This window comes from Oncorhynchus tshawytscha, linkage group LG01, assembly GCF_018296145.1.
Source record: "Oncorhynchus tshawytscha isolate Ot180627B linkage group LG01, Otsh_v2.0, whole genome shotgun sequence".
Taxonomy (NCBI): domain Eukaryota; kingdom Metazoa; phylum Chordata; class Actinopteri; order Salmoniformes; family Salmonidae; genus Oncorhynchus; species Oncorhynchus tshawytscha.
Genome location: NC_056429.1, coordinates 47,542,176 through 47,830,533, shown reverse-complemented (window position 1 = coordinate 47,830,533; position 288,358 = coordinate 47,542,176). Strand labels below are relative to the sequence as shown.

Genomic DNA, 288,358 nt, shown 5'->3' with positions numbered 1-288,358 from the left:
TTCAGTAGAACCACCTCAATAACAATCAGGTAGTGTAAATGTGTGTCCATTTGTAAAAGAGTTAGCCAAGCGTGACTTACCCTGGGACTGCTGAGAGGACTTGATGAGAGCCCTGTTGAAGCTCCACTGACTGAACGAGACCTGGAGGACAAAAATCCTAGTATCAGATAACACTGGTACAGTAACACATAGCATAGTCTCCCTTATGGAAAAAACACATGAATTTCACGTGATCTTATGTGAAGTTAATGTGATAAAATGAAACTACACGTCACAACATTTCAAAGTTTTCCACATGTGAAAGTGCAAATTTGATTTTCACGTGAAAGTTTTTCACATGTGAAAATGCAATTCCACATATGAGAGTTTGATTTTCACAAGTGAAAACTGTTTACACATGAAAGTGCAAATTTGTGAATCTGCAATTCACATGTGAGGTGAAAACATTTTACTCTTCTCACATGTGAAAGGGTGGTGTTAGCATGTGAACTCTATATCGAATACATGTGAAGAACTGATCTAATGTGCCTAATTTTATCCATGTAAAAATGTCAGCTCAATTTCAGCTTCACATTTTTTTTTAAAGGGAAGTAAATAAATGGTATGGGGGTTTTAAGGTAAGTGGTACGTTGTGAAGCTAATTTGTGTAATAAAAAAAGGTGTACAAATCTTTCATCAATGACAATATGCTTACATTTGACATATTCACTTAGTACTGACTTTTCAATATGACCCAAGATTGGTTTTGAACTCACAACCTCTGGATTACACTGATCTTGCTGCTTGCACCACAGAGTCTGTAGCAGTCTAAGAAGTCACATACACATTCATTACCTATAATACATTTCTGCACATAGAGTGTCATCTGCACTGCTATTTTAGTTATCTGACTATTCTCTCATCATTGATATAATTTACTTTTTTCAGCAATTTGAGGGTTTTCTGTATAGTTGTCTAATGTTGGTGGGGTATATTATTCTGTATTAATTTTACTCCTGAATATAAATATAATAGTTTTTATTGACTGTATTATACAAAACTGAGATTTACTTTTAAATCCAAAATGTAGGAATACATGTGAAATCAGTCATTGACACAGACAATGTGGTGTAACAGGAAGATTGTAATACTGTGACCCACGGGATCGTGAGTACAAATCCCAGTTGAGGACCTGTTGTAAAATAATTACTGTATAAATAACCATACACAATGTAATCAAGTGTAGAACACTGCAGAAATTTTGTGACATCCTATTAACTTTTCATTTGCAGGTCATCATGTCAAAGGTTATATGATCACGTGAAAATCCACGTGAAACTTTGTGAAATATCACCACATGTGTAGTGTTCCAAAACCACATGGTTTCACATGTGAAATTGTCACGCTCTGGTCTAAGTATTTTGTGTTTTTCTTCATGTATTGGGTCAGGCCAGGGTGTGGCATGGGGTTTTTGTATTGTGGTGTGTTTTGTCTTGGGGTTTTGGTGTGTGTGTATTGGGATTGTAGCTAGTGGGGTTATCTAGCAAGGTCTATGGCTGTCTGGAGTGGTTCTCAATCAGAGGCAGGTGTTTATCGTTGTCTCTGATTGGGAACCATATTTAGGCAGCCATATTCTTTGAGTTTGTCGTGGGTGATTGTCCTTAGTGTCCTTGTAACTGTCTAGTGTTAGTTTGCACCAGTTTAGGTTGTTTCGGTTTTCACATTACGTTTATTGTTTTTGTATTGATTCGTGTTTACTTTGTTTTTATTAAACATGAATCTCAATAGCCACGCCGCATTTTGGTCCGACTCTCCTTCACACCTAGAAAACCGTTACAGAATCACCCACCACCAACGGACCAAGCAGCGTGTCAACAGGCAGGAGCAGCAGGAGAGGCAACAGGTGCAGCAGGAGAGGAGGCAACAGGAGCAGCCCAAAGAGGAGTACAGTATGGACTATACTTCTTGGGAGGAGATAGACAGGTGGGCGGTCGACCCAGGGAGAGTGCCGGAGCCCGCCTGGGATTCGATGGAGCAGTGCGCAGAAGGTTATCGGAGAATGAGGTTGGCGAAGCAAGCACGGCGGCGCGGACGGAAGCCCGAGAGTCAGCCCCAAAAATGTCTTGGGGGGTGGCTCACAGGGAGTATGGCTATGCCAGGTAGGAGACCTGTGCAAACTTCCTGTGGTTACCGGGGGGCTAGAGAGACTGGGCAGGCACCGTGTTATGCAGTGGTGCGCACGGTGTCCCCAGTGCGGGTGCATAGCCCGGTGCGGTATATTCCAGCTCCTCGTATCGGCCGGGCTAGAGTGGGCATCGAGCCAGGTAAGGTTGGGCAGGCTCGGTGCTCAAGAGCTCCAGTGCGCCTGCACGGTCCGGTCTATCCAGTACCACCTCCACACTCCAGCCCTCCGGTAGCAGCTCCCCGCACCAGGCTTCCTGTGCGTGTTCTCGTTTCAGTACCACCAGTACCAGCACCACGCATCAGGCCTACAGTGCGCCTCGCCTCTCCAGCGCTGCCGGAGCCTTTCTCCTCTCCTGCGCTGCCGGAGTCTCCCGCCTGTTCAGCGCTGCCAGAGCCTTCCTCCTCTACAGCGCTGCTGGATTCTCCCACCTGTTTAGCGCAGCCAGAGCCTTCCTCCTCTCCTGCGCTGCCGGAGTCTCCCGCCTGTTCAGCGCTGTCAGAGCCTTCCTCCTCTAGAGCGCTGCTGGAGTCTCCTGCCTGTTCAGCGCAGCCAGAGCTGCCAGCCTGCATGGAGCAGCCAGAGCTGTCAGGCTGCATGGAGCAGCCAGAGCTGTCAGTCTGCATGGAGCAGCCAGAGCTGTCAGTCTGCAAGGAGCTGTCAGTCTGCATGGAGCAGCCAGAGCTGTCAGTCTGCATGAAGCAGCCTGAGATGTCAGTCTGCATGGAGCAGCCAGAGATGTCAGTCTGCATGGAGCAGCCAGAGATGTCAGTCTGCATGGAGCAGCCAGAGATGTCAGTCTGCATGGAGCAGCCAGAGATGTCAGTCTGCATGGAGCAGCCAGAGATGTCAGTCTGCATGGAGCAGCCAGAGCTGTCAGTCTGCATGAAGCAGCCTGAGCTGTCAGTCTGCATGGAGCAGCCAGAGATGTCAGTCTGCATGGAGCAGCCAGAGATGTCAGTCTGCATGGAGCAGCCAGAGATGTCAGTCTGCATGGAGCAGCCAGAGATGTCAGTCTGCATGGAGCAGCCAGAGCTGTCAGTCTGCATGGAGCAGCCAGAGCTGCCAGTCTGCATGGAACAGCCAGAGCTGTCACTCTGCAAGGAGCTGTCAGTCTGCATGGAGCAGCCAGAGCTGTCAGTCTGCATGGAGCAGCCGGATAAGTCAGTCTGCATGGAGCAGCCAGAGCCGTCAGTCTGCATGGAGCAGCCAGAGCCGCCAGTCAGCATGGAGCAGCCAGAGCCTGCAGTCAGCATGGAGCAGCCAGCTCTTTCAGTCTGCCAGGATCCGCCAGTCAGCCAGACTCTTCCAGATCCGCCAGTCAGCCAGACTCTTCCAGATCCGCCAGTCAGCCAGACTCTTCCAGATCCGCCAGTCAGCCAGACTCTTCCAGATCCGCCAGTCAGCCAGACTCTTCCAGATCCGCCAGTCAGCCAGACTCTTCCAGATCCGCCAGTCAGCCAGACTCTTCCAGATCTGCCAGTCAGCCAGACTCTTCCAGATCTGCCAGTCAGCCAGACTCTTCCAGATCTGCCAGTCAACCAGACTCTTCCAGATCTGCCAGTCAACCAGACTCTTCCAGATCTGCCAGTCAACCAGACTCTTCCAGATCTGCCAGTCAACCAGACTCTTCCAGATCTGCCAGTCAACCAGACTCTTCCAGATCTGCCAGTCAGCCAGGGTCTGCCAGTCGGCCAGGGTCTGCCAGTCGGCCAGGGTCTGCCAGTCGGCCAGGATCCGCCAGTCGGCCAGGATCCGCCAGTCGGCCAGGATCCGCCAGATCCGCCAGTCAGCCAGGATCTGCCAGTCAGCCAGGATCTGCTGAAACCACCAGCCAGCCAGGATCTGGTAGATCTACCTACCTGCCTGAGCTTCCTCTCACTCCTGAGCTTCCTCTCACTCCCGAGCTTCCTCTCACTCCCGAGCTTCCTCTCACTCCCGAGCTTCCTCTCACTCCCGAGCTTCCTCTCACTCCCGAGCTTCCTCTCACTCCCGAGCTTCCTCTCACTCCCGAGCTTCCTCTCACTCCCGAGCTTCCTCTCACTCTCGAGCTTCCTCTCACTGCCGAGCTTCCTCTCACTCCCGAGCTTCCTCTCACTGCCGAGCTTCCTCGCACTCCCGAGCTTTCCTTCAGTCCCGATCTGCTCCTCAGTCCAGTGGGTTTCTGGGTGAGGACTACTAGGCCATGGTCGGCGGCGAGGGTGGACTATCCAGGGACGCGAGGAGAGGGGACTAAGACATTAACTGAGTGGGTTCCACGTCCCGCGCCGGAGCCTCCACCATGGACAGACGCCCACCCGGACCCTCCCTATTGTTTTGAGGTGCGTTCGGGAGTCCGCACCTTAGGGGGGGGGTTCTGTCACGCCCTGGTCTAAGTATTTTGTGTTTTTCTTCATGTATTGGGTCAGGCCAGGGTGTGGCATGGGGTTTTTGTATTGTGGTGTGTTTTGTCTTGGGGTTTTGGTGTGTGTGTATTGGGATTGTAGCTAGTGGGGTTATCTAGCAAGGTCTATGGCTGTCTGGAGTGGTTCTCAATCAGAGGCAGGTGTTTATCGTTGTCTCTGATTGGGAACCATATTTAGGCAGCCATATTCTTTGAGTTTGTCGTGGGTGATTGTCCTTAGTGTCCTTGTAACTGTCTAGTGTTAGTTTGCACCAGTTTAGGTTGTTTCGGTTTTCACATTACGTTTATTGTTTTTGTATTGATTCGTGTTTACTTTGTTTTTATTAAACATGAATCTCAATAGCCACGCCGCATTTTGGTCCGACTCTCCTTCACACCTAGAAAACCGTTACAGAAATAGAATTTTGCATGTGCAAAACATGTGGAACTTTCACATGTGAAATGATGTGGAACTTTCACATGTGAAATTATGTGATTTTCCACATGTGAAATGATGTTTTTTCCATGACAACATTGGTACAGTAACACATAGTATGGTCCACTAACAGGCTACACTAGTACAACACAAAGTATGTGTGTATTATATATATATAAATAAATATAGTTATATATATATAAATATATTATATATAAATATATATATATATATATATATATATTATATATATATATTATATATTTATATATATATATATTTATATATATATATATATATATATATATATATTTATATATATAGTTATATATATATATTTATATATATATTTATATATATAGTTATATATATATTTATATATTTATATATATATTTATATATATATTTATATATTTATATATATATTTATATATATATATATATTTATATATATATATATATTTATTTATATTTATATATATATTTATATATATATATATATATATATATATATATATATATATTTATATATTTAAATACTTTTTCACAGCACTGTGTATGTATATGTGTATGTGTTTATATATGTATGTATGTATATATATATTTATATATATATTTATATATATATATATATATAAATATATATATATATATATATATATATATATATATATATATATATATATATACATATATATATAAATATAATATTTATATATATTTATATTTATATAATATAAATATATATATATATATTTATATATATATAAATATAAATATATATAAATATAATATATATAATATATATATATTTATATATATATATATATTTATATATATATATATTTATATATATATATATATATACATACATACATACATACACACACACACACACACACACACAGTGCTGTGAAAAAGTATTTGCCCCCTCCCTGATTTCTTATTTTTTTGCACATTTGTCACACTTAAAGGTTTCAGATCAAACCAATATTACACAAAGATAACTGCATTTTGTGTTTACTTGGGTTAAGTGATGATTTTATTTATTAAGGGAAAAAGCTATCCGAACCCTATGTGAAAAAGTAATTGCCCCTAAACCTAATAACTGGTTGTGCCACCCTCAGCAGCAACAACTGCAATCAAGCGTTTGCGATAACTGGCAATGAGCCCTTCACATCGCTGTGGAGGAATTTTGGCCCACTCTTCTTTGCAGAATTGTTTTCATTTCAGCCACATTGGAGGGTTTTCGAGCATCAACCGCCTTTAAGGTCACGCTACAGCATCTCAATCGGATTTTAACTAGCATCTCAAAGTCCGGACTTTGACTAGGCCACTCCAAAACCTTCATTTTTTTTTTTTTTTTTTTTAAGCCATTCAGAGGTGGACTTGCTGGTGTGTTTTGGATCATTGTCCTGCTGCAGAACCCAAGTGCACATCAGCTTGAGGTCACAAACTGATGGCCGGACATTCTCCTTCACAATTTTTTGGTAGAGAGCAGAATTCATGGTTCCATCAATCACAAAGTCATCCAGGTCCTGAAGCAGCAAAGCAGCCCCAGACATTCATACTACCACCACCATATCTGACTGTTGGTATGATGTTCTTTTTCTGAAATGCTGTGTTACTTTTACGCCAGATGTAACAGGACGCACACCTCCCAAAAAGTTAAACTTTTGTCTCGTCAGTCCACAGAATATTTTCCCAAAAGTCTTGGGGATCATCAAGATGTTTTTTGCCAAAAGTGAGATGAGCCTTTGTTCTTTTTGGTCAGCAGTGGTTTTCGCCTTGGAACTGCCAAGGATGCCATTTTTGGCCAGTCTCTTTCTTATGGTTGAGTCATGAAGACTGACCTTAACTGAGGCAAGTGAGGCCTGCAGTGCAAGCTTTAGAAGTGGCTTTGTAACCCTTTCCAGACTGATAGATGTCAATTACTTTGTTTCTCATCTGTTCCTGAATTTCTTTGGATCGCAGCATGATGTCTTGCTTTTTGAAAAAAGTGGCCTACTTCACTTTGTCAGACAGGTTCTATTTAAGTGATTTCATGATTCAACAGGTCTGGCAGTAATCAGGCCTGGGTGTGGCTAGTGAAATTTAACAAGCGGGGCAATTACTTTGTCATATAAGGGCTATGAAGGTTCGGATAATTTAATTAAGGGAAAAAAGCTATCACTTAACTGCATTTTGTGTTTACTTGGGTTATCTTTGTGTAATATTAAAATTTGTTTGATGATCTGAAACATTTAAGTGTGGCAAATGTGCAAAGAAATAAGAAATCAGGAAGGAGGCAAATATTTTTTTCACAACACTGTATATATGGTGCATATGTGTGTCTTTATCTGTGACCTGAGTGTGTGTGTGTATGTGAGGTTCTTCAAATAGCCACCCTTTGCCTTTGACAGCTTTGCACACTCTTTGCTTGCTCTCAACCAGCTTCACTTGGAATTCTTTTCCAACAGTTTTGAAGGAGTTCCCACCTATGCTGAGCACTTGTTGGCTGCTTTTCCATCACTGTGTTGGGTCATTGTCCTGTTGAAAAACAAATGATACTCCCACTAAGCACAAACCAGATGGGATGGCGTATCGCTGCAGAATGCTGAGGTAGCCATGCTGGTTAAGTGTGCTTTGAATTCAAAATAAATCACAGACAGTGTTACCGGCAAAGCACCCCCACACCATAACACCTCCTCCATGCTTACGGTGGGAAATACAGATGCAGAGATCATCCGTTCACCCACACCTCGTCTCACAAAGACACGGCGGTTGGAACCAAAAATCTTCGATTTGGACTCCAGACTAAAGGACAAATTTTCACCGGTCTGTTGCTAATGTCCATTGCTCTTGTTTCTTGGCCCATCAAGTCTCTTCTTAATGGTGTCCTTTAGTAGTGATTTCTTTGCAGCAATTCGACCATGAAGGCCTGATTCACACAGTCTCCTCTGAACAGTTGATGTTGAGATGTGTCTATTACTTGAACTCTGTAAAGCATTTATTTGGGCTGCAATTTCTGAGGCAGGTAACTCATGAATTTATCCTCTGCAGCAGAGGTAACTCTGGGTCTTACATTCCTGTGGCTGTCCTCATGGGAGCCAGTTTCATCATAGAGCTTGATGTTTTTTGCGACTTCACTTGAAGAAAGGTTCAAAGTTCTTGAAAATGTCTGTATTGACTGACCTTCATGTCTTAAAGTAATGGACTGTCGTTTCTCTTTGCTTTTTTGAGCTGTTCTTTCCATAATATCTACTTGGTATTTTACCAAATAAGGCTATCTTCTGTATACCACCCCTACCTTGTCACAACACAACTGATTGGCTCAAATGTATTAAGGAAAGAAATTCCACAAATTAACTTTTAATAAAGGCACACCTTTTAATTGAAATGCATTCCTCATGAAGCTGGTTGAGAGAATGCCAAGAATGTGCAAAGCTGTTATCAAGGCAAAGGGTGGCTATTTGAAGAATAGTTTTGATGTCTTCACTATTATAAAAATAGTAAAAATAGTAAATAGTAAAAATAAAGAAAAACCCTTGAATGAGTAGGTGATCTAAAACTTTTGACCGGTAGTGTATCTATGTCCAACCTCTGGCTGTGTGCGGAGGTGTCTAGCGCCCTGCGCGTGGGTGTGGGGGAGCCCTGCTCCGTCACACTCAGCACCTCCAGACTCTTCCTCTCCGGCCGGCACCGGCCATGACGGGTCAGCATGGGAGAGTCCACCCGTTTCCTAGGCGGATCTGCTGGGAGACCTTAGAAAGGTTAGAATCCAGGTCTCAGAGGTACACAAAGGTTAAAGCATCTCTAACTTATGTTAATTAATGCACTGGTGCTTTGTCTGGAGGTTTTGAGATGCTGACATGTTGGACATGTTTCCAAAAAAAACTGCAGACCAACATGAATTTGTTGTCAAATTTTGTCACAGGACAATTATTTTGAAAAGTTTAATTGCAGCTCTTATATTTTGAAACAGAATCGCCAGATGTTGCTTATTGTCGCTAGCTTCACAGATACCTATCAGTAATTATTTCTTAGAATGTTATGTTAGAATTGAAAATGAATAGAATATTTCTGGGAGTGCTCAGAGCACACGGTGGACACTTTGGAGAAATCAGAGTGTCCAATAAGTGTAGGTTAGGAATGTTGTTCCTTTCTAATATATGTGGTCTAAAGGTTTACCAATGTTGTCTAAAGGTTTTCTTTCTAACCTATATCATTCCTGGGCGGCAGGTCTTCGTCCTCACAGCTGGGGTAACGCTCTTTCCTGTCCAAGAGGAGGTAGTAGATCATCTTCTCCTGGTTGTCTCTTGGAAAACGAGAGAGAGAGAGCGAGAGATCGTAAGAGACATTCAGGGATTGAAAAAGAGTGTTGCGATATCTGGGGTTAATATCTGACCAGAATATAATTGTTTTATTAACAATAACGAAACAGTTGTAGTAGTATAGTTACAGCCGGAATAGTGCACTCAGAACTAGAGCATAATGTGAATGTGAGAGTTGGAGGGACAACAGTAGAAGGAGAAAGAGCCATTGTTAATATCTTTGGTCATGTTTATGCTTTGCCAGAGTGATGTAACATTTGACGTGCCAAAAAAGCAGATTAGATTGGTCAGTCAGTCAGTCAGGAGAGAGAGAGAGAGAGAGAGAGAGAGAGATTAAAAATAGGAAGAGGAAGGACCCTGTCCAAATACTCCACAAAGTCCTATTTCCAAAGGTCAGATTACCTTTACTTCTCCAGAGAGACAGAGAGAAAAATACTAGGATAGAGAGAGGCAGGAAAACACTGGTAGGGAGCAAGAGAAAGAGAGAAAGAAAATAATTATCCTATTCCTACTTCTAATAGAGGTGCCAGAGACACTAAGAGAGAGATCAAGAGTTCGTTTCCACAGCAACCAGTGAATGGTGACACTACAGGGGCCACATCAAGGGACACTCAGCGCAGGTCCCGGGTCAGCTTTCCCCCGTCTCTAGAAGCACCCCAGACAGTACTCACTCCTCACACTGCAGGTCCTGGGTCAGTTTCCCCCGGTCTCTGAAGCAGCCCAGAGAGTGCATGCTGTCCAGTACATCGGGGTCCAGCTCTGTCAGCGACACAATCCTCTTCACACACACACGCCTGGGAGGAGGCTGCTCCGGACACGGTTCGTTACGACCACCACTGAAAAGGGAGAAATATGGAAAGGGGGAAAGAGATAGTGTGATAACGGACACAGAGATCGAGATAGAAAGACAAATGGAGGGGAGAGTACAGATAAGTAAAGAGTTCCGTGAACAAGTTCACATTACACAAGCAACTCAACTGACTTTATTTTATTCTTCTATTCAGAGAGAAGACTGATACATTTTTTAAATTTAACCTTTATTTAACGAGGCAAGTCAGTTAAGAACAAATTCTTATTACAATGACAGCCTAGGAACAGTGGCTTTAACCGCCTTAACCGCCGCTCTAACCAACGCTCTAACCACCAGGCTACCTGACTAGTATCAGAGAATACCAGCTGTGGGTGAGAAAGTAGAGAAAATAGAGTCGAATGGGATGAGTGTACTTACAGATACCATGAGTGTTTTTGTATTGCTTCTAGCTGTAAGAGAACACAGACACAGTCAGTTAGTTACCTAAACAGAACACAGGGTACTCCTACATCTAGTCAGTACCGTGAGTCTTTCCCCCCCACCCTTTTTTCCCCTTCTCCCATACCGTGAGTCTCAGGGTTGACCTCGATCATGCCTTTGAGCAGGGTCTGGCTCTCCTTCGCCCCATCATCATCCTCCCTCTCTCCATAATCACCTTCCCTCTCCTCTCTCCCTTCCACCATCCTCCCCTCTATCCCCCTCTCCTCCCCCGTACCGTGAGTCTCTTGTCAGGGTTGACCTCAATCATTCCTTTGAGCAGGGCCTGGCAGTCTGGGGGGATGAAGTGGGGCATGTGGAACACCCCACTCTTCACCTTCTCAAGGAGCTGGCGCAGGTTGTCATGGTCAAAGGGTAGAGCTCCCTATACACACAGGAGAGGAGAGAGGGGAGTTACAGAGCGAGAGACAGAGGGGAAGAAAGATGGAGAGAGGAAGAGGTTCTTACCACCAGCAGTGCAAAGAGAATAACGCCACAGCTCCATACATCTGCCCTGCGACCATCATACTTCTCCCCCTGCAATACAAGACGGCACTACACTCACTTAGAATAAAATATATTCACTGTTCAATCATACAGTATATACACACACATATTGTAGGTGCATGCACCTTGACAATAACCACAGACATACAGAGAGAAAGGGAACTTACCCTGATAACTTCTGGACATGCATAGTGAGGAGATCTGAAATCATTCAGAAGAAAGAAAATAACATTCTTAACATTCATAAACATACTGTACATCACTAAGGACACCTGCATGCAGGAACACACAGTACTCACCCACAGCTGGTCTCTAGCAGGCTGTCCCCCACCTGTAGGGAGGCCATGCCAAAGTCAGCGATGCGGATGTTGTTCTTCTCATCCAGGAGCAGGTTCTCAGGCTTCAGGTCTCTATGACTACACACCCACACACACACACACACACACACACACACACACACACACACACACACACACAGGTTAGAGAAACAGGTCTTGTTCTCTTCTTTCATCTATTTTCTTACCTCTCAATCTCTCTAGTTTTAAATGGATTTATTTAAAATTGAGGCTGTGTATACAGTTGAAGTCGGAAGTTTACATACACCTTAGCCAAATGTCGATATAGGACTCGTTTTACTGTGGATAGAGATACTTTTTTTCAGATACTGATACAGATATCATCACAAGGTCCTTTGCTGTTGTTCTGGGATTGATTTGCACTTTTCCCACCAAAGTACGTTAATCTCTAGGAGAGCGAAAGCGTCTCCTTCCTGAGCAGTATGATGGCTGCTTGGTCCCAGGGTGTATATACTTGCGTACTATTGTTTGTACAGATGAACGTGGTACCTTCAGGCCTTTGGAAATTGCTCCCAAGGATGAACCAGACTTGTGGAGGTCTACTATTTTTTTTTTGACGTCTTGGTTGATTTCTTTTGATTTTCCCATGATGTCAAGCAAAGAAGCACTGAGTTTGAAGGTAGGCATTGAAATACATCCACAGGTACACCCCCGATTGACTCAAATGATGTCAATTTGCCTATCAGAAGCTTCTTTTTCGTGACTTTTCCAAGCTATTTAAAGACACAGTCAACTTAGTGTCTGTAAATTTCTGACCCGCTGGAATTGTGATACAGTGGATTATAAGTGAAATAATCTGTCTGGAAACAATTGTTGGAAAAATGACTTGTGTCATGTGTGGCCGATGTGAAATGGCTAGCTAGTTAGCGGTGGTGCGCGCTAATAGTGTTTCAGTCGGTGACATCACTCGCTCTGAGACCTAGAAGTAGTTGTTCCCTTCTAGAGAAGGATTTTTAAGTATTGAGACAACTGAGACATGGATTGTGTAGGTGTGCCATTCTGAGGGTGAATGGGCAAGACTTACGCGCTTTTGAATGGGGTATGGTAGTAGGTGCCAAGCTCCCTGGTTTGAGTGTTTCAAGACCTGGAAAGCCTTTCTGGGGTTTTCACGCTTAACAGTTCCCCCTGTGAATCATGAATGGTTCACCACCCAAAGGGCATCCAGCCAACTCGACGCAACTGTGGGAAGCATTGGAGTCAACATGGGCCAGCATCCCTGTCGAACGCTTTCGACACCTTGCAGAGTCCATGCCCCTACGAATTGAGGCTGTTCTGAGGGAGGTGCAACTCAATATTAGGAAGGTGTTCCTAATGTTTGAAATACTCAGTATATTGCTGTATATACTGCATTGCTGTAGTGTCTGACTATCGAGTGGCTGTGTATATATTGCTGTAGTGGCTGACCATATAGAGTGGCTATGGCAGAAGTCCAGCGCTGAGATGATCTGTCTGAAGAACTTCCTGGCCTCTTTAGGTGTCAGTCTGCCCTTCTTCACCAGGTAGTCAAATAACTCTCCTCCTGAAACATGCTCCAACACCAGATACCTGGGAGAGGGGGATAGGGAGGGAGGGAGGGAGGGAGGGAGGGAGGGAGGGAGGGAGGGAGGGAGGGAGGGAGGGAGGGAGGGAGGGAGGGAGGGAGGGAGGGAGGGAGGGAGGGAGGGAGGGATCAAATGCTGTATGTTCAAGCATATAATAATAACAAACTATATACCCACTGTACATGCTCATACTCATGCTCATTGCGGCGGCAGGGTAGCCTAGTGGTTAGAGCGTTGGACTAGTAACTGAAAGGTTGCAAGTTCAAATCCCTGAGCTGACAAGGTACAAATCTGTTGTTCTGCCCCTGGTAGTTAACAGGTAGTTAACCCACTGTTCCTAGGCCGTCATTGAAAATAAGAATTTGTTCTTAACTGACTTGCCTAGTTAAATAAAGATCAAATAAATAAAAATACATACACTCATGCAATCTGATGTGTACATGCTTGAACATAGGCCTGTTCATATGCTCACACTTTCAGTACAGCAACAATTATCACTCACACATTGATGCGCGCACACACACATACAGTTGAAGTCGGAAGTTTACATACACCTTAGCCAAATAAATTTAAATTCAGTTTTTCACAATACCTGACATTTAATCCTAGTAAAGATTCCCTGTTTTAGGTCTGTTAGGATCACCACTTTATTTAAAGAATGTGAAATGTTAGAATAATAGCAGAGAGAATTATTTATTTCAGCATGTATTTCTTTCATCACATTCCCAGTGGGTCAGAAGTTTACATACACTCAATTAGTATTTGGTAGCATTGCCTTTAAATCGTTTAACCTTTCTGGCGAAGGCGTTCCACTAGCGACCCACCTCGACAACATCCTGTGAAATTGCAGAGCGCCAAATTCAAAATACAGAAAGTCTTAATAAACATTCATAAAAATACAAGTGTTATACATCGGCTAAAGATGAACTTCTTGTTAATCCAGGCACTTGTCAGATTTCAAAAAGGCTTTACGGCAAAAGCATACCATGCGATTATCTGAGGACAGCGCCCCGCTTACAAAAGCATACAAACATTTTCCAACCAAGTAGAGGAGTCACGAAAGTCAGAAATAGCAATAAAATGAATCACTTACCTTTGAAGATAATAGTACCGGGAAAGTTCGTTGAAACATGTCAAACAATGTTAATAATTAATCCTCAGGTTGTCAATTGTCTAAATAATCAATAATATTTCAACCGGACAATAGCGTATTCAATCGAAAGGAAAAAAACGAAGGGCGTGTACTCGGTCACGAGCGCAAACCAGCACTGCATGATTCTACAGTCCAATGACAGAAAGGTCTCATTCTTCTTCATTTTTCAGAAAACAAGCCTGAAACAATGTCTAAAGACTGTTGACATCTAGTGGAAGCCATAGGAACTGCAACCTGGGTCCTAAATCCATTAAATACTCTAAACGCATTCAATTGAAAATACCCACATCAAAAAAATCCCAATTCCTGGATAGATTTTCCTCAGGTTTTCACCTGCCATATCAGTTATGTTATACCCAGATATTATTTTTAAAAGTTTAGGAAACTTTAGAGTGTTTTCTATCTAAATATACCAATTATATGCATATCCTAGCTTCTGGGACTGAGTAACAGGCAGTTTACTTCGGGCACGCTTCTCATCCAGACGTCGAAATACTGCCCCCAAGCCATAAGAAGGGTCAAACGTTTCGGGTAGCCTTCCACAAGCTTCCCACAATAAGTTGAGTGAATTTTGGCTCATTCCTCCTGCCCGAGCTGGTGTAACTGAGTCATGTTTGTAAGCCTCCTTGCTCGCACATGCCTTTTCAGTTCTGCCCACAAATTTTCTATAGGCTTGAGGTCAGGGCTTTGCGATGGCCACTCCAATACCTTGACTTTGTTGTCCTTAAGCCATTTTGCCACAACTTTGGAAGTATGCTAGGGGTCATTGTCCATTTGGAAGACCTATTTGCGACCAAGCTTTAACTTCCTGACTGATACCTTGAGATGTTGCTTCAATATATCCACACAATTTTCCCATCACATGATGCCATCTAGTTTGTGAAGTGTACCAGTCCCTCCTATAGCAAAGCATCCCCACAACACGATGCTGCCACCCCCTGTGCTTCACGGTTGGGATGGTGTACTTTGGCCTGCAAGCCTCCCCCTTTTTCCTCCAAACATAACGATGGTCATTATGGCTAAACAGTTCTATTTTTCAACAGTTCTATTTTTCAACAGTCAACTTAGTGTATGTAAACTTCTGACCACTGGAATTGTGATACAGTGAATTATAAGTGAAATAATCTGTCTGTAAACAATTGTTGGTAAAAATTACTTGTGTCATGTGTGGCCGATGTGAAATGGCTAGCTAGTTAGCGGTGGTGCGCACTAATAGCGTTTCAGTCGGTGACGTCACTCGCTCTGAGACCTAGAAGTAGTTGTTCCCCTTGCTCTGCTGTGGCGCGATGGGTAACGATGTGTGCAGAGGGTCCCTGGTTCGAGCCCAGGTTGGGGCGAGGAGAGGGACGGAAGCTAAACTGTTACACATGCACATGACCGACTTGCCAAAACTATAGTTTGTTAACAAGAAATTTGTGGGGTGGTTGAAAAACGAGTTTTAATGACTTCAACCTAAGTGTATGTAAACTTCCGACATCAACTGTACATGCACACACAGTATATTATTGAGTTTTAGTACAGTACAAGAGACAGGCAGAAAGAGAGGGAGAAAGAGTGAGAAAAGAGGATAATATACTTACAGGTATTTGTTATTCTCATAAACATCATGCAGCTTCAGCACATGAGGGTGCTCTATTAGTTTTAGAATAGCTATCTCCCTCTCCACCTGGAGATAGAGAAAGAGATCGAGAGAGAGAGAGAGAGAGAGAGAGAGAGAGAGAGGAGGTATGAACAGAGAGGAGGTAGAGAGAGAGAGAGCGAAGAGATAAAGATAACAGGAGCAAGAGGGGAAGAGAGAGAGCAAGAGATAGAGAGAGAGGGAGAGAGAGAGCGAGAGTGTGTCTGTGAATGAATGTGACAGAGAGTTTGTATACACACGGTGCATAGCCTATACACACCTCAAATAACCCAGAAGTAGAATACAAAGAAGAACCAAAGAGGAAGAAAAAGCTGATGATATATTGTATATCAATACCTTAATTAGAAACGACAGCACGCTGGCTGTCTATATAATGTGCTTCTACAAATTCATATTAGCAGGCTCATGGCTCTCTCTGTAGGCTACTGGACCTTCAGAAGGACAGACTCAGAGAGCGTCTGAGTCCCAATTGGCACCTTACTCCCTATAAAGTGCACTACTTTTGACCAGTGCCCATGCTCTGGTCAGAAGTAACATATGATGTAGGGAATATGGTGCCATTTGGGACGCAGGCAGCTTCTCTGGGTTCATACCTTCATAAGGACAGACTCAGACAGCTTCTCTCGGTTCACAATCTTTATGGCCACCTTCTGTCCCGTAATACAGTGGACTCCCAGCTTCACCAAACCTGGGAGAGAGAGGGTGGAGGAGGAGATGGGGGGAGAGTGAGATAAATAGAGAGACAAAGACCGAGATAGAGAGAGCAAAATAGAGCAGAAAGAAAGAAAAGCTTGGAGTTTGTCTTGTTTGCTTTAGTTACCTTTATTTTCAACACAGCTCAATTCTCATTCATAACAAGTGAACCAGATCCAGACCATACAGGAGACATAGGTGGAGCATGACCTCACACATACCATATTGACTTGACTATGCAGAACCTAATGGCCTAATTCAGCGACTGCAATCTACATCAATCTGTTTACAGTTCAACCAGTTCAATCCACTAAGGCTACACCAGCCTGTTTCCAGCACTGACATCTGATACGACAAGTCTACCACTTACTCATCAAAGCCTCTATAATAAACCAAGCAATTCCAGTCTTCTCTATCGATTTAAATTCAAGTAAACTGGTCACATTACACAGGTCTAAAAAAGTTTCCCGAGGGCCAGACTCCCAGACCAGGATTAAGTCTACTCCTAGATTAAAAAGCATGCTCAGTGGAGAAACTATTGTTTAGTCCAGGAATAGAGAATAGACTTAATCTGGGACTGGTACGGGATCGGCACTTAATAGATCAGTTCAATCTGCTAGTCCAGTCTCCGCCGTCTAGTAGCCTACTTTACTATGGTGGAGGGTCATTTAACTCCAATATAAAGGTCCGGTTTCCCAGACACAAATTCAACCTAATCTTGGACTAAAAAGGCCTTTCAATAGAGAATGAAGCCCTGGACTAGGCTTAATCTGGACCGGGAAACCACCCTTTATGTTGGAGTTAGTTAGACTTCAGAACACCAGGAGATGAAAGATAACAAGATATGCCTGACTGTGTCCACAACTGTACTGCATTGTCAATGAGATCCACACCTCAGAACACATGGATTCATTCATAAAGGACATACACACATACACAAACAGGTAGACACATACATACAACTACTCTCACAATAATATTACATGCAACATTATACACATGTAAAACCTGTGACAGCATGCTTCACATTACTGATCACAGATATTTGTCAATATCAATAATATTGGACATATTGGCCCATTGATGTCAGTTGCTACCACAACTGGGACATACAATCAAATACACACAAATATCAATACTGAGGACATAATGTTCAGGTGCACAAAGAGTGGACTCTTTAGATGACCAATTGTATTTCTCGGCCTAATATACATAAATAGCTATAGATATGACTATTTTCATCTACCATGCACTAATATTAGCAGCTTTTTCGCGTGATGGTGCGTTTAAAGGGAGCGGTGCAAGTATGCTTACCTGTCTGCCCCTTCCCAAGGGTTTTCTCCAACCGGTAAGGCCCGACGTATTGGGCCGACTGGCCTACGGACAGCTCCTTGCTTGTCATGATGTCCGTGCGTTGAAGGCGAAATTATATGATGATAAGGAGATCAATCACTGTTGTTTTCAATAGGAATTTATAGCTATCGGTCCTCGGGGTAGAACGGCTCCACGGTAATAGCATTACAGACGCCTAGCGATATTGTCACAGGGAGGAATGGAGAGAGCGGTTGTAGTCGTGATGACAATTTCGTGGCCTATCGTCTAGGCTGGGCTACTCCCATGCACTTGCCTTTTTCTATGCGGTTACCGTGATATAAATTCGGTAAACTCCAGCTTATTATCAACGACCGTGAATTAACTAAACAGGAATGAAATAATGGGATGTTAGAAAGTGGAAGAGAGAAATTCGTAGGGAGATTGACAGGTGCATATTTGAGAAGTCCAAAATGATGCCAGTTATTATGAATTACAATTATTATTAACAGTATACGAAATAAATGTGTCCTATTGTTAATATTAGTACAGGCAGATAGATGTAAGGAGCTGCAATAGCCTATCGAAAATGATTGAATCAGATAGGCTCCATGTAACGGCTAGATTGCACACAATTCTGCACCCCATAGCCTACACCCGTTACTGTCATCAGTGATCCTTATAATAACATACTAATGACATTTGTAAAGAATCTTATTATCGTAACATATTTTAGTCTCCCTCCACCTCTTGTTATCCCATTTTGGTATGTAAACTATCTCTGCTCCGCCCTTTAGGCTATATGAATAGTAATATTCCGTTTTAGCCTCAGAGGGGTGGTTTTCCCAATATCCGGTGCACTCTTCGGATTATCCCAGGGCCTGGTATCAGGAAATAGAGGGGAACAGAGAGTCAAAACAGCCACCCTGCTATCCACACCCGTTCGGACTAGCCTACACTTCTTTCAATCTGTATTCTCCAGTCAACGTCTGTCAACAATTTCACCTTGCGTTTCTGTTCAGACCAAAATATATTTTTCTTTCGAGAAATAATCGTTTTCTCTATTATGTAAAATGCTCGATTGGATGGTTGTAATAAATCGTGGTTCTACAAAAAATGACAATATTTAGCTGGCGTAGTACTCTCCTCCCTCCTCCCTTCTATCCCTTGCTCTCTCCCTCCCTCGCCGTCTATGGACATATCACAGCATCCCCGTTCGCGCTCCTGCCGCCGCTGGTTTCAAGATTCATCCTTCACGGTTGTCCTTGTACAGAAAGATGTAGCTTCAGAAGCGATTCAAAAAACATCTGCTTGTCTGTCGAAGTTCTTTGCATCCACAATCCGTTACGGGATAGCCTCCCTTCTGGCCGCAAAACCGTTTTATTTTTTCTCTCTCCCCTCTTCCTTCTCCTTATCCGATACGGCAGCATCAGCATCCGGGTTCCGCCCCCCGCTCTCTCCTCCATCCTTTCCTTGTCTACCTCTCCTTAAAATATTCTCTCCGTCGCCTCCTATCCGCTCACCTACTTCTCTTTTCAAACACACCAACTTTTGGGCTGAGGGGGGAAACGCATGAAAATACTCTTTCCATCATCTAATGGTGTAAAGAAAAGAAGATACACTTGTTGTTGAATGTTCTTGTAGAATAGAATATTATAGTATATAATAACAAACCGATTAAGTTACTTCCTTTTAATAGTATTTGTAAGTCCCTCTGTGATCCATTTCCACGTCTTTCTTATTTCATCCCAGGCAACACAAAATGTAATACACGACTTTACTAGTGTTTAACTAAAAGTATGTTTCTCTTGATCTAGCCTATTGATTGGTAAAATCAGACAGATATTATTAATCTGACGTCATTTCTATGACGTGTCTAGTTTCTCTCATAAATTGCAACAACAGTCGTAGCGAATGGATACCCATTAATAATAGGCTATAGGCCTAGCATGTTGTCACACCATCATGCAGTTCCGCACTTGCACATTGGGCGGCAGTACTTGTTCATGGTCCTGACTTGGCAGAAAGTAACATACAACATGAATTTAATTGCATGATTTAATTAGATTATTTTTGATTGATTTATTTGGCCAATTATTATTATTTGGTATGATGGATTTATTATTATAGTGTCTTACCTCCCTTATCTTACCTCATTTGCACTCACTGTATATAGACTTTTTGTTTTCTTTTGTTCTACTTTATTATTGACTATGTTTTGTTTATTCCATGTGTAGCTCCGTGTTGTTGTATGTGTTGAATTGCTATGCTTTATCTTGGCCAGGTCGCAGTTGCAAATGACAACTTGTTCTCAACTAGCCTACCTGGTTAAATAAAGGTGAAATGAATAAAAAAATGTTTTTTTTTTAAAGTTATTCAGAGGGGCGTTCTACTACGCTCCCATTGACTAGCTAGCGTTGTCTCACTCACTGGAGATCCGCACAGAGACAGTGACCTTCCAGGGTAAGGATGGAAAGTGTAATTTAACAATTAGCTTCCTACCGTAATGCAGGCCTGTTATTATCATGTTTGGTACATTTGCCCATGTATTTATTTTCAGAGTTTTCATGAGTTGTAAAATTGTCTCAGAGAACTCTGCTGAATTCCCTCAATTGAAGGTCAGCTAAGTTAACCTAGGCTACTTAACGTTACTAGCTCGGTATTTGAAGTTGTTATATTATTATTAATAATTTCTCAAATATTTTGGAGACTTGGAGAGAGCTCAAAGCGTTGTAGAACGCCCCTCTGGATAACGGGGCGTGGTTTTGGCTTAACTGCATTGGGAAAAAGAAAGACGCGGACTGACTTCTTAAAATGCCTTCCTAGACTAGGGCCTGTATACATTTGAGTGTCTGGGCAGTAGGTGCAATTTCTTTTTACTGCAGTTCTCGTCATAACCACCAGGGGTCAGACTATATGAACAGGCAGATGACATGAAGGTGTAATTCATGGTTTACCAACTGGTTGATCACGAGCCCTGCGCACCATGTAGACAAAGTGGATCCATTTGGAACCATTTCATTTGTCTGAACACACAAACTCCAGCAGACCAGGAGATCTGTGGAGATCTTCGACCGAGTGCGCCTACTATGCTGGCCAATCGGATAGCTCTAATCACTGTGGCAACAGCTTCGAAGACCCAGCAAAGTTTGATATTAGCCAATTTGAGATTTCATAACTTTTGAAACCATGACCAGAGAGAGACTGTCAAAGAATACAGCAAATAGCTGCTGTTTTTATGAGCAACTTTTGATTCGACACTGTCAGCACTGTTTTTATTCAACACTATTACAAAATATAAAACGGTTTCTCCCTTCGTCCACTCATGCTGCAGTTGCAATGAATGAGTAGCCAAGTGTATCAATAGCCTTGCGTTTTTATTATTATTAGCAGCTCATCGCGTCTATTTTAATATCGAGGAATATTTAACTTTCTCTGGTCATAGGAACAACATGAATTTGTGCTTGAGGCAGATGAGGTGCATCTCAAGTTTCGTCATCAGGTGAAGATGGTGTACCCTCTTCTATCGTCACTCTCACCGGAGGAAAGGTAGGAGAGAGCAGAGACCCTACCTCCACTGAAACTAATTGTTCAAAACGGGGAACTCGTAAATCTCATACATCCGACTTAAGTGTGTTCAAGACACCTGGGAACTCGGGGAAAAAAAACAGATCAGACTGGGAAGAAATAGTTTTGAATGGTCATCCAACTCGGAATTTCAAGTCTGAAACTCAGGCATCTTTTCTAGAGCTCCGACTTTCCGACCTGAATATCACTGATGTCATGATTTGACCTGGTTTTTCTACAGAGTTCCCACTTGTCTTGAAAGCACCATGACCATGATGCAAGGTACATCAGTCCATTAAAATAAAATAAACAATTATTTCAATTTATGCTCAGCTGTGCCTCGCAAGTGCTAGCTTCACCAAATGATATATTTTATTATCAAAGCTTGTGCTTGAAATATAATATGGTCTGAGAAGAACAATATCGCTGGCATATATAGCCAGTATGCTATGTTTATGCTAATGTATTAGGTCTACTGCACAAACCTCATTCCTACAGAACTGTTTTTATTAGGTTAATGTTTTTAAAAATGTAAGACATGTTTAAAAAAATAATCTGATTGCTAGAGCTCGGTTTGCTTTTTGACTGCGAAAGTAATCTTGACTCAGAAAAGGTTGGTGACCACTGGGGCAAATGATTAAAGTCTTCTTATCCCGTGTGTTTCCACAGACAGTAAAGTCAATCCTGTTAGTGTCTTTACTACTAATCCTTCTCAACAACAGTTAGAGTTCAGACTCTTCACCAGTCAGGTCAAACTGGTACTAGTACTATGGTGTAGGGTGCTACTATGTTGTACTACTATGTACCCGAATACCCTATGTGTCCTAATGGGGGTTAAATTGGGGGTTAAAATTGTATGTACCCCCGCCCCTCCACATTCAGTATACTACACCCTCCCCTTCTCACCACTCCCTTTCCATATGCCTCCCAGTAACGTGTACTAGTCTGGTGTACTACTATTTACCCTAATACCATCCTCTATCCTTTTTAAAGTCCCGGGCGAAAGTTTACCAGCGGGCAGTTTAAAACGGTATTACCCCCATCCAACCCTCCACAAAGACTACCCCACCCCTTCTCAACACCCCCGTCCCACCCCTCATCCTTATCCCCCTGACACATAACTCTGGGATGAACCAAAATATCTCCCCCCTCAGCAAAATTCCAGTCAGGCATAGGAGTCCCAATGAAGATTCAGGGGTCCAACCAGGGGTACAGTGAAGTTAGAGTAAATATGTCTGGATTGAGCACTGTCCTGTGGGGTATACGAAGCAAGCTAGATCTACTTAGGGTTTTCTAAAGCTAACCAGCTTCAGTTAGCTTCACATTCCAGTTCAGGCTTCATCTGTACTACGATGGTGTATATTGCGCGCCGAATGCCGAACTCTTCGTTGATACAATGCTAAAAATTCAATCCATAGGCGAGTCAGTGCCACATTTTAATGTGTGCCTTAATTAAAATGAAAGAAAAGTTATCTAGCAAATTCAGCTAGCTATGGTGAGAAATATGCTTTTGTTAGTGCCATCTTCATTTTATTACTTGTCCTTAATGCTGACTTTGGTGTGCTTATCAATGCACTATCACCTTTTTTTCCCCATTCCTATCGTTAAAATAATTGTATTAAGTCATACAAAAGTCAGCGTTACAGTGCGTGAAGTTTAACTTCTTAGATATAGGGGGCGCTCTTTTAATTTATGAATAAAAAAACGTGCTCGTTTTAAGCGCAATATTTTGTCACGAAAAGATGCTCGACTATGCATATAATTGACAGCTTTGGAAAGAAAACACTCTGACGTTTCCAAAACTGCAAAGATATTATCTGTGAGTGCCACAGAACTCATGCTACAGGCGAAACCAAGATGAAACTTCAAACAGGAAATGAGCAGAATTTTTGAGGCTCTGTTTTCCATTGTCTCCTTATATGGCTGTGAGTGCGCCAGGAATGAGCCTGCCCTTTCTGTCGTTTCCCCAAGTTGTCTGCAGCATTGTGACGTATTTGTAGGCATATCATTGGAAGATTGGCCATAAGAGACTACATTTACCAGGGGTCCGCCCGGTGTCCTTTGTCTAAATTGGTGCGTAATCTCCAAGCTGCACGCATTGATCCATGTGATTGAGGGGAGAGAGGAGACTTCCACGAACGATATATCATCGAAGAGATATGTGAAAAACACCTTGAGGATTGATTCTAAACAACGTTTACCATGTTTCAGTCGATATTATGGAGTTAATTTGGAAAAAAGTTTGGCGTTTTGATGACTGAATTTTCGTTTTTTTTGGTAGCCAAACGTGATGTACAAAACAGAGCGATTTCTCCTACACAAAGAATCTTTTTGGACAACTGAACATTTGCTATCTTAAAACCTGTTAAAGATAGGGCTGATTACTGCCCCCTTTGGGGTGATTGCGTGCCCATAGTAAACAGAAAAAAAATCTGTCAAAAATGGCTAATATATGCATATAAAAATTATTATTAAATAGAAAACACTCTAAAGCTTCTAAAACCGTTTAAATTATGTCTCTATGTAAAGCAGAACTCTCAGGGCACTCATTCTCCCAAACTCTCTCTTGTCATCATAAAAGTTGGCCCAACTTTGACGTCATCGCCCCCACCCTTCCCAAGCACTTACAGTCCTGGGAACAGTTTCTATCTCTTCAGCGCGATGTCTGCTTTCAATGGGGCTTCTCATTGTGAGAATCGCGCGCTCACGAGGGTTTTGGGGGGCCGAAACCTTTCGGTCACGCGAGAAAACAGGTTACTCTCATGCGCGTTCTGCTCGGGTGATGTCTTTGTTCCAAGATTGATTAAACGACTCGTGTGTTTCTGATCGTCCTGAGAATTGCTGTGAAGCTAGATAATAACATGCTAACGCTGTGTTCTGAACATAGTTTGACAAGTTTAGTCGACATATAATATGTAATTTCGACGTTTTGGTGCGCACCCACTTGACTTTTTGGCTGCATTTCAACCGAAATGTGTCGTGTTTGATCACCGAAAGACACAGACTTCCAAACTAAAGCTGTTTTTGGTAAGTATAAACCCTTCCAGGTCTTCTGATGGAAGAACAGCAAAGGTAAGGGAATATTTATGTGTTTATTATGGGTTTCTGTGGACTCCGAAGTAGAGGAGCCAAAATGCTAATTCCTGAGCGCCGACTCATATTATCGCCTAGTGAACGAAATCTGTAACGTTAAAAATAAATGTAACACAGCGATTGCATTTAGAAGAAGTGTATCTTTCTATATATATGTAGAACATGCATATTTAGTCTAAGTTTATGTTGTGTATTCCATGTTAGCTGACGGCATATGGCGGAGCTATCGTCATTTCTCCGGACATTTGAGTAGCATTTTTTTGAACATGCCGTCATTGTAAACAGATTTATGGATATATATAGCATATTATTGAAAAAAACATAAATGTACTGTGTAACATGTTATATTACTGTCATCTGATGAAGATTTCAAAAGGTTAGTGAAATTACTTTTATTTTAATCCTGCGTTTGGTGATTGCATATTTTGTTGAATTTGGCTATGGAAATTAGCTTGGTCTTCGGTGTGTCTTCGGTGGTGGTTTGACATAAATATGTGCTATGTTTTCGGCGTAAAACATTTTAGAAATCTGACTTGCTGGCTAGATAAACAAGTTGTTTATCTTTCATTTGAGCTATTGGACTTGTTAATGTGTGGAGGTTAAATATTTGTAAGAATATTTTTTGCGTTCCATGCGCCACATTCCAGCTGACGGTGGGAGGGCTGGTTCCCAATTGGGACTCAAGATCCTCAACAGGCTGAGAGTCTCCTCATTGAAAACATCCGAAGTTCTTCAAAGGTAAATGATTTTATTTGAATGCTTTTCTTGTTTTTGTGAAAATGTTGCCTGCTCAATGCTAACGCTAAATGCTACGCTAGTTATCAATACTGTTACACAAATGCTTGTTTTGCTATGGTTGAAAAGCATATTTTGAAAATCTGAGATGACAGTGTTGTTAACAAAAGGCTAAGCTTGAGAGCTAGCATATTTATTTCATTTCATTTGCGATTTTCATGAATAGTTAACGTTGCGTTATGGTAATGAGCTTGAGGCTGTATTCACGATCCCGGATCCGGGATGGCTAGAATCAAGAGGATAAAATGCATTCTGTCATTACTAAATTTGCAAAGTGATATATTGTAACATTACTCTTTTTTAACACAAAACATTTGATTAATAAAATATTGAATCAGTCTTCCTCAAATCAAGGGGATGATCATGCAATCTTTGCAAGAGGGAGGGAATCTGATTTCAATGGACCTCAACTCGTGGTTCAGACATTTCATTCAGGGTAAGTGGAGTTAGCCTGCCCTGGAGCTGGTTAGTTCTGAAGGATTTGTTGCCATAGAAATTTACCTGGCTAAAAGGTGAGCCACTTTTGTATGACCTGTTATCCCAATTGACCAATGTTGCCTCACTAACTCCTCAAACCTGCTTTGTAGGATACCCCTCTGGTTAGTGGTTTGTGTGTCAGGAGGAGGTTGGGGAGGGGGGATAAAGGTATGTTCTTTCACATTGAACATTCCTGGGAACACAGTGAGAGCAGGCCACAGTTGTTACGCATACACACGTACACACATACCCTTTATCTCCCACATGCATGTACAGTACCACCACCTATATTGCCATATCTCCTCTCGCCATTTGCTCTCTCATACACAGTTCACACACGCATACTGACCATAGTGCATAGCTAGTGTATCTCCTATCTCACACACTCAGTTCACAGAGCATTTAACTCACATTTACAAATACCAAATCAACTACAAGAGGTAGGCTAACGCTTCCAACACAACGACAGCGTCCTTGCGCACAATAATACTCAGCATCATCTGGATATGTATGTAACAAAAGTTCAACATTCACCTTCTGCTACCATTTCTGTCAAGCCGTCTACCCATACAGTTTGAAGCATATGTTCGATAAATCCAACGTATGCACCACACCAAACGCACTGCAACTGCCTCTGCAACGCAATGGTGTAAGGCAAACACAACGTTTCATTGGAAATTAATGTCATTCTGGTGTACCAAAATGCAATGACGCTGTCCGTGTGTTTGAAGCGTAAGACTTCATGGGCTGGCGTCCACTTATGTGCCACTCCTAGTTCTGTTATGTTTACGCTACTGCTACTCTGTTTATCATATATGCATAGTCACTTTAACCATACCTACATGTACATACTACCTCAATCAGCCCGACTAACCGGTGCCTGTATATAGCCTCGCCTCGCTAGTGTTATTTTTCACTGTCTTTTTTACTGTTGTTTTTATTTCTTTAGTTATCTATTGTTCACCTAATACCTTTTTTTTACTTGCTATGTCCCACTGCCCAGCCCCCTTCACACATGTAACCTCCTTACATGCACACATTGTCCTTGGATGCAGTCCCATCTCTCTCTCACTCACGTCAGCTATCTGATTCCGGAGCCCCAGGAGGTAGATTGAAACTTTCATGTACTCACGCATCCTGATTGGCCTTGGAGTCTACTCACACCATAGAAAGTGGGTGTGTCATACCTCCCTGAACCCCACTTAGTTCTACACCCTTTTCCAGAAGTGTACTTGCACTTTTCCCATCATGTTTTTAAAAGCATATGATTGGTGTAAGCATTAAGCTGGAGTCAGTTTACACCATTGTTCAATCCATATGAGAAAGAGCAAGTGTACAGTTTGTTAGAAGGGTGGAAAATGGGGATGCAGGCTGTGTCCAGTGCCTCGTTCAGAGTGTGTTCGTGGAATCAGTCAGAATTAAGAGTGTATCAGTTGCATTTGACAGAGTAAGGGTTAACTGCATTAGTCAAATTAAACTCCTGGTCCTTTAAACCCATTACAAAGAGACAGAATAGTCCCAGGTTCAAACGCTTTTGGAATAATGAGTTGAATCTTAAAGTAAAAGTGCAGAGACGACATCTTAAAATGACACATTCACCAGCTTTTGATGGTATGAGCCCGTATTCATAAAGCACTTCAGAGTAGGAGTTGTGATGTAGCATCATGTCCCCCCAATCTCATTCATTAGGCTAAACTGATCCTAGATCAGCACTCATGAGAAGCTTTATAAATAGGGGCCCTGGTCTGCAACAACAGTATCAAACAGATGTAAAAACTCAAAGCCATAACCCAATTCAGTACATGAAACTGTAGAGACGGGCTAGCTGACAATGTCAAGAAAATGATGAGCACGCTTCAATGGGGCAGAAGTCTGTGGATTGTGACTCTGGATGGTCAGATAGTTATTGGCTATGACAAGAAGCTTCCATGTGGAGAATCGCCAGTGGCTCGTTTCAGCTAGTTCTTGATACCATGGTCTTGTTTTGAGGAGTTTTAACTGATGTCACATCTATGCTAATATGCCAAAAATTTGCTTGCTAGCTAACCAACAACTGTAACAATGTATTTGAGACAAGTGCACATTTATTTATGTTTTCAATAAACATTGGAGACGAAACATATTTTACATGTTGTCAACAATCTATGCCAACCCAGTCTGTTTTGCCCCATAGTTTCACACGAGTCGGTTTTGTTGCTAAACAACCAACCTGTCTATTGAAGTTACAAAACTGTTTAAAGAGCCAGAAATGACATTTCATATCACATTCAAAAAGAGAAGCAAAGCAAGAGGCAAAATGTTATACCAATTTCTTTTAGACTTTATTATTCCATTTAAATGTATACATCTCAAGTGGACAATTTACATAAAACCCATAGGCTCTCCGGAATTGTCTACCAATGGATGTACTCAGCCATGGTGGGAGCAGCGCAGGGGTATAAATTGGAAGACACCATTTAAGCTTCAAGGGGGGTTGGGGAGGGAAGTAAGAGGTGGATGGTTTCTGCCAGGCGCTGAACACAGCCAGTATCATTCAGCCCAGTGCTTGTTGTGCAGAAGGGAATGCTGGGAAACGTGGAGGATCCTGTGCAGTGGACCTGAAGAGAGTGAACAAGAGAAAGTGTGCAGAATTAGTTTCAGTCATATTGGCTTAACATCTGCCTCCCTGGCTAGAGTGGATAGACTGGCTGGCACACCATTGGGTTGTTTACACCATAAGCCAGATCCTGCAGGCTATTCAATTCACATTCCATGAGTGAGCCCCAATAGTCAGCTAAGCATTTCCTTTGGCATTACAGAGTCCATTACTGGACAAAGAAAGGTTGGCTTTAGTAGTTAGGCGCCTTATCAGGACACATCGCCCCTGCGTGTGAACTTACATTTCCTGTGAGTCTAGCTCCTGCTCTCCTCACGACGCCTCCGCTACACTCTTCAGACAGGCTGCAAATGCCTCCATCAGATCCTTACAGTCACCCCCCTCCTTCACACTGTAGAGAGAACACAACCACATGGTTAGGACCTCTGAGGGAGGGACCTTGGATCCTCTCCTCCAACAGTTTGACAGCTATGGAGCCAATAGCGATCTTTGAAGCATTCAGATAGGTTGGTCATCAAGCTCAGCACCAAATGATCCCGGTCAACTCAACTAAAGATGTTTTGGTGTCAAGCTGTCAGCCTGGAAGTGTCCAAGCCTACCCTATCCTAGTATGAGCTTTTCTAAACAATGTTGGCATTCTTCAGATTGAACCAAGTCAGACTGGTCCTACAGACAGACAGACACTGCCCTCACTAAAAGGAGTGAACTGGTTACATAGGTAGAGATTGTTGGCATACTGGTCACTAGAGAGGACAGGGAAGGGTGTTGAGGGAGATTATTTCAGGAACTCTGCACCAAACAGCAGGCAGACACTGACACAACGCATTAGAGTGATACGGCGAAAGGGAGTGAGGGAAGAGAGGAAGTTGGGGAGAGAGGGTTGGGGATAAACCCATCTGTGATGGAAGGTGGGCATCAGGGAGAGCGAGTGATTGCGTGACAATGCAAAACAGATGACGAAAAGGCTGGGTGGGAGGGTGTTGGTCAGAGACGGCAGGAGGGGATGGATTGACTGACATGACTGTCTGCAACCCCACACTACCTCACCATTCTCCCATTGGTTCCATGCCCCGTCCTCCCCCCGTCCCCCTGTCGCTGGGCTGATCTCTATGATGTAACTCACAGCTGGTCTCTGCAGATTAAAAAGGTTTATGCAGCCGATTGCTACGGGTTTGAAGAAGGGTCGTTTGTGTAGTGTGTGTCGAGTGAGTCATTGAACGCATAAGATTGTACGGGTGTGTGGTAAAAAGAGGCATGGGAAGGGTGATGGTGCAGTGACGTGGAGGCAGCAGAGATGACCCAACAGTAGCACAGAGGACCTGGCCCTGAGGCTGTGTGGCCAGATAATCCATCCACCATAAACATCCCCTGCTTTTACCACTGAGAGAAAGTGCTTAGAGACATATGACTGGACCAAACCTACAATGAGAAGCAGGGGAGATAAACCCAAAACAGGCAGCCATTTTAATAATCAAATGACATTGAACTGTAATGGAGGGAGGGAAGGGAAAGAGGGATGGATAGAAACACATTCATTCTGCCACTATAAGAGTGACACTGGGTCTGGGTTCCCTACAACTGTAGCCTGGGGCCTCGTCAACCAACCAAACCAATTAAGCTTCGTTATGTAATGTTGCCTGAACAGAACCTAACTCCCCTGTCTCTCCATCTTCAGCTCCCCACAAACAAATTGGGGAATCCTTTGTGAATGAACCAAGGGGGAACTTTGGGGGTTTGAATATACTGTACATAAAAAATATTAGTTTCAAGTTAACATCTTGGGATTGAGTGATCAACATGCAAGAGTGATCTGCTGCAGAGTGTTACCTCTGGATGTCAGAGGTTGCAGGGGCAGTGAACTGGTGACATCACCATGATAGCTGTCACACAACATGAGGGGGGTGGGGGGCATCAGTCACGTTATGGCACCGCCACCATGTTGGCATGGCAATGGGCACCGACCACTTTAGGGTGCATCAAAGAGCAAGTTAAAGAGGGTTGGGTGGCAAGGGCTAGGTTTGTATGGGAGGAGGATGACCGACTGTGTGGTTGGACTGATGGAAACACTGCCTTTACAATCAGGAAATTAAGATGTGAATTATTTAGGGCTGTCGGCTGGCCACTTGTTGTGCACAGGTCAGTGGTTTGTTTAACCGCAATTGCTAATAACCCACCCGTAACCGCCCGACTATATGTGATAAAGTGAACATTTGTTTTGGCTCGATTTAGATATGCTTCTGCTTATAATTTCCAACATTTTGGTTAGTCAACTTGTCTGTATTTAGATACATGCAGCTTCTCTTCTGTCATTATACGTTGCCCTAGAAGACTAAATAAATCCTTGCTCACCAGAATGTCATAAATCAATAGAATGAATGCTTCAATCTTGTTGACATTGGTAAAGTTCTGTCATCTCTGCATCTTTTGCAAAGCAAAGACATTTAGGGACTGGGAAGAACATGCCATAACCACAGTTTGATCGGTTTTAAGGAAATATACTGAACCAAAATATAAACGCAACATGCAACAATTTCAAAGATTATATATAACCACAGTTCATGTGAGGAAATCAGTCAATTGAAATTCATTAGGCCCTAATCTATGGATTTCACATGACTGGGAATACAGATATGCATCTGTTGGTTACAGATACCTAATTTTAAAAAATGGGCCTCACAACGGGCCTCAGGATCTCATTGCGGTATATTTGTGCATTCAAATTGCCAATTGATAAAATGCAAATTGTGTTAGTTGTCTGCAGCTTATGCCTGCTCATACCATAACCCCACCGCCACCATGGGGCACTCTGTTCACAATGTTGACATCAGCAAACCGCTCGCCCACACAACGCCATACACATGGTCTGCAATTGTGGGGCCGGTTGGAGGGGCATTTTTGAGGGGGATTATGGTAGACATTGGTGGACATTTCTGCACTCAGCATACCAATTGCACACTCCCTCAAAATTTGAGACATCTGTTGCATTGTGTTGTGTGACAAAACTGCACATTTTAGAGTGGCCTTTTATTGTCCCCAGCGCATGGTGCACCTGCACCTGATCATGCTGTTTAAATCAGCTTCTTGGGACCAACACCAACAATTTACATGTTGCGTTTGTATTTTTGTTCAGTGTAGAAAGCTGTGACAACAACCCAACATGATAGTTTGTGATAAGATTTCAGTTCGGCTTGGATGCATATTTTATGTGTTTGAAATACTGAATCAGCTTTTATGATACTGATAAATACAGCATCTCTACAGATGGTATCTAACACATTCTCTCAAGATGCTAAAATAAATAAATCATATTTCTCCACTCCTGTACCCGAGTCAAAAGTTTTACTACATTTGGTGTATCATTTTACTGCAAGAAATGCTTAATTCTGTAGGAGTTAATATTAAGGCTATGTGAGAGGTTATAGTCCAGATTTCAGTTTCCATTTAACCCATCTGAACAGTAGGCTTCAGTTCCCTTGACATGCCATAGGCCTATTTCAAGTCCCCATCTTATGACTGTCAAATTTGTATAGCGCCTCACAATCAAACAGCATCCGCTTTTACCACTTCACCAAATCTTTCCCTTCTTAGTGCCTTAAAAGGAACTCCTGCTCAATTCTGAGTATCAATCAAGTTTGCAAAACTCAGACTAAAAAAAGTATTGGTTTGGAGTATTAAATATAATATGGTCAACAGTATAATCTGAATTGAGCTTCAATAGTGAGTGCAAACTGTGTATAGAAAGTGTATAACTAGGCTGTCCTAATGGAAAATAAGGGATGCTTAGAAAAGCGCACCAAAGAGGGGGGAACCATCCAGACCAGTATACTAAAGAAAAGAGAGTAGGGACACAGAGCCAATATCATCTAGCTTGTGAACAGCCTTGAAGTTGGTTACCGGGCCTGTCTGAGTAGGAAACTAAGAGCGACCTAAAAGTCACCACACTGGAGAGTTCAATGGCATTGGGACGCCTGCAAGTGAACAACTATAGAGGGAACTAAGGGCAGGCCTACAATGATAGGGATATCATTCTAGGACCAATACAAACATTGTCTGAGTCTCAAATGGCACCCTTATTCCCTATATTGTGTGCTCACTGGGCTCTGGTCAAAATAAGTGCACAAAATAGGGAATAGGGTGTAGTTGGTTTCCAGTTGGAGCCCTGTTGTAGCTAAGGGCTCTTGAATTGCAGTAACACTGCATTCCATCCAAGTAAACTACATTTTCAGTCAAGCAGAGCAAGCACACACATGTCTACATACAAGCCAGGGGCCAGGGTCTGTGTGGAAAGCTAGGGTGTTGGCTTACAAGTTATACACAGTTAGACTGCCAAAGTTACTACAGAACCAAATTTCAAAGTACACAGCAGGACCCACACAGGTAGTAGACATCTGTAACATGGTTAATATTAATATTTAAAGCAGCAGTTAGGTATCCAAGTCATACATTGACATGTATAATCTATACGTCTCAATGTCCTGACTAGGAGATACGCAACACACTGCAGGCACATACAAAGCACACACAAATACCTTGTCACAGGTTCAAATGTCAGTCAACGCAGGTTCTAGAATAATTAGGCCGTGTCCACAAGCTCAAAGTACTTTCCAGAGGAGTTGTTTGGCCCATTACCAAACTGACCCCTAGACCCTAAGGCATGTGTACTTGTGGATATCCGAGGATAAGACAGGTGTAATTAACAACATGAAATTTGTTTGCGTTTGAAGGCGTCAAGGTGGTGACTCCTTCAACTAACCCATGTATTTCTAGGTGACATGTTAGGGCAGGCCAAGCCAGCCAAGATGTCTGCAGTCAGCTGTGCATTGTGTGAGGCCATTTGAAAATGTATACCTTTTCAGGTTCCACGGTAAGTCGAAAACATGATCATGAACTAAAGCCATGGGACAGTATGCTGGACGTTTACACACCAACCCATGCATGACTATTTAGGATTCAAGAGTGGAGCTATAAATACATCGTCCTGGTATACATTACTCAGTCAGCCCTCTGGTACAGCTATCTACGCTGCCTTCAGCAGGTCCACTGCTGTCACGTGGACCATGTTACAGGATACAGTATCATTTGGGCCCATCAATGACAAACCCCAAGGACCATGAGGTTAACAGTAGAACCCTGGCCTGAGGGTTAGCGGTACAACCCTTGACTGTAGGGTTAACAAAGTGTCCTGAAAGGTTTCACCACAACAGCACAGGGCCCTTGACTAAACTTCAAAGTAGATGTTATTTACTGTGGCGTAGACCAAAGAGCTGTACATAGTACAACATAATTGTGCTTGACCCAAGTGTTGAGAAAGCCTTCATCTAGTTTCTAATGCAACATTGACAAATTATACAAGTATAAATACTGAGGTAAAGGGCACCTGATGCAAAGTGAACTATAAGAGGCCTACCATGAGTATAAACACTACAGTCCATTCATAAAAAGTTGGCATACAACAATTCAATGACATTCAATTCCCCATGGCTCAAGACCGCTATAGGCACCCTGAAAATGTTACTAAAACAAAACTTTACAACCAGCAGCCAACCTAGCCCATCCCTAGCCTGCCCTGCAACCTGCAACCTACCACCCCCTAAACCCTGCATCCTTATCTCATCCCTCACACCCATTGGTCTGGACTTATCTGGCCTATACAGGCTGGGACACTCCAGGCCCTAGCCTAGCCTAGCCTAGCTCCAAACCCTGCAACAACACATCAAAATACAACACCAAGGGTCAAAATGCATCTAGGTTTTGGTGAAATGTCAATGAAGATTGACAGAGTTGAAAACCGCTGAGGGCTAGAGTAGACATACCGGGCTTTGACATTGCATCGAACCGGGCTTTGACATTGCACTGTCATTGAGCCCTCACACATGCAATCATGTTTCCTGTTTCTACGCATTTCTAGAGATAAAACCCACAACAATCTCACTCTGCACTAATCTTGCAGATGGAGGACAGAGGAGGGGGGAAAGGTGCACACAGATTTGGACAATGAAGCAGTGAGTTAGCGACTTAGCGCTGGCTAACGCTCACTCAGCAAGGCCAGAAAAGCTGAGCGGGGACAGGGGTGGGGGGGGGGCAGCGAGTAGGAGAGGACATGATGTAGGCAAATTCCCTGCCTTCAATCAGGCGTGTGCGAGAGACTGCCGTACTTTGACCCCAAGACCCCCCATTACACTACAATAGTAATCCCCCAAACTGCCAAGGCAGTTTAAATTTGGATTCTTCTATCATCATTCACTGCACTTCTCAACTGCTCCACCATTTTATCATGGCGCAACACAAGGATTCCAAACAACATCAACTCATCATGCACCGCTATAGCCTTCCTCCAAGCGACGGGGGGAGGGTAGTTGCTTCAATTAAAACACAACTCAACACTGAAATCCACTTGGAGACACTGGGAACTTCTAAGTGAAAAGCACTAGAAGCACTGTGGATTTGCCATGTCCATCCAATGAGTTGGAAGCCATGGATGGGCATCCTGGAGACGTTGGTCCCGGTGGCAATGGCGGACAAAAACAGAGAAAACCACATCCGTCCGTACAGACACTCACCATTTGTCCAGGTCTGCCTTGATGCTTGCACATGTGGCAGGGACAGGGGCCTCAGTAGGAACGGCGGTCTCAGAGTCCGACATGTCTGTAGAGCTGCTGTGTGCGTCAGTGTCTCCTCTGTACGCCTATGGGTTGCGTGTGCCAGAGAGAGAGGAAGAGAGTGAGAAGAGAGCAGAGGAGCGTGTTAGTGGGAGGGGCAAGTGAACACACATGAGGGGAGGGAGGAGAGAAAATGTGACAGGACAGAACACATGTGAAAATAAGGGTCAGGTCAGTGACCCAGACAAAGTTCAATGGGAAAATAAATCAAGTGGAAAGATGTTGAAGTAGAGTGGAGAAGACTAAAAATGACACCATGAAAAGCCAGATGGATACCCTTAGTGTTCATGTAGGCCTACAACTCATTCACCACTGAATGTCGCAACCCATACCAATAACCGTCTATACAAGCAACTATGCAAAACTAACATTCTTTTTACATGCACTTCGCTACAGATGCGCTACAGATGCGCACGTTTCGGGGCCCGTGCGCACACGTGAAGATGGAGCACTGAGCGCTGCAGAAGGAGAAAAATAAGTCAATCCATCAAAGCAAAAGGATCCCCGCATGACCTATGGACGAGTGCCACCTACTGGCCTGTTCAAGAAATGTTTTTTTTTTTAAGTGCATTAAAAAAATAGCCTTAAATAATGACGGATAACACCTGCATCAGTTGGAAAGCAAAGCACGAGTCCTACAACTAGCCTATAGTTAAACTTAAAGCAATTGGTAAGGCGAAAGCAACCTACCGTAGACGAAAGTCGAGTGAAGTCGGGGGAGGGGCATCCGAAAGTCAGACACCAATGTGGTTTTCGAACAGCAAGGCTCAGATCAACATGCAAGTTTTGACGTTGTTTTATAAAAGTTTTTCTTAAAAATGTCAAAATAAACATGGCTCCAACACGCATATCACACACTCACAAACTAAACTCATATGCGTGTTCATTGTACAATCAATGACATAGAGAGAGAGCCTAAAATATCACATTAATTTGTATATAGGCTATCAAATGTGTAGCCTACATGAAGTTGGTTCCTGTTTCAGTCATGTCTTTGGTCATATTTGCGTTGGTCAAACAAACATCCTAGTGATTGGTTGAAAATAGAGCATCCCACAATGCAGTCGATGGCTGCAGGATGAAGATGGTGAAGAGCAACTGCAAAAACATGCAGTCAAATCTTCATGACCTTTGATCACATGATTTCTGTATTTTATTCAGTCCACATGTAGGCGCAAGTCGGAAATATAGAATAAACCAGGTATGATTTATTCTATAAATGTCTAGAATACTTTTACAACCTTTGTTTTGAGGAAAAATTCCAGTTTGGACTTGATAGAAATATATAGCATCTATAAAATGCAATTTAAAGCAATATAAATCAATAACGTTTTCACTGATCATGACAGAATCATCAAACTAGCTATGATTTATTCTATAAATGTCTAGTATACTTTTACAACTGCTTTGCGTGGAAATTCCAGTTTTGATTTGATAGAAATACATAAAATCTCAAATATTGCACTTAAAATCTAATTCAGTGATTGTCTCAGAAAAAAAGTGAAAATGTGTTTATTTGCAATAACTTTAAAGAAATGTTAATTGCAAGTGCAATTTGTTCTATATGAAGTTAGACAATTTTTACATAAAGTTGTACAATTTTTATGATATTCAATTGTATGCCAAATCAATGTTTTCATTTTTAGTGCAACAGTTCCACATTTTAAAGTAGTTACAAGGCACAACAGTCATTTATTTATACGTTTCTAATTTAACAGCTAAGAGGCACCTTCCAATCTTTTTCTATTTTGGCTTTGTTGAAGTCCTTCTTTGTCATCCCCAGACATGCTGAATGGTACCATCTCTGGCACACAGAGCATTCTATCTTCATGATTAATAACATAAAACAGGGTTATGTTTATTTACATGTAAATTACAGTTCTGGAATACCCAAATTATGTTGCATCCTTTTGCAATTAAGAACATTTTCAAATTGAATTCGGATTGTTGTTCAATTGCTAAATTGAAGCACACATAACTGTGGTGTTAATCATCATTGAGTATTCAGGCAATATAAATCATGTTGTAATAAAGGCATACGTTTGCAAAACACGTATGCATTGATAAAAAAGGTATCACACATCAATGTTGTAATATCAAACATTACAATAATGGCAGTCTTTGAAATCCAAATCAGTTTAATCGTCACTTGTGCCAGATACAACGTGTGTACCTATTACAGTGAATTGCTGTCATAGTATGTATCTAGTATCTCTCATAGTAGAATATTAAAATAGAGAAATTATTTTAGAACATTAGATCAATAACTAGGATTTCCGAAGGGTCGGAAATATTCCGGAAATTTAAGTTAAGTTAAAGTTAAGCCTGGGAAATTTTGTTAAGTTAAAGTTAAATTTGGGAAATGTTGCTTAAATTAATTTTTTAAAAGTTAGCTTATAAGAGTGAACCTTTTTTTGTGGGATATACACATAAGGCAATTCTAGGTCTTGGGGCATATTCTGGTTAAACTATCCCCAATTCAAAGGAATTGCAATCCTCTGCATGCACAGTACATTCTTCCATCACAATTACAGTTGATTCTCAAGATCTTGCACACTAATGAGATGCTATTGGGCCCACACTACTACACTGTTTGAGCCAAGGACTAGATGCTTTCTGGTAAGTTTTGATTACAATACTGGGTGGGGTGAAAATATTTTATATGACATGCATGATTTTTTGTTAACTAGTAAATAGTAGCCTAGAGCAAAGTGTGTTTAAATCATTTCTAACTTTTTAATCTAACAGCTTAACTATTTATCTGTACATGGAATTGTATTTGGTATTTTTACAAAAATCTCATCTTTACAGGAAAATTCCACAGGCACTATCTGATGTGTGGAGACATTTCACTGCAGCTATGTAGAAAGAAAAGCTGTGTACATTTGCAAATACTGTGCTAAATCATATGTGAAGAATGCAAACAAAGATGCAGAATCATCTGGTCAAGTGCATAGAGTTCCCTCAGCGCTCACAACAAGCAACCTCTGACAAAAGTCCATCTACTTCTATTCGAGGTGAAAATGGTGAATCAGACACCTTATCGATAGCAACAGCTCATGGTTCTCCTGGAATCCGTTGTTTTACTCAGTGGACCAACGTAGTCAGAGAAATGCTGTTGAATGTCTTGCTCGAGCTGTGTATGCAACTAGTTCACCTCTGATGCTCACAGGCAATGTGTATTGGAAGAGATTTCTGAATGTTTTTCACCCAGCATAGACCCCTCCAACCAGAGATGCTTTATCTACTCATTTGTTGGATGCAGAGTTCAACAGAGTTCAAGTGAAGGCCAAGCAGACTGCATTGCAATCATCTCCGATGGGTGGTCGAATGTTTGTGGGCAAGGAATAATTAAGTACATCATCTCCACCCCTCGACCAGTATTTACAAGAGCACAGACAAACACACCGGTCTCTACATTGCAGATGAGCTGAAGACAGTCATCAATGACTTTGGACCATAGAAGGTATTTGCACTGGTGACGGACAATGCTGTGAACATGAAGACTGCTTGGTCAAAAGTGGAGGAGTCCTACCCTCACATCACACCCATTGGCTGTGCTGCTCATGCATTGAATCTGCTTCTCAAGGACATCATGACACTGAAAACAATGGATACACTCAACAAAAGAGCCAAGGAAATGGTTAGGTATGTGAAGGGTCATCAAGGGTCATCATCTCTGCACCAGACAGAATGCTCTTGCCAACATACTTGGTGTCCAACATGTATGCTGCGGCATGTATGGGCTTCAGGCAGAAGTCTTCACGCTTTTTGATGTATTTCAGAACTGCAGTTTCCTCTGATTGGAGCAACAGTGACTTTGTGGATCTGAGACTCTTTCCCCTGTTGCCTCCATCATCCTCCGAATCCCACCAACATCAGCCACCTCAGAGCTCAACTGGTCCTTGTTTGGGAACACAAACCAAAGCACGCAACAGGCTGACCAATACAAGGGTTGAAAAATTGGTGGCCATCCAGTAAATATGAGGCTTTTTGAGCCTGACAACAAGCCATCCTCAACAAGGTTGGAAAGTGACAGTGAAGATGAGGCCTCAGAATCGGATGCTCCAGAGGTGTACATTGAGGTACAGGGAGAAGACATCGAAGCCTGAGAGGAAGACAACCAAAGCTTTAGTTTCTAGACTATATAATTTTACAGATGTACAGTGGGGCAAAAAAGTATTTTCTGGATTTTTTTTTTCATTTTGTCTGTCATAGTTGAAGTGTACCTATGATGAAAAGTACAGGCCTCTCATCTTTTTAAGTGGGAGAACTTGCAAAATTGGGGGCTGACTAAATAATTGTTTGCCCCAATGTATGTTGAAAATGTTTTTGGGAGATGCGATGGATCATTGGGGATCATTCAGTATTCCCTTTCTTTTGTTGTTCAGTGAAATCATCCCATGTGAGCACTCAACTAATTTAATTAAAGTTCATTTTGTAACAAAAAATGGTTTTCTTTCTATTGGAAGGATTTAATAATTTGCAATTTGTCTACCTATGATAAGGTAAACGGTTTATGTTTCTCTCTCCATTATGATATGGTAAATATATCCAATGCTAAAAAACATCCACATTTAATTGGTATTAATTCCCATATATTCCTGTTAATTCCCACGGAAAGTTTCCACCTCTGAATATTCCCCAAAATGTTCAACCCTAGCAATCACACGAGGATAACCTTGATAAAAAAGTTTCAAGACAAAGTTTCATATTTTTAAATGTCTTGAAGTATGAAACTACATGTGTTTTCATAGCGTACTGTTATGTGACACAAAGACAAACCCAGTTGGTCAGATGATCTTCAGTTTTCTCTGGATGATGCAAAGCACACCTTGGATTTTTACTAATTTTCTTTGAAAGACAGGGTCCTGAAAAAGGGACATTTCTTTTTTTGATGAGTTTACATCAAAGTACATTAAACCTCCCAAAATGTATTTTCCAGTATCAGTATTTCCATTCTCCAGGCTTTTTTCCTGAGGTAATAGATTGGTCACTTTCTTAGGTACAACCCCCTTTGCATCTGGAACACCGTGAATTCAAAACAGTTGATGAAACTGGGAAAGGAGATAGACTGTTCAAATGTTTAAGTCCAGTTGTAGTTTATTACAGTCAGTACCAGCTGAGTGTTGGAATATTTAAAATAACAGTTTTGGAACTTTTCTGAGTTACAAAAGACCATCACAGACTATGCTGTCATTTGCACATTCTAAAGTTCAAACAAACAGTAACAGAATACCTGAATACTTCTCTGCATGCTTTAGTGTCTTGCAAGCCAAGACCACTGGACTTGGTGTATGTAGGAGCAATTTATTTTTGTGAATAGGGTGGTGAACCTAATAAAGTGGCAACTGAGTGTAGATATCACAAACAACTCCTTTTGAGCAGTGTCTGTCTGTTGTACGTTTGATCAATGAGTATAATGGTAAATCTGATCCCCCAAGGTCCTCATAGGCTCACTTGGATACATAGAGTTGGAGGTAAAGAAAAAAATGAAACTAGGACATTAAAACAATGGCAGAAAGCTTTCATCCACATCCATTCACATAAAATATGTATTTTAAAGTATAAATACCCTTTAAAGACCACTGTCTTTCTGGATGTTTTAAAAGGTTTGCAAATGGTTCTTTCTGCAAGGAATGTGAACTGAAAGGGATTTTGTAATACCTATGTAGGTGACAGTTTTTTTTACTGGTATAATGGGTATAATGTGTGGTAGTTGCACACTTCCCTGCTGAATTATGTATAGCTGATTTGGGCCAGGTGATATTTTTTTTCATTATCTTTTGTGAAAAACCACATTTTCACATAGGCTTTGTGCTAGCAGTTTAAGAGAGAAAGAGAGAAAATAGCATAGGGACAGCCTGGTTGAAGTCATATTTTTTAATGGTTAGTGCCAGTAGATTGCAGACGGGTTCACATACAGTTCAGAGGCAAATCATAATGTATACATTTAGCCCAAAAACCAGACATGTACCGCTTACTTTTTATATTAGTGCTTTGTTGTTATCTACCCTCTGGTATCTTTCAATACCCATGCTAATATATATATACAGTATATACGTACACTATCGTTCATAAGCTTGGGGTCACATAGAAATGTCTTTGTTTTTTAAAGAAAAGCACATTTTTGTCCATTAAAATAACATCAAATTGATCCAAAATACAGTGTAGACATTGTTAATGTTGTAAATGGCAATAGTAGCTGGACACGGCCCTGGTGCACAACTGAGCAAGAGGACAGGTCCATTAGAGTGTCTAGTTTGAGAAACAGATGCCTCACAAGTGCAAGCGATAATATTGAAATGGAAGGAGTATCAGACCACTGCAAATCTACCAAGACCTGGCCGTCCCTCTAAACTTTCAGCTCATACAAGGAGAAGACTGATCAGAGATGCAGCCAAGAGGCCCATGATTACTCTGGATGAACTGCAGAGATCTACAGCTGAGGTGGGAGACTCTGTCCATAGGACAACAATCAGTCGTATATTGCACAAATCTGGCCTTTATGGAAGAGTGGCAAGAAGAAAGCCATTTCTTAAAGATATCCATAAAAAGTGTCGTTTAAAGTTTGCCACAAGCCACCTGGGAGACACACCAAACATGTGGAAGAAGGTGCTCTGGTCAGATGAAACCAAAATGGAACTTTTTGGCAACAATGCAAAACGTTATGTTTGGCGTAAAAGCAACACAGCTCATCACCCTGAACACACCATCCCCACTGTCAAACATGGTGGTGGCAGCATCATGGTTTGGGCCTGCTTTTCTTCAGCAGGGACAGGGAAGATGGTTAAAATTGATGGGAAGATGGATGGAGCCAAATACAGGACCATTCTGGAAGAAAACCTGATGGAGTCTGCAAAAGACCTGAGACTGGGACGGAGATTTGTCTTCCAACAAGACAATGATCCAAAACATAAAGCAAAATCTACAATGGAATGGTTCAAAAATAAACATATCCAGGTGTTAGAATGGCCAAGTCAAAGTCCAGACCTGAATCCAATCGAGAATCTGTGGAAAGAACTGAAAACTGCTGTTCACAAATGCTCTCCATCCAACCTCACTGAGCTCGAGCTGTTTTGCAAGGAGGAATGGGAAAAAATTCAGTCTCTCGATGTGCAAAACTGATAGAGACATACCCCAAGCGACTTACAGCTGTAATCGCAGCAAAAGGTGGCGCTACAAAGTATTAACTTAAGGGGGCTGAATAATTTTGCACGCCCAATTTTTCAGTTTTTGAGTTGTTAAAAAAGTTTGAAATATCCAATAAATGTCGTTCCACTTCATGATTGTGTCCCACTTGTTGTTGATTCTTCACAAAAAAATACAGTTTTATATCTTTATGTTTGAAGCCTGAAATGTGGCAAAAGGTCGCAAAGTTCAAGGGGGCCGAATACTTTCGCAAGGCACTGTATTTCTATCAAGTCAGAACTGGAATATCAACTCAAAACAAAGGTTGTAAAAGTATGCTATACATTTATAGAATAAATCATATCTAGTTTGATGATTCTGTGAGAAACAGTGAATTAGTTATTGATTTTTACATTTTTAAATAGCTTTTGGTGAATGTCTGTTGAATGTCAATGTGTGCGTATAAAACCAACTTACCTCAGTGGACATACAACGGTCATACAAGTCATTAACTTCAAAGGCTACTGGCAGAAGTCAGTGCCATTGTTATTAAACTAACGTTCAGTAACCTTGTTTTTTTTATAGTACAGTAAAGTAACCAAGACATTATCTCCCCAACATAAACGATTACGAACACTTATTTAACACTGCTCGAGCCTAGCCAAGGTTGCGCAATAAATCCAGATGAGTAGCCTATATCAAAGTAGACTACACATGTGGGGGGGCGACGGAAATTCCATTCGTGTTCAAACTCGGTAGTAAACTTTGTTTAATAAAACTGTGGCTCGAAGGCAAATAATTCAAACGCACTACTTAAATGTTAGACTAAGGAGGAAATACAGCTAGAAAGACCATTTTTACATGGCATGTGGGCACATTCTGCTAAGCCAAAACCACAATTGTTTGATGTGACCAGTCGCAATGACAGCTGGCAAAATGCCAATGTATTAAATGATGTGCGTTTCGAATTGAGTAGTACACAGTAGTAGTAGAGTAGTACACAATACACAGGCTAATTGCATTGGCTCCATGTAGGCTACTACTCAATTCGAAACGCACATTTAATACATTGGCATTTTGCCAGCTGTCATTGCGACTGGTCACATCAAACAAAAGACTAATCACAGGAATGTGGCCTATGAATAAATTAATAGGCCCACGTGCAGCACAGGTAACTTCTTTTGCAACAGTCCATTTAACAGCATTTTTTAAAACCGAATATAGTCAGAAATGCGAAACATTCGCGACTCAAAAAATAGGAATGCCAAATAAATATTTAAGGCCTACTTGTGCATATTTCAGTAAAGCAGCTCAAAACCCAAACATTTCCCAACCTTATTACAAGGGGTCTATGACTCAAGTCTGGTAAACATAGTCTTTTGGACATGGCCTACTACTATAACATGTTCCGTACTTTTTAAGAAAGCATGGACATTTAAGTCTAACTCCCAATAAGTGATGTTGCATACATGCAAAAAAAGTGGGATACTGAAGAGAAAACCTAACAACCTTTGTGAGATAGCCCACCGGTGTTCTTATACCATCTTTGCCAATGTCCCCTTCACCCAACCCCCTTCCCTCTGTCTCCCCTAGAGAAGCATCAGATCATTAATAGCTCCTATAGATTCATATTCATGAGAAAACACCACGAGAGGCTTAACTCTAGTTCTAATTAAATTACCATTAAATGCCACCCAATTACATTGTCCTGCAGTGGGACTGGATTTCACCGGAATGAACTGCGACTTCAGTTCAATGCATAACTGGAACACAAATGTACAAAAAGCATTAGGCTTACACTACACATAGTAGCAGTACACGTGCCTGACCCTCTTGACATGAGCCTTACATGTACATAGCCTATGTTTGAATCAATATACAAAAACTTGGTAGAGTTAGCACATGGCTGTTAAAGTGTATGCCCAGGGCATATGTTCTTTTGCATCAGGCTATAGCTATTCTATCTCATGTTTCCCTATAATGAACTTCATCTGGACATCAAAAGCCTTCTGCATGCCTCAATGAGCAACATAGCAAGAGCATGATATAGGCCAGAGACAAAGAGATCATTGTGGCACACAATAAAAGTATCCATTGTGCTAAAACTGATCCCAGAACAGCTTTATTCCAAATATAAAGTATTACATCCAAGTGAGTGTGTAGAGGAATCACTATGCTGAGGCCTCCAAAAACATTCAAAGGTTTCCTGATGTTCTAGTGAATGTGATGGACAGAGGGGGTATGTTGCGTTTGAGTCTCTCTATGTGTGTGTGGTGTGTGTGTGTGTGTGTGTGTGTGTGTGTGTGTGCACTACAATTCCACTACGTATGGAGGTAGTGGAATTTCCTTTACACAAACTTAGTAGAACCAACCTCTTTTACTGGAGAGAGAGAGAGGTTACACAAACCCCTTTTAGAAAGAGTGGGAGAGAGCAGAGGAGGGAGATGTTTACATTGCTTTGGCATTGCTTTGGCACTGCTTTGGCAATGTAAACATACGTTTCCCTTGCCAATAAAGCCCATAAATTTAAATTGAATTGATAGAGGCTCTGCCAACCATTTTAGGTAAGAGAGAGTTGGGGGAAATGAAATAGCAAGGGAGAAGAAAAAAGCATACTAAAGCCAAATCTTTGAGAAAGAAAAGGAGGGAGAGAGAATATGTGCAGAAGATCTAGGTGCTGCTGTAGGCCCTCCTTGGTTGGGGACAGAAGCACCAGATCATCAGCAAACAATAGACATTTGACTTCAGATTCCAGTAGGGTGAGGCCGGTTGCTGTTCTAGTGCCCTCGCCAATTTGGTGATATATATGTTGAAGAGGGTGGGGCTTAAACTGTATCCATGTCTCACCCAACGGCCCTGTGGAAAAAAATATATGTGTTTTTTGCCCATTTTAACCACACACTTTGTTGTTTGTGTACATGGATTTTACCATTGTTGTATGTTTTTCCATCAATTTGTATAGCAGACCCTAATGCCAAATTGAGTCAAACGCTTTTTTGAAATCAATAAAGCATGAGAAGACTTTGCCTTTGTTTTGGTCTGTTTCTTTGTCAATTAGGTTGTGCAGGATGAATATGAATCTGTTGTATGGTAATTTTGTAAAAAGCCAATTTGACATTTGCTCAGTACATTGTTTCACTGAAAACCTAAACAGGGAAATGTTAATGATAATGCAGAGGATTTTCCCAAGGTTGCTGTTGACGCATATCCCACGGTAGTTATTGGGGTTAAATTTGTCTCTTTCTTAGGTTTTTACATTCTTCATCAAACCATTTGTCATAGTTGTTAATTTTCTTAGGTTTTTGGCTTGAATTTTTTTGACTTGATAGGGAAGCTGAGAGGTCAAATATACTATTTTGGTTTTCTACTGCCAAGTTATTACAGTGAAAAGTTTTGTCCAGGAAGTTGTCTAAAAGAGACTGAATATTTTGTTGCCTCATTGTTCTTTCTCTCTCTACCCCCCACTCTCTCTATCTCTCTTTGTTGTCTCTTCACTCCCTCCCTCTTCTCCTTTTGTTTTTGTCATATTTGTGGTTTCATCACTGGTTTGCAAAAGATCAGGCAGGCCAACTATTCCTCAGGTTCCTACAGTGATCACATCTACTGTACCTGAGTCTAACATCCATAGCCACACGCCTGGCCAGAACCCACATCCCCATTCCTCTACTGCAAATCACATCAAGCCAGCACAGCACAAATACAGCCACTACAATTCTTGTTTTAGTAACAGTAAGCAGTGGAACATTTGGAGAGAAAAAGACAAGAGAGAAAGAGGGAGAGATTTGGAGGTTTTGTATTTTGTGTTACAGCAGTTGGTAAGGAAAGGTTTGTTAAGAATGATAGAAAGAGAAAGATAGAGAAAGAAACATTTGGGAGTAGTTCTGTGTTCAAGTAGGGGTTGGTAAAGAAAGGGTTGGTAAGGAGAGAGAGCCAGTGGGAGTTGCTAGACTCAGAGGTATAGGTAATACGAGGGGGGAGAGGAGGAGTGTTTCATGTGTGCGTGTGTGTGTCCAACATGTAAATGATACACTGAATAGTCTACACTCCGTGCACACACCATATAGACACCTGCGTGCGCGCACACACACACACGCACACGCACACACACACACACACACACACTGCTACAGATTCATAAGGAGCAAACCTCTGGCTTGCCGGCTTTCTAGGAGTTCTTATTTATTCCCCAATAAAGGCAGTGCTATGGTTACCCAGGGAGACCAGAGACCATTTCTTGAGGATACAGGAGTCCTTAGGTGAATTGTAGGCCTAATATCAAACATTTAAGTTCTAGTCTGGTTCGCTCTCTATCTGCAGCCTCTGTTGGCTCAACAAGGTATAACAGTCCTGAATAACTCAAGCCCAATGCATATGACCACATTCTGACTACTTTTGACTTTTGTTTTCTGGGAAAGAGACAAAGAGAAATAGAATTTGTGCCAGTAGGTCGGATTCGAACCCACACAACACAGTATATGTGTGCGCTGAAGGCAGCAGCCCAAATCGCTAGACCACCCCAGGCCACATGTAGATCATGTATGAAGATAATGTATTGATGTCAATGAGTGATTGGGATGAAGATTCTAGACACACGCAAGGACCTCCAGTTATGATTCTGCACTGGGCGTAGAGCACTGATACACATAGATGGTGGTAGGTGGTGTATGGTTTCAGTTACTGTCCCAGCACATTTGGATCCTTGGAAGTTGTGGGAAGTTTTTGGTTTCCCATTGGTTCTTGGAACCACCTCAGTCCATGCCATGTGGAAAGATGACTTGTGTGGAATACCAACTGGGTGGCAGTGTAGCCTACCCGAGGCTCATTGAAAGTGGTTCATTTTTTTATTTTTTTATTATTATTTTTTTGTTTGTATTTTACCCTCTTTTTCTCCCCAATTTCGTGATATCCAATTGCGATTCAATTACGATCTTGTCTCATTGCTGCAACTCCCCAAACGGGCTCGGGAGAGGCAGAGGTCAAGTCATGTGTCCTTCGAAACATGACCCACCAAACCACACTCCTTAACACCCACCCGCTTAACCCGGAAGCCAGTTGCACCAATGTGTCGGAGGAACACCGTTCAAAGTCAGCCTGCAGGCGCCCAGCCCGCCACAAGAAGTCGCTAGAGCGCAATTAGCCAAGTAAAGCCGCCCTGGCCAAACCCTCCCCTAACCCGGACGCCGCTTGGACAATTGTGCGCCGCCCTATAGGACTCCCGGTCACGACCGGTTGTGATACAGCTTGGGATCAAACCCGGGTCTGTAGTGACACCTCAAACACTGCGATGCAGCCCTATAGGACTCCCGGTCACGACCGGTTGTGATACAGCTTGGGATCAAACCCGGGTCTGGAGTGACACCTCAAACACTGCGATGCAGTGTTTAGAACGCTACGCCACTCGGGAACCCCATTGAAAGTGGATTAAGTGAGAGAGAATGGTACAGTGTAATAATGGTATGATAAGAAAGATGGTCATTTAGCAAATTGGTCATGTGAACATTGGTCACAGTGGCCAAACTAAAGGGAAGAAGGAGCTAACAACACTATCAAATAAACATCTAACAACAGGAAAAAGACAAGACATGGTGTTCGCTCAAATCTGGGAATAACAAATGACAGAGAGGCTGTACAGAATTTTTGACAGAAACGATTAGTAACTAAACTTCCATAGTGTACTGTAGATCCCACCTTGTAGGACGAATAAATGATTTCATTTAAAAATCATATTAATGGAATCTAATTGCCCTTCAACCAACCCCCAGCCCCTCTCTCTTTTTTTCCAACAGCTTTTGTCCACCTCACTATCTCACCTTAAAAAATACCATGGGTATTGATGAGTACATACCTAAGGGACAGACACCCCAAATGTTTCTCATTAGTGATCAGGAGAAAACTAGTTCTGAACAATACGTACAGTCACCAGACTTATGCATTCACAAATTAAAAAGACAAGGGCACTATATAAGGGGGACGAAAAGGAACGACAGCCAAAAAGCAGGAGAGGAAGGACAAGAAGATAAGGAGAGAAGAGAAAAGAAAGAAAGATGGCTCGCCGATCCCAGGGTACCAAACTCCACTTAGCAGGTGAGATGAAACGTGTGTGTTTAGTCTGTGTGTGAGAGTTATTGATGGAGGCAAAAAAAGCCAAACCTCTCTCTCTCTCACCTCTAGTTCTATGTCTAGTTGTGTCCTGTCATGCCATTGGCCTTAGTGACCTAATGGAGAGAGCTTCCCAGCGATCAGACAAGCTTCACTCACTCAGCACTTCCCTCAACAAGGACCTGGTCAGTAACAACCATCCCAGCTAGCACATTTGGTTGCTTGGAAGTTGTGGGAATGTCTGTTTTTGGTTTCACATTGGTTGTGGGAACGAAGCCATGCGTTTTCTGATTGGTAAAACTGAGCGTTTTTTAAACGTTCTGAGAACAGAAGTGAAAATGTTGCCTGTTCTGGGAATGTTTATCTTTAGTTTGCAGGGAGGTTCTGAGAATATTTTACTCTGGTTTATTGAAAGTTTTCCTGGGAGGTTTTATTAAAGCTCTAAGAATGGAAATGATATGTTATTTGGAGGTTTTTGAATAACTTCCTTAACTTTCACTGAATATTTCATTAACACTTTCAGATTATTTTGGGTAAACTTTTTTGAACTCTTAAGCACAGATGGGACACATGGAAATCCATTTCCTTTGGCATTCATCATGCAACAATTTTTATTTATGGCATCAGTGCGGTTCAAACCTATACTCTTCAGTCCTCTATCCATGGAATTAGTCCACTGCGCCACCAGGATGGAGCTAATATGCCATGTTTTTTTTTACACATACAAAAGCTGTTAATTTTTGTCTATTCAAACAGAATCCATTTCTAAAGGAAACAAGCACTCATTAGTGCACGCGGCCAACCCACCTGAACATGATTTTAAATAGAACCCTGAGGAAACCTGTAGGAAACGTTATGCTGAAGAACTGAAATTAACGTTCTCTGAACTATTTGAGAATATTCTCAATGCCAAACCAGTTGAAGAATGATAGAACATTACAAAAAGTTTTATTAAATGTAACCACGTTGGAACTTTTAGGAGACTTTCTGTTCCATAAATGTGCTGAGAATGTTCCAAAGCCAAACAACTATCCTGTACCATTCCCAGAAAGTTGTAGGATGGTTAATAACCATAGGACAACCATGCATGTGTACGTTGGTCTGTGTGTGTATGTGTATCTGTGTGTATACCTGGTCTGTTTGTGATCAAGATGTATGTATTGTTCATTTAATGAATATGTTCAGAGTATTATGTGTCAGAGTATGTTCTATTTGAGTTAACCTTATTATAACCGCTTTTGTGCTGTTCCACCTCTCTTTCTCTCTCAGGACTCTCACTTCCCACCAATGGGACGAGTGATGATGCCACGTCCATCTATGTGTCACACCTCCTCACTCCAGATACCCAAGGACAAGGAGCAAGCGCTTAGAGTATCGGTCAGTAAAGCTCTGTGCTCTCCTCACTCATCTCTCTATTAGTTATACTCTCTCCCCCTTCTCTCTTTTCCCAGTCTACCTGCGTGAGCACTTCATTGATCAAATCTACAGCCCTGTCCTGCAACAACCTCTAGCCCTTAGGCACAGATCGGAGAGGATTGGAGAGCTGTGAGCAATTTGCATCCAGCAGTCTTAGATTAGTGGAGTCTTGGAGATGAAGGAAAGAAGACAAGGAGAGGAAGCCTCCTAACTCAGATGTACCATTCCTCTCCTCTCTCTCTGGGTTTGTCTCCTCCCTGTGGTATATATACACACGTTAGTATTTACCCCGTTCTAAAAAAGCAGTGCATTTAACAACCTGCACAAGAGTTCCTTGACTAAACCCCCAATCCCTACTCCTACTCCCCTTACGTCAAGCCTGATTAAGACCTTTGGGTCGGAGCGTTGCACTCAGTAAAACAGCAGGAGCATTCGATTGACCTTTCCTTCATGACTTTACCCATTGTGTTCCTCAGGAGAATGAGCTGATCTCCCTGGCTCGCTCCCTCCTGCTGGCCTGGAATGATCCCCTGCTGCTGCTCTCCTCTGAGGCGCCCACTCTGCCACACCCCTCCAATGGTGACATCAGCAGTAAGATCAGGGAACTGCAGGACTACTCCAAGAGCCTAGGAGACGGACTGGACATACTGGTCAACAAGGTGGGTCACTGATGCTGTTTATCTGTGTGTGTGTGTTTTCATGTGAAAGCATTCCAGACTGTACATGTACTAGTGGTTTTAGTTCAACAATTGAACACTGTGTTCAAGGTGACAACCTTTTTGCACTATCTTCTGCTTTAAAAAAAAAAAATGTCTCTCTCTCTCTATAGATGGGCCCCTCCTCCCAGTACATTTCTTTAATCCCCTTCAAGGGTGGAGACCTCGGCAATGACAAGACCTCCCGCCTCATCAACTTCCACTTCCTTATGTCCTGCTTCCGCAGGGACTCCCACAAAATCGACAGTTTCCTCAAGGTCCTTCGATGCCGGGCTACCAAAATGCGACCAGAAACATGTTAGGAGAAAATGTCAGACATTTTGGTTCGGGATTGTTCTATTTTCAAACTGATACAGAGCCAAAACGGGGTAGCCGTTTGAAGGAGAATTCAGGGGATTGGTTGTTATTAAGTTAGATTTTGTGACATCATGACTAATGCTCTCTGTCATCAACATTACCTGTAGACTATTCATAGACTATACATTAAATTCAACACCTGTCATCTGAACCACATTTTACCAGTGTAATATACAACTCAAGAGGTTTTATTATTGTTTATGTTCTGTAATGTATTTCATCAACAATATTCAACCTAATATTGGCACTTATAATCATTGAATAATCATCTTCAATGATTTATTTGGATAACACAAAGCATTCCTCCAAGTCATTCTTAGTAGATACAGAGGTCTATGTTGATAGTTGACCAATGACCATCATGATAACATTTGAACATTAGAATACGATTTCTCAAGTCACTTATACTCTACACAATGTACTGTTTCACTAAATACAAAATAAAATCTTTTTTGCATTATAAAACATGAATACTTGCAGTCCAACCAGTAGATCACTTTAAAATGTGAAAACAGACCACTTCTCAGTTCCTATGCTTCCTGGCTGATGTTTTGGTCACTTTTGAATGCTGGCGGTGCTTTCACTCTAGTGGTAGCATGAGACGGAGTCTACAACCCACACAAGTGGCTCAGGTAGGGCAGCTCATCCAGGATGGCACATCAATGCGAGCTGTGGCAAGAAGGTTTGCTGTGTCTGTCAGCGTAGTGTCCAGAGCATGGAGGCGCTACCAGGAAACAGGCCAGTACATCAGGAGATGTGGAGGAGGCCGTAGGAGGGCAACAACCCAGCAGCAGGACCGCTACCTCCGCCTTTGTGCAAGGAGGAGCAGGAGGAGCACTGCCAGAGCCCTGCAAAAGTACCTCCAGCAGGCCACAAATGTGCATGTGTCTGCTCAAACGGTCAGAAACAGACTCCATGAGGGTGGTATGAGGGCCCGACGTCCACAGGTGGGGGTTGTGCTTTACAGCCCAACACCGTGCAGGACGTTTGGCATTTGCAAGAGAACACCAAGATTGGCATATTCGCCACTGGCGCCCTGTGCTCTTCACAGATGAAAGCAGGTTCACACTGAGCACGTGACAGACGTGACAGAGTCTGGAGACGCCGTGGAGAACGTTCTGCTGCCTGCAACATCCTCCAGCATGACCGGTTTGGCGGTGGGTCAGTCATGGTGTGGGGTGGCATTTCTTTGGGGGGCCGCACAGCCCTCCATGTACTCGCCAGAGGTAGCCTGACTGCCAATTAGGTACCGAGATGAGATCCTCAAACCCCTTGCACCATATGCTGGTGCGGTTGGCCCTGGGTTCCTCCTAATACAAGACAATGCTAGACCTCATGTGGCTGGAGTGTGTCTGCAGTTCCTGCAAGAGGAAGGCATTGATGCTATGGACTGGCCCGCCCGTTCCCCAGACCTGAATCCAATTGAGCACATCTGGGACATCATGTCTCGCTCCACGCCACGTTGCACCACAGACTGTCCAGGAGTTGGTGGATGCTTTAATACAGGTCTGGGAGGAGATCCCTCAGGAGACCATCCACCACTTCATCAGGAACATGCCCAGGCGTTGTAGGGAGGTCATACAGGCACGTGGAGGCCACACACACTACTGAGCCTCATTTTGACTTGTTTTAAGGACATTACATCAATGTTGGATCAGCCTGTAGTGTGGTTTTCCACTTAAATTTTGAGTGTGACGCCAAATCCAGACCTCCATGGGTTGATAATTTGATTTCCATTGATAATTTTTTTGTGAATTTTTTTTCAGCACATTCAACTGTAAGAAAAAAGTATTTAATAAGAATATTTCATTCATTCAGATCTAGGGTGTGTTATTTTAGTGTTCACTTTATTTTTTTGAGCAGTGTATGTATGTATACATATATATAGATATATATATTTATATGACATAGACTGACCATATATATATATATATATATATATATATGGTCAGTCTATATATATATATATATAAAGATATAGATATATATATATATATATAGAGAGAGAGAGAGAGGGCCATGCGCAAGCAGACTTTCAAAACACACAGACCCTCAGAGGCTCTCTCCGTGAGAGCAATGCAACAGCCGGGTGAAAACCTGACTCCTCTCCTGGTCGCTCTGTAAACCGACACCTGCTCAACATATTTAACAGCTCTGCTCTAGTCAAGAAGGGGATGAAGCAAAATCAGAGCGCAACCAAGCAGCCTACCGTGTCATTGCGAGTTGACATGTCAGACTATGAAGTGTCAGTGCAGCAGCTCAATGATCTGTGTGCCAACGTTGACGGTTACTACAGCATGCCAACACACCATGTCGACGAGGTGTTCCCCAGGATATATGTTGGAAATGCGTGAGTTTCATTTGCTTGAGTTAATGTGTCAATGAAATGTTCATTCTAAACTTTATAGACAGGTATAAGGCTATTCGATCAACTTTGGTCTTGGCACACTTATCTGAAGCTAAATATGAGGTAGCAGTATTATGATATTAAAATGGAGTATAGTCTAAGTGCATCCACTGGCCTCAGTCATATACACTGATTGTACAAAACATTAGGAACACCTGCTCTTTCCATGACATAGACTGACCAGGTTAATCCAGATGAAGGCTATGATCCCTTATTGATGTCACTTGTTAAATCCAAAAATAATGATTTTTAAGCCTCGAGACAATTGAGACAATGATATGTTCCATTCAGAGGGTGAATGGGCAAGACAAAAGATTGAGTTACCTTTGAACGGGTAATGGTGGTAGGTGCCAGGTTTGTGGTTTGTGTGTCAAGAACTGCAACGCTGCTGGGTTTTTCACGCTTGACAGTTTCCCGTGTGTATCAAGAATGATCCACCACCCAAATTTTATTTTACTAGGCAAGTCAGTTAAGAACAAATTCTTATTTTCAATGACGGCCTAGGAACAGTGGGTTAACTGCCTGTTCAGTGGCAGAACGACAGATTTGTACCTTGTCAGCTCGGGGATTTGAACTTGCAACCTTTCGGTTACTAGTCCAACGCTCTAACCACTAGGCTACCCTGCCACCCCAAATGACATACTGCATAGCCAACTTGACACCACAGTGGGAAGCATTGGAGTAAACATACATGGGTTTTGTACACTCAGTGTAGTTACATCTGATAGCCAATAGGACTACAGCAGCCTATGATGTGAAAATAACTTTTCATTTTATTTGTTTGCTTTTATCATCCTGATTTTTAAATTAAACATTTATTGACAAAAGCCATACTGAAACAAAACTGATTACAGTGGGGCAAAAAAGTATTTAGTCAGCCACCAATTGTGTAAGTTCTCCCACTTAAAAAGATGAGAGAGGCCTGTAATTTTCATCATAGGTACACTTCAACTATGACAGACAAAATGAGAAAAAAAATCCAGAAAATCACATTGTAGGATTTTTTATGAATTTATTTGCAAATTATGGTGGAAAATAAGTATTTGGTCAATAACAAAAGTTTATCTCAATACTTTGTTATATACCCTTTGTTGGCAATGTCAGAGGTCAAACGTTTTCTGTAAGTCTTCACAAGGTTTTCACACACTGTTGCTGGTGTTTTGGCCCATTCCTCCATGCAGATCTCCTCTAGAGCAGTGATGTTTTGGGGCTGTTGCTGGGCAACACGGACTTTCAACTCCCTCCAAAGATTTTCTATGGGGTTGAGATCTGGAGACTGGCTAGGCCACTCCAGGACCTTGAAATGCTTCTTACGAAGCCACTCCTTCGTTGCCCGGGCGGTGTGTTTGGGATCATTGTCATGCTGAAAGACCCAGCCACGTTTCATCTTCAATGCCCTTGCTGATGGAAGCTGATGGTTTTCACTCAAAATCTCACGATACATGGGTTTCATTCTTCTTCATTCATTCTTTCCTTTACACGGATCAGTCGTCCTGGTCCCTTTGCAGAAAAACAGCCCAAAAGCATGATGTTTCCACCCCCATGCTTCACAGTAGGTATGGTGTTCTTTGGATGCAACTCAGCATTCTTTGTCCTCCTTTGTTACTTTGGTCCCAGCTCTCTGCAGGTCATTCACTAGGTCCCCACGTGTGGTTCTGGGATTTTTGCTCACCGTTCTTGTGATCATTCTGACCCCACTGGGTGAGATCTTGCGTGGAGCCCCAGATCAAGGGAGATTATCAGTGGTCTTGTATGTCTTCCATTTCATAATAATTGCTCCCACAGTTGATTTCTTCAAACCAAGCTGCTTAACTATTGCAGATTCAGTTTTCCCAGCCTGGTGCAGGTCTACAATTTTGTTTCTGGTGTCCTTTGACAGCTCTTTAGTCTTGACCATAGTGGAGTTTGGAGTGTGACTGTTTGAGGTTGTGGACAGGTGTCTTTTATACTGATAACAAGTTCAAACAGGTGCCATTAATACAGATAACGAGTGGAGGACAGAGGAGCCTCTTAAAGAAGAAGTTACAGGTCTGTGAGAGCCAGAAATCTTGCTTGTTTGTAGGTGACCAAATACTTGTTTTCCACTATAATTTGCAAATAAATTCATAAAAAATCCTACAATGTGATTTTCTGGATTTTTTTTCTTCTAATTTTGTCTGTCATAGTTGAAATGTACCTATGATGAAAATGACAGACCTCTCTCATCTTTTTTAAGTGGGAGAACTTGCATAATTGGTGGCTGACTAAATACTTTTTTGCCCCACTGTATGTAACAGTATAGCTTCCGTCCCTCACCTCACGCCTACCTGGGCTCGACCCTCTGCACACATCAACAACAGCCACGCTCGAAGCATCGATACCCATCGCTCCACAAAAGCTGCGGCCCTTGCAGAGCAAGGGGAACAACTACTTCAAGGTCTCAAAGCGAGTGATGTCCCTGACTGAAATGTTATTTGCGTTATCACCGGCAACAACGTCGCCTATTGGCACAAACCCACCTTCGCTGGACCAGACAGGACTGGATAAAAGTGCTCTTCACTGACGAGTCGCGGTTTTGTCTCACCAGGGGTGATGATCGGATTCGCGTTTATCGTTGAAGGAATGAGCGTTACACCGAGGCCTGTACTCTGGAGCAGGATCGATTTGGAGGTGGAGGGTCCGTCATGGTCTGGGGCGTTGTGTCACAGCATCATCGGACTGAGCTTGTTGTCATTGCAGGCCGTCTCAACGCTGTGCGTTATAGGGAAGACATCCTCCTCCCTCATGTGGTACCCTTCCTGCAGGCTCATCCTGACATGACCCTCCAGCATGACAATACCACCAGCCATACGGCTCATTCTGTGCGTGATTTCAGGAATGTCAGTGTTTGCCAGTGTTTGCCATGGCCAGCGAAGAGCCCAGAATTCAATTATATTGAGCACGTCTTGGACCTGTTGGATGGAAGGGTGAGGGCTAGGGCCATTCCCCCCTGAAATGTCTGGGAACTTGCAGGTGTCTTGGTGTAAGAGCGGGTAACATCTCACAGCAAGAACTGGCAAATCTGGTGCAGTCCATGAGGAAGATATGCACTGCAGTACTTAATGCAGCTGGTGGCCACACCAGTACTGATTGTTACTTTTGATTTTGACCTCCCTTTGTTCAGGGACACATTATTCCATTTCTGTTAGTCACAGGTCTGTGGAACTTGTTCAGTTTATGTCTCAGTCGTTGAATCTTATGTTCATACAAATATTTAAACTTGTTAAGTTTGCTGAAAATAAATGCAGTTGACAGTGAGAGGACGTTTCTTTTTTTGCTGAGTTTAGAAATTGCAAATTCAACAATGAGTGTTTTGGAAGGAAGCTAACTGCAAACTAGCCTGCTGAGCAATCACTAGCCTGCTATTCAGTGGAGTGGGTGTGTGGTCCAAGTCTGGGTTTAAGGGTCTCTTTTCCAAGCTTAAAAATATAAACATTCAACATTGGCCATGCTGTCAATCCAACACTGACTTTTGCCGCGTTCAAAACAGCTGGAAACTCGGAACTTGGAAATCACAGACTTCAGTGAGTTCAAGACAACTGGGAACTCTGGGGAAAAAAAGAAAACTCAGACTGGGAAAATACGTTTTGAACAGTCATCCAACTCGGAATTCCATTCGGGAACTCTGGCCTCATTTTAGAGCTCGGACCTGAAGATCAATGACATTATGATCTGACCTTGCAAAGCACCATAAAGCACCATAAATCCAGAGAATGAAAGATTTTGATAACAAAGTTTGATGACAAAATGTTCCCATGAAAGACCATTGCGCCACCTTCTTCTTCAAGTGAGCCCAGCACAACAACGTGATCCAAAATGGTCTTGTGTGCTGCTGCATAAATGATGTAATATGCCAGGGAGATATGTATACTGTATATGTATACTGTAGCTAAGAAAGTAATGTTAAGTGTATGTTGTGTAGTAAGCTGTTAGCTGTTGGTGGTGCACATGAAGCCTATAGCCTGTTCTAGAGAAATGTAATCATCAAATATTGTAAGAGCTTTCATTGTCTGCTTATATGCCCCCTTTATTTGTCCTATGGTTCTGACTTGGTGTACAGGGAGAATACTGTATGAACAGCCTATGTTCTGAATTCTGTCGCTGTACATTTCAAAAGTGCTGAACAAATAGTTATTAACAACATCTGTCCTAGCTCGCTCATTAATGTCTTAATCAAAATTACAGACTGCCTCTTACCTGCTCGCCATCCCCTTCTGCCATAGTTTGTACATCTCAATTGTCAATAGACACCACATTTGTCAGTAGACACCACATTTCTCTGATATGGCTAACATACAGTGCCTTGCGAAAGTATTCGGCCCCCTTGAACTTTGCGACCTTTTGCCACATTTCAGGCTTCAAACATAAAGATATAAAACTGTATTTTTTTGTGAAGAATCAACAACAAGTGGGACACAATCATGAAGTGGAACGACATTTATTGGATATTTCAAACTTTTTTAACAAATCAAAAACTGAAAAATTGGGTGTGCAAAATTATTCAGCCCCTTACTTTCAGTGCAGCAAACTCTCTCCAGAAGTTCAGTGAGGATCTCTGAATGATCCAATGTTGACCTAAATGACTAATGATGATAAATACAATCCACCTGTGTGTAATCAAGTCTCCGTATAAATGCACCTGCACTGTGATAGTCTCAGAGGTCCGTTAAAAGCGCAGAGAGCATCATGAAGAACAAGGAACACACCAGGCAGGTCCGAGATACTGTTGTGAAGAAGTTTAAAGCCGGATTTGGATACAAAAAGATTTCCCAAGCTTTAAACATCCCAAGGAGCACTGTGCAAGCGATAATATTGAAATGGAAGGAGTATCAGACCACTGCAAATCTACCAAGACCTGGCCGTCCCTCTAAACTTTCAGCTCATACAAGGAGAAGACTGATCAGAGATGCAGCCAAGAGGCCCATGATCACTCTGGATGAACTGCAGAGATCTACAGCTGAGGTGGGAGACTCTGTCCATAGGACAACAATCAGTCGTATATTGCACAAATCTGGCCTTTATGGAAGAGTGGCAAGAGGAAAGCCATTTCTTAAAGATATCCATAAAAAGTGTTGTTTAAAGTTTGCCACAAGCCACCTGGGAGACACACCAAACATGTGGAAGAAGGTGCTCTGGTCAGATGAAACCAAAATGGAACTTTTTGGCAACAATGCAAAACGTTATGTTTGGCGTAAAAGCAACACAGCTCATCACCCTGAACACACCATCCCCACTGTCAAACATGGTGGTGGCAGCATCATGGTTTGGGCCTGCTTTTCTTCAGCAGGGACAGGGAAGATGGTTAAAATTGATGGGAAGATGGATGGAGCCAAATACAGGACCATTCTGGAAGAAAACCTGATGGAGTCTGCAAAAGACATGAGACTGGGACGGAGATTTGTCTTCCAACAAGACAATGATCCAAAACATAAAGCAAAATCTACAATGGAATGGTTCAAAAATAAACATATCCAGGTGTTAGAATGGCCAAGTCAAAGTCCAGACCTGAATCCAATCGAGAATCTGTGGAAAGAACTGAAAACTGCTGTTCACAAATGCTCTCCATCCAACCTCACTGAGCTCGAGCTGTTTTGCTAGGAGGAATGGGAAAAAATTTCAGTCTCTCGATGTGCAAAACTGATAGAGACATACCCCAAGTGACTTACAGCTGTAATCGCAGCAAAAGGTGACGCTACAAAGTATTAACTTAAGGGGGCTGAATAATTTTGCACGCCCAATTTTTCAGTTTTTGATTTGTTAAAAAAGTTTGAAATATCCAATAAATGTCGTTCCACTTCATGATTGTGTCCCACTTGTGGCAAAAGGTCGAAAGTTCAAGGGGGCCGAATACTTTCGCAAGGCACTGTATGTTAGCCATATCAGCTATGTTTTTTTAAAGGCAGTAAATGTGGCTGAATTAACTGTTTTGCTGCCAGACAAGGCTCCGCTGATAGCCAGGTGTAGCGGTGGTACGGATTCACTCCATGTTGCTGAAAATAAACATTTTCTCTTGGGCTTTATGAAGGCCTTTGAGGGTTTGAGGGTACCGTTTGTCACCTTTTCTGGCATGCACCAAAATTCTTATTTTTTTAAAGTTTGCCCCACCAAGATTTACACGCTAAAATGGGCACTGGTAATGGCACAGCTAATAACACACCCCTGTACAACTTTATACCACTACACATGTACAATGCCTTAAGAAAGTATTCCTTCCCCTGACATTTACATATTTTATGTTATTTTGTGTGATTTTTTAAAATAGATTCAATTTAGATTTTTGGTCACTATAATTCACACAATAACCCATAATATCAAAGAGGAATTATGTTTTTTGAAAAAAAGGATACAATTTAATAAAGAACTGAAAAGCTGAAATAAGTAATAACATAAATTGTATAGACTCACTCTGTGTGCAATAATATAGTGTTTAGCATCATTTTTGAAGTAGTACTTAATCTCTGTAACCCACACACAATTATCTGTAATGTATCTCAGTCGGGGCAGTGAATTTCAAACACAGATTCAACCAAAAAGACCAGGGAGATTTTCCAATGCCTTGCAAAGAAGGTTGATGGAGGATGGGTAAATTAAAAAAGAACATTGAATAATATTCCCTTGAGCATGGTGAAGTTATTAATTACACTTTGGATGGTGTATTAATACACCCAGTCACTAGAAAAATACAGGTGTCCTTCCTAACTTAGTTGCCGGGGAGGAAGGAAACTGCTCAGGGATTTCACCTTGAGGCCAATGATAAAACAGTTCAATGTCTGTGATAGAAAACTGAAGATGCATCAACAACTTTTTAGTCACTCCACAATACTAACCTAATTGACAGAGTGAAAATAAGGAAGCCTGTACAGAATAAAAATATTCTAAAACATGCATCCTGTTTGCAACAAGGCACTAAAGTAACACTGCAAAAAAAGTGACAAAGCAATTAAATGAATACACATTTTGAATACAAAATTGAATACAAAATTGTTATGTTTGGGGCAAATCTAATACAACACATTACTGAGTACCACTCTCCATATTTTGAAGCATAGTGGTGGCTGCATCATGTCATGGGTATGCTTGTAATCATTAAGGAATTTTTCAGGATAACAAGAAACGGAACGGACCTAAGTACAGGCAAAATCCTAGAGGAAAAGCTGGTTCAGTCTGCTTTCCACCAGACACTGGAATATTAATTCACCTTTCAGCAGGACAACAACATAAAACACAAGGCCAAATCTTCACTGGACTTGCTTACCAAGAAGACAGTGGATGTTCCAGAGTGGGCGAGTTGAATTTTGACTTAAATCTACTTGAAAATCTATGGTAAGACCTGAAAATGGTTGTCTAGCAATGATCAACAACCAATTTGTCAGAGTTTGAAGAATTACAAAAATAATAAAATGGGCAAATGTTGCACAATCCAGGTGTGGAAAGTTCTTAGAGACTTATCCAGAAAGACTCACAGCTGTAATGGTTGCCAAGGGTGATCTACAAAGTGTTGACTCAGGTGCATACTTATGTAAATTAGATATTTCTGTATTTCATTTAAAATAAATTAGCAAACATTTAGAATCATGTTTTCACTTTGTCATTATGGGGTATTCTGTATAGAAGGGTGAAAAAAAATATTTAAGCCATTTTGAATTCAGGATGTAACAACAAAATGTGAAATAAGTCAAGGGGTATGAATACATTCTGAAGGCATTGTATATGCCTGTATATAGTACCACTCTAGGTTTGTAATGGTTATGACACCTACAGCACTTTGTTTTTTAGTATTGTGGCCATGAACACGATGCGTCTGAAGAAGCTAGGCATCACCCACATTCTGAATGCAGCGGAAGGCAACTCCTTCATGCACGTTAACACCAACGCGGAGTTCTACGCTGGCACAGGCATCACATACCACGGCATGGGCGCCAGTGACACAGACCACTTTGACCTCAGCATCTACTTCGAGGAGGGGGCGAACTTCATCGAGAAGGCCTTGGCACACAATGATGGGAAGGGTAAGATAAAACCTTTCTGAGACAAGGGAAAATGCACACCTGAGTTAGAGAGGTGCAGGCCGACGGAGCAAAACACTTAGAGCAATAGTTAGCCACCTCTTTTTCTTTTAAGGCAAAACAAATATGCGAAGAGTAAGGTAACAGTTAATTGTTTTGGTGTGAGCCTCTGCATGAGATCAGTGGAATATAATACATTACAGTACATGACCTCATTGCGCTAAGATTATGAAAATGGTCTTCTGTGGTCTCATGGGATGACTCAGTTTCAACACAGTCACACCAGGGATGGATGCAGAGTTGACTTCAGAAGAATCAATTCTATTTTAATAGATTTTTGGCATCGTGCATGTAGAAACTGGAAATTTGAGTTGAATTCAAATGCAGAATTGTCTCAATTTAGAAATATTAAATGAAATACATTGACGCAACATTTTATCCCAGTATTTTATGTAATATTTTATCCTTATTTGTTGCAATATTGTGTCCCGTTCTCTCTGACCTAAAACCCTTCTCCATGTCCCTCAGGTAAAGTATACGTTCACTGCAGAGAGGGCTACAGCCGCTCCCCAACACTGGTCATCGCCTACCTGATGCTGCGCCACAGGATGGACATTCGGTCCGCCCTGTCCATGGTACGACAGAAGAGAGAGATTGGCCCTAACGATGGCTTCCTGCGCCAGCTGTGTCGCCTCAACGAATCTCTGGCGGCCGAAGGAAAGTTCTGGAACCAATGACGGTTTTCTTTCCTTTGTACTCGTACCTTACAAGTATGTACAGATACACAGACACGTGAAAGAGTGTAGGTATTCAGGACACCTGGAAAGTATGTACCTGTAAATGTACACAGATACGCACATTCACTGACTGCCATCCTTGACTTGTAGGCTGGCTCAAGCATGGCTTGTCCTTTGATTTAAATTCAGAAAGACACTGTATTCAAGTGAAAGGGAATACATAGTCAGTTGTAAAACTGAATGCATCAACTGAAATGTGTATTCCGCATTTAACCCAACCCCTCTGAATCAGGGAGGAACCCTCACACTCAGGAACAATCCCTACAACTACCCCTCTGTCTCTCCATCCAATTCCTTCCTTCCTTCCTTCACACTGCCAGTCTTTTCTAGCCTCTGTGCTGTGGAGCTTGCATCTACTCGTCAAGGTGATTTCTAGAGAACCATTGAATGGTTATGTTATCAGGTTTACTTTTCCTCCTGCTCCATTTGAGTGTCTAAATAAGAAATAGTTCTCATTTTGCTGTAGCATGTTTTTTTTGCACATTTATGAGAAACTATCATGATTTACATATGGCCTACAGTCTAACTGAGATCATGGTATATTCTTACACACACACACACACACGCCATGAGGACTAAACTAAGGCCCCTGACCAATCGTTTGTATGACATGCAGTCCTCCCAATCCCATCTGTCTATAATATTATTTCACATCTTCCCACTGCTGGTAACACAGATCATGTGACACACCAAATTAACGTATATTCGAAAGTATATTCGATTACTTTTTAGTTAGTAGAGATTTATGTAGTATTGATATGGTTAACCTATTGATATGGTTAACCAGTCAAAAGTTTGGACTCACCTACTCATTCAAGGCTTTTTCTTTATATGTTCTATTTTCTACATTGTAGAATACTAGTGAAGAGATCAAAACTATGAAATAACAAATATAAAATCATAGTAACCAAAAAAAGTGTTAAACAAATAAAAATATAGTTTATCTTTGAGATTTTTCAAAGTAGCCACCCTTTGCCTAATATGGGGAAAAATAAATTGCCTTGATGACAGATTTGCACACTCTTGGCATTCTCTCAACCAGCTTCACCTGGAATGCTTTTCCAACAGTCTTGAAGGAGTTCCCACATATGCTGAGCACTTGCTGGCTGCATTTTCTTCACTCTGCGGTCCAACTCATCCCAAACCATATCAATTGGGTTGAGGTCAGGTGATTGTGGAGGCCAGGTCATTTGATGCAGCACTAGATCACTCTCCTTCTTGGTCAAATAGCTCTTACACAGCCTGGAGGTATGTTGGGTCATTGCCTGGAGGTATGTTGGGTCAAACAAATGATAGTCCCACTAAACACAAACCAGATGGTATGGCATATCGCTGCAGAATGCTGTGGTAGCCATGCTGGTTAAGTGTGCCTTGAATTGTAAATAAATCACTGACAGTGTCACACCTCCTCCTCCATGCTTCACGGTGGGAACCACACATGCAGAGATCATCTGTCACCTACTCTGCGTCCCACAAAGACACGGAAGTTGGAACCAAAACTCTCAAATTTGGACTCATCAGACCAAAAGGGCAAATTTACACTGGTCTAATGTCCATTGCTAGTGTTTCTTGGCCCAAGCAAGTCTCTTCTTATTATTGGTGTCCTTTAGTAGTGGTTTCTGATTCACACAGTCTCCTCTGAACAGTTGATGTTGAGATGTGTCTGTTACTTGAACTCTGTGAAGCATTTATCTGGGCTGCAATTTCTGAGGCTGGTAACTCTAATGAACTTATCCTCTGAAGCAGAGGTAACTCTGGGTCTTCCAAACTGTTATTTAGCTGTTTTTTTAAAAGAATAAACCACTAGTACAGATAGTATTTCTTATTTAGTTTTGTCGTTATTTTTTCTAATTGTATTTCTTCAGTGAATACCAGGTATACTGACACTATTGAAAAAGTTGTGTAGAGATTCTACTATTGACCAGCAGGGGGATTGAGTCCATTATAACCTTTATGTGAGCAGCAATATATCAGGCTGGACAACATTTGGTGTTCTCTGTCTGTATCAACTGGTCTGGGGCTGGCTCTGCTGATATTCCTGTAATGCCTGCATACCGTTAGGAATGGGGTAGGATGGCCTGTATTCACAAAACGTCTCAGAGTAGGACTGCTGATCTAGGATCAGTTTAGCCTTTTAGATAAGAATAATACAAATTATTACTTGAAAGTGGGAACTGATCCAAGATCAGCTCTCTTACTCTGAGACACTGAATACGAGCAAAACAGCTCCACTGTCTCTCTACAGGTAGGCCATCTATCTGATGCTGTCTGGTCCAAACAAGTATGACATTGTTGCCACCCATAGCATTGAAGGCAAGGGAAGACAGCGAGCATTTAGCCTCCTTTGATAAAAAGAGTATAAAAACATTTGCCAATAAGTGTTGAGCTAAACTGAGCAGGTTCACAGGTGAATGGTCATGGCGCACCAACAAAAAAGTGTCAAGGGAAATAAGCTTGGTATTTTGCATCACTGCAATCAAATCCCATTGAGAGCATACGTAATTGACAGAAAAATGTGAATTGTTGCGTCTCGTTGTGTTGTCCTTCAGTGGCTAGCTAGCAGAAATAGTCCCTTTCCTAAAATAGCCATGGATGGAGATAGGGATTTGGACTTGTGGTTTTACTTAATTCTCCATACTGGCCAATGATTATAACGGCAATTCTGATCCAACCATTAATTCATACATTGTTGAGCCCCTGGCCTGAGAGGATGAAAGTTCAATATGTAGCTAGATGTAGAAGGCTAATGTTAACTACTAACGTTGCACATGAATGGAAGTTAGGATAGCGAGCAAGCATTTTAGCCAGGTAGCCTAGGACAACAAAAAATACTATTATGTACTGTATGCCAGAAAGAGTGATAGATAATTTTGAGGCCGTTTCGCCAACATGAAAGAGAGGAGGATGCCATTGGTGGTTCTCTACAAGTAGGGTGAGTCAACATGTTTTTCTACTTGCGCACACACACGCACAGCTAACCTTGTGCGGACACACAATTCAGTCCCATTCAAAATCCTATTTTCCCTAACCCAAAAACCTAACCTCAACCCTAACGTATTACCCTAAAATTAACCCTAGCTCCTAACATCAATTCTAATCTTAACCCTAAAACCCCTTAGAAATACAGTGCCTTGCGAAAGTATTCGGCCCCCTTGAACTTTGCGACCTTTTGCCACTTTTCAGGCTTCAAACATAAAGATATAAAACTGTATTTTTTTGTGAAGAATCAACAACAAGTGGGAGACAATCATGAAGTGGAACGACATTTATTGGATATTTCAAACTTTTTTAACAAATCAAAAACTGAAAAATTGGGCGTGCAAAATTATTCAGCCCCTTTACTTTCAGTGCAGCAAACTCTCTCCAGAAGTTCAGTGAGGATCTCTGAATGATCCAATGTTGACCTAAATGACTAATGATGATAAATACAATCCACCTGTGTGTAATCAAGTCTCCGTATAAATGCACCTGCACTGAGATAGTCTCAGAGGTCCGTTAAAAGCGCAGAGAGCATCATGAAGAACAAGGAACACACCAGGCAGGTCCGAGATACTGTTGTGAAAAAGTTTAAAGCCGGATTTGGATACAAAAAGATTTCCCAAGCTTTAAACATCCCAAGGAGCACTGTGCAAGCGATAATATTGAAATGGAAGGAGTATCAGACCACTGCAAATCTACCAAGACCTGGCCGTCCCTCTAAACTTTCAGCTCATACAAGGAGAAGACTGATCAGAGATGCAGCCAAGAGGCCCACGATCACTCTGGATGAACTGCAGAGATCTACAGTTGAGGTGGGAGACTCTATCCATAGGACAACAATCAGTCGTATATTGTACAAATCTGGCCTTATGGAAGAGTGGCAAGAAGAAAGCCATTTCTTAAAGATATCCATAAAAAGTGTTGTTTAAAGTTTGCCACAAGCCACCTGGGAGACACACCAAACATGTGGAAGAAGGTGCTCTGGTCAGATGAAACCAAAATGGAACTTTTTGGCAACAATGCAAAACGTTATGTTTGGCGTAAAAGCAACACAGCTCATCACCCTGTACACACCATCCCCACTGTCAAACATGGTGGTGGCAGCATCATGGTGTGGGCCTGCTTTTCTTCAGCAGGGACAGGGAAGATGGTTAAAATTGTTGGGAAGATGGATGGAGCCAAATACAGGACCATTCTGGAAGAAAACCTGATGGAGTCTGCAAAAGACCTGAGACTGGGACGGAGATTTGTCTTCCAACAAGACAATGATCCAAAACATAAAGCAAAATCTACAATGGAATGGTTCAAAAATAAACATATCCAGGTGTTAGAATGGCCAAGTCAAAGTCCAGACCTGAATCCAATCGAGAATCTGTGGAAAGAACTGAAAACTGCTGTTCACAAATGCTCTCCATCCAACCTCACTGAGCTCGAGCTGTTTTGCAAGGAGGAATGGGAAAAAATGTCAGTCTCTCAATGTGCAAAAATGATAGAGACATACCCCAAGCGACTTACAGCTGTAATCGCAGCAAAAGGTGGCGCTACAAAGTATTAACTTAAGGGGGCTGAATAATTTTGCATGCCCAATTTTTCAGTTTTTGATTTGTTAAAAAAGTTTGAAATATCCAATAAATGTCGTTCCACTTCATGATTGTGTCCCACTTGTTGTTGATTCTTCACAAAAAAATACAGTTTTATATCTTTATGTTTGAAGCCTGAAATGTGGCAAAAGGTCGCAAAGTTCAAGGGGGCCGCATACTTTCGCAAGGCACTGTAGCATTTGACCTTGTGGGGGACTAACAAAATGTCCCCAGTTGGTCAAATGTTTGTTTGTTTACTATTCTTGTGGGGATGGCTGGTCCCCACAAGAATAGTTAAACATAGCCATGTTGATTGGAATAAATTGTTTTTGGTATCTTTTAGTTGTCACTGTATTAGATTAAGCAGAGGTGATTTGATGATGCTGAAATGTTGAAGTTGAAATGGTGCTGGAATAGTGGAGGCAGATCCTGTTTTCTTTGTGACTAAATCAATTTGTTTAGTGGTCTGAAAATGTCAGAAACATTGACTTGCTTGACCATGCTATAGGTCATGTAACTGTCTGTTACTGAACCTGCAATATGCTTTGTGGACTTCACTGGACAGAGGTTGCTATCTGGCTTTGTGATAAAACAAAGATGTGTTTGAATTAATTCTGCCACTGTGTCTTCTTATTGTCGCTGCCTTTAGGCCTACAGTATATATCACGGTTGCAAGGCATATGAATTAACAGGTTATAGAGCAAACAACACAATAATCACAACACATAGGTTGTAATATTGCCCAGCTTCCCCAGTGACTTTACCTACTGGTTATGTAACACTGTTTTGCATGAGTGTGTGTGTAGAGGGGGTTGGGCGGTATTATTGAATATACTATATGACGCGTGGACGGCAGGCTATTTACATTCACAGAGTGAAGAAACTCATGCTTGAATTAACCTGTGCCCAGGCACGTGCTCAAACATTGTATTGATGACATGCACACTTCACATTACTCACAAGCTCTGGTTTCATTTAAACTACAGTCTCATATACAGTATCTGCAAGGTTTCTAAATGTGGGTTTGAGCACTAAGTAGTGTCCTTTTTTAATGTAATGCAATTTGATGAAAGTGTGTATGTGAGAGTGGAAGTATGTGTGTGTGTGTGCTATTTTTGTGCCTTTCTGTGGTGCTGCAAGCACTCTCCTGAGCAGAAAAATCTGTAACTGATGTCTGAGTGAGTCGTCTGTCAGCCTGTGTGTGTGTTACTCTGTGAACTCAGAAACTTTTGCAACCTGTCTGACCCGGAGGGAGCAGCTCTGTTTTGAAGCTCTGACAGTCTATCTGTTGCACAGAGAACAAGGGTGGGAAAGACAGGCTGTGATTGGTGGAGAGGAAGACTGCCTTTATGACGTCATCTCCTCCCCAACAATCTAAAGCAACCTCACATGGAGTTCACGGTACTGTACTTATTCAGGTTCAAGTTCAAAACAGACCCTGTAACAAGACAGATAAAGACAGAGAAAGAGAGTATGTATTTATTAGATACATATATTGCGACTAGACTAGCAACAACTACCGTACAAATATTTTCTTTTAAAACAATGAATACAAATCTCAAAACCACATTTTACAATTGCCCTGGTTGATTGTTTGAACCAGTCAGCCCAACACAGAACAACACATATCGGACATAACATAACACCATCAGTCAATATAATATATGCAATGTGAACAGAACACTGGCTTGAGCAGCAGGTGACAGGAATCACAGTGCATTTCCGGAATTGTCTCGTGTGTGTTTGTGTTGTAGTAGTACACTGTTTGTACAATTCAATTATATATACTTTTTTACATTTTATTCTGACAAAACCCCTGAAAGTTATTATTTGATTAAGAACCGTGGTACAACATAGTGGGTTAACAACAGTAACGTTTATATAACTTTAATACTTGTAGGACCTAGGCTGAGAAACCCTGATGATTGCATGAGGTTATGTTTTTCTGGGGGAGAGACACACATTGAGGCTTGCATCCGGTGCTTTCACTTGAGCTAAAGTTGCAGTTTTATAAGAGAAAAAGTGTCAACAAGCGGCCATCAAAATGGAAAAAAAGGACGAGAAGAACCACTACTGTGCATCAACTTGCATAGTTATAATATATGCTTTTTCTCAAGCAATAATACCATATGAAGAGATTATCTGTGTAGTGATAACACTCCCCACTCTCAACACACGCCGGAGACCTGGGTTCAACCCAGAGTTCTCCCTTTCAACTTCCTCCCTTCTCCACCTCTGTATCACCTTGTCATTTCTAAACTCTTGAAATAAAGCTTAATAATAAGCTAAGTTAAACAAACTGAGGGGTGCTGAATCTATAACCTGACAACCTACGGTCGCATTCACTATCAATACCTTTTTCTAAGGGAAAACCAAAATGAGAACTCTTATTCGAAAGATTTCGAAACTGTTTCTCCCATTTTGTGCCTTCATTAGGAACATGACCATAGCCGCGGGGAGTAGGAGTGCTGAAGTAGGTGCAGCACAAACTGGTAAATTGCCCAAATTAATTAATTATTAAACTTGACAAAATTTAATAATTAGTCCTGTTTGTACATATGTCTAAATAAATAAAATAATTCTAAATATTACACCAGAGAGGATAATGTAGCCACCGAGGATTAATAGCTTCCTTTACAATATCGCTGTGAATTGTTTAAATCACAAACATAGCACATAGGCCCACACAGCCTGCAATTTGGGCAGCTGGCTTAATTTCAAACAGCTGATTGTGGAGTTGCGGCTGTTAGTAAACAGCAGCTAGAATTGGTCTTATATTTCAAAATACAATTGCTGGAAAAACATAGTTTTGAAGTCAAATGACTACGGCTGAAAAGAAAAGACCCTAATCTGTCTGTAGTTAGGCTACCAAATCTCCCAATATTGAGTTTAAAAAATAAATAATTATTTTACCTTTATTTAACTAGGCAAGTCAGTTAAGAACAAATTCTTATCTTCAATGACAGCCTAGGAACAGTGGGTTAACTGCCTGTTCAGGGGCAGAACGACAGATATGTACCTTGTCAGCTCAGGGATTCGAACTTGCAACCTTTCAGTTACTAGTCCAATGCTCTAACACTAGGCTACCCTGCGTGACCAGCGGATAGCATCTGCCATCCATGGTGAGCAAACATATTCACAGAATCCCAGCCCCTTTCACTCACAGAGTCTGTGCCTCTGAATTATATAAAAATAATTATACTATAATTTCCTCCACCAGGCCAGATGGACATCATATTGTACAATCTGCATCTCCCCTCTTTCCGTAGGCCCAAACAGTTGTGAATTAAATTAACTTATTAGGCTGCACTGCAGTGACTACTGTTACCAACTCTAGGCCTACTCATCACATTAGGAATTGTATCTTCAACCACCTCACACAAACAGAGAATTCTATAGCCTCCGTTCACCACTCCACATAACATTTAGTCAGACCTGAGCAAATTTGTTAACACCTCTACACAGTTTGTCTCATTGGAAATTTCAGATGTTTTTCTTTTTACCAGAACAAATATGGTGTATAAAAGTGTTTCCCCCAATCCCGGTCCTTGATTTGAGAATAGAAACTTTACTATCCCATCCATCAGACATGCTCTACACCATTCAACTGGTGGGAAGAGCAGATAAATGTTGAACTGAAACCTCAAGATGGTCATTTGCTTGTCAGCAATATTTGGGCAATACTCTTGCCTTGCCAACACAAAGACCAGGATTGAAAAACACAGGAGTAGGTATTGGACTTTTCCTTCTGCCTACACTGTGTTCGCTCCAAGCTATCCCACAATCTCCCATTCTATATACTGTACTTGATTAATGATTACCACTGGAAATTGACAGGAAATGGATGAGTTTCCACCATACTGCTTTCACTTATCTGGTTCTTTCAGACCAGTATTCATGAAGGTAAGTTGAGAGAAGAGAAAGCACACTGCTAAAGATTGTTTGGACATAATTCAATGGCTGATTTCATAAAAATAATTGTCTCAAGAGCAGGTTGAGGGAGGGAAACGTACCCAAGTAAGAAACTGAACGTTAACAATGTTTGACGTAAGTAAGACTAACTTTTTAACAATAAAAAGAGCTCTGGGATGTCACCATCTCTTGATGTATGTTTTTTTTGTCATAACCTATGAAACATCTAACAAAAATAATTGATCAGTGAGTGTCTGGGCGCAAGAACCACTATCACATTCTGCAGAGCAGCAATGTCTGTATGATTTGTCTAGCATTATGCCTCCAGACCGGTTTGTGCAGTCTTTTCAACTTGCTGTGATAATGACCATAGGAGTTTACAAGACAACCTAATCTGGGTCCAGGCTTGGTTAGACAGTGATGAGGGACATAAACAGTTGTGACATAGATCTTGTTGAGCTACATTCAATACTGAGCTAGGACAGAACATCCTAATACACACTATGTGGAGGGAACCTCACCTAAACATCTCCTGATCCTGTGAGTCTATCCTGAGCCTGTTAAAGGAAGTGGTTGTGAGAAACTACACTTCAGAACGAATGTCAAAAGCCTCAAATACCGCTTGAATTTAAGATGGTGTCATTTTATATACAGTTCCTGTCAAGAAGCTTCACACAAACAATGTGAGCGTACGATACAGCGGCTGGCTATCCATGCATGCGAACCACAACTCCTTTTCATTCTGTTTCCACTTCATTGTCTGAGGTATGAATCGTTGTTTAAATCTCTCTTTTGTGGTTTCTGTTTTGAAATTTTTATAGCTTGTTTCTTTTTTTACAGTAATACTTTTTCTTAAAAAACGTATATAATATTCCTGTTTACATTAAGATAGACAGACGGCAAATTCATGGGGTGACGTTTCCACCAAGTTGTCATCTAAAGCCAGTTTTACTTTAACCCATCTATAGATCAAGGTTAAGATTGGTTAGAGGAGAACCCAGGTCAGTGAGTTAAGGGGGTCTTCCACCTTGAGCGAACAATACAAACCAGCTGAGATCAAAGTGAAGTTTCATGAAGACCTAGTCTGCGTCAGAAATAAGGGGCCATTTGAGACACACCCCTACACTGCACTGATGTTCAGAAAGTGTCTACAGCTGTTTGTTTTACACAGTAAAGCATCATATCAGACAAGCTCTGACAACACAGACATTAACTGAGCAATTAAATCAAATGCTAAACAACAATAATCATGACAACAAAAAACCTCAACATAATTATCCAAGTCGTGAACTAAGATCCAAGTCGTCTTTTTTTTCCCTCTGTTTCTGGGCTTTCAGTCGTAACGGAGTCTCTTTTTCAAAAAAATGTAAAATACTTTATTGAGATCAATCTGTCAGACAAACAGCATTTCAACCCGGAAGTGTGACATCATCCACTTTCATCATCCATCCAGTTCACAAATATGCAGAAAGACACTTAGTGCACAACATTTTCAGTCTGGGACTTCTCCATTTCATTTCTCTAGTTCAACCGATCGCAGCCGGCACCCGCCCGCCCGTCGAGCATCACTACTCTGGACGGGTCTGACTTAGAATATGTGGACAACTACAAATACCTGGGTGTCTGGTAAGACTGTAAACTCTCCTTCCACACTCGCATTAAGCATCTCCAATCCAAAATTAAATCTAGAATCGGCTTCCTATTTTACAACAAAGCATCCTTCACTCATGCTGCCAAACATACCCTCGTAAAACTGACTATCCTACCAATCCTTGACTTCGGCAATGTCATTTACAAAATAGCCTCCAAAAATTTACTCAGCAAATTGGATGCAGTCTATCACAGTGCCATCTGTTTTGTCGCCAAAGCCCCATATACTACCCACCACTGCGACCTGTATGCTCTCGTTGGCCGGCCCTCGCTTCGTATTCGTCACCAAACCCACTGGCTCCAGGTCATCTATAAGTCTTTGCTAGGTAAAATCCCGCCTTATCTCAGCTCACTGGTCACCATAGCAGCACCCACACGTAGCACACGCTCCAGCAGGCATATTTCACTGGTCATCCCCAAAGACAACTCCTCATTTGACCGCCCTTCCTTCTAGTTCTCTGCTGCCAATGACTGGAAGGAATTGCAAAAAAAGCATGAGTCTTATATCTCCATCACTAACTTTAAGCATCAGCTGTCAGTGCAGCTTACCGATCATTGCACCTGTACACAGCCCATCTGTGAATAGCCCACCCAACTACCTCATCCCCATATTGTTATTCCTTTTTTTGCTCCTTTGCACCCCAGTATCTCTACTTGCACATTCATCTTCTGCACATCTATCACTCCAGTGTTTAATTGCAAAATTGTAATTATTTTGCCACTATGGCCTATTTATTGCCTTACCTCCCTAATCTTACTACATTTGCACACACTGTATATAGATTGTGTCATTGACAGTACGTTTGTTTATCCCATGTGTAACTCTGTGTTGTATGTGTCGCACTGCTTTGCTTTATCTTGGCCAGGTCGCAGTTGTAAATGAGAACTTGTTCTCAACTGGTCTACCTGGTTAAATAAAGGTGAAATAAAATTACATTTAAAAAAAAAAAAGTTTTACATTCTTCATGACGACATATCATTCATGTTCCTGGGATTTCCTTTCCTCTCTAAGTGCTACTTTTGCTTGGGGTTCGATTGGATGTTCAGAGGGGAGCAAGACAGCTATGTTGTGGGGAGGACGGAGTTATGGGGAGGTTAAAGCGAGTGAGGGCAAAGCATGAGATTGTCTTAAAGTGGAGGGGGAGATTGGGGCTAGTTTCCTGGACCCAGATAAAGCCTAGTCCTGGACTAAGAAGCGTGTTCGATAGAGATTCTCCATTTAAAGAAGTTAATTGGTGTCCGGGAAGATATCTGTTAAGTTCGAGAATGTAGATGATATTCCTGGTTTAGTAGTGTGGTTAGTTAAGGTGGTGCAATAGAAACAGTGTGGAGAATGGGAGGTGTGGGGGTAGCGTGGAAGGACATACCTAAGATAACATTTGTCGGTTGATTGTATCCACACTGTCCTGGCACGAGGATGGCCAGCGAGAGCCTGAGGATCCATCAGCTGTGCTGGTGTGATTGATGGTGTCTGAAGGCAGTGTGCTCTGCGGTGCTGGTGAGTCTGATTCTGTATGAGATTGTCAGTAGTCTAGGGACCACTGGCTGTGTGGAAAAGCTTCCCTTTCTTCTACATGTTGTTAATCACGACCCCTCTGGGGAACATTTCCATGTCATTCACAGCTAAAGCCAAACCTATTCTACACCTTATACCAAACCAACCGTCTGGTCAAAGCCTGGCTCCTTCACAGTGATAAAGAGTTGATTATCATTATGCTGCATATCTTTTATGTATCCTTTATTTAAACATTAAAGCCACATTGAGATCGGCATCTCTTTTTCAAGTGAACCATATCACATCTCTGCGCATGTGTTTGAATGACATCCTATTTTCTAGGTTCCTTTAAATCCCCTTGTGGTAATACTGAGAATGTGTGTGTGTGTGTGCGCGCGTGTGTGTGTGTAGTGACAGAATGTTAGGCGCCGTGCTCAAGCTAGGGATTAGGGTAAGACTGCAGGAGAAGAGAGGTATAGCAACAGAGGACATATATAGGGCAAATACAGGGGGAGACGTCAGTTTAGTGCAAAACAAATACCTGTCAATGGCTTTGAAGGAGAGGGGAGGGGGACATGTAGCGAAAGCTCATAGATGGCTGGGTGTAGGATTGGATGTGTGGGGAGGACAGTCAGAGAGTCATCTCAAAGGCTTTGTGGCTCTCTGTGGCAACTACTTTTCACACTTTAGGAGAAAGGGGGTTGCTACTGTGAATGATGCTGTAAAAGTACAATATGTGGCAGGTTGCATCGGCTAGGACTCTCGGTCTTTTCTTGTCTCGTCTCTGGACCTGCCACATTGAGAACCAGGGTATCCATCCACAGGTGAACACTGCTGAACTGAGTTAAAGATTGGAGTTTTTTTCGTGTTTTCTTACCACAGGCTTTTGCCTGGCCCGTCCATTGAGCTCATTTGGCTTCCAAGGTGTACTGTCTGTCTTTTCCTCTGAAAGAAAGTTTCCTTTGAGTTTGTCATCAGACAGATAATATTTATACCACCAGTGGGTTTGTTGTTTCTCCTGTCTTGAACATACAATAGGGGAATCCAGTAAGAGACTTGGTCCTGTGTGATAAAAATACTTCAAAAATAAAAGTGTAAAAGGCCAGTGGCCTCTCACATTTCAGGGGTCATAGAACCATACTGAACGGTGTAGTAGGGGAACAAACAGGTCCATATTGGCAGCTGTGGAAGTGTATTTATTTGCACTCAGAGGGGCAGCTGCTCTGACATGGGAGGTGAGGTAGAATCTGTCAGTGACACCCCCCCCGGTCCCTCAACCAATCCCACATCAGAGGGGGCGGGAGTCCTGTGTGATGGGCAGGGCAACATGGAGGAGACACACACAGTCTGCAACTAGGAAGTGCAGTGCAGCCCAAACGGGAGATGTAGTGGAGGTTTGGGATGGGTGGAATGACACAGCCTAGGTGAGGATCAACCGTCATATGAGGTAAAAGAACAGTATTGTTTTGTGTGTGTACACACAGAGAGGTATGTATAGGAGAGGTACACATATACACAGGTAGACAGTTATGTTAACTGTATATGTATATTCAGCAAAATATATATATGCATACGGGTTAAGAGAGGTATGTAATCTGATGAGAAGTATATGGAGGTAAACCAGTGGGTATTATGCAGGTACAGAGATACATGTGCATGCAGTTAGACCGGTGTACTGTATATACATGCAGTAAGATAGGTATACAGGACTTGTATGTGTGAGGGTAAAGGGTTGCGTATATAAATGCAGGTACTCTTGCACCATTGCACAACAAATTGGATATTGTTTGTATTCATAAATAGGTATGTGTGTTTGCATTGTCATAAAGGGAGGTATATGTGTAACTCTGCACACCAGGGGTGGAAGGGAAGAGTCCAAAAGAGAAAAGTGCGGGGGTACACTTGGTAACTGTCCCAGTGGAGGCTGGTGAGGAGGCTGGTGAAGAGGGGAGCTGGTTGGAGGGTGGAGCCCCCTGATGGAAGCTCGATTGTGGGACAAAATAAAGTAGCTATCTGCCCTCCTCGCGTGATGGGCAGCTCTGAAAAGCTATATCAGTCCATGTACTGTATGAATATGTTTGTCTATAGTAGTGTGTGTGTGTTAGGTGAATGTAGATGTACATCAGTGGCTGTATGTGTGAGGTTTTGTAAAAGTGTGTGATTGTGAATGTAAGTGTGTATGTTTGTGTCAACCATCTGCCTCTCAGAGTGATTGCCTTCCACTAACACAGAGCTCCATCAGTACCAGTACTCCAACCAGACCTCGTGGGTTTGGGTTTGCATACATGTGCACCAGGTGTATAACAACACTGGAGCAGAACACCGCTCAGGGCTGTTAGCTTCTCTGTTAGATAGAGACGCACAGCGCAGCCATAGACCATCAACTCAGAGAGGGGAGGGGGGCCCGCAGCCAGAGAACCCCAACTCAGAGAGAGGCCCCACAGCCAGAGAACCCCACTTTAGAGGGGGGCCCCACCCCCCAACTCAAAGTGGGGCCCAGCAGCCACAAGAGCCCCAAGTGCAAATCATCAAAACGGCTATGCAAAAGAAAGCCTTTTTGTTTTTCTCTGTGACTTTGTTCTTGGTGACTATCCGTGTTGCTGGTGGTGATATTGTGTTTCACAAAATGAGGAAAGAGGCCAATTGTTACTCCCTTTCTTTCCCCCTCATAATTCCCCCCTCTCTCTTCTATCTCTTCCAGGTCAAAAGTCAGGGGTCAGTTCATACTTCCTGGTCCTCGAAGACCTCCAGGAAGAGCGGAGGGAAGAGTTCGTTGGGACACTCCACCTTCATGTGGAGGAAGCGGCTGGCGTGGCATGCCCCGATCATCCTCAGGTCCGTCACCTTCATCAGCAGCTTGGGCCAGAAGTGGGGAATGTTGTGCTTGCGGTGGTTGATGTAGTGTTCGAAGGCAAGCAGGTATGTCTCCTGGCACTTCTCGATCTTATCTACCGATGTCAGGCCAGAGCGATCTGAGAGGAACGCAAAATACATACCTTTAAAGACCAATAATAATAAATAGAGAAATGGTAGAGATATTGAAGCTTGTTCATAAAATGCTACAAACATAGGGAGACCTTCAGTGTGTTCAATACAGTTGTTCTTTGGTCATAAAGTGGTTATGTCTGTTCTTAAAGTGGTTATGTCTGTTCATGAAGTGGTTAGTCCTTCCATTGATTGCCTGTTTTATCTGTTAATAGAGCAGTTGCGTTTGTTCATAGAGCTGATATGTCTGTTCAAAGCACTTATGTCTTTTCATAGCTATTATGTATGTTCATAGAGTTGTTATAACCTTTCACAGCCTCCTGGCTCCTCACCTGAGCTCATGAGGAGCACAGCCTGCAGAAGGGCCACCTCCGAGTCGTCCAGGTTAAACTGCGCCAGACTCTTGCCCAAATCAAAGATGGCGTCCGACACCACGCCCAGCCCGCCATTCTTCAGCTGCTCCCTCTTCACCGCCATCTCGCCGCTCAGGGTAAGCGTCTCACTCTCTGGGTCGTAGCGCACGGCGGCACGAAGCGACATGATCTCCATACAGCAACCTTTCAATAGGATGATCTGGTCCTCACAAGGCAGCTGGAGGGAGGAGAGGAGAGGGAGACTGTTAGACTGTTAGAGTGTCATCCCATGGCAGTGAGGGGCCTGTTAGGAAACCTATAGTCAGCTGAAGTAGAAAGCACTTAAGGTCAAGACACACACACACACACACACACACACACACACACTCTGCAGGTCTCACAAGGTAACTATAGGGCATAAGTACATTATACACACAGCCTGGGAACATAGTGACAGAGATGATGTTACTAAATATCCAGTAATTCTAGCAGCTACCACAACAGTTAGCGACATTATTCCTCTGCTGGCCAGTGAGACAGTTATTTATAATGATAGTCCAGCTACAGATTACATAACTGGTGAATCACAACCTTTCGGGACTGTTTGTCGGGGACTGTGGATGAAGGTGAGTAATGTGTGTGTGTGTGTGTGTGTGTGTGTGTGTGTGTGTGAGAAACAGCAGCATTATGTCCTCATTATAGAGCAGTATGAGTCATATAGAGGAGGCAGTGGTGAATATACAATTTAACAAGTGTAATAACGCACGCACGTTTGGAATGAACAGACAGACACACCATAACAAACAGTTCTGCTGAAGGAGGAGGTAATCACAGTCAAGTCTGTGTTGATGAGTCCCATTAGAGACACACAGGGCCAAATGAGGACACAGGACAGAGACAGACACACACAGGAACTTACACAAAAACACACAGGCACACACTACACAAAGCGCTTTAAACCCACCTCTGAGAACATGGTTAGTTTTTTGGCAAAGTCGACGACGCGTGTGATGGCGGGGGTGATGATCTTGGTGAACTCGCTGAAGGCCTCCAGGTCTACCTTGTCTCCATCTGGGGTGGGAGCCCCGGGGGACTGACCTATGTCCTCAGGCTGGGGGCACAAGATGGCGTCTAATGAAAAGTCCCACTGGGCAAACACAGATCAATCAACCTTCTGGTTTGATATTTCTCACCAGACCTGGGTTCAAATTTATGCTCATTTAGGTATTTTGTATTTATAGACTTATTTTCATTGCATTTGAGTATTTTCAAATAATGTGGCAGAAATAAACTACTTATATTTGAAATATTTTTTAATTATTTGTAAATAGTTGTTTCCAAATACATTATTTCAAAAACCACTAGGATTTAACAGACCTGAGTTCAAATGCATGGAGTATTTAAAAATGTGTACTTGAAATTAAACATGTGTGTATTTGAGTACTTTCCAAGTGTATTTCCAAATACATTCCAATATTCCACTACCTTTATTTTCAAATATACAGTACCAGTCAAAAGTTTGGACACACCTACTCATTCAAGGGTTTTTCTTTATTTTTGACTATTTTCTACATTGTAGAATAAAAGTGAATACATCAAAACTATGAAAACAACACATATGGAATCATGTAGTAACCCAATATCTTTTAAACAAATAAAAACATATTTTATATTTGAGATTCTTCAAAGTAGTCACCCCTTGCCTTGCCAGCTTTGAACACTCTTGGCATTCTCTCAACCAGATTCATTAAGTAGTCACCTGGAATGCATTCTAATTAACAGGTGTGCCTTGTTAAAAGTTAATTTGTGGAATTTCTTTCCAATCAGTTGTGTTGTGACAAGGTTGGGGTGGTATACAGAAAATAGCCCTATTTGGTAAAATACCAAGTCCATATTATAGCAAGGACAACTCAAATATGCAAAGAGAAACGACAGTCCATCATTACTTTAAGACATGAAGGTCAGTAAATGAGGAAAATTCCAAGAACTTTGTCAATAAAACCATCCAGCGCTATGATGAAACTGGCTCTCATGGGGACCGCCACAGGAAAGGAAGACCCAGAGTTACCTCTGCTGCAGAGGATAAGTTAATTAGAGTTACCAGCCTCAGAAATTGCAGCCCAAATAAATGCTTCACAGAGTTCAAGTAATAGACACATCTCAACATCAACTGTTCAGAGGAGACTGCGTGAATCAGGCCTTCATGGTCGAATTTCTGCAAATAAACCACTACTAAAGGACACAGATAATAAGAAGAAACTTGCTTGGGCCAAGAAACACGAGCAATGGACATTAGACCAATGGAAATCTGTCCTTTGGTCTGATGAGCCCAAATTTGAGATTTTTGGTTCCAACCGCTGTGTCTTTGTGAGACGCAGAGTAGGTGAACGGATGATCTCCGCATGTGTGGTTTCACAGTGGAGCCTGTTTTGTGTGTGTGCGCATGTGTGTGCGTGAGTGTGCGTGAGTTGATGTACTGAGTGAGTGAGTGAAACGATGTACTGAGTGAGTGAGTGAGGTGATGTACTGAGTGAGTGAGTGAGGTACTGAGTGAGTGAGTGAGGTGATGTACTGAGTGAGTGAGTGAGGTGATGTACTGAGTGAGTGCGTGAGATTGTACCAGTGCTCCTTCTGTTATGCTTGTTTTCGAGGCTGTTGTTATCAACACCTCAGGTATGCACTGGATCAATCCATTCTGAGCAGATCCACGTCGACTTTACTTTGAACAATAAAACCATTTTAACATAGCCTCTGCATGCTATGTCTCCTTGGCCTGGTTGCCATGCAACAACTGTTTGGACCTCAGCGCCAAGGCAACCATCGCTACGGAGACACGTGTGTATGGGGGAAGTACTTTCCTCTCAGAGGGGGCTACGTAGAATTGGTTGCTAAGGCAACAGGGCAGATTCAATAATAGCTTTTCTGAATGACATTCCTACTGTTAGTACTGAGCAATGTCTCCCCACAGGAGGTGGCGTTCCTATGTGACAAGCAGTCCCCAACCAATCATTGCAGATGACATAAAACAACTATCTGACATAAAACAATGAGTAAGGAGATGTGACTTGTGCAATTCCGTCAGTGAGTCAAACATCCATTCACGAATTGGTGAATGGACCATTATTTTATGAAGATTTTTGATTTACTGAGTAAACCAATACACCCACAAATCTACCGGTTGTTGATTAGCTTAACTTAGTCTCGCTTAGCCCTGGCCTATCTTATTTAGCCTAGCCTATCCTATTTTAGCCTAGCCTATAGCTTAGCCAACTTTAGATTAGCATAGCATTAGCCTAGCATCTCACCAGGAACTTGCGTTTCTGTTTCCAGTGGGAGCCCTGCGCGTTGGTGTGGTGGTGGGCCTCTGTCACATGGCGGATCAGCTCCCACTCCGAGCTGTCGGGCTCCGGACGTGTATGTAGAGTCTTCACGATCTCGTCCTTCTTCCTCTTCTCCCGGTTCTCCTCAATCAGACGACGCTTGGCTACCCGCTTAGAGTCGTCCAGCACCACTAAGGACACAGAGTTGTTTTGTGAACCTACTCCATTTCAGTATTAAATGTAGAAGTAATGGAAATGTAAAGCAGTGAGAAGGTAGGTGTGATATATTGTGAAATATATGGTTGACAATTATGGTCCCACACTCATGGAGTGTGACACTCACGGTCCATAGCCATGCCAACTGCGATGCACTTCCTGAAGCGACACAGTTGGCACTGGTTCCTTGTGATCTTGTCGATGATGCAGCAGCCATCGTACTTACAGGAGTAAGCCGGGTGAAGGTTCTTTTGGATAGTTCGCCTGAAGAAACCCTGTGGACATTGCTTGCATCAGCTTAGTTATTTCAAAGTACGATATCAACATAATGACGTTATATCAACCACATTGGAAGTTCATTAGCTTAGGGGCTAAGTTTAGAAAAATACAATTGGTTCTGCAATGTTGAAAATCCCATAAGGTGTGGAGACCAAAGTTTATTTTTCAATTTCAACTTATTTATCGAAGAATTCTTTAAGAAAAGTGCAAGGGTGACAATATACGGTATTTGAATGCAACTGTATATATTTTTTTAAATGTCACTAATATAATATGTCAATAATTTTGCGATAATTGTCGACAGTTAAATTAAATTATTAATATACACAGTTTGAGAAATAACACTTCCTCCTTTAATGCATATACAAAGTCAAATCAGGTTATTCCCAAGTAGTTACCGTGGAATGCCTAGGTCATATAAAATGTTACCCAACCAGTCCTTGAAGTCCTATACAGGCCAGTCATGGGCCATGTCTCTCACCTTGCAGCCCTCGCATGTGATGCAGCGGTAATGGTAGCCGGTGGCCTTGTCTCCACATACCACACATGGCTCATCCTTCTCCAAGTAGCTGGGGATGTATCCTGGGACAGAGAGGCTCAGTGCTGAGGGAGAGATGGAGAGGAGGAGGAGAGAGGAAATAGAGGAGAAAGAAAGAGGAGGAAAGAGGGAGTCGAGGAGGAAGAAGGGGGAGTACAGGAGGAGGAAGAGGAGGAGGAGAGAGAGGCAGCAAAAGCAGAGGAAAGAAAGTGGAAGAGAAAGGAAGAACAGGAAGAACATGAGGAAGAGGAGAGGGAGGGAGCAGAGGAGGAGAGGAAGAAGGGAAGGAGAAGAGAGAAGTGTTAGCACGGGAGCAACAAAAGCACATGTACAGGAGAAGTGTGTATGCCTGTGTTTGATTAGGTCTGTGTGTGTCTTGTGTGGGCACACACATATATACACACACACCCCCACACCCTGACCTACTAGCACTCCAGGGGAAATCCTAAAGTCACTCACCACCTAAAGTCAGAGTATTTTTATTTTATATTTTTATTTTACCTTTATTTAACCAGGCAAGTCAGTTAAGAACAAATTCTTATTTTCAATGACGGCCTAGGAACAGTGGGTTAACTGCCTGTTCAGGGGCAGAACGACAGATTTGTACCTTGTCAGCTCGGGGGTTTGAACTTGCAACCTGCAACCCTAAGTCTAAAACACTGAAAGCAATTATTTGGCAGATTCTCCACATACTGTAATACACCATATGGTTTAAGTAGAGAAAATACATATTTTTAAAATGATTTCACTGACCAGCTAGGAATGCTGTGTGTTTAAAACATGCCCCTCATAAAAATACTTTATAGAAATGTATCCAAAGCATGTGGCTGAGTGGCTAGAGAGTAAGGGCTTGGAATAGCTAAATGATGCAAAAATGTGTAAATTAGCATTGACTTGTCATTAACTGAGGAATAGTGGCCAATGGCTTGTACATGAACTTACCAGACATGCTCTTCAATGAACATGTGCTGTTCTTTCTCTTCCTTTTTGGTCCATTGGGCCAGCTGGGGGGGGGGGGATTTTAACTTTTTAATTCAAACATACAAGCACCTTAAAAAATAACATTCCAAAATACAAGCCACCACCCACCAACCAATCACCAACCGCCCTGTAACCATAAATCCCACCACACCCCTAAACACAATCAAAGACAACTACAAAGCAGGGCAGCCATTCATCTCTCTTCACAAGCTGATTACCATTTCATTGACATGACAAACTATCTCCCATCCCCCAAACAACATATTCTTCTGAAAATCCCCCAATGTCATTCAGTTACTAGGCTCACAGTAACCTGGTTCCTATACGTAATCCACATGACATGACCATCTTAGTGACCTAACAAAACATACTCCAGGCATAGATCTGGACTACTGCCTGAAAAGACATGAGTGAGTGAGTGAGTAACATTAGAAACAGAGGGGAGCTAGAAAGAGAAATATCATTATTATGAATCACAAAATTCATAAGACAAATGTAGTTTCTGCTTAGAAAATTGAGGTTTCCTAACACACACCACACACATTAACATCAGTTGATACCCAATGTTACAACACATCTATTTGGGTATTTCAGTTTTATTTTACCATCAAAGTCATTGACGTGTGCTGCTGCTCCCCTTAGGAGGAACTGTTTTCTTTAGCCTGGTCAAGCAGGCTGACCACTGCACTCATGCTTCCTTTCACTTCACTTGTCTGAAGGGAAGCTATGGCAGATCAGGCTAGTTTCATAAGGACAGAGTTCTTTCTCTGTCCTGGACAGGTCCCGGTGTCTTTCTCTATACATAACCTCTCTGACATGGTCAATATAATACACAGTCACTCCCTAACAACACCATTCGTTTTTGGCTCTTTCATTCACTCAGCCTCAAGGGTTCTGTGGTTATGTGGAGGGGGAGGTGCAAGGACATTCACTTAACCATGCTCGTGCACACACACTCACGTACACACACATGTACAGGCGTCACAAGGAAACTAGTTCCCTTGACACCATCATTCATCCATGTATGACAGTTTTACAGATCAACCTCCATCAAGTATCCCTAAATTGTGCTTCATCTAAATGACTGGTAACATCAAGTTACAGTTGAAGTGAGAGTTATGATTGGCTTAGCACATTGCCTTCAATGTGAGTTCAGTGATTCTCCGTCTTCTCTCCTCCTCTGTACCCCTCTCCGTCCTCTCTCTACCTGTCCCTTCTCTATATTCAATCTCTCCCGGGTTCCCTCTCTCCCCTTCTCCATCAGAGATATGTTATTCCCAAAATGGTTTACCCTCCTTTTCAAATGTGAAACTTGGCATTGGCTGTCATATGCTCACACGCACACACACCTGTTGATGCAGTAGGGTTGCAGAATATGCATGGCTGCAGTCTGTATATCCCCCTGAGAGATCTGAATAGTATATTCTTCCAGAGCGATCCTCTCGGTACAGTATCTAGGATTCTGTGATGTTGGCTGGGTGCTTCAGCTCTCACTACTCTCTCGCTCACACTCCCTCCCACTTGCTTTCCCTCTCCTTTTCTGGAAAGGAGTATGTTGCTTTCACTCTCCCAACCTCTCTCCCTCTTTCCATCTCTCTCGCCATCCTTCCCTCTCGCTCATGCTTTCATCTGTTGACACCTGATGACAGCCAATTGGTGATAACTAGGGATGCACCTTTATGAAACGTTTGGCCGATACCCATAAACGATATTTAAAATGTTCGCGGCCCTTTAAGCATTCTAGTACAATGAAATAGTTTAAAACACACACACACAAAAAAAGTTATTTTGCTGGCATTTACACATGTCCCCATTACCAGTAAAACATTATCAAAACCTATTTATTTCACTTACTTGCTGTGCTGTTTCATTGTTTAGTCTCAACCAGGATTTCATCATTCATGTCAAGCAGTGAAGTTTCAGCTCTGTCTGTCCGTGGCCTCTTTTCCTCGGTGCGCACTGTGTCCATTTCCATCTTGTCCAGTTGTCTAACATTTCACGTAAACCCTGTTTGTCTGCATCAAAGTAGTGGTCCTTGTACCTAGCATCGAGCATGGGGGCGACACAGTAGAGGCTCAGAGAGAACGCTACCGAATCGCTAGTTCACAACCTCTAGTAGAGTACTCTTATAAGTTAACTCGACAGCCTGTGTTGGCATTTTTGTTGAGCAGGCGTTTCAATGCCATGACAGGTTATCACGTCTGCTGCAGACGCAGTTAGAGCTTATTTCTCGAGTCAGTTGTTTGAATAGTGCTAGGAGTGCTAGGAGTGTTCATGTTTCCAAGTTTCTCAAATGCCATTGAAATGGCAGCAGCGGTATGAGAACCAGCACATTCTTGAGCATGCAATACGGCTTTCCTCAGTAGGAAATCCTATATTTTATGTGGCGTCATTACGTCATCTGCCTACGTTATATTAGGTATGCACGTCAGCTTTGACATCGGTTTTGCACATCGGTGTTAAACAGACATCGGGCCAATGCCGATGTTTGCATTTTAGCTAATATCGTCCGATTCCGATATGCTCATATATATCATGCATCCCTAGTGATAACTATCACCTCATGTGATAGAGCTTTAGAAGAAACCTCTGTCTCTCTCTGTTCCATCCCTCCCTTCTCAAAATCCCTCAGTCCTCCCCCTCAGAATTACTTGATCTTTAATCCCAAATCACAGAGGCTTTGCTTATGTAATCATGGAGATTGTAGAATACAATGGGACACACAGCTACCATGTTGTGACATTTTTATGTAACACCTGGTAAGTATTCCAATGATAGTCTTTGAAAGGTGTTACAAAGGAAAATAAAATAGGTAAATGTGTTTGATTGATCAATAATATAAATAGGTGTTTTATAAATTGCTCTTAGTTCTCAGTGTTTTGAAATTCACTGCCAGTGTTGAATTTAGAGAAAACACAAACTGAAACACAAGCAGTTTTTTATATATACACTGAACAAAAATATAAATGTAATATGTGACAATTTAAGATTTTACTGAATTACAGTTCATATAAGGAAATCAGTCAATTGAAATAAACCAGTCAGTATCTGGTGTGACCATTTGCCTCATGCAGCGCGACACGTCTCCTTTGCATAGAGCTAGTTGACGTTGGAGGCGGCTTATGGTAGAGAAATTAACATAAAATTATCTGGCAACAGCTCTGGTAGACATTCATACAGTCAGCATGCTAATTGCATGATCCCTCAAAACTTGTGGCATTGTGTTGTATGACAAAACTGCACATTTTAGAGTGGCCTTTTTTTGTCCCCAGCACAAGGTGCACCTGTGAAATGATCGTGCTGTTTAATCAGCTTCTTGATATGCCACACCTGTCAGGTGGATGGATTCTTTTGTCAAAAGAAAAATTCTCACCAACAGGGATCTAAACAAATTTGTGCACAAAATTTGAGAGAAATAAGATTTATGTTGCGTATGGAACATTTGGGGAATTTTTGGGACCAACACTTTACATGTTGCATTTATATTTTTGTTCAGTGTGTATATACAGTACCAGTCAAAAGTTTGGACACACCTACTAATTCAAGGGTTTTTCTTTATTTGTACTATTTTCTACATTGTAGAATAATAGTGAAGACTTCAAAACTATGAAATAACACATATGGAATCATGTAGTAACCAAAAAAGTGTTAAACAAATCAAAATATGTTATATTTTAGATTCCTCAAAGTAGACACCCTTTCTTTGATGACAGCTTTGCAAAGTGAAAACATGTTTTTAGAAATGTTTGCAAATGTAATGAAAACGAAATACATAAATATAATTTACGTAAGTATTCACACTACTGAGTCAATACTTTGTAAAAGCACATTTGGCAGCGATTACAGCTGTGAGTCTTTCTGGTTAAGTCTAAGAGTTTTCTACACCTGGATTGTGCAACATTTGCCAATTTATTATTTTCAAAAGTCTTCAAGCTCTGTCAAATTGGTTGTTGATCATTGCTAGACCATTTTCAGGTCTTGCCATAGATTTTCAAGTAGATTTAAGTCAAAACTGGAACACGGTCACTCAGGAACATTCACTGTCTTCTTGGCAATCAACTCCAGTGTAGAATTGGCCTTGGGTTTTAGGTTGGTGTCCTGCTGAAAAGAGAGTTCTTCTCCTAGTGTCTGGTGGAAAGCAGACTGAACCAGCTTTTTCTCTAGGATTTTGCCTGTAGGATTTTGCCTTAGCTTCATTCACTTTCTTTTTTATCCTGAAAACATCTCAGGTGCTTAAAGATTACAAGCATACCCATAACATGATGTAGCTAACACTACGCTTGAAAAAGTTAATAGCTTTGCCACATTTTTTGGAGCATTTACTTTAGTGCCTTGTTGCAAACAGGATGCATGTTTTGGAATATTTTCATTTTGTACAGGTTTCCTTGTTTTCACTGTCAATTAGGTTAGTATTATTGAGTAACTACAATGTTATTGGTCCATCTTCAGTTTTCTCCTATCACAGACATTAAACTCTAACTGTTTTAAATTGACCATTGGCCTCACGGTGAAATCCCTGAGTGGTTTCCTTTCTCACCAGCAACTGAGTGTCACGTTCTGACCTTAGTTCCTTTATTATGTCTTTGTGTTAGTTTGGTCAGGGCGTGAGTTGGGGTGGGTAGTCTATGTCCTTTTTTCTATGTAGTATTTATGTGTTTGGCCTGGTATGGTTCTCAATCAGAGGCAGGTGTCGTTCGTTGTCTCTGATTGAGAACCATACTTAGTCAGCCTGTTTTCCCCACTTGAGTTGTGGGTGATTGTTTTCCGTGTCTTCACCATACAGAACTGTTTCGTTTTCGTTTCTGTCTTTCACTTTGCTATTTTGTATTTTCGTGTTCAGTGTCTTTTCATTAAAAATGACGAACTTACCACGCTGCACATTGGTCCGATCTGTCATACTCCTCGTTACAGGAAGATGAATTTCATTACACTGAGTTAGAAAGGATGCCTGTATCTTTGTTGTGACTGGTTGTAGTGATACATCAAGCAAAGTGGAATTAATATTATCATGCTCAAGGGAATATTCAACGTCTGAGTTTACTTTTTTTTCTTCTTTAAAAAAAATCTACCAATAGGTATTTGTGGTTGAATCTGTGCTTGAAATTCACTGCTCGACAGAGACCTTACAGATAATTGTATGTGTGGGTTACAGAGATGAAGTAGTCATTCAAAAATCATGTTAAACACTATTACTGCACACAGTGAGCTTATGCAACTTATTATGTGATTTGTTAAGCACATTAACACTTTCACTCCTGTACTTATTTAGGCTTGCCATAACAAAGGGGTTGAACACCTAACATTTCAGCTTTTGATATTTTATTAAATTGTAAACATTTTGAAAAACCTAAGTCCAATTTTCCATCATGGTGTATTTTTTCAAATTCAGGCTGTAGTATAACAAAATGTGGAAAAAGTACATTGGGTGTGAATACTTTTAGGCACTGTACACACTAGACAGTGTATTCGTAAAGTATTCAGACACCTTGACTTTTTCAACATTTTGTTACATTACAGCCATATTCTAAAATTGATTATATTGTTTTTATTCCATCAATCTACACACAATACCCACATTGACAGAGCAAAAACGTTTTTTAAGAAATGATGCCGATTTATTAAGAATAAAAAACTGAAATATCTTATTTACATAAGTATTCAGAACCTTTACTCTGTACTTTGTTGAAGCACCTTTGGCAGCGATTAAAACCTTTGAGTATCTTGGGTATGACGCTACAAGCTTGTCATGCCTGTATTTGATGAAGTTTCTCCCATTCTTGTCTGCAGATCCTATCAAGCTCTTTGCGGTTGGATATAGAGTGTTGCTGCACAGCTATTTTCAGATCTCTCGAGAGAAGAGAGATTGGGTCCGGGCTCTGGCTAGGCTACTCAAGGACATTGACTTGTCCCGAAGCCGCTACTGTGTTGTTTTGGCTGTGTGCTTAGGGTAGTTGTCCTTTTGGAAGGTGAACCTTCGCCCCAGGCTGAGGTCCTGAGCACTCTGGAGCAGGTTTTCATCAAGGATATCTCTGTACTTTGCGCGGTTCATCTTTCCCTTGAACCTGACTAGTCTCCCAGTCCCTGCTGTTGAAAAACATCCCCATAGCATGATGCTGCCACCACCATGCTTCACCGTTGGGATGGTGCCAGTTTTCCTCCAGACGTGACGCTAGGCAATCAGCCTAAAGAGCTTGGTTTCATCAGACCAGATAATCTTGTTACTCATTGTGTAAGAATAATTTAGATGCCTTTTAGCAAACTCCAAGTGGGCTGTCATGTGGATTTTACTGAGGAGTGGCTTCTGTCTGGCCACCCTACCATAAAGGCCTGATTGGTGGAGTGCTGCAGAGATAGTTGTCCTTTTGGAAGATTCTCCAATCTACACAGAGGAACTCTGAAGCTCTGTCAGAGTGATCATTGTAGTAGAAATCAAGTAGTAGAAACATCAAGAGTGATCAATGGAAACAGGATGCTCAATTTTAGAGTATCACAACAAAGGGTCTGAATACCTTATAAGATATTTCTGTTTTTTATTTTTAATAATTTGCAAACATGTCTAAAAACCTGTTTTCACATTGCCATTATGGGGTATTGTGTGTAGATTGATGAGCAACATTTTGTATTTAATACATTTAATACATTTTATAATAAGGCTGTAACGTAACAAAATGTGAAAAATGTTAAAGCGTCTGAATACTTTCCGAATGGACTGTACATACAAAAGTATGTGGACACCCGTTCAAATTAGTGGATTTGGCTATTTCAGCTACACCCATTGCTACATAGACAAACATTGGTCGTAGAATGGCCTTACTGAAGAGCTCAGTGAATTTCAACTTGGCATAGTCATAGGATGCCTGCTTTCCAACAAGTCAGTTCATCAAATGTCTGCCCTGTTAGTGCCGTTATTGTGAAGTGGAAACGTCTAGGAGCAACAACGGCTCAGCCACGAAGTGGTGAGCCACACAAGGTCACAGATTGGTGAAACACGTAAAACTCGTCAGCACAATAACTGTTTGTCAGGAGCTTCATCAAATGTGTTTCATGAAGCCTAAGATCACCATGCGCATTGACAAGCTTCAGTTGGAGTGGTGTAAAGCTCGCTACCATTGGAAACACGTTCTCTGGAGTGATGAATCACGCTTCACCATCTGGACGAGTCTGGGTTTGGCCAGGAGAACCCTACCTGCCAAAATGCATAGTGCCAACTGTAAAGTTTGGTGGAGGAGGAATAATGGTCTGGGGCTGTTTTTCATGGTTCGGGCTAGGTTCCTTAGTTCCAGTGAAGGGAAATCTTAGTGCTACAGCATTCATTGACATTCTAGACGATTCTGTGCTTCCAATTTTTGGGCAACAGTTTGGGGAAGGCCCTTTCCTGTTTCAGCATGACAATGCCCCCGTGCACAAAGAGAGGTCCATACAGAAATGGTTTGTCGAGATCGGTGTGGAAAAACTTGACTGGCCTGCACAAAGCCCTGACCTCAACCCCATTGAATACCTTTGGGATGAATTGGAACGTCGACTGCGAACCAGGCCTAATCGCCCAACATCAGTGCCCGACCTCACTAATGCTCTTCTGGCTGAATGGAAGCAACTCTCTGCAGCAATGTTCCAACATCTAGTGGAAAGCCTTCCCAGTAGAGTGGAGGCTGTTATAGCAGCAAATGGGGGACCAACTCCATATTAATGCCCATGATTTTGGATTGAGATGTTCAGAGAGCAGGTGTTCACATACTTTTGGTCATGTTGTGTATATATAAACCACATCAGGGAACAGGATATCATGTTAAAGGTATTACAGTTGCTTAGATACCTTTGTATCGGGACACCTTTTCACAACTTCCGGTGAAATTGGAGGGCACGCAATTCAAATAAATAATCAGAAAAATTATGGATATTAAACATTTAGGTACATACAAGTATCTTATATCGGTTAAAAGCTTAAATTCTTGTTAATCTAACTGCATTGTCCGATTTATAATAGAATTTACAGCGAAAGCATGCCATGCGATGTTTGAGGACTCCACCCCACATCAAAATATTTTTCAACCAGCACAGGCTTCATAAAATCACAAAGAGTGATTAAATATTCTCTTACTTTTTGAAAATCTACCTCTGATTTGCAATCCAAAGGTTACCAGGTTGCAAACCTGCAATCCGAAGGATTACAACATGCATGGTCGTTTTGTTAGATAAAACCCTTCTTTATATCCCAAAAAGTCAGTTTAGTTGGCGCCATCGATTTGAGTAATCCAATTGTTCAACATGCAGAGAATGGAATCCAAAAAGCTACCACTAAACTTTGTTAAAACAAGTCAAAATACATTTCCATTTATTCCATTTATTTCCTCAGGTACCCTAAAATGTAATTAAACGATCATATTTAATATGGAAAGAAGTATGTTCGATAGGAAAGCAAAATTAGCACAGACTGATTTCCAACTGACTCCCTGTACTAAAACTCAATTCTTCCTCGTTTGGGAAGAAACAAGCCTGAAACCTTGAACAAAGGCTGGTTGATATCTTGTGGAAGCCATAGGAAATGCAATCTGGGAGCTGGAATTGCATATGCCCCATAGCTTTCCATTGTAAGAGCATGGGATCTCAAAAAACACAATTTCAGGTTGGTTATTCTTTGGATTTTCTCCTACCATATCAATTGTGTTATAGTCTCATACATTATTTTAACATTTCGACAAACTTCAAAGTGTTTTCTATCCAATGGTACCAATTATATGCATACCCTGGCTTCTGGGCCTGAGTAACAGGCAGTTTACTTTGGGCACGTCAGTCAGGCGGAAATTCAGAAAAAAGTCTGAAGAAGTTGATGTTTGACAAGTCTTGACCACCGACTGACTGGCCAAACAGATTTTTTTTTTTACTGAACCTTTCATTACATTGAGATTGGATTAATGGCCTGCTGGCTGGTTTCTTTTCACAGATCCTCTTTACCTCAGGAGGTCTTAGGTATCTGGTCCTGTTCCTGTTCACTCAGAAGTCAGGTGTGTGTATCTGCCTATTAACTTGGCTGGGTTCTTGGACTGCATAGCTTTCAGTAATCAAGGCTGTGATGTCATACGCTGGCATCACTGATATGACTAGTAGCTGATGTCACTATCTGGCCATGATTAGAAGTACTGTGCTTTGTGATAAAGTAAACTATGTTAACCACCTAGTAAACTAACATGCGTAAACAATTACAATATTCTCTCAGTCACTGACCAGCCCATTAGGCCAAACATTAGTCAATAACTGCGCACGTGTACACATGCACGCGCACACACACAGTGCTAGGATGTCACCCATGCAGGAAAAAGGTTGTGAATAATAAACAGGCTTGTTGTTGCAGGACAGGACATAGTGTTTGAGTCTGATGGGAACACAACCACAACCTCAGAGCATTTCATATTATTCTGTAAGTAAATCCGTGTACCCCATTTGGTATGATATGTTACACTTTGCATCGTTACATAAGACAGATGGTTACTGAAGGCCAAAACTAAAGTAGGGTGGTTGGTCTGGCATATAACGCAAACATCTAGCAACTCAAAGGTTGCAAGTTTGAATCTCATCAGACAACTTAAGATGCTGTCTTAGCTACTTTGAAACTAAGTAGCATGTTAGCTAACCCTCCCCCTAACCTTAACCCTTTAACCTAAGGGTTAGCCTAAACACAACCCTAACCCCTAGCCTAGCTAAAGTTGGCCACCAAGCTAGAATTCGTAACATATAACATGTTTTGCAAATTCGTAACATAATGTACAGTACAATACGAATTGTAATTCGTAACATATCATACGAAATGGGTGATGGACATCCACAAATTAATACATACCACATGAAACTTAACATATTATACTAATTGGAGTATGTCAGATTTAAGTACAGAATAATTCGAAATGCTCTGAGATCAGGTTGGGGAACAACAGAAATACAGATTGGGGAACAACATAAATACAGAGAAATGTTGTTAAATCTTATCAACAGACATCTCTGGGGACATGCTGTATATGTACACGCGTCGTGTGCATCAAGTTAAACACTGACCCCATTTTACAGGACACGTAATATCAGTCAAGGAAGGCAAGTAGAGTACTTCTTTTTTCTTCACTTATCTAGATAATGTTTTAGCGAAAATTCTTAACAATTATCTAAAGCAGGGCTCTTCAACCCTGTTCCTGGGTTACTGTCCTGAAGATTTTCGTTCCAACCCTAATCTAGTGCATACGATTATAATAATTAGCGGGTTTTTAAACTTAATCAGGTCATTTACAACTGAGGTTGGAGCGAAAACATACAGGAGGTGGAGAGCCCTGATCTAAAGTGATACTGAAAGAGTATATTGATCAATGCATTAAGTTAATATCAATATCCACTTGTACCTGAAGTCAATGAATAATAAAGGTTTGAATTTGAAACAGCTTGAGGACTCTTTGGTTCCGCTGTTGATCTTCAGATTGGATAAGCAAGGCCCCAGAATATATTTGTATTCATAAACGCTTCCTTTTTCACACTCCTTATTAAATTAAAGCTGGTAAGTGAAATGATGTGGTGGGCGCCAAACTTCCCTGAGTATGTTCAGACGCTGCTCTATAGAGTTAATCCTAATGCGCACACACAGTAGCGGCATCACTGTGATTGTCCCAGGGCTCCGTGTGTGTGTGTGAGATCAAAGAGCTGAGTGACTCAGAGATCACCGGGGTGGGCGGGGGGGGGGGATGCATGAGGCAGCTCACACAAGGACACATGCATGTCCACAGACATACTCCGCGCACGCACACACACACAGTGACATACACACATGCACACAGATGCACACACCCACAGAGCGACACACACACACATCGAAACATAAATAGCGACACACCAAAGACAATCCCCTGCTGGCATCACATATGGATGTGTCCAGAGTTGTCCTCCGCTTTCCTGCCGTTCCATCTGACCACCCCTTACTCCTAATCCTACACTCTGTTATGTTAATCCCTGCACAGTGGACACACACACACACACACATGAACGCATGCACACATAAACACAAACACTCATACACCTCCACCACATCCTCTGTAGTATAGGCAAAATAATCCATACATCCTTTCATTAACATATAAAATACAGTACATTCGACACACAGATTTTAAATCTAATGTTTGTATTTCTCTACCGCGGTCTGTGCTCATTTAAAAATGTGACTCCAATTTGCTGGAAAAATTCAGCATCTGCACATTTAATGAGAAGGAAGGCGCTACGAATGTGAGGGCACGTGTTGGGCAGGAGGCAGTGTGTGTGTGTGTGTGTGTAACTGGATGTATAAATCTGGATCTCCAGATTTATACATTAAATTGCATTATATAACTTCTCTCTCTTCCTCTCTACATATGACACACCGTTATGCAATCCTCAGAGGCAGCGTTAAAAAATCCTTTGGGATGAACTAAGTGCTGTATTGTGTATCTGAAATGTTACGGATGTGTTGTTACAAATCCACACACAGAAATCCCCCTCGTACACTCGTACACACCAGTGAACAGTGAACTGGGAGGAACATGGACTGACCGTTTCACATCTCCCTCTGATGAGTTGGGGTCCTCGACGTTGGAAATGGGCTCCATTCACCTCAATTCCATCCAGTAGCCAAAGAGCGGAGACTGAGGGCGGGCCCCAACCTCACTAGCCTGCTCAGCATTCGCAATTTTCCCCGTCAAACGACGGCCATCGATGGATGGCAGCAGTGACACGTTCCCCGGAGATGGTTGTGTGGAACATCGGTGGGGCAAGCCCACCCCCAGTTCTAGAGTCTAACACGTGATGTGCTGAGAAAAGGAGACAGAGAAATTAGAAAAGGTTTGAACCATGTTGAAGATTAGCAGAGACGAACAGATACATAAAATATACATAGTAAGACATAAATGCATTATGAGACCACTGGTAATCTTTATGAATTTATAATAGCTGTTAAATCTAAAAGGTATATTAATAGCTGTTGATCGATTTTACTGAAATCATTCATCTGAAAGTATTATGGCATTTAAATCTTTGGAGAGCAATACATAATTCATGACCATTTTGTTGTTGTTGTCCCCTCTAATTGGGCCCAAGTTTCATGAGCTGAAATAAAAGATCCCAGAATTTTTCCATACTCACAAAAAGCTTATTTCTCTCACATTTTGTGCACAAATTTGTTTACATCCCTGTTAGTGAACATTTCTCACTTGCCATGATAATCTATCCACCTGACAGGTGTGGTATATATATAAAAAAGGTGACTAAAATGTGCAGTTTTGTCACACAACACAATGCCACAGAGGTCTCAAGTTGAGGGAACGTGCAATTGGAATGCTGACTGTAGGAATGTCCCCCAGAGCTGTTGATAGAGAATTTAATGTTAATTTCTCTACCATAAGCCGCCTCCAACGTTGTTTTAGAGAATTTGGCGGTACGTCCATCCTGCCTCAGAACCACATACCATGTGTAACCACTCCAGCCCAGGACCTCCACATCCGGCTTCTTTACCTGTGTGATCCTCTGAGACCAGCCACCCAGACAGCTGATGAAACTGAGGAGTATTTCTGTCTCTAATAAAGCCCTTTTGTGGGGAAAAACGCATCTCGACTGGCTGGGCCTGGCTCCCCAGTGGGTGGGTCTATGCCCGCCCAGGCCACCCATGGCTGCACCCCTGCCCAGTCATGATATCCATAGATTAGGGCCTAATGAATTTATTTCAATTGACTGATTTCCTTATATGAACTGTAACTCAGTAAAATTGTTGAAATTGATGCATTTTGTGTTTAAGCAATAAGGCCCGAGGGAGGGGGTGTGGTATATGGCCAATATACCACAGCTAAGGGCTGTTCTTATGCACTAAAGGTTGTTCCCAGGCTAAAGGCTGTTCCCGAGGTGCCTTATTGCTTTTACACTGATTACCAAATGTAATTAGACCAATAAAAATAAATGTTTTGTCTTTCCCATGGTATACGGTCTGATATACAACACTCCTTCAGTGGTCTCCAACTGCACTTAAAAGCTAGTAAAACCAAATGCATGCTCTTCAACCGTTCGCTGCCCACACCCGCCCGCCCGACTAGCATCACTACTCTGGACGGTTCTAACTTAGAATATGTGGACAACTACAAATACCTAGGTGTCTGGCTTGACTGTAAACTCTCCTTCCGGACTCATATTAAACATTACCAATCCAAAATTAAATCTAGAATCAGCTTCCTATTTTCAACAAAGCCTCCTTCACTCATGCCGCCAAACATACCCTCGTAAAACTGACTATCCTCAACTTCGGCGATGTCATTTACACAATAGCTTCCAATACTCTACTCAGCAAACTGGATGCAGTCTATCACAGTGCCATCCGTTTTGATACCAAAGCCCCTTATAACACCCACCACTGCAACCTGTATGCTCTAGTAGGCTGGCCCTCGCCAGACCCACTTGCTCCATATCTCAGCCCACTGGTCACGATAACAACACCCACCCGTAGCACGTGCTCCAGCAGGTATATTTCACTGGCCATCCCCAAAGCCAACACGTCCTTTGGCCGCCTTTCCTTCCAGTTCTCTGCTGCCAATGACTGGAACGAATTGCAAAAATAGCTGAAGCTGGAGACTTATACATTTCCATCATTGACTTTAAACATCAGCTATCTGAGCAGCTAACCGATCGCTGCAGCTGTACATAGCCCATCTGTAAATAGCCCAACAAATCTACCTACCTCATCCCCATATTGTTTTTATTTACTTTTCTGCACACCATTATTTCTACTTGCACATTATCATCTGCTTATCTATCACGCCAGTGTTAATTTGCTATATTGTAACTACTTTGTTACTATGGCCTATTTATTGCCTTACCTCCTCACGCCATTTGCACACACTGTATATAGACTTTTTTTAAAATATTGTGTTATTGACTGTACGCTTGTTTATTCCATGTGTAACTCTGTGTTGTATGAGTAGCACTGCTTTGCTTTACCTTGGCCAGGACGCAGTTGTAAATGAGAACTTGTTCTCAACTGGCCTACCTGGTTAAATAAAAGTGAGAAAAAAAATAAATAATAATAAATAAATAAATATATATATATATATATACCACGGCTTTCAGCCAATCAGCATTCAGGGCTCGAACCACCCAGTTTATAATTATATTTTTGTTCAGTATACCTCAGCTACCAGGAGGTGTGACTAAAAGCTGGTGACACAGTGCAGATTGTGTGTATATGAGAATGTTCTAGAAACAGACCATTTGTTTAGGAAACCTTTCCTTTGAGCTTTTGTGAGTGGCTAGCCCATGGCTAATTCTGGATATATAATGCTTATCTGCAAAAAGCCACAATTCTGAGTTTGTGTTGCAGCCCAACTGCAGTCCCTCCACTTGGTTTACATTCATAGATGGACTGATAGCCCATGAGATCAATATGATAATACAAATATTTCAAAACTATAGTTTCGAAACAAATTCAAATGACAAAAAAAACCAGAGTAAAATGTGCTTATATTTTGGGTTATAATAAGGTAAAACAGTTGAACTAAGCTCATGAGGCTGTTATAAGTTATATTCTTCAAGAATCAATGGGTTTGTATCTTCAACTGAAATGACCATTGAGCAGCAGTAAATATTCCAGATTGCCCCTTTAATCTATGTTAAGTGCGTGTCCTGCTTGTGTTGTGTGTGTAAACTGGTTAGCCTGCATACAGAGTCACGGCCACACTTGTGTCATCTAGTGCAACATCCCACGTCGACTCAACATCCAATGGATCCATTGCTGATCAATGCATTAGTCAAACACTGAACAGAGTCTCTGAACAAGCTAATGTTTAGTGACCTATACCTAATTTAATCAATGCTTTGAAATAGATGAAGCATCTGTATGGAAAAAGGGGTGTGGCAAGACAGGTTCATAGAGTACACAGTATACTGGAAAAAACAAATATATATACATACATAGAATAAATCTCTACTGTATCATTGTTGCAATGAGAGTACTAGTCAGGACAACCTGCACAGTTCTACTAAACATAGAGAGAAAAAAACGACTGTTTCCCCAGTAATCACTTCACTTCTGTTGCACTTCTGTTGCTAGATGGCGCATGTGATTTCAGGTCAGACCTTGTTAACGCTCTATAGCACATGATGTAAAGCACACACACACACACATACATACAGTTGAAGTCGGAAGTTAACATAGGTTGGAGTCATTAAAACTCATTTTTCAACCACTCCAAAAATGTCTTGTTAACAAACTATAGTTTGGCAAGTCGGTTAGGACATCTACTTTGTGCATGACACAAGTAATTTTTCCAACAATTGTTTATAGACAGATTATTCCACTTATAATTCACTGTATCACAATTCCAGTGGGTCAGAAGTTTACATACACCAAGTTGACTGTGCCTTTAAACAGCTTGGAAAATTCCAGAAAAAGATGTCATGGCTTTAGAACTTCTGATAGGCTAATTGACAACATTTGAGTCAATTGGAGGTGTACCTGTAGATGTATTTCAAGGCCTACCTTCAAACTCAGTGCCTCTTTGCTTGACATCATGGGAAAATCAAAAGCAAATAAAAAAAATTGTAGACCTCAACAAGTCTGGTTCATCCTTTGGAGCAATTTCCAAACGCCTGAAGGTACCACATTCATCTGTACAGACATTAGTATAAACACCATGGGACCACGCAGCCGTCATACCGCTCAGGAAGAACACGCGTTCAGGTCTCCTAGAGATGAATGTACTTTGGTTTGAAAAGTGCAAATCATTCTCAGAACAGCAAAGGACCTTGTGAAGATGCTGGAGGAAACAGGTACAAAAGTATCTATATACAGAGTAAAACAAGTCCTATATCGACAACCTGAAGAAGCCACTGCTCCAAAATCACCATAAAAAAAAGCCAGACTACAGTTTGCAACTGCACACAGGGACAAAGATCGTACTTTTTGGAGAAATGTCCTCTGGTCTGATGAAACAAAAATAGAACTGTTTGGCCATAATGACCATCGTTATGTTTGGAGGAAAAAGGGGGAAGCTTGAAAGCCGAAGAACACCATCCCAACCAGGAAGCACAGGGGTGGCAGCATCATGTTGTGCGGGGTGCATTGCTGCAGGAGAGACTGGTGCACTTAACAAAATCGATGGCATCATGAGGCAGGAAAATTATATGGATATATTGAAGCAATATCTCAAGACATCAGTCAGGAAGTTAAAGCTTGGACGCAAATGGGTCTTCCAAATGGCCAATGACCCCAAGCATACTTTCAAAGTTGTGCCAAAATGGCTTAAGGACAACAAAGTCAAGGTATTGGAGTGGCCATCACAAAGCCCTGACCTCAATCCCATAGAAAATGTGTGGGCAGAACTGAAAAAGCATGTGGGAGCAAGGAGGCCTACAAACCTGACTCAGTTACACCAGCTCTGTCAGGAGGAATGGGCCAAAATTCACCCAACTTATTGTGGGACGCTTGTGGAGGCTACCCGAAACGTTGGACCCAAGATAAACAATTTAAAGGCAATGCTACCAAATACTAATTGAGTGTAAATCCTTCTCTCTATTATTATTCTGACATTTCACATTCTTAAAATAAAGTGGTGATCCTAACTGACCTAAGACAGGGAATTGTTACTTGGATTAAATGTCAGGAATTGTGAGTTTAAATGTATTTGGCTAAGGTGTATGTAAATTCCGACTTCAACTGTATACTGGGAGACACACACATACATACACCGGGACACACACACACACACACACACCGGTACACACACACACCAGGGTTGTCCGGCACTGGACTATGTGACCAGAAAGATTTTAATTGACCATTAATTTGATAAATTTACCGAACCCACATTCGTTGTGTGGGTAACCCATTAGGGCGTCCTCCGACGGTGCTCAGAATGACATTTAGATTATGGTAATTAATCGAATTAATCTGGGTTTATAAAAACACGTTTCACTCTAGCAGCAACGAGCCGAGGAGCTGCAGCAGCATCTCTAGCGCTGTTTCAGGTGATACTCTGCTCAAAATAGGGTCTCTCTGTATGTTATGCATGTGTGATAAATAAGATACATGAAGACTAATGAAAATACACAGTCGCCAATCTAATTCCACAAAATTATGCAAATGAACCTATAGACCAATAAGCAAGACAGTCAAATATATTTCCATCGACTGGTACTTCCATCAGTGAATAAAAATTACTATTTTGCAATGGTATTCTTTTTTCTCCCGGTCAATTTGGATGCCTGTTGACTAATAATACCTGCGGGGCGGGCGGGTTTAAGGTCATGAAATATTGTTTGGATGAAGGACAGGTGGGTGGCAGGCGGGTTGAATAAAAATAAAACAATTAAAAATCCATAAATGTATAAGTCTTGTGCAATTCATATAGGCTACATTGAGGTTTTTCTTTCATTGTTTTTATCTGGCATTAGTGTGTAGCCTAAGCATTAGGGCCTAACTGTAGCAGTGTAATTGCCAAACGCTGTTGGGAACTTGGGGTAGTTCGAAAATACAAAAAGACAATACAAGTAAGTTGTGTCTAGTAAAATGTTTATGCCGGGTGCCAGGACTCTCCATTTAGAGATATCAGTATCAATACCGCCTGTCAGTTGGGACATTATCACATTATCTTATCTTGCAAGTCTCCAAGTGCTGGCTCCTAGATGCATCTGTGAACACATACACAGTAACTTTTCTATTACCGATGGCAGTTAGGATAAGTGATATCTGACAAACAAACAGTTTGAACAGTTCAGACTAAACCTACCTAAATCTGGTCCCCCCGTTGACGACCGTTGGTGAGCGGGCAAGAGGTGAGACTGGAGGTAAGGTCTTTGCCAGCATGGCAGTGTAGATCAACTCCTGGCCCTTCATCAAAGATACTGGTTGGTAACACACAAACACAGAGCACTGATTGCATTATAAATGGTGGTTATGATTAGCATGGTGGAACTAACCTAATCAATGCATTCAACTTTCTTTTTCACTTCAGATATCATGATAGAATGGTAAACAGAGCGATCAGGCTGCTGCCACCTTGCTAGGTTATGAAGGTGAATTAGGACAAAACATGCAAGGGTCCCCATGCGTGTGTTCTCTACTGCATGTTGCATGTTCAGCTGCAAACTGCTTGTTTTTTTTCAATTTCTGTTTTGAAGCTCATTTTCTGCAATTCTCCATCATTTCACATGATGGGTGGAATAAAAAAAAATCAAGTCATAGACCGGATGTATTCATGACTCTTTAAAAAGTTAAATACACAAAAATTGGACCACTTGGTTTGAAGATACTTTGAAATTATTTGGGCATGAACTTTTGAGTATGGCAACTGCAGGACATTACATTGGTTTTTGGTTAGAAAATGCTAATATTAACGGTTGGTGGCAGTGGCTAACCCTAGGATGGATTGCAGTTGCTCCTTGTCCATAAGAAACAAACACTTAAATAAGTAATTAATTTGGGTGAACTATCCCTTTCAAATAGGACCGTCGAAAATCCTGATGTTTCCCAAATCCTGTGGTTTGAATATGTGATATTTAAGTTCTACAAACCACTTCACATTTAAGAGGAATGTAATGAATACCAATTTTCAGGTGGTTGAGACTGATTTGTAAAATCTTACCATCTCCTTACTCTACATAGGTAAGATCTTTTGCATGTATGCCTATCATTTCTGCCTAGCAGCTTGTGCACAATACTGAAATGTCTAAACTGGATGAGGCAAGGGGCATTTAAATATAGCCTATATTCAACATTATCCATCAATGTTTACAAAAAGCCCTCATTGCAATTTCTAAATCTATTTTTAAATAGATTATCAAAGACAAATAAAACAATAAAAGTATGAGTTAAGGGATTGTAAGTAAGCATTTCACTGTAAGGTCTACACCTGTTGTATTCGGCGCATGTGACAAATTAAATTTGATTTGATTAGTAGTGTTCTTGCAAACGAATTAGTATATATTTTAACCCATTGAAGGGGATGGGAATTGTTCTAATGGCTTACAGTACCAGTTAAAAGTTTGGACACACCTACTCATTCAAGGGTTTTTCTTTATTTGTACTATTTTCGACATCATATAATAATAGTGAAAACATCAAAACTATGAAATAACACATATGAAATCATGTAGTAACCAAAAAAAGTGTTAAACAAATCAAAATGTATTGTCAATGTAGCCAGCCTTTGCCTTGATGACAGCTTTGCACACTCTTGGCATTCTCTCAAACAGCTTCATGAGGTAATCACCTGGAATGCATTTCAATTAACAGGTGTGCCTTGTTAAAAGTTAATCTGTGGAATTTCTTTCCTTCTTAATGCGTTTTAGCCAATCAGTTGTGATGTGACAAGGTAGGGGTGGTATACAGAAGATAGCCCTATTTGGTAAATGACCAAGTCCATATTATGGCAAGAAATGCTCAAATAAGCAAAGAGAAACAACAGTCCATCATTACTTTAAGACATGAAGGTCAGTCAATACGGAAAACGTAAAGAACTTTGAAAGTTTCTTCAAGTGCAGTCGATAAAACCATCAAGTGCTATGGTGAAATTGGCACTCAAGAGGACCGCCACAGGAAAGGAAGACCCAGAGTTACCTCTGCTGCAGAGGATAAGTGAATGAGAGTTAACTGCACCTCAGAATGCAGCCCAAATAAATTATCCAAAGTTCAAGTAACAGACACATCTCAACATAAAATGTTCAGAGGAGACTGCATGAATCAGGCCTTCATGGTCAAATCGCTGTAAAGAAACCACTACTAAAGGACACCAATATGAAGAAGAGGTTTGATTGGGCCAAGAAACAAGAGCAATGGACATTAGACCCGTGGAAATCTGTCCTTTGGTCTGATGAGTCCAAATTTGAGATTTTTGGGATGAGTTGGACCTCAGAGTGAATGAAAAGCAGCCAACAAGTGCTCAGCATATGTGGCAACTCTTTCAAGACTGTTGGAAAATCATTCCTCATGAAGCTGGTTGAGAGAGTGCCAAGAATGTGCAAAGCTGTCAAGGCAAAGGGTGGCTATTTTGAAGAATCTAAAATATATTTTGATTTGTTTAACACTTTTGGTTACTACATGATTCCATAGTTTTGATGTCTTCACTATTATTCTACAAATAATACACAAATTGTAAAGATAAAGAAAAACCCTTGAATGAGTAGGTGTGCCCAAACTTTTGACTGGTATTGTACATCAGCTATTGTGAAAGACCAAATAAATTGAACAGATAATACAATCTCTTGAAGATATGACAAATCTGTGCTTACATCCAACCCAAATTATATTTTAATGCATTGTCCCCCACTAAAATCAGTTACACATTTGGGTAAAAAATCTGTTTGGGCAAAATCCTGTTCATAGTTAGACAAATAAGATCCTCCTACAGAAGTTCCTGCTGAATGCTGCCTTTTTGATGTTACAGCCTAATAAACCTAGTGCTAAATTGCCAATGACCAACTTAGGTGAATAATGTAGTTTATGGATCAGAGCTCATGCAAGTGGTGGATTAAATCACTAGTATCACATGCTGACAAAAGGAAGCATTCTGCGACAGGGACAGGAGTAACATCAAATAGTTTTATACAAAACAGCGCTACAAGTTGCCATGCTGCTTTTTTGAAAATATAGTTCATAAACTGTGTTCAACATAGAACAAACATTCCTGCCAAGTGTCATAACCCTCCTCCTGTGATGATCTCAAGGATCAGGTTACAGTGGGTCCGCTCTACAGCGCGGGAAGTCTGCTGTTTTATGGCGGTCATGCAATATGCTGCATCTGTGCTCTGTAGTGTTCGAGGTTGGAATGTGGAACACAGTTTACAGTGGTCCGTGGACACCTAAGGGACAGTCATGACGAAGTTGTTTCATTTGGTGACCTCATGAAAGACAGGAGACCCACATTACTGTATATCTCTGTTTGTGTACACTTTTCAATTATCAGATTTACATTTAGACGTTGGATAAAATGAATGAGTAAATATGAAACTAATTTGTGAAAAGATATAATGTGATGTTAACCTTTTAAACGAGAGTATGGATTTTCATATACAGTTTAACTAGTCAATGGGCACACCCCGTGAGCCAGACAGTATATCAGGGGTCATGGAACCCCACTTTTCTACTCCAGAGTATAAAACTACCCATGATGAAATTTACATTTCATGCCAAAGAGACACAGGGTAAGCCGGACGTCGCGAATGGTTAAGAAGACTAGAAAACATGCTACATGTTAAATGGTTAAGAACTACAACTCCATACGCCAGGAGACCAGACAGCATGTAGTGTTGGATACACGGCTCAACACTGATACTATCGATCAATACAGAATAAGAGCAAATCCTAGACGTAGAATTACTAGTTTGCAGCTGGAAATTACATAAGTCTTGTATGAGAATACAGACAACCGCGGAAGCATCTGTCCCATGCAATTACCATCTGTACGCCGGACGTATCCATTACAACAGACACTATACAGAGCCGCTGAGAGACTTCTGGGGAAGTTAACCAGAGACTCTCTGATGAACTGACTCTCCAGCAGACGGACCGGCGATTCCAACAGAGAAGACAAAGACATATGAGCGTAAATATATACTTTGCAATTATTTTTGAATGAGCGGCCGTTCATGTACAAAGGATTAGCATTTGAATGAATATAATAATCAGCTGTGTGTAGTGAATACATTTAGTCTTTCCCACTTTTTATCTGTCCCCACCCCTTTCCATTGTCTACCAAGCCCTCATACCGGTTTAGCCCACTAGGGACTAATCAATGCATTGTGTTAGTAGCCAACAACTATATTGTTTGTTTATGTATTTCTGTGATTTGATTAGTTAGTTAGGAAATAAATAATTAAGCCAATTTGTATATCGCTGATTCATGATTTAGGCTAGGGTTTGTGCAGATATCCAAGGGTATTCTCAGTAATGAGAACTGATGAGGTAATAATAATACCTTAATACAAGACTGTACTCGATAAGATATGAAAATACCTGAAGAGTCGATTTGGGAAATAGAGACTCTATAAACATTTTCCTGTGGTGCCCGACTTCCTAGTTAAAGTTTAAATGATTAGTTTAATCACGTAATAATAAAGAGAGAATTGATTTGATGAAATAACAGTCTTCACATTTAATGATAGTCAAAGACACGACACTTGTCTGCCATGGCTGCCGACTACACTCTAATTGTGAGGGGCATTTCTTTGCAAACGTGCATCCAATCACCTTGGTCCCGAACCCTTATTAAACCAATCACAAGCTTCAATCTGCCGTGATTCACAGTGCGGTGGCAGGAAACTTATGTATCACCCAGATGAAGCTACCGCAGTTACAATGCTTGTGAGGTTGAATTTCAGGTGCATGTGCTCAGATTTCAAAATATCTTGGGAGGCACAGTTGAAAAGTCAACGCACTGGATTAATTAGAAAATAAAAGCAGTACTTTTTTCAATGCGTGATAAATAAGAGGTGTGGCTTATGAGCGTGAGAAGAATTGCATGTCTCACACCCAATGTGTGAGAGTTGGCAGCACCGCCTCCGTCATCAGGGCAGTAACCCGGTCCAGGCTAATTCTACTGTAGGTCGTCACTACATACTACAGCCACAAAGTAATACAGGGCGCCTATTTCTACAATTAGCTTTTAAACCTTAATCCTAACCACACTACTAACCTTTAACCTTATGCCTAACCTTAATTTAAGACCAAAAAGCTCCTTTTTGTTTTCATGACTGTTTACGATATAGCCACTTTGTGGGTGTGGTAACTAGTGGAAACCCTAATTCTATTGCGTTACAGATGTAGACTGACTGTAGCTCCAGATTGTTATGGTTTGTTGCTTCTAAGTTCAGAGTATTAGTCAGACTCAAACATGATTTAACTGCCTCCATAGGTGCATCCATTATCTTGTTTTGCCCTAGGCAATACAGAATACACTTGTACTGTATAAGCTACAAACTAAATTGCAAATCCAACTTGTAGGCTAACATTAGCTATCTAATGGCGGCAGGCAGCTTAGTGGCTAGAGCCATCGGAAGGTAGCAAGATCAAATCCCCGAGCTGACAAGATCAAATCAAGATCAAATCCCCGAGCTGAAGGTAAAAATCGGTCATTCTGCCCCTGAACAAGGCAGTTAACCCACTGTTCGTAGGCTGTCATTGAAAATAAGAATTTGTTTTTAACTGACTTGCCTAGTTAAATAAAAGGTTAAAAAAATACAAATTTAGCCAACATTAGCTATCCTGTAGCTAGCTAGCCTACATCACTAGTATTATCCAATGATAATGTTACATAACCAGCAGTATCTGGACAATACACTTGTATGAGTTACGACCTAACTAAGTTGTAATGAGGTAGCTAGCACTAGCTACGCTAACATTACCTAAACTTTAGCTAGCCTGCCACACTAGGTAATGTTAGCTAGCCTGTAAATGGGATGATATTTTCATTTTGCACATCTTTTAGTTGCCTCATTAACTTATTTCTATATATTTTATATGAATTTCTAAACTTAAGTGTTGGTTTGAGTTTTTAAGTAATAGAAATTGAGCTGTTGACCTTGTCCTATATACATTGTGTAATACTGATGGTCCCTAACTAGCCCCATAGGGATATCAAATGTCTAACCAAATTGACCATGGGTAGTAATATCTGGTTGCATGCAGCTGCGCTCCGAATTGATGATTACTTCGGTGCTGCCAGCTGTAGGCAGGAATCAAACTCAACTCACAGAAAACTATTGCAGTACTCTTCATTCTGTGACATACATTTTTTTCCTACCATCTTGAAATGTTCAGTTACAGATGAGACTGACTTTATAATAATCAATAGTGTGGTTAGGGTTATTGGTTCTCCCTTTATTGCAACATTTTCACTATGTTTGAGTAGTGTCAAATGTACTCCCTAGTAAGGAATTAATTTTAAATATCCAATACAAATTGTGTGAGTATTTGATGTCTATCTGACATACTGTACGTTGTAACACATGGTTGCTGAATGTTTGGGAAAAATAGGATACAAATTTGTAATTTGAACCACTTCTGTAGAATGACCCAGATAACAATGTTTCAGCTAGCTTGCTAGCCTGCATTGGCTGTGTGTAGGTTTACTAGCATTAGCATAACATATAGCTTTGTCTAGGCTAGCTGCACAAAACCAATGGACCATGGAGGACTTCAGCTATACTGGATAACTGCCCCATGTCATCTTATACCTTCACTCCTTCTTTCCCCTTTCTCGTCAATCTCTCCTTTATTCTCTCTTTTGCATTCTCCTTCCACTACCATTTATTTTCCTACAATAGCCTTTCTGGCTATTGTTTGTTTATCTCTTATATTTTCTTTTCATTTATCCCTAGCCTTTACATGTCTCTCTTCTGTGCACATTTCTTGCTCCTCTCAATTACTATGTTGTGATTTATTGCAGAGTCAGTTAAAATTTCTGTGTACATGCCTCGAGGCAGGAAATTAGCCTACTAACTATTACTGTGGCACAATTTTAATACATTTTCTGGCTGCTGATCTGACGTGATTAATAACTTTTTTTTCTCTTTTCTTTCCTGCTTAATTGCATTCTCTCTGTTTGTCTTACTCTACAGCTCTCTCCCTCTCTCTATATATATAGCATTGGTCTGTCTCTTGATTGAGTAGCTCTAGATTTCTCTCACTCCAATATTGTACCCTGTCTTACCGTGTAGCGCTCCCTCTCTTTGGTTATTGCTTAATGGAATGGTCTTTGAACAGGGCACTTAAACCTCGCTCTAATACACATGGGTCATTCTAGCGAAACTGACATTTGACCCAAGCATTCTCAAGTGTCATTTTTCAAGAAATGTGCTCTTGGATCACTGAGATTAGGATCTGTACTTATCTATTTCATAATTATTATTATTTGATTAGACATTATGCATTGTACCACAAATACCAACACAAAAAAGGGTAATTTTACAAGTTTTCCATGTCCTAAAAAAATAATAAACAAATCCGTTTCTAATATATATTTTTACATGTTATTCAGGCCAAATAGTTAAATATTAGTTTCAACAGACCAGAGAATCTTGTTTCTCATGACCTGAGTCTTTCAGGTACCTTTTGGCAAACTCCAAGCAGGCTGTCATGTGCCTTTTACTGAGCAGTGGCTTCTGTCTGGCCACTTTATCATAAGGGTCTGATTGGTGGAGTGCTGTAGAGATGGTTGTCCTTCTGGAAGGTTCTCCCATCGCCACAGAGGAACTTGGAGCTCTGTCAGAATGACCATTGGGTTCTTGGTCAAGGCCCTTCTCTCCCAAATGCTTCATTTGGTCGGGTGGCCAGCTGTATAGGAAGAGTCTTGGCGGTTCCAAACTTCTTCCATTTAAGAATGGAGGAGGCCACTGTTCTTGGGGACCTTCAAAACTGCAGACATTTTTTGGTACCCTTCCCCAGATCTGTGCCTCGCCACAATCCTGTCTCGGAGCTCTACGGACAATTCCTTCGACCTCATGGCTTGGTTTTTGCTCTGACATGCACTGTCAACTGTGGGACCTTATTGAGACAGTTTTATGCCTTTCCAAATCAATTGAGTTTACTACAATAATCAAGTTGTAGGTACATCTCAAGGATGATCAATGGAAATAGGATGCACCTAAGCTCAATTTCAAGTCTCATAGCAAAGGGTCTAAATAAGGTATTTCTGTATACATTTGCAAAGATTTTGAGAAATGTTTGAATACTTTCCAAATGCACTGTATACCCTCTAATATATCAATGGCAAGCTTACATTCATAGCTAGCCATTCGACATTGCTGGAATGTTTAAGTCAACAGAACTTTGACCTCTAGCGTACATAAAGAATTACCTGTATAAATCGCTTAAAAAAGGAAACCCCGATACGTTAATCTGTTTGACAAGTGGTTCTGAAAGGTCATGAAATAAACGTTCAATTTATATATAATATAACCAACTTTGAAAGCACCAGCTAAAACTAGTGTTTAAAAATAGGCCATATGGTATTATTAACATTAGAATGGCAGTTACGTTTTTGGATTGTACCACATTTCACACACACAGCTAGAACAGGGTTTTAAAAAGATTTATAGATACAGGACCATCACATGATTCATGTACAGTTGAAGTCAGAAGTTTACATACACTTAGGTTGGAGTCATTAAAACTTGTTTTCAACCACTCCACAAATTTCTTGTTAACAAACTATAGTTTGGCAAGTCGGTTAGGACATCTACTTTGTGCATGACACAAATAATTTTCCCAACAAATATTTACAGACAGATTATTTCACTTAACATTTACTGTATCACAATTCCAGTGGGTCAGAAGTTTACATACACTAAGTTGACTGTACCTTTAAACAGCTTGGAAAATTACAGAAAATGATGTCATGGCTTTAGAAGCTTCTGACAGGCTAATTGCCATAATTTGAGTCAATTGGAGGTGTACCTGTGGATGTATTTTAAGGCCTACCTTCAAACTCAGTGCCTCTTTGCTTGGCATCATGGGAAAATCAAAAGAAATCAGCCAAGACCTCAGAAAAAAAATTGTAGACCTCCACAAGTCTGGTTCATCCTTGGAAGTAATTTCCAAATGCCTGAAGGTACCACGTTCATCTGTACAAACAATAGTACGCAAGCATAAACAACATGGGACCATGCAGCCATCATACCGCTCAGGAAGGAGACGTGTTCGGTCTCCTAGAGATTAATGTACTTTGGTGCGAAAAGTGCATATCAATCCCAGAACAACAGCAAAGGACCTTGTGAAGATGCTGGAGGAAACAGGTACAAAAGTATCTATATCCACAGTAAAACAAGTCCTATAATGACAACCTGAAAGACCGCTCAGCAAGGAAGAAGCCACTGCTCCAAAACCACCATAAAAAACCAGACTGCGGATTTGCAACTGCACATGGGGACAAAGATCGTACTTTTTGGAGAAATGTCCTCTTGTCTGATGAAACAAAAATAGAACTGTTTGGCAATATGACCATTGTTATGTTTGGAGAAAAAAGGGGGGGGGGCTTGCAAGCTGAAAAACACCATCCCAACCGTGAAGCACGGGGGTGGCAGCATCATGTTGTGGGAGTGCTTTGCTGCAGGAAGGACTGGTGCACTTCACAAACTAGATGGCATCATGAGGGAGAAAAATTCTGTGGATATATTGAAGCAATATCTCAAGACATCAGTCAGGAAGTTAAAGCTTGGTCGCAAATGGGTCTTTCAAATGGACAATGACCCCAAGCATACTACCAAAGTTGTGGCAAAATGGCTTAAGGACAACAAAGTCAAGGTATTGGAGTGGCCATCACAAAGACCTGACCTCAATCCCATAGAAAATGTGTGGGCAGAACTGAAAAAGCCTGTGCATGCAAGGAGGCCTACAGTTACAGTAGCTCTGTCAGGAGGAATGGGCAAAAATTCACCCAACTTATTGTGGGAAGCTTGTGGAAGGCTACCCGAAATGTTTGACCCAAGTTAAACAATTTAAAGGCAATGCTACCAAATACTAATTGAGTGCATGTAAACTTCTGACCCACTGGGAAAGTGAAAATAAAATAAAATGGTGATCCTTTACTGACCTAAGACAGGGGATTTTTACTATGATTAAATGTTAGGAATTGTGAAAAACTGAGTTTAAATGTATTTGGCTAAGGTGTATTTATGTAAACTTCTGACTTCAACTGTAACATAAGCCTTTTTCCAATATGGCCACCAAACAACTGTTGGGCTCCCGAGTGGCGCAGCGGTCTAAGGCACTGCATCCCAGTGCTAAAGGCGTCATTACAGAACCTGGTTCGATCCCGGGCTGTATCACAACCGGCTGTGATCGGGAGTCCCATAGGTGCGGCGTACAATTGGCCCAGCCGTCCTGGTTAGGGTTGCGCCGGCGTAGGCTGTCATTGTAAATAAGAATTTATTCTGAAATGACTTGCCTAGTGTAATAAAAATAAATAAAAACTTAGGGTCTTAGATAAATTTCTTATTACCATACCTGTATGAAATATAATTTTTGTATACCCAATATCGTAATAGTGATGTAGAATACACAACCAAATGAGCCAGCTGTGCAGATATAAAGATTAGTCACAGAATTGTAAGAATGGGCCCAAAAAGCTGTCTGAATCACTGATTTCTGCAGGTGGCAATCAAATAATTGCAATATTTAATCTCCAAACAAGTCAAATGGATATGTACAAGTGAATAGTCATGGATGTGAGCTGACTAAATTATATACTGGTTTCTGGTTGATCAGCTCAGATAAGATCTTTTTGTACAAAACCATCTAATACAAACGCGGAGGCTTTGTTCCCCGGTGGGGAAAGGAAAAGAAAAGGAGATAAGTCGCTCTGGATAAGAGCGTCTGTCTTATGACTCAAATGTAAATGTTAAATGAGATAAGGAGGAGGGGTGGACAAGAAGGAGAAGAAGGGATCTTTATTGTAAAAGTGCCAGATCCATGGCGAGGATCTAGGGAGGGTAGAGGGAGTGGAACCACTGTCACATCTCATCAACACTACAAAAGGTGGAATTTAAAAAAAATACTTTCATGATATTGCTTTTCTCCTTCTCTTTCTTCTCTATAGCTAGAAGGCAGTCATGTTCAATATGTTGAGCAACATTAGAGGAGGGAGGGGTGGTAATGTAAAGCTTTATGTGGTGCAGCCACAATCTGCTCATGGTGGGAAGTCTGCGGCTTAAGCAACAGCTATCTTTATAATAACGGTCTCATGTAAACAGGGGCTTGATTCAATTGAAAATCATAGAACAAAGACCTAGCTACTACTAGGGTTGCACATTTTGGGGAATGTTCAGAGGTGGAAACTTTCCGCGGGAATTAACGGGAATATATAAGAATTAACGGAAATATATGCAAACTAATATTAATACCATTTAAATAGGTGTTTTTTGCATTGGCTATATTTATTTATTTATGGAGACAGAAACATACACCTTTGCCTTATCATAAGTAGACAATTGCAAATTATTAAATCCTTCCAATAAAAATGTTTTAATAACTACACTGCTCAAAAAAATAAAGGGTACACTAAAATAGATTCCTAGATCTGAATGTATGAAATATTCTTATGAAATACTTTTTTCTTTACATAGTTGAATGTGCTGAAAACAAAATCAAACAAAAATTATCAATGGAAATCAAAATTTATCAACCCATGGAGGTCTGGATTTGGAGTCACACTCAAAATTAAATTGGAAAACCACACTACAGGCTGATCCAACTTTGATGTAATGTCCTTAAAACAAGTCAAAATGAGGCTCAGTAGTGTGTGTGGCCTCCACGTGCCTGTATGACCTCCCTACAACGCCTGGGCATGCTCCTGATGAGGTGGCGGATGGTCTCCTGAGGGATCTCCTCCCAGACCTGGACTAAAGCATCCGCCAACTCCTGGACAGTCTGTGGTGCAACGTGGCATTGGTGGATGGAGCGAGACATGATGTCCCAGATGTGCTCAATTGGATTCAGGTCTGGGGAACGGGCGGGCCAGTCCATAGCATCAATGCCTTCCTCTTGCAGGAACTGCTGACACACTCCAGCCACGTGAGGTCTAGCATTGTCTTGCATTAGGAGGAACCCAGGGCCAACCGCACTAGCATATGGTCTCACAAGGGGTCTGAGGATCTCATCTCGGTACCGAATGGCAGTCAGGCTACCTCTGGCGAGCACATGGAGGGCTGTGCGTCCCCCCAAAGAAATGCCACCCCACACCATGACTGACCCACCGCCAAACCGGTCATGCTGTAAGATGTAGCAGGCAGCAGAACGTTCTCCACGGCATCTCCAGACTCTGTCACGTCTGTCACATGTGCTCAGTGTGTACCTGCTTTCATCTGTGAAGAGCACAGGGCGCCAGTGGTGAATTTGCCAATCTTGGTGTTCTCTGGCAATGCCAAACATCCTGCACGGTGTTGGGCTGTAAGCACAACCCCCACCTGTGGACGTCGGGCCCTCATACCACCCTCATGGAGTCTGTTTCTGACCATTTGAGCAGACACATGCACATTTGTGGCCTGCTGGAGGTAATTTTGCAGGGCTCTGGTAGTGCTCCTCCTTGCACAAAGGCGGAGGTAGCGGTCCTGCTGCTGGGTTGTTGCCCTCCTACGGCCTCCTCCACGTCTCCTGAAATACTGGCCTGTCTCCTGGTAGTGCCTCCATGCTCTGGACACTACGCTGACAGACACAGCAAACCTTCTTGCCACAGCTCACATTGATGTGCCATCCTGGATGAGCTGCACTACCTGAGCCACTTGTGTGGGTTGTAGACTCCGTCTCATGCTACCACTAGAGTGAAAGCACCGCCAGCATTCAAAAGTGACCAAAACATCAGCCAGGAAGCATAGGAACTGAGAAGTGGTCTTTGGTCATCACCTGCAGAACCACTCCTTTTTTAAGGGTGTCTTGCTAATTGCCTATAATTTCCACCTGTTGTCTATTCCATTTGCACAACAGCATGTGAAATGTATTGTCAATCAGTGTTGCTTCCTAAGTGGACAGTTTGATTTCACAGAAGTGTGATTGACTTGGAGTTACATTGTGTTGTTTAAGTGTTCCCTTTACTTTTTTGAGCAGTGTATTTAGTTACAAATTGAACTTTAATTAAATGAGTTGATTTCACTGAACAACAAAAGGGAATACTGAATGATCCATCGCATCTCCCCAAAAAATGTCAACATACATCTGTAAAATGATAGACTAGAAACTAAAGCTTTTGGTTGTCTTCCTCTCAGGCTTCCATGTCTTCTCCCTGTACCTCCTCAATGTCCACCTCTTGAACATCAGACTGAGGCCTCATCGTCACTGTCACTTTCAAACCTTGTTGAGGATGGCTCGTTGTCAGACTCAAAACCCCTCAAATTTGCCCAGATGGCAACCAATATTTCAAACTTGTATTGGTCGGCCTGTTGCATGCTTTGGTGTGGGTGTTCCCAAACAAGGACCAGTTGCGCTCTGAGGTGGCTGATAATGGTGGGATTTGGAGGTTGATGGAGGCAACAGGGGAAAGAGCCTCAGATCCACAAAGTTCCTTCCACCAAGTGGCTGATGAGATATGTTGGCACGACTGCCATATTACATCTCCATCCCAAAGCCCATGTTTGGAAGTGTACTTAGCCAGACTGCCAAGAACCTTGCCCTTATCCAGGCCAAGGTGGCGAGACATGGTAGTGATGACACTATAGGACTTGTTGATCTCTGCACCAGACAGGATGCTCTTGCCAACATACTTGGGGTCTACCACGCTGCGGCATGTATGGGCTTTAGGCAGAAGTCTTCACGCTTTTTGATGTATTTCAGAACTGCAGTTTCCTCTGATTGGAGCAACAGTGAAGTGGGCAGGGCAGTACAGATGTATTCTCTTACATCTGCAACCAGAGTCTGAACATCAGACAGGATGGAATTGTCTCCCTCAGTCTGTGCAATGACCACTGCTATAGGTTCAGGAGTTTCAGGCTGCGTACCATTCTCTCCCAAAATGCATCATCCAGGAGGATCCTCTTGATGGGGCTGTCCATATCGGCAGACTGTGATATGGCCATTTCTTGGGGACTCCTATCCCTCCAGGAGACTGTCAAACATGATGACAACACCACCCAATGGGAGTTGCTGGGCAGCTTCAATGTGGTGATCTTATTCTTCTCACTTTGCTTGGTGAGGTAGACTGCTGCAATAACTTGATGACCCTTCACATACCTAACCATTTCCTTGGCTCTCTTGTAGAGTGAATCAATTGGTTTCAATGCCAATGCATGAGCAGCACAGCCAACGGGTGTGATGTGAGGGTAGAACTCCTCCACTTTAGACCAGAAGTCTTAATGTTCACAGCATTGTCCGTCACCAGTGCAAATACCTTATGTGGTCCAAAGTCATTGAATGTCACTGCCTTCAGCTCATCTACAAATTAGAGACCGGTGTGTCTGTTGTCCCTGGTGTCTGTGCTCTTGTAGAATACTGGTTGAGGGGTGGAGATGTAGTTAATTATTCATTGCCCACGAACAATTGACCACCCATCAGAGATGATTGCAATACAAGCTGCTTTTTCTGTGATTTGCTTGACCTTCACTTGAACTCTGTTGAACTCTGCATCCAGCAAATGAGTAGATAAAGCATGTCTGGTTGGAGGGGTGTATGTTAGGTGAAGAACATTCAGAAATCTCTTCCAATACACATTGCCTGTGAGCATCAGAGGTGAACCAGTTGCATACACAGCTTGAGCAAGACATTCATCAGCATTTCTCTGACTACGTTCCTCCATTGTGTCGAAAAAACTTCTGATTCCAGGAGGACCATGAGCTGTTGTTATTGATAAGGCGTCTGATTCACCTCAAATAGAAGTAGATGGAATTTTGTCAGAGGTTGCTTGTTGTGAGCGCTGAGGGAACTTTACGCACTTGGCCAAATGATTCTGAATCTAGTTAACAAAAAAAATCATGTCATATAAAATATATTCACTCCAAAATAAATGTTTTAAAATGAAACATGTACGGAAACAGGGATTGTAATCAAAACTTACCAGAAAGCATGTTGCTCAGACAGTTTAGTAGTGTGGGCTCAATAGGATCTCATTAGTATGCAAGATCTTGAGAATCAGCTATACATGTGATGGAAGAATGCACTATACATGCAGAGGTTTGCCACAAGACCTAGAATTGCCTTATGTGTATCCCACAAAAAAAGGTTCACTGTTATAAGCTAACTTTTTGAGCAAAATTCTCCAAATTCCAGGGCTTAACTTCCCATGGAAAATTTCCAGATTTTTACCAGAAAGTTTCTGACCCTTTGCAACCCTAGCTACTACTACCAGGTGCTTCTGCTGCCTCTACTCTGGAACAGGAGCAATGACTCCCAGGCAGCTGCCCTGGCCAATGGGTTGGCTTGGTGGCTAGTCAGTCCACTCAGCCTGCATGCCTGGCAGCTTTTATAAATGGGGCATGCCCAAAACCCCTGCCTGGCTGCGTCACCACCCAAACACACAACGCAGGGAATCCTCTTCCCCTAGCTGGGGTGGCAGGTAGCCTGCCTAGTGGTTAGAATGTTGGGCCAGTAATTGAAAGGTTGCTGGATCGAATCCCTGAGCTGACAAGGTAAAAATGTTGTCCTGCCTGTTGGCCTACCTGGGAACAGTGGGTTGTCATTGTAAATAAGAATTTGTTTTTAACGGACTTGCCTAGTTAAATAAAGGTTACATGAAAAAAAAAAATTAAGCTGCAACCGGAGTGTCTGTGTCTGTCTCTGAGTGTGAGTGTGAGTGTGAGTGAGAGAGAGAGAATGTGACAAAGCACTCAGGTAAGAGTAGGAGCACAATGCGAGAGTGCCACACACACACCTTTGCAGTGAGGCTGACAATTTGCATTCACAGTACGCCATCAAACATTAGAACATTCCATATACACCAACAAGAGATAGAGATCAATGGTGCTGCTGAGAAGGGAAATAAAACCTCTCACTCCCCCCCCCCTTTCGTGAAAACAGAAGCTTGACTGTTGAACGTGCTGTGAATCACAAAAGATACGATTGTTACTGTAATGAATGCTAATATACTGTTTTTACTATAATGAATGCTTCAGAAAGACCAGTGTTAAACCAGCAATACAGAACATACAGATGGATCTGCATCCCAAATGGCACCCTATTCCCTTTATAGTGCACAACTTTTGATCAAGGCCCATAGAGCACTATAGTAGTGCACTATATAGGAAATTGGGTGCCATTTGGGATGCAGACAGTGTCTATAGTAGACACCTATATTGTTCTCCAGGGGGAGGTGACTGGGAGAGGAAGGGCAGAGGTTGTGTGGTGGAGGGTCTCTGGTTTCCTTATAGACATAATCTTGCATGACCGCGAACAATGTTCTTCAAAAGGCGAGGCAGCACTGGCCTTTTATAGGGCCCCTGAAAACCGTGCCCCCCTACACAATCAATGGACATGAAAGACCCTGAGTGTACACGGTGATTGCAAAGGCAATATTGGCAGGAATATGGGGATAGGTTTGTGGGAGGAAGCAGAAAGCACACCAAACCTCGGAGCTAACCTTGCATGTTTGAAAACACTAACGTTGAATTTATGTTTGGAAAATCTTGCTCTCTCTCAGGTCTCGGAAATAACACAACCACAACATACAGTCAAACTTTACCCATACACACCTCTAACACCCAACCCCCCCAGTCCAGTTGTAAAGTGTTAACATGTGAGCCTAACTATGTCTAAGATTCTCTACTTCACTTTGTCGGTCTTCCACATCTCATCCGCACAGATAGGCAGAGGTGTAATGTGTGTGTGTGTGTGTGTGTGTGTGTTTGTAGGGGAGTAATCAACAACTTGTTGTGTTTGTTAATTAAGGTTGAGGCATTCCAAATGGGTTAAAGTTGAAGCCCCAGACTACAGGCAGATATCACGCCTCCCGCTGTCAGTGTGTCGGCACGGTAACAAGCTGCAATCAGTGGGTCATCCTTACAGAGAACAGACAATATATTAATTCTCAGTAATAAATACTGGTAGAAATTAAGGACAGGTTAGTAGACAGGACTCTTTTAGCAATTACATTTACTTATCATACTTGAGTATCAAAAGTAAAAGCATACATCATTTCAAATTCCTTATATTAAGCAAACCATATGGCCGATTTTCTTCATTTACTGATAGCCAGGGGGACACTCCAACACTCAGACATAATGTACTAACCAAGCATGTGTGTTTAGTGAGACCACCAGATCAGAATCAGTAGGATGACCAGGCATGTTCTCCTGATAAGTGTGTAAATTGGACCATTCCTGTCCTGCTAAGCATTCAAAATGTAACAAGTACTTTTTGGGTGTCAGGGAAAATGTACGGAGTAAAAAATACATCATTTTCTTTCGGAATGGAATGAAGTAAAAGTAGTCAAAAATATAAATTGTGAAATAAAGTACAGATACCCCAAAAAACTACTTAAGTAGTAATTTAAAGTATTTTTACATCACTGATCTTTATCAATCAATCCAACTTTATTATAAAGCGGAGACATTACTAGGGGAATTTACGAATGGTAAAAAAGCGTGACTGGTCGCATTGGTTATTGTTTTTGTAATTTTTATGAAAAGGAGACTAAATCCGCTGGGCCAATTGTGCGCCGCCCTATGGGACTCCCAATCACGGCCGGTTGTGATACAGCCTGGAATCGAAACAGTGACGCTTCTAGCACTGAGATCCAGTGCCTTAGAACGCTGTGCCACTCGGGAGCTGTTCTATTGTGCGTGCAATGATGTACAACAGTGTTGATTGTTTAGCTTAAAGTAATGTCTTTGTTGTTGTAATGTCGCAAACCGACGTGGCAGTTTCACCCCAACGGATTCCAACTTCAGGAAAGGCATTGCCAATTTTGTATGTGTTGGGGGGTTCTGCATGTCATTAAAATTGTGAAATACTTATAGTTCTGTGGACACGTCAACAACTGGACATCAATGGCAGATTTCCAAACTTGAAGCTGAAGTTTATCATGTGTGATGGGTATGAAACTGAGGCTTGGAGGGAATAGAAGCCAGACCTGTTGGCTGGTGCTAGGCAGACCAGGCCTGCTATTAAAATATGGGCTGCTCTCAGACTTGATATACTGTACATGCTGGTTTCTGACTTGATATAGTGTGTGGGTGTGAATTCTTGTTCGCCATGCATCCATCAGTCTGTCTGACAACTCGACAGAGCCGTGAGGCTAACACTTGTTCGCCATGCATCCATCAGTCTGTCTGACAAGTCGACAGAGCCGTGAGGCTAACATTTGCTGGACTTTATGGCTCCGTAAAGGGATAGTTCACTACAGAATCAAAGTTCTTTCAGACTTTTTAGGATCTCAAACGTCGAGATGAGTTCCACACCATCTGTTCTGTATATCCAGCTATAATCCTCAATCCCAAATAAATTGGAAAGATAGGCACCATTTAAAATGTTCGATTTTCCCCCCCTTTATTTAACTTCTTATGGCTTGGGGGCAGTATTTCGACGTCTGGATGAGAAGCGTGCCCAAAGTAATGCATATGCATATAATTGGTAGATGTGGATAGAAAGCACTCTAAAGTTTCCAAAACTGTTATAATAATGTATGTGAGTATAACAGAACTGATATGGCAGGCAAAAACCTGAGGAACATTCATCCAGGATGTGGGATTTTTTTGATGTGGGTATTTTCAATTGAATGCCTATAGAGTATCTAATGGGTTTGGACCCAGATTGCTGTTCCTATGGCTTCCACTACATGTCGACAGTCTTTAGACATTGTTTCAGGCTTTCAGGAAGAAGAATGAGACCTTTCTCTTAGTGGACTGTAGAATCATGCAGTGCTGGTTTGCGAGCATGACCGAGTGTGCGCCCTTCGTTCTTTTTCCTTTCTATTGAATACGCTATTGTCCGGTTGAAATATTATCGATTATTTAGACAATTGACAACCTGAGGATTAATTATAAACATTGTTTGACATGTTTCTACGAACTTTACCGGTACTATTAGGATGTATTCGTCTGCATGTTTTGACTGCCTTTGAGCCAGTGGATTACTGAACAAAACGCACCAACAAAACAGAGCTTTTGGGATATAAGGAGGGACTTTAATCGAACAAAACCAACATTTATTGTGTAGCTGGGACTCTTGTGACTGCAACCATATGAAGATCTTCAATGGTAAGTGATTCATTTTAATCGCTATTTCTGACTTTTGTAATTCCTTTACTGTCTGCCGTAAAGCCTTTTTGAAATCTGACAAAGCGGCTGGATTAACAAGAAGTTCATCTTTAAGCCGATGTATAACACTTGTATTTCTTATGAATGTTTATTATGACTTTCTGTACTTTGAATTTGGCGCTCTGCAATTTCACCAGATGTTGTAGAGGTGGGTTGCTAGCGGAACGCCTGCGCCAGAAAGGTTAACCAGGTAGGCCAGTTGAGAACAAGTTCTCATTTACAACTGCGACCTGGCCAAGATAAAGCAAAGCAGTGTGACAAAAACAACACAGAGTTACACATGGGATAAGCAAATGTACAGTCAATAACACAATAGAAAAATCTATGTATAGTGTGTGCAAATGTAGTAAGATTAGGGAAGCAAGGCAAAAATAGGCCATAGTGGCAAAATAATTACAATTTGGTATTAACACTGGAGTGATAGATGTGCAGATGATGATGTGCAAGTAGAGATACTGGGGTGCAAAAGAGCAACAACAACAACAAAAAAATAACAATATGGGGATGAGGTAGTTGGGTGTGCTATTTACAGATGGGCTGTGTACAGGTAAGCTGCTCTGACAGCTGATGCTTAACGTTAGTGAGGGAGATAAGTCTCCAGCTTCAGTGATTTTTGCAATTTGTTCCAGTCATTGGCAGCAGAGAACTGGAAGTAAAGGTGGCCAAAGGAGGTGTTGGCTTTGGGGATGACCAGTGAAATATACCTGCTGGAGGGTGTGCTATGGGTGGGTGCTGCTATGGTGACCAGTGAGCTGAGATAAGGCAGGGCTTTACCTAGCAAAGACTTACAGATGTCCTGGAGCCAGTGAGTTTGGCGATGAATACGTAGCGAGGGCCAGCCAACGAGAGCATACAGGTCGCAGTGGTGGGAAATTATGACATAAGATATACAGCCTCATCCACACAACAGATGGCATGGGTCATGCCATGAACTCACCTCAAACATTTCACCCCTTTCAGGGCCTCAATAAACATTCATTTTGGCGTGAACTGTTCCTTTCAATCAGGAATCTGACTGACTACAGGCCAAATGTCATAATGGAGCATGAAGGTTTACTTTAACTATACTGTAGGTCTATCTGTGGAACAATCCAGTGCTCATGACCGTGGCCAGAATTGACACACTTGAATAATGCAACACGGCATGTAGAAATGTAGAAACTGTTCATTACTGTTTTCACAAAACAATGTCCTTACAGGCCAGAACACATTACAATGCAAGAAGATCCCGGTAGTTAATTGTAGGCCAACTTTCCTTCTCTTTAAAGTTTCCAATAAAATAAGTCCTAAATGGAAGTGATTATTTGTCATCTGTAGCCCCTTGAAATCAGCTAAAACAAGCTCAATAAAAATCCATACATGCACATACTGCTATTGAATAATATGCACTGACCTGTATTGTAAAGTATTGTGAATAGACAGACCTAGGCTACCTTTTGATTTACTCAGTTTATCAAGAGACTTACCATTCAAACAAATGATTGTGAGTGACGTTAGCAGCAGGCGCTCTTGCACAAGCAGCAGGCCAGCAGTAATTTCAGCAAATTAAAAATCATAACTGTTTTGCAATTAGATTGGTAAAACTAAAAGTAACATTTATTGTATAATTGATTCAATTAATGCATACATGGCTGCCTCAATAATTGACAGAAAAATGTTCAAATGGAATGAAAGAGCAGTAGCTGAGTTTTTTTGTCTGGATCAAGTGCCATTCTGTGACTTTGGCTAATGCGCCTTCTTTTTTTGTGTGGTATCGTTTTGGTATTGAATAGTGCGATACTAAACCTGGTGTAGGTATCCAAGTCAAAATTCTGGTATCGTGACAACACTAGTTGTAGGGATATAGGCAAGTGTCATAGATTATCCAGGCAACCTGCGTCGTCTCTGACTGGTAACATTGATCTGTATGATGAAAGCATCTACCTTTAACCCGGTTTGCACTCTGTAGTCTGGACACACGCTGAGCTTCAGCAGGCACGGACAAACACACACAGAGACAGACACAGACACTTTGACGATACCAGTATCACAATATTCTTTCCATGCCAAAAAATGTAAATGCGAAGCATACCAAACTCTTTGGTCCTTCAAAAACCTGCTGCTTGTAAAATAAACACATGTGAGTCTGGATGACAACATAATGTTTGTTTCCAACATTAGGGATGTTTTCCCCCAAAAAAGTTACATACACTTTGTGTTTTGTTTCCTTGCCATGATACTAATAAGTATCATAATACTGGTATAGTCCCGGCCCTAACACATGCACACAGACAGACGGACACAAAACGCACACACAGATGCGAGCACACACAGAAGCACACATGCTAGCACGCTCACAGACACACAAACACATAGCTTTCCACAAGTTCCGTAAGGTGAACTCTCCATGGCAGGAGCCTCTCTGATTGGTCGGCCTAGGGTTCTGGTTTCTGATCTTGTCTTAGACTATGACGCACAACAGTCAAACATCAACTCCGATGTGTGTCCACACCAAATGTGCCAGATTGGTGTCAGCAGTGGGATATCGCCATAGCCCCACAAACAAACAATCCGGAGTGCACTAGCACAGTCATGTTAAAAGGCATACAGAAAAGGGCTCGAACAAAGGACCAGGTCGAGTATTCATAAAGAGTGCTGATCTTGGATCAGTTTAACCTTTAAGAGATCAGAATTAATAGGATAACCCTCACGCCACCTGGCGGGTCAAGGAGGATTAGCCAATCAAAGGGTCAGAGGTACAGGGAGCTTCCAGTGGATTAACGCCCACAGCCAGACAACACACAAGAGGCAGTGGGATGGACTGGTTTACTCAGGCTACTCATGTTGGGAAATAAGTTAGTCGACCGCGTTTTGAGAAACTCCTTGACTCAAGAGCACCTTAAGAGCACCCTAACTCTATACCATAAACCTTGAGATAACCTTGCCCCTACTCCTCAAATTCCATGTGCAGATACGAATATAAAAGAGCTGAAGCTCTGAGCTATCCAACCAGGCTCTATTCCTACTACTTCTGTTGTTTCACCCACTGCATCATAAGGCGGCGAGAAAGGGCCAAGTGGGAAGGAACCAGAGAACTCACCTGTGGATTGTTCTGATCACGGCGCTCTGCTGGGTCTTACTGTTCTTCTTACAGCCCTTTCCTCGAGGTGAGCTATTATTGGCCGATGATGCAACCCAGGCTCCCTTATTAGTCCATCTCAGCCCCTAATGCAGCGCGCTCCTCTTAAGTTCCCCAAACCATTCAGGCCTGCCGCTGTGCTGTTTAATGTAAGTGACTGTCCCCCAAGCATGCAGCTTTCTGGTTTTGACTGCCTCCCAGGCGTGCCATTTTCCTGGGTCTGAAGATGTGATGCTGCCACCCAGGTAAACTGTTTCAGGCTCTTTCCGTGTTGGTTTTTGGCAGCAACCCACTAGCTCGGCAAGCCCTGGGTCTCAAAGCCTCTGAGACGTGCACCACCGCTCTGTCCTTGTCTACCTCCCGAAAAGGTGCTTTCCAGTGGATCAGTCTGCCTGCACCTGTAAGACACACACAGATTAGTAGGGTTTGACATAAACACAAAGAAGCCGATTGAGTACGAAACACCTTCAAACTCACAGGGCAGACTATCAGCGGACTTGTTTCCGGATCACAGATTAAGCCTAGCATTTATCATCCAATCCCTGTCTGCTCTAGCAGCCGCTAATACCTGCATGACTGGTTTGAAATCTGATAAATTAATAGTTCTTGCTCAAAAGAACACACACATATTCACTCACACTGGCCTATACGACACATACAGTTGAAGTCGGAAGTTTACATACACTTAGGTTGGAGTCATTAAAAGTCATTTTTCCAACCACTCCACAAATTTCTTGTTAACAAACTATAGTTTTGGCAAGTCGGGTAGGACATCTACTTTGTGCATGACACAAGTAATTTTACCAGCAATTGTTTACAGACAGATTATTTCACTTATAATTTACTGTATCACAATTCCAGTGGGTCAGAAGTTTACATACATAGTCAAGTGCCTTTAAACCGATTGGAAAATTCCAGAAAACTATGCAATGGCTTTAGAAGCTTCTGATAGGCTATTTGACATAATTTGAGTCAATTGGAGGTGTACTAAAGTAATCAGCCAAGACCTCAGAAGAAAATTGTAGACCTCCACAAGTCTGGTTCACCCTTGGGAGCAATTTCCAAACGCCTGACGGTACCACGTTCATCTGTACAAACAGTACGCAAGTATAAACACCATGGGACCACGCAGCCATCATACCACTCAGGAAGGAGATGCGTTTGGTCTCCTAGAGATGAAAGTACTTTGGTGCGAAAAGTGCAAATCATTCCCAGAACAACAGCAAAGGACCACGTGACGATGCTGGAGGAAACCAAAGTACAAAAGTATCTATATCCACAGTAAAAGGAGTCCTATATTGACATAACCTGAAATCCGCTCAACAAGGAAGAAGCCACTGTTCCAAAACCACCATAAAAAAGCCAAACTACGGTTTGCAACTGCACATGGGGACAAAGATCGTACGTTTTGGAGAAATGTCCTCTGGTCTGATGAAAGATTAATAGAACTGTTTGGCCATAATGACCATCGTTATGCTTGGAGGAAAAAGGGGGATGCTTGCAAGCCGAAGACTTGCCAAAGACTGGTGCACTTCACAAAAGATGGCATCATAAGGAGGAAAATTATGTGGATATATTGAAGCAACATCAGTCAGGAAGTAAAAGCTTGGTCGCAAATGGGTCTTCCAAATGAACAATGACCCCAAGCATACATCCAAAGTTGTGGCAAATTGGCTTAAGGACAACAAAGTCAAGGTATTGGAGTAGCCATCAATGTCCTGACCTCAATCCCATAGAAGATTTGTGGGCAGAACTGAAAAAGACAGACATTATGGACCTGCGTGTGTGTGTGTGTGTAATGCATACAGCAGCCCTTCTGACACATAGCGCCTACAAAAAGTCTACACCTCTTGGAACTTTTTTCACATTTTATTGTGTTACAAAGTGGGATTTAAATAATAGATGTAATTATATTTGTCATTGATCTACACAAAATATTTGATAATGTCAAAGAGAAAAGAAAATTCTACAAATGTTTACAAATTAATAACTAAAATAAAGTCATAACATAAGTATTCACCCCCTTTGTTTAGGCAAGCCTAAATCAGATCAGAAGTCAACATTGTCTTAATAATTGAAATAATAGGGGTTGACATGATTTATTTTTTCAAGTATTACATTTTATGTACAGATTCAACTACAAAGACCAGGGAGATGTTCAAAAATACATAAATAACAGCCAAAAAGATTTTTGCAATTAAATTTCGTTCTAGTCATTGGCAGCAGGGAACTGAAAGGAAAGTAAGAGGAGGAATTGGCTTTGGGGGTGACCAGTGAAATATTCCTGCTGGAGCGTGTGCTACGGGTGGGTGCTGCTATGGTGATCAGTGAGCTGAGATAAGGCGGGGATTTACGTAGCAAAGACTTATAGATGACCTGGAGCCAGTGGGTCTGGCGACGAATATGAAGCAAGGGCCAGCCAACGAGAGCATATAGGTGGCAGTGGTGGGTAGTATATGGGGCTTTGGTGACAAAACGGATGGCACTGTGATAGACTGCATCCAATTTGCTGAGTAGAGTGTTGGAGGCTATTTTGTAAAAGACATCACCGAAGTCAAGGATTGGCAGGATAGTCTGTTTTACGACGGTATGTTCGGCAGCATGAGTGAAGGATGCTTTGATGCGAAATAGAAACAGATTCTAGATTTAATATTGGATTGGAGATGCTTAATGTGAGTAAGGGGAGTTTACAGTCTAACCAGACACCTAGGTATTTGTAGTTGTCCACATATTCTAAGTCAGAACCGTCCAGAGTAGTGATGCTGGACGGGAGGGCAGGTGTGGGCAGCGAGCGGTTGAAGAGCATGCACTTAGTTTTACTTGCATTTAAGAACAGTTGGAGGCCACAGAATGGGAGTTGCATGGCATTGAAGCTCGTCTGGAGGTTAGTTAACAGTGTCCAAAGAAGGGCCAGAAGTATACAGAATGGTGTCGTCTGCGTAGAGGTGGATCAGAGAATCACCAGCAGCAAGAGCGACATCATTGATGTATATAGAGAAAAGAGTCGGCCCGAGAATTGAACCCTGTGGCACCCCCATACTACTAATGTAGAGGGAAAAGCTGTGTACATTTGCAAATTCTGTGCCAAATCATATGTGAAGAATGCGGCAAAGATGCAGAATCATCTGGCCAAGTGTATAAAGTTCCCTCAGCGCTCACAACAAGCAACCTCTGACAAAAGTTCCTCTACTTCTAATCGAGGTGAAAATGGTGAATCAGACACCTTATCGATAGCAAAAGCTCATGGGACCTCCTGGAATCAGGACCATGGGGTTATAGCGGCGAGACAGGGCATCCGGCTTCACGTTCTTGGAGGGAAAGTTGAACAGGAGGGAAAGTTGAACCGGGTAAACAGCAGGGCCTATCTCGACTGCCTGGAGTTGAGGCGCTTGGTGGTGCGAAGATACTCCAGGTTTGTATGGTTGGTCCACACAATGAACGGATGTTCTGCCCCTACGAGCCAGTGCCTCCATTCCTCCAATGCCATCTTCACCACGAGAATCTCCCGATTCCCCACATCGTGATTTCTCACCACCACGAGTGGAAGGCCGCCTTCAACATGGCTAGTGGCCACTGCGAATATCTGGTCATTCCCTTTGGCCTTACCAACACCCCTGCCTTTGTTCCAGGCTCTGGTGAATGACGTTCTCCGCGACATGCTGAACCGGTTAGTCTTCGTCTACATTGATGATATCCTTGTCTTCTCCCGCTCCCTCCAAGAACACGTGCTCCATGTCCGGCAGGTTCTCCAGTGCCTTCTGGAGAACCAGTTGTTTGTTTAGGCAGAACGTGTGAATTCCATTGCTCCACCATACTATTTCTGGTCTACATCATCTCTCCTGTGAGCTTCAAAATTGATCCCGAGAAGGTGAAAGCGGTGGTGGATTGGCCTCAGCCTATGTCCATGGTGCAGCTGCAACGCTTCCTGGAGTACTTTTATCGGCGTTTTATCCGGGCTTATAGCACCCTGCCCTCCCTGTGTCTGCACTCACCTCTACCAAGGTTCTGTTCACATGGTCCACGGCCACGAACCGGGTGTTCCGGTACCTTAAACACCGCTTCACCATGGCTCTGATCCTGGTTCATCTGGACCCTTCCCGTCAGTTCATGGTGGGGGCTGTTGGTGGGGGGTTTTCTGTCCCAACGTTCTGCCCTGGACCTTGAGCTGCATCCCTGAGACGCTTTGTGCATCCCTGTGCCGCGTATTCGGAAAAAGGACTGTCGTTGCTCCAATGTGTATCTAACCATAAACATCAATGCCTTTCTTAATATCAATACACAAGTATATATTTTTAAACTTGTATATTTAGTTAATATTGCCTGCTAACATGACTCGTTGCGAACTGTGAAGACTATTTCTTCCTAACAAAAACAGCCAACTTTGCCAAACGGGGGATGATTTAACAAAAGCACATTTGCGAAAAAAGCACAATCGTTGCACGACTGTACCTAACCATAAACATTCTTAAAACCAATAAACCGAAGTATAGATTTTTAACCCTGCATATTTAGCTGAAAGAAATTCATGATAGCAGGCAATATTAACCCGTTGAAATTGTGTCACTTCTCTTGCGTTCATTGCACAGTGGGGCAAAAAGGTATTTAGTCAGCCACCAATTGTGCAAGTTCTCCCACTTAAAAAGATGAGAGAGGCCTGTAATTTTCATCATAGGTACACTTCAACTATGACAGACAAAATGAGAAAAAAAATCCAGAAAATCACATTGTAGGATTTTTAATTAATTGATTTGCAAATTATGGTGGAAAATAAGTATTTGGTCACCTACAAACAAGCAAGATTTCTGGCTCTCACAGACCTGTAACTTCTTCTTTAAGAGGCTCCTCTGTCCTCCACTCGGTACCTGTATTAATGGCACCTGTTTGAACTTGTTATCAGTATAAAAGACGCCTGTCCACAACCTCAAACAGTCACACTCCAAACTCCACTATGGCCAAGACCAAAGAGTTGTCAAAGGACACCAGAGTCAGCAGTCTGACTGAGCTGTGGTAGTCACCAGCAGGCTCGAAAGCATTCATTCAAACAGCACGTTCGTGCATTTGCCAGCAGCTCTTTGCAATGCTTCAAGCATTGACCTGTTTATGACTTCAAACCTATCAACTCCGGAGATTAGGCAGGTGTAACCGATGTGAAATGGCTAGCTAGTTAGCGGGGTGCGCGCTAATAGCGTTTCAAATGTCACTCGCTCTGAGACTTGGAGTGGTTGTTCCCCTTGCTCTGTATGGGTAACGCTGCTTCGAGGGTGGTTGTTGTCGATGTGTTCCTTGTTCGAGTACAGTTAGGGGCGAGGAGAGGGACGGCAGCTATACTGTTACACTGGCAATACTAAAGTGCCTTTAAGAACATCCAATAGTCAAAGGTATATGAAATACAAATCGCATAGAGAGAAATAGTCCTATAATTCCTATAACAACTACAACCTAAAACTTCTTACCTGAGAATATTGAAGACTCATGTTAAAAGGAACCACCAGCTTTCATATGTTCTCATGTTCTGAGCAAGGAACTTAAACGTTAGCTTTTTTACATGGCACATATTGCACTTTTACGTTCTTCTCCAACACTTTTTTTCATTATTTAAACCAAATTGAACATGTTTCATTATTTACTTGAGGCTAAATTGATTTTATTGATGTATTATATTAAATTAAAATAAGTGTTCATTCAGTATTGTTGTAGTTGTCATTATTAAAAATATATATATATTTTTTAAATTGTCCGATTAATCGGTATCGCCGTTGAAACATCATAATCGGTCGACCTCTAGTTGTGACGCTGGAGCAAGGAGAATCCCAAAACCACAGGGATCTGGGGAGACTTGATGAGCAGGAACTAAATGGTCTCGCTGTGATTCCCTGACACACGTAGGTTGATGGGAGTGGTGTTATGGTGACCCGACCTATAGAGCGCCCGTCCAACGCATTAACATCCACGGGAATGTGGGGATGTTCAGCTCAGAAGCCAGTGTGGCATCCAAAAAGCTCTCATCGGTCCCAGAGTCAATGAGTACCCGGAGAGATTTGGACTGGTTTCCCCACAGCAGCATGACATGAAAAGTGATACGAGTAAGGGAAGCAGAAAAGTTCTCGATATGGCCCACCAGAGTACTCGCTCCTACCGGTGAGCCTGGTCTTTTACCGGGCACGAGGACACAAAATGACAAAAGTCCCGCAATAGAGACAGCTCCTTGTGCTGATCTGGTCTTGCCGGTCCGCTGGCGACAGCCCAGCCCTGCATAATTGCATTGGCTCGGGAAACAGTGCCTCGGCCCTCCTTGGTGTCTCTCGAGGGAGGTTGGGAAATCTCGGGTGCTCTCGGCCACAGGACCGTCAGGGACTTCCGGGATGACTTGGAGGCGAAGTGGAATCCCTGGACATGCGAGTGAAATTGAATTTCCTCTCCATCTGTTGTTCCCACAATTGCCCATCGATGCGGATGGCTAAAGCGATGAGGGAGTCTAAATGTGTGGGTAACTCCCGAGCCGCAAGCTCGTCCATAACCTCCTCCGAGACGCCGTGCAGGAACATGTCGAACAGTGCTTCCGGGTTCCACGCACTCTCCGCTGCCAACTTACGGGAATCCACCGCATAGTCGGCCACAATGGGGGCATCTTGTTGGAGCTGGATTAGCTTCCGGGCAGCTACTCTCCCGGAGAACGGGGCATCACCTTCCTCACCTCTCCCACGAACCCCTCCAGGCCAGCGCATACGACTGCTGTTCCCATACGGCGGTAGCCCAGGTGAGAACCCTTCCAAACATCAGCATGATGAGGTAGGCTATTTTTAAGCGATCTGAGGGGGAGGAGGAGGGCTGAAGCTCGAAAATGAGAGCAAACTGAGCAAGAAACGCCCAACAGGTGTTCGGCTCTCCATTAAAGCGTTCCAGGAGGAGGTAACCGGGGCTTCTGGGAAGGTGGAGTAGCCGGTGGGCGGCGCTACTAACTGCCGAGTTGCGGTGGGGTTACCACCGTGGAAGGCTGCCACCCAGACGACATGCGGAATTGTTCCAGCAGCATGTTCAACACCCGGTCATGGCGCTCAGCCAACGTTTGGACCCCCTCCATCAGCCCACTAAGCAATTTCTCGTGAGGAGATGGCATTGTGCAGCTGGTCCGGGTGTTCTGGGTCAGTCATGGCCAGTTCGTACTATCAGATATGAAGGTAAGACCCAGCTGCAGACCACTTCGAATAAACAATAGTTTAAGATTTCAACAGGGGCAGACAATAGACAGGTCAAGGCAGGCAGGGGTCAGTAAACAAGAGGTGAGGAAACGAAACCGGGCGGCAGGCAGGCTCAGGGTCAGGGTAAGGCAGAGGTCGGTATAATCCAGAGGGGGAAAAGGTACAGGTCAGTAGGCAGGCTCAGGGTCAGGGGCAGGCAGAATGGTCAGGCAGGCGGGCTTGGAGTTAGGACAGGCAAGGGTCAAAACCAGGAGGGCGAGAAAAGAGACTGGAAAAAGCAGGAGCTAAGACACGAAATGCTGGTTGACATGAACAAACAAGACGAACTGGCATCAATCAGAGAACACAGGTATAAATACACAGGGGATAATGGGGAAAATGGGTGCCACCTAGAGGGGGGATGGAGAGAATCACAAAGACAGGTGAAACAGATCAGGGTGTAACAGTAACAGCTTAACACACATTAGGACATATCCACCAACACTAGTAACGCGCATGCCCCCGCCCAACTGAGAATCTGTCTTTTTCAGCCATATTTTTGTTTGAGGGGTGCAGAACCTTGTCACTTAAATCTTACTTGATTGACTGCTTTCATATTACTTCTGCGACTCTTTCATACTCTTGTTTGTACCTGTCCTTTTTTCCCATTAACGTAACGTTAATACACAGACTGCGGAAATGTTTTTAATGACCTATCAAACACACCCAGGTAATGGCTGAAATGTGTTCAATGGAATGCATCGTCTTTCCGTTCAATCGATAAGAACACTTCATCTGGTATTTAATGCCTCATTTCGACAATTACATCACAAGAAAGAGAAAACATATTTTGATGGGTGTTCATTTTCTGTGGAATTTTAAAAAGTAAGCAATTTGAAAGGTAACACTTTGAAGTTTGTGGAAACAGCAGGGGTTCAAACTTTAGAACCCAGTTCCTACATTTTAATATAAACATTTATTTTATCAAGCAAAACTATGATACATTTTATGCTTGGGACCTTCAGGATGACAAATCAGAGCAAGATGACTGAATGTAAGTACATTATATACCTTCAGAGGTGAACGTATCAAAAATGTAAAATGTTTGTTGTTGTGCACTCACCTCAAACAATAGCATGGTCTTTTTTTCACAGTAAAAGCAACTGTAAATGCAGTGCAGAGCAGTGCAGTTAGATTAACAAGAATGTAAAGCTTTCTGCCCATATAAGACATGTCAATGTCCTGGGAAATGTTCTTGTTACTTACAACGTCATGCTAATCACATTAGCGCACATTAGCTCAACCGTCCCGGTGGAGAGACACCAATCCCATAGAGATTAATACAATGGAAATGTTCACAAATGATATATGCTGAAATGAAAGCAACTTCTGAAAATGAACACTCAGATTATAGTGATATATCTGACTCGCAAACAATGTAAAGTATGTATAGATAGGTGTAATCTAGAGCCAAGCATGTTGATTTTTAATCCAAGGGCATCCTGCTATTTACACAATTGAATTATGGAACAAGTAATTAATTAATGAAGCAGTATAGACAGCACAGATAGGCCTAGACATAGCACGTTTTTTTTGGTTGCAGCCCTGGTCCACCCCTTTATGTTAATCTATTCATATATGAAAATACACCCAGTGTACTTAACAAGGCACACATATATTTTTTTTTAACACATTTTTTTAAATACCATTAGAAAAAGTATATATAATTGGATAAAAAAGTGCAACTTGGCAAAAAAATGTAATACCCGAATTCCCACCAAAATCCCTGAACTCCATTCATTATTTGTCCGTGCCAGTAAAATGTTTTATGTGCTATAATTCAGTCAATATCTGATGGATAAAAACATTTCTAAAAAGGTTTGGAGTGTATTCATCCATTGTCCAAAGGTTGCATTTATTATAATTGTTATAACAATTTTGATGACCGATGCTACCAACACACATGTAGGCCACACACATTCATTGCACATTCCTGAATGAGAACAAACTCTGAGTTGAGCATATGGGAGGAGTCATCTGCTATTTTGTTACCATTTGGTAGTGGTGGAATGTGTGTGTAGTGTGTGGGGGTGTTAATGAAAGGTGATACCATGCCGTGTTCCCGTTCCTGAACGAGGGGTGAGACAGAATACTGCTTACAGAATCCTGCTCCAGACAGAAGCAGATGGGTTCGAGTGTGTGTGCATCCCTGCGTCTTTGCACCTGCCCTGCTCCTCACCACAGTCTTGGTCTGGATGGCAACAGTAGTGGATCCTGACCTCGAACCTCCATGGGGTTCACACTAGAGGGCATCACGCGGGACCTGCTGGTCCCAAACAGAGATTCCGGCATGGTCATCATTTTTCATGCTGAGGGAGTGGGTGGTCAGACAGATAACTTTGGGATTCATTTTTGGGGGAAGGGAAACTGTTGGCCCTCTTGCTTTGTATGTGTTTTCCTATAAATTGTATTAAAAGCACATCTTTGTCACATTATTCACACACTGTGGAATTCACTGCTTCAATTTTAGTAGCCTACCTCTCCTCTCCTAGCTGAAAGTGTGAGATAAATGTGTGGTCTCAATGAAATAGAGTAGGCTGCCTATGCATGGGCAGAGAATCAGGTGGCAGATATCTTTCCAAGGAAATTAACTTCAATATGATTAGGCTATATTGCATAGAAATAAATGTTGATCACCCATATTTGTCTCCTTTTGAAGATCGTCAAGCTCCTTAAAAAAGGTAGGCTAATGCAAAAGGTAGCTCAAGAGAAGTGTCAGTGCACACTCTCTCCAACTGTGCTCTCTTCAAACTACTGTATGTCTAGCCTATTGGCTGATATAGTCCAGTAATTTTATTTTTATTTATTTAACCTTTATTTAACCAGGTAGGCTAGTTGAGAACAAGTTCTCATTTGCAACTGCGACCTGGCCAAGATAAAGCGTAGCATTTCGACACATACAACAACACAGAGTTACACATGGAATAAACAAAACATAGTCAATAATACAGTAGAACAAAATAAAACAAAAAGTCTATAGTGAGTGCAAATGAGGTAAGATAAGGGAGGTAAAGGCAATGGTGACGAAGTAATTACAATGTAGCAATTAAACACTGGAATGGGAGATGTGCAGAAGATGAATATGCAAGTAGAGATACTGGGGTGCAAAGGAGCAAGATAAAAAAATAAATACTGTATGGGGATGAGGTAGGTAGATAGATGGGCTGTTTACAGATGGGCTATGTACAGGTGCAGTGATCTGTGAGCTGCTTTGACAGCTGGTGCTTAAAGCTAGTGAGGGAGATATGAGTCTCCAGCTTCAGAGATTTTTGCAGTTCGTTCCAGTCATTGGCAGCAGAGAACTGGAAGGAAAGATGACCAATGGAGGAATTGGCTTTGGGGGTGACCAGTGAGATATACCTGCTGGAGCGCGTGCTGCTATGATGACCAGAGAGCTGAGATAAGGCGGGGCTTTACCTAGCAGAGACTTGAAGATAACCTGTAGCCAGTGGGTTTGGCGATGAGTATGAAGCGAGGACCAACCAACGAGAGCGTATAGGTCGCAATGGTGGGTAGTATATGGGGCTTTGGTGACAAAACGGATTGCACTGTGATAGACTGCATCCAGTTTGTTGAGTAGAGTGTTGAAGGCTATTTTATAGATTATGTCTATGGATGGTCTATGGATGGTCAGTTTTATGAGAGTATGTTTGGCAGCATGAGTGAAGGATGCTTTGTTGCGATATAGGAAGCCAATTCTAGATTTAATTTTGGATTGGAGATGCTTAATGTGAGTCTGGAAGGAGAGTTTACAGTCTAACCAGACACCTTTAATACTGATATAGCCAAGCCTAATATAATTGGCCACTTGAGAATCTCTGGTAATGGAACCTATTTTTTAGGTTATTTCTACACATTTCGATTTTTAGGGTGCAACATTTCTGGGACCATGGCTGGCAAGTGAGCTGTGTCACATACGCCTAAAATAACATTGCGGGACTGCGGCTGGTTTCGGGACCAGTTCTTGCAGCAGCAGGTGGGAGTCATAAAGCCAGTAGGAGCGGGCAGGTGTGGTATGAAAAGCTGAGGGTGTGGGTGGGAGCGGGACCAAAACAAATCAGTCTCAAACCAGATTACTTAGATGCATTAAAACCCATGTCAAATTCATATGGACACTGCATGACACTGCCTGGAATTGGAGTCTAAAGACATGTTTGTGAATGCTCAAGGTATGAATGTGTTTCAGGTTAGATTTAAATCCTATCCATTTGTAACTGAACAGTGCAAAACATTAGTAGAGTCGTTTCAAAAGACAGTGCCACAACCCAAACCTGGGCTGTACATTTGAGTCTTTTTTTTGTTGTCCAGTCTGAACTGGGGAAAAAAGCACAAAGTCAAACAACGTAGCTACAGCTTGCAATGGCAAATAGCCTAACCTACCCACTTTATGTCACCCAACTACATGGATCATCATTTTACTGACCCCATCACACTGACCAAATAAATGTATATGATAAACACCACATGCTTCCATAATGACAAATTGCTTCATTCCAGAATAAGAAAACAGTTAAATGAAGTGCATATGACTTGATTATGTCAAGTAATAAAGTGTGCCTGAAAGCATAGATCAAAATAGCCCCTCGGTCTCCAGATGGCCCGACCACGATTTCTTTCTGATTAGCTTCCACAAAATGTTCTTGTATTTAAAACCCCCCCTTATGATCTATGATATGTTTTTGCTTCACAAAGAGTAATGTCTCATCTCCTCTAGACTGAGGGAAGAAAGAGGGGGAGTCAGTTCACCAGGATATTGTCGTATTTGTCCCTTCTTTGTGTGTAGGCAGGGGGACATGCGGATCCAATTTTGGCTGTCATTGTCGGGAGGGAGGAAAGGGAAGAGAGAGAGGAAGCATTTTCAATGGAGAGATGCATAGTTTTCTAGAAACATGTCACATGTCAACTATCATTTCATTTCTGGTAATTTGCTAAACTTTCCAGAAAATACTATGGAACATCTTATTCCGAACAAAATGTACAAAAGCGGCTCATGCTGCAGATTCGTCAACTGACTGTTCTTGAAACCAGACTGAGACATTACCAGTGGCGCCATGCAGAAAGTATGATAACTACAGCCATTAGAATCTCACATCACATCGTAAGCTATCGGATCTCAGCAGTATCCAGTACTTTAGGTGAATGACACTTCTGTCAAACTAACACAGCCAAAGCATCCTGCTGGGACAACAGTAAACTTGTCTTGGGTTTGCACATAGACCAGGGGTCGTCCTATGCCACTTTAGAGCACACAACACTGGTGGTGGTACCACGGCTGCATTTGAATGACCTAAAATAGCCTCCTCACCTCATATCCTCTCCATTGGCACCGAGCTGGGGGGTGAAAACTGGATAGGGACATTTCGATCTAAAAGGACCCATGAGCACCAACATGTGAAGTTCATAGTGTTGTCACAATGCCAGAATTTTTACTTCGATACCAGGTTGAGTATCCCGATACTCCATACCATCACGATACTCCATACCAAAACAATACCACACCAAAAAAAGAAGGCGTATTAGCCAAAGTCAGAATGACAGTTGATCCAAACAGATAAACTCAGCTACTGCTCTGTTCAATCATTGGGCATCTTTTGAGTTCAATATCATTCCATTAGACAATTTTTAGGTCAACATTTTTTAGAGGCAGCTATTGTATGCATTAATAAATCAATTACACCATCATACAATCAATTTGGCAATGTTTTTACCAATCTAACTACATAACACAATGAGTGATGATAACTTGGCTATATACAGTACAAGGGGTACCAGTACAGAGTCGATGTGCAGGGAGGGGTACAAGGTAATTGAGGTAGATATGTACATATAAAACTAGGATTAAAGAACTGACATATAGTAAACAGTAGCAGCAGCGTATGTGATGAGTCAAAAAGGTTTGTGCAAAAAGAGGTCAATGCAGATAGTCCGGGTAGCTATTTGGTTAAGTCTAACTATTTAGCAGTCTTATGGCTTAGGTGTAGAAGCTGTTCAGGGTCCTGTTGGTTCCAGACTTGGTGCATCATTACCGCTTGCCATGCGGTAGCAGAGAGAACAGTCTGACTTGGGTTGCTGGAGTCTGACAATTTTTAGGGCCTTCCTCTGACACTGCCGGTTATAGAGGTTCTGGATGGCAGGGAGCTTGGCCCTAGTGATGTACTGGGCCATACGCACTATCCTCTGTAGCACCTTGCGGTCAAATTTCAAGCAGTTGCCATACCAAGCGGTGATGTAGACAGTCAAGATGCACTGTAGCGCAGCTGTAATACTTTTTGAGGATGTGATGGCCCATGCAAAATCTTTTCTGCCTCCCACTTGCTGGCTAACAGATTTTCTCGTGGAGTTTTCATTCAATAGGGGTTTCAGACCATTTATCTTAGGCCATCCCCTTAGGCCATCCCCATTTAAGTTTGAATTTTGTCAACAGACTCACTAGAATATAGAGAGAACGGGTTCAGAATATTAGGGCTCAAGAAAGAAAGACATCTAAATATATGTATATTAGTCTTTGTTTCAGCACCAATTTGTATATTTAAAAATACTTTGATCTTAAAGATTATTTAGGTTTAGGAAAGTATTTATAAATCAGGTATGGAGAGCCTTCACACACACAAAAGAAAATGGTTTGATTCATTCTGATAATTGCCTCATTCAGTTCTTCAACACATGGTAATACATATCATTATAATAGGGAAAATAGTGCACAATAGTAGGATATACCTTCGTCTATTGCCTGCAATAACCATGGAACTGTGTGATGACCAAATATTGCACCATCCGTCGGGTTCAAACTGTTACGCTTGATCTGCACGCCCAAATGATTTTAATTACCCTAAATGTTACTTTCTATATATTATCAACTGTTACTACTGATCCTCAGCAACAACCACACAGCCGTGACGGTGTACAGAGGAAGCAAATTGATAATATTAATACATCCGTCCTTTTTCACAAGTGAATTGGAAATTAGTTGTTTTTTTGTTTTTTTTACACATACCCCACTCCCCCTGAGACACCCTTGGGAAGTGGGTTCAGAGCCAGGGATCAGCCATTATTGACAGTGACCCTGGAGCAATTAGGGTTATGTGCCTTGCTCAAGGGCACAGACAGATTTCCTCACCTAGTCAGCCCGGGGATTTGAAACAGCGACCTTTCGGTTACTGGCCCAACGCTCCTAACCGCTAGGCTACCTGCCACCCTAAGGTAAACGAAACAATGTCATTAAATGGGCTGAAAATGTGGGCTGTACCAATTGAAGGGAACTAAATTGGCAGTTGAATACGTGTGGTTATTGGGCCTACTGATGGTCGATGCAGGTTGTAGCTAATATTTAACATGATAGACATAGGAAACAAGACATTTGAGAGTGCCCAATCCTTGCAAGGTAAAAAGGCTGTTCAATTTAAATTCTGCATAATGGCACAGCATTTCATAAACATTGCTGTGGTACAGTTGATATGTTTCTGTTTGCTGCCATATGACTAGTATCACGTCTCCAGCGATTATAAGGTCAAATATATATTTAAGAAAGGGTAATTTACATCGCATTTGGAAAGTATTCAGACCCCTTGACTTTTTCCACATTGTTACAGCCTTATTCTAAAATTGATTTTTTTAAAAAGGTCAATCTACATACAATATCCATAATGACAAGGCAAAAATAGGTTTAGAATTTTTTGATAACTTTGATAACGGAAATATCACATTAACATAAGAATTCAGACCATTAACTCAATACTTTGTTGAAGCACCTTTGGCAGAGATTACAGCCTCGAGTTTATCTATGACGCTACAAGCTTGGCACACTAGTTGCACACAATGTTCCATTGCCATACTGGCTGGTAAACTTTCTTATCCCTTACTTGCTAGATAGCCAACTACGGCTAACTTACAGTCACGTCAAACAGTGCAGCCAGAATAACAACAGAAGCTGCATTTGCATAAGCTGCTTTCTAGTGACATTTATTTGGATGCATCCATAACAATGAGCTAATGGGGCGTGATTTCGCCTGGCATAGAAAATGGCATAGGACAGTTATTCAGAGGAGCTAGCCAACAACACAATCACTTCAAACTGAAGCAGGAAAGACTGCAAACTAGCTGCATTTCATTTTTCCAATTGACATTTATTTGTATATATTCATAAAAATGATGACAGCTGATTCATAATTTCGACTGGCTGAGAAATGCTGCCTGCCTGTCTGTCTGTCTCGTCACATTCATTACTATGGGACAGTTGGAGATCGAATTTGAATATTAGAACAATGTTGCAAATGTCAGAGAGACAGACAGCAAGGTTTATACAAATCTCTGCTGTTGAAAACTAAATGTTGGTCTAAAGTAATGCGTGATAATGTCTAGATGCTTTTTATAGTGGAGATCAAGTTTATAAACTGCCTGGCTGGGCTGATGAGACAGTGGATTGCACAGTCAGATGGAACAGAGTAAATAGGCATTTTAACGTCATAGATTTAGCTGGTTTTAACTAATCAGCATTCAGCATTAGACCCACCCGTTGTATAAAAAGAAATAAAGCACACTCTAGAATGCCCTTCAAGCCAATCAGAAAAATGTTTTCAACAATGCCATGGTATAAAGTACATTATAAACTGGGTGGTTTGAGCCCTGAATGCTGATTGGCTGACAGCCATGGTATATCAGACCGTATACCACAGGTACGACAAAAACATTTAATTGCTCTAATTACGTTGGTAACCAGTTTATAATAGCAATAAGGCACCTCAGGGGTTTGTGATATATGACCAATATACCACAGCTAAGGGCTGTGTCCAGGCACTCCAAGTTGCGTCGTGCTTAAGAACAGCCCTTAGCTGTGTTATATTGGCCATATACCACACCCCCTCGGGCCTTATTGCTTAAGTAGAGTTTAGTAAAGTACAGCAGAGCGACTAAGGTGAATGAAGCTACAGCAGCCAAGGTGATATGGCTGGAGTAATTTTGGCTTGTTTTTTTTCTGTTCTCAAAATAGCATTTTTAAATCTTTTAAATGGTTTAGAATGCAGTACATCAGCTTTCAAAAAATTCCAAGGAAGGGAGACAATTATTGGAGGGGGAGTTACCACTGAACATGTATCTAACTTGAATATTTTCCCTATGTTCATTTTCAAATATATTTATTTGATTAGGGCAGATACAAATTAACAGTTGAAACGATTAGTAGTTTAAGTCAATTTTCAATGCTGATTTCCCATGGCCACCTCATGACTGGTTCTTGGACCCCCAATTATGAAATTCCTAGAAAGGCTTTTTTTAGGTTGCTAGCCAGTAGCCAACAGGGTAATATGAGCCTTAACACCCTCAGTACCAGAGTTTACTGGGGGATAGGAGGCCATACTTAGAGTCAGTTCTGAGCTCAGCTTGGCTTCCTTACCTTACATATCAAAGTCGCTACACAGTGTTTCCCAAACTCAGTCCTCGGGACCCCAAGGGGTGCAGGTGGTGTTGTTTGCTCTAACACTACTGATTCAAATGATCAAAGCTTGATGATTAGTTGATTATTTGAGTCAGCTGTGTAGTGCTACGGTAAAAAACAAAACGTGCACCCCTTGGTGTCCCGAGGACAGAGTTTGAGAAACTATGCACTATTATAAACAAGTAGGCTACCAACACAGAAATAAAGTGTTACAAAGCCACCAGACCAATCGGTCCAGCGTGCTGCAAAAACACAAGGCCGGCTCAAGGAAGAGGAATGGGGCTACTGGAGCCAAGCTAAGGCTACCCACCTACCCCAACCTGGAGTTTAGGAGCCAGACACCTGAGTTCACAAAAACAAAAACACAAATTTGCATCCCAAATGGCACCCTATTCCTTCCCTATTTAGGGCACAAATTCTGACCAGGGCCAATATGGTTTTGGTCAAAAGTAGTGGACTAGGAATTAGGGTGACATCACATATAGATCGCATACGTTGTGTTTTGTTTACCCTGTCATTTTAACAAGCAAGTACGAACAGTGATGGCGGCAGCCTGTTCTTGTTTCGTCAACCTCAGAGTGTCCGCTTCATTTCTTTCCACAAATCAACTACTGCTGCCGCCACATGACAAACAAGTGATTTAATATGTGGCAATAAATAAAAACAGACCAGTAGCTATCTCCTGCACAAATTATGTGCAAGGACATTGGTCGCCAGTGCAGTGACTTGATCAGCTGCGTAGCTAACTGTTGTAGCTAGCTAGCTTACAGACATAGCTAGCTAGCTAGTCCACTAGCTCTTCCAATACTGACAAAAAAGCTTGTTTTACATGTTTAAATTACCCTGAAGTTGTAGACACAATTAAGAGGATCTGACTTATCAGAAATCAGTCCGTAGATCAGCATGTTTCTACGCGATCGTATCATTGGGTCATCGGAGCACAGTAGCTGTGCTCAGACTTGTGGCTAAAGAACAGCTGCTTCATGAAAACTCATAACGTAAGCATTACCACTACTAGCTAGAGTAGCTTGCTAGCTAGCTTTTGTTGGAAGATTCAACATGGCAAAAGCAACACTAAATAGTTATGTGTGCAGCATTAAGTAGGTAGCTGGTTGGTTAGCAGCATCGTTTCAGTTAAAGATGATTTCAGTGGCTCAGCTGTTGGACACATTTATGTCTGTAGTCACATTTCAGAAATACTGCTCATTGAAGCACAATAATCCTTGATTAGATAGACGTCCTCGCCAAAAAAACTCAACATTTACACATTTATTGTTTTTGCTTAATTCAGACAGTTTGGAGGCAGAAATGGCGTTCGGCTGACGATGTCACCTAGGTAATATTTTCAAATGTTATGACAGCCCATTGTAGCTGGACAACTTTTGATCTATCCCATTACCATTTGTGAGATACGAAACAGATCAGTGCAATATCTGATGTAAGACAATGGGCATATGGACAAGTCAGGGATGTCACAGAGAAAGGAAATGTCACAAGGAACAAGGAATGTGGATTCGCCTTCTGTGTTGTAAAAGTCCATTCTTCCAAGTCATTATTATAGAACTTATAGTGGTGGAGATAAAAATGGGCCAAAACTGAAATGTACAACCACCATCTGTCTAGACATTGAGGCATCTGAAATATTAATTTAAGTCAGTGATGTGAACACAATCTTCCAAAAGCTCTGGCCTGGATCACAAAAAAAAAACAGGCTTCTACACCTGCATTGCTTGCCGTTTGGGGTTTTAGGCTGGGTTTCTGTATAGCACTTTGAGATATCAGCTGATGTAAGGGCTTTATAAATACATTTGATTTGATTTGTAAAAGACACTCTGACCTGTCAATTATACAGTTTGATAAAGCAAACAGAAGAGGTCTCTTATTTGGTGGTCTCCCCATATGATCCGCTTATCTTGTTAAGGATTGCCCTCCAGTCTTTCTCAATTTCCGCCTGAAAACATACCCTAATCTAACTGCCTGTAGCTCAGGGCCAGAAGCAAGGATATGCATATTATTAGTATCATATGAAAGGAAACACTCTGAAGGTTGTGGAAATGTGAATTGACTGTAGGAGAATAACACAATAGATCTGGTAGAAGAAAATACAAGGAAATAATCAGACGTTTTCTGTTCTTTTAATTTTGTTGCATCTTTGAAATTAACAAGAACAGCCAAACATTGAGATATGATGCTGGGGATAATTGCAAATAAGAACATAAGTGGGCAACACTATTTGACCAAAGTTTCAGACAGATACCTTCAGGAATGAGGGAGGTACATGCCATTGAGCATGAAGAGACCCAGGTGACACCCAAGCTTCCCAAATGCACCCAAGTGGCTAAATTGGTACAGTGATACATTGATGCAAATAACAAAATACAACAAAAGTATTCTAACATACCCCCCCAATTTTTTTTTATTTTTTATAATAACAAGGGTAACTATTTACACTTTCAATGTACAATAATGTGAAGACCCTCAGTCTTCTACACAATATTGTGCTGCTGATGCCATAGCCCATAGCAGTCTCTTTCTGGTGTGAAGCAGAAGGTCACCGAACAGGTGGTGCAGGTGACAGGGGATTTCTTGTGGCACAGACAACAACGAAGCCTCCCTACTGAGCCCTTTTTGCCCTGAGGCACATTCCTGCCTGCAATGATGAATTTTGGCATGTGAACACCACTGGTTGGAGCAGAAGGGAAAGAGGTAGAGGGGACAGAAGGTGCTACAGTGGCCTTGCTGTAGCTAGCAAGCTCCTGGATGAGCAGCTCCCTGAAGGCTAGCTGTGAGATGGGGGCTGTCCACAGCTCATAGCTATTTCCTTCTGGAGTATGAAGGCATTCACCACAGCAATGTCAATGAATTGCTAAAACAATGTCTTGTACCATTTCATGGTTTTGTAGAGAACATTATAGTAGCCTATCAGCGCATCTGATGGGACTACACCTCCCATGCTCTTGTTGTAGTCCTTCACAGCTGGAATGGGGACATTTTTGGTGGTCCATGCCCCAGTAGCGTCCTTCACACGCCTGATGATGTGATCACCACTGAAGGACTTGTGGATTGTTGTCCACATCACCACCTCTCTGGTATCCATCCACTTCACAAAGAGCAGGCCATATTCACAGATCCATCTCATGGTACCCTGCTCAGCCCGCTTAGGCATGTTGTTCACCCTGGTTTTTGGAAATCCCACTCGGTTGGTCCGAATGGTGCCATAGGCCCACATCTCCAGCTTCCTCAGGTCTGTGAACAGGGTAGGGCTTGTGTAGAAGTTGTCCACAAACAGTTTGTAGCCCTTCCCTAGCAGCTGAAAATCGAATAACTGCATAACGGAGTCATAGCTAAGTCCCTTAATTAACGGTCGCACAACTGCTCTTCACCTCATAGACAAAGAAATTGCTTGTGTATGCACACGCAGAATCGGCTAAAACAAACACTTTGTAACCCCATTTAGTAGGTTTGTTATGCATGTACTGTTTTAGGCCAATTCTGGCCTTTGAGGCTACCATCCTCTCATCTATGGAAAGGTTCTGGGCGGGCTGAAAATAAGTCTTGTAAGCCTCAATGATGTCGAGGTAGAGAGGTTTAATTTTGCAGAGCTTATCAAACCATGCCGTGCCTCGCTTTGTCTCGTTGTCCTCGTCAACTTTTGGGTCACTGATATGAAGCACCCATGAGATTTTCAGAAACCTTTTTCATGACATGACCGTGGTGGGAAAGGCAGTTGATAGAAGGGTGCAGATTTCCACAGTAGTCCTTCAGGGTTTTCAGCTTTACAAGACCCATGTAAATGACCATAGAAAGGTTAAAAAAAAAAAAAGATCTGACATGGAAATGGCCTTCCATGTCACTTTCTTGCCTTCCTGCTTCTTAGCTCCGTACTTATTTGTGTTTGACACCAGGGAATCAACAACTGCCGAGGTGAAAAACAACTGAAAAAGTTGCATGGGGATGTACTTGGAGGTCATGTCCAGCTGAGGTCCTGGTGGCCTTTTTGGTCTGAATATTGGAGGTGGTGGGGCCACATCCTCCTCAGGCACAGACCCAGCACAGAGTGCCATCGACCCTCCTCCGCTCTGCCAGCAGGTTCCACACTTTCTTTCCTCCACTTCTTTGTCACCGATTTCACACCTCTTGATGGCCGGGCGGGGGTAGGTGTGGTGCCGGAGACAGCAGGGGTCCGGCTGGATGGACTAGCTTCAGTGGGGGATTTGCACCGTGGCAGTATGGGCTCCCAATCAGAATCGATGGGACTGTGAAATAAAGACACAGACATAGATTACATATAGAGTAGGGAATCAATCAGTAGGGTGATGAGCTGTTCCATTCCATGGTTTAGATAAAATAAAAATGTAAAAAAATATCTAAAATATACAGACACAGACACACACCCACCCACAATGTAGAGCAGTGTACTTTACACAGTTCATTACTGATTATATTTTTTATATATGGCAAATCAAATAAAAATATCAAACAAACAAACTCAAATGAATAATATTTTATATTATTAATTTCAAATAACGTTACTCACCAATCCAATACATAGTCTTCTCCATACAGGAACATCTCCTCAGATTTAGAGTCAAAATAATTCTCACTGTCTGAATCATCTTGTAGTAATTCACTGTCACCATCTCAATCAATTTCTTCAATAATATCGTGTAGATCTGTATATTTTGTCTTTGTCTTTGATTTTAAAGTTTTACTCAGCATATTTCTTCTCTGAAAATTCTCTCAAAACAGAAATGCTACATGTAACCAGCATGGCTGCTTCTAGTAGAATTTTCAATGGCGAATAGTTGTCTTTACGCTTAAGTTTACCACAAAGGCTAGTCTTCCTGGATAGAACCATTACATGTTGCCGTTTACCTCAGCTCATTGGCTATCTACCAAGCTAGATTTCAAGACGATCAGTGGTCATTGGTCCGAAATACAGTCAATCAACAAAGAACTGGTCATATCATTGGTGCGCAATGAGGTCATAGTTTGGTGTGTTCAAATCAGTTCCTTTCGGTCAATATGTATGGCTGTATTACTAACAAACAGAAGATTGCAATGAAACCAAACATGAATCGATAAACGTCCATTTAGAGTGAGTAATTACATCGAATGTTACGTCCAAAGTTGAAGGACACTGAATTTATGACACAAGCCGTTTACAAAATGTTTCGTGTTAGGCTATAAAAATGGATTATATCGAACAAAATGACCATTTATTGTTTCGTCGTGACCTTTAGTATTGCCAAAAGAAGAAGATCTTCAAAGGTAATTGATTAATTTTATTGCTATTTCTGACTTTTGTGAGTAATTTACTTGGCTGGTAACTGTTCATAATGTTTTATCTACTGATCGATAAATCGCATGGTTTGCTTTCCCAGTAAATACTTTTTAAAATCTGACATGGTGGCTAGATTAAGAGGTTTAGCTTTCATTTGCTGTATTGCACTTTTGATTTAATTAAAAGTTAAATATTTATAATAATTACATTTCTGCAATTTTGTGGAAATGCATTTCCTAGTCAGCTTATCAAAGAATTGGGCAAAGGTCCAACGTTATGTAGACCTACTCTCTAATTCAGCAAAAATGCAAACAGGGACCGAGCACATACAGTACGCACACACGCACGCACGCACACACATTTGGAGACACCCGCCTGCACTCATGCGCAAACTCTTCATGAGAGGCCGCAGTTGCTCACGGATCTGCAAACCCACATCCATACTCACACAACATGCAGTTTTACAAGCTAATTTTCTGCCATTCATTTTGCCGACAGAAGGGAGGCACCTACACAAGAGGCTTCCTACCAAAACCTTAGGAAAAACTACACTGTCCAAAACCAACCCTCCACTCACGCTACCTATACTCCACCAAAACACTTCCATGAAATGACAGTTTGTACATTAGCCTGCCAGCTGAGCCAGTCACTGAAATGTTGCTAACAAACCAGCTGCCTACATAGCCTAGTGCTGCACACACAATGCTGAATCTTCTACTGTAGCTAATGCTAACATTATTATGAGTTTTCATGAAGCAGCTGTTTTGCCACGAGTCATTGCAGTAGCCTTCCGAGGTGCTTCAGCAAAGTACTTATGTAATTTACTTATGTAAATGTGATTTGTAATATATTTTATTTATTTATACATTTTCTAAAAACCTGTTTTCGCTTTGTCATTATGGGGTATTGTGTGTAGGTTGATCAAATAAATGTTTTTCCTCATCAATTTTAGAATACGGCTGTAACGTAACAAAATGTGGAAAAAGGGAAGGGGTATGAATACTTTCCGAATGCACTGTATATAGTAAACCAAAACATGTAATGTGTTGTTCCCATGACCTGAAATAAGAGCCCAGAAATTTTCCATAAGCACAAAAAGCTTATTTCTCTCAAATTGTGGGCACAAATTTGTTTTACATCCCTGTTAGTGAGAATTTCTTGTGTGGAATATCAAGAAGCTGATTAAACAGCCTGATCATTGCACCGGTGCAACTAGTGCTCGGAACAATAAAATGCCACTCTAAAATGTGCAGTTTTGTCATAAAGCACAATGCCACATACAGTGGGGCAAAAAAGTATTTAGTCAGCCACCAATTGTGCAAGTTCTCCCACTTAAAAAGATGAGAGGCCTGTAATTTTCATCATAGGTACACTTCAACCATGACAGACAAAATTTGAAAAAAAAATCCAGAAAATCACATTGTAGGATTTTTAATGAATTTATTTGCAAATTATTATCTTCAGTTTCTTTGCAATTTCTCGCATGGAATCCGAATTGCGTGGAAAAAAATATCCTGGTGCATGAGACCTACAGACGGGAGTGACAGATCGCAAATAAATCCTTCTGGAAATGCAGCGAATATGATGTTTTCGAATGCCGAGGTCACATAACCCTGTCAGTGAGGGTTATCTCCAGGTTATCTGGAGAACACAACTATATCCCGGACAATGCTCGGATTCTGATCCAAAAGGTGATGAATGGCCTGAAGGAGAGAAGCCTGGAGTCCCAGGAAGAAACCGACCAAGTTGTGGACTGTGGTACACATGGCTTCCTGCATCTATTTGGGGAGAAATGCCCTCTCTGAAGAACATTAAGTTGTTGCAGAGGCATCGACAAAAGAACAACGCGGTGCCCGCTGTACCTACATCCCTTTCCGAACTCGTCATCCCTGACAGCTATAAGGGCTACAAAGGAGAGCTGTTCCTCCAGCATGACAGTGGACCCGAGCCAGAAATAATTCTGATCTTCACAACTACACAGAACTTTGAGTACCTGTTCAACTCAAAAGGACTGGTTTGCAGATGTAACATTAAAGACAACCCCAACTTTGTTCAGCCAGGTGTACACCATTCACAGGTTGCAGGAAGAGAACATGGTTCCAACAGTCTTCATGTTGCTGCCAAATAAGACTGAGGTATGTCTCAACAATTACTATTGACGTTTCATTGAAGTGTTCATTTTCCACAAGCCATTAATGTGCATAATATATCTAACAAGATTAAAACAATGATGCACGTTCTGTTAGATATTTTGCACATTTATGGCTTGATAGCAAATATCATCACCATTGAGCTAATGTAGTTCTCACAGTAGCAGTAAACAGCACCAAGCGATTTGAGCAATGGAGAGAGATATGAAAGGAAGCAGAGTTACAGCCTCCCTCTATCCAATTGTAGCAGTAGGATCAAGTAACAACCCGCCCATTTCTTGACAGATAGCTGAACTAGCCAACTGAGTTTCGAATTTAGTCTTGGCAGCTGAGTTGTTTAGAGATTCCTCCTGACAGCAAAAAAAAAATGGATTTGCTCGTGGAAGCAGAACAACTTGTGTCGTCGACAGGTGCAGGTATAGTACTGCTGGTAGTAGCAGTACTACTAGTAGAGCAGAGAAATTGTCTCTGGCCCCCTCCCAGTTAGGGGGAGTGATGAGCTCTTCAGCAGAGTCTCACAACTCAATTGCTGGTTGGAAACTGTTTTCTGCCCCTCCCAAAAGATAGAATTTGTAGTTAATTAACTCTTGTAACTACCCATCCCGGATCCGGAAGCGTTGTCATCAACTGGCACTAATTAACATAATGCAACGGACATAAATATTACTAGAACATATTCATGAAATCACAAGTGAAATATATTGAAACACAGCTTAGCCTTTTGTTAATCACCCTGTCATCTCAGATTTTGAAAATATGCTTTACAGCCAAAGCAAGACAAGCATGTGTAAGTTTATCGATAGCCTAGCATAACATTATGCCTAGCTAGCAGCAGGCAACCTGGTCACGAAAATCAGAAAATCAATCAAATTAAATAGTTTACCTTTGATGAGCTTCGGATGTTTTCACTCACAAGACTCCCAGTTAGATAGCAAATGTTCCTTTTTTCCAAAAATATTATTTTTGTAGCCAAAATAACTCCGTTAGTTCTTCACGTTTGGCTGAGAATTCGACCGGAAATTGAGGTCACGACAACACCGAATATTCAAAATTAGCTCCATAATATCGACAGAAACATGGCAAACTTGTTTATAATCAATCCTCAAGGTGTTTTTCAAATATCTATTCGATAATATATCAACCGGGACAGGTGGCTTCTTAGTAGGAAAGACAGAAACAATGGCCGCATTTCTTTTACGCACAAAACACTAGGAGAGACTCCAGCTGACCACTGATGCAATGTTGACGTTCATGCTCATTTTTCTAAATAAAAGCCTGAAACTATGCATTGTGACACTAGACACATTAGGGAAGCCATAGAAAAAGGAATCTGGTTGATATCTCATTCACTGCTCAATAGGGACGCATAGGAACGCAGAGCTTTCTAAATAAGAGTCCCTTCCTGATTGGATTTTTCTCAGGCTTTCGCCTGCAATATTAGTTCTGTTATACTCACAGACAATATTTTTACAGTTTTGGAAACTTTAGAGTGTTTTCTATCCTAAGCTGTCAATTATATGCATATTCTAGCATCTTGTCCTGACAAAATAGCCCGTTTACTTTGGGAATGTTATTTTCCAAAAATGAAAATAGTGCCCCCTAGATTCAACAGGATAATTGGCCCTCTTTCTGGGACTCACCCACAAACAGGACCAAGACTGGCCTGCTGAGGAGGAATGGACTCCATCCTAGCTGGAGGGGTGCTCTCATCGTATCTACCAACATAGACAGGGCTCTAGCTCCACAATGAAATAGGGTGCAGGCCAGGCAGCAGGCTGTTAGCCAGCCTGCCAGCTTAGTGGAGTCTGCCACTAGCACAGTCTGTGTACTCAGCTCAGCTATCCCCATTGAGACCGTGTCTGTGCCTCGACCTAGGTTGGGCTAAACTAAACATGGCGGTGTTTGCCTTAGCAATATCGCGAGGATAAAGACCTCCTCCATTCCTGCCATTATTGAAAGAGATTGTGATACATCTCAAAATAGGGTTACTTAATGTTAGATCCCTTACTTCAAAGGCAGTTATAGTCAATGAACTAATCACTGATCATAATCTTGATGTGATTGGCCTGACTGAAACATGGCTTAAGCCTGATGACTTTACTGTGTTAAATGAGGCCTCACCTCCTGGTTACACTAGTGACCATATCCCCCGTGCATCCCGCAAAGGCGGAGGTGTTGCTAACATTTACGATAGCAAATTTCAATTTACAAAAGCGACGTTACCGTCTTTTGATCTTCTAATCATGACATCTATGCAGCCTACTCAATCACTTTTTATAGCTACTGTTTACAGGCCTCCTGGGCCATATACAGAGTTCCCTGAACTCCTATCGGACCTTGTAGTCATAGCAGATATTATAATTTTTGGTGACTTTAATATTCACATGGAAAAGTCCACAGACCCAATCCAAAAGGCTTTGGGAGCCATCATCGACTCAGTGGGTTTTGTCCAACATGTCTCTGGACCTACTCACTGTCAGAGTCATACTCTGGACCTAGTTTTGTCCCATGGAATAAATGTTGTGGATCTTAATGTTTTTCCTCATAATCCTGGACTATTGGACCACCATTTTATTATGTTTGCAATTGCAACAAATAATCTGCTCAGACCCCAACCAAGGAGCATCAAAAGTCGTGATAAAAATTCACAGACAACACAAAGATTCCTTGATGCCCTTCCAGACTCCCTCTGCCTACCCAAGGACGTCAGAGGACAAAAATCAGTTAACCACCTAACTGAGGAACTCAATTTAACCTTGCACAATACCCTAGATGCAGTTGCACCCCTAAAAACTAAAAACATTTGTCATAAGAAACTAGCTCCCTGGTATACAGAAAAAACCTGAGCTCTGAAGCAAGCTTCCAGAAAATTGGAATGGAAATGGTGCCACACCAAACTGGAAGTCTTCCGACTAGCTTGGAAAGACAATACCGTGCAGTATCGAAGAGCCCGCACTGCTGCTCAATCATCTTATTTTTCCAACAATCCAACATTTTTCCAACAATCCGAAATTTCTTTTTGATATTGTTGCAAAACTAACGAAAAAGCAGCATTCCCCAAGTGAAGATGGCTTTCACTTCAGCAGTAATAAATTCATGAACGTCTTTGAGGAAAAGATCATGATTATTAGAAGGCAAATTACGGACTCTTCTTTAAATCTGCATATTCCTTCAAAGCTCAGTTGTCCTGAGTCTGCAGAACTCTGCCAGGACCTAGGATCAAGAGAGACACTCAAGTGTTTTAGTACTATATTTCTTGACACAATGATGAAAATAATCATGACCTCTAAACCTTTAACTTCTTGGATATAGGGGGCGCTCTTTTAATTTATGGATTAAAAAAACGTGCCCGTTTTAAGCGCAATATTTTGTCACGAAAAGATGCTCGACTATGCATATAATTGGCAGCTTTGGAAAGAAAACACTAACGTTTCCAAAACTGCAAAGATATTATCTGTGAGTGCCACAGTACTCATGCTACAGGCGAAACCAAGATGATACTTTAACCAGGAAATGGGCAGAATTTTCGAAGCTCTGTTTTCTATTGTCTCCTTATATGGCTGTGAATGCGCCGGGAATGAGCCTGCCCTTCCTATCGTTTCTCCAAGGTGTCTGCAGCATTGTGACGTATTTGTAGGCATATCATTGGAAGATTGGCCATAAGAGACTACATTTACCACGGGTCCGCCCAGTGTCCTTTGTGTAAATTGGTGTGTAATCTACAAGCTGCACCAGTCATCCAGTGATTGAGAGGAGAGAGGAGGCTTTCAACGAACGATATATCATGAAGAGATATGTGAAAAACACCTTGAGGATTGGTCCTAAACAACGTTTGCCATGTTTCAGTCGATATTATGGAGTTAATTTGGAAAAAAGTTTGACGTTTTGAAGACTGAATTTTCGGTTTTTTTTGGTAGCCAAACGTGACGCACCAAACGGAGCAATTTCTCCTAAACAAATCATCTTTCAGGAAAAACGGAGCATTTGCTATCTAACTGAGAGTCTCCTCATTGAAAACATCTGAAGTTCTTCAAAGGTAATGATTTTATTTGAATGATTTTCGGTTTTTTATTTGTAAAAATGTTGCCTGCTAATGCTAACGCTAAATGCTACGCTAGGTGCGCTAGCTGTTACACAAATGCTTATTTTGCAATGGTTGAGAAGCATATTTTGAAAATCTGAGATGACAGTGTTGTTAACAAAAGGCTAAGCTTGAGAGCTAGCATATTAATTTCATTTCATTTGCGATTTTCATGAATAGTTAACGTTGCGTTATGGTAATGAGCTTGAGGCTGTATTCACGATCCCGGATCCGGGATGGCTCGACGCAACAGGTTAAGCTGCATACTGGACCCTATTCCAACTAAACTACTGAAAGAGCTGCTTCCTGTGCTTGGCCCTCCTATGTTGAACACAATAAACGGCTCTCTATCCACCGGATGTGTACCAAACTCCCTAAAGGGGCAGTAATAAAGCCTCTCTTGAAAAAGCCAAACCTTGACCCAGAAAATATAAAAAACTAAAATCGGCCTATATCGAATCTTCCATTCCTCTCAAAAAAAAATGACAAGGCTGTTGCACAGCAACTCACTGCCTTCCTGAAGACAAACAATGTATACGAAATGCTTCAGTCTGGTTTTAGACCCCATCATAGCACTGAGACTGCACTTGTGAAGGTGGTAAATTACCTTTTAATGGCATCAGACCGAGGCTCTGCATCTGTGCTCTTGCTCCTAGACCTTGGTGGTGCTTTTGATACCATCGATCACCACATTCTTTTGGAGAGATTGGAAACCCAAATTGGTCTACACGGACAAGTTCTGGCCTGGTTTAGGTCTTAAGCCTGTGTTTCAGACATAAGGAAGTGGATGGCTGCAAACGTTCTACTCTTAAACTCAGAGATGCTTGTTCTAGGTCCCAAGAAACAAAGAGATCTTCTGTTGAATCTGACAATTAATCTTGATGGTTGTACAGTCGTCTCAAATAAAACTGTGAAGGACCTCTCTGCATTATTCTGGACCATGATCTCTCTTTTGACGAACATATCAAGACTGTTTCAAGGACAGCTTTTTTCCATCTACGTAACATTGCAAAAATCAAACTTTCTGTCCAAAAATGATGCAGAAAAATTAATCCATGCTTTTGTTACTTCTAGGTTAGACTACTGCAATGCTCTACTTTCCGGCTACCCAGATAAAGCACTAAATAAACTTCAGTTAGTGCTAAATACGGCTGCTAGAATCCTGACTAGAACCAAAAAATGTGATCATATTACTCCAGTGCTAGCCTTCCTACACTGGCTTCCTGTTAAGGCAAGGGCTGATTTCAAGGTTTTACTGCTAACCTACAAAGCATTACATGGGCTTGCTCCTACCTATCTTTCTGATTTGGTCCTGCCGTACATACCTACACATACGCTACGGTCACAAGACACAGGCCTCCTAATTGTCCCTAGAATTTCTAAGCAAACAGCTGGAGGCAGGGCTTTCTCCTATAGAGCTACATTTTTATGGAATGATCTGCCTACCCATGTGAGAGACGCAGACTCGGTCTCAACCTTTAAGTCTTTACTGAAGACTCATCTCTTCAGTGGGTCAAATGATTGAGTCTAGTCTGGCCCAGGAGTGTGAAGGTGAACGGAAAGGCTCTGGAGAAACAAACCGCCCTCGCCGTCTCTGCCTGGCCGGTTCCCATCTTTCCACTGGGATTCTCTGCCCCTAACCCTATTACAGGGGCTGAGTCACTGGCTTACTGGTGCTCTTTCATGCCGTCCCTAAGAGGGGTGCGTCACTTGAGGGGGTTGAGTCACTAACGTGATCTTCCTGTCTGTGTTGGCGTCCCCCCTTGGGTTGTGCCGTGGCGGAGATATTTGTGGGCTATACTCGACCTTGTCTCAAGATGGTAAGTTGGTGGTTGAAGATATCCCTCTAGGGGTGTGGGGGCTGTGCTTTGGCAAAGTGAGTGGGGTTATATCCTTCCTGTTTGGCCCTGTCCGGGGGTATCATCGGATGGGGCCACAGTATCTCCTGACCCCTCCCGTCTCAGCCTCCAGTATTTATGCTGCAGTAGTTTATGTGTCGGGGGGCTAGGGTCAGTTTGTTAAATCTGGAGTACTTCTCCTGTCTTATCCAGTGTCCTGTGTGAATTTAAGTATGCCCTCTCTAATTCTCTCTCTCTCTTGGAGGACCTGAGCCCTAGGACCATGCCTCAGGACTACCTGGCATGATCACTCCTTGCTGTCCCCAGTCCACCTGGCCATGCTACTGCTCCTGTTCTGCCTGCGGCTATGGAATCCTGACCTGTTCACTGGACGTGCTACCTGTCCCAGACCTGCTGTTTTCAACTCTCTAGAGACAGCAGGACTGGTAGAGATACTCTTAATGATCGGCTATGAAAAGCCAACTGAATTTACTCCTGAGGTGCGGACTTGCTGCACCCTCGACAACTACTGTGATTATTATTATTTGACCATGCTGTTCATTTATGAACATTTGAACATCTTGGCCATGTTCTGTAATCTCCACCCGGCACAGCCAGAAGAGGACTGGCCACCCCTCATAGCCTGGTTCCTCTCTAGGTTTCTTCCTAGGTTTTGGCCTTTCTAGGGACTTTTTCCTAGTCACCGTGCTTCTTCACCTGCATTGCATGCTGTTTGAGGTTTTAGGCTGGGTTTCTTTACAGCACTTTGAGAGATCAGCTGATGTACAAAGGGCTATATAAATAAATTTGATGTGTCTATGGACGCGGGCCTTATTATTTTTTATCGATTTTCAAGCAAACGGAATGAGCAGCAGCTACATACGGACCGTTAGTGGAATTCCCGCGAGAGAGTAACGGTTAATGTGATTGGATGTTAATTGGATTATTGTGTTTTGCAGAAATAACAACACAATGATGGTTTAATTTTATTTTTGGCAGTTTTTTGGCAGTGAAGAGGCTACTCAGACGAGAAAAATACCTCACCCAAATGTATAGCCCCAATGGAAAATATAAATGGACTGTTTGAGAATGTGAATATTGAAAATGTGAAATACCAGTACTAGGCTATACGCTGCATAGAAATCGTTTGAATGATTATGTCTTGTTTGTTAAGCTCGGCTTCAGAAAATGTAACCAGAAAATAAAAATCAACATTAAAACTTCTTGCGTCTAGCCATCCCGGATCCGGGATCGTGAATACAGCCTCAAAAGCTCATTACCATAACGCAACGTTAACTATTCATGAAAATCGCAAATGAAATGAAATAAATATGCTAGCTCTCAAGCTTAGCCTTTTGTTAACAACACTGTCATCTCAGATTTTCAAAATATGCTTCTCAACCATAGGAAAACAAGCATTTGTGTAACAGTATTCATAGCTATTCATAGCTAGCATAGCATTTAGCGTTAGCAATTCAGCAGGCAACATTTTCACAAAAACCAGAAAAGCATTCAAATAAAATCATTTACCTTTGAAGAACTTCAGATGTTTTCAATGAGGAGACTCTGTTAGATAGCAAATGTTCAGTTTTTCCAAAAAGATTATTTGTTTAGGAGAAATCGCTCCGTTTGGTGGCATCAGACCCTTGATAAACAGAAAAGTTACAAAACCAGAGTGAGGCCACGTACACACATATACAGTCTAGATAGCATGTTTGGCTACCAAAAAAAACGAAAATTCAGTCATCTAAACGTCAAACTTTTTTCCAAATTAACTCCATAATATCGACTGAAACATGGCTAACGTCGTTTAGAACCAATCCTCAAGGTGTTTTTCACATATCTCTTCGATGATATATCGTTCGTGGAAGTGTGCTTTCCCCTCTGAATCCCAGGAGAAAATGCCTGCGGCTGAAGATTACGCACCAATTTACACAAAGGACACCGGGCGGACCCGTGGTAAATGTGGTCTCTTATGGCCAATCTTCCAATGATATGCCTACAACTACGTCACAATGCTGCAGACACCTTGGACAAACGGCACAAAGCTTAAGCTCGTTCATGGCACATTCACAGCCATATAAGGAGACAATGGAAAACAGAGCCTCAGAAATTCTGCTCATTTCCTGTTTGAGGTTTCATCTTGGTTTCGCCTGTAACATGAGTTCTGTGTCACTCACAGATAATATATTTGCAGTTCTGGAAACGTAAGAGTGTTTTCTTTCCAAAGCTGTCAATTATATGCATAGTCGAGCATCTTATCGTGACAAAATATTGCGCTTAAAACGGGCACGTTTTTTTATCCAATAATGAAATAGCGCCCCCATAGATTCAAGAGGTTAAAATGACCCAAACATGATCTCAAAAATAATTTGTGTATGTGTGTGCTCCCTGATGCATATGTGCATCTCAGAGTTACATCACTGTGACAGCAGCAAGGCAGAGAGAGCCGAGAGCCTGTGTGGGAAGAGCTTCAGGAGGAGGCCTATACTAAGTCACCATTTACGACAGATGGGCTCACTAATCCTCCACAAGAGGAGAGAAGAGCCATGAAGCTAAACCACTGAGCCCTCTAGTGCAGTGACAGCCAGGCTCAGCTGTACCAAGCCCTGTGGAGAACAGAGGCACAGCTACAAATGCTGTATCTTAAATTTGATCGTCCTGTAGTTTTGGGAATTTTCCTGCTAAACAGAAAATGCAAACTTGTAGTGTATTGAATGTTAAAAAGGCTTCTAAAGTTTAGAATTTCCACTTTAAGCCTTTGATGCATACGAACACACAGGTGTGATCATTCTACGGTGGTCCCAGCTGTGATTAGTGAATATCTAGTTACGATTGACACAACAGCCAGCATTTGAGCTGGCCACCTTTTTCCACAGAAACATTTTGCACAAACAGTCTTTACAACGTTATGTCCTCAATGAGAGTCAGCTTATTTTTGGATGCAATGTTCAGACATTCACAGAAGTAACAACAGCATAACACAATCCTCATTCAAATCAGAAAATGTAGGCTACATTAGTCCTAGCGCTAACTGAGTAAAGAGTGAGCTAACACAAGCCATCATATTTAGCCTCTCGTCTCCCTCACCCCTCTCAAAACAGTATGTTGCTAGCATGCAAAAGCTGTCGTTAAATATCTGGGAAGAAAGATGTAGAGTTCCAATTGTTGGCAAGTTTTATTCAATACTGTGTGGTTTTTGAAAGTAAAGAATAAAGAGGATTTATTAGTCATTATAATAATATCAGGATATAGCAATAATACAATTAAGTAACATAATAACTGAAGAGCTCCGCAAGGGCTCCACAAAGGCTCCACAAGGGTGCAGGGCAGAGCTACGCTAAACAAACTAAATTGATACACAGGCCAATCCAATAGTCATGATAAGGCCAGGGCAGCTTCAAAGGATACAACACAAGCTAGTACTTATTTGACGCCATATGGCATTGTTCTACAGAACTAATAGAAACATTTAACTACATAAGCACAATTGAGTATAAACCATTATGAAATCAGTACCTCGCGTGTCGACGGTTATAAAGGAATACATTATGTTCCATACATAAATATTGTGGGCTACAATAGATAATTACATAACATACAAACTGTATTAGGATCAGCTAATAAGGCACTAAGAATGCACACAGTAATTATTAGTAAGGAAAACAACAATGAAGACAAATTTCCAAATAATATAAAAAAATGGAAAATTAACAAAAGGTACAGAAAGATCAGTGAGAAGGCCAAAATACAGAGGAAGAACTTTGAGGCTATTGAATCCTTTCAGTCTGGAAAAACCGCAGGGCTGGATGGCATACTGGAAGAGTATCAAGTATTTTTTATATACTGAAAGCTCCATTGTTCGATTGTTTTAACTACTCCTATAGAAATGGTAGTCTGTCAGGTACTCAGCAGGAAGGTCTGATTTCTCTATTATTAATACAAGACCCAGATGGCAAATATAAAATACCAGGTCTATCTAAAAAACTGGAGGCGCCTTACACTTCAATGTTGTTATGCAAAAATACTAGCCAAATGGCACTCAGAATTAAAAGGGTTTTACCAGGTATTGTTCATCCTGATCAGACAGGTTTTTTACATGGACGATACGTTGGAGATAATATACGGCAACTACTAGGAATGATAGAACATCAAGAAACATATATGGAGCCAGGAATGGTATTTATAGCGGATTTTGAAAAGGCATTTGATAAACTAAGAGTGGATTTTATTTATAAATGCCTGGATTTTTTCAATTTCGGGTAATTCTCTTATAAAATGGGTAAAAAAATAATGTATATAGCAACCCCAGGTGTTTAAATAGTAAATGACAGCTACTTCTCAGAGAGTTTTGAATTGTCAAAAGGAGTTAAACAAGGGTGTCCGCTGTCACCATATCTATTCATTATGGCCATCGAAATGCTAGCTATTAAAATCAGATCCAATAACAACATTAGAGGATTAGAAATCCAAGGCTTAAAAAAAAGGTGTCCATGTGTCACGCCCTGGTCAAAGTATTTTGTGTTTATCTTTATGTATTTGGTCAGGCCAGGGTGTGGCATGGGGTTTTTGTAATTGTGGTGTGTTTGTCTTGGGGTTTTGGTGGTGGTATTGGGATTGTAGCTTAGAGGGTTATCTAGCAAAGTCTATGGCTGTCTGGAATGGTTCTCAATCAGAGGCAGGTGCTTATCGTTGTCTCTGATTGGGAACCATATTTAGGCAGCCATATTCTTTGAGTTTGTCGTGGGTGATTGTCCTTAGTGAAAAAAATGTGTACTCTCGGTTAGTTTGCACTAGATAGGCTGTTTCGGTTTCGATTACGTTTATTGTTTTGTGTAGTGTTCGTGTTTCTTTGTTGTATTAAACATGGATCGCAATCGACACGCTGCAATTTGGTCCGACTCTCCTTCATCACCACTAGAAAACCGTAACAGAATCACCCACCAACCAAGGACCAAGCGGCGTGGTAAACAGAGGCAGCAGCAACAGCAGCAGCAGGAGAAGCGACAGGTGCAGCAGGAGCAACAGCAGCAGCAGCAAAGGCAGCAGCAGGAGCAAAGGCAGCAGCAGGAGAAGCAACAGAGGCAGCAGCAGCATTGGGAGAGGCTGCACTCTTTGGATAAATGGACTTGGGAGGAGATCCTTGACGGACAAGGACCCTGGGCAGAGCCATGGATGGAATTGGAGCTGTCGGCGAAGCAGAGTGCTGAGTCTGAGAGTGTGGAGGATGTATTGGACAGAGTAGAAAGAAAGGTGTGGGCTTGGCATAGCATGCACGGCATACCAGTGCCAGCACCACGCATCAGGCCTACAGTGCGTCCCACCTGTTCAGCGCTGCCGGAGCCTTTCTCCTCTACAGCGCTGCTGGAGTCTCCCGCCTGTTCAGCGCAGCCAGAGCCTTTCTCCTCTCCTGCGCGGCCGGAGTCTCCCGCCTGTTCAGCGCAGCCAGTCTACAAGGAGCTACCAGTCTGTAAGGAGCTGCCAGTCTGTAAGGAGCTGTCAGTCTGCACGGAGCTGCCAGTCTGCACGGAGCTGCCGGTCTGCACGGAGCTGCCGGTCTGCACGGCTGCCAGCTGCCGGTCTGTAAGAAGCCGCCAGAGCTGTCAGCCTACATGGAGCAGCCAGAGCTGTCAGTCTGCATGAAGCAGCCAGAGATGTCAGTCTGCATAGAGCAGCCAGTCTGCATGGAGCAGCCAGTCTGCAAGGAGCTGTCAGTCTGCAAGGAGCTGTCAGTCTGCACGGAGCTGCCAGTCTGCACGGAGCTGCCAGTCTGCACGGAGCTACCAGTCTGCACGGAGCTACCAGTCTGCAAGGAGCTGCCAGTCTGTAAGGAGCTGCCAGTCTGCACGGAGCCGCCAGTCTGCACGGAGCCGCCAGAGCTGTCAGCCTACATGGAGCAGCCAGAGCTGTCAGTCTGCATGAAGCAGCCAGAGATGTCAGTCTGCATAGAGCAGCCAGTCTGCATGGAGCAGCCAGTCTGCAAGGAGCTGTCAGTCTGCAAGGAGCTGTCAGTCTGCAAGGAGCTGTCAGTCTGCAAGGAGCTGTCAGTCTGCACGGAGCTGCCAGGCTGCAAGGAGCTGCCAGGCTGCAAGGAGCAGCCAGTCAGCACGGAGCCGCCAGAGCTGTCAGTCTGTAAGAAGCCGCCAGAGCTGTCAGCCTATATGGAGCAGCTAGGGCCGCCAGTCTGCCCAGCGCCGCCAGTGCCCCCCGTCTGCCCAGCGTCACCAGTCTGCCCAGCATCGCCAGTCTGCCCAGCACCGCCAGGCTGCCCAGCGCCGCCAGATCTGCCAGTCAGCCAGACTCTTCCAGATCTGCCAGTCAGCCAGACTCTTCCAGATCTGCCAGTCAGCCAGACTCTTCCAGATCTGCCAGTCAGCCAGACTCTTCCAGATCTGCCAGTCAGCCAGACTCTTCCAGATCTGCCAGTCAGCCAGACTCTTCCAGATCTGCCAGTCAGCCAGACTCTTCCAGATCTGCCAGTCAGCCAGACTCTTCCAGATCTGCCAGTCAGCCAGACTCTTCCAGATCTGCCAGTCAGCCAGACTCTTCCAGATCTGCCAGTCAGCCAGACTCTTCCAGATCTGCCAGTCAACCAGACTCTTCCAGATCCGCCAGTCAGCCGGGATCTGCCAGTCGACCAGGATCCGCCAGTCGACCAGGATCCGCCAGTCGGCCAGGATCCGCCAGTCGACCAGGATCCGCCAGTCGGCCAGGATCCGCCAGAACTGCCAGTCGGCCAGGATCTGCCAGTCTGCCAGGATCAGTTAGATCCGCCATTCAGCCAGGATCCGCCAGTCTGCCAGGATCCGCCAGTCAGCCAGGATCCGCCAGTCAGCCAGGATCCGCCAGTCAGCCAGGATCCGCCAGTCAGCCAGGATCCGCCAGAAGTGCCAGTCAGCCAGGATCCGCCAGTCTGCCAGGATCCGCCAGTCTGCCAGGATCCGCCAGTCAGCCAGGATCCGCCAGTCAGCCAGGATCCGCCAGTCAGCCAGGATCCGCCAGTCAGCCAGGATCCGCCAGTCTGCCAGGATCCGCCAGAAGTGCCAGTCAGCCAGGATCCGCCAGTCTGCCAGGATCCACCAGTCAGCCAGGATCCGCCAGAACTGCCAGTCGGCCAGGATCTGCCAGTCGGCCAGGATCTGCCAGTCGGCCAGGATCTGCCAGTCGGCCAGGATCTGCCAGTCAGCCAGGATCCGCCAGTCTGCCAGGATCAGTTAGATCCGCCATTCAGCCAGGATCCGCCAGTCTGCCAGGATCCGCCAGTCTGCCAGGATCCGCCAGTCAGCCAGGATCCACCAGTCAGCCAGGATCCGCCAGTCTGCCAGGATCCACCAGTCAGCCAGGATCCGCCAGAAGTGCCAGTCAGCCAGGATCTGCCGGAACCACCAGCCAGCCAGGATCTGGTAGATCCTGAGCTTCCTCTCACTCCTGAGCTTCCCCGAGCTTCCCCTCGGTCCCGAGCTACCTCAGTCCAGTGGGGCCCGTTGTTAGGTTTCCTAGGCCAAGGTTAGCGGCGAGGGTCGCCACTCAAGGGACACTAAGGAGGTGGACTAAGACAATTATGGAGTGGGGTCCACGTCCAGCACCAGAGCCGCCACCGCGGACAGATGCCCACCCAGACCCTCCCCTACAGGTTTAGGTTGTGCGTTCGGGAGTCCGCACCTTAGGGGGGTTCTGTCACGCCCTGGTCAAAGTATTTTGTGTTTATCTTTATGTATTTGGTCAGGCCAGGGTGTGGCATGGGGTTTTTGTAATTGTGGTGTGTTTGTCTTGGGGTTTTGGTGGTGGTATTGGGATTGTAGCTTAGAGGGTTATCTAGCAAAGTCTATGGCTGTCTGGAATGGTTCTCAATCAGAGGCAGGTGCTTATCGTTGTCTCTGATTGGGAACCATATTTAGGCAGCCATATTCTTTGAGTTTGTCGTGGGTGATTGTCCTTAGTGTCCTATGTGTACTCTCGGTTAGTTTGCACTAGATAGGCTGTTTCGGTTTCGATTACGTTTATTGTTTTGTGTAGTGTTCGTGTTTCTTTGTTGTATTAAACATGGATCGCAATCGACACGCTGCAGTTTGGTCCGACTCTCCTTCATCACCACTAGAAAACCGTAACACCATGTATGCCGATGACTCAAGTTTTATATTAAGTCCAGAAGCTAGATCCCTGTAATGTCTCATTAACTTAGGGCTGCAATCCCGTTAATGGGATGATATGACAACAGCCAGTGAAAGTACAGGGCGCCAAATTCAAAACAGAAATCTCATCATTAAAATTCCTCAAACATACATGTATCTTATACCATTTTACAAGGTAATCTTGTTGTTAATCCCACCACAGTGTCCGATTTCAAATAGGCTTTACAGCGAAAGCACCACAAACGATTATGTTAGGTGACCACCAACTCACAGGAAAACCCAGCCATTTTTCCAGCCAAAGAGAGGAGTCACAAAGCACAAGAGATAAAATGAATCACTAACCTCTGATGATGTTCATCAGATGGCACTCATAGGACTTCATGTTACACAATACATGTATGTTTTGTTTGATAAAGTTCATATTTATTTTCAAAAATCTCAGTATACATTGGCGCATTACATTCAGTAGTTCCAAAAACATCCGGTGATATTGCAGAGAGCCACATAATTTTACAGAAATACTCATTATAAAAGGTCGATATATACAATTGTTAGACATGGAAATATAGATATACCTCTCGTTAATGCAACCGTTGTGTCAGATTTTTTTTTTTTACTTTACGGAAAAGGCAAACCATGCAATAATCTGAGACGGCGCTCAGAAAATAAATAAAATTATCCGCCATGTTGGAGTCAACAGAAATCACGTTATAAATATTCCGTTAACTTTGACAATCTTCATCAGAATGCACTCCCAGGAATCCTAGTTCCACAGTAAATGCTTGAATTGTTCGATAATGTCCATTATTTATGTCCAAGTAGCTACTTTTGTTAGCGCGTTTAGTACACAAATCCAAACGCTCGTGCAGGTCCATCTGAACGTCGGACGAAAAGTTCAAAAAGTTATATTACAGGTCGAAGAAACTTGCCAAACAAAGTATAGAATCAATCTTTAGGATGTTGTTATCATAAATCTTCAATTAAGTTCCAACAGGAGAATTCCTATGTCTGTAGAGAAGCCATGGAACGCAGGTCGCTATCATGTGTAATGCGCGTGACCAGGACCTGGCTCTCTGCCAGACCACTGACTCAACGAGCTCCCATCCGGCTTCACCACACAGTAGAAGCCTCATTCAAGTTTCTAAAGACGGTTGCCATCTAGTGGAAGCCCTAGGAAGTGCAATTCTATCCATATCCCACTGTGTATTCAGTAGGGGCTGGGTTGAAAATCGACCAACCTCAGATATTCCACTCAGATTTTCCACTTTGTTTGGATTTCTTCTCAGGTTTCTGCCTGCCATATGAGTTCTGTTATACTCACAGACATTATTCAATCCGTTTTAGAAACTTCAGAGTGTTTTCTATCCAATACTAATAATAATAATAATAATAATAATAATAATAATAATAATAATAATAATAATATCGGGGGCGACTGTGGGAGGGGTCTCAAATGGTTGAGGGACTGCTATTGGGGAACTGTGGAGGGGATCTTGGAGGGTTCGGGTTTCACAAGTTTGTGATCATGAAAAAGGAAACTATGACATATTTTATATCACTATCATGCACACGCACCCTCACACATAAAGATGGCTCTGTTGCGGAAAGACTGATACATGTTTGATAGTGTCTTGATACTGTATTGTTTGTCCTTCATGTTCTAATACTTTAATGTTACCCCTTCCTTGTGTTGTTTGTAATAAATTATTATAAAAAAATATAAAAAATTAAAAGACAGGGCAGGCGCCAGCCGGAAAATGCGTCCGGGGGAAAAAGTTTGGCCAAGTTCTGTTCTGACTGGAGGAAACACTGGGGGAGTGCTTGAGTTCGCATCGAAGAGAAAAGTTTGTCCGGCTCATCTAGATATTCCTCACGTTACATTAGCATAGCATGCCTCAAACGTAAATTGTCTGCCACAGTGAAATGTGCTGCTTCTTTGTGAATTACTGAGGTGGAATGCACCTCATTTCAAACGGTTTGTTCGAAAATCATATAGAATTGACAAGTTGAAACATAACCTGCAGATAATTAGCAGGCAGTGTGTTTTGGATTGAGGGAAGCGCGGGTTAACTGTCTTGTTGCGTAACAATACATTTATAGCGAATTCTGACATCACGCACATAAGAAATCACATGGTGAGACTGTGACGCATACAACCCATACAAAAAATGGACATGAATTATAATCCACAAAATAATTAAAATGTCCTCCTGCTGAAGGAGAATTTTCCTACAGTGAAAAACTGGGTCAAATTAAGCTACGGCATATGTACACAGACTTAGCCCTATGGAGATAACATGGGAGTGAGGGAGTTGCCATATGGCTGGGTGCGATATGGTCAAAATATCATATAATGGTATTTCAAAACAATTGGACGGTATGACAGTATTTATGTTTTTTAATAAAAGTAAAAAAATAACATTTGCTTTATGAGTAGTGAGTGACCCTAGGGAGGAAACACAGTCTAAGTGATTTCAATGGGTCTTTCTCCATTCCGATTGTTTTATACGGTTCAATTCAACAAAAATGTTTTTTGCATTTTCATCCATTTCTGCATTTCCTGCACTCATTTGAGATCATTTCCACACTGCCACGTAGGGCTGCACAAATTGGGCAAACAACCTAGGCCTTATTTTTTACCAAATGTTGCAATTACGATTTGACTTCTGATTTCGAGCAAAACACTTGGGTGAACTGTTGGAATCATGGAAATAAAACTATTATTCTAATTCCATACTTAGTATATAATAGTGGGCACTTTGAATACAGTGTTTGACATGACAAATGCCAGGGAGGAGTTATTATTATTTTTTATTTAACTAGGCAAGTCAGTTAAGAACAAATTCTTATTATTTTTTATTTAAGTAGGCAAGTCAGTTAAGAACAAAGCCCTTCTTATTTACAAATTGTGGACCCTATAATCTTTGGGAATGTTATTTCATGAAGCTACCATGACTCTGTGTGAAGTAGCAAAGAGATGAAACTATAGAAATGGATGTTACACACAGCGTATAACATTTAACAAACCAAACCTTCAAATACCGTTATAGAAGGTAAACTAAAAACCCAAACTGGTCCGTGAATCAATATCGTAAAATACAGTATACTGCCCAGCCCTAGGATGCCATATCTGCCCATGCTGCAGAGGTGTCTGCCGAAATCACTACTTTAGTAGTTCTAAGGCATACTTTCAAGTCTGCTACAACTATCAATTGGGTATTAGAGTTAAACTTCCCAAACTGTCTCTATCCCTCTCATCGCTGTGTTGTGTACATTCCTCTCTCATGCGGCCTGTGTGCAGTGCCGGGAAGAATAGGAGCATAGGATTCTGGTCATTGTAGTTAATTACCAAATGGTCTACGCTGAACTAGGTTGACTATTTGCCTATTGAAAACTACAACTCCCTACAGCATCCCACAGTTCGTTCTTGATTTGTGTCTCTCCTGCTTAATAGCATTTCTCTCTAGAGAAACGGTGCATTGAGTTCACATTAAAAAAAAACTAAATGGAAATCAAGTGATTGAACAGACATTGGACACTATTTAAAGACACTATTTAAAATAAATTAACATTTTACAAACTTGTTGTTAGATGGTTCCTCACCATGAAACTAGTCCATGGGCCAGGAGAAACTGTAACAGCAGTTACAAACTTCATCTTATATTTAGCCATGCTAGCTAAAAATCTATGGAAGTAATGGGGGCATATGAGCATGTTTTTTATGGACACTTTAATCACATTTCCTGGTTGCTAAAATTTGAATAGTTTTCCAAATTTCAGTTTGTGACAAAACAAGCAATGTATAGTGTAGATAATCATTGTACCATCTAAGATGTGAAATGTCTTTTCAAAAACCAAAAATACTGTATTTTCAGCTGTTTGAAGCTGTTGTACAAAACCAAAAGTAAAAGACACAAAAACAGAAATAGTGCTCACAGAACAGATCAACAGCTTCTTAGGACTAGCTTTCAATAAGAATGACAGATCTATAACTCGCATTTCAATGTGAATTTGGTCGAGTCGCCCAAAAAGTTACATATTGCAGCTTTAAGTAACATCAAACCAAATATAGAGTTGATTTCAGGTCATTTTGACATGCCGCCATCACTTCCATTGATTTTAGCTAGAGGTGGCTAAACTTAATTGAAGCTTGTAATGGCTGTTTAAAGATAACCAAACTATGGATTACAATTTCCCCTGGCCCATAGACTACTTTCAGGGTGAGGAACCATCTAACATCAAGTCGTAAAATAGTGTTACACCGTATCCAAATCGGCCGTGCGAGTGCACCATCATGCGCAAATTGATTTTGTCCCCCCCACACCAAACGCCATCACGACACGCAGATTGAAATATCAAAACAAACTCTGAACCAATTATATTAATTTGGTTGAAAAGGCCGAAAATAATTAAACATTTATGGAAATTTAGCTAGTTAGCTTGCCGTTGCTAGCTAATTTGTCCCATTTAGCTAGCTTGCCGTTGCTAGCTAATTTGTCCTGGGATATAAACATTGAGTTGTTATTATACCTGAAGATCCTCTACTCCGACAATTAATCCACACATAAAACCAAATTGTTTCTAGTCATGTCTCCTCCTTCCAGGCTTTTTCCCTCTTTGGAGTTTATATAGCGATTGGCATCTAACTTTCATAGTTACCATGACGACCGACCGAACTCAGTTCATCTTTCAATCACCCACGTGGCTATAACCAATGAGGAGATAGCACATGGGTATCTGCTTCTATAAACCAATGAGGAGATGGGAGAGGCAGGACTTGCACCGCGTTCAGCATCACAAATAGAACTTACTTCTATTTTAGCGCTTGGCAATGCAGACGCTCATTGGCGCGCGAGCAGCGTGGGTGCAATAATTGACTAACGTGTATTTTTAAAATGATTTTGCAACGCTCACACGCGAGCGGTATAGTCAGCATGTTAGGTTCTAATTATCAGAGTAAGAACTCAACGGACACTATGAAAGCTTAAACCAAGTTTATTTTTCCCAAAAGATCAAACAGCTGAACAGACAAAAACATGTTTACTAGAGAGCTGGTATTTGTACCCCCCTTTGGGTGGAGTCTCCTCCTTCTCGCTAAACATGGTATCTTTATTGCTAGGCAGGAAACTAAGTGATACGGGCAATAAACTTTTCTTTTTCCCTTAACATGACCTAACCTTGACCCCCTTCATCACTAATCCACGGCTCTCTCCCCTTATCAATGCCTGCCATATGTGATCGCTATCCCTACACTCAGTACATTCCAAGCTTAATTGCACCCACCATATACCTTCCCCCTACAGATAACTATTAAGCTCTGGTGTAGCCCCTCGGCTATGGCACCCATCAGGTCTCTATTATAACTAATGATTAATAACATTTCAAGTTCAGAAATCCAAACCCATCAATAGTGAACTACTCCTTTAACTCTAATGACCTGGCTTGAATCTATATAAGCAGGGCAAGCCGATCATGAGATTTCTTCCACTCCAATTTCTCTCCATGCAAAACAGATTTGGGATCAATTGTCTCAGTCTTCACCCTGTACATGAGAAGCTGGAAAGCATTGGATCTGTGTAAGCATGAGATAATTGGAGTTTATTTTCACCATGCTTCTTTCACCAGCCCTTCTAATTTAACTCCATGAGGAGGAGTAGAGTGATCAAGTGTATCCTTCAGGGGAGAAAGAGAGGTAGAGAATTGGCCCTCAGCTCCCATAGGGCTGCTAGCGGTGGAGCGGCTGAACGCGTCTTTTAATGTCTTCCCTGGGCAGACAGGCCACTTTCTCACATGGCCACCTTCTCATGACTGATGGCCCTCCCTGACAGGCTCAGCAGAGTGGAGTCCTCCGTCCCATCACAACATGGATGTGGGGGTTTCCTGTCTGCCTTGGCTTTCCCTCAAAACAATGCCAGTCCTCTGGGAGTTATTACTAATCCAGCCTTAAAGGGATAGTTCTGGAGGCTTGTGTTTGCAATCATGGCTTGAAATCAAGGTTTGTCCACCCGCCTCTTGAGGATTGACCACAAGTTCTCAATGGGATTAAGGTCTGGGGAGTTTCCTGGCCATGGACCCAAAATATCTATGTTTTTTTCCTCTAGCCACTTAGTTTTGTCTTATGGCAAGGTGCTCCATCATGCTGGAAAAGGCATTGTTCGTCACCACTGTTCCTGGATGGTTGGGAGAAGTTGCTCTCGGAGGATGTGTTGGTACCATTCTTTATTCATGGCTGTTTTCTTAGGCAAAATTGTGCGTGAGCCCACTCCCTTGGCTGAGAAGCCAAGGGGATTCATCAGAGAAAATGACTTTACCCCAGTCCTCAGCAGTCCAATCCCTGTACCTTTTGCAGAATATCAGTCTGTCCCTGATGTTTTTCCTGGAGAGAAGTGGCTTCTTTGCTGCCCTTCTTGACACCAGGCCATCCTCCAAAAGTCTTTGCCTCACTGTGCGTGCAGATGCACTCACACCTGCCTGCTGCCATTCCTGAGCAAGCTCTGTACTGCTGGTGCCCCGATCCCACAGCTGAATCAACTTTAGGAGATGGTCCTGGCACTTGCTGGACTTTCTTGGGCACCCTGAAGCCTTCTTCACAACAATTGAACAGCTCTCCCCTTGAAGTACTTGATGATCCGATAAATGGTTGATTTAGGTGCAATCTTACTGTGCAATCTTAACCTTGCCTGTGAAGCCCTTTTTTGTGCAAAGCAATGACGATGGCATGTGTTTCCTTGCAGGTAACCATAGTTGACAGAGGAAGAACAAAGGTTTCAAGCACCACCCTCCTTTTGAAGCTTCCAGTCTGTTATTCAAACTCAATCAGCATGACAGAGTGATCTCCAGCCTTGTCCTCGTCAACACTCACACCTGTGTTAACGAGAGAATCACAGACATGATGTCAGCTGGTCCTTTTGTGGCGGGGCTGAAATGCAGTGGAAATGTTTTTTTGGGAGTCAGTTCATTTGCATTGCAAAGAGGGACTTTGCAATTATTTGCAATTCATCTGATCACTCTTCATAACATTCTGGAGTATAAGCAAATTGCCATCATACAAACTGAGGCAGCAGACTTTGTGAAAATGTATACTTGTGTAATTCTCAAATCTTTTGGCCATGACTGTATATGATGATTTAACTGTCAATCTCTGCCAAATGGATGATATTGAGAAACAAAAATAATTGTAATTTAAAAACAGATTTGAAACCAATACTATTTAGAACATAGGCAAAACACTATACATGAAGCCATTACCGTTCATTATACCTTGTTCCCCGTCTACGGCGGCTATACCATGCATATAAACTGAGAAGGGTGTAATTGCGGCCTGCATTCCTGCATGTGGGCAATTTATACTTATATTTGTCAATTTTTAAGCTAGGGCCTCCGGTACACAGATGGGAGACGGGGGCACTCCAGTACAATAGGTGGTGGAAATGCACCATAACGTTGGATGTCAACTGCCGATAAACCCCGCAGAAGAAGATGAAGAGGCGGGGGTGTCAATGGTAGCTAGCTGGCTAGGATACCGGAAGACAGTGTCTTTCCACCTGTTGTGCACTGCTTTCCCCCATAATTCTATTAAAGACGGCGAGAACAGGTGTTCGGCAGGCTGAAGCAAAAGACACTATGTTAGCTAGCTATCTAGAACTCCGTTACACAGCAGGCGGGATAGGTAGCTATCTAGGACCGTGTCCTCCTCCCCGAAAAACTCTGATAATACTTTTATTTCCATTTTGACACACATTTTAATCACATAGACAATTAGGGGAAATCCAGAATATCAAAAGTGTCACACATGCATGAAGATGGCACACTCGAGGGGTGGGGGGTTCATGCAGGAACCAATGGGATGCTTGGGGGCGTTCCGAATGGTGTGCCACAATCCCACACTATTGTATAAACATGTTTTTCTCTTTCTCCGTTCATTGCTCTGCATGATGAACTGCCATGCCCGGCTGTGCGCGACATATCGGGCTAAATCTATGTATTGGTGTTGCAGTGTTGACGATGAGCTGACAGGGTTAACCTGCTGCCTTGTAGCTTCTGACATAACTGGTGCAATGAATTCAGATTATTGGGAGATCAACCAAACTCTTTCATTTCCCAACCCATTTAATTTCCCAACCCAATAAATTGGCAATAAATTAATAAAACCAAAAGCTTACCTTGACTTTGAAGAGTTCTAGTGTTGGATAAGCCAAAGTCAGCTAGCTAACATAAAATCCCTCTCTGTGTGTGCCAGGTGTTTGAGTAGGCTAAACTAAACTACTAAATAAATAAATACAACCAAATATAGCTCTCTAGCTCTTTCGCTTCTCCTTAATTTTGGAAGAAATGTTTTTGCTCAAAACTGTTAAACTACTGTCTTTGAGTCAACTACTCACCACATTTTATGCACTGCATTGCTTGCTAGCTGTAGCTTATGCTTTCAGTACTAGATTCATTCTCTGATACTTTGATTGGGTGGACAACTTGTCAGTTCAGGCTGCAAGAGCTCCGATAGGTTGGAGGATGTCCTCTGGAAGTTGTCATAAATACTGTGTAAGTCTATGGAAGGGGGTGAGAACCAAGAGCATCCTATTTTTGTATTGAAGGCAATGTACCCAGGGGAGGACAGAAGCTAGCTGTCCTCCGTGCTGCTGAGGCTACTATAGACCTTCATTGCAAAACAGTGTGTTTTAAAAAATTATTTGGTGATGTTTAATCTCAAAATAACTTTTTAAATGTTCCAATATTTTTATGAAATTCTCTGAGGAGGATGGCCCTCCACTTCATCCTCTGAGGAGCCTCCACTGAAAGGAACCATAGGCCAACCATGTGGCTAAATTAACTCTCTCTAGCCAAGTTTTAGGCTAACCTAGGCTGTATGCTATAATTGCACTTTGCCCTATTTGTAGGCTATTGTAGGCTTCTAGTTGGGCTAATAATGTACATAAATTAATAACTGAAATGTTTTACAGCAGCCATATTCGCCTTCATGACACGTGGGAGGATGCAGCTAAATAGTGACAGATTAACTTGATCAAATCCACACTTTGAGTGTTCCATTTTGCTACACTAACATTGACTATGTTGAATTTTTGGGGGGGACGGACCCACGCCAGTTTATGTAGGCTAACATGTCCTTCTATAAGTACCTAGGGCTTTTCACTTTCACAACAACCCCAATAGCTGTTGTGAACGTGCAAAAAAAAATGTATGTAGTTCTGTCCTTGAGCTGTTCTTGTCTATTAATGTTCTGTATTATGTCATGTTTCATGTTTTGTATGGACCACAGGAAAAGTAGCTGCTGCTTTTGTGCCAGCTACTGGGAATGCTAATAAAACACCAAATTACCAATACCAAAACTATGGATGTCATTCCAAAGCAATTTACTTTGACCGCGCAAAGCAGAAACACATTTCACTGGGAACACATTCATTTGAAAAGAACTGGATCAAAAATAAGTAGGCTACTAATGTTCTCATTACGGCAAGATCACACGCCCCCTCTGACAAAACAGTTTCACAGTGTTACAGTAGCCACGCCAATTGCCTTGCCAAGTGATTAACCCTCTTTTCACATGGCTACAAAACGAGGCTAAACTGTGGTAGCAAAGTGTTGCCTCGCATTCCAGATTATGTCTGACTGCACAGACTGACCTTGCTGCTAAATGGGAAAATAGTAATGAATGGACACCATTCGTATAGGCTTTACTGCTCGAGTTGACAAGAGGACAGCAGAACTCACCTTGCCGCAGACGAATAAAGTAGGTGTCTTTTCCATGGCAGTCCCGGGCCGATACAAGTGTCAAATCCAACCAGTTTCCCTGGCTACCGGTGATAGTCGTAAGTATCTCCTGGTCAGGAATTTAACGAACAACGCAGTTTAGAATTTATCAGACGCGAAACGTTAACCAACCATCCGTAAGCACGCTGCGTTGAGCAGACTATTTCAGAAACGGAGTAAATGAGCTCTTAATACTCTGGTTTTCCACTATGGACATTTTAGCACCGTTCTCGTTCCGCTGCTACGACCGGGAAACGTAACAGACAGCAATACTACATAGGCCCCTCTCCTTTACAGTATGGGTGCGTGCAGTATGCAGCCAAGAGAGTTTTATCAAAATGTCTACTGCTCTCTACAGGAACAATGTCAAAGCTGCAGTTCAACACTATAGCTCTAGCACAACCCTATAGATCAGCGTTTTCCAAACTAGGTTTTGTTTTTTTGCCCTAGCACTACACAGCTGATAAAAAATAATCAAAGTTTGGTGATGAGTTGGTTATTTTAATTAGCTGTGTAGCGCTTGGGGTAAAAACGAAATGTGCACACAGGGGGAGCCCAGGACAGAGTTTGTGAAACCCTGCTATAGAGCACAAATGCTTGTTGAAATATGTACAGTGACACTAAATGTTTTATTTTTAACGGTCCAATGCAGCCGTTTTTATCTCAATATCAAATCATTTCTCGGTAACAATTAAGTACGTTACTGTAAAAATATATATATATTAAACTGGTCAACAAGAAACAAAAATAACTTCTTAGCAGAGAGCAATTTTTCAAGCAAGACCTTTGCTAGGACTGTCTTGGGAGTGGGGAGGAGAAAACTGAAAATTAGCTGTTATTGGCTGAGAGATTTGGATCTCTCTTTCTTATTGGTGTATTAACTAATTAATTGCCTGGCGATGTCACCAGGGTGTGCCAAAACGTCATCCCACCAAAACAGGCTGCAATTTCAGGTGGTCTTTTCAAACAGCTCTTACACTAAAAGGGTATTATCATAATTTTCACAATTGTGGAAATATATATAAAACACAGGAAATCAAGTGTTTCCATTGTCTTTAAATAAACAATAGTATGACAGGGTAGGAAACAAAAAGTTGGTCAGTGTTTCCAAAGGGACCTTTATTAGTGGGGAAGATTTAAAATGGTATAAAATCTTCATGCCCTTACAGTGTACACCTGTCCAGATGAGTGCTTTGTGCCTAAAGGTCATATGTAGGCTAAACTGTGCTGTGAACATTTGTGGTGTGGTCCACTGTTTGTTTATTTGTGTCAGTAGTTTGTTTAAATATGACAATATCCAAATGTTTGTTTAATCTCAGTTACGGATCCCGTAGTCGCCTCTTCACTGTTAACGTTGAGACTGGTGTTTTGCGGGTACTATTCAATGAAGCTGCCAGTTGAGGACTTGTGAGGCGTCTGTTTCTCGTTAGACAATTTTCGCTGTTCTATGAAGGGAGTTGTACACAGCGTTATACCAGATCTTCAGTTTCTTGGCAATTTCTCATATGGAATAGCCTTCATTTCTCAGAACACGAATAGACTGATGAGTTTCAGAAGAAAGTTATTTGTTTCTGGTCCTTTTGAGCCTGTATTCAAACCCACAAACGCTGATGATTCTATCCAACTTATTATGTGACTTGGTAAGAAGAAAAAAATACTACTGAACTTATTTAGGTTTGCCATAATAAAAGTGTTGAATAGTTATTTGACTCAAGCTTACATTTTTTTATTAATTCGTAATAATTTCCAAAAACATAATTTATTGCAATAATACATCTGTATGTTGACACACATGGTCAATTGACAGAACAAAAAAAGAGCCTTTGACAACAAGTACTGTTCACATGTAATAAATAAAGTAATAAATTAACAAATGCATCACAACAAAAGACTGGTCAAATTTGGATTAAATTACACACACATACTGTACTTACGCACAGACACAAACACACTCACTCTTACAGGCACACACAGAAGCAATGCTTATTCATCTTATTCATCCACAATCTTCAAGTTTGTTTTGAGATGAACAACGATACTGATATATATTACTCAATTAAAGTCAATAGAATTATTTGAAATAATTCATGATATACTGTATTTAATATATACTATGTACAGAAAATATATAATATAAGGGTGGAGGGAAATACAGTTACACCCGAAACGACACTTCTGACTTCCACTACACTGTATGTTATCATCTGAATATTCAAAATATTTTGATGACTTGCGCTTCATATGAATCTATGTGTATATATATATAATACATATATCATGTTTTCAAGACTGATATATCTACTGGTTTGAATAAATATAGATAGCAAGACAGATACACAGTACTGTAAATACAGAAAGCTAAAACATACATGGCTAAATATATGCACAATACACAAGACAGCACTTTGCAATCCATATTGCGTTTCATACAGATAACATATTGGAACAGTGCTATTTTCAATAGGTTTCTGTAATGTGATATGTCGATAGTGTCAGGTGGATGGATGATGACGACAGTTGCCGCTGAAACATGCGTGGGTGAGAGGGGATGACTTCTTCTCCCTCTCGGATTGGTTGGATGAGAATGGATGGCGAACAGAGGACGTCCTCTCCTCCTTTTGCCTCTTGGTCAGACGCTCCTCCAGCTCTAGTCGAACTTGTAGCTGCGGTCATTGCGGTCGGTGTGTTCTCTGGAGAGACAGACGTGTGGAGAGATGAGAATAAGACTGATTCAGACTCCTTTAGGTGACAATGATTTACCAGTGTCCCCAACCTTAAACACTTGACGTATCATAAACCACATCCTTCTGTACTACAGCATGTACTCACACAACAACAAAAAAGACAGAAAGTAATGTTGAACAGGATATGCTATAAAACAAGAAGAGAACCATAATGGTGAACTATATCTTTTAACCGTAATTTAGCACTTTAATTACCTTTCTAATATACGGTAATTGCGTAGAATGTCTATTCAAAAGGAAAGCAAAGACTTCTTCATCTTGTCGGCTAGCTTTCATCAAATCTTGCAAAAATTCTTCAGAACAATTTGTAAAAAAACAACAACAGCAATCTAGGACAGGGGAGCACAACTCAGGCCCTAGGGTTCTGCAGTCTTGCTGCTTTTTTTCCCCCTGGTACTTGATGTCATAGATTCCCAGGTAGAAGTCGGTCTGTAGTTCAAAGGGCTTGAGGACTGAGGCTATGCACCCCTGATATGGAATAAGTGGTGTCCATTGTCAGAGACTATCACAGCAGGGTCATATCAGCCACTAAATCTGGACAATATGTCATGGCAGGTCATGACATAGGGAGAGAATGATCATAAGGTTGTCTTATGTAATGTTTTTATTACATCGACATGATTGAGGCACAGGAGTGGCAGGTACGTCATGCATATAAATCTTCAGTAACAACCTCATAACGTATTCATTATAATGACATAAAACATGTTATAAAATGTCTTCACAGCTGATGTCAGTTTACCTAAACAATAGCTTCTTTAATGACAAGTGTTAAATCAGTTTCCATAAGCTGATATATTTGACCGCAACTGTATATGCTTGATATGTCATTTGTTTGATAATGTGATCATTGAAATGTATAATTTGGTTGCTCATAGCACAAGTTTGTCCGAGGGTATTCCTCGTAAATGGGTATGTAAAATAGAGACAGCAACGATCTCAGAAGTGCCAGCAGGGCCTTCTAGAGTTCTAAAACATTGGTATCCTTGTAATAAAGCTGAATGAGGGAAGCTATTCCCTAAAGCTAGAGGAGGTAGCTAGGGAAGCTAGTTAAATGTCTGGGTAGCTAGCCTCATAGCTAGCCTCGTAGCTTCTACTGATGGCCTTACCCTCAGCAACAGCTTAAATTCGGATGTGCTTGGTGTCATGCAACCTGGTGATGACAAAATGAGATCACACCGGTCAACGACTGATACCTTGCATTGGCAGCCAGTGGGCAAGTAAAGTGATAGTATGACAACTTTATTCATAGCCCTCTTCAAGAACATGAATAAGCATGATACAGTGTTTCATGTTCATAGGATCCCATTTGTGTCAGTCAAATAAGTAATACTGATGTCCTAGCACTACTACTGTACTAATTATACTACTAGTAATATAGTAAATTGTGTTTTTTTTACTTTAGCCTTAGATATGTGCCTGTTATTGTGTATCCTTGTTGTAAAATTCACAGAGATAGAAATGGAGTAATGGATATGCAGAAGAGGAAGGCAGGGTTATAAAGTCAAAGCAAGGAAGTGATTGGGTGGCTGTGATTGAGTCGCATGCAGGCAGGGTGAAAGATGATTGCGTGGGTGGGTAAGGGGGAGGGGTTGGGGAGTACTTACGCCCCCTCGTCTCTAAGAAGCTGCAGGAACTTAGTGACTCTGTACTCCACATCCATCTGGAGGAAGGAAGCAGGAAACCAAAGATTAACACCAGTGGTTTACAGAAGAAGAAAAAGAAGACACACCTTGACAGTGCAAATATGTGGCATTATGCAGGCTCTACCGTATAAAACCGTTTGCACCACTTCTTGAGGCATGAGACCTTTCTAGCGGCCATAGCTACTGGATGACGCTTGTGGTCGACTGTTCTGCAGCTGAACGATGATGAGGAGGAGGAGTGCTGATTGCCACTGACCTGCAGAGACATTTCAATTAGCATCAGGAGCTTCTTGATGCCAATCCAGACCCTCTTTCCCTTGACGTGCTGGCCGATGGTGACCCGCTCTGCGTCCGTGAAGCTTCCCAGTAGCTACAAAGGATACAATGACAATGAGTAAACAAATGGCACACAAGCAAGACAGTAGCATTAGCTACTAAAATACTTAATCAATATTTACATTGTGTGTGTGTGTGTGTGTTCACTTGTTTGTTTGTGTGTGTGAGTGTGTGTGCGTACCTCTAGGGCTTCCACCAGGTGTTCTCCAGTAGAGATGTTGGGGACGTGGATAGTGGTACTGAAGGCGTCCAGCATCTCCATCTCCTGCAGCACCTCCTTACGGCTGGTGGTTCCAATGATCAACAACTTACGGCCCTGTAGGCAGAGTAAAGCACAGACAGAGTTACACACACGTACATGCACATGCACACACTTATACGCATAGACACACAGACTGGTGTAAATAAACACATTAATATAACTCAACACCTGCATTAAGTAATGCAACCATACCAGTGTTGAACTGAACAGTGAACACTCACTTTAGGAGGAGTCTTCTTCAGCAGCACCAGCAGGGCCTGGAGAACCATGTTGGAGAAACGAGGTCCAATGGGAACGTAGTCTAAAGGAGTGGAGCACAAAGAAATCAGAACAGTACTTCAGACAGGACCCACGAGTGTTGCTGCTGATTCTTTCAGGATTGAAGACTGGGTCTTGGCTTTAGATGCAGTGTTTTGTTTATCTGCAGCATCATTAGAAAGTATAGAAGAGATACGAGTTTGTTGCTCCACTAGAGATGGAATTAGGAGGTCCACTAGACTAAAAGGAGAATGAGGTTTCAGAGGAATGAGGAGGTAGAGAATCACCTAGGAGACGCTCAATGTCATCCACCACCACACAGCTCAGCTGAGACTTGTAGGCATCCTCGAAGATCTGAGGGAAGGAAGGCAGGGGTTAAATAAAAGGGGGAGACTGATAAACTGGAGAGAAGTAGCTAGTAAAGAGAGAGGGGGACCTAGGGATCGAACCACCAACTCTATGGGGCAATGCGTGGTCCAAAGTCAGCAGTGCCACAACTAGTCTACCATTCGACCAGATTCTGGCACAGTGGCCATCTCTTTCTATAAGCATGGTGCCAGCCTTACAAAGACATTAGGGTCAAAACACTTAATAAAACTGCAGGAGCATTCAACAGTATGCAGGTATCAATCTTTCTTTCATGGTGCACATCCACCTTCTTGATAGCCAGGCACTTGGAGTTTTCGGAGAAACCGATCATCTTGTCTGGGGAACAGATCTTGATGAAGGGGAACTCTGAGCTCTCCGAGATTTGGGCAGCCAGGGCCGTCTTTCCACTGTGAGGGGGTCCTAAGAGGACAGATGGACAAATAAAGACTGTTAGAGAGAGAAGGGGGGTTTCAACTGTGTGTGTGCTTAAGTGTGTGAGCTCCACCTGCATGTGCCTACGCTCACTTGCATGTGTATATGTGTGTTCGCTCACACGTGTGTGTGTATGTGTGTGTGGTCAGGCCTACCCTCCAGTAGCACGGCCACCAGTGGTGTGCGGTCGCTGTTCTTGGTCTGCTGCACGAGCAGCTCCCCGTCATCCAGCACACGGGTCACAGGGTCGCCCCACTTGATGATGCCGTTCATGATGTAGCTGGCGTAATCCTCCTGGTTGGAACCAAATGCCTGGGGGAGGAAGAGGGGGAGGATGAGGATAAAGAGGAGGGGGAGTGGGCAGAACGTTTTAGGATTGGAATGATAGTCAATCTCAAATGACACCCTATTCACTTTGTCTACTGTCCTACGTAAATACACATATAGTAGAGAGATACTTACTGGTTTAATGTCATTGTTCAGGGAGCCCATGAAGTCGCTTCTGGTGACCTGCAGCTTCTCGGCTCTCTCTGTGTCCACCTCCACTGTGGCTGTGGCCTGGAACCACAGAAATAAATATCAGTCTGATCTGACTGTGATATACAGTAGACTTAACAAAGGACAGAGTTATGGCAGAGATTAATAAAAGCCCCTAAAAGCACATTGCTAAGGGGTGGAGTCTAACCATGTCATGTGTGTTCAAAGCTGTCAATTGGATAGTCTAAGCCAGGTATTCCCAGACTGGGGTACGCTCAATGCCATCGGGGTTCACCAAATAAAAATGTAATTTACTTTTTTTTTAAATAAAAAAATTAAAATAATTATATATATATATATATATATACACACACATTTTTAAACAGTCTATTTATATTTTCCACAGGGCTATACATTTGGTTGAGTTTTTTTCCTCGACTGAGTAGCCTCGTTTCACTGCCAAAAATAAAATTTAACCATCTAGTGTCCGGCAAAATAACAACACAATATCAAATACAGGTAGCCTAATCAAATAAATAACATCCAATCACTTTAACCATTACTCTCTCGCGGGACTTCCACTAACGGTCCGTATGTAGCCAAACGCAACTGCTGTTCATTCCGTTTGGTCGAAAATTGATAAATGGTTAAAAAAATGTAAGGCCCGGGTCCATAGAGACACATAACAGCGCTACTGGTATTACTGCTACTACCAACAGTACTATACCTGCACCTGTCGACAACACAAGTTGTTCTGCTTCCACGAGCACATACAATAGTGGCATCAGAAATTCTACATTTGTTGTTAGCCCAGCTAGCATGGAAACTGACAGTTGTGAATCTGATACAGCCGAAGAGTTACTGCCCCCTTACCCGGGAAAGCACCAAACAACAGACAGGGACGTTGGACCATCGAAGAGGTGCAAATATGAACTACATTGATTTGGGGTTCACTTATATTGGGAGTAGTGCCTTTCCTCACCCACAGTGTGTTATATGTGCAAAAGTACTATCTCACAACTCGATGAAACCTTCACTCTTGCGCAGACATTTAGAAACAAAACATGCCATTTTGAATAATAAGCCACAGGAGGTTCTTGAGCGAGAATTAAGATGACTTTCTAGTAGTAAGACATGTATAATAGCAACAGATACCATTAATAAGAAGGGGCAAGAAGCGTCTTATATGGTGAGCTACCGAGTGGCTAGGACAGGCAAGCCACATGCTATTGTGGAGGACTTCATTCTTCCTGCTGCTGCGGATATGACTAGGACATTGCTGGGGGAAAGGCCAAAAAGCTATACAGACAATGCCTTCATCAAACAACACTGTTTCACAACGCATCAGTGACATGGCAGGAGATGTTTTGAAACAATTATTGCTTCGCATACAACCCAGTGAATTCTATGCGTTACAGCTGGATGAGTCAACAGACTTGGTGCGCCTGGCACAGCTCCTGGTATATGGGAGACACAGTGGAGTGGTAACGAGTGTGCAAGCAGTTGCTTCCGATGCCAATTGGGTACACTGCAGCATACACCGAGGGCTCTTGCTGCCAAGGGAATGCCTGATAACTTGAAAAACGTTTTGGACACTACAGTGAAAATGGTTAACTTTATTAAAGCAAGGCCCCTGAACTCTTGTGTATTTTTCATTGAGAGACAAGCTAAAAGTTCTCTTTGCTGACCATAATTTTCACTTTTCTGACCGCTTGCATGATGAGAAGATTCTCACACGACTGGCCTATCTGAGTGATGTTTTTTCTCTCCTGAATGATCTGAATCTAGGATTACAGGGACTTTCTGCAACTATATTCAATGTGTTTGGACAAAATTGAGGCTGTGATTAAGACGTTGGAGCTCTTCTCTGTCTGCATTAACAAGGACAACACACAGGTCTTTCCATCATTGTATGATTTTTTGTCTGCAAATCAACTCAAGCTTATGGACAATGTCAAATGTGATATAGCGAAGCACCTGAGTGAGTTGGGTATGCAATTACGCAGGTACTTTCCCGAAACGGATGACACAAACAACTGGATTCACTATCCCTTTCATGCCCTGCCTCCAGTCCACTAACCGATATCTGAACAAGAGAGCCTCATCGAAATTGCAACAAGCGGTTATGTGAAAATTGAATTTAATCAGAAGCCACTGCCAGATTTCTGGATTGGGCTGTGCTTAGAGTGTCATGCCTGGGAAAATCGTACCCTGTTAAGACACGGATGCCATTTGCAACCACGTACCTATGTGAGAGTAGATTCTCGGGCCTCACTAGCATGAACTAAATACAGGCACAGACTGTGTGTGGAAAATTATTTACGTGTTTCCAATACAACCCATCATTGCAGTTATGTGCATCCTTTCAAGCACACCCTTCTCATTAACCTGTGGTTATTCCCAATTTTTGATGAACAAATCAGATTTAAGATGGTTAAATAAAAGAGAAAAATTATTGATTATTATTAATTGTGCCCTGGTCCTATAAGAGCTCTTTGTCACTTCCCACGAGCCGGGTTGTGACAAAAACTCACACTCATTCTTATGTTTAATAAATGTGTAGTATGTGTGTAGCAGGCTTAGAATGACGGCAAAAAACAACATTTGATAGTGCGCTGACCCTGGTGCTAGAGGGGGTACACAGCTGGAGGTTGAATGTTTGAAGGGGTACGGGACTATAAAAAGTTTGGGAACCACTGGTCTAAGCGTATCATGGATGTTCATGTTTGTTGATTGGTTGGACTGTAACCTTAATGTGGCGGTTCATGGCTGTTGATTGGGCAGCTCTGACCAGTCCCTCCAGTTCAGCACCACTGTAGTTCTTGGTCCCGGCAGCCAGCTCCTTCACGTCCACATCAGGAGCCAGCAGGCCGAAGTCACGCATCTTATTAGTGTGAATGTTGAGAATCTGAACACGCCCCTTCTCATCCGGAAGACCTGAGAGGGAGGGAAGGAAGAACGAAAGTGGTAAAGATGCATTCAGGGAGGTAGAGAGGTCACTACAATAATACAAAAAAGGGTGGTGGAACATACGAAAAGGAACAACCCAGGAAATAAAGGAGAAGGCACAGAGAGATGCTCCCGAGTGGCGCAGTGGTCTAAGACACTGCATCTCAGTGCAAGAGGCATCACTGCAGTACCTGGTTTGATTCCTGGCTGCATCACATCCGGCTGTGATTGGGAGTCCCATAGGGTGGCGCACAATTGGCCCAGCGTTGTCTGGGTTTGGCCGGGGTAGGCCATCATTGTAAATAAGAATCTGTTCTTAACTGACTTGCCTAGTTGAATAAAGGTTCAATTAAAAATAATTACCGATCTCCATCTTGACCTCAAACCTGCCAGGCCTCATCAAAGCATCATCTATCAGGTCAGGCCTGTTGGTCATCCCTGTGGGAAAAATAAATAGTGTAAGGTGGATATAAATATAAAGATGGAGTTACTAGTTAAACCAGAGTCATGTATTCATCTCTGGTGCTATGTGAGGCTTAATGTAAGATTGGTATGTATACCTCAAATTACATCTATAAAAACTGACACCTGTTCAGCAAAGTTCAACAACTATAACAGGTATTCTATTATAGGACAGCGTACCACTACCTACAGTACCTGTGACCAGTATGTTATACACCATAGTGCCCTCAAAGCTCATCGATAAGCTAAGGACCCTGGGAAAAAACTCCTCCCTCTGCAACTGGATCCTGGACTTCTTGGTGGGCAGCCCCCAGGTGGTAAGTGTAGGTAACAACACATCTGCCCCACACTGATCCTTAACACAGGGGCCCCTGGGGGTGGGGGGGTGCTCAGTCCCCTCCTGTACTCACTGTTCACTCATGACTGCACGGCCAGGCACGACTCCAACACCATCATCAAGTTTGCTGATGACACATCAGTGGTAGGCCTCATCACCGACAACGACGAGACAGCCTATATGGAGGAGGTCAGAGACCTGGCCATGTGGTGCCAGGACAACAACCTCTCCCTCAACGTGATCAAGACTAAGGAGATGATTGAGGACTACAGGAAAAAGAGGACAGAGCACGCCCCCATTCTCATCGACGGGGCTGTAGTGGAGCAGGTTGAGAACTTCATGTTCCTTGGTGTCCACATCACCAAGCACACCAAGACAGTTGTGAAGAGGGCACAACAAAATCTATTCCCCCTCAGGAGACTGAAAAGATTTGGCATGGGTCCTCAGATCCTCAATAGGTTCTACAGCTGAACCATCGAGAGCATGCTGACTGGTTGCATCACTATCTGGTATGGCAACTGCTCGGCCTGCGACAACAAGGCACTACAGAGGGTAGTGCGTACGGCCCAGTACATCACTGGGGCCAAGCTTTCTGTGATCCATGACCTCTATACCAGGCGGTGTCAGAGGAAGGCCCTAACAATTCTCAAAGACTCCAGCCACCCTAGTCAAAGACTGTTCTCTCTGCTACCACATGGCAAGTGGTACCGAAGCACCAAGTCTAAATCCAAGCGGCTTCTTAACAGCTTCTACCCCCAAGCCATAAGACTCCTGGACATCTAATCAAAAGGCCACCCTTTTGCATTGCCCCCCCCTTTTATTCTGCTGCTACTCTCTGTTGTTATTATCTATGCATAGTCACTTTAATAACTCTACCTACATGTACATTTTACCTCAACTAACCGGTGCCCCCGCACATTGTACCGGTATCCCCCCTGTATATAGTCTTGCTATTGTTATTTTACTGCTGCTCTTTAATTACTTGTTACTTTTATTTCTTATTTATAGGACAGCGTACCACTAACTATCTATGACCAGTATGTTACAGAAGAGTGTACTACTACCTACTGTCACGCCCGGTGTGATTTGGGTGGGCATTCTATGTTTTCAATTTCTTTGTTTTTGGCCGAGTGTGGTTCCCAATCAGAGGCAGCTGTCTATCGTTGTCTCTGATTGGGAATCATACTTAGGCAGCCTTTTTCCCCACCTAATATTGTGGGTAATTATTTATTTTCTCTGTGCGCCACGGTTGCGTCACAGTCGGTTTCTGTTTACCTGTTTTTTTTGTGAAAGTTTCACTTTATTAAAAGATGTGGAATTACATGCACGCTGCGCCTTGGCTCATCTATGACAGGGAGTTTGAAGACAGTGAACGTGACACCTACCTATGACCAGGATGTTGTTGAGCTGCTCTACTCCGTCTATCTTGGACAGCAGCTGGTTGACCACCGTGTCGTGGACTCCTGTACTGCCCTGCCCAGTACCTCTCTGCTTACAGATGGCATCCAGCTCATCAAAGATGATTATGTGCAGACCACTGTTAGCACCCAGCTAGAATGACAGAAGAGAGGGGAGAGTAGGCAGAGTGGATGACGAGAAAGAGAGAGAGATAGTCAATCATGCATGGACGTATAACGTTTGTTTGTGATTTTCTCATTGTGGATGGACAAGGATTCGCTAGAGCGCGATGGGACAAGGCCATCCTGGCCGGCCAAACCCTCCCATAACCCGGACGACACTGGGTCAATTGTGTGTCGCCCTCACGGGTCTCCCAGGCCATAGCCGGCTATCGAACCCCGGGCTGTAGTGACGCCTCAAATACTGCAATCCAGTGCCTTAGAACGCTGCACAACTCAGGAGGCCGAGGATGGATATTTTAGTTTGATTAATAACTTGTGGTCATCAAAAAAAGATGGCGGCTGGCCACTCACCCTCTTCTGCTCCTCTTCTGCATCTGCGAAGAGCTTGCGGATGTTGGCCTCAGACTCTCCCACAAACTTGTTGAGGATCTCAGGGCCGTTGACGATCTTGGGTTCGCGGGAGTTGAGCATCTTGCCAATCTGCCTGGCCATCAGAGTCTTACCACAACCAGGAGGCCCGAAGAGAAGGATTCCCTTCACGTGCTTACAACCTGGGGCGCATTGGAACAATGACTGAGAAACGTTGGTCGATAGACAATCTCTGAATTTTTGAAAGCACAGCATGCTCCAGTTGTGTACACAGACAATTTAGCTTGTGACAAATTATCACTAGGAGGCACTGAGAGACGCCATGTTGCACATACATTTGTTCTGTCAATACCGCGGCTCGACCTTACTTTTTTGTGCCTGCACTGTAGGTAGTACTGCATGATCTAACTAAGACTATGGAGTGGGGAGCCTTACCCATTTGTTCCACGATGTCAGGAGGGAAGACACGAGAGGCGAAGGCTCGGCGGAAGATGTCAGAGAACTCTTTGTCCAGACCACCAATGCCCATGCGCTCAAAGTTCCAGTCCGGGTTGATGATGGACTGACGCTGTTCTTTGGTCTTGGCCTTGCCTAGTGGGCAAAGAGGAATTGAACACAACGTTATTTAAAATGCATTAAAAACATACTCAAATAGACATCACAATGAAAACTGTAACAATGGATAAAGAATAGTTATTTTCCCATGGTTGCAGGATTTGATCAATCTTGGTCAATTTGGTCTCAAAATGTATTTTGACAAATCAAATAAAAAATTGAATCAAAGTTTATTGCTTGCGTAGACAGATTTGCAGACATAACAGGTGCAGGTAAATGCTTGTGTTTATAGCTCCAACAGTGCAGTAATACCTAGCAATGACAATGAAATAAATAAATCAACAACACATTATCCAAAAAAATTAAGAAATTAAGAAATATCAGAACGAGCAATGTCAGCGGCAGGGACTCCAGATACTCAACTAGTCTATAGAAGGCCAATATTTATTCCTTCTTAATCAGAACAACAGTTTTCAGCTTTGCTAACATAATTGCAAAAGGGTTTTCTAATGATCAACTAGTCTTTTAAAATTATAATCTTGGAGGAGCTAACACAATGTGCCATTGGAACACAGGAGTGATTGTTGCCTATAATGGGCCTCTACGCCTATGTAGAAATCACCTACCAACTACAATAGTCAATTACAACATTAACAATGTCTACACTGTATTTTGGATCAATTTGATGTTATTTCAATGGACAAAAAAATGTGCTTTTATTTCAAAAACAAGGACATTTCTAAGTGACCTCAGACTTTTGAACGGTAGTGTATATATCTGAATAGAAAGAGTGTGTACAGCAGTAGTTATATAGGATGAGACATGACTACAATACAGTATATACATATAAAGTGGGTAAAACAGTATGTAAACATTATTAAAGTGACCAGTGTCCAATGACTATCTACTGTATGTATATAAGGCAGCAGTCTCTAAGGTGTAGAGTAGAATACCGGGTGGTAGTTGACTAGAACAGTGACTAAGGCTATTGGTGACTGTTAAACAGTCTGATGGCCTAGAGATAGGAGTTGTTTCTCAGTCTCTCAGTCCCAGATTTGATGCACCTGTTGTCACTCCCTGGCCATAGAGAGGCTTTTTATTCTCTATTTTGGTTAGGCCGGGGTGGGAATTCAATGTTATTTTTAAAATGTTTTTGTATTTCTTTGTTTTTGGCCGTGTATGGTTCTCAATCAGGGACAGCTGTCTGTCATTGTCTCTGATTGAGAACCATACTTAGGTAGCTCTTGCCCACATGGGTTTTGTGGGTAGTTGCTTTCTGTTTTGTGTTTTGCACCTGACGGAGCTGTTTCGGTTGTTCTTTTTGTTACTTTGTATTTAGTGTTCAGTTCTATTTAATAAATGACGAACACGTACCACGCTACACTTTGGTCCTCACCTTCTTCCACCAACGGCCGTTACAGAATTACCCACCACAAGAAGAACAAGCAGCGTGCGCCAACCTGGAGGAGGAGTTGGACCGGGGAGGAAAGAATGGTAGAGGGCAAGACCCAGTCACTGAAGCCCGAGAGGCAACCCCAAAAATATTTTTGGGGGGAGCACACGGGGAGTGTGGCGGAGTCAGGTTGGAGACCTGAGCCCACTCCCCGTGCTTACTGGGGCGAGCAGGTGACAGGTCAGGCCCCGTGCTATGGGGTGATGCGCACTGTGTCTCGGCCGATTATTCACAGGCCGGTGTGCTCGGTGCCAGCGTCCCGCATTTGCCGGGTGGAAGCTGGCATCCAGTCAGAACGGGGTGGGCCAGCTATGCGGTCGAGACTGCCAGTGCGCCTCCACGGCCCTGTGTCTCTGGTGCCTCGGCCAAGGAAGAGGACGCCTGTATGTCTCCCCAACCTGGTGAGTCCTGTGCCTGCTCCCAGAACCCAAGTCTCCCTCCTGTCCGGAGCTGCCACAGCTGCCCGTCTGTCCGGAGCTGCCAGAGCCGCCCGTCTGTCCGGAGCTGCCAGAGTCTTCAGTCCGGGGCCCGCTTCAAGGGTCCCGGCTCCAGAGGCACCACCTAAGTGGGCCAAGACTGAGGTGGAGCGGGGTCCACGTCCCGCACCCGAGCCGTCACCGTAAAGAAGGCCCACCCGGACCCTACCCTTTAGAGTCAGGTTTTGCAGTCCACATCTTTTGCAGTCCGTACTGTCACGCCCTGGCCATAGAGAGGCTTTTTATTCTCTATTTTGGTTTGGTCAGGGTGTTATTTGGGTGGGCATACTATGTTCTTTTTTCTATGTTTTTGTATTTCTTTGTTTTGGCCGAGTATGGTTCTCAATCAGGGACAGCTGTCTGTCATTGTCTCTGATTGAGAACCATACTTAGGTAGCCTTTTCCCACCTGTGTTTTGTGGATAATTATTTGTGTGCACCTCGGTTGCGTCATGTTCTTTGCTGTTTACCTGTTTGTTTTTTGGTTGTTTCGGTTTCACTTTCATAAAAAAATGTGGAACTACATGCACGCTGCGCCCTGGTCGATTTATTACAGGGAGTTTGAGGATAGCGAGCGTGACACCTGTACTGTCTCCGCCTTCTAGATGGCAGCGGGGTGAACAGGCCGTGGCTAGGGTGGCTGGCCTTCTTGTGACACCGGGTGATGTAGACGTCCTGGAACGCAGGCAGTGTGCCCCGGGGCGATGCGTTGGGCGGACCACACCACCCTCTGGAGATTCCACCACCCTCTGGACAGTGCAATTGCCCTTCTAGACTGTGATACTGCCTGACAGGATGCTCTCAATGGTGCATCTGCAGAAAATCGTAAGGGAAAAGCTTAATTTCTTCAGCATCCTGAGGTTGAAGAGACACTGTTGCACCTTCATCACCACGATGTCTGTGTGAATGTACCTATTAGGGTTTCAGTGATGAGCACGCAGAAAGACTTAAAGCTTTTTACCCTATCCACTGCGACCCCGACGGTGTGGATGGGGCCGTGCTCTCTTCTGTAATCCACAATCAGCTCCTTCATTTTCTTGACGTTGAGGGCGCTCACCTCCTCCCTGTAGGCTGTCTCATCGTTGTTGGTAATCAGACCTACCAATGTTGTGTCATCATGAAACTTGATGAGTTGGAGACGTGCGTGGCCAGGCAGTAATGGATGAACAAGGAGTACAGGAGGGGCTGAGCATGCATGCCTGTGGGGACCCCGTGTTGAGGATCAGCATGGCAGAGGTGTTGGTTCCTACCTTCACCACTTGGGGTCGACCCCTTCAGAAAGTCCAGGACCCAGTTGCACAGGGAGAACCATGGCCCTGAGCTTAGTGATGAGGTTGGAAGGCACTATGGTGTTGAAGGCTGAGTTGTAGTTGATGAACGACATTCTTACATAGGTATTTCTCTTGTCCAGGTGGGATAGGGCAGTGTGCAGTGCAATGGCGATTGTGTTGTCCGTGGTTCTATTGCAGCGATATGAGAATTATAGTGACTCTAGGGTGTTGGGTAAGGTGGCGGTGATATGGTCCTTAACTAGCCTCTCAATGTCATTTAGTTCAGTTACGTTCGCTTTCTTGGGTACAGAGGTGCCCGCATCTGCAGCTCAATGTTGTTTTCCTCTAAATGGGCGAAGGAGGTGTTTATCTCATCCGGGAGTCAGGTTTCGGTGTCCGCGAGCTGGATGGCTTTCCCTTCATAATCTGTGATTGTCTGGAGTCCCTGACACATTTGTCTCGTGTCTGAGCCGTTGAATTGTGACGCCACTTTGTACCTGTACTATCATTTTACCTCTTTGATTGCTTTACGGAGGTAGTAGTTGGTCTGTTTGTACACGTCCATGTTCCAAGTCACCTTGCCATAGATAAATGCGGTGGTTTGCGCTTTCAATTTTGCACAAATACTTCATTCTATCCACAGTTTTGGGATAAGTTCTAATCGTCACAGTGGGAAGACCATCCTCCATGCACTTCCTGATGAACCCCGTCAGTGTATACGTAGATACTACAGTATTTTCAGAGGCAACCCAGAACATTTCACAGTCAACAAACTATCTTGAAGCATAGATTCCGATTTGTCAGACCAATGTTGAACAGTCCTTACCACGGGAGCTTCCTGTTCAAGTTGCTGCCTATAGGTGGGGAGGAGCAGAATAGAGACGTGATCTGATTTGCCGAAAGGGAGGGCGGGGGAGGGCCTTGTAGCCATACCGGAAGGGAGAGTAGCAATGATCCAGGGTCCATGTTGTGCGTGTAGCACAAACGTGTTGCTCGAATTTCGGTAGCGTTTCCTCAGATTTCCTTTATTAAAGTCCCCAACTACAATAAATGTATAAGCTTTTTCCAGTTTGCACATAGTCCAATGTAGTTCAAGGTAGTTAATGACGCAGAAGATGGCTATCCCATGGACACAGAGTGTTATCAGTGCATTCGGTAAGTATTCAGACCCCACAGTTTTGTTACAGCCTGTAACGGTATTAGTCGTCTGAAGAAGAGGAATCATCGGACCAAAGCGCAGCGTGGTAAGTGCTCATGCTTTCTTTATTAAAACTGAACACTATAACAAAAATAACAAAGCGAATAACCGAAACAGTCCTGAAAGGTGCAAAACACTAAACAGAAATTAACTACCCACAAAAACCATGTGGCAAAAAGCTACCTAAGTATGGTTTCCAATCAGAGACAGCGATGGACAGCTGTCCTTGATTGAGAACCATACCCGGCCAAAACAAAGAAATACAAAAACATAGAAAAAAGAACAGAATGCCCACCCAAATAACACACTGACCAAACCAAAATGGAGACATTAAAAGCTCTAAGGCCAGGGCGCAACACAGCCTTATTCTAAAATTGATTAAATTGCTTTTTCCCTCATCAAGCTACACACAATACCCCATAATGACAAAAAACTTAAATATAACATTTTCAGACCATTTACTCAGTACTTTGTTGAAGCACCTTTGGCAGCAATTACAGCCTCGAGTGGTCTTGAGTATGACGCTACAAGCTTGACACATCTGTATTTGGGGAGTTTCTCCCATTCTTCTCTGCAGATTCTCTCAAGCTCTGTCAGGTTTGATGGGGAGCGTCGCTGCACAGCTATTTTCAGGTCTCTCCAGAGATGTTTGATGGGTTCAAGTCCGGGCTCTGGCTGGGCCACACAGAGACTTGACCCGAAGCCACTCCTGCATTTTCTTGGCTGTGTGCTTTGGGTCGTTGTCCTGTTGGAAGGTGAACCTTCTCCCCAGTCTGAGGCCCTGAGCACTCTCTCATCAATCAGGTTTTCATCAAGGATTTCTGTATTTTGCTGCGTTAATCTTTCCCTCGATCCTTATTAGTCTCCCAGTCCCTGCCGCTGAAAAACATCCCCACAGCATGATACTGCCACCACCACGCTTCACTGTAGGGATGGTGCCAGGTTTCCTCCAGATGTGATGCTTGGAATTCAGGCCAAAGAGTTCAATATTGGTTTCATCAGACCAGAGAATCTTGTTTCTCATGGCCTGAGAGTCCTTTGGGTGACTTTTGGCAAACTCCAAGCCGGCTGTCATGTTCCTTTTACTGAGGAGTGGCTTCTGTCTAGCCACTCTACCATAAAGGCGTGCTGCAGAGATAGTTGTCTATCTGGAATATACTCCCATCGCCACAGAGCAACTCTGGAGCTCTGTCCGAATGACCATCAGGTTCTTGGTCACCTCCCTGACCAAGGCCCTTCTCCCCCGATTGCTCAGTGTGGCTGGGAGGCCAGGTCTAGGAAGAGTCTTGGTGGTTTCAAACTTCTTCCATTTAAGAATGACAGAGGCCACTTTGCTCTTGGGGACCTTCAATGCTGCAGAAATGTGTTGGTACCCTTCTCCAGATCTGTGCCTCGACACAATCCCGTCTCTGAGCTTTACGGACAATTCCTTCGAACTCATGGCTTGGTTTTTGCTCTGACATGCACTGTCAAATGTCGGACCTTATATAGACAGGTGTGTGCCTTTCCAAATCATGGCCAATCAATTGAATTTACCACAGGTGGACTCCAATCGAGTTTCAGAAACATCTCAAGGATAATCAATGGAAACATAATGCATCTGAGTTCAATTTCAAGTCTCATAGCAAAGAGTCTGAATACTCATGTAAATAAGGTATTTCTGTTTTTTATTTCTAATAAATGTAAACATTTTCTAAAAAACTGTTTTTGTTTTGTCATTATGGGGTATTTTGTTTGTGGATTGCCGAGGGGAAAACATTCTTTTATCCATTTTAGAATAAGGCTGTAAAGTAACAAAATGTGGAAAAGGGGAAGGGGTCTGAATACTTTCTGAGTGCACTGTTTGTTTGAATTTGAACGGTGCAGAAAGATGTGCCTGTTGTGGTGCCATCTTATGTAATAGTTAGATATACAGTACCAGTCAAAAGTTTAGACACACCTACTCATTCAAGAGTTTTTCTTTAGTTTTACTATTTTCAACATTGTAGAATAATAGTGAAGACATCAAATCTAATAACACATGAAATCATGTAGTTCGCAAAAAAAGTGTAAAAAAATATATTTTTAGATTCTTCAAATTATCCAGCTTTTGCCTTGCTGACAGCTTTGCTCACTCTTGACATTCTCTCAACCAGCTTCACCTGGAATAGTTTTCCAACAGTCTTGAAGGTGTTCCCCCATATGCTGAGCACTTGTTGGATTTTTCCTTCACTCTGCTGTCCAACTCATTCCAAACCATCTCAATTGGGTTGAGGTCAGGTGATTGTGGAGGCCAGGTCATCTGATGCAGCACTCCATCACTCTCTTTCTTGGTCAAATATCCCTTACACAGCCTGGAGGTGTGTTGGGTCATTATCCTGTTGAAAAACAAATTATTGTCCCTCTAAACGCAAACCAGATGGGATGGCGTATCGCTGCAGAATGCTGTGTTAGCCATGCTGGTTAAGTGTGCCTTGAATTCTAAATAAATCACAGACAGTGTCACCAGCAAAGTACCCCCACACCACACCTCCTCCTCCGTGCTTCACGGTGGGAACCACACATGTGGAGATCATCCGTTCACCTACTCTGCGTCTCACAAAGACACAACGGTGGGAACCAAAAATCTCAAATTTGGACTTTGCCATCAAGGCAAAGGGTGGCTACATTGAAGAATCTCAAACATAAAATATATTTGGATTTGTTTTGCACTTTTTTGGTTATGACATGATTCCATATGTATTATTTCATAGTTTTGATGTCTTCACTATTATTCTACAATGTAGAAAAGAGTTAAACAATTATGAAAAAGCCTTGAATGAATAGGTGTATCCAAACATTTGACTTGTACTGTAGCTCCTACATAATCTACCTGTATTCTGTATGGACTCCTCTGCAACTTACCAACTAATGTGAGGGAGGAGCTCTCCGCTTTCTCGAAAACCACCTGGCTGTTCCCCACCAGCAGGCCAATGTCAATCTAAGGGAAACAGGAATTATTACCAACTACTGGTTATTACAAATAACTGTTCCAAATAAACACGTACAAATCTGCAGAGTTCCCTTTGGACTTCGACTAGCACTCTTGCAGCATGTTCTCTCGTCATATAGAGACCACATTCGAAATGAAGGGGCAGGTGAAAGCATGGGCGCCACCACTTGGCGTTCACCTGTCCAGTCATTTCTAATCATTAATTACTTAAAGGAAGGGGGGGGGGGGTAATTCCAAGGAGCCCATATCATGAAGGGTTGAGTTGTTACAGCAGTAGGTCAATGGTAACTCTGGGTACCTTCTGCTTCTTGCCTGATGCTGGCTCCCCCTTGAGGATGCTGGCGTCCATGGCCTCAATGTCTTTGATCACCAGCCCAAAGAGCTTGTCGCAGAAACTAAACACCATCTGTAGGGAGGAAGGGATGAGTAGGAGGATGAGAAGAGAGAGGATGAGAGGAGAGAGGAAGGCTGTGTTAGGTTGCATTCCAATTCTCCCAAGTGTGCACTCCTACCCACATCTAAAATCATTTGATTGATGTAAGCCATCAGTCTTTTCCCTTGTAACTCCAGGGAAGGGAAGTGTGCAGGAAATGTGGGAAGAGTTGTGACTGGCTGTAGTGTTTGTTGTTCTGACTGACCTGCTGGGTGACAGAGAAGCCCTGGTTGTTGAACTGCTGGATGAACTCGCTGGCCATCTTGTCTGAGTCGTAGGGGCTGGTGTCCGTGCTCTTCTTCTGGAGGAAGTCAATCTCTATAGTCATGGCACCGATGCACTGCTGGGACTTGTCAAAGTTGTAGTTGGCCACTATGACGGGAGAGGACTCATGTCAGATATGTTTCTAGTATCGTATAATTTCTACTCTCAGAAATACTGTACTGTCAAAAATTAAATAGGTACTGTATGTTAAGGTGAGCTATGGGCTGTGGTCAAGATGTGAAGGTACAGTATATTAGGGACTGTGCAGGGTGCAGTGCAAATTAGGCAATATCTTTGCGCTATGGTCATAGTTTTCTTTTCTTCAGACTCATCAAAGAAATTGAGTGAATTACCTTCCACCTCCTGTCCAATGGACAGACCGGCCCATTTCCTCTGAGACAGAAAGAAAGAAGAGAGATAAGTAAGCCAATAATTGCAGGGAGCAGAGAGAAGAGGGGCATGTATGCTTAAAATATTAGAATTTTAGCTAACGCAGAAATTCATTAAGATTATAAATGGGTCTACTGTACAATACATTGACAATTCAATATAATATACAGTGTGTTTTTTTTTTTACCTGTGGCAGACTGAAAGCGATAGTGCCAGGGACTATGGCATGGTGGGCTTTTGTGGTGAACACAAACTTGTGAGTTGGCGTAGTCTTCACAGTCACATGTCTGTAGAGAGAGGGTTAGAGAGACTCATGGACATCTGTTCCATATATACAGGCAACAAAATTACCTCAATAGAATATCATATTTACAACTGCTTTTTTTTTTTTACATTACAGCTATTCTGCTAATGATTTTTTGGAATGATTATTAGAGTTTTTTTTTTGTAGTATGAAATCAGAAAAAGACATTACTTCACAGCAAAAACTGTGCACTAATTATATGACTAGATTCAGCCGTGGTCTGAATTTTTTCTTGAGCGGATCGTTGGGGGGCCCGGAACATAACAATTTGTATGTTTGACTATTATTATGTTTGACTTAGGAGCAGATTTCCCAATTTCCAGGTGTTTTTACAGTATTTTATGTCCAACAGTGAAAAAATATATTTTAAAAAAGCTCAGAAAACTGCCAGTTGGGGAACCCTGATGTAGTGTGATTTTCCAGACTACAGAGGGCTATGCTGTATAGGATGATTACTCACTGTCCAGACTGCAGATCTTTCTCGCTCACCACAGCACAGTTTGTCAACGATAGGTCATCTGTCGGGCATCGTGCCGCTTGCATCGTCTGCAGGAGAGAGAGAGAGAAGTTGAAGGGGAGATATTACTCTAGTAGTTGAGCGGTGACGCAGCATTTCCTTTCCATTTTCCAAAGGAAAACTCATTTTACATTTAGTAGCATCATCATGGAACTTAGGTTACACACCCATGATGGCCTCTTGGAAGTCATCAAAAATCATTAAGAAACATCCAGTTAATTTCTGGTAGTTCACACCATGGTGTGACGGTATATAACGAACTATTCAACTTTGTAGCAATGCAACAGTATACTGTAGATATGTCACATAATTTCTATGGGTGGAACATTGATCATGTTTAGTTTCTCTGCAAATTCAACATATTTCAACTCATAGGCAACATCAATGTTTGTCCAACATCACAAGATAGTCAAATATAGATATAAACCAGCCTTGAAACAGACAATGCAAGAGAGCAGCAAAAGACAGCAGATACAGCTAGCTAGCTAGTTAGTTAGTTTGTTTGTTCTATTCCAGTCCTTACAAGACTATGAATGAATGAATGAATGAATGAATGAATGAATGAATGAATGAATGACATACAAAATACAATGAAACCAAAGACAAATTCAAAACACAAAATATAAATGCAAAAGAACAATTCTTTCTCAGTTGTGGTAACTTATCTGAACACAATTCTTGTTGAGAAGTTTCTACATTCTTATGTCAGATTATTGCACGGATTTACCACATTGGCATTCTCTTACATAGCTCTGTTCACACAATTCACTGAGTGAAAAGGCTATAGAGTGAAAAGATGAAGAGATTTTCAGGGCACTGAATCTCGTCAGCTTGTTTGCTGCCAAGAGCATGGCTTTCAGACTGCCTGTGAACTGTCATAATGTACCAAGGAAACTATGCAGTACTTAGCCTTTCCTTTGGTACACAGGACAAACCTATAAACACTGTTAGTAAAAGAGAAAAAATGAGAAAAAGCAAGAGCATGTTGTTCCAATTGTCATGATGACAAATACACTTTTCAGACCAAGACAGAAAGATCTGCATGATGATGCAATATTCATTCCAGCTTTTAAGACAAATCAGGGTAGATAGAGAGTTGATCTTGGGTTCCTCATCTCAAGACTAGTCTAGACCATTTTAAAAACAGTCTTGGTCTGGGCCAGTGCCAGAGGTCTGGGTCTGGGCTGATGGTCTATGATGACACCATGGTCTTTGTAGATTAACCCTAACCCTAACTCATGTTGTCAAGATGCATCTTTGAATACCATCTTGTCAGTTATATGGCCATGTATGAGTGAAATAACACACAAGTCCAACACTCGCTGCCTTACTTCTCTAATGTCAGAGCCAAGTGGGACTAAAATAACAACTGGTTTGGTCTGGGTCTGTATAGGTTGTATCTTCCTCTGGGTGTCATAAGGTGTGGTCTTAGTCTGGGTCTTGAGGGCCATAAGGAGGAGACGAATCGCCATTAATTTCAGTTAGATTTCAGTTAGATCATATACGTTGTTGTGAACGTACCCTGTGAAGAATGCATGCCATAGTCATCTCTGATTTTGCTCACTCATAGACACAGGCTTGCCATGTACGCTTGCTTGTCTGACATTTGAGCGGTGGCGGCTGCGGGGTGGAGAGTGGAGAGCAAGGGCAGCGGGTGTTGGGAGTCGTAATGTTTGGGAGCAAGGGGAATGCTTGGGTTGTGGCAAGTAATAGAGAGGTGTGTATTGCACTGCAGTGCTGGCACACTGCCCTGCCCCATTTCTAAAATCATCACATGCAGTCTAGTCTACCCCTTCATCTACCATACCGCCAGCACTCGCTCAGCCAGAGGAAAAGTAAATAGGCTAAATCTTTTCTGTATGACCCAGGTCCAAGAGTAGGTCTAAACATTCTTAGTGAAACTGCAGTGGAGGAGTAATGGATGATAATTCATTGTTTGTGAACTCAAGCAAATATATTCCCTCTCTGCATTGCAACTCAGTCAATGGATTTGCAATGGCAGATGAAATATGTATCATATGTATATAGTTTCTCCTGAGACAGTCACTACCAGGGATGAGAGCAGCGGCAGTGGCAGCAGGGGGGAAGCCTCCGTAAGACTTTGGGAGTTGACGAGGCGGATAAAGCTACTTTCAATAAAGCCGACTGACTGTCCAATTAAGCTATTAGACGTATAGCGGGTGGCGTGGGAGTTCATACATGAGGAAATGACTTACATACATACCTTGAAAAATATTACGACCTGGGGGCCAACGTACGCAAGCAAAGAGGGAGGGGAAGAGGAGGACATAAGACAGAGAATTGAGACAGCCAGGACCACTGTCTGTCAGAGAGCTGAAGCAGCATCGGGTGCATTGATTCACAATCGAAGGAATACCACCTTGACAGTGGCAAGTGGCAAGCGCATGCAGAACGGGGCAGAGTTGGGGTCATTCTTATCATTTCACTCACTTTAGTTTTGTTCTAGTCCTGAACTACACCAAAACATGGGCACATTTTGACATCAGTGAATTTACACTGCCCAAATAAATTGTTCTGTGGCTAGTCTTGTTTTTGAAACGTTAATTTTCAGCAAGTTAAGTGCCTATTATAAATATACCCCAAATCTGGTAGTATTGTCATTTGTCAGCCATATATGCTTTACAGTCTTTACGTTGTAAATAGAAAATATTGTCTTAATGTGAGAACTATTATGAATTTTCATGAGGCAGAAATCTTTTGTATTTTTGGTGATCTTATGTGGTGAATAGATGGAACCCCAGGGTTACTGTCATGTATGGCTGATTCAAATGGTAATAGGAGCTGTAAGCATGCACAAACAAGCAAGACATTGCATGGTTTTGAAAATGTACAAAGAATTAAAACCCTTCACATAAATACCTTAACTTAATGCATTTAATGAGACACCATTTGAATTAAAAGTAGTCACGCCCCACAAACCCTCTAGATTGTATTCAAAACATATATTACAAATGGCTCATTGGTGGTGCTATGCGCAATTCAGGACTAAGAATAAAGGGTGTTCAGTGATCCGTCTTCTGATTGCGGTATAAATACACACGCACACCCGCACGCACACGCACACACACGCACACACAATCCTAAATCTTGATGCCCCACCCAGCCCTGCGGTCTCGTAGGACAGAACACTCCAGGCTTTTTCTCCTGCCTTATTTCAGGAATCCCTTTTCAATATTCCATCAGCTGGAGTCCTGGGGGAGGTATCCATTCAGATGTCTGTGCTGGAGATAAATATGTATGGATGCAGCCAGTAGGAGGAGCCATTCACCTCTGCCTCTAGCCCTCTAGTGCATCAGGTTTGCCTATAGGTAAGCCTAATGATGTATACAGTAGAAACATAATTAAACTGAGTATAGAAAACATTTAGGACACCTGCTATTTCCATGCCAAGAATTTGTTCTTAACTGACTTACCTAGTTAAATAAAGGTAAATTAAACAAATCTGTCTGCATCTGGGTCATATCCTGAGCCATGATAGGTTTGTTTCAGTTCGATTATGGGAAAACCTTGATAATTTTTTCTTTTCTTTCTTTTTTTTACATTAAATGCATTATGAAATAATAACAAAAATTATTTTAGAGCTTTTTAATGGAAATTGCCAAAACATTTAAAATATTCCATTGTCTCTGTCAGGTCCACATTGGGTAGACATTGGGTAGACATTGGGTAGACAAAATAGGAAATTGCTATGAAATAATAAAATATTTCAGGTGTGTACACTACCGTTCAAAAGTTTGGGATCACTTCGAAATGTCCTTGTTTTTGAAAGAAAAGCTTTTTTTTTTGTCCATTTAAAATAACATAAAATTGATCAGAAATACAGTGTAGACATTGTTAATGTTGTAAATTACTATTGTAGTGGGAAATGGCATATTTTTTATGGAATATCTACATAGGGGTACAGAGGCCCATTATCAGCAACTATCACTCCGGTGTTCCAATGGCACGTTGTGTTGGCTAATCCAAGTTTCTCATTTTATAAGGCTAATTGATCATTAGAAAACTATTTTGCAATTATGTTAGCACAGCTGAAAACGGTTGTCCTGATTAAAGAAGCAATAAAACTGGCCTTCCCTGGACTAGTTGAGTATCTGGAGTATGTTTTGTCTCCTAACAAGGGTTTAGCTGTCCTAAAGTTAAGTACATTTCCAAGAAGAAATCCTAAAGCATTATTTTCAAGAATCTCATTTCTTCTTCACTTTTATCTTAGGAAACGTAGGAAAAATCTTAAGAACATTTCCAATAACTTAACTGAGGAATAGCAACTTTGCTTAACTTTCTTCTTAAGTCTACAGTTAAGGAAAAATGGCAGTTAAGAAGAAATTCCTTCTTAAGGAGGTTTTGTGAATCCGGCCCCTGGCCTCCACAATCCCCCGACCTCAACCCAGTTGAGATGGTTTGGGATGATTAGGACCGCAGAGTGAAGGAAAAGTAGTCAACAAGTGCTCAGCATATGTGGGAACTCCTTCAAGACTGTTGGAAAAGCATTCCAGGTAAAGCTGATGAGAGAATGCCAACAGCGTGCAAAGCTGTCATCAAGGCAAAGGGTGGCTATTTGAAAAATCTCAAATATTAAATATATTTATTTGTTTAACACTTTTTTGGTTACTACAAGATTCCATGTGTGTTATTTCAAAGTGTTGATGTCTTCACTATTATTCTACAATGAAAAAATGGTTAAAAAAATAAAGAAAAACCCTTGAATGAGTAGGTGTTCTAAAACTTTTGACCGGTAGCGTATATTACTTCATTTTATTTGATGACATTCTTATTTGTATTCCTTAAAGTCATCATCTCATCTCTGCTTAGGCAGTAGCAGCCTGCCTGCCAGCCAGCCAGACAATGTTATCTCTGTGCTCCCCATACTGTACTGTCTTTAGTCATCCTATTTAGCTAGGCTAGCCTGCCTAAGTGTGCTGCAGAGTTGTCTGACGAAATCATTAGACTAGTTCCTCAAAGTAGATTAGGCATACTTTAACAAACTGTCTCTATCCCTCTCTCTCGTCATTGTGTTGTTTACATTCCTCTCTCAAAAATGAAATAAACTCAGCAAAAAAAGAAACGTCCTCTCACTGTCAACTGCGTTTATTTTCAGCAAACTTAACGTGTAAATATTTGTATGAACATAACAAGATTCAACAACTGAGACATAAACAGAACAAGTTCCACAGACATGTGACTAACAGAAATTGAATAATGTGTCCCTGAACAAAGTGAAAATCAAAATCAAAAGTAACAGCAAGTATCTGGTGTGGCCACCAGCTGCATTAAGTAATGCAGTGCATCTCCTCCTCATGGACTGCACCAGATTTGACAGTTCTTGCTGTGAGATGTTACCCCACTCTTCCACCAAGGCACCTGCAAGTTCCCGGACATTTCTGGGGGGAATGGCCCTAGCTCTCACCCTCCGATCCAACAGGTCCCAGACGTGCTCAATGGGATTGAGATCCGGTCTCTTTGCTGGCCATCGAAGAACACTGGCATTCCTGTCTTGCAGGAGAGCACGCACAGAACAAGCAGTATGGCTGGTGGCATTGTCATGCTGGAGGGTCATGTCAGGATGAGCCTGCAGCAAGGGTACCACATAAGGGAGGAGGATGTCTTCCATGTAACGCACAGCGTTGAGATTGCCTGCAATGACAACAAGCTCAGTCCGATGATGCTGTGACACACCGCCCCAGACCATGATGGACCCTTCACTTCCAAATCGATCCCGCTCCAGAGTACAGGCCTCGGTGTAACGCTCATTCCTTCGATGATAAACGTGAATCCGACCATCAGCCTTGGTGAGACAAAACCGCGAGTCGTCAATGAAGAGCACTTTTGCCAGTCCTGTCTGGTCCAGCAACGGTGGGTTTGTGCCCATTGGTGACGTTGCCGGTAATGTCTGGTGCGGACCTGCCTTACAACAGGCCTACAAGCCCTCAGTCCAGCCTCTCTCAGCCTATTGCGGACAGTCTGAGCACTGATGGAGGGTTTGTGCTTTCTTGGTGTAACTCGGGCAGTTGTTGTTGCCATCCTGTACCTGTCTCGCAGGTGTGATGTTCGGATGTACCGATCCTGTCTGTAAGCTGTTAGTGTCCCACAGGTGCATGTTCATTAATTGTTTATGGTTCATTGAACAAGCATGGGAAACAGTGTTTAAAACCTTTACATTGAAGATCTGTGAAGTTATTTGGATTTATACGAATTATCTTTGAAAGACAAGGTCCTGAAAATGGAACATTTCTTTTTTTTCTGAGTTTGTCGTGAGCTGCTAATTTTATTATACCTTTGAAATAGGCACATTCTTCTCCTCTACCCTGCAACTCCTTGGTGTACAATATATATGTTTTCTGTCGATTTACCTGGTAAAGTAATGGTTAATAAACAACACTAAGTGGGGCGTCAAAAAGTTATATTTGGTATTTTCCTGAATCCTGTTTTTCTCTGTGTTATTTGTCCTGGTTTTGGATTTTTTTTGTTCCATTTTTTACTCTGAATATTACAATTACTCTTAGAGAATTAAAAAATGTGTGTCCATATCAATGCTTAAATCACATCAGAAGATTTTAGTGTAATTTCCCTTCCCTTCTAGCAAGAGAGGAATGTGAAGGTCTAGCAATGTTTCTGATGTTAGACCTACTGCTGCAGCACAGCGTCTGCAAAACAATCACCAACCAATGATACAAATAATCCTGATATCCAGTAGTTCTGTCCGGTAGGAGTACTTTGCAGTTAACATTTAATTGAGGAAGTTTTTGGGGAAAGCATCGCTAACTGGCTAAATAACGAGAGATAGACAAACGTGCACACCAAACAGACAGACGGGCAATATTGCTGGAAATTAATTAGCAGATATTGTGTTACGTTTGGCTTTTTAAAACTTCTGGTGGCTGCAGGGGCAGTATTGAGTAGCTTGGATGAATAAGGTGCCCAGAGGTGCCCAGAGTAAACGGCCTGCTCCTCAGTCCCAGTTGCTAATATATGCATATTATCATTAGTATTGGATAGAAACCACTCCGAAGTTTCTAAAACTGTTTGAATGATGTCTGTGAGTATAACAGAACTCATATGGCAGGCAAAAACCTGAGAAGAAATCCAAACAGGAAGTGGGAAATCCGAGGTTGGTCGATTTTCAACCCAGCCCCTATTGAATACACAGTGGGATATTGTTCAAGTTGCACTTCCTAGGGCTTCCACTAGATGTCAACCGTCTTTAGAAACTTGAATGAGGCTTCTACTGTGATGTGGGGCCGGATGAGAGCGCTTTGAGTCAGTGGTCTGGTAGAGAGCCAGGTCCTGGTCATTTCACATGAGAGCGACCATGGCTTTTCTACAGACAATGGAATTCTCCAGTTGGAACGTTATTGAAGATTTATGATAAAAACATCCTAAAGATTGATTCTATACTTAGTTTGAAATGTTTCTACGACCTGTAATATAACTTTTTGAACTTTTCGTCCGACGTTCGGCTGGACCTGCACGAGCGTTTGGATTTGTGTACTAAATGCCCTAACAAAAGTAGCTACTTGGACATAAATAATGGACATTATCGAACAAATCAAACATTTATTGTTGAACTAGGATTCCTGGGGGTGCATTCTGATGAAGATCACCAAAGGTAAGGGAATATTTATAATGTTATTTCTGATTTCTGTTGACTCCAACATGGCGGATAAAAAAAATCAATTCTGCGCGCCGTTCTCAGATTATTGCTTTTTCCGTAAAGCTTTTTTGAAATCTGACACAGCGGTTGCATTAAGGAGAGGTATATCTATAATTTCATGTGTAACGCTTGTATTTTCATCAACATTTATGATGAGTATTTCTGTAAAATTGATGTGGCTATGCAAAATCACTGGATGTTTTTGGAACTACTGAACGTAACGGGGCAATGTAAACTCAGATTTTTTTATATAAATATGAACTTTATCAAACAAAACGTACATGTATTGTGTAACATGAAGTCCTATGAGTGTCATCTGATGAAGATCATCAAAGTTTAGTGATTAATTTTATCTCTAGTTGTGCTTTTGTGACTCCTATCTTTGGCTGGAAAAATGGCTGTGTTTTTCTGTGGCTTGGGGGTGACCTAAAATAATCGTTTGTGGTGCTTTCGCTGTAAAGCCTATTTGAAATCGGACACTGTGGCGGGATTAACAACAAGATTACCTTTAAAACGGTATAAGATACGTGTATGTTTGAGGAATTTTAATGATGAGACTTCTGTTGTTTTGAATTTGGCGCCCTGCACTTTCACTGGCTGTTGTCATATCGATTCCGTTAACGGGATTGCAGCCCTAAATTAAGCCAGTAGTGGCTAACCAGGGGTGGGATAATGTCAATATGGCTTTTATTGAATAGTAGCAGGGACAGTCTGCGATGGAACACATGAAAAAATGCATGTAGTGTACTTTCAGAATTGATTGGCGAGCTAGGTACTGGTAGCTCTCGATCTTCCTCAAACCTAATGGTAGAAATCCACCCAGCACGTTGTGGGCGTTGAAACAACGAAACCCCATTCATTTTCAATGTAGAGAAGCCAAGTGGGCAGGAACCGTTGTGTGATACAAGCATGGCGAGGGAGCATAAACAGGGCGGGACCAAAGTTGGGAAAAGCTGAACTTTTTTTGCGTACTCGTTGCTGTTGACCAATCGAGGCTCACTATAGTTTCCAGCTCCAATTGGCTGTTGATACCTACCTTGCCTGCTTGCTAGCACCGACATGAGGGTGAAGCTAGTTTTGCTATCCGTATAGTGGATAGCAAAACTAGGCTTAAAAGTGTTTCCTTTGGCTTGTACGACATTGCAGGTGACTGCCGACTGACTGATCTACAAAGGACCTTGCATCAAAAATAACTACTTATTATTATTTGTAGATCAGTCAGTCACAATTTACCCATGATACATTACGGTTTTGATTCTCTCCAACACGGACCATCTCTGTCCAAGCCGGACAGAACAGGCGCAATTGATTATGTTCATTGTTGTTAATTACCAGGTTTCTGCTCTGAACTAGGTTGAATATTTGCATATCCCTTTCCTGCAGTGAAATTACCTATTTTTCATAATGAATGAACATAAGTTTTTTATACCAGCTGAAAACAGTTTTGCTATAAGTCAGTATTCTGTGATATACTGTATATAAAGTGTAATATTGGGATACAAACACAAAATGTAATACATTTCAACTCTATATCTGACATGGTACAGGTGCAAACCATGTTTGTGAGGTGTATACTTTTGTTTTAGAGTAGATTTATTTAAGACTACCAAGAAAGTGTTCTGTGTTACCCTGATTTAGCCCACTGCAGTAACAGGTTAATGAAAACTACAACTCCCATCAGCCCTTTCTCTCGTGAATTAGTTGACTTCTCTCTAGAGAAATGGTGTGCTGGGCCGAACTAAATGGTATTCAAGTAATTGGACTGACGTCGGTCAATTAGTTGTTTAATATCCAAAAAATGAAGTCTTGGTTAATCGCTCGGCGCTTCATCACAGTCTCAATACACTTCAGTCTGGGTCTGGCTATAAGTGTTCTGGTCCAGTGGTGGCTGGAATGGAATAAATGGAACGGTATGAATGGAAACCCTGTGTTTGATACCTTTCAATTAATTCCATTTCAACCATTACAATGAGCTCGTCCTCCTATATCTCTGCCCACCAGTCTCCTCTGTTCATGTTCTAATAATGCCAGTCCATACTACCAGTGCAGTTATGACATTATTATGACATCCTTAAAAAGACCTGTATGCACTGTTGGAGGCAGGGACAGTTATGGACAGAAAGTGGTTGTGTAAGGTCGTTTAGTTCACTGCTAGTAGTTTAGTTGCAGTTTGTGGGAGTCATAGTTTGGGGTGGTTATCGGTTGTAGAGGATGTGTAGAGATTCACAGGAGGGAGAATGCTATCTAGTTCAATCTGTAATTTTCTCGTATCCTGTCACACTCCTCCAACAATCTTAAATCCTGATTCTTGTCATGTTGAAAACCTCCCCATTCCATCACATCTTGCACAGAACACAGATTTTGCTGAGTAATCTTTCCGCTGCGCTGTTGTGTTTGTTTATTTACAAGTTGTACATTACAAAAACGGAACATAATATGCTAACTCTCCAATTAAAATACTAAGATGGGAGAGGGCCCATAAATAAAGAGGATTGGATGTCAACATAGGATGTAGATTCTCCTACACCACCGGGCATATAAGAGATGCCCATTTAGACATTACTACAAGGCCATAGATGACCACACATACAGTACCAGTCAAAGGTTTGGACACACCTACTCATTTAGGGGGTATTCTTTTTTACTATGTTCTACATTGTAGAATAATGGTTGAAGACATCAAAACTACATAATACATATGGTATGATGTAGTAAGCAGAAATGTGTTAAACAAATCAAAATAGATTTTAGATTATTCAAAGTAGCCACCCTTTGCCTTGATGACAGCTTTGCACACTCAGCATTCTCTCAACCTGCTTCATGAGGAACGCTTTTCAAACAGTCTTGAAGGAGTTCCCACATATATTGAGCACTTGATGGCTGCTTTTCCTTCACTCTGAGGTCCAACTCATCCCAAACCATCTCATTTGGGTTGAGGTCGGGGGATTATGGAGGCCAGGTCATCTGATGCAGCACTCCATCATTCTCCTTCTTGGTCAAATAGCCCTTACACAGCCTGGAGGTGTGTTGGGTCATTGTCCTGTTGAAAAACGTGTGATAGTCCCACTAAGCGCAAACCAGATGGGATGGCATATCGCTGCAGAATGCTGGGTTAGCCATGCTGGTTAAGTCTGCCTTGAATTGTAGATAAATCACTGACAGTGTCACCAGCAAAGCACCCCCACGCCATCATACCTCCTCCTCCGTGCTTCACGGTGGGAACCACACATGCAGAGATCATCCATTCGATTACTCTGCGTCTCACAAAGACACGGCGGTTGTAACCAAAAATCTCAAATTTGGACTCATCCGATGGTCTGATGACAGATTTCCACCGGTCTAATGTCCATTGCTAGTGTTTCTTGGCCCAAGTAAGTCTCTTCTTATTATTGGTGTCCTTTTATTAGTGGTTTCTTTGCAGCAATTCGACCATGAAGTCCTGATTCATGTAATCTCCTCTGAACAGTGATGTTGAGGTGTGTATGTTACTCTAACTCTGTGAAGCATTTATTTGGGCTGCAATTTCTGAGGCTGATAACTCTAATGAAATTATCCTCTGCAGCAGAGGTAACTCTGGGTCTTCCATTCTTGTGGCGGTCCTCATGAGTGTTCTCTAGGTCTACTGCACACAGTGGACATTTTACAACAGAGGGAAATAGCCTACATGAATACCCCTTACTAAATTCCCTTAGAGGAAAACACAGGAAAGTACGCAGATTCACTATGAACCGGAAGGTTGCAAGTTCAAATCTGTCGTTCTGCCCCTGAACAGGCAGTTAACCCACTGTTCCTAGGCCGTCATTGAAAATAAGAATTTGTTCTTAACTGACTTGCCTAGTTAAATAAAGGTAAAATAAAAAATAAATGTGCCTGGCTCATGGCTAACTTGTGCCAGCTTCGTGGCAGTGGCGTTAGCCACTATATCCAATCAGTAGCAGCGGTGATCCGTTGCCAAGGTCCAGAGTTTACAGCAAGGATCCGGTGGAGTATTGGGCTCTAGCCGTGTATGAGTGGGGTTCGGGTGAACAGCTGAGTAGGCCGGGAGGTGGGCCTCAGGGATAGCTTCGGTACTGGGTACCACAGTGAGTGCAAGGTTTGCACAGCTTGCAGCTAGCTAGCTCACACTCACCTTGCACTCACCGTGGTACCCAGTACCGAAGCTATCCCTGAGCATGTTGTCCGGTCCTCTGGCAGTCTCTATTGTAGATAGGCCACAGGGTTCAATTCTCAGGCCGACTCTTTTCTCTGTATATATCAATGATGTTGCTCTTGCTGCGGGCGATTCCCTGATCCACCTCTACGCAGACGACACCATTCTGTATACTTCTGGCCCTTCCTTGGACACTGTGCTATCTAACCTCCAAACGAGCTTCAATGCCATACAACACTCCTTCCGTGGCCTCCAACTGTTCTTAAACGCTAGTAAAACCAAATGCATGCTTTACAACCGTTCGCTGCCTGCACGCGCACGCCCGACTAGCATCACCACCCTGGATGGTTCCGACCTAGAATATGTGGACATCTATAAGTACCTTGGTGTCTGGCTAGACTGTAAACTCTCCTTCCAGACTCATATCAAATCTCCAATCCAATATCAAATCTAGAATCAGCTTTCTATTTCGCAAACAAAGCCTCCTTCACTCACGCCGCCAAACTTACCCTAGTAAAACTGACTATCCTACAGATCCTCGACTTCGGTGATGTCATCTACAAAATAGCTTCCAATACTCTACTCAGCAAACTGGATGCAGTTTATCACAGTGCCATCCGTTTTGTTAGTAAAGCACCTTATACCACCCACCACTGCAACCTGTATGCTCTAGTCGGCTGGCCCTCGCTACATATTCGTCGCCAGACCCACTGGCTCCAGGTCATCTACAAGTCCATGCTAGGTAAAGCTCCGCCTTATCTCAGTTCACTGGTCACGATGGCAACACCCAGCATGCACTCCAGCAGGTGTATCTCACTGATCATCCCTAAAGCCAACACCTCATTAGGCCGCCTTTCCTTCCATTTCTCGGCTGCCTGTGACTGGAACGAATTGCAAAAATCGTTGAAGTTGGAGACGTTTATCTCCCTCACCAACTTTAAACATCTGCTATCTGAGCAGCTAACCGATCGCTGCAGCTGTACATAGTCCATCGGTAAATAGCCCTCATCCCCATACTGTTTTTATTTATTTACTTTTCTGCTCTTTTGCACACCGGTATCTCTACCTGCACATGACCATCTGATCATTTATCACTCCAGTGCCTACCTCCTCATGCCTTTTGCACACAATGTATGTAGACTATTTTTTTCTTCTTTTTTTTCTACTGTGTTATTGACTTGTTTATTGTTTACTCCATGTGTAACTCTGTGTTGTTGTCTGTTCACACTGCTATGCTTTATCTTGGCCAGGTCGCAGTTGTAAATGAGAACTTGTTCTCAACTAGCCTACCTGGTTAAATAAAGGTGAAATAAAAATGTATTTTAAAACGAACTGCTGAATCCAGTACACTTATGTACAAAAGCTAATCATTGCATTGACATTTAATGGCAAGAAGGAGTAGAATACTATCTTAAAGAATGACATTTTGGTTATTTTCATAGATAAAGATAGCATATTCTATACTGTCTTGTAATTCCAATGGGGCCATTATACTAGAGCACTATAGGGGGAAATATTTGGTTCACCCAAAAATGCCTTGTCGTATAACTTAGTAGTGCATAGGGCCCGGGAATTTGTGATAGACACCTCTGGTGAAGATGTTTAAAAAGAACACAACAGCTCTAGTCAGACTTTCACAAATTGCACCTCTGGTCATGTCTGTGTGCCCACGGTGCCCTGGCTGGATGCAAACCCTGCTGACAAATCAAAGCTGTCTTGTTGTAGATAGGCCTATCTTTCAACAAAGAATCCACTGAGAAAGGAAAGGTGATGCTTCTTTCAGTTTTCAGTTTCAGTTTTCAGTCCTTATTCTCAAACCACAGAGGGGTATTGCCAGTAGTGTCTTCTGATACAGGCGTGCAACAACATCAACCAATGGAATAGGCTTTGATTTGCAAATCTCATGCTATTTTTCCCCACCTATATTACAATTTTGCCTGGAGCTATGTAAATTCAATGGGCAAGTTTAGATCTCCATAACATTTAATGGTTTAAAACTAGGAGAGACAGGAGAAGAGCTTCAATCAGCATTAGTGATGGGCCTACATGCCAAGGTGCGTTGCATAACTTGATAGTTGACCAGCTCTAAATAGTGCTCCATCCTGTGATTTATAATCCAGAGATATACGGTATTTCCAATAGCAATTTGGCAGCACAGTGGCACCAGTCTCTATCAGCAGGCCAGGCAGGGCATAGCTAACCTACATAATGCAGCAGAAAGGTGTTGTCTGTTCAAGTTGAGCGTAGCATATATACCTGCAGCACTCCAGGAACAGGGTTGCTTACCCCTGCTTTAGGTTGTCGCTGGACAACATTGAGGAAATTTAGGGCTCAAAGAAATGGCCATAAGTGATTTTTTGGGGGGTCCTTATAAGTTTTAGAGTTAATTTCCTGCAATTGTTTGTTCTACCATTCTAACTCTCAACAGTAAATTGACCCTGACTGAGTTCCCCAAAAAATATTTGTATTTGGAAATTGATCCATGGGCATAAAAAAGGGGGTTGCTCAACCATGATCTAGATAGCGCAAAAATAGCTTTCCAATACAAGAAAGCACAGATTATATTCTGGACTCCCAAAACTGCCATATGCTATATAGCCTAATAAAAAGACACCCGCGATGTCGAGGTGCGCTGCTGTGATATGCTTTTCACAATATTATTACAAGCACTTTTTGCACAGATATCCTATAAAAGGTTTAAATTGCCCTTTTAAGCATTCTGTCGGCTAAAGGGCATGTAAAATCCAGGATTAGTTTTAACCGATTCACTCAGCTAATGCAGTAGATGCTGTAGAGGCCGATAGCTTCCTAGCTCTGACTGTAGGCTGATTATACAAGACAGATAAATTGTTTCTGCGACCCGTAAAAAAAACAGATTTTACGGGAGCCTATCAAACTGAATGCCAGGGCGTAAAAAACATTCTGCATCGAAATAGCTGAGCCGACGTCGAATTTGACATTCAGATACCATGTTGCTGCAGCTAAATTCTTGCCTGTAAACCATACGTCGCACTCGGCATTGTACCCTATTTACAATGAAATAAATGTTTTATTTTGACAAGGAGATATTGAAAAAACGAGAAAATATCTTACCCGGGCCGCCATATTCGCGTTTGGTGTTGTTCAGAGGTGCAGCTCTGAATGGTAATTCATACGGCAGTCGGAAGCACTGCCAGTAGGACTGTATCCTACCTATCTAGCTACGCAGGAGGAACCAACGCTACACACACTGTACGACTGACGAGTACAACGCATTCAGTTTTGATTGGCCGAATTCAGAGGAAGCCCTCGATGAACGTTCTTCTTCCTCGTCAATGATCTCGTGCAATGAACGTTCCTCACGTTGCACGATTGATGGATAGGCTGGCAATCTCATGGAATGGCCTCCCTCCTGATCCCATGTGTGTGTCCCCTCCCACTCTCACACACTCTTATCCATGTAGCCTATTCTCTGTTTAATGTTGAGTATTCGCAATACAATTATTTTGTTATTAAACCAAGCTAAACGCCACATTGTATGTAGCCTAGCTTACCAGTAAATAATATGGGCTAACCAATTACGCACACAATATAGCTATTGGAGTATATATATCAACATTGTGATCTGCAATTGTGAATAAGCAGCTAGAATCTAGATCCTAAACTGTGCTGGGTGTGTGGTATCTTGCGAAGGTCCTTTCAGCACTGCAGACAGCGCCTCTACATTAGTCAGGACCAGGGACAGCGGCCCTCACACTAACAAACAGCTAGCTGCTCCTTCAGCACCACCAACCGTGGACAGCTCATCCTAACCCCACTTCAGAAAAGGCCATTCCGCACTGCAGTTGCCCACCCCGCTGCAGATTAGATGTTTGTTTGTGTGAGGGCCGCTGTCCCTGGCCCTGACTAATGTAGAGGCTCTGTCTGCAGTGCTGAAGGGAGCGCCTTCGCAAGATACCACACACCCAGCACAGTTTAGGATCTAGATTCTAACAATGCGCACCCAGTGTTTTTAAGGGGGGTTCCCTTTGAGCGAGACAAGCCGCAAAATTGCTCATCTTAATCACATAGTAAATCGTTATTTGGAAGGCAAGGTGATTTGTCGATCTGTGATTCTCCGCAGTTCGACTGCAATCTCAAGTCAGCCTGCCATGGATAGTAGAGGCTACCTCAGCAGCCTCACAGCAGACATGGCTATAGTTTGGCAGACATATTAAGCAACCTAATCCTCTCTTAACCAACATTCCACCCAGCCAATCAGAGGGAACGGTGAAGCTATTTCCATGACGGTACTTAGATACAGTATCTATCCTCTCAGATCTCCAAACTGCAGGTTGCTCAGCATTCCTGATGATGGGCCACAACTCTCTATTGCCTCGTTGTGGCTAGACTGGGTAGTGCAGGCTCATGGGAAGTTATGTTTATTTTTTTACAGGGATGGCTTCCATGACCTACAGATGAAGGGAAGATGTTTCCCCTCATATTGTTTATACAATGCTTTATATAGCTAGGAGGTGGAAAGTATTTGGCCTGTCTGCAATATAGTTGTATAATGTGTGGTCCCTTGGACAGGATTGGTGTATCCAATACAGTGAAAATTCCACCAAGCCTAACTGTCTAAAATGGAGGTCTTACTTCCTCAATGTTCAACATTCATTCACACGATCAGACACAATGAAACAGAACATTTAATAAAGACTTGCAAATGTATTTTTTATATAAAGTAAATGTAACAGTTGATCAAATTCTTCTCACTCACATACATAGTCACACATCCACATACATTAGTCACAGATTGCCTCATCTTCCCTCTAATAACACTATTTTGACATGATTTGTTCAACAAAGTTGCACACAATATGATTCACAAATGAAAAGGGGAAAACATGTAATAACCCCATTAACTTTGTATTGTACAAACATGTTGTCTTGTTTGTGTTGCAAGTGAAAACATGGCACATAGTTATGACTTAGTCAAAGAGAAGAGGATGCAAGGTGAACTTCATCCCTCTCCATAAAGTTCCATAGAGTCCCAGGCTGTGTTCCATTCCAAACAGGCTGAGTTTCCCATTCCAAACTGTCTGGGTGTTCCATTCCAAACATTTGTTTCCTTCCCTCTGTTCTTCGTGACTTGCCCTTGCTGAGTTGAATGGACTGAATAGATGAAAACAAAATGGTGGAAACTCCACCTGGCAGTCACTATCTCTGTTGCTTTACACAATATATAAGTCCAAGTATAGAAGTTTAACTGCTTGTCATTTCCACTACATTTCTACTCATCAGTATTATTGGCCAGTTTACACATGTGCATTTTCATGGAAGGCCTATCAATAGAGTTCGCAAAATATCCAGATGTCAATATTTTACCATTTACTGTAACTATCTGAAATTGTAAAGATAATAATTACACACATTCAGATGTGGTTGGAGCTATAAACATTAATAGCAATGAAAAGTGAGCAATATTCAAATTTTCATTTACTAGCATCAATTTAGATGCAGCAAAACCTCAGTGAATTCTTTTCTTTTCAGTAACTATTTCAAGCACATGGAAGTGTAAAATACAGTATTGTATGAGAATAAGCACTGAACCTATACCACACAACTCGTTTCAACAGCAAAGAAAATGTATTGATAATTATAATTCCAATTTTATCTGAAAGGTATACATCAGCTATCTACTGTTCAATCCCTCCCAAACACATCATACAGGAAGAACGTGTATGCAGGCTCTGCAATCTAATTTTCATATGCATATTTTTCATGAGGTTTGAGACTGTTGGTAATATCAATGGCAGTTTCAATTGAGCGCTACGTAGCCAAGTCAGTGGAGATTCTGAAATGGACAGATAATTCATATTTCTCTTGTACATGTTGCCATTGGTAGAACACAAGTCACTGGTTCTGTCATCTCCAACATACATACACAATAATATAATAATAACTAATGAAATGTATAGGATGATTGCATGAAGAAGTCTTTCTTGTTCTGCATGATGATCCAAGACTTGCCTTGTTGTTTTTATAAATCATAATTTTCAGAACGATATGGCACAACCTTGCAGGAGGTGGGATTTCATCAAAATGAAGACTTAATCAGTAATCATGATTTCATAATTATTTAAGGTAAGGACAGCATTGCAGCATACTGCTCTGTCTAAAATCATGTAGGGTATGTCAAAAATGGCATCCTATTCCCTATGTAGTGCACTACTTTTGGCCATAGCAGCCCATTACATAGGAAATAAGGCGCCATTTAGGACTTTGTCGTGGTGTGCAAACACAAAGCAGCATGCTAGGAACCCATAGAAGCACACATGCATGTCAACAGAAGTCGTTACATAAATAACCATCAGTGGGGAGGAAAGAGTCTCTTTATTAAGGGAGATGACTGAATGGAGAATCCATTTTGTTCTGACCTCAATGGAAACCAAGGAGGTGGACACATCATATGAAGTGCCACAATAATAGTCTCCTGTAGTTTTCGACAAGTGTTGTTTCAGTGCAATGGAAGTCAATCAACTCAGCAGTATGTTCTACTGGTATTCCATATCACTTTCTTTGACGAGGACTAGCCTCCTCTCCATACCAAATCACAAATCAGGACTTTGGTGGGTGATGAGGTTTGGTAATGTTACCCTCTTATCTGTAAATGGTGAAATAAAACCAGGCATGCTTGTTGTGGGAAGAAGTGCAATGTTGTGGGGGAAGACTTGGGCAGGGCTATTGTTGGTGGTGAGGTAGGGGGCATTGGCAATTGTGTGGGGGACATTAGGAAATCAAGACGTGTGAAGACGTGATGTCCTGAGTGGACACGTGATGACATGGGACGTGGTCTCATGCGTAGTGGAATCCTCATGTTTCTTGTTCCCCCACATTGCCTTGTTGAATCCACACGGATCCTCTCTTTAGCTTTGCTTTTGGTTGCTTTGATGACTCTCTTATAGTTTATTAGCTTCCCCCCCCTAAGTATGTACAGTACATGAGCAGACTACTACAGTGAAGTTATCTGGTGTTTTCACTGTCTGTGTTAATATTTAGGGTCATTGAGGATGCCAATGCAGCTTAGAGAGTGGGAAAAGGGTTGCAGAGGCCTCACAACTTATGAAGTTCCTAAAGTGATTCTCTTGACTCTGAATCTGGACACAAAATGTATCTGTCTTTTACTCAGCCATTCTTCTTTTTACTCAAGTCATTGACATTTGATTACCTGTTTTGGGTTTATGAGGGGTCATCATTTTCTATCATTGTAATCTTGTCAGGTTTGGCTGCTATTGAAGTAATATGTAATATGTGTCCAGCCCCAGACCACACTGCATCTGTGTTATCAAAAGACCGTCTCCAACACTGAAGGCAGTGTTTTAATGTTCACTCAACATAAAGGTTATCAGTAATTGTATCTGTGTGATTGTCTGTAAGTACTATAATGCCCAAATATTGTTAACATGATATATGACACCAGAGCCTCCTAATTGGTCATTATGGGCCTCCAGTTAAACCAATTTCCTCCTAATTCAAGATTGGAATTACCAGACAACAGTCCTGTTTTTTCTGTAGTCGTGCGTGCCACCCTGACCCTATCCACATCCCACCTGTCCCACTTCTCCCCTGTTCCTCCCTTTACCCTTCTCCCATGGTTCCTCTTATCGGTCGAGGCCTATCAACAACCTTGTCTTCTCTTCCTCCTTCTTGCTCTCGTTTTTGAGGTCGGCAAACACCTGGGTGAAGTAGTGTGGGTCGGAGTTGATCTGCAGCATCTTGCCACTCATGCGGTTGATGATTTCCAGGCAGCGATCCCAGAAGGCCTCCTTCTCAGCCTCAACCAGGAAGGGCTTGAGCGGGTAGGAGATCTCGTTGCCCATGTAGGAGTAGGACAGGTAGAGGCAGGTGAGCAGAGAGGCTTGCAGCTCCCGCTCGCTGGCCACCTCGGAGGAGACCACATCGCGGCACAGCATGTAGAGGAAGACCACGTTGGCTGGGGTGATGAAGCCCTGGTCCTGCCAGCCCTGGAGAAGGAGGGAGCGGTCCACACTTCGCAACCACAGCACCGGGTCGGTAGGCGACAGACGCTTCAGCCGGTAGCAGCGCCGGCACAGGAACTCACCCAGGCTACGCATTAGCTCGCTGGTGGAGGCCTGGACAATCACCCGCTTGGGCGTGCCCGCGTTCGTTGCCTGGCCCCCCTTGGAACCAGTCAACGGGTTCTTCTTAGCGGTGGCAGCAACGTTGGAGACGGTCTTGGAGGTGGGGATGGTGGCAGCTATGGTGGGTTCCTGCGTGGTGAAAGAGGACAAGTTGGCGCAGGACTGGGATTTCTTCAGCTTCTGGCTGTTGGTGATGGTGTGCTCAGTGCTGACCTTCTGCCCGTCATCTGGTGGGAGCTTTTTGGAACCTTTCCGTTTGGCCGATACCGCCACAATGCGTTTCCATGGCAACACACTGATGAGGGACTGGCGCTTGAGGCTCTTGTTATCCTTGGAGTTTTTGCTGTTCTGGACTGCCGTGTAGTGGCCCACAGTGGCCGGGCCATCTTCGAACAGGGCCGCTTTCCGGTAGCTGGGGGAGAGGGACAGTACGGTACCCATGGTTCCTCTGGGAGAGAGAGTTATGGAGGGGAGGAAGAGTTGGCTCTCTTCTCTGGGGGATCTGATAAAAGTGTTTTTAACGGGAAGAACCAAAGATTCTTGTTCTCTGAGAAGATAAATGATACCTGTCAATAAACAGACGAGAAAGTGCATTACAAAGTAGTATGCTACAGCTTTTTGTGCATGGTAAACATTTGGTACTTGGGTGAAAATTGTATTGAAAATAAGCTGTACATTGATTTCTGAATGTATTTCGAATGGTTCGTAAAACAACAACTGTGGATCTTGGAAAATGCTGGGGTAAAGTATTTTATGATCAAATTCCTTTACAGCTTGGTTTGAATGAATGAATCAGTTCCTTATATGTGTGTTAATTAAGCTATGAATAATTATCACGTTTATTAAATAGCCTATGTTTATAGGAGATTCATAGTTGCATGTTTTTTTTGTTAGTCACAGATAAATGAATAGACCTTGGGCTATAAAACACCTCTTAGACAGTTAATTCATAACGGCCAAATCTCGCAGCATTCGCTATACAATTTTGATATAAGGATTTGTTAAATCTTAATTTCAATCGTGATGTTAATATCATTTATAAAATGGATTATGCCCAATATCTCTAATTTCGAATGCAAATTCAAATTAATCTTACCAGGCCAAACATTAGATCGTTAATATGAATTTTATATAAGGAGCGAGATAGGGCCACGGAAGCATGATAAAGAAATGTGCGCAAGCATCCATCTTAGCTTCAAAATGGAAGCCTTGAATGAAAACACCATCCCCTTTAACGCAATACAGCTTTGATAAGGATATAGATGTTATATTTGTTGATGTTACATATTTTTTATTTGTGATATTGATAAATGTTGTTTATTTATAACACATGACATGGAGATGTAGAAATGCAAGCAAAAAAATGCAAGCAAAAAACGGGCACTGTAATTTTAAAATGGTTCCTTAATCGTGTCCAATAAAGACAAATACAGTGCAATGATAAAGAAACCGAATATACTGTATTGTTTATAGCATGTTGATTAAATCACTTGATAATGATGGTGACACAAGCTGCAGAATAACAACTGCTCATAACGCCACCATGTCTTACCTTCAAATCAGTAGAGTCTTCTGGTATAATCCATACAGAATCACGGCCTGTATAATCTTTACTTTTAGTACATTCTTGAGTATCTTGTTATGATTGTGATTAACCGTTAGGCCTAATAGTTGTTTTTCACACCGAGCTGCGGCCACTAGCACAAGCGCTGTCCACGGTCCTGGGGTATCGAGGGGGGAGCAATACAAGGCGCTATGGAACTGAAAGCTCTAGGAATGAACGTTTCCTGGTACTTGTTGTGTCTATGTGCGGTGTCTCAATCTTCAGCTAAGAATAATGGAATATTCTCTTTCTCATAGAGGGTAATACCGGTACACAGCAGATGCGAAATGTATTGCCAACACTCGCTATTAGAATACAAATGTATTCCATTGAAGAGCAAAAATCAATAGCACGGCTGTTATCTCAGTCCACGCGACGAAGCAGACAGAGGGGGGTATCTCTCCCACGCCGTGGGGAAAGTCGAGAAAGAATAAAAGGAAGACGTAAACATAGAAAAGAAAACGATCAAATGTATACTACAGCAAACCAGAATAAATCTCGACGCTTTGATGCAGGCATCTGCAGATATTCGGGTTGGCTGTGAAACTGATATGCAGCCATCCTATTGGTCCGCGCTGTATGCTGCTGTTTCTGCTATGTCGCTCCTGCAATAGTAGCGCTAGAGATGGTCTTGTCTGTGGATGTGTGGGCAGCCAACCACTGGGTGCTCGGTCCATGGTGCTGAATCCGCTATCCAGAGGTGCCCTTCACTCCACTGACAACCAATGCAGCTACGCCATACAAACTAGTTGGATACACGCCTGTAAACTCAAACCTCATTGGCAGATCAAGATTTATCCGTTGGTCTATATCTTTTAGATAAACATGCATTTGTAACTGAATCTGATGGTGAAATTCTGCCTAGTGCATCTCTGATGGACAGTGTTTGTTTTTTTACAATGCTGAATAGCCTACACTTGGAATCGAGTGTTTAATCAAAATTATAATTTCGATATTGTCCCCATTACAAGAGAATAAAGAGCACTATACATCATCATTTAGGACATTAGCCTTTCCCTTTCATCTCTCCAATGCATGCTAAATTCTGGAATAATGTTTGGGTTCAATAGGGCAGCTACCTCTAACACGTGTCTGCATGGTTGGGTGATAGACCAAATAAATGCTGGGTTAAAAACAATTTAACTTGGGTAAATATTGGACAAAACACATGTTGGGTTATTTTGAGCCAGCAGTTGGGTCAATTCACAATCCATTGCCAGAGCCAGGTTGGGTTGTTGATGCTTGATTATTCATCTATGACCAGAGGTGAGAAGTATTTTTGTTACATGGATTTGAAATACTATTTGAATTACTTCTGAGTATTTTGTATGTTGTATTTACACTGGGCTGAAGAACAGTCCAGTGTATTTTGGAACAAGATATTTTTGAAAAGCTGTAATGCTTTTCTATACTATTTCTTTATAGTTGTTCACAATTGTGTGCCCCCCTTTCACTCTACATTGGTATCAAAATGCTAATGGAACTATGGTGTGATAAGAGCGTCTGCTAAATTAAATAAATGAAAATGTACAGTATATGTAATAATGAGTAATTGCAAAGCATGCTGAGTATTACTCTAATGAGCTCTGCCCTGAGTTCTGCCCTGAAACAAGGCCAATGAAAATACCCGGTGTGCTTTGCAGTTGTTCGTTTTCACATATACATTTACATTTTGGTAATTTAACAGATGTTCTTATCCAGAGTGTCAATGCATTCACCAAAGGTAGATTTTTATTTTTATTATTATTTTGTATTTTATTTCGATACATTGGTCTTTAGGGTATTTTGTAGTTGTATTTTGTAAGTGAAATAGTAATTTATGCCCAACCCTGGCTATGATCCACAGGGTCAGAGCAGAAGACTGGAGGCATAATTGTAATTTGTGCCCATTCCTGGCTATACAATCCACCTGGTCAGATCAGAAGACTGGAGGCGTGGCTTAGTAGGGGCATGGCTTTCAGAATGTTATTCTTGGCCATCAGTGAAAGAAAATGTCATTTCCGGTTTTAGTTTCAGATGAGGTGACATCTAGGCTAATGCCCCAGTCGAGGGCGTTAGCAACATGAATAATCTACTACTGTACACAAATACTGCATTCCTGAACAAGTGGGAAGTGAACTTTACCACATATGACTGGGAAAATTCCACTTGAACTGGTAAATTACTAGTGGGAAACTCGTCATCATCTTGAGCTCCCACTTATTCCACATGCTGACCTCTGACATCACCTAAGGAAATTACCTCTAACAGCATTTTCGACAGTTATATGCAACAACAAAGCATTATTTATAAAAAGCTATCTATTAATATGGTTTTTGAATACTATAATTTGTTTACAAGCTTGATAGATGTACTTTTACTTCACGGTTTAAGCAGATGTTGGCCATTAGCGAATCTGTGTTTCTCAACAAGTTCAAAAGCACGTGAATGCATCCAACTGGTATTTATGACTTCACAACTGGTAAATTCACACCTCCCACTCGGTTATGAACGCAGAGTAAGCATAAACAGCAATTGTCATTTTCCCATTCTGACTCCATGGACATCAGCAATGTGCAATGTTTTATGCTCTGTTGTTGAGTATATTGTTCCCCATTTGTTGTTTGTTGTTGTTCTTGTTGTTGTAAAACCAATTTTGTTTTCTTCAAGTAGTGTGAAAGTAATTATTTTTGTATCAATGCAGCTTCACTTACATTTATCCACCCCCGCACATGACAAAGATTTCAGATCAAGGGCCTGATTACCTGCATGTCCACCAATGTTATTTACATGTTGAAATGTCCTTGTGGTCTGTCTTACATAGGTAAAACCCGTAGAAGCCTTAAGACACGGATCAGTGAGCACCGCAGCACTATACGGACAGGTGAGACAAAAAATCTGGTTGCTGTTCATTTTGTACAAGATGGACATCCTATTAGTTCTCTGAGATACATTGGAATAGAAATGGTCAAGATGTCACATAGGGGAGAGGACATTCAGAGGAAACTTCTTCAAAGGGAATCTTTCTGGATCCACATGCTCAATATATTGTCTCCTCTTGTCCTTAACGAGGAATTTGACTTGAAACCGTTTTTATAGTTTCAGTATGTCCAAATTATGTTTGTTTTTTATCCTAATTTAATATTGTATGTGTATGTTTATTACTGTAATGAACATTTATTTTGATACATTGAATGTTAATTTTGTGAAACTATGTTATATATTTTTTACCTCCTGTTTCAGGAAGTGCTGTCACTGAGTACTGCCCCTATATATAGGACCTTCCTGGAACAGCCATTTCAGTAAAGGGTGCAACAAGTCCAAGTAACACATTGGATTAATAAACCAAAATATGTAATTTGTATTTGAGTAAGATACAAGTAAGGAATCAATTAATGAAGATGCAAAAACATAGATGTTGAAACAAACAATTTAAAAGATTGTGCGGGGAAATTTCATTATGATGGGCGTGGTTTTGGTTTAACACTGGTTATTAACACCAACACAGGTTATTTTACACCAATGAATGTTCATTTAACAGTTATAGAGTTAATTTAACACCTGAATCAACACTATAAATGTTACACTGAAAAATCAACACTAGGAATACTAGCCAATTTACTTTATACCATATCCATTTTTGGATACTCAAACTAGACACTCTAATGTACTTGTCCTCTTGCTCAGTTGTGCACCGGGGCCTCCCACTCCTCTTTCTATTCTGATTAGAGACAGTTTGCGCTGTTCTGTGAAGGGAGTAGTATACAGCATTGTACGATATCTTCAGTTTCTTGGCAATTTCTCACACGGAATAGCCTTAATTTCTCAGAACAAGAATAGACTGATGAGTTTAAGAAGAAAGTGCTTTGTTTCTGGCCATGTTGAGCCTGTAATTGAACCCACAAATGCTGATGCTCCAGATATTCAACTAGTCTGAATAAGGCCAGTTTTATTGTTTCTTTAATCAGAACAACACTTTTCAGCTGTGCTAACATAATTGCAAAAGGGTTTTCTAATGATCAATTATCCTTTTAAAATGATAAACTTGGATTAGCTAACACAACGTGCCATTGGAACACAGGAGTGATGGTTGCTGATATGCCTATGTAGGTATTCCATAAACAATCGGCCGTTTCCAGCTACAATAGTCACTTACAACATTAACAATGTATTTCTGATCAATTTTATGTTATTTTAATGGACAAAGAATGAGCTTTTCTTTCAAAAACAAGGACATTTCGAGTGACCCCAAACTTTTGAACGGTAGTGTATATTCTTATTCCATCCCTTAACTTAGATTTGTGTGTATTAGGTAGTTGTTGTGGAATTGTTAGATTACTTGTTAGATATTACTGCACTGTCGGAACTAGAAGCACGAGTATTTCGCTACACTCGCAATAACATCTGCTAACCATGTGTACGTGACCAATAAAATTGGATTTGATATGAATGCCAAAATAACATGCAAAATAGGTGGGGCTCAAGCTAAATGCCCCACCTGCTCTGAATGACAGGTCACCATTTGATATTGGAGTTAAGAAACATGTTTATTTAGACATTATAAATAAAAAATATATATAAACAATGGCACGTTGACACTGTCATGTTGATCTGAGCCTTGCTGTAGGAAAACCACAATAGGGTTGGCCTTTCGGCTGTCGCAGATGCACCTCCCACGACTTCACTCATTGCTTTTCATCTACAGGTGGTAGATGCAACACAACACAAATGCACAGTAAAATACAATAAAATATATAACATTTAAACCTAACCTCTCAACCGAAATTCTCAATAAAAGAAACCTCACTAAGGGTCCACTGGGAAACAGGGGTGGTTCCTATGCTTTACACATGCAGGGAGTTGTCCATAGCCCAGATCAAGGAGAACCTGTGTTGAGAGGTTAAGAGGTTACATTTGTATTTTATTTTAGGGAGATAACTAGCCTCGTGAAACCAGCCTGCTACCCTAGAAGACAACATTAGTGGGCACTAGGCATGGTTCCTTCTCTGTCTGTGAAACATAGGCTACATACTCCAGTCCAGTAGGTGGGGCAACCGCCATTTATAACTTCAAGGGAAAAGAAGAGGAATGTTGATTGACAGACCGGAAACAAGCCGTCTTGAGAGGAGGCAAGATGGCAGCCCCGGCAGTGGCTGAGTTTCAAAGAGCCCAGTCTCTTATCAGTTCAAACCGGGATGCATCTATCTATATTTTATATTCGATAGGTAAGTATATAGCTACAACATAACTTGTAGTATCCACGTTTCTTGGACGTGTAGATTATCGCTAAAAGAGTCCCTGTCCATGGGTTAGAGAAGTTAGCTAGCTAACTTAGCTAGTAACTTAGTAGCTTGCTAGTTACCGTACTTTAGCTCAATGAGGTACCGGGCTGTGAGTCAGCAGCAGTGACACCTGTAGCTAGCGGGAACGGTGCCAAGATGGCTGCTTGAACAGACGCTTTTTTACCGAGCTCCGTACCAAACTTCAGAAAGATTGTGAAAAATTTAAATAAAAAAAGTTTAGTCATTATTATCTTTATTTGTTCAAGATATAAGACCTTTCCTGTGACTGGAATGATAATTGTATCATTTATTTCAGCATGTCCATGCAAAGTCGTGACAAAAAAAGAAAGGAAAAAGTTAGCCGTTCTATTGCTAATCAACAAGAGAGAAACGTGCTTTTAGACAACTGCCATAACTACACTTGGCCTATGGATAATATCATGCTTTCGAATGCTGAAGATGACGAATTCCCCTCTTTACCGGTTACTCCGTGCAAACCTCCACCCTCCAAAAAACCCAACATGAACTCTGACATCGTGGCTACCCTCTCCTTACTCATCAACTACAGGTGTGACGCCATTGAGAAAATGGTAGGTGCGAACACCATGGTTATCGAAGGCTTGAAAAAGACTGTGGAGTTTGCATGTGGTGAAATTAATGATGTGAAAACGAGAGTGGCAAAAGTTGAAAAAAATGTGGAAAGGGTGGAAAAGAATAACAATGTCTACCATAGACGTCTCAATGATCTGGAACAATACACAAGAAAATGGAACCTGAGACTCTACGGCTTGCCAGAGGTGGAGAAGGAAGATGTGTGAGGAGAGGCTATCCGTATCTGCCAAGAAGTTTTGCCTGCAGAGAAGAACAAAGTTGGTGATACCATCGACGTTGTACATCGCCTCGGCAAGAAGCAACAGCAAAGCGATTCAAGACCCAGGGGTATCATCATCCTATTCACTACCAGATTGATTCTACAGGGATGCTGTCTGGAAAGCTGCTAGGAAGAACGCCTTCCTTCAGAGCCATGGTATGCGTTTCGCTGAGCATCTCAGCCCGGAAGACATAGAAAGAAGGAACAAGTTGTGGCCAACGATCAAGATAGCACGAAGTGAGGGGAAGGCTGCTTACTTCGTAGGAGGACGAGGTTTCATCAACGGTTCAGAAATCCATATTCCTCCCTAAAATCTCACCAGAAGGAACAGGTTGATGGTTTCAGCCATGGTATTCTCATTTTCCTTATGTGGTTTACCTAACAAGCATCAGGTGACTATTTTACAGGAATACTCAGGTATTTCAATTCATTAGTTTGTTCTTGTATGACCAGAAGTCCTATTTTGTTTACAAACTTACGAAGAAGATTGAAAGCTGAATTTATGTTTTATGTATACAGTAACTAAGATGCTGTTTTAAATGGCATACAGGTCTGCTCTGACTTTACACGGTTATTGTTCTATTTAGTTATTAATACTTATTTCCAAAAAAGGTCTTAGGAACGTTTATATGTAAAACATTTTGTTATTCAATTATTTTATGATCAGTTTTCATATGTACTTAATATAGTAGGTACCCTTTTATTTAAATTATTATTTGTTGTTTTATTTCTCAGAATAGTTCCTGATTACACTAAAGAGGGTTTTTAGTCTCTCTTACTACAAGAACCCTTGGTTTGGTCTTGAACATAATTTCCAGTTGAGTTGAATTTCAAAGGTTATGGAATAAGCTATTTTCACTTTAAATTGACTTAAATGGTGCAGATCTCGGTTCCTTATCGTTTACGTTCACTGCTCCTACGTCTTTGACTCATCCTACTACAGTTTATACTTTTATATAATCTTTGTTGTTTTGTCTTTGTCTATATTATCTCTTAATGCTAGGGGGGTTACGAAACAGTGTGAAGCGCAAGGCCTTATTTTTATTTGCTAAACAATTTCGAACAGATTTTTGCTTTTTTCAAGAGTCTCACTCAATTTCTGCTGATGCCAACTTCTGGAGGTCACAGTGGGGCAACGATATTTGGCTTTCCCATGGATCTGAACGCTCTGCTGGTGTCACTACAATGAAAAATACCTTTGGTGGTAATATTCTACACTCGGAAAGTGACCCCTTTGGTCACTTTATTTGTCTTGTGATCAGTTACAATGACATTACACTCATTACTGTAAACTTCTACGGGTACAACACCAAACATGAGAATGATGAGTTGCTTGAATCTATAGAGAAACATATACTTCATTGGTTATCTAAATTTCCCAATTCGTTATTATTGATAGGAGGGGACTTTAACATTACAATAGATAATTCAACTGATAGATGGCCCCCAGGTAGGCCAACCAATCAGAATTTGGGTTTAATACTTTTTATGGAAAAGTTTGATCTTACTGATATATGGAGAGAGAGGTTTCCGGCCGAAAGATCATTCACTTGGAGTAACAAAACAGGCTCCAGACAATCCAGAATAGATTTTGGCTTATATCCAAATGTATTGATAGTGAGTGTGTTACTACAAATATTTGTACTACTCCCCTCACAGACCATAAGGCTATTTACATTGATATCAAAATATTTACCCCTGATACGAACCTTGGTAGAGCATCCTACTGGAAGCTAAATAGCTCATTATTAAATAATGATATAGTTACATTTGAGGTTAAAGATCTGCTCTCACACTTTTGGGAAAAGGCTTGTGAAGAAAAATCTTATTGCAAGAACTGGGAGCTCTTTAAATTTGAGGTGTTCCAAATATCTTAGAAAATATGGTAGTAATCTTGCTAAGACCAGAAGAGCTGAGGAGGAAAAGGTGATCATTAAGATAACTTCCCTTTCTCAGAGGTCCCCAGCTGACCTCTTGGGGGAGGAGAAGATGGAACTAATTGAGTTACAAAATAAACTGGATAATATATATAAATTAAAAGCAGAAGGAGCCTTTATTAGATCTAGGAAAAAATGGATTGAGGAGGGAGAACAGAATTCATCCTATTTCTTTAGACTTGAGAAATTTCACTCTAAAAATAACACTATCCATAAGTTAAACATTGATGGTGTTATTACAGATGACCAAAAATTAATCGCTAAATACTGCAGCAATTTTTACAGAAAATTGTATAGCTCTACGTACTGTCAGGAATCCACAGATATGTTTTTTAACTCACTGAATAATGTTCACTCTATCAGTGATATAGAATCTAAACAGTGTGATGAACCCATCAAAGTTGAAGAGATTATAGAGTCTATCAAACATCTAAAGAACAATAAATCACCAGGTGTTGATGGAATTACATCAGAATTTTACAAATTATTTTCTGAACAAGTAGTTCCCTTCCTATTTGAAGTCTTTTTAGAGAGTATTAAAAACAATGTTCTCCCTCCTACAATGAGTCAGGGGTTAATAACACTGATACCTAAGCCTAAAAAAGAAGTGCTGCTCATCGATAACTGGCGTCCAATTTGTCTTCTTAATAATGACTATAAGAGATTAGCCTCACTACTTGCAAAAATAATTAAAGAAGTCCTGGATGCAATCATTGATGAAGCACAGTCTGGCTTCATGAGGAACAGACATATTTCTAACAATGTCAGACTAGTATTAGACGTACTTGACTACTCAGACCTAATAACTGAGGATAGCTTCATATTATTTTTAGATTTTTATAAAGCATTTGACACAGTAGAAGAGCATCAGTTTCTCTTCCACTCCCTTGAGAGACTTGGCTTTGGGGATTTTTTCTGTAAGGCTATTAAGACTCTCTATGCAAATGGTAACAGCTCTATCAAATTGAAATATGGCACCTCACCTAGATTTGAGTTAAAGAGAGGAATTAGGCAAGGTTGTCCTATCTCTCCGTACCTGTTTTTATTAATCACCCAACTTCTTGCAAATTCTTTAAATAATAGTCCTGTACAAGGTATTTCCATAGCTGGTAAAGAAATTATTATAAGCCAGCTGGCTGACGATACTACACTTTTTCTGAAAGACGCTAACCAAATTCCCATATCGATCAATGTGATTACAATCCTTTTCCAAAGCGTCTGGTCTATATCTTAACATTAAGAAATGTGAACTCATGGCTGTCAAAGATTGTGTGACACCTTCATATTATGGTATTCCAGTAAAAGAAGAACTTACATATTTAGGCATAACCATTACAAAGGATCAGAAGTCTAGAGGCTTACTAAATTTTAACCCTCTTATTAAAAAAAAAACCCAGAAGAAACTAAATCAATGGCTACAGAGGGACTTATCTTTAAAAGGTAGAGTCCTAATAACCAAGGCTGAAGGTATCTCTAGACTAACAGATGGTGCTCTATCTTTATATCTTGACCATAAAATAAGCAAGGAGATAGACCAGATGCTTTTCAACTTTCTTTGGAGAAACCGTACCCATTACATTAGGAAAACTGTTGTAATGAACACTTATGAGAATGGTGGACTGAATTTTCTGGATTTTACTACTTTAAATAATACTTTCAAGATCAATTGGATAAAACAATTCCTAAGAAGACCCACTTCTATATGGAATTTTATTCCTCATCATGTCTTCTCTACTTTTGGTGGCCTTAACTTCATGTTGTTTGCAATTATAATATTGACAAAGTTCCAGTGAAACTTTCTGCTTTTCATCGGCAGGTTTTCTTGTCATGGTCCTTAATTTATAAACACAATTTTTCTCCACACAGATATTATATATGGAATAATCGGGATATATTGTATAAAAATACCTCTCTGTTTTTAGAATATTGGTTCAGAAATAATATCCTATTGGTGAGCCAACTGGTAAATGCAGAGGGTCTTTTACTCAGTTATAAAGAATTCTTATCACTTTACAAGGTCCCTGTAACACCTAATGATTTTGCAATTGTTTTAGATGCCATTCCCTCAGGTGTTGCTATGTTATTCAGGAACATGTCAAGACCTGACCCTCAGAGCCTACCTTCTATTGACCCTGTTGACTCATCAGTAGGAAAGATTTGTTTCTCTTTTGGTCCATTCAACAACAGAGCGATACGATCCTTGTTTCAGCAGGATGTTGTATCTATACCTTATGTCATGCCTTATTGGAATGGATTTATTGATAATATCTGTTGGAAAAAAGTTTGGATGTTGCGACAGACATACCTACTTGTTAACAAAATTAAGGAAGTTTCCTTTAAAATTATTCATAAATATTATCCTGCCAACCACTATATGAAGAAGTTTAAGGAAAACATCAACTCCAATTGCTCCTTTTGTAATGACCACCCAGAAACAGTTGTGCATCTTTTTTGGCATTGTATGCATGTAAGAAAACTGTGGCAAGACATCAGTAGGTTTATAATTGAACACATTTATGAAGATTTTACACTATTGTGGAGAGATGTACTGTTTGGATTCTTTACATACAATAGAAATAAGCGGAATCATTTTTATGTAATTAATTTCATTATTCTTTTGGCCAAATTTCATGTACACAAATGTAAATTTACAAACAGAAAAACACATTTTCGTACCCTACAAAAAGAAATTGAACTGTATTTTAAGACGGTTAAATGCTCTACTAACAAAAAAGCTGTTAGAATTGTAAGTATATGCATGTCCCTTAAGGTCCTTGTGTAATTGTAATGTGATATTGTACCCCCTAGCTCGATTGTCTATTGTTTGTAATATATGTATGCTTGTGTTCCCTCATGTGCTTTATGTATTGATTTGTTGTTAATAAAAAAAAATGTTTTTAAATAATAAAAAATAATAATAAAAAAGACACCTGTAGCTAGCATGCTGTGCAGTTAGCTAGGTAAACGTGAGCTAACTATTTTGCTTGTGTATAGAATTAATAGCTAGCTAAATGGTAGAAGATTCCGACACAGACAGAAGTGATTCCAACCGTATACCCATCGACGCAACATCGCAGAACTTTCGGGAACGCTTGCGAAGCAGACTCGACAGACCAGACCGGGATTTGGGGTGTGAGAATAGGGACGCCTGCTACACAGACCCTGTGGGCTAGTGGTCACCAACCTCAAATCAAATTTCAAGCCGAGATTTACCGCTCAGATTTTTTTTTAACATTACTTATTTAAAAAACGTGAGCCTATGCAAAATTAACCTATTAAAACAGTACTGTAGAAGTAAGTTGAATATGTACCGTTTTTATATAAATATACATCTACCCAATTAGGAATCTTTATTTTCTACCATGGTTTTTGCTTAACTATGTGCAGTAGGCTATAGGACCTATACATTATCACCGCATATTGGCTTTACTTGAATTGCCCTGCCAATACACTGTTATTTTTCCCAGAACAGTTCAAAATAATAATAATAATCGAGGTAGGCTATATGATCACACTGGCAATAGATCAGTTGTATTTCTCCTGATGCACAGCTGAGTGAGCACACATTTAAGTAATGATCTTTTTTCTATTTTACTGGGCTGATTGTGCCTGTTTCTGATGGTCAGTCTCAGCGCCGGGAGAGGGAAACAGTGTGATGGTCTGCCTCAACATCCTTCCGCTCTCCATTGACACTGACCAAAAAGGGTTACTGTCTTCCTGCTAATGGCTAAACTCGAGTCGCACCGCACAAATTCATGTTACTCGCACAAATTCATGTTGTTACTCCTATGACCAGAGACAGTAAAATATTCCTTGATATTAAAAAAGACTTAAGCCCCTAATAATAATGCAAGCCTATCGATACACTTTCATACTCATTCATTGCAGCTGCAGTGCTGGTTGTAGTGCAAATGGAAGTAGGGAGAATGCACATTTTATGGCTTATAAAAGTGTTGAATCGAAAGTGTTGACAGTGCTTAGTAAAAACTTAAACATGAACTCACTCTTAGCAGTATTTGTTGACAATCTCTCTAGTCATGTTTTTGAAATCTCACAGTATCAACTTTGTTGTAGCTTTCTTTTATGCCTGCTATGTTACTGCAAACCTGGTTAGCTGAGCCATCCGATTGGCCAGTGGTAGGCCTATAGGGCAGTTACTTTATTTGCTCCCCCTGGGCCTGCCATGAAGGCAGAGTTTGTACCTTCAGACTGGAGAATGACCAATATACAAAGTGTTGGGGCTCAAGTAGGTGGATATTCAATATCATTATATTTCAAATTTGGATGACAACATTTCCCAGAGACAGCCATGTACAGTGCATTCAGAAAGTATTCAGACCCCTTCTCTTTTTCCACATTTTGTTACCTTAAAGCCATATTATACCGTTCATTAAATTAACGTACACACAATAAATTAAATAGCTACACACAATACCCCATAATTACAAAGCAATAACAGGTTTTTGGACATTTTTGCACATTTTTAACAAATACAAAAACTACTTTATTTACATAAGTATTCAGACCCTTTGCTATGAGGCTTGAAATTGAGCTCAGGTGCATCCTGTTTCCATTGATCATTGATGTTTCTACAACTTGATTGGAGTGGTAAATTAAATTGATTGGACATGATTTAGAAAGGCACACACCTGTCTATATAAGGTCCCACAGTTTATATTGCATGTCAGAGCAAAATCCAAGCCATGAGGTCGAAGGAATTGTTCGCAGAGCTCTGAGACAGGGTTGTGTCAAGGCAAAGATCTGGGGAAGGGTACCAAAACATTTCTGCAGCATTGAGCATCCCCAATAACACAGTGGCCTCAATCATTCTTAAATGGAAGACGTTTGGAAGGACAGTGCCTTCCTAGAGCTAGCCAAACTGCGCAAATCGGGGGAGAAGGGCCTTGGTCAGGAAGGTGACCAAGAACCCGATGGTCACTCTGACAGAGCTCCACAGTTCTTCTGTGGAGATGGGAGAAGCTCCAAGAAGGACAACCTTCTCTACAGCACTCCACCAATCAGTGGCCAGACGGAAGACACATGACAGCCCGCTTGGAGTTTGCCAAAAGGTACCTGAAGGACTTTCAGCCCATGAAAAACAAGATTCTCTGCTCTGATGAAACCAGTATTGAACTATTTGGCCTGAATGTCAAGCGTCAATCTGGAGGAAATCTGTCTCCATCCCTACGGTGAACCATGATGGTGGCAGCATAATGCTGTGGGGATGTTTTTCAGAGACCGGGACTGGGAGACTAGTCAGGATCGAGGGAAAGATGAACGGAGCAAAGTATATGTCTTATAAAATCCTTGATGAAAACCTGCTCCTGAGTGCTCAGGACCTCAGACTGGGGTGAAGGTTCACCTTCCAACAGCACAATGACCCTAAGCACAAAGCCAAGACATCGCTGGAGTGGCTTCTGGACAAGTCTCAATGTCCTTGAGTGGCCCAGCCCAAGCCTGGACTTGAACCCGATCAAACATCTCTGTAAAGATCTAAAAATAGCTGTGCAGTGACGCTCCCCATCCAACCTGACAGAACTTGAGAGGATCTGCAGATCATTTTTTTTATTTACAGTTGAAGTCTGAAGTTTACACACTTAGGTTGGAGTCATTAAAACTTTTTCAACCACTCCACAAATTTCTTGTTAACAAACTATAGTTTTGACAAGTCGGCTAGGACATCTACTTTGTGCATGACACAAGTAATTTTTCCAACAATTGTTTATAGACAGATTATTTCACTTAAAATGAACTATCATAATTCCAGTGGGTCAGAAGTTTACATACACTAAATTGATTGTGCCTTTAAACAGCTTGGAAAATTCCAGAAAAAGATGTCATGGCTTTAGAACTTCTGATAGGCTAATTGACAACATTTGAGTCAATTGGAGGTGTACCTGTAGATGTATTTCAAGGCCTACCTTCAAACTCAGTGCCTCTTTGCTTGACGTCATGGGAAAATCTAAATAAATCAGCCAAGACCTCAGAAAAAAAATTGTAGACCTCCACAAGTCTGGTTCATCCTTGGGAGCAATTTCCAAATGCCTGAAGGTACCACGTTCACCTGGACAAACAATGGCACGCAAGTATAAACACCATGGGACCACGAAGCCGTCATACCGCTCAGGAAGAACATACGTTCTGTCTACTAGAGATGAACGTACTTTGGTGCGAAAAGTGCAAATCAATCCCAGAACAACAGCAAAGGACCTTGTGAAGATGCTGGAGGAAACGGGTACAAAAGTATCTATATCCACAGTAAAACGAGTCCTATATCAACAAAACCTGAAAGGCCGCTCAGCAAGGAAGAAGCCACTGCTCCAAAACCGCCATTAAAAAAGCCAGGCTACGGTTTGCAACTGTTCATGGGGACAAAGATTGTACTTTTTTAAGAAATGTCCTCTGGTCTGATGAAACAAAAATAGAACTGTTTGCCATAATGACCATCATTATATTTGGAGGAAAAAGGGGGCGCTTGCAAGCTGAAAAACACCATCCCAACCGTGAAGCACGGGGGGTGGTAGCATCATGTTGTGGGGGTGCTTTGCTGCAGGAGGGACTGGTGCACGTCAAAAAATAGATAGCTTCATAAGGAAGGAAAATTATGTGGATATATTGAAGCAACATCTCAAGACATCAGTCAGGAAGTTAAAGCTTGGTTGCAAATGGGTCTTCCAAATAGACAATGACCCCAAGCATACTTCCAAAGTTGTTGCAAATGGCTTAAGGACAACAAAGTCAAGGTATTGGAGTGGCCATCACAAAGCCCTGACCTCAGTCCTATAGAAAATTTGTGGGCAGAACTGAAAAAGCGTGTGCGAGCAAGGAGGCCTACAAACCTGACTCAGTTACACCAGCTCTGTCAGGAGGAATGGGCCAAAATTCACCCAACTTATTGTGGGAAGCTTGTGGAAGGCTACCTGAAACATTTGACCCAAGTTAAACAATTTAAAGGCAATGCTACCAAATACTAATTGAGTGCATGTAAACTTCTGATCCACTGGGAATGTGATGAAAGAAATAAAAGCTGAAAGAAATAATTCTCAATACAATTATTCTGACATTTCACGGTCTTAAAATAAGGTTGGTGATCCTAACTGACTTAATTAAGACAGGGTCTTTTTTACTTGGATTAAATGTCAGGAATTGTAAACTTCCGACTTCAACTGTAACCTTTTTAACTATGCAAGTCAGTTATGAACAAATTCTTATTTGCAATAACGGCCTACCCCCGGCCAAACACTAACCTGGGCCAATTGTGTGCCACCCTATGGGACTCCCAATCACGGCTGGTAGTGATGCCTCAAGCACTGGGTTGCAGTGCCTTAGACTGCTGCACCACTCTGGAGCCCATGGGAGAAACTCCCCAAATGTAGGTGTGCCAAGCTTGTAGTGTCATACCCAAGAAGACTCGAGGCTGCAATCGCAGCCAAAGGTGCTTCAACTGAGTAAAGGGTTCTGAATACCTATGTAATTGTGATATTTCAGTTTTGTTTTAGTTTTTTCAAACATTTATGAAAACCCGTTTTTGCTTTATCATTGTGGAGTATTGTGTGTTGATTTGAGGGGGGGGGGGACAATTTAATCCATTTGAGAATAAGCCGGTAACGTAGCAAAATATGGAAAAAGTCAGTGTCTCCAATCTGTCTTTTAGTTATCAAAATTCTCAACTTAATTGAATGTACCGGCAGAGAACTTTGGCCATATCCTTGTCAGTGGCACTTTTGTTTGTTTTTGGACAGTAAATTTGTTTCCAAGTTAGATGGATGTCATATTACACATTTTTCCAGTTAAGTGTTGTAGAATTGCATGAAATGTGTTTATAAATGGCCAACGTTTTTCTGTGTGAAGAAATGTAGGCTCCAATATATCCTATAGTCTAGGCCTACACTAAGCAACTACAAGTAATTTGAGTTGCGTTCGCATGCAAATCTAGACAGATAGCTTACAACTAAGTCTTCAATAAAACTCCCAAGGCGTGACTTTTCTTGAATTAATATATTGAAAACGTTTGTTGTGAAACTGCAAAATACAGAAAAGAATATACTTTAGTATTCAATTCACACCGACATACTGTAGCTGTACATTATACATTTGAAGTTGCATAAATACAAAGCACGTGCTAAGGTACCATGCATCTGGCCTGATGCCAAACCATATAGCCAATTACCATATATGAGTAACAATTAGCTAACTCCTTTCATTACTCTAATAATGTACAACCATCTATGTAGAATAACAAAGCATATTACACTAGAAACAGTAACAAAACTACAGTATTGTATATTTTACATGTTTGCATGACGCACGAGCAAAGTAATACAGCTAATGACATACATTAAAGGCATTGCAATTTGTGTGAGTAAATGCAACCAACCAACATTGACATGTAAGCAACTCTATCAATAACAATATTATCATCATTCGCTAAATGCTTGAATCGAACTTACAAACAAATATTTTCCCAGGCTGAAGCTTGACAAGAAATAACTAACTATAGCTGCTTCTATGCGTACAGAACAAATTCTCTACTTCCTGTTTGCGTAGTCTTTCTAAGTACCAGAAAGCTCCACTAGGGGGCAAATAACACCATGGAACACAATGAAAATACATTTTAACCATTATTTTATTACAATCTGTTACCTTCTAACAGGATGGCAGCACACTATGCAACAACTAGCATTGGTGACCAATATGACTAGGAGTGTGTCTATGCCAGTGGTGGAAAAAAGGTTGCAATCGTTAAATTTAACTAGGCAAGTTGGTTAACAAGTTCTTATTTACAATGACAGCCTACCCCGGCCAAACCCTTAATATACCTTAATAGAAAGTTACTCAAAGTATAAGTCAACCAGTAAATACTACTTGAGTAAAAGTCAAAGTATTTGGTTCTAAATATACTTAAGTACCATAGGTAAAAGTATGAATCATTTTAAATTCCTTTAAATTAAGCAAAGCAAATGGCACCATTTTCTTGTTTTTAAAATGTACAGATAGCCAGGGGTACACTCCAACACTCAGACATAATGTACAAATTATGCATTTGTGTTTAGTGAGTCTGCCAGATCAGAGGTAGTAGGGATGACCATGTGTTCTCTTGATAAGTGTGTAATTTGGACCATTTTCATGTCCTGTTTAGCTCTCAACATGTAACTAGTACTTTTGGCTGTCAGGGAAAATTTACATTTTCTTTAGGAGTGTAGTGAAGTAAAAGTAGTCAAATATAAATAGTAAAGATACCCCAAAAAACAACTTAAGTAGTACTTTAAAGTATTTTATACCACTGGCCTTTGCTGCTGGACAATGAAAGTAAGTTGATTTGAAAACCAATAGAACATGAAAGAAAAAGGCTACTGGTTTCAATGGCATATGGAAGTCTTTATAAAATGATTGCCTACACATTTGGTTGGATTTTGGCTAGGCTACTTTGAAGCAAGGTAAAACATGCCTCATAATATGTAATGAAACGTTCTGGTTTCAAACAATTAAGCATGATTTTGAAATGCGTACTGCCTCCAGCTCATTGCAAAGTGCTGTGTGACGCACTGAAGTCTGCCTAGTTGCCATGCACTTGAATGGTGACAAGGAAGTGTACTTCAATTACCAGTTGAGAGAGAAAATGTGCTATTTGTAATCGTGGCCTTTTAAAAAATATATATTAAAAAATTACACAAATTGCCTTTAGAATTGTTGCAAAATAATTGGGCTTATCAAAGTTGTTTGAGCTGTATCAGAAGCTCTCGCGCTACATCGACCGGTATTTCAATCAAAGAATAGGCTAAAATGCACTTTTTCGTGGCTACTGTTAGCTAGCATGAGAACAAAAACTTCGGTTTACTTAACTAGCAGTCGTTCAATCTTCTCATCTAGTAGGTGGGATAATGGAACAATTCGGAGTACAATTCCATATATATCCCTTGATTGAGGTACGTTTTCCAAGCCATATCTTGCACCAGCTCAGCTGTGTTAATCTAAACAAAAGGCATTTCCAACCTTCTACTGTAGCTGAACGTATACGTTAAGATTGGAATCATCTAGCTAGCTAAATATTTTTTAATTTACCAATCTAGCTAAATGTTAGCGAATGTGATAGCTATGTGACTAATGACTTTTTCGAACCCTTACGCCCACCAACAGCAGTTAGGGACCATCAACATGGTGACAAATCAAATTTTTCAAATTTCAATAGCTCTTTAACCATTACTTCTAAAACTTTCAAAACTGGTTCTAGCTAACCCGATGACATAGGCGCACATAGCACACTTTTTTTTGTCGGTTTACAAGTGGTTTGAAAGTTATTGAGGTTTGAAAGTGTGACAATCTGTTGAATATCCAACCTGAAACTGTCTTTACCTCGGTGTAATTTCAGTAATGTTAGCTAACTAGCTACACATTTATGTTGGTAAGTAGAGCCAGCTAAATCAGATTTATTGACAGCAGAAGCTCAACAGATAGTGGCTCAGCCTTTGTTACATTGACTGTTAGCGAACTGTGTCCAATGTTGGACCCAGGGATAATTTCCCCCAGCTAGCTGTCAACTGAAAGCAGTGACTTATAAGTGAGCATCCACACTGATTTGACAACAAAACTGATTATGCCATGTATTATAGTTTGCACATTTTTTCTCACATATAGCCTAGATTTTGCCATCTATTACGCTAGGTCTACGTGTAAAAGGTTGTGCTGCCAATGTCAACAAGTATTCTTCTATTGTTTTTTTCCAGTAAAGCGGGACATCCAGGAGAGCGATGAGGAGGCCGTGTGTGTCAAAGAGCAGAGCATCCTGGAGCTGGGTGGTCTGCTGGCGAACACGGGCCAGGCTGCAGGTGACACATCCTCCCTCCCTCATCCCCTCCGATTTCAGGTGGATAAGTGCAGACTCACATATCACCTCTACTAGAGAATGATGCTGACTAGGCTTGTCACGATACCAACATTTTGCAAACAATACGATACCAGGCCAAGTATCACTATACCGAGTCGTATCGCGATACCTTGGTGGAAGAAAATCTGTGGCCTAGCATCCTGTTCGCCCGTCCCCAGACGCTTGTTTACGTTTTTGAAACGTTCTCCAAAAACCTGTCACTGAAATTCAGACTTCTACTCAATACAACACATTGAATTTAACTTCACACAGTTCAGTATATAATATAATACTGCATAGAATGGCTGATTTTGGGGTTGGTAGGGTCTAGGGGATGGTGCTGGTTGACAGCTGCCACACGTGATAAGCGCATGAAATTGAATTTATTAACAAACTGAATTTATTAACAAAGCTGACTTTTATAAACATTTTATAATGGACACCAGCAGGTTCTTTAGATCGGTAGGGATGAAAAAGTCAGTAGTATCAAATGAAACAGTACTACGGTATTCTTAAATGGTATCATGATGTTTTGGTACCATGGTACCAGTATACCCATAGGCGGCAATCCCAGGGGGGATGGGGTGGACGCGCCATGATTTGTCCCACCCAATAAATTACTGTAAACATAACTATTTATTTCAATAATATGCCATGAAGGCACTTGTGCTGATTATAGACACTTAATAGCGCCTACATTTCAAAAGATTGCGAAATTCTATCATCTGTCTCCTACTGTAAATAAACTGCACACTGTGTGTCGCCAGCAAAGACGGAAATCAGAGCATTTTTCAGTACACCACAACGCAAAGTAAGAACCCTAGTAGCCTAATATATCAAAGATTAGTTGATAAAATGTTCATAAGAAAAACGTGACATGTAAATGTTTCATAATGATGTAATTAGGCAGAGCGGGCAACAGATGGCACATAGACAGCAGAACTGGGGACAGATAGGCAGGGACAGACTGGCTAAGACAGGGAGTCTCAGGTAAGTTTGTTGAGTCTTTGTTTGACAACATTTATGAAAGGTTCTCTTTTTTAGACTTGTAAAATAGGGACATAATTGGACAATGCCATGGATACCCCCACTCAACTTAAACTGGTGACTGAACCAATATTTGTTTAAGGCAATGGTATTGCTGTTGTGATTGTGTAGTTTTGGGTACCAGTATTTAGGAGTATTTCAAACACCTTATTTATTTTCTAGGAGACAGACTGTGAGGCAGTGAAGGTGGTGAAAGGGAAAGAGTAAGGGACAGAGACTTCAGAGGACAGTGTCACAGCCACGGCAGGACCAGGTGTCAACCTTTTTGCCAGCAGCACCAGTATAGGGGACAGTGGCACAGCATTGTTCAGTTACCTCAGTGATGGCACAAAACCATATCAGCCACACCCACAATTTATAGAACTGCAAACTCTTGCCAAGTGAGTGTTGACGTTTCAAGAGAAATGGTTTCGCGATTTCCCCTGGCTACCTTATAATCCATCAAAAAAAGGAGTGTTGTTTGCACTGTAGCCAAGGGTTTCAAGCCAGCCATATTTTGGCCAAAAAGCAGATGCTGCCTTCATTAGTGCAGGTTTTAGGAACTGGAGAAAATCCATTGTAAAATTCACAGCACATCTAAACTGCCTAACCCACTGCAACTTTGTAACTGTAGCAGCACACCAGCTAAATCCAATCGTGCCCTGTTATCCAGCGCGTGGGGTAAACGGCAGGAGGACGCAAGGCATGAATTGCTTGATGAAAATTGTTAGTTCGGTGCAGCATGTGGCAAGACGGGGACAAGCCTTTAGAGGCCACACAGATGAGTGGGAATTTATACCAGCTTTTGAAACTTAGGGGACGATCCCATTTTACTGAAGTGGTTAACAGAGCGTACCACAATGTACACAGGCCCCAAAGCACAGAAGGAAATTCTGAACATCATGGCCAATAGTCATTCGAGGCATTGCAGCTGAGATTAGGTCTCTTCCGATTGTACAATTTTCAGTAATTGTTGACGCTACTCAAGATGTCTCTGGTGCTGAACAGGAGAGTGTCTGCCTGCGTTATGTTGACCATGACCTTATCCCTAAATAGGAGTTTATTGGGCTATACAGGGTGTCGGAGACAACAGGCGAGAGCATTGTGAAAGTAGCAACTGATGTGTTGTTGAGGCTCAATTTGCCCATGTCTGGCTTACGTGAGCAGAGTTACGATGGTGCCTCAAACATGGCAGGAAAATACACAGGTGCACTAGCAATTGTGAGGAGGCAGTAGCCATTAGCCCTCTATGTGCATGGTGGAGCACACTGTGTAAATCTGATTTCACAGGCTGGCTGGTCAGCCTCCCCACTGATCCGGGATTCCCTTACTTGGGTCAATCAGTTAGGTGTCCTCTATGGCCAGTCAGGAAAGTTTAAGAGCATATTTGAATCAATTGCCACGTCCGACGATGCACATCTAACCACCCTAACACCTCTATATCCAACAAGGGCTGTGTGGAATACTGCTAATAGAGCTGTGCTATGGCAGTATGAGCGGGTACTAAGCAGCCTAGAGGAGATGGCAATAACTGCATCCAAGACGGCTTCAACTGCCAGTGGATTATTTGAGCACTTCAGCATAGGCAAGACTGTTGGGCCTCACACTTGCCTCTGCTGTTCTTGGAGAGCTTGAATCCTTTAACATTTCACTGCAGAAAACTCAGACTGTCTCTGGTATGCAGGCTGCAGTCGAGTGTGTGTGCTGTCATCTCTTAGAGGCAAGAGAAATGTCGAAAGCTACCTTGCACTGTATGAGAAAGCAACAACATTGATTGAATCCATTGAGACACACTCAAGATGATTTGCTGGAAAAGCAGTGGATCACTATAGGGCAGAATTTTTTAAAGTGTTGGATGGTGTGGAGGTTTAGTTTGGTGACCATTTTGACCAGGACAGTCTAAACGTCCGGCAAAGGGTGGAAAGGGGGGGAGTTGGATTAGTCTCTAGATCAGTACCCTGAGCTGAACATAGATTCTCTTTCAGTGCAGTTGCCTCTCTTTTGCAACAAATAACCCAGTTGCAGCAGTGGGGAGGCAGCAGAGGTCCTCAAGGAGGCTTCCAGTGGAGGTGCGGGGGATTGTTTCACCAAGTTGAGGTGCTGGTCAGAATTTTGTTTGTGGTGCCAATGTCTTCATGTGAGGCTAAGAGGAGATTCAGTGCACTCCGCAGGATGAAGACTTGGATACGGGCTAGCTTGGGCCAAGAGAGACTGAATGGCATAGTTGTCTGTAATGTACAATGTATAGGCTGGACAGTCTCGCGGGAAATTGTCTGCCAGCTATTTGTTGGATCCATTGAAACCAACAAATATATGTTTGGTTCAGTAGTGTGTATAGGGTTCTGTGCCACTGTCCCCTATAGGGTTCTCAACCTTTTTGGGGTACTGGAACCCCTGCATATTTTGAGGCAAGGCAGGCAAGGTTTTGAGTAGTCCTCAGGGACCCCGCCCCCTCTATATTATATGTAAAGTTACTGGAAACCTTGTGGTACTGAATATGTTCATTATACAGACCCCTTGCAGTTACACCAGGGACCCCTAGGGGTCTACAGACCCCTGTTTGAGAACCCCTGGTATATAGTAAATTTGTTCTTTTGTTTAGTAGTTTTTCGTACATGACTGTACACTTACTATTATTATTATTTTATTTAAAATACTTATTTTGTGACATACTTGTCCATAGCTTTTGTTTGAAGAGTTGAGACACTGACTGAACAATAAATAAGTATTTTTGAAGGATATTTTGGTTGATTTATTTGGGTTAGTAGTAGTTTCGCTTTTAGAACTGTACTTATTTTGAGCTTTTTGTTCTTGTAAAGCTATTGTAGTAGATTCAGGTCAGTGGCACATATTTAATGACTATATAAATGTATCAGAAAAAGTCAAATGTCAATTCAATACTGAGACCAACTTTGATGGTTCTCAATGGAGATTATTTTAGATGAGATCACACCATGCTCATTGTACAGTATTTACGAAAACTGCACCCATAAACAGTGTACAGTACCATTGCCACCTACTGGCCTTTCTTGGTATTGCTGGTTGTAAATACAAACACCTGCAAACATAGTGGTCTGATAAGGAACACTGCTATAACTATTATATGTAGTAGTAGTATTATAATGATTTAAACATTTGAACAATTTGGGACAACCCTTCAGTTAACTACCTATCAATTATCCAGTAGTAGTGATTATGGTTCCTCAATATGCATTTAACATATTACAATGTAGGTTATGTGTTACAGCACTACTTTTGGTGAGAATTTAATGTAATTGTCCCCTCGAAAGTTGATATCAGATTTTCATCCCTGGGTATAACGTGCAACACTAATACTGACTAGTTTTGTCATGATTTTCAGTATGGCTAGGAAACAAATCACGAAGCTGTGGAAATTAACTTTTTCTATAATGTTGAGTGACGGTGACAAGTTTCTCCTTGACTGTGCGCAAGTTTGAAATTTGATTACATTGCATGCGGACTGCCCAGAATTACTGATCTATAAATCACCTTGCATCCCAAATACCTAGTCATTGTGATCAACATTAGTGTTTCTGTTCCTCACCTTGGCTTGCTTTAACTGATCCCCTCCAACCTGCTGTCTGGGTCCCTCAGAACTGGGCGGTCTCCTGAAGTATGTGCGGCCGTTTCTGAATTCCATCAGCAAGGCCAAGGCGGCGCGGCTGGTGCGCTCGCTGCTGGACCTGGACCTGGGTCTTTGGGTTCTTGAGTCTATTTCGCTCTATGTAGCGCTGCAGTTCTTGCTTCAAGGGCCATTGGTGGATCTTGATGACACATTTCAATTCTGTCAATTTGGGAATTGAGTTGAAATTCCAATTGAACAATTTTAGAATTTTCTTTCTTAAAATGGACCTCTGGTGGTTATGTTAGATGAGGTGGTGTTATCCTTGACTTTGTCTCTCTCTCTAGGCTTGTCTCATCTCTCTGTATTTTGACACAAAGCGGTATCAAGAGGCGCTTCATTGTTTCTTTTTTGTTTGTTTGTACTGAAACAAAAATATATTAATCACAACAAAAAGAGCAGAATATGATTACAGTTGGTATTCCTAATAAGTGCACATCAGATACATGTTAACTCTGTTTTATACACTTCAGTTGAACAGTCCCAATTAAAGTACTTTAAAAAATGCCCTTCATATCTGCCAACTCTGGCTTGGTGTATTCATTCATGTCTCTCCCTTTCTCTCCATCCCTCCCTCCTTCCATCCCTCTCTCCCACAGGCACCCAGCTACTCCAGGAACTGAAGAAAATGGATGACAAGGCCCTGCTGGTGGAGGTACAGCTGCTGGAGAGTAAGACATACCACGGCCTCAGCAACCTGCCCAAGGCCCGTGCTGCCCTCACTTCTGCACGCACCACCGCCAACGGCATTTACTGCCCGCCCAAGCTACAGGCCGCCATGCAGATTTCCATGTTTACCTCATTGCGCTCAGCTGGTGTCCTGGGTCTAAATCAATCCCTGATTAGAGAGCAAGCATGACAATCAGCATTGCAACAGGACTTGAGGTCCAGATTTGAGCAGGTTGATAGCCTCCTCACCCCTCCACCCTTACAGGGATCATCCACGCAGCAGAGGAGAAGGACTGGAAGACTGCCTACTCTTACTTCTACGAGTCCTTCGAAGGCTATGACTCCATCGACCATCCCAGAGCGATCACCGCTCTCAAATACATGCTGCTCTGCAAAATCATGCTCAACCTGTAAGCAGCTGAATGCTCAACTCTATATGTTGTGTGTAATGATGATCAATGTGTAATCACTATACTTACTTATGATATAACTTTGGAATTTTAGTAAATATGCAGCACAACAGTTAGTTATGGAGTTGGTTATGTGTGGATAAGAGCTTAAGAGGAAAGTTGATGTCTTGAATGAGTAACCTGTTGTCTTGTTGTAGTCCTGAGGAGGTCCAGGGTCTCGTTAGTGGAAAGCTAACCCTGCGGCACGCCGGGAGACAGACAGACTCTCTGAAATGCGTGGCGCAGGCCAGCAATAACCGGTCGCTGGACGATTTTGAAAAGGTAAGAAAGAGCATGTTGAGTGATCTGAATAACAGTGATGCATTTTTTTCATTTGCTGTTTTTATCCCTTGCATTGTTTATCCCATATTGTAGGTTCCTTAACACCTGTTTTGCTCTTCCTCTCTTTCTATCCCCCTCTTTTGCTAAATCTTTACTATCTATATCCTTCTATTTTCCCCACTTCTTACCTCTATCCCACCTCTCTCCAGGCCCTGACAGAGTATAGAGGTGAGTTGAGAGACGACTCCATCATAAACACACACTTGACCATGCTCTATGACAACCTGCTTGAACAGAACCTCATCCGTGTCATCGAGCCTTTCTCCAGGGTACAGGTGAGCTTACAGCTGAGCATTTTGTGGAGGGTGGGCGCATGCTTTCCAGTCCAAGACTAGGCTTTTGTTCTTGTTAAATTCTTTAAGAATTTGTTAAGTCTGTAAAAATCCAAATTTCTTTGTGTTTAAAAGTAGTAGGCTTGAAAGAGAGCAACTCGGTTTGGGCTGATCTGTGACCCGCTAGCACCTTCCCCGATAAGAGTGGAATGAGGCAACCTCAGTTACACACAAGGGAACTTTATTGCTGTACACACTCACAGCAGACAGGGAATAGATGTTGGAAGGATGTGGTTCTGTAATACAGGACATAAGCAGTAATGAATAGGCTGTACACTATTAGCACAGCAAGAGGACTGGTAAGGACTGTATAAATATAAAGGACTGTATAGATCAAGACTATATAAGCAAACAATTATCATTATCTACTACCAACAGTAAATAGTAAACACACGTTACAACAATAACAACTCAGTTCTGCACGCACTCCTTCCCATAAGTCCCCTCAGAGGAGTGAACAGACACTGGCCTGTACAGTCAGAAGAGCTGTCAGGTGTCCTGCCCACTAACTATGTACCCCTTAGCAACCCAGGTCACACATTGAGGCCAGTTTATTGTACCACTAGGGTTATGGGAAATGGAGTGGGCAGCTTGAAAGGGTTGTGAGATGCTGATAGGTTACTGGCAGGGAATTCATAGCAAGGCTATTTGTAAAAAGCTAGTATTAGTTTAGCTTTGTTCAGCTTGGATATTTTGTCTTGTAAAGTTCTTTAAGGATTTGTAAAGTATAAAGTCAAATTGCTGTGTTCATAAAAGTAATATTTGTAGAATTGTGTCTAGTATTTGTTTTGCTTTGTTGAGCTTGTGTTCCAGACCACTGACAAGTGTTGTTCTGTCTCCCCACAGAACACATTTCCACCCTCATAAAACTCTCTAAAGTAAGTCCTGGCTTATTCCACGACTAGGACATTAAATGGTGTCAGCACATCTTTCACTTATTTTTGTAATTTTGCCATGCCCATTTCCTTCCTTAAACATTTGCTCTAATGTTGACTGAAGCAGTAATGTAAAGCTGTGTTGATTTGGTTTCTTCACTTCTACACAGGGAGATGTCGAGAGGAAATTGTCACAGATGATTCTTGACACACAATTTCACGGTAGGTGTCTATGATAATGAAAAATGTGAACGCATACACTTCTCTATGAATTCATTTGGACAGTGAAGCTAAAACCTGCCGACCAATGTAAAATCCTGGAGCATAGAGCCAAATTAAAACCTTTAGCTTTACTTCCCAAATAAATACATAGGGGAGTTTAAATCCAGATGTCCTCCTCCCGTCATTTTAGTCCCATAGTTGTTGGGAAAATGTAATAATTAACTTCAAGTTAAAGGAAGACAATCACATTTTTTTAGGTCTGAGTTTTTTTTGCCTTTACTCTGTACCTACTTGACACCATCCCTCCACCTCCTTCTCTAGGTATTTTGGACCAAGGCGAGGGTGTGCTGATTATCTTCGATGAGCCTGCAGTAGACACAACGTATGAGGCGGCCCTGGAGACCATTCAGAACATGAGCAAAGTGGTGGACTCACTCTACAACAAAGCCAAGAAGCTCACATAGGTCAGCCAGTCCCCTGAGCCATGAGCAGAATTGGAGTCCTATAAAATAAATGTATGTTGAATATGTGTCATAGGTATGTATGACAGCCCTGCTTTGGAAATTATGGGACGGTTTCCCGAACACAGATTAACCACGTTCAATTGAGTATGCTATTTAGTCCATGACTAGGCTTGATCGGTGTCCCTAAATCTGCTGCCCCAACCTGCTAGTTAATATATTTTCCCTTTTGTCTCTTCCCAAAGAGGAGACCACCTGTACCCCAGCACAGAGCTTGTCCGGCAAGTTTGTGAAGCACTCCGGGAAGGGGAGAGGGGGCGGTGTTCGGACTCAAACAACCCAGCAAGCAAATAAACCAACCGACCAACCCACAAACTGACAGGGATAGGCTGCCCCCCCACCCCTCTTCAATTCAGTCTGGGTACATTTAAAATTTAAAAAAAACAGACATTCCAACTACTGGCATCTCCATCACAGGTTTCTATGTTCCTCGGCATCCCCCTCTTTGCCGACCATCAGGGAATCTTGTAAAAAATGAACAATAAAGAAACAAACATATACATAACATGTATGAAAGATCTCTGAAAGAGTGTAATTGGTGGGCTTACATTGCCTTAAGGTTCAGTTCTATTGCCAAACAACCCCTGGCCAACCCACATGTTTTCTTGCCTTCATCCCCCCCAATACACACAGATGGCAATCTGGGTCTGCTGGCTTTGTGCCAGCAGTGGACAGATGAAACGGACCACTGTCCCTGCGAACACGCCACAGGAAAAGGACACAGTCATCGCCACACCGTTTTATAGTTCCCAGACCTGGGTTAATATATTGTTTGAAAATCGTTCAAGCACTGAGTGTTTGTTTTATCCTGCCTGGGGAGCCAGGAGGGTGTGATTTTCCTTTTTGGGACTTTCCTATTTGTTCCATTTCAACAGGTTAGCTCAATCGAGAACATATAAAGTACCTGATATGATCTCTAATAGTATTTTAATCCAGGTGTAATTGTTTCCTTTCCCTGCCTCCAATTCCAGTTTGTACATAATGTTGCCAGGTGTGTGTCTGTCAGGCCTGCCATGCTAACACCCCGCCCATCCCTTTATTTTTATTACACTAAACGAGAATAAAATAAGCCCTCTGTGCTTTCGGGAGTGGTGGTGATTGACCTGGTTGTATGTGTTGTGACTAGCTGACAGGGAGTGCGTTGGTTGTTTATTCCTCATGTATTTAAAAAAACGGGGCTTACAGTTAAAAGCTGTAAGGTTTGGGGACTACTTTTTGCAAGGACTACTAGTCGACCATTTCCCATGAGACCGAGAAAAGACGAGTGCTAATAAATATATTGAATGTCACAGCTTAATTTTCTGTTTGAAGGACCTAAACTAGATGGACTTTGCCTCGTTTTTGCCTATTACAATAATCAAGAAATACCTTGATTTGTTTTCAAATCTATCTTGTCTCTGTATATAGAGTTTTATCTTGCATATGTTATCAGGTTCAGCATATGTGCTACATTTATCAGGGTAAATTAATTGTTACATTTTATTCAATTTTAGACAACTCAAACATAGGTAAAAGATGATTGAACAGTCAGAGCTGCAATGAGTCCTTGGTCTATTCACCAAACCATTTTACCCAGCTAGGGCATCTTAACATAGCCCAGCCCTATAGGGCCTGGCCTAAAGTGGTAAACCATATAGGGAACAGTGTCATCTGGGACAGACACCAAAAGGTGCACAGGTTACATATGAATGTCATTATGTAGCTACACTTATCAGACACCAGGGAGTGCTATTGGATTAGAATTTTCACAAATTAAATTGTTTTCTAGTTGGGTCAAAGATGAAAGGGGAAAATAATCTCTTTAGATTTACCAATTTGGTAATATATGTCTAAATCCTTCACGCTCTGCTTGAGCCATGTTCACATTGTAATTGGTGTGTCTACTGTCTGACAAAAGTACTATGAAATAACAGGCTACATGCTTATTCAAGGAACATTTCACTCCAATCAGTTTGTCAGATGTTTTCCAACTTCAAAATGGTCTAATCTAATCATGAATAAGACTGCATTTTATATCTCACCTAATTAACCTTTATGGAGCCACTTAGGGGTCTTGAAAAATAAACAGCCAGGCTAATCCATTCCCTCTTTTTAAAAATGATTATTTCCCTCTGTTTTTTTATTTGTTCCCTCTCTTTATTAGCTTCCAAGGTTTATCCATTCCCTCATGTTTTATTAGTTCCCTCTTCTCTTTTAGGCTACCATGATGGTCCCACTTGGCCTATAACATATTGCAGCCAAATTGTAATTATATTTAATTACATGCTTCAAATGGTAATGACCACTGACCATTCAATAGCTTATTTCCATATGCCATAGAGTTTTTATATGCCTCTGAATCATAAGGGCAAATAATAGAAACGGGCATGCAAAATCACTCAGAGTGCAAATTTGGTGTAATGATGTGCTCTCATCCCTAGGCAGGAATTCTGCTTCATGACCTTAAATCTGTATTTCGGAAGAGTTTTTTTTAGCTATCTATACCCTAGCCTGGCAAATGTCCAATTGAACATATTGTAATTGCAACAAAGCAAATAGCTATCAGTGGCTTGTGTTAAATATAAAATGTATCTACTCTGGTCTTGGCACGTGCGCTCCAGCCAACTACTGACAGATACAGTGCCTGTGCGGGTAGGCTAGTCGACATGAGATTATTATGGATAATAGCGAGAATATTTGTATTCGTCAAACGGCAGTCAAGCATCGATCCTCATGTCACACGAGATATTTATTGGAAACCGGCATAAAACGCATCACTGTGCACGTTCACCACTCTGAAGTTAATCAATTTATTTCATCTGTAGCCTAACAAACTGCATGTTTTCACGAGTCATAGTGGGAGGACAACACACCATATCATCGCGTGACTCCCAAATTTACTTAGATGTGATGGTTATAGGCTATATCAATATCTGCGCTTTCCGCCCCCATTTCGCGCATAATTACGTCCCCCCCTCCCCGATAATAGCAGTCAGTTAACATGACCTTTATGAATTCTGAGGCTTTTATGTGATTTATGTTTTATATTTATTGGCCTACATAAATTCTTCAAAATTCACAAAAAGTGATGTTAGCTGTTGAGGATGATCTCATATACATTGAACAAAACGGGATGTATATTGCCATAAGAAAATAGGGGGGTATATTCAAAATAATTTGTAGACAAATCTTTTTTATAGTTGTAAGTAAAAGTGTCAATTAAAAAAAGGGACTGGATCTCCCTAGGGGTTAGGGTTAGGCATGAGAACCAAGGAGGATTTAGGGTTAGGACTCAGGCCTCAGGAATGGTTGGGGTTAGGTATGGAGGCCAGAGAGGTTAAGGTTAGGAATCAGGTCTCTGGGGTGGTTATGGTTTGGTTTTATTGGCCAGAAAGGTTATGGTTGGGACTCAGGTCTCTGGGGTGGTTAGGGTTCGGCACAGGGGCCAGAGAGGTTAGGGCTCAGGCCTCAGGAGTGGTTAGGATTAGGCATGTGGGTCAGAGAGGTTAGGCTTAGGGCTCAGGCCTCGGAGGTGGTTAGGCTTAGAATAGTTACAGACAGTCCTTCAAAAGGAAAAGTCTATATACTAGCGGATGATAGCTACAAGACCTATACATGCATATTTATGTAGATTTATATTTAGAGATCCAAGCTGGTTTCAGGGCATTTTGTATTATTCTGTATGCAAATCTGAGATTTAATATGCTATGTTTCATATGGTATGTATACATTTTTGGATTCCCGTCACCCATTTACGTTATGAATTACAATTCGTATTATATCTTACAAACTTACAAAATGTATGATATGTTACGAATTCTAGCTAGGTGACTAATGTTAGCTAGCTGGCTAACTAGGCTATGGGTTAGGGTTAATTTTAGGATTTAAGTTAAAGGGTTAAAGTTAGAGTTAGGGAAAGGTTAGCTGACATGCAAAGTAGCTAAAAACTAGTAAGTAGTTGAAGTTGCTCATTAGCTAAAATTGTCTGTGATGAGATTCAAACTCCATACCAAATGTCATATATCATACTAATTTGAATGTACCATATTTAAAGTTACTATGTTATGTCTAGTCTATGTGACCATGATGGGAGAGAGGCTACATAAATCCACAAGGAGTTCAGGAGTAATTTATATGAACAAAAACTAACGATTTAAGGAATAAAAAACAGAGGGAATGGATAATAAAATAGAGAGAACAAATAAATAAAAAACAGAGGGAATGGATAAAACCCGAGGGAACTGATTAGCCTGGCTGTTTTAACCCCCTATCACGATCCCCAAGGGGCTCTGTAGAACATGGTCCACTGCTAATAGACAAAAGTTAAAAACGTTCAACCATGGAAGTTAAAAGAGGAAAGCGAAAGTTGATGTTTCTTGTTTTACACACCTTCATGAGAGTTTCACTTGGTTTCACTTTCACTTATCTATAGGGTATATGAGTTAATTGTGTTTTGTATGAGTCATTTGCTGCATATCTGATAATCAGCGAAGTCGAATTACACACGCGTTACCTTGATTTATCCAAACCTTGGTGTCATTTTGGAGGATGTGCATGGAATGGCCGGCCACGTCTTGGGGTTTCCACTAGTTACCACAGTCACAAAGTCAAAATTGGCTTAGGCTTTCGTAAATATGAATGAAAACAAAAAGCGTTAGGCATAAGGTTAGCAGTATGGTTAAGTTTACGGGTAGGTTTAAAATCCGATTTTAAGAAGATAAATGGTAGAAATAGGCGGGGTCTTACTTATTGATTGTGGTAACTAGCGATGACACAATTATAGGGCTGCCACACCTAGGGAAAGGCCTTAGGGCAAGTCACGAGCCAACCTAAAGAGGATTTAGTCTATCAAATTGATCCAAAAGCCCATGAATAAATAGCATAGGACCAAACCTATGCATATAGGGGCGGCAGGTAGCCTGGTGGTTAGAGCGTTGGATTTGTAATCGAAAGGTTGCAAGCTAGAATCCCTGAGCTGACAAGGTGAAAATATGTCGTTCTGCCCGAGCAAGGGAGTTAACCCACTGTTGCTAGGCCGTCATTGAAAATATGAATTTGTTCTTAACTGACTTGCCTAGTTAAATAAAGGTAAAACAAATATATATAGGCTACGTTTTTTTGTTTGTATACACAACTCCACTGAAGAATGGTGCAAATCCTTGTTGCAGACAGACTAAACATGTAATAAACACATCCAACAGAAAATGTATCTTCTACTTTCAGAAAGGTTGTGGGACTGTGGTTCTGTCCGGGGGAGGTTCTGGAAATTTTCGCGTTTATCCCTCAGGGTAAACGAAGCAGAGGCTGTTTGGAACCAATGGGAATGAAGCATCCACTCCCCTCGCTCTGTAAATTTGAGTTCAGTTGGGTTGGGTGCCGCCACAGTGCAGTGCAGTCTCGCCGAGGGACTTTGGATGGGCTCTGAGGATTTCGATGCTCCACAATAGGCCTATTGTTTTGGTTTTATTTGGGGAGTTGATGTTTTCTTTTCAAACTTCTTTTCAAACTTTCAACTTACTACGCATTTCTTACAAGTCTCCACACTTTCTGGAGGTTTTTATTAGGAGAGTGAAGGAGGGCGGAGCAGGATGAATGGAACTACTTCTGAGAAGGCGGCATCGAGCCTGTCGTCTGATCCCCACGCCACAGTGAGCTGTCACCCTGGCTCCAATGATTTCCCGACGCTGTCAAAGTCTTCTCCCATGGACATGGGGTTCTACAGCGGCCAGACGATGCACAGCCACCACGGCTACTACCCCAGCCACGGCCAGTCCTACTCGCAACCAATGAAACCATACTCGTATCATCACCATTACAATCTCCATGGGATTGGGGTAGCGGGGGCCTACATTGCAAAATCGGAATACCCGTATCCCCCTTATCCCCATAAGCAATACGCTCATTATACCCGGGACATACAGTCACATCTCCAAGATATCGGTAAGATTTACGCATGAGACGCGTTGCCATTTTTGGTGAATAAAGAGTTGTCTCGAAGTTATGTTTATTAATAATTTATTAATAGTGTCAACATGTGGCCCATGGTTAAATTAACCATCCCAAATGCGTAGGCTATCGCTTATCGACGAGGACCAACCTTTATGCCACATAATTTAAATGGGCCTATTTAAATTGATATGAATCGAATTTACATTTGGTCAGCCTAATATTGGTGTTGGGCATTAATTTGGGGGGAGTTCAAAGGTTTCGAAAATAGTATACGTTAGCGTAGCCTACTATTGATTTTTAGGCCTACCTAACATTATTTTACATACATGTTTATTTATACAATAATTATTATCAACATGTCCTCATGTGGGATATGAACTCAATACCTCTTGGTTCATGGCGTTCATAACTTTCTACTATGCCACCATGTCTGTGTAAATGACTGATTTCACCTGTATTCCTACACTGGACTTCAAAGTAAATCTCAGCTTTGTATAATACACTCAAGAAAAACTATTATATTTATCAGTGATTCAGGAGTAACATTAAAATATAATAATATACCCCACAACATTAGACAACTATACAGAAAACCCTCAATATGTTGAGATAAGTACATATGAAATCAATGATGAAAGAAGTCAGATTAAATTATAGCAGTTCAGAAGGCAGTCGTTTGCTAAATGCAGAGATGTAATTATGTATTACGACACTTGAGGTCAGATGTTCAAATGTGATTTTTTTTTAAAAATGTATTCAATATAGAGTTCACATTTTTACATGTGAGGAGAATAATGTTTTCACTTCACATGTGAAAAACTTTCAAATGTTGTCACATGTAGCATGGTATCACGTTGAAATTTTGCCTCCCCATATTGTCAGATTTATTTCATATAATATGTTTTCATATGTGCTGAAATGTTTTCACATGTGTACTTTCATGTTATCACGTGTTGCTTTTACTTGTTTCACATGTTATCACATTTACTTCACGTGATACAAAAAATCTGCAAGGATATGCTATGCAGAAACATATTTTTTTGCTATTCTGCTTTCTAGGCTGCAAAACTAACAACATGTGATATGTGACAACTTTTAATTAAAATAAAATGAGTTAATCTACCCCATTTTGTATTTTTGTTAAAAAAAAGTCTTAAAGGTACCAAACAGTCATTCTAATTCCCATGTAAAATAGCATTTTGAGTGACTAAAATATTACCCATAATATTAGTTTTGAATAGAAATGCTCAAAATTAGCTCATAGCTAACCACTAGGAAGTTTGAGAAGACAGGCGAGTGGGCGGGGAGCATATATGAGAGCTCTCAAGCAACTTGGTTGCACTGAGCAGTGTTGCAGTAAAATCATCTCAAGCAAATTTGGCGATATACAAAGCAATGATTGCATCAATGATGTCAAAAATGTTTTATACATTTCCCGTTTGGCATGTCTCTTGTGATGCGGTTCACAGGCAGCACTAACGAATGTCTTGACTTGACAACTGCGTCAGAGTTTTGAACGACCCTTCCCTCTCTTTTGTTCCATGATGGCTGAAGACAGTAGTTAGCTAACACCAGACACAAATGAAAATGTAAACATTGCCATAGATGAATATGGCAAACTTTTAATTATATTTGCTGATACCCTACCACCAAATTTTGGCACAGTAAAGTAGCTATCTAGCTATATAAACCATGTGTAGCCGATGTAAAATGTTAGCGGGGTGCGCGCTAATAGCGTTTCAATCGGTGACGTCTCTCGCTCTGAGACCTTGAAGTAGTTGTTCCCCTTGCTCTGCAAGGGCCGCGGCTTTTGTGGAGCGATGGGTAAATGATGCTTCGAGGCTGGCTGTTGTTGATGTGTGCAGAGGGTCCCTGTTTTGAGCCCAGGTACGGGCGAGGAGAGGGACGGAAGCAAAACTGTTACATTGCTGCTGTTGACTCGGATCACTGGTTGCTGCGGAAAAGGAGGAGGTCAAAAGGGGGCTGAGTGTAACCAATGTGAAATGGTTAGCGGGGTGCGCGCTAATAGCGTTTAAATCAGTGACTTCACTCGCTCTGGGACCTTGAACTAGTTGTTCACAAAAGGCTGTGTCTTTTGTGGAGCGATGGGTAACGGTAATTCAAGGGTGGCTATTGTTGATGTGTGCAGAGGGTCCCTGGTTCGAGCCCAGGTAGGGGTGAGGAGAGGGATGGAAGCTATACTGTTACACAGGCCCATTTGCAACCACGCCTTCTCCGATGTTGGTTACAAGGTGGTACTTATTTAAATTAGGTAATAGAAAATTAAGGTTATGAGACCTTATCACCTTAATAATCCCGCCTCCTGAATCCAATTGTTTGACATGGGGGAGGGGACCAGTAACTTTATGATCAAACTTGATCAATGTAGAAGCAACAGTCATACTTTTCATACATTGGTCATCATACTTGATCTGGTTTCATCCAAATATCATTACATTTCATGAAATACATGATTTTGACTGTTCTTTACCTTTAAGATGAACTCCCAGGGAATAGTGTATTATATAATTTTTATCCTAAAATTCTAATTACCCATTGGGCCTAGTCTACTTTGATTGTTTTGCAATAACACACTATGCTATTAAGCTCTTAAATAATATAAATTGTTCATATGGCCTAGAATGAAAATGAAAATGTAGCTTATTCTATAAGCAAAAGATTTCCTTATTTTTTCCAAAATTGGTTTTGCAAAGCAGCTGAAACCTTCACATTTGAGAGAGAACTACTATTGTGTTTGCGTTGTCATTGGTAATTTTAGTGTTAACAATGTTTAGGTATCCAGGCCCTATAACATACCGTTTAGCTGGTAGCATTGACATTCCAGGAAGAATCTTTCTCTTCGAAATTGGCCCGGGGCTAAGCCCAAAACCACATGCATCAACATGAGGTGTCACGACATGTCAGTCTGGCACACATTACTTTTTGGCCCAATAGCCTGTCTTAGAGTTTTGACTTGATCACTCCATGTGAAAACACCACAAACAATACATGAAGGCTAAATAGCCTATATACTCGATGCACCAATCATCTTCTCTCATTAGTGACATCTCCCATTATAGTGTGAGGGGCATTGTAATATCTTGGACAGAGACATTTTGTGCACCAAACCCTGTTTAGGCTATTGAGTAAAGCCTATTTCAGAGCTGGTAAAAACAATGTAAGGCATAATCATATTTTTTTTAATGATGTTTACTTATGAAATATATCATAAATTAATTAATCTGTTATCATAATACTTTTTTTCTGTAGGCATAGGCCTATAGTCTACTGTTGAAGCCCTCTGTAGTCTAGTGTAAATGTATGAGCCCCTCAAGTCCTTTAGCCTACTAATGCTCTGTTGTCATTTTTCATTTTTTTTAGCGAAAGAGGAACCAGAGCCTGAGGTGAGAATGGTCAACGGAAAGCCTAGAAAAATCAGAAAGCCTCGCACCATATATTCTAGTTACCAGCTCGCTGCGTTGCAACATCGCTTTCAGGGAGCTCAGTATTTGTCTCTTCCTGAGAGAGCCGAACTAGCGGCTCATCTCGGCGTGACACAAACACAGGTGAGGAAGACACATACCACTGTTATGACACGCTGTTGAGAGATTAAATATCTCTACGATTTATGTTCTTTTGTCTAATAAAACCATGAACTATGCTGGCATCTTTTTGCATACTGTAATTCTACACTTAGTGAATCATCTGAGACGTTATAGGTTTTTATCGCTTTTAATTTTCAAAAGTATTTGGTACATTTTCACAATTCTTAGTACAAAAGAGATGATCAAAAAGGCAGTTGTTTTAAACTCTTAGCACATGTTCAATTGACTTAATACAACATGCAAAATCATAGTCACTTTTTCACCAAACTTAATTAAATGCTGTTTTTTAAAACCTAGGCAAGTCAGTTAAGAACAAATTCTTATTTACAATGACGCCAGCCAAATCCAAACAATGCTGGGCCAATTGTGCACCGCTCTATGGGACTCCCAATCACATCTGGATGTGATACAGCCGGGATTCAAACCAGGGACTGTAGTGACACCTCTTGCACTGAGATGCAGTGCCTTAGACTGCTGCGTCACTCGGGAGCCCGACTTAAACAGTGTTTAATCTAGAAATACATGTTCATATAAAGTAATTTCCTTTCACAATGCAATACTCACATTACTTTTGATATGATTCACTTTTCTTTTGTTAAAAGACATGTTACTATTACTTAATCTGACTGTTCTTAATTGATGATCATTTAAATATTTGGTAAACCTATAGATTGTACACGTAAACTGGTTTGTCTACTACAGATTTTGAGAATTACATATTAAAAAGTATGTCTGTAAAGTATAAACATAAAAAATATGATACTACTATGTACTACTATGACGATGACTCTGATTTTACTTCACAGTAAGTCAAAAAATAAATCTGATCAGAGATGCACTGTATGTAACAAAAGTGTATTGGTCATGTACACAGATTAGCTAATGTTACAGCAGTTGAATGAAATGCTTGTGTTTCTAGCTCCTACAGTGCAGTAATACAATATCAATACAATACCAATGCATAAATAATCCAGAAAGTCCAACACAAGAAAGAAATGCATTCCCTATACAATAAACATGTATCCAAAATGAAGTTTGCCATGACAAAAGGTTTTTCCCCAGGTACATGAACAATGAGAATAATTACTGCAAATTCGATGAGAAACTATGGCCAAATGCTCAAGACAGGCTTAATGCAAACTAGTGTCTGCTGAAACGTATTTCTTTAATTTCTTTAATTTGATTACATTGTGAAGATGTCTTCAATCATCATACCTTTGATCACACATGGGATAGAAATGATGGAAATTTGTTGTTTAGTCAATTTTAATGGGTAGTGCAAGTGTATAGCTTAATGTGGAAACAGTGTCATGTACTGTTATTTACAGTACTGGAGCATACTACATTCAAAGTACAAATTTGAAACATGTATCTTACAATTCACCACATACTTGTACATTTTTTACCAAAGCGATAAAAAAACAGTATTGTTTATATTATATTTCAAACCACCGGGTTTATTAACCTCTTCCTGTTTGTTTTCATATCTGATAATTGATAGCTTCATTTATGGATCTAAGTTTGCATCTGGATTCCAAATTTCAATGCAATATAATTAGGTATATTCTATTCTAATAAGGCATAGGGTGTCAATACGAAATTACAAAACTTTGCTAGATAATATATTTTTAACTCATACCTTCACATTTTCTTGTACAAACATCCCAAACAACCTGTGGCTCAAATATTTTTTCTTCCAGGTCAAGATCTGGTTCCAGAATCGGCGTTCCAAATTCAAGAAGCTGTACACATACGGGGAAGTTCCACTGGACCACAGCCCAGGAGCCAGTGACTCTATGTCCTGCAATTCACCCCCGTCCCTGGCCATTTGGGACAGTAGTATACCCACAGACCCTGCCACTAGAGAGCAGGCTCCCCAGCCCTCCCTCAGCTCCACTCTATGTTATGTGGAGGACTACACTCATCACTGGTATCAACAGACCTCACAGTCACGTTCACAGCACTCAGGACTGGTTCTTCAGCACACAACACCACCAAAGAATATGGGGGCGGTGTACTAATACAAAACGTATCGGAACAAACTGTGGTGCAACAACATGGCCACTCATTGGAAATAAAGCCCAGAGGGCTGTGATGGGATTTGTGTGCCAATACAGAGGGCTGGAGTTCACGGACAAGTTGGGAAACATGGACAAGGACTTATTGTCTCTGTTGTTCCTTTTGGATTCAAAACAGAGGAACTGTATACAAAACGAATGGACAAATCCATGTTCTGTTTAGATGGATGTTTAGAGTGATGAGTTGCTAATATTATCAGTGGCTCATTTCACTCTGTTGGAGAGATTTGATATGAGAATGGATGGAATAGCAGCCTATTTGGTGGCACTTTCCTTTATAGTGGCCCACTGTGGGACCACTGTGGGACCATTAAATGAACATATTCTTTGATCTACAGCTATTCAAATATATACTGTCAGTGCATTCAACACCCTTTGTTTCTTCACAATATGAAACACCCACAGATACATGGAAGTGGTGTGTACCATTTTCATACATTCATAAATTATACTTACCATTTCTTGCATTTATATAGATGTAATTAAGGCTCAATTCACATATTGAGCCATACAACATTTTATTACACAATGGTTCAAAACAAAACATCTCTTGGAAGTTGCAGAGAACTATAGGAAATAAAAACGTGTATTTGGTACTTTGCATTTGCAATAGATTTTTGGTAAAAGCCATAAACTCAGGTTGTTATTTATAATGTAGCCTATTTTATACTCTATTGATATGTTAATAGAACTTCAATGTGAGAACGTAAAACATCTAATTGTGACACTTTGGTGCCTGAGAAACACATATTTTATAGTTAGTCTTTTGTGTGAATAATAAAGTTTTGGTTTTTATTAATTATATTTACACCAATTGAAATGATGTAATATTTACACACACATGCACACACACAGATGTAAATAACCCCTTGAGATAACATTCAAATCTTGTTTCTATAGACTTCTTTATACAAATTATCCTATGAAACAGTTGTAAGGACAAAATGGAATGGAAGAAATTATATATTAACAGTCCAGACCAATAAATATATAGGCGCTTAGAGCTTGATCTCTATTGAGATGGAATCACATTATATATTTTTTTAAATTATCACTTTGGTACTACTTTCACAAGTATGTGGTGAATATTTTAAACTTTAGCACAAAAACAGTTGCAACACAGCCAGTCTTACATTCAAAACCTTTCATAGTGCATTCATTTTGTTTGTAAACATCTGTCACCACACAACCATATATCCAAAATATACGTTTACTGTGAAATATAATTAGTACATTGGTTTATTCACAAAAACACAACATAATGATATATTCTCAATTGAGTTATTTTAACAACCATTTAATCCAATACCAAAACTTGTCCTTTGAATGTAGTATGCTACAGTACTGTAAATTACAGTACATTACACTGTTTTACATTAGGCTATACACTTGCACTACCCATGAAAATTGACTGAACATCAAATTTCCATCATTTCTATCCCATGTGTGATCAAAAGTGTGATCATTGAAGACATCTTTCACAATGTAATCAAATGAAAGAAATGAAAGAAACAATCTTTAGCATAAACTAGTTTGCATCAAGCCTGTCTTGAGCATTTGGCCATAGGTTTTGATCGAAATGGCAGTAAATATCCTCATTATTCATGTACCTTGGGAAAAATCTTTCGGTCTGAATTGGTCTGGATTGGAATCATTGCATGCCTCCTCTATAGCCAGAAGGAGGGTGGTACGCTCATGGGGATGGCAATTATACGTCTTCCATCTGTATTGTAGTCATGTATTGTAATTTGCAGTACTGTACTTATGTATTTGCAGAAGTCCTGTATGTGGCTCAGTTTATTAAAGCCTGGTACTAGCAACACCAGAATTGTGTGTTTGATTCTCACCGGGGTCACATACCAAAATGTGTGGACTGTGTCTGCTGCATAAATGGCATATACAGTGGGGCAAAAAAGTATTTAGTCAGCCACCAATTGTGCAAGTTCTCCCACATTAAAAGATGAGAGAGGCCTGTAATTTTCATCATAGGTACACTTCAACTATGACAGACAAAATGAGGGGGAAAAATCCAGAAAATCACATTGTAGGATTTTTTATGAATTTATTTGCAAATTATGGTGGAAAATAAGTATTTGGTCACCTACAAACAAAGCAAGATTTCTGGCTCTCACAGACCTGTAACTTCTTCTTTAAGAGGCTCCTCTGTCCTCCACTCGTTACCAGTATTAATGGCACCTGTTTGAACTTGTTATCAGTATAAAAGACACCATAATTGTCAAATAAATTCATAAAAAATCCTACAATGTGATTTTCTGGATTTTTTTTTCTGATTTTGTCTGTCATAGTTGAAGTGTACCTATGATGCAAATTACAGGCCTCTCTCATCTTTTTAAGTGGGAGAACTTGCACAATTGGTGGCTGACTAAATACTTTTTTGCCCCACTGTTACAGTACTCACTTACAGAAAAATGACGTGTTTCAAGTTTTGCCACATGCAACATTTTATTTTTCATCTGAAATTTCAAGTGAAACCATGTGGTTTTGGAACACTTCACGTGATGATATTTTATATGAAGTTTCACATGTGGATATTTTTAACGAGATTTCACAGGTGATGCCCTGCAAACAGAAAATTGTGGTTAGGATGTCTCAGGAACGTCATGCAGTCACAGTGTTTTCAACTGACATATTAGACACACTTTGGCTGTCACACCCTGATCTGTTTCACCTAATTATATTTACAGGTGTCGCCCACTATCCCCTGTGTATTTATATCTGCGTTCTCTGTCTGTTGCCAGTTCGTATTGTTCGTCAAGCCTACCAGCGTTGTTCCCCCTTGCTCCTGTCTGCTTTTGCTCCTGTTTTCTTGCCCTGACCCTGAGCTTGCCTGCTGCCCTGTACCTTTGCCCCACCTATCTGGATTACTGACCTCTGCCTGCCCTTTGACCTGTAATTTTGCCTGTCCCTGTTCGAATAATAAACTTTTGTTCTTTCGACACTGTCTGCACCTGGGTCTTACCTTAAACGTGATATTGACATACATAATTACATTGTGAATGTTTAATTATACAATCATTTTTATTCAACATGTCCTCACCTGGGATCTAAACTCTTGGTTCATGGCATTCTGATCTTTCTGCTATGCCACCATGTGTGTCAATAGCTGATTTCACCTGTATTCCTACACTCTGGACTTCAAAGTAAAACTATGTTGCAGGAGGTTCACGCCTGGGGTTGAGTATAGATATAAAATCAAATCAAATCAAATCAAATTTTATTTGTCACATACACATGGTTAGCAGATGTTAATGCGAGTGTAGCGAAATGCTTGTGCTTCTAGTTCCGACAATGCAGTAATAACGAGCAAGTAATCTAACTAACAATTCCTACTGTCTTATACACAGTGTAAGGGGATAAAGAATATGTACATAAGGATATATGAATGAGTGATGGTACAGAGCAGCATAGGCAAGATACAGTAGATGATATCGAGTACAGTATATACATATGAGATAAGTATGTAAACCAAGTGGCATAGTTAAAGTGGCTAGTGATACATGTATTACATAAGGATGCAGTCGATGATATAGAGTACAGTATCAACGTATGCATATGAGATGAACAATGTAGGGTAAGTAACATTATATAAGGTAGCATTGTTTAAAGTGGCTAGTGATATATTTACATCATTTCCCATCAATTCCCATGATTAAAGTGGCTGGAGTAGAGTCAGTGTCATTGACAGTGTGTTGGCAGTAGCCACTCAATGTTAGTGGTGGCTGTTTAACAGTCTGATGGCCTTGAGATAGAAGCTGTTTTTCAGTCTCTCGGTCCCAGCTTTGATGCACCTGTACTGACCTCGCCTTCTGGATGACAGCGGGGTGAACAGGCAGTGGCTCGGGTGGTTGATGTCCTTGATGATCTTTATGGCCTTCCTGTAGCATCGGGTGGTGTAGGTGTCCTGGAGGGCAGGTAGTTTGCCCCGGTGATGCGTTGTGCAGACCTCACTACCCTCTGGAGAGCCTTACGGTTGAGGGCGGTGCAGTTGCCATACCAGGCGGTGATACAGCCCGCCAGGATGCTCTCGATTGTGCATCTGTAGAAGTTTGTGAGTGCTTTTGGTGACAAGCCGAATTTCTTCAGCCTCCTGAGGTTGAAGAGGCGCTGCTGCGCCTTCCTCACGATGCTGTCTGTGTGAGTGGACCAATTCAGTTTGTCTGTGATGTGTATGCCGAGGAACTTAAAACTTGCTACCCTCTCCACTACTGTTCCATCGATGTGGATGGGGGGTGTTCCCTCTGCTGTTTCCTGAAGTCCACAATCATCTCCTTAGTTTTGTTGACGTTGAGTGTGAGGTTATTTTCCTGACACCACACTCCGAGGGCCCTCACCTCTCCCTGTAGGCCGTCTCGTCGTTGTTGGTAATCAAGCCTACCACTGTTGTGTCGTCCGCAAACTTGATGATTGAGTTGGAGGCGTGCATGGCCACGCAGTCGTGGGTGAACAGGGAGTACAGGAGGGGGCTCAGAACGCACCCTATTGAGGATCAGCGGGGAGGAGATGTTGTTGCCTACCCTCACCACCTGGGGCGGCCCGTCAGGAAGTCCAGTACCCAGTTGCACAGGGCGGGGTCGAGACCCAGGGTCTCGAGCTTGATGACGAGCTTGGAGGGTACTATGGTGTTGAATGCCGAGCTGTAGTCGATGATATAAATATAAGATATAAATTATGGTCTATGAGAGGTGCATCCCAATATGACACTGCTGAACCAAAAAATAATTTAGTACAGCACTGACTGTATTGCTGTAGTGATGAAAATAAAATAATTTAGAACAGCACTGACTGTACTGCGGTTGTGGGGATAAGAAAATAATTCAGTCTGGAAAATTAGAGGGATAACAAATACATTACTATCTAAAAAAAATAAGAAAACATATTAGAGGTATATTGTGAAAATCTAAATTTGCATTGTGGAATACAATATTTAAAATGGCTGTATATTGTTAACCTTACAATAGCAGTTCAAAGGCCAAGTTGTCAACTGTGCCCAGCTAGTGGGAATGCATAGATCCTGTCTTCAACATCGACTAAAATTGATAGGGATTACCTTTCTTTTAAGTGACTTACTACAGGCAGATTCATGATTCTCTGCCATCTTCCTTTGATCCAAGCCAGCTTATTTATTTGATGTTGAAAGCCCATCATTGGCGTAAGAGTCATTGAAGGATGGATCCTGACAATCACTCCTGCTTTTTTTCCTTGTATTATTCAAGAGCTGGAATTACTTTTCAGTTTGAAGCGTATAAAATTCGCTATAGAAGTTACTTTACCTTTATGCTGGAAATCTGTGCCGATCTAGCCCTACTTGGATTGGATTGGTTTTCACTTGAATGGCACAAGATGGTGTCACAGGGTTTGATGAATGTAAATACCTTTTAGGTCCTTCAATTCAAGGTCATTTTTTCCATGATGTCACTGTGCTCTTTGACAAACAACAACAACAACAAAATGAAATAGTTAAAGATAATATGTATGTCACCCTGATCCAGCACTGTCCTTACTATATCATATATGGACACATTTATATGATGGTGTGAAATTAGGAAGTAGACCTATGTCTTTTTGGGCTGGGCTGAATTTTTGGTTTCTGTTTATAGAAGCCTTTGCGCTTATCTTATTGTTAAAGACCTTTCAAGTGACAAAGAAAAATGCCTCTCGGCAGCCGCCGGTAACTCTGAAGATGCGGAAAGACAAGGTGATGACATCACCTGTCGCAAGCACAACGGGAAAACTCAAAAGCGGAAGGAAAGTTTGTAGCTGTGTCGTGGAAGATTGGGCTGCTGTTTCCTTCCCCGCCTCAGGTCATAGTCCCCCATCTCTCAGCTCACTCACCTAAACCAGTCAAGCAACGAGACCAATGTGATGTGCTTTACCTCTGTTCATCTGTGTGAGGAAATGCTTATTTTCATCCACAGTACATAAACAACATTATTTGTTATCCTTTATTTAACTAGGCAAGTCAGTTAATAACAAATTCTTATTTACAATGATGGCTTAACTGCCTTGTTCAGGGGCAGAATGACAGATATTTTTACCTTGTCAGCTTGGGGATTCAATCTAGCAACCTTTACTGTTACTGGCCCAACACTCTAACCACTAGGCTACCTGCCACCCCTCTACCAATGACTCTAGGGGAAGAACATTATGACTGTTGTAGTTAGTAGGCGGAGCGCTCCCTGGCTCTGTGTGTGGGCCTCTGGTCTCTCAGGCCTCACTCAGCTGGCTGACTGGATGCCTTAAGCCTGAGGAGATATGAGTTGATTATATGTCTGGTGTGTGGGGCCGAGGGGGTAGCATTGGGGTTTTATCCCACCAAGCAACTTAGCACATTCAACATTGTCATGGTAACTGAATCGTAAACGAAGTCGGACATGATCGATCAGAATCCACCACATTTGAAAAACAAACAAACAAAGTAACTACACTGAGTTTACCAAACATTAGGAACACCTTCCTAATATTTGAGTTGCACCCCCTTTTGCTCTCAGAACAGCCTCAATTAGTTGGGGCATGGACTCTACAAGGTGTCGAAAGCGTTCCACAGGGATGCTGGCCCATGTTGACTCCAATGCTTCCCACAGTTGTGCCAAGTTTGTTGGATGTCCTTCGGGTGGTGGACCATTCTTGATACACACAGGAAACTGTTGAGCGTGACAAGCCCAGCAGCGTTGCAGTTCTTGACACAAACTGGTGTGCCTGGCACCTACTACTATACCCCCAAAGGCTCTTAAATATTTTGTCTTGCCCATTCACCCTCTAGATGGCACACATACACAATCGATGTCTCAATTGTCTCAAGGCTTAAAAATCATTCTCCTCCCCTTCATCTACACTGATTTAAGTGGATTTAAGTGACATCAATGATGGATCATAGCTTTCACCTGGATTCACTTAGTCGGTCTGTGTCATGGCAAGAGCAGGTGTCCTTAATGTTTTGTATTCTCGGTGTAGTAGGTGCAGCCACGGTCCACGTCCACGGTATTATTCGGAACCAGTGAGGGCAATGCTAATTGTCACTTACACGAGATAGATGCTAGAATCCATATTCCCACTCTTATTCTCACAAGCAAACCTATGGGGGGGTATCTGGAGGTGGATTTGGTGGTTGGGTGAGAACTGAGAAGCACAGAGGACAACATCCCAGTTTACAGATGTCAGGGAAGGGATATGGTTTCACGCCAACCACAAACATCACTAACCACTGTCGTTTTCATATGGGGAAAAAAGAAACATACAAAGAAAGATGGGATGGAAAGAGGCATGAGAGGCAGCTGTGGAATTTTTGCTGGCCCACTGGCCGCTGGAATATTTATTCTCAGTGTTGATGTTTGCAGCAGGGACACTTTTCTGCCACTTGCTTGGGGTGTTACTAATTGTAGATGGGGATGCATTGCACCTAAGGTTGGGTTGGTTCCATATCATTTGCATATTTATTCTGCCACCTTGCTCTGACCACTACCTCTCCTTCCACAAACCCTAAACGTAGACCTCTTATTTGTTATTTAATTATAGATGTGGTCGAGATAAGTTGTGCTGAAATGACTGTACCTGTGATGTAGGCCTACCTGTTTAGGACACTTTTCCGAGGTTGGAAATTATAGGTCTATCCATATACTGTACGCAGACATTTCCAAAATAATTAGGACAGAATTGTCTTGCTTTGCGTGCACACCTGTGTCTGTGGTTCACACACCTGTATCTCTAGAGGTTAAGAGCATTGGGCCAGTAACTGAAAGGTTGCTGGTTTCAATCCCCGAGCTGGCCAGGTGGAAAAGTCTGCTGTTCTGCCTCTGAGCAAGGCAGTTAACCCCCAACAACAACTACTCCCCGGGTGCTGATAACATGGAAGTCGATTCAGAGGGGTTGGGTTAAATGCAAAAGACGTGTTTTGGTTTAATGCTTTCGGTTGTGCAACTGACTAGGTATCCCCCCATTAGCTAATGAGCCCTGCTAAACATGCGTGTCATGCTGCCACCTATGATTGGCTGCAACAGACAGGAAGAAGTGGAAGCATGTGCATGCAAAACGAGGAGACAACATTAGCACCCATGTTTGATTTGGGAAGGGGGGTCAATTCTGTTTTGAATAGGTTTGTTTCTTGCGCACTGCTTTGTAAATGATGCAGAATTAATATAGGCCGAAACCATCTACCGATTATGGATAAAGTGTTGCTTCATGTGCTCGTGGGAAATGGGAAACTGGGAAATGGTAGCTAAGTCTACATGAATGTGTTCACGTGCCTTTGAAGTCGGAACAATTCTTCAACCAATAAGATGTTGATAAGCTAGCTAACATTGCTTATAACTAAGTTAGATAACTTGCTTAACTTTGACATAATGGACAAACTATCTATATTTTCCTTATTGATTACGTTGTAATTGTCAAAAACGTATTTGTCATCTTTTGGTTGAAAAGGTAAAAGGTCAGTGGTGAAATGTCACAACTCGTCAACTCGGGTAACAACATTTTCTCTAAGTTTCCCACTTGTAATTCCAACTTGGAGTGTTGTTCAAGCAGTAGTGTGTATTCACGGATGGCAAAAGAAACCAGGCTTCCCCAAAACATTTACCAAGAAAAAATAGGAAAAACATCTTTCCTCTCTGTGTTTAATAATTTTACTTCAATTCGCAAGAGGCTAAATGTATCTCACCGGAGAATGCATCCGAGCATGCAAAACAGCGCCCCTCTGTCTCTGCATGTGTCGGCCATCTATCTGATGCTGTCTGGTCCACAAGATTATGACACTGTTGCCGCCCGCAGCATTGAATGCAAGGGAAGCCAGCAAGCATTTGGCCTCCCCTTGATAAAAAAAAGTATAAAAGAATAGCCAATCAGCGTTAAGCTAAAGTGAGCTCAACTGTGATGGGTCCAGTGTCAAGGGAAGCCAGTTTGGATTTGGCGTCACTCCCATCATCGCATGGAGAGCATACGTCATTGACAGAAACATCTTTAATTGTTGCATCTCATTGTGTTGTTGTCCTCCAGTGGCTAGCTAGCAGAAATAGTCCCTTTCCTAAATTAGCCATGGATGGAGAAAGGGATTTGGACTTTTAGTTTTACTTAATTCTCCATACCAGCCAGTGATTCTGATCCAGCCATTAATCCATACATTGTGCCCCTGGCCTGTGAGGATAGAAGTCCAATATGTAACTAGATGACCAGTAGAAGGCTCATGTTAACTAGCTAACATTGCCCATGAAAGTAAGTTAGTTTAACGAGCAAGCATTTTAGCCAGGAAACTTAAGAAAACAAAAAATAAAAGTATGTACTGTATGACAGTGATAGTCTGTTTCATCCACATGAAAGAGAGGAGGATGGCATTGGAGTTTCTCTACAAGTAGGGTGAGTCAACATGTTTTTCTACTTGCACACGCACATACCCAGGCACACACCCACGCACACGCACACACACACACACACACACACACACACACACACACACACACACACACACACACACACACACACACACACACACACACACACACACACACACACACACACAAAAATCAAAATCAGAAACATAGACAGCCACATCATATTTAGCTTACATTGATTGGACTAAATTGTTTTTGGTATCTTTTAGTTGTCACTGTATAACACTAAGCATAGGTGATTTGATGATGTTGAAATTTTGAAGTTGAAATGGTGCTGAAATAGTGGAGGCAGTTTTGTTTTCTTTGTGAATTGCGGTAACTCTCTATGGTTCTATACTGAACAAAAATATAAACGCAACATGGGAAGTGTTGGTTCCATGTTTCATAAACTGGAATAAAAGATCCCAAATTATGTTCCATACGCACAAAAAGCTTATTTCTCTAAAATGTTTTTTTTTGTGTTTACATCCCTGTTAGTGGGCATTTCTCCTTTGCCAAGATAATTCATCCACCTGACAGGTGTGGCATATCAAGAAGCTGATTAAAAAGCATGCTTATTACACAGGTGCGCCTTGTGCTGGGGACAATACAAGTTCACTAAAATGTGCAGTTTTGTCACACAACACAATGCCACAGATGTCTAAAGTTTTGAGGGATTGTGCAATTGGCATGTTGACTGCAGGAATGTCCACCAGAGCTGTTGCCAGAGAGTTGAATGTCCATTACTCTACCATAAACCATCTCCAACGTTGTTTTAGAGAATTTGGCAGTATGTCCAACCAGCATCACAACCACAGACTACGTGAATGGTGTTGTGTGGGTAAGCTTTTTGCTGATGTTAACGTTGTGAACAGAGTGCCCCATGGTGGCGGTGGGGTTATGGTATGGGCAGGTATAAGCTACAGACAACAAACACAATTGCATTTTATCGACGGCAATTTGAATGCTCTTGCCATTCATCCGCGCCATCATCTCATGTTTCAGCATAACAATGCATGGCCCCATATCGCAAGGATATATACACAATTCCTGTCCCAGTTCTTCCATGGCCTTCATACTCACCAGACATGTCACCCATTGGGGCGGCAGGGTAGCCTACTGGTTAGAGTGTTGGACTAGCAACCGGAAGGTTGCAAGTCTGTCGTTCTGCCCCTGAACAGGCAGTTAACCCACTGTTCCTAGGCCGTCATTGAAAACAAGAATTTTTTCTTAACTGACTTGCCTAGTTAAATAAAGGTCAAATAAAAAAAAATAAAAAAAATGTTTGGGATGCTCTGGATTTATGTGTACAACAGCGTGTTCCAGTTCCCGTCAATATCCAGCAACTTCGCACAGCCATTGAAGAGGAGTGGGACAATATTCCAAAGGCCACGATCAACTCTATATGCGAAGACAGGTTTTCTGATCCACGCCCCTACCTTTTTTTTAAAGGTATCTGTGACCAACAGTTGCATATCTGTATCTATTCCCAGTCATTTGAAATCCATAGATTAGGGCCGAATGAATTTATTTAAATTAATTGATTTCCTTATGAACAGTACAATCTTTGAAATTGTTGCATGTTGGGTTTAGATTTATTTTCAGTGTAAATCAATAGTTGTTTAGTGGTCCGAAAATGTTGGAAACATTAACTTGCTTTACCATTCTGTAGGTCATGCAATGTGCTTTATGGACTTGATCCCCGGTTTTGTGATGAATCAAACGTGTGATTGAATTTATTCTGCCACTGTGTCTTCTTATTGTCTCGGCCTTTAGGCCTGTATATTACGTTCGTAATGCATATGAATTAACTCATTGGTTATAGAGAAAACAACGCAATTATCATAACACATCAATTGTAATATGGCTTTTTTCCCTGGCTTCCCCAGTGATTTTACCCACGCACCGCTACTGCGTTCAAGTAAAATTCCCCGCTGGGAACTAAGAGCTTCCGATAACTCCGGTAGCACGTGCCAAAGCCTACCTTCAGACCAAGGTAGGTCGCAGTGGTAATTTTGTTGTCAACACAATATAACGTAGTTAGCATATTTAGCCCTGAGTAGCCATTTGGGCAAAATAATCGAACCGCACATTGACAACCGCCGGGCTATAAGAAAATAGTTTTACAACACATTTTACAACCACTTTTTTACTTAATTTAACTTTTATTTCACTTTTTTTATTTTTTTTATTTAACGTTAATTTTCTTCAATAAAATATATCGAAGCAAAGATTTAAAAAGAGGGGCAAAGTGCTGTTATTTAGACCGATTAGCCTTATTTGTCAACTCCCGCACAATTTCTGTCCTTCCATCCGAGTGCTGCTGCGGGTTCTTTGCTTGTCTTGACCAATCAGATTCACGGAAATCGCAGGTAGCGCGGGCTGGACAAAGCTCAAGGTGCGCTCTTCACTTTCCTCTGGCTGGTATTTATTTAGCAAGCATAATAACACAACACTCCCGACATACACAAGCAAAGACTATTACATAAATGTAACAGCCTATACACCTAAACATTAGCCATCGTACACACTGTATTGCCTGTTAACGAGACAATTTTTCAGTCTGATCAACTGTAGGCTACTAACAACAGTAGCTGCATTGTCTAGCCTCCCTCTAGCCAATGTTAACGAAGAGGTAACGTTGTGTAGGCTTATTTATAGCCCATTTGGTTGTGAGAAAATGTGAAGGGATCAAATGTGGTTTATATTCAAACTTGGGCTGACTAGGCAATTTAGGATTTTCAGTCCAAAATGATTAACTGGAATTAATCAATAAACACAATAGCTGAAAGACTGTGAGTACATGTTTTATTCAGCCTACAGTTGCATAGAGCAAAACTACACGATGCAAATCTGCATAAAGCAAGCTCAGCCCTGTGTGTTTTATTGTCCAATCATGTTGCTTTCTCTGTGTGTACGTGTAAAGGAACCCCCCAGTCCCTTTAAAACACAATTCAGACGGTACAAGGTTGCTGCAGGTGACAGGGTGGGTTGCCAGGGTATCCTCACCAAAGCCAGTTTTCCCAGGAGTTTTTTAAAACCCACGTGACCTGATTAGAAAAACTCTGGTCCCATCACAGCCCATATGAAACCTTTTTTTTTACAAGAGGTGAATCATGTATACAGTATAAGGCATTGACTTTTACGTGGATAGGTTACAAGATCAAGAAAAACTACGGCCCCAGAATTGTTTTTATCGCCACACCACTCTTGGACATGTGTTGCCACCTTTGTGCTCAATAGTTAGTCCTATACTAAAAAAATCACCACAGTTGGTTTGTTTGCACCCTCATGATAGCACTCTCACGGGGGCTATCATGTCTTTTGCCTCTCGTTGTTCAGCTATTTGTGCCGGACTGCTGATAGGCTACAATTAGCTTACGCCTGCAAGTAATTTGGGTTAATGACGATTCCGTTGCCTTGTAGACCCGCAACAGCCGATGGATGCTCCTTGTTCTTTTCCTATTAGTTCCTATGGACTTTCAGTTTTGGAGAATAATATTTTGTTGCCTGCAAATTGCTGGTAATTATACTGTTGGAATGAAAGTTTTATTTAACAAGCTATATCCCAAATTACCTTTAATTGACATAACCATTTTATAAAATCATTGTCAACATTAAAATAATACCCTCTTTTGCTTGTTCAAATGTTTTAGGGTAAAATACATGACCCTTTGTTAGTTTTCATTGCGCCATAGATGTCCGTTTTTTTCCGTATTTTGGTATATTTGATATTTACTTTAATAATAATAATAGGCTACTACTAATAATACTACTACTACTACTACTAATAGTAATAATTATAAACTCATGCCTAATCGAACTTATGTATTTGCATCAAATATTTAAATCATATATATATGTTAGGGTTAGGCATTTTCATGCTCAAACTTCTGAAATCTTCGGATTGCTCATTTCGTAAAAAGAGATATTATTGCAGTGCATAGTTGACCACTGAGGCTTTATTTGAAACTGAACTGCATTCAAATTCCAGATCCACACAAGCCTCCAAGGCAAAATCCGTGCAGTCATTTCTTCATGTCAACGAAATTGTAGGCAAAACCTCGGATGAAATTCAAGCAAAATACCTTTAAACGTCGTTTCAAAAGTTAAGACTAATGTGTTAGCTGGGGCTTGGAGCTACATGTAAAAGGGGATATGCTACGCGGTTCGTGTACAAGAGGAGACGAAACACGAATCTAAATGTTGAGATTGAGTAAAGTCAGTTGAGGAGAGCGGATAGAATTCCATCCCATTGTCCATATCCCGTCACATCATTTGAGTTCTCGGCATACATTCCTGGTGGTGGCTTGGGTACCAGTGTCCGAAATTGTTCATGTATCCACCGGATTGCGCAGGCGTCCCCTTATTTGCCATGGAAACGTCCCAAAGTGGCGGCATCCCCGGGGAACACGGAGACCCAGATGACCCAGGGTGCAGGTGTTCTCCCTCCGGTCCGCCCGGGCCATGCTTCATGATCTTCTTGTACTTGGAGCGTTTGTTCTGGAACCATATCTTAACCTGCAACAATAAATACAATTTAGTATATTAAGCCTGCAATTAGGCTATTATTATAATCTTTATCATAATTAATAAGCTACTATTATTATTAGTCTATTCAGTACTCACTATAATAATACAAATAATAATAGTTTATTATAATATCCATGGCCTCATTGTTGTTAATATAATTGTTATTTGATAATATTGTTATGTACCTTTGCATGTTGCCAGCATACTGGCAAATAGAGCATTACATTTTTGGAATTATAACTGTAGGCTTTGACTGCATTGTTAGCGAAAAGGAATAATACAAATATTTTCCAATACGTTGGACAAAAAACAGAACATTCACAAGAATGACAAAATAAAGCTGGTGGGTGAGTTCAGGTTGCCAGGAGAATGAACTGTAAACCGCACTACAGACCAGGCAAGCAATACGTTTGGCATTCCTTTAAGGTTGTTTTCCCCATTCTACGAACAATGCAGATAATTTACAGAGATATTTTGATATGGAGAGAGCCTGGTGAGACGTTTATGTAACCGCAACACCCACAGCGTGGTAAAAGCAGCTCTCGTAAAATCTAATTATGAATTGCAATTGATTGTGGAGATGAGTGGAAAACACGGCTCAGATAGCTCACATTTCGCAAGGGCTGCCCAAGAGTGTCACCCCAAACATGCCAATGACAGAAATAATGTTGTGATGTCTTGAATTAATTACATTTGCAGTGAAATTGGGAAAGTACTCAGACCCCTTCAAATGTTCCACATTTTGTTACATTACAGCCTAATTCTAAAACGTATTAAATTGTTTTTCCCTCATCAACCCCCCACACACACACCACAATGACAAAGAAAAAACATGTTTTTATACATTTTTGCAAAAAATATTACATTTACATAAATATATAAGTATTCAGACCCTTTGCTATGAGACTCGAAATTGAGCTCAGGTGCATCCAGTTTCCATTGATCATGCTTGAGAAGTTTCTACAACATGATTGGAGTCCACCTGTGGTAAATTCTATTGATTGGACATGATTTGGAAAGGCACACACCTGTCTATATAAGGTCCGACAGGTAACAGTTCATGTCAGAGCAAAAACCAAGTCATGAGGTTGATGGAATTGACCGTAGAGCTCCGAGACAGGATTGTGTCAAGTCACAGATCTGGGGAAGGGTACCAAAAAATGTCTGCAGCATTGAAGGTTCCCAAGAACACAGTGGCCGCCATCATTCTTAAATTGAATAAGTTTGGAACTGCAACGTCTTTCTTCCTGGGAAGGAGAGGAGGACCAAAATGCAGCGTGGTTATTTATAAACATATTTAATGAAAGATGAAAACGTGAACACTATACAAAATAAGAAAACGTGGAAAAACCAAAACAGTCCTAACTGGTGCAAAACACAGAGACAGGAACAAAACCCCTAGACTAAACAAGACACATAAATCACCCATGTCACACCCTGGCCTAACCAACATAATAAAGAAAACACAGAATACTAAGGCCAGGGCGTGACAGTACCCCCCCCCCCAAAGGTGCGGACTCCCGGCCGCACACCTAAACCCATAGGGGAGGGTCTGGGTGGGCGTCTGATCCTGGCTGACTGGCAGCTCCTGGCTGACTGGTGGCTCTGGAAGATCCTGGCTGACTGGCGGCTCTGGAGGATCCTGGCTGACTGGCGGCTCTGGCGGATCCTGGCTGACTGTCGGCTCTGGCTGCTCCATGCTGACTGGCGGCTCTGGCTGCTTCATGCTGACTGGCGGCTCTGGCTGCTCCATGCTGACTGGCGGCTCTGGCTGCTCCATGCTGACTGGCGGCTCTGGCTGCTCCATGCAGACTGGCAGCTCTGGCGGCTCATGACAGACGGGAGACTCTGGCGGCTCATGACAGACGGGAGACTCTGGCGGCTCATGACAGACGGGAGACTCTGGCGGCTCATGACAGATGGGAGACTCTGGCGGCTCATGACAGACGGGAGACTCTGGCGGCTCATGACAGACGGGCAGCTCAGGCGACACTGGAGAGGAGGAAGGCTCTGACAGAGCTGGACAGGCGAGGCGCACCTGCAGGCCTGGTACATGGTGTCGGCACTGGTGGTACTGGGCCAAGGACACGCACAGGAAGCCTGGTGCGGGGAGCTGCCACCTGAGGGCTGGTGCGTGGAGGTGGTACTCGATAGACCGGACCGTGCAGGCGCACTGGAGCTCTTGAACACCGAGCCTGCCCAACCTTACCTGGTTGAATGCTCCCAGTTGCCCTGCCAGTGCGGCGAGGTGGAATAGCCCGCACTGGGCTGTGCAGGCGATCCGGAGACACCATGCGTAAGGCTGGTGCCATGTACGCCGGCCCAAGGAGACGCACTGGAGACCAGATGCGTAGAGCCGGCTTCATGGCACCTGGCTCGATGCCCACTCTAGCCCGGCCGATACGAGGAGCTGGTATGTACCGCACCGGGCTATGCACCCGTACTGGGGACACCGTGCGCTCCACAGCATAACACGGTGCCTGCCCGGTCTCTCTAGCCCCCCGGTAAGCACAGGAAGTTGGCGCAGGTCTCCTACCTGGCTTCGCCATAATTCCTGTGTGCCCTCCCCAAGACATTTTTGGGGCTGACTCTCAGGCTTCCTTGCCAGCCGCGTTCCCTCGTATCGCCGGCTCCTCTCTCCGGCTGCCTCTGCTCTCCTAGCTGCCTCCATCTGTACCCATGGGAGGCGATCCTTTCCCGCCAGGATCTCCTCCCAAGTGTAGCAACCCATGCCATCCAACACATCATCCCATGTCCATTCCTCCTTGCGCTGCTCCTGCTGCCGCTGCCTGTCACCACGCCGCTTGGTCCTGTTGTGGTGGGTGATTCTGTAACGGCTTTCTTCCTGGGAAGGAGAGGAGGACCAAAATGCAGCATTTATAAACATCTTTAATGAAAGATGAAACCGTGAACACTATACAAAATAAGAAAACGTGGAAAAACCGAAACAGTCCTAACTGGTGCAAAACACAGAGACAGGAACAATCACCCACAAGTTACCTAAAGAATATGGCTGCCTAAATATGGTTCCCATTCAGAGACAATGATAAACACCTGCCTCTGATTGAGAACCACTCCAGGCAACCATAGACTTACCTAGAACACTCAACTGAACACAACCCCATAGACTACAAAACCCCTAGACAAAACAAGACACATAAATTACCCATGTCACACCCTGGCCTTACCAACATAATAAAGAAAACACAGAATACTAAGGCCAGGGCGTGACAGGAACCATCAAGACTCTTCCTAGAGCTGGCCGCACGGCCACACTGAGCAATCTGGGGAGAAGGGCCTTGGTCAGGGAGGTGACGAAAAACCTGGCGGTCACTGGGAGAACCTTACAGAAGGACAACCATCTCTGCAACACTCCAACAATCAGGCCTTTATGTTAGAGTGGCTAGACGGAAGCAACTCTAAAGGCACCTAAAGGAAAAGGACTCTCAGACCATGAGAAATAACCAAGATTGAACTCTTTGGCCTGAATGCCAAGCATCACGTCTGGAGAAAACCTGGCACCATCCCTACGGTGAAGCATGGTGGTGGCAGCATCATGCTGTGGGAATGTTTTTCAGCGGCAGGGACTGGGAGACTAGTAAGGATTGAGGGAAATAAAAACGGCGCAAAGTACAGAGAGATCCCTGATGAAAGCCTGCTCGAGAGCGCTCCGGACCTCAGAATGGGGCGAAGGTTCACCTTCCAACAGGACATCAACCCTAAGCACACAGCCAAGGCAATGTAGGAGGGGCTTCTGGACAAGACTGAATGTCCTTGAGTGGCCCAGCCAGAGCCCGGACTTGAACCCGATCGAACATCTCTGGAGAGACCTGAAAATAGCCGTGCAGCAACGCACCCCATCCAACCTGACAGAGCGTGAGAAGATCTGCAGAGAAGAATGACAGAAACTCCCAAAATACGGGTGTGCCAAGCTTGTAGCATCATACTCAAGTAGACCCAAGGTGGAAATCACTGCCAAAGGTGCTTCAACAAAGTACTGAGTAAAGGGTCTGTATACAGTGGCTTGCGAAATTATTCACCCCCTTGGCATTTTTCCTATTTTGTTGCCTTTACAACCTGGAATTAAAATAGATTTTTTTGGGGGGGGGTTGTATCATTTGATTTACACAACATGCCTACCTCTTTGAAGATTCAAAATATTTTTTATTGTGAAGCAAACAAGGAATAAGACAAAAAAACAGAAAACTTGAGCATTCCCCCCCAAAGTTAATACTTTGTAGAGCCACTTTTTGCAGCAATTACAGCTGCAAGCCTCTTGTGGTATGTTTCTATAAGCTTGGCGCATCTAGCCATTGGGATTTTTGCCCATTCTACAAAGCAAAACTGCTCCAGCTCCTTCAAGTTGGATGGGTTATACTGGTGTACTGCAATCTTCAAGTCATACCACAGATTCTCAATTGGATTGAGGTCTGGGCTTTGACTAGGCCATTCCAAGATATTTAAATGTTCCCTTAAACCACTCGAGTGCTGCTTTAGCAGTATGCTTAGGGTCATTGTCCTACTGGAAGGTGAACCTCGGTCCCAGTCTCCAAATCTCTGGAAGACTGAAACAGGTTTCCCTCAAGAATTTCCCTCATTCCTTCAACTGACCAGTTTCCCAGTCCCTGCTGATGAAAAACATCCCCACAGCATGATGTTGCCACCACCATGTTTCACTGTGGGGATGGTGTTCTCAGGTGATGAGAGGTGTTGGGTTTGTGCTAGACATAGCGTTTTCCTTGATGGCCATAAAGCTCAATTGTAGTCTCATTTGACCAGAGTACGGTTCTTCCATATGCTTGGGGACTCTCCGACATGCCTTTTGGTGAACACCAAACTTGTTTGCTTATTTTTTTCTTTAAGCAATGGCTTTTTTCTGGCCACTCTTCCGTAAAGCCCAGCTCTGTGGAGAGTACGGCTTAAAGTGGTCCTATGGACTGATACTCCAATCTCCGCTGTGGAGCTTTGTAGTTCCTTCAGGGTTATCTTTGGTCTCTTTGTTGCTTCTCTGATTAAAGCCCTCTTTGCCTGGTCCGTGAGTTTTGGTGGGCTCTCTTGGCAGGTTTGTTGTGGTGCCATATTCTTTCCATTTTTTAATAATGGATTTAATGGTGCTCCGTGGGATGTTCAAACTTTCTGCTATGTTTTTATAACTCAACCCTGATCTAGACTTCCCCACAACTTTGTCCCTGACCTGTTTGGAGAGCTCCGTGGTCTTCATGGTGCCGCTTGCTTGGTGGTGTTGCTTTGCTTGGTGGTGTTGTAGACTCTGGGGCCTTTCAGAACAGGTGTATATATACTGAGATCATGTGACACTTAGATTGCACATAGGTGGACTTTATTTAACAAATTATGTGACTTCTGAAGGAAATTGGTTGCACCAGATCTTATTTGGGGGCTTCATAGCAACAGGGGTGAATACATATGCATGCACCACTTTTCCATTCTTTTTTAAACGTTATTTATTTAATTTCACTTAACCAATTTGGAATATTTTGTGTTTGTCCATTACATGAAATCCAAATAAACATCCATTTAAATTACAGGTTGTAATGCAACAAAATATGAAAAACACCAAGAGGGATGAATACTTTTGCAAATACTTATGAAAATTTGATAAATCAGTTTTTTATTTGTTAATCATTTACAAAAATAAATAAAAAACATTTTTTCTTTGTCATCATGGAGTATTGTACTCCTTTTTCTCTCCAATTTTGGTAGTTACAGTCTTGTCTCATCGCTGCAATTTCCATACGGACTCGGGAGAGGCAAAGGTCGAGAGCCGTGCATCCTCCGAAACACAACCCAACCAAGCCGCACTGCTTCTTTGACACAATGCCCACTTAACCCAGAAGCCAGTCGCACCAATGTGTCAGTCAGAGGAAACACCGTACACCTGGTGACCGTGTCAGCATGTACTGCGCCCGGCGCACCACAGGAGTCGCTGTTGCGCGATGGGACAAGGACATCCCTGCCAGCCAAACCCTCCCCTAACCTGGACGACCCTGGGCTTATTGTGCGCTGCCCCATGGGTCTCCCGGTTGCGGCCGGCTGCGACAGAGCCTTGACTCGAACCCAGAATCTCTAGTGGCACAGCTAGCACTGTGATGCAGTGCCTTAGACCACTGCACCACTGCGCCACTAGGGAGGCCCCATCATGGTGTATTGTGTGTAGATTTATGAGGGGAAAAAACTATTTAATCCATTTTAGAATAAGGTTGTAACGTAACAAAATGTGGAAAAAGTCAAAGGGTCTGAATACTTTCCGAATGCGGCAGTCTTTACAAACTTTCAGATTGGACCAAGTCACTATTAAACGAGTCACAAGCAAGTCTCAAGTCATAAAGTCAGAGTCTCAAGTCAAGTCCCAAGTAGAACGTGGTCAAGACTCGAGTCAAGTCCAAAGAAATACATTACCTATCAACTCATTCCAGGGTTTTTCTTTATTTTTGAAAATGTTCTACATTGTAGAATAATAGTGAAGACATCAAAACTATGAAATAACACATATGGGATCATGTAGTAACCGAAAAAGTGTTAAACAAATCAAAATATATTTTAGATTTAAGATTCTTCAAAGCAGCCACCTTTGATGACAGCTTTGCACACTCTTGGCATTCTCTCAACCAGCTTCACCTGGAATGCTTTTCCAACAGTCTCGAAGGAGTTTCCACATATGCTGAGCACTTGTTGGCTGCTTTTCCTTTACTCTGCAGTCCAGCTCATCCCAAACCATCTCAATTGGGTTGAGGTTGGGGGATTGTGGAGGCCAGGTCATCTGATGCAGCACACCATCACTCTCTTTCTTGGTCAAATAGCCCTGGAGGTGTGTTGGGTTATTGTCCTTTTGAAAAACAAGTGATAGTCCCACTAAGCGCAAACCAGATGGGATGGTGTATTGCTGCAGAATGCTGTGGTAGCCATGCTGGTTAAGTGTGCCTTGAATTCTCAATAATCACAGACAGTGTCACCAGCAAATCATCCCCACACCATCACACCTCCTCCTCTATGCTTCACGGTGGGAACCACACATGTGGAAATAATCTGTTCACCTACTCTGTGTTTCACAGACACAGCCGTTGTAACCAAAAATCTCAAATTCGGACTCATCAGACCAAAGGACAGATTTGGCCCAAGCAAGTCTCTTCTTATTATTGGTGTCCTTTAGTAGTGGTTTCTTTTCAGCAATTCAACCATGAAGGCCTGATTCATGCAGTCTCCGCTGAACAGTTGATGTTGAGATGTGTCTGTTGCTTTGCTTTATCTTGGCCAGGTCGCAGTTGTAAATGAGAACTTGTTCTCAACTAGCCTTACCTGGTGACAAAAAAAAATTATAATAATAATAGAACTCATTTAACTCAACATTTATTTGGGATGCAATTTCTGAGGCTGGTAACTCTAATGAACTTATGCTCTGCAGCAGAGGTAACTTTGGGTCTTCCTTTCCTGTGGCGATCATCATGAGAGCCAGTTTCATCATTTGCGACTGCACTTTAAGAAACTTTCAAAGTTCTTGAAATTTTCAGAATTGACTGACCTTCATGTCTTAAAGTAATGATGGACTGTTGTTTCTCTTTGCTTATTTGAGCTGTTCCTTCCATAATATGGACTTGGTCTTTTACCAAGGTTTTTACCATGGCTGTCTTCTGTATACCACCCCTACCTAGTCACAACACAACTGATTGGCTCAAACATATTAAGAATGAAAGAAATTCCACAAATTAACAAAGCAGCCCTGTTAATTGAAATGCATTCCAGGTGACTACCTCATGAAGCTGGATGAGAGAATGCCAATAGTGTGCAAAGCTGTCATCAAGGCAGTGGCTACTTTGAAGAATCTCAAATATAAAATATATTTCATTTGTTTAACAATTTTTTGGTTATTACATGATTCCATATGTGTTATTTCATAGTTTTGATGTCTTCACTATTGTGCTACAATGTAGATAATAGTACAAATAAAGAAAAACACTAGAATGAGTAGGTGTGTCCAAACTTTTGACTGGTACTGTATATATACATGCAACGACTTGCTGAACTACAAATCTTTGTTTATTTAGTGAGGCTACCAGACAGCTCTTTTCATTATTTTGTGTACAACATATTTTTATTAGCCTATATAATTGTAAAATGGACCTTGTAGCTGTGGTAAGGGCATGAAATCAGCTGATGGCAAGGCAGGTTGACGTGCTCAGAGTGTAGATTTATTAGGTTTTGGTGATCCAATGGTGAAAGCACCATACCATACAAAATATACAGGTAGATTTACCAAATATACACAGGAAATAGCCCAAAATGAATAGCCTCTGTATCAGGCTTAACCTGTCCTATCTGAACGGACACTGGTAGAGGGCAAGACAGTACACCCTCCCCTTGAGAAACCAAATCGAATTTATCTAACACTGGCTTCTCCAGTGATTTTATCAAGGCACTTTGATGCCTTGATGCTTGTGCTGCACCCGATCCTATAGCTGTATAGCAAATCACCAATCTGTTCGCCTGTGTTGATTGATAGTTTTCTGGTCCAATTAGTGGTGAGTGTGCGTTTCACGAGCCAAAATGGTGATGCTGTGATGCTGCTATGCTGCGATGCTGCGGCTATTGTCTCTGGCTGCATGTAGTGTAATCCACGTAGACTCTGTGCCACAAAATGAGTGACAAAACATTACAAAACCTGGACAGATAATTTCAAGTCTTCAGTCTCAAGTCAAAATCAAGTCCCGAGTCTTGAGGCTCCAAGTCCAAGTCAAGTCTCAAGTTAATTTATTTAAGTCAGACTTGAGTCCAAGTCATGTGACTCGAGTAGTCCAAGTCATGTGACTGGAGTCCACAAGTCTGCCAACTTTTACGTCGTTTTCTCTGACTTTCGCCTACACATCATCAGTTCTGATCAACATGAAATAAAAGAGTAGGACCATAACAATAACATAACACTCCCATAAATACATTAGGACACTCCCATAGGCCTAAACGTAATAATGTGGGCACCCCTATAAGTGTTAAAATTATAAATATATATATATATATATATATATATATATATATATATATATATATATTTTTATTTTATTTTTTTTTTTTTAAACACACTCCAGTGTATTTTAACACTGACTAAATGGGTATATTAATTAAAACAGTGTATCACATTCCATGCCAGCAATATAATTAACAGTTCTTGCAGATGTAACAAAAACCAAGTCTCACATAAACCACTGGAGTAAAACAAGCTTATATTTTGGGTTCTTATGGGTAGGACTGTTTAACTAAGTTCATGAGGTCTTTATGAGTTATATTCTTCAAGAATCAATGGGTACATATCATTCATTTAGTCCAAAAGTGATATAGCGACTGCTGATTACCCCTTTAATGCCGAATTGCACCGAACATATATTTATGAATTAATTTGACCCTAATGTCAATCAACAGCATGCTAATGTAAGTAGCTTTTCCTATAATAATTGGAAATATTGGTTTTAGATTTCAACAGCAACACTCAGCTAACAAGGGCTTTCAGTCTGAAATGTTTGGTAATTAAGAAATCACGCCAGAAAATCCTGTCCCACATATCCAACTAAATATCAATGTGTGTACCGTACAATTTGGGGAAACCACTCTCCTTAGTTAAATGTGTGGTGACTGGCGAGTGGTGGTGAGTGTTTCTGGTGCAAAAAAAGACCATGCATAATCTGCCAGGTGGTTGCTGCTCATGGAAGGCCAGAAGACATGAGTGATTCCAATATATCTAGCTCCCTTATCAATATGACCTTATCAATAATTCCTGCCTCCTCCCAGGTAACATAATATATTTTTTTAACTAGGCAAGTCAGTTAAGAACAAATTCTTATTTACAATGACAACCTACCAGGGAACAGTGGGTTAACTGCCTTGTTCAGGGGCAGAACAGCAGATTTTTACCTTGTCAGCTCGGGGATTCGATCCAGCAACCTTTGGGTTACTAACCACTAGGCTACCTGCCGCCCCATATCAGAGAGGTTTCGAGAAGTGCTTCTTCATATTTAGCATATACGTACACTGAGAGTATACAAAACATTAGGAACACCTTGCTAATATTGCGTTGACCTCCTTTCGACCTCAGAATGGCATTCTTTGCTGTAATTTTTCTCTCATTTCGGGAACCCAAAAACTTCCTGGGACAATATTTATACAAAATGTGAAGCAATAACTTGCTAAGCTCTCTTCCTCTATTCCTACTGACAGACAAAATGGCCGCGGCCGTTCCCCCTTCTCCCTTCCTCTTCCCTTGCCAGACAGACAGCGCTTAGTGAGAAGTAAGGAGTTAGTTACAAAAGGAACCCATTGGCTGAGAGATTGAGGACTTTAAACTAAACCAAGAGCTATATAGGCTAAAGGAGATGACTGAGACTGGAGTGTTACCTCTAAAATCCTCAAGGAATGAGAGCGTCTCAAGAGTATAGGAGTGCTGATCTATAATCAGGTTCCCCCTGTCCATAATCATATTTATTATGATCTAAAAGGCAAAATGTATCCTAGATCAGCAATCCTACTCTGAGACTCGGGACAGTTTCCCAGACACAGATTAAGCCTAGACCTGGACTGAAAAGCATGCTCAATGGAGAATCACCATTGAAACAGTTTTTTTAGTCCAGGACAATGCTTAATGTGTCCAGGAAACTGGCCCATAGTGAATACAGGCGCAGATGAGTAAGTAAGTAATAGTAGGAGATAGATAACACAGTAGTAAGACAAGTAGCGGTAATACAGGACAGTGATACACCCTGCATTTCTGCTGCCTCGCTGCCAACGGGGACCTGCCATTCCAGCCATGTTGCATTCAAATATACATGAACGTGTGTGCCTCCCACTCAGGAGGGGACACAATATCAGTTACAGGCAGAGAGAGTAGGCTAACACCTCCATGAACATGGCAGGACATCAAACTAATGGAGGTTGATACCTAGGAACATAATGTTCCAGTGTTTTCTCCTATATGTTAAATAATACAGCATCTGAAAACTTTAACTACTTAGAGTGGAAATTCTCAAAGCCTTAAATTACACAACTCCATAACATTAGGCTCCATTCTCATTTTTAATGAGACATTTGGCCTTAACAGTATCTAATCAAGCACTTATGCATATAGTGTTGTAGCCTAGATGCAAAGAGAAGACCGTTGACGTTGAGAATGGGCATGCACATCATTTTGACTAAACCTCTCACCACCTTGAGAGATGAGATGCTTACAAAGAAGGAACATTTTGCCCGACTCAAGTAAACAACAGGCCATAGGAATTGTTCACTTTGTGAACCGTTTGTGTAATGCTTGCCCATTTATTCCATTCAAACTATTGAGACCTATACAGACCATATTTAAAAAGGGACTGACACCAAAATTGTTGTGCATTGAAGAGCCTCTTGTAATAAACACCTTATGGAACAGTTAAATCAGTAAAAATAACTGAAATAGACTAATTAAATTGGCCCAAAATACAGAAATATGTACCTGCGTTTGAGTTAGTCCCAATTTTGCTGCCAGATCGGCTCGCTCAGGTAGCGCAAGGTATTGGGTTTGCTGGAATCTCTGGTTGAGCGCTTGCAGTTGTAAGCTTGAGTAGATGGTCCTAGGTTTTCGGATCTTCTTCCCTTTTCCGTTCAGTCTAATTTCTCCGTTCTCGATCACCGTGGTTGGCTTCTCAAGCTCTTCAAAAGGATGAAGAAGGAAAAGTTTTATTTTATTTCACCAGGAAGTCCCATTGAGGTCAGAAATTTGGAAATAATAATAACAATATTAACAACAACAACAACAGCAATAATAATAATAATAATGATCATCATAATAATCATACATTTAATGAATAATACATGTTTAAGTTAAGCCATTTAATTTGCCCTCAATGGGCAAGAGCTCAACTTTTCTTTTCTATCTCATGTGGCAAAAGAGATCATTGAGCATGAGGAATATAATGACTAGATCCCCATTATTCCCATTGTTATGAAGAGTGCACATACCGACTAGTGCTTAGGGAAACAGCTGCGTTAGGCCCCACAAGACATTCATAGTAACATGACACTGTATGAATCCATCCTTATAATACAACCAGTGAAATAGCGTGAGGAGGTTAATCTTTCATTTACTTCATCTACAGATCACGGCACCTGTACATAGCTCATCTGTAAATAGCCCATCCAATCTACCACATCCCCATACTGTATTTTTTTTACCTTGCTCCTTTGCACCCCTATATCTCAAGTTGCACATTCATCTTCTGCACATTCTACCATTCCAGTGTTTAATTGCTATATTGTAATTAATTTGCCACCATAGCCTATTTATTGCCTTTACCACTCTTATCCTACCTCATTTGCACATACTGTATATAGATTTTTCTACTGTATTATTGATTGTATGTTTGTTTATTCCATGTGTAACTCTGTGTTGTTGTATGTGTCGAACTGCTTTGCTTTATCTTGGCCAGGTCGCAGTTGCAAATGAGAACTTGTTCTCAACTAGCCTACCTGGTTAAATAAAGGTGAAATAAATAAAATAAATACTTAACTTTTTGTTTTACACGGGCGGAAGATTTAGATTTGATTTGCTAAGTTGAACAATAATTGCAGAGAATTTAGGTAGGAGGTAGGTAGCCCAATGGCTAAGGGAGATGGACCTGTGGCCGGAAGATGGCAGGTTTGAATCGCAGGCCAGGAGCTGGAGAAAAAATTATCTGGCAATTGGAATGCTGCTGGGTTCACATCCTTAAGACATTCCCCTTTTGTTTTGTGGCTTGGGTCCTTGAACAAGGCCCTTAACCCCAAAACATACAGGGGTGACCCGGTGCTTGCCTTAACTGTGTGTGATTTGTGCTGTCTGGGGCAGTTGAGAATGAGCAGAAGACACATTTCTGTAGTTTGCTATAACTAATGGAAAATAAAGTTGTATTGTATTGTATTGTATTTTTGAGTTAAATAAGTTGCATTGGAACTGTTGAATCTTGATTGTCCCTTTTCTATTCTAAGCCTGCCATTCAAATAGCAGACAATTCTCCCGTGTTAGATCAACACTGACAGTGTTCAATTTAACACTGGTCCAGTGTCTATACAGGCCCACACTTTTCAGTGTTAAATTAACAACTGTATTAGTGACAGAGACATGGTTGTTGTTGCAGTCTTTTTGTTTTTGTTCTGTGGCCTTAACCAAGGAAGATCTTAAGTGAATATGCTATTATTAAAATGTAATTCTTCAACAAAATGCAAGTATTTAATGCCTTATTTTGAGGGCTTAGTTTTATCGTATTACCATGCCCTATGCAGAAACTGTTCTTTTGTTTTGGCCCACCAGCTTCAAACAGCTGTATAAACTACATTTTTTGTTATTGAAAATATATTTCACAGAGATTTAGATGTACACTGATTCCCTACACTATTCAGTGAAATTGAGCGAACAGTGTGGAATTTGAGCAAACAGGAAATAACAGAGCGATTTCCACTAGACAACACAGCCACAAAGTCAGAACAGCTTTCCTAGTTTGACAACAGATGCCACTCTAGCGCGAGAAATCAATGGGCGAATATCACAGCCAATCACAACACTGGGGAGTAAGTAATACTGTGAAACACTAATATTCCACTATTAGCGACAGATATGTTATGGACATTTTTTGAAATTACAATGCAAAAATAAAAATGCCGTGTAGCACCTTTAAAATCCCTAAAACTAGAACTATGCATTCCAAAAAATAATTGCAACATACAACGTAATCAATGTTGATATAACATTTGTTGCAATAGTTTCCTTTATTATTTATTGGACCATTATATTGTCATTGGTAGGAATTAAACTAATCATTACATGGTTATATTATCATCAGAAAAATAATTATAATACATTGTTCAGAGCAAAGACCAGCTTTTAATCAGAACTAAGAATAACATAATGAATCTGTCAATGTTCTACAGGACTCCAATGTTTATAATATCTGGGGCCTTAAAAACTTATTGACTTTCTAACATTGGCCAACACACGAAATGCCTGTGAGATTGCATTGGGGCGGTAGGTAGCCGAGTGGTTAGATCGTTGGACCAATAACCGAAAGTTTGCTGAATCGAATCCCCGAGCTGACAAGGTCAAAATCTGCCATTCTGCCCCTGAACAAGGCAGTTAAGCCACTGCTCCCTGGTAGGCCTTTATTGTAAATAAGCATTTGTTCTTACTGACTTGCCTGGATAGAGTTGATGAACATGGCAATAGCCAACAGTGCAGTGGAGATGTCACAGTCAGTCGACGATAGATGGATGACATTCCCTGCCAATTACCGCACAGGTTTTTGATGTTGTGTAAATATAAATAGGCTGCTAAACCCCTAAACGAACTCACTCATCATATTTTTTGTTGTTGTTGTTGAGAGGTTGATTCCTATCTGAATGTCTTCGAGTTTTTAGTCCCAAACAGCTTCACACTTCAAATAGGACTAGCCATTCTAAACAACTTGATTTTATGTATAGGCCTAGAGACAGGGTTATTTTGATCATTGACATTAGACTACTTGGAATTAATGCTGTATGTATTTTGTTTAACGTTTTGATTTAAAAAAAATACGAGGTAAAATGATGTAACTCTTTCATTAGTCCTATGCGGCTATCTGTATTTTAACATATCAATTAAGTAATGTAGGATCACAGAAGCAATAACGTCATCAAAGGTAAATAGTTTTCAGATTACATGTTTTGTTTGGGCCCTGTGCTTTGTGGGAGACCACAGGATAAAATGTTTAGTGGCTCGGTTTTTCCCTCCCATGTCGGCTGCATGTGACCTGTATCATCATCCAGAGTAGGCTAATTATTGTGCCAATCAACCGACCTGTCTCGCGGCCCAATAATATAAATGCAAACTGAACAGTAGTAGCCTACCCTTAGGTCTAAACACCTGTCCTAATATCAGATTAGACTATTAATTAAAATGGTGAAATAGGCTACACATTAGCCCTAGGTAATGTGAAATCTTATGAAAATTGATTCTCATTTCAATTTGAGACGAGAACAGTTCCTTGCTTTATCCATGCATGTATCTTGAAGTTCAGTAGCCTGTAAACTATTGACTCTTAAAAATAAAATATTTTCAAACGTGCTCAGGTGTTATAGACTACATATGTGACATGGGAACAAGGGCGTTTTGCATTACAAATTACTATCCTATTAATTAATAACTTTAGGTCAGAGCACTGTTTCCGTAATGCTGCCTGCTATATGTTATGAATTCCCTATATTTCATTAGTGGTTTATTTGTAGATTTCTGATAGGGTTTAGGTAGGCTATTTAAGTGCCCAATTCTAATTTTGTAGTCCATCGCGTCCGTATAGCCTTCGCCACTGTAACTACATCTTGAAAATGGCAACACACATTGAATAAACTCCATAATGTCAACACCGATGTTTTTAAAACGTACCTGTTTCCTCTATTCTCGTGCGTCCCAGACCGTTGTTGTGGCTACTGTGCTGGTATGGCAGGTAGGCACTTGGGTGGTGTGCGCTTACAGTGCTGTGGTAGGGGTAGGCTAGCGTGCGGCCATAGGATGACGCGCTGGAAGAAAAGGAGCTGTCGTGCTGCGAGGGTCCGACGGGATGCAAGCCGTGCACTGGATAGATGTTTTGGGATAAGCCGGGGGGATGCTGCTGGTGGCCGGGATAGCCGTGTCCGAACTCCAGAAAGGCCGATTTTGAGGGATCAGAAGAAACCAGACTGTCCGATAATGAACTCATAGTCATCATTGAGCGGGGGTCCATAAACTCGAGGCGCAGTTAAGGGCACCATAGAGTGCTACAGATGGGACCGATGCATATCCACTGAGAAGGGAAGTTAGGCTACCTAACAAAAACACCAAGAGCACAAAGCTAAGGTGACGAGGTTATTTCCTAAATCCTTCCGTTTGTCTCCAAATTCTAAATTATGCAGTCCCTTTATTTTATCGTCTCTAAAAAAGAGAAGAGGAAAATCTTCACTGTTTCTCTGAACACTTTGTGCATATGGTTTAAACTTGTTGCTACCTCGCTTGGCATACACTAGCGCGCCTGCTCATTGGTTGCGGTGGCTAATCATGTCATCCTGCCCGGAGGCCAAATCATACAAGATTAATACAAACTACAAGAAGTCCGTCTTCCAGTTTGGGCAGTAATGACATTTCAATGCAGCAGAATTTGCAAACAATGTATGCTAAATGAGAAGATAGGCCTACTGTAACAGATATTAACTAGGCTAATCTAATGTCAAGTATGTTTAGATTTTGTTATGTAGCCTTTTAGCGTTTGCAAAGATTGTCAACAAACTTGACAACTTTGCCAGCGATGTTTTTACGTAAGGACAAACCTTTTGCGCGCAAGTTAGGCCATAGGATAATCAATTATTATATATGTATACCTGCCTAATTAATACGCAATACACATAGCTACATGATAAGCCTATACATTTAATTTACACCTGGCGCCAATGCGTGATTTAGCCTACGCATACCTAGACTCAAGGGAGGGCACAGAAGCTCAACACAGTGGCTATAATACCGTTGTAAATGTGACTTAATCAAAACGCTCAGATGCACATCAAGATAAAACATCAAATACGCACACACACGCACACACAAACATATATTATTTCCCAGCACATGTTTAACACACAACATACAAGATTCATGTTTTTTAAACAAAAATGCAACAAATGGGAAACCATTCTTTAGGAGGTTGTACTTGGTGAGAGGACAAGTTGTAATTACTGATAGTTTCTGAAGAAGGAAGAGAGGCTGCCCCTATCTATCAACCTTGTCCGTGATGAAAGAAGACTTTCACCTTCGACTGGAAGCCATTACATAGTCGGTCATGTGTAATCTATGTCTGTAGGTTGCAGACAGATGGATGACGATAGATATCAACTCGCACGCCGGCCCGGGCCCAGCGCATGACAGATGTAGCGCCGAAGACGCTCTAAATCATTAGGCCTAAATGGCACATTTAGAGTTGTCACTTTATGTAATTCAGTCACAAGTCTAAATGACACAGGTTGCTGTCAACGTGTAGGAACATAGCCTATGCCAGAGCTCTAGCCTATGCTGCTTTTGGTAACAATTGAGCAACGCGCAGAAGCTAACGTTTCAGGACAGAGATCCCTGAATAATTTTGATAGCCTAACTATTAGCCTACACTAGCCTACACTACACTAGCCTACACAGTAATACGTAAACGTAAATAAAAATAATACTGTAGTCGTTATGGTAGACCATTCATCCTCATATTGTAGACTATGTAATCATGTTCCAACGCCTGCTATTCGGTGGAAATAAATAGGCCTATCCCATAATGATGGCTTATATTTCTTTCAAATAATATTGAAACATTTAGTCTATAACGAATGTTGGCATATCAATTGGTTCGCCATATTCATATTTGTGTAACACAATCATTTTCACTATTTGTGTCACGCCCTGACCTTAGAGATCATTTTTATTCTATATTTTGGTTAGGTAAGGGTGTGACTAGGGTGGGTAGTCTAGTTTTTTTCATTTCTATGATGGCCTGGTATGGTTCCCAATCAGAGGCAACTGTCTATCGTTGTCTCTGATTGGGGATCATACACTGCTCAAAAAAATAAAGGGAACACTAAAATAACACATCCTAGATCTGAATGAATGAAATATTCTTATTAAATTCTTTACATAGTTGAATGTGCTGACAACAAAATCACACAAAAATTATCATTGGAAATCAAATTTATCAACCCATGGAGGTCTGGATTTGGAGTCACACTCAAAATTAAAGTGGAAAACCACACTACAGGCTGATCCAACTTTGATGTAATGTCCTTAAAACAAGTCTAAATGAGGCTCAGTAGTGTGTATGACCTCCCTACAATGCCTGGGCATGCTCCTGATGAGGTGGTGGATGGTCTCCTGAGGGATCTCCTCCCAGACCTGGACTAAAGCATCCACCAACTCCTGGACAGTCTGTGGTGCAACGTGGCATTGGTGGATGGAGCGAGACATGATGTCCCAGATGTGCTCAATTGGATTCAGGTCTGGGGAACGGGCGGGCCAGTCCATAGCATCAATGCCTTCCTCTTGCAGGAACTGCTGACACACTCCAGCCACATGCGGTCTAGCATTGTCTTGCATTAGGAGGAACCCAGGGCCAACCGCACCAGCATATGGTCTCACAAGGGGTCTGAGGATCTCATCTCGGTACCTAATGGCAGTCAGGCTACCTCTGGCGAGCACATGGAGGGCTGTGCGGCCCCCCAAAGAAATGCCACCCCACACCATGACTGACCCACCGCCAAACCGGTCATGCTGGAGGATGTTGCAGGCAGCAGAACGTTCTCCACGGCGTCTCCAGACTGTCACGTCTGTCACATGTGCTCAGTGTGAACCTGCTTTCATCTGTGAAGAGCACAGGTCGCCAGTGGCGAATTTGACGATCTTGGTGTTCTCTGGCAAATGCCAAACGTCCTGCACGGTGTTGGGCTCTAAGCACAACCCCCACCTGTGGACGTCGGGCCCTCATACCACCCTCATGGAGTCTGTTTCTGACCGTTTGAGCAGACACATGCACATTTGTGGCCTGCTGGAGGTCATTTTGCAGGGCTCTGGCGGTGCTCCGCCTGCTCCTCCTTGCACAAAGGCGGAGGTAGCGGTCCTGCTGCACATCTCCTCCACATCTCCTGATGTACTGGCCTGTCTCCTGGTAGCGCCTCCATGCTCTGGACACTACGCTGACAGACACAGCAAACCTTCTTGCCACAGCTCGCATTGATGTTGCATCCTGGATGAGCTGCACTACCTGAGCCACTTGTGTGGGTTGTAGACTCTGTCTCATGCTACCACTAGAGTGAAAGCACCGCCAGCATTCAAAAGTGACCAAAACATCAGCCAGGAAGAATAGGAACTGAGAAGTGGTCTGTGGTCATCACCTGCAGAACCACTCCTTTATTGGGGGTGTCTTGCTAATTGCCTATAATTTCCTCCTGTTGTCTATTCCATTTGCACAACAGCATGTGAAATGTATTGTCAATCAGTGTTGCTTCCTAAAGTGGACAGTTTGATTTCACAGAAGTGTGATTGACTTGGAGTTACATTGTGTTGTTTAAGTGTTCCCTTTATTTTTTTGAGCAGTGTATTTAGACAGCCTTTTCCCACTGGGTTTTTGTGGGATCTTGTCTATGTCTAGTTGCCTGCGAACACTACATTAGTTTCACGTTTCGTTTTGCGCTTTATTGTTTTCTGTGAGTTTCATCTAATAAACATGTGGAACTCTATGCACGCTGCTCCTTGGTCTATTAATTCAACCAACGATCGTGACAATTTGTTTATTGCAGGAAATACATGAAAATGCATGATAATACATCAGGTGCCTATCTGTTTTAGGAGGATACAAATGCAGAGTAGGCTTAACCCTTGTGTTTTCTTAAGGGTAAAAAATTGCCCTCCACTAATTTTAACAGCAGAGAAAGCCCCTTAAATTATATTTTTTCAACTTGAAATGTGATGACTTTTCAGAGAATGACCCCAACATTAGAAAAAGTGAAACATCACCTTTGTTCATATTCCATGAAAGCTGTACACCACCAGGGCACAAAGACTGTCTTAGGGTCATTTTTGACCCAGCAGTTATAAAATAATTTACACACCACAAAAAACAGAAACACACACACACACACAGAAACACACACAGAAACACACACACACACACACACACACACACACACACACACACACACACACACACACACACACACACACACACACACACACACACACACACACACACACACACACACACACACACACACACACACACACACACACACACACACACACACACACACACACACAACACACACACACACACACACACACACACACACACACACACACACACACACACACACACACACACACACACACACACACACACACACACACACACACATGAGAAATTGAGATTATGTGTGCTACTGATTGAACTCAGACAAAACTAAAACCTTCTTGTGCATGTGAAGCATCTACCCTCCATGACTCCACACATGACTCAAGTTCACAGACAAAATAAAAACCATTTCAGACAAAATAAACAGCATTTCAGACAAAATACAATTTTCTTGAAAGCATTGTTTACTAATGGGGAATGCAGTCAGAGGCTGTAAAGGTGCTGCAGATGACAGTCCCCCCAGTTCTCTCTTTGCTGAGGCCATGAGTGCACGTTTCAGTGCCCAACAGGTCGTGGATCAGATTTTTTCAGATATCCAGGAGGAACAAGAATGTGGTCCTCCTGAGCACACTGCACAAAATGCGGCTGAGATCAGTGATCGTGAGGACAGGAAGCCAGCCATCATCCTGGACTACAACCACAAGAAAGGAGGTGTGGACAACCTGGACAAGGTGATTGGAACTTACAGCTGTAGGAGGATGACTGCCCGCTGGTCCCTAGTCATCTTCCATAACATAATTGATGTGTCCTCATACAATTCCTTCGTGATATGGAACAAGATCAACCCTACCTGGATGCCTGATAAGCGAAACAAGAGGAGGGTGTTCCTGGAGCAGCTGGGAAAGGCACTTGTAACCCCACACATTCAAAGAAGGGAGTGCCTCCCCCGCACAGCAGCCTCTGCAGCGCTTGTGAAAGCTTTTCTGGGGGCTGAATCTTGTCCTGATCCACCTGAGGCTGCAGCTGGGGCAGGCAAGAGGAGGATATGCCAATTCTGCACACCAAAGAAGGACTGTAAAACCAATACTATGTGCTGCATATGTGAGAAATACATCTGCAAAGGCCATGCACACACACTTGCACAAACACTTCCTAGGGAGTGAAGCAGTGACAGGACTATGATACAGCTCACTTCACTACCAGAGATTACCGCTAATTAGAGTTGATTGATTTATGTTCTTCACGTTTATGTTTTGTATCTATTATATTATTTTATTGTTATTTAGTGTTGTTGTTTATACACCTTGTGGGTTTGGGCAATGGTTAAAAAAATGGGAGAAGACTAGTATTTTGTTGTTGAATTCCTCATTGTACAGTATACACAGTTGAAGTCGGAAGTTTACATACACTTAGGTTGGAATCATTAAAACTCGTTTTTCAACCACTCCACAAATTTCTTGTTAACAAACTATACTTTTGGCAAGTCGGTTAGGACATCTACTTTGTGCATGACACAAGTAATATTTCCAAAAATTGTTTACAGAATGGTTTTAGAAGCTTCTGATAGTCTAATTGGCATAATTTGAGTGAATTGGATGTGTACCTGTGGATGTATTTCAAGCACTATCTTCAAACTCAGTGCCTCTTTTCTTTATATCATGGGCAAATCAAAATAAATCAGCCAAGACCTCAGAAAAAAATTGTAGACCTCCACAAGCCTGGTTCATCCTTGGGAACAATTTCCAAATGCCTGAAGGTACCACGTTCCTCTGTACAAACAATAGTACGCAAGTATAAACATCATGGGACCATGCAGCCGTCATACCGCTCAGGAAGGAGACGTGTTCTGTCTCCTAGAGATGAATGTACTTTGGTGCAAAAAGTGAAAATCAATCTCGGAACAACAGCAAAGGACCTTGTGAAAATGTTGGAGGAAACAAGTACAAAAGTATCTAAATCCACAGTAAAATGAGTCCTATATTCACATAACTTGAAAGGCTGCTCAGCAAGGAAGATGCCACTGCTCCAAAACCGCATTAAAGTCAGACTACGGTTTGCAATTGCACATGGGGACAAAGATGGTACTTTTTGGAGAAATGTCCTCTGGTCTGATGAAACAAAAATATAACTGTTTGTCAATCGTTATGTTTGGAGGAAAAAGGGGCAGGCTTGCAAGTCGAAGAACACCATCCCAACCGTGAAGCACGGGGGTGGGCAGCATCATGTTGTGGGCGTGCTTTGCTTGCAGGAGGGACTGGTGCACTTCACAAAATATATGGCATCATGAGGGAGGAAAATTATGTGGATTTATTGAAGCAACATCTCAAGACATCAGTCAGGAAGTTAAAGCTTGGTCACAAATGGGTCTTCCAAATGGACAATGACCCCAAGCATACTTCCAAAGTTGTGGCAAAATGGCTTAAGGACAACAAAGTCAAGATATTGGAGCGGCCATCACAAAGCCCTGACCTCAATCCAAAAGAAAATTTGTGGGCGGAATTGAAAAAGCGTGTGCGAGCAAGGAGGCCTAAAAAACCTGACTCAGTTACACCAGCTCTGTCAGGAGGAATTGGCCAAAATTCACCCAACGTATTGTGGAAACTTGTGGAGCTTGTGAAACGTT

The 288,358-nt window shown here is 41.8% G+C and overlaps 9 protein-coding genes and 1 long non-coding RNA gene across 21 annotated transcripts in view; 4 read left to right on the top strand and 6 right to left on the bottom strand.

Moving 5' to 3' along the window:
* LOC112252268 (serine/threonine-protein kinase BRSK2-like) overlaps positions 1 to 19,207 on the bottom strand; it is a 26,778-nt gene extending 7,571 nt beyond the window's left edge. For 3 of the 8 annotated variants that reach the window (XM_042322229.1, XM_042322230.1, XM_042322244.1), the window contains exons 1-13: positions 17,785 to 19,207; positions 16,371 to 16,465; positions 15,719 to 15,804; positions 12,849 to 12,989; positions 11,388 to 11,504; positions 11,256 to 11,289; positions 11,050 to 11,118; positions 10,820 to 10,966; positions 10,522 to 10,553; positions 9,965 to 10,129; positions 9,180 to 9,277; positions 8,561 to 8,723; positions 81 to 141 (exon numbers count right to left, since the gene is read on the bottom strand). In XM_042322229.1, coding sequence (XP_042178163.1) covers positions 81 to 141; positions 8,561 to 8,723; positions 9,180 to 9,277; positions 9,965 to 10,129; positions 10,522 to 10,553; positions 10,820 to 10,966; positions 11,050 to 11,118; positions 11,256 to 11,289; positions 11,388 to 11,504; positions 12,849 to 12,989; positions 15,719 to 15,804; positions 16,371 to 16,465; positions 17,785 to 17,872 — 1,296 coding nt within the window. In that variant the 5' untranslated portion in view covers positions 17,873 to 19,207. The remainder of the gene's footprint in view (positions 1 to 80; positions 142 to 8,560; positions 8,724 to 9,179; positions 9,278 to 9,964; positions 10,130 to 10,521; positions 10,554 to 10,819; positions 10,967 to 11,049; positions 11,119 to 11,255; positions 11,290 to 11,387; positions 11,505 to 12,848; positions 12,990 to 15,718; positions 15,805 to 16,370; positions 16,466 to 17,784) is intronic. The other 5 variants (XM_042322238.1, XM_042322247.1, XM_042322241.1 and 2 more) reach the window with 3 other exon arrangements.
* Positions 19,208 to 28,010: 8,803 nt separating this feature from the next.
* Positions 28,011 to 35,026, bottom strand: LOC112252263. The gene is made up of 3 exons (XR_002953822.2): positions 34,870 to 35,026; positions 28,593 to 28,700; positions 28,011 to 28,310 (listed from the first exon to the last, which is right to left on the bottom strand). It is a non-coding gene; the product is annotated as an uncharacterized LOC112252263 (long non-coding RNA).
* A 13,045-nt stretch (positions 35,027 to 48,071) lies between these two features.
* Positions 48,072 to 51,158, top strand: LOC112252255 (prolactin-2). Its single transcript, XM_024423342.2, has 5 exons — positions 48,072 to 48,183; positions 48,271 to 48,383; positions 49,468 to 49,575; positions 50,091 to 50,273; positions 50,444 to 51,158. The coding sequence occupies exons 1-5, from the start codon at positions 48,144 to 48,146 to the stop codon at positions 50,630 to 50,632; spliced, it is 633 nt and encodes a 210-aa protein (XP_024279110.1). The 5' UTR covers positions 48,072 to 48,143; the 3' UTR covers positions 50,633 to 51,158.
* A 9,736-nt stretch (positions 51,159 to 60,894) lies between these two features.
* Positions 60,895 to 62,389, top strand: LOC112249075 (dual specificity protein phosphatase 3-like). Its single transcript, XM_024418754.2, has 2 exons — positions 60,895 to 61,121; positions 61,647 to 62,389. The coding sequence occupies exons 1-2, from the start codon at positions 60,899 to 60,901 to the stop codon at positions 61,853 to 61,855; spliced, it is 432 nt and encodes a 143-aa protein (XP_024274522.1). The 5' UTR covers positions 60,895 to 60,898; the 3' UTR covers positions 61,856 to 62,389.
* Positions 62,390 to 74,803: 12,414 nt separating this feature from the next.
* On the bottom strand, positions 74,804 to 170,263 carry LOC112252251 (thyroid hormone receptor alpha-like). 2 transcript variants are annotated; one of them, XM_042322213.1, is made up of 11 exons: positions 169,909 to 170,263; positions 121,991 to 122,427; positions 99,972 to 100,086; positions 93,760 to 94,016; positions 82,165 to 82,226; positions 81,166 to 81,287; positions 80,533 to 80,680; positions 80,175 to 80,380; positions 77,834 to 77,980; positions 76,849 to 77,107; positions 74,804 to 76,503 (listed from the first exon to the last, which is right to left on the bottom strand). In XM_042322213.1, exons 4-11 carry the CDS (start codon positions 93,813 to 93,815, stop codon positions 76,253 to 76,255), a joined length of 1,251 nt encoding a protein of 416 aa, XP_042178147.1. In that variant the 5' UTR covers positions 93,816 to 94,016; positions 99,972 to 100,086; positions 121,991 to 122,427; positions 169,909 to 170,263; the 3' UTR covers positions 74,804 to 76,252. The 2 variants fall into 2 exon arrangements, with proteins under 2 accessions (XP_042178147.1, XP_024279096.2); XM_024423328.2 differs by lacking the exon at positions 99,972 to 100,086.
* A 1,394-nt stretch (positions 170,264 to 171,657) lies between these two features.
* LOC112252241 (vesicle-fusing ATPase-like) lies at positions 171,658 to 207,186 on the bottom strand. Of its 3 annotated transcripts, XM_042322211.1 has the most exons (23): positions 206,912 to 207,186; positions 194,224 to 194,241; positions 191,943 to 192,028; positions 191,366 to 191,465; positions 191,142 to 191,181; positions 190,730 to 190,896; positions 190,390 to 190,497; positions 190,004 to 190,079; positions 182,604 to 182,759; positions 182,151 to 182,350; positions 181,605 to 181,770; positions 179,784 to 179,858; positions 179,221 to 179,408; positions 176,457 to 176,552; positions 176,150 to 176,306; positions 175,849 to 175,982; positions 175,481 to 175,547; positions 175,157 to 175,236; positions 174,855 to 174,989; positions 174,594 to 174,707; positions 174,299 to 174,354; positions 173,801 to 173,844; positions 171,658 to 172,637 (listed from the first exon to the last, which is right to left on the bottom strand). In XM_042322211.1, the coding sequence occupies exons 1-22, from the start codon at positions 206,921 to 206,923 to the stop codon at positions 173,814 to 173,816; spliced, it is 2,262 nt and encodes a 753-aa protein (XP_042178145.1). In that variant the 5' UTR covers positions 206,924 to 207,186; the 3' UTR covers positions 171,658 to 172,637; positions 173,801 to 173,813. The 3 variants fall into 3 exon arrangements, with proteins under 3 accessions (XP_042178145.1, XP_042178137.1, XP_042178146.1); XM_042322203.1 differs by lacking the exon at positions 173,801 to 173,844 and having other exon boundaries at positions 206,912 to 207,185; XM_042322212.1 differs by lacking the exons at positions 173,801 to 173,844; positions 194,224 to 194,241 and having other exon boundaries at positions 206,912 to 207,185.
* Positions 207,187 to 208,494: 1,308 nt separating this feature from the next.
* LOC112252232 (cyclin-dependent kinase 5 activator 1) lies at positions 208,495 to 214,245 on the bottom strand. The gene is made up of 2 exons (XM_024423296.2): positions 213,494 to 214,245; positions 208,495 to 212,507 (listed from the first exon to the last, which is right to left on the bottom strand). Exon 2 carries the CDS (start codon positions 212,380 to 212,382, stop codon positions 211,441 to 211,443), a length of 942 nt encoding a protein of 313 aa, XP_024279064.1. The 5' UTR covers positions 212,383 to 212,507; positions 213,494 to 214,245; the 3' UTR covers positions 208,495 to 211,440.
* A 4,412-nt stretch (positions 214,246 to 218,657) lies between these two features.
* Positions 218,658 to 241,969, top strand: LOC112249014 (26S proteasome non-ATPase regulatory subunit 11-like). The gene is made up of 12 exons (XM_024418630.2): positions 218,658 to 218,748; positions 232,338 to 232,439; positions 237,119 to 237,282; positions 237,434 to 237,488; positions 237,746 to 237,961; positions 238,081 to 238,225; positions 238,423 to 238,546; positions 238,756 to 238,885; positions 239,785 to 239,816; positions 239,984 to 240,035; positions 240,357 to 240,499; positions 240,742 to 241,969. The coding sequence occupies exons 1-11, from the start codon at positions 218,658 to 218,660 to the stop codon at positions 240,497 to 240,499; spliced, it is 1,254 nt and encodes a 417-aa protein (XP_024274398.1). The 3' UTR covers positions 240,742 to 241,969.
* A 3,913-nt stretch (positions 241,970 to 245,882) lies between these two features.
* On the top strand, positions 245,883 to 254,053 carry LOC112252224 (homeobox protein Dlx3b). 2 transcript variants are annotated; one of them, XM_024423282.2, is made up of 3 exons: positions 245,883 to 246,475; positions 249,866 to 249,888; positions 251,790 to 254,053. In XM_024423282.2, the coding sequence occupies exons 1-3, from the start codon at positions 246,124 to 246,126 to the stop codon at positions 252,108 to 252,110; spliced, it is 696 nt and encodes a 231-aa protein (XP_024279050.1). In that variant the 5' UTR covers positions 245,883 to 246,123; the 3' UTR covers positions 252,111 to 254,053. The 2 variants fall into 2 exon arrangements, with proteins under 2 accessions (XP_024279050.1, XP_024279042.1); XM_024423274.2 differs by having other exon boundaries at positions 245,887 to 246,475; positions 249,866 to 250,050.
* A 10,282-nt stretch (positions 254,054 to 264,335) lies between these two features.
* Positions 264,336 to 282,087, bottom strand: LOC112252216 (homeobox protein Dlx4a). The gene is made up of 3 exons (XM_024423261.2): positions 281,496 to 282,087; positions 277,560 to 277,756; positions 264,336 to 266,065 (listed from the first exon to the last, which is right to left on the bottom strand). The coding sequence occupies exons 1-3, from the start codon at positions 281,830 to 281,832 to the stop codon at positions 265,814 to 265,816; spliced, it is 786 nt and encodes a 261-aa protein (XP_024279029.1). The 5' UTR covers positions 281,833 to 282,087; the 3' UTR covers positions 264,336 to 265,813.
* Positions 282,088 to 288,358: the final 6,271 nt, after the last annotated feature.

Bases quoted from the DNA above. Each gene is read 5' to 3' on its own strand.
- LOC112252255 (XM_024423342.2), top strand. From the start codon at position 48,144: ATGGCTCGCCGATCCCAGGGTACCAAACTCCACTTAGCAG. The intron at 48,184-48,270 runs GTGAGATGAAAC...TCTCACCTCTAG, and splicing joins TACCAAACTCCACTTAGCAG to TTCTATGTCTAGTTGTGTCC. The intron at 49,576-50,090 runs GTCAGTAAAGCT...TGTGTTCCTCAG, and splicing joins AGCAAGCGCTTAGAGTATCG to GAGAATGAGCTGATCTCCCT.
- LOC112249075 (XM_024418754.2), top strand. From the start codon at position 60,899: ATGAACACGATGCGTCTGAAGAAGCTAGGCATCACCCACATTCTGAAT. The intron at 61,122-61,646 runs GTAAGATAAAAC...CATGTCCCTCAG, and splicing joins GGCACACAATGATGGGAAGG to GTAAAGTATACGTTCACTGC.
- LOC112252251 (XM_042322213.1), bottom strand. From the start codon at position 93,815: ATGGAGCCCATTTCCAACGTCGAGGACCCCAACTCATCAGAGGGAGAT. The intron at 77,108-77,833 runs GTGGGTTTAAAG...TCCTCCCTCCAG, and splicing joins AACTAACCATGTTCTCAGAG to CTGCCTTGTGAGGACCAGAT. The intron at 76,504-76,848 runs GTGAGGAGCCAG...CGTTCCTCTCAG, and splicing joins TGTGCTCCTCATGAGCTCAG to ATCGCTCTGGCCTGACATCG.
- LOC112252241 (XM_042322203.1), bottom strand. The intron at 181,771-182,150 runs GTGAGTGGCCAG...CTGTCATTCTAG, and splicing joins CAGAAGAGGAGCAGAAGAGG to CTGGGTGCTAACAGTGGTCT. The intron at 176,553-179,220 runs GTTACAGTCCAA...CTGTGGTTCCAG, and splicing joins CCATGAACCGCCACATTAAG to GCCACAGCCACAGTGGAGGT.
- LOC112252232 (XM_024423296.2), bottom strand. From the start codon at position 212,382: ATGGGTACCGTACTGTCCCTCTCCCCCAGCTACCGGAAAGCGGCCCTG.
- LOC112249014 (XM_024418630.2), top strand. From the start codon at position 218,658: ATGGCAGCCCCGGCAGTGGCTGAGTTTCAAAGAGCCCAGTCTCTTATC. The intron at 237,489-237,745 runs GTTTCTTTTTTG...TCTCTCCCACAG, and splicing joins GTATCAAGAGGCGCTTCATT to GCACCCAGCTACTCCAGGAA. The intron at 239,817-239,983 runs GTAAGTCCTGGC...ACTTCTACACAG, and splicing joins CCCTCATAAAACTCTCTAAA to GGAGATGTCGAGAGGAAATT.
- LOC112252224 (XM_024423274.2), top strand. From the start codon at position 246,124: ATGAATGGAACTACTTCTGAGAAGGCGGCATCGAGCCTGTCGTCTGAT. The intron at 246,476-249,865 runs GTAAGATTTACG...CATTTTTTTTAG, and splicing joins GTCACATCTCCAAGATATCG to CGAAAGAGGAACCAGAGCCT. The intron at 250,051-251,789 runs GTGAGGAAGACA...TTTTTCTTCCAG, and splicing joins TCGGCGTGACACAAACACAG to GTCAAGATCTGGTTCCAGAA.
- LOC112252216 (XM_024423261.2), bottom strand. From the start codon at position 281,832: ATGGACCCCCGCTCAATGATGACTATGAGTTCATTATCGGACAGTCTG. The intron at 277,757-281,495 runs GTACGTTTTAAA...ATCCTTTTGAAG, and splicing joins CACGAGAATAGAGGAAACAG to AGCTTGAGAAGCCAACCACG. The intron at 266,066-277,559 runs GTACATATTTCT...TTATTGTTGCAG, and splicing joins TGGGACTAACTCAAACGCAG to GTTAAGATATGGTTCCAGAA.